Source organism: Aquarana catesbeiana, linkage group LG01 (genome assembly GCF_042186555.1).
Source record: "Aquarana catesbeiana isolate 2022-GZ linkage group LG01, ASM4218655v1, whole genome shotgun sequence".
NCBI classification, from domain to species: domain Eukaryota; kingdom Metazoa; phylum Chordata; class Amphibia; order Anura; family Ranidae; genus Aquarana; species Aquarana catesbeiana.
In genome coordinates, this window is record NC_133324.1 from 183594086 (window position 1) to 183882443 (window position 288358).

Genomic DNA, 288358 nt, shown 5'->3' on the forward strand with positions numbered 1-288358 from the left:
GTGCCCGGCTGGCAGACCTCCAAAAAGAGTTTAACCTGCCCAAGAACCGCCTAATCTGTGACATGCCCACCAGGTGGAACTCAACGTTGGCCATGCTGCAGCGGCTGCACATGCAGCAGAGGGCCATCAATGAGTACCAGTGCGACTATGGCACCAGGACAGGGAGCTTGTTTTTTTTTCCCCACGCCAGTGAGCAATGATCAGGGATGCATGCACTGTCCTGTCACCATTTGAGGAGGCCACGAGGATGGTGAGCAGTGACAGTGCATGCATCAGTGACACTGTCCCCCTTGTCCACCTGTTGGAGCACACGCTGCGTAGAATAATGGACAGGGCACTTGAGGCAGAACAGAGGCAGGAAGAGGAGGACTTCCTTAGCTCTCAAGGCTCCCTTTATCCAGACAGTGTTCCTGCGTGCCCGCTGATCACGCAGGAAGAGGAGGAGGAGGAGGATTGTGTCAGTATGGAGGTGGAGCCTGGCACTCAGCATCAGCAGCAGTCTTTAAGGGATCAGTCCTAAGAAACACATGGACTTGTACGTGGCTGGGAGGAGGTGGCTGCGGACCACGTAGTCCTTAGTGACCCAGAGGACTCCGGACCGAATGCCTCAGCAAACCTACGCTGCATGGCCTCCCTGATCCTGCAAAGCCTGCCTAAGGATCCTCGTATTCGTGGTATCAAGGAGAAGGACCAATACTGGCTGGCAACCCTCCTTGATCCACTTTACAAGGGTAAGGTTGCAGACCTTATCTTGCCGTTGCAGAGGGAGCAGAGGATGAAACATCTTCGGGAGGCCTTGCAGAAAGGTCTATGCAATGCGTTCCCAGAGACTGGGAGGTTACAAACTCCTGTTTCTGGACAACGTGTTGCTGAGGCTTCGGTCAGTCAAAGAAGGAGCGGTGGAGAAGGTGGCCGTCTGACCGATGCGTTCAGTCAATTTTTTAGTCCCAGCCCCAAGGTATGATCGGTTCCAGCAACCATCGCCAGCATCTGTTTTACATGGTGCAGGAATACCTAGGGGCAAGATCTGACTTGGTCACCTTTCCCACCAAAAATCCTCTGGGTTACTGGATCTTGAGGATGGATCACTGGCCAGAGCTTGCACAGTATGCAATTGGGCTACTGGCCTGTCCTGCATCCAGCATTCTTTCGGAACGCACATTCAGTGCTGCTGGAGGCTTTGTAACCGATCACAGGGTGCGTCTGTCCACCGACTCTGTCGATTGACTGACCTTCATAAAAATGAATCAGTCTTGGATCACCACCAGCTACCAAGCACCTGATGCTGATGTAACCGAATAATTTTTTTTGAAATCTCAGATCCCTTCAAAGACTGCCTATGCTGATGCTGAGTGACTATCCTGAGTAATTATCCTCTTCCTCCTCAATGATCACGCTGATAGCTTGTAAGAACATTTTTGGTTCTGGGCACCGCCACCAGTGCCTAAGGCCCAATTTTTCAGCCCCTGTTTAACAGGGGTGTGTAATTACAATTTTTGATGCAATACTTTGCAGCAGGGCTCGTTCCTGCATTCCAACTAGAGTATCTGTGAGGGGTTGCAGTGTTGTGGCACCAGCACCAGTGCCTAAGGCCCAATTTTTCAGCCCCTGTCTAACAGGGGCGTGTAATTACAATTTTTGATGCAATACTTTGCAGCAAGGCTCGTTCCTGCGCCCACCAAGAGCGAGTGAGGACTTACAGTGTTGTCGCGCCAGCACCACCACCACCACCAAAGGCCCAATTTTTCTGCCCCTGTTAAACAGGGGCATGTAATTACAATTCTTGATCTAATATTTCACAGCAGGGCCCTGTGAGGGCTTACACTGTTGTGGCCACAACAACACCTAAGGCCCAAATTTCTGCTGAGTATATAGGGCAGGCCCCTACTTTCAAACATCCAACTTACAAACGACTCCTACTTGCAAACGGAAGGAGACAACAGGAAGTGAGATGAAATCTACCCCTAGGAAGGGAAATTCTCTCCTGTAAGAGTTAATATGGGAAAAACATTTCTTCTTTCCACTGATGCTTTATCACCAATCCTTGTTTCAGCCTGTATACTGCTGTTTCCTTTTTTAATTTGGGTGCGGGGTTCCCCTTAACATCTATACAAGACCCGAAGGGCCTGGTAATGGACTGGGGGGTACCCATGCCGTTTTCTCACTGATTTTCATCCATATTGCCAGGACCCGACATTACATTAAAGCCGCAAGCAGTTTTAAATGACTTTTTTTCCTTTAAAAATGACATTTTGTGCAGGGACTGTTCTAAGCACGGGAAACACGTGCCACTTTACAGGCATACTATAGACACTCCCCAGGTACGATATTTAAAGGAATATTTCACTTTTTTTTTTTTTTACTTTAAGCATCATTAAAATCACTGCTCCCTAAAAAACGGCCGTTTCTAAAAGTTTTTTTTGCATTGATACATGTCCCCTGGGGCAGGACCCGGGTCCCCAAACCCTTTTTAGGACAATACCATGCAAATTAGCCTTTAAAATGAGCACTTTTGATTTCAAACGTTCGAGTCCCATAGACGTCAATGGGGTTCTAACATTCGTGCAAATTTTCAGTCCGTTCGCAGGTTCTGGTGCAAACCGAACAGGGGGGTGTTCGGCTCATCCCTAGTCCCAAGTTAAAATGTTACCTTTGTTCTCACGATTGGCACTTCCTCCACTCACAGATCATAGTATGACACACGCATGTTAGCTTTATATAAACTGTGCATGCGTGAAACTCAAAGAAGGAGCGGTGGAGAAGGTGGCCGTCTGACTGATGCGTTCAGTCAATTTTTTAGTCCGCAGCCCCAAGGTATGATCGGTTCCAGCAACCATCGCCAGCATCTGTTTTACATGGTGCAGGAATACCTAGGGGAAAGATCTGACTTGGACACCTTTCCCACCAAAAATCCTCTGGGTTACTGGGTCTTGAGGATGGATCACTGGCCAGAGCTTGCACAGTATGCAATTGAGCTACTGGCCTGTCCTGCATCCAGCGTTCTTTTGGAACGCACATTCAGTGCTGCTGGAGGCTTTGTAACCGATCACAGGGTACGTCTGTCCACCGACTCGGTCGATCGACTGACCTTCATAAAAATGAATCAGTCTTGGATCACCACCAGCTACCAAGCACCTGATGCTGATGTAACCGAATAATTTTTTTTGAAATCTCAGATCCCTTCAAAGACTGCCTATGCTGATGCTGAGTGACTATCCTGAGTAATTATCCTCTTCCTCCTCAATGATCACACTGATAGCTTGTAAGAACATTTTTGGTTCTGGGTGCCGCCACCAGTGCCTAAGGCCCAATTTTTCAGCCCCTGTTTAACAGGGGCGTGTAATTACAATTTTTGATGCAATATTTTGCAGCAGGGCTCGTTCCTGCGTTCCAACTAGAGTATCTGTGAGGGGTTGCATTGTTGTGGCACCAGCACCAGTGCCTAAGGCCCAATTTTTCAGCCCCTGTCTAACAGGGGCGTGTAATTACAATTTTTGATGCAATACTTTGCAGCAGGGCTTGTTCCTGCGTTCCAACTAGATTATCTGTGAGGGGTTGCAGTGTTGTGGCACCAGCACCAGTGCCTAAGGCCCAATTTTTCAGCCCCTGTTCAACAGGGGCATGTAATTACAATTCTTGATCTAATATTTCACAGCAGGGCCCGTTTCTGCACCCACCAAGAGCGAGTGAGGACTTACAGTGTTGTGGCACCAGCACCACCACCACCACCAAAGGCCCAATTTTTCTGCCCCCTGTTAAACAGGGGCATGTAATTACAATTCTTGATCTAATATTTCACAGCAGGGCCCTGTGAGGGCTTACACTGTTGTGGCCACAACAACACCTAAGGCCCAAATTTCTGCTGAGTATATAGGGCAGGCCCCTACTTTCAAACATCCAACTTACAAACGACTCCTACTTGCAAACGGAAGGAGACAACAGGAAGTGAAATGAAATCTACCCCTAGGAAGGGAAATTCTCTCCTGTAAGAGATAATATGACATTTAAAAATGACATTTTGTGCAGGGACTGTTCTAAGCACGGGAAACACGTGCCACTTTACAGGCATACTATAGACACTCCCCAGGTACGATATTTAAAGGAATATTTCATTTTTTTTTTTTTTTACTTTAAGCATCATTAAAATCACTGCTCCCGAAAAAACGACCATTTCTAAAAGTTTTTTTTGCATTGATACATGTCCCCTGGGGCAGGACCCGGGTCCCCAAACCCTTTTTAGGACAATACCATGCAAATTAGCCTTTAAAATGAGCACTTTTGATTTCAAACGTTCGAGTCTCATAGACGTCAATGGGGTTCTAACGTTCGTGCAAATTTTCAGTCCGTTCGCAGATTCTGGTGCGAACCGAAACGGGGGGTGTTCGGCTCATCCCTAGTCCCAAGTTAAAATGTTACCTTTGTTCTCACGATTGGCACTTCCTCCACTCACAGATCATAGTATGACACACGCATGTTAGCTTTATATACACTGTGCATGCGTGAAACTCCACCCGCGTCGCCCGCCACTGACGTTCTTTCTAGAATATTTCCCGCCCCGTCTCTTTCATGGCAGTGGGAGAGGAACATAGCGGAGACACAGCAGGTGTGTAAAAGCAGTAACGAGGAGGAAAGCCCAGAGCCAGAAACGTCACAATCCCGCAGGAGATTTAAGGCCTCAAATATGGTCTTTGGAGAGATGATGGAGATGGTGGACATCTTGAAGAAAGCCGACTATGACGGGAAGTATGGACCTTACCTAAACCCAAATGTGAGAAAGGCCAAGATCGTGTCTAAAGTTGTGAAGAGTCTGCACAGGAATTTTGGGGTACGACGTTCCAAGGAGCAATTGAGGAAACGTTGGTCAGACCTGAAACTGAGGGAGCAGGATCAGTACAGAAAGATCAAGAAAGTGCTTCTAAAAAGTAAGTACTTGTCGTGTGTTCCTATTATTATTACTTGCATGCTGCTCCTGCTTTTGTACAGTTTTAAATGGCTACTTTCATGTGTGTGGGCACAATCGGTTGCAGTAAACATAGTTTGTTTGCCAACTAAATACAATGTTTTTGGCAGATACAGGGTTAACTACATTTGGTCATGCTAATTTGTATTAAAAGAAGTTTAGGACATTAATAAATATGGATTATTCCTGCGCTACCATGTACAGACCGTAATGTTAATAACGGAAAAGCAGCTTGCACCGAATAGGGTCCAGCCTGACCCCAAAAGCAGAAAGATATAGCAGATAAGGGTGGTGCTGCGCTAATCCTAATGTTCCCCACAATTTCTAAGTATGAATAAATAATGGCGGTCAGTGGCTTAGGCAAACAAGCTAATAACAGTGTAATACTGAGCCTACTGATCACAAGATGGCCGTAGTGGCTAAAGTGCTGTATGGATTTAAACGTGAATATGTGAGAATAAGAGTTGGTGATGTGTAAAACAAAGGTGTCTAGTCACTCTAAAACCATGAATCTATAAATAATAACCCAAAATTTAGTGGGGTCAGGAAAAGGTTCTCAAAACGTAATAATAAAAAAAATTGGTGTGTGTTGAAAATACAAAGTTACACTGAATGTCCGTGGAGATCTACAATTGCTGCAATCAAATATCTCATACCTACATAGGGTACTTCAAAGCGCAATGTTCAAATTCATCAGAAAGTGATTTATAAAGCAGCAACAACTGTATTATAATTCCAGAAAGTGACTTGTGCAATACAAACAACTATATTATAATTCCAGAAAGTGACTTGTGCAATATAAACAACTCCAATAGTATTTCAAACGTGCCACAAAATAAAAAAGAATAAATACACCATGATTGTAGAAACACTAAAAATAAATTCAAAATGAACGTGCAATATTACAATGAATGTCCATAGAGATCCATAAAGGATGTGATGTAGTATTCAATGCCAACAGTAAGTGCAAAAACACAAGTTAAAAGTTCCTAAAAGAAAGTGACTTGTGCAACAATAGAGTGTTAAAATATCCAAAGGGTGATCTTTGCAATCTCAAGCAGCTCCAAATGCTTCTAAAACATGCCAAACGGTGAGGAAATATGAGCTGGATTGTTTCATATAACGATTAGCTGAGGTAGAGATGTGAAGTGTATACAGGTGCTTTCCATGCAGATGCTCCTACACTGTAAGGTAATGGCCCCTTACCTCATTAACCTGAGGTTACAGCATGTAATCAGTCAGGCACCGCTGGTGTCTCCTGTGGGGGTGGGTCCTGCGCACAGCGCTGTCTCTCACTTAGCCTCAGATCCTCCACAGATATAGTAGCCAGAGGGAAACAAGGATGCCATAATATAGTGTAGTCATTTTTCCAAAACGCTTTATTAGTAATGTAAAAAAGGTACTCACACAAGAAAAAAAACAGATTGTGCAGTGTATCCGGACGAGCGGCGAGCTCGTACACTGCTGACAGTAGAAGGTTTGTGCCTATCCCTACGCGTGGCGTCACGGGTCACGTGGCTTCATCAGGGGATGCTAATAGGCACTTTAACTTGTCTTTAAATAGACCAGGAACAATCAATTGATGGCGGCCATTTTTTATAAGTTCAATAGGGAATTGCCATAGCGGCCATTTTCCTGGGGATGTGTGGGAGCGGCCATTTTCTTGGTTATAATAGATGGCACACAGGCGTCAGCCGTCATAGCGGCTGGAGTATCCTTAGTCACGGCATTACAGCTTATAATTAGTTTCCAATAGGGGCGGCTGAAGATGGAATTAGCATAAGTCAGAGGGGATAATCAGCCCAGTGACGGTCGGGGTCGCAATAAGCACGCTACACCTATCACAAGCGCAAATGGTCTGGCAGTCAGAGTTAATTAAAGGGTCCCGCTGTATTTTCTCTGAATACCTTCCAGAGTAAACAATATACTACTCATACAATAATTATATAATACATCGGCATCAAATATCTTAAATTCTTAGTATATTAGAGAGTTAAATAACATTAAAAAAACATCAAAAAATCAAAAAAGGAAATATAATAAAAATAATAATAAAAAATAAGTATGGATAAAAACTATGATCACAGCATAAGAGTATCGCATATATAATGTCGTTTGTGTAAAAGTATAAAAATATATATAAAAATATTTTATAAAATGTATATATATAAAACCGCCCTAATACTACAATATCAATCCTATATGATGAGTTTAAACAGGAAAAAAGGCATTATTATTCCGTGGAATTTTTATGTGTACTGTGATATTAAAAACCGTCAGTAAAGTGCAGAAGTTGGAGATTTCATGCACAAGGAGGAGAGATACAGCTATAAGTCCCAATCTCGGAACGTAGATAAATTTGTGTATATTCCTGATTTAAAAATCGCTTAAAAAACAGTTCAAATCAAATTCTATGTTAAGACCCCTAAGCGTGAGTGTATCTAACGTGAATATCCATCTGGATTCGGCCTGGCTGAGGGTCCTCACCTTATGTCCCCCCCGCCAGTGTCTACTATAGGGTTCGATCCCCCAGAATTTCAGATGTGTGGGGTCTTTATTGTGACTGAGTAAAAAGTGCTTAGAAACGCTATGTTTGTCATAGCCCTTCTGGATGTTTTTCACATGTTCTTTAATCCGTGTCTTCAGTGGTCTTTTGGTCCGGCCGACGTACTGGAGCCCACAACTGCATTCCAGAGCATATACGGCTCCTTCAGTATTGCAGCTGATAAATTTATCTATCTTGTATGTGTTCCCAGTGCTGGTTGATGTGAAATCATATTTTTTTTCGTTTGGTCTTCTCGTTTTCGTGCAGGCAAAGCACCTTCTGCACGGAAAAAAAACCTTTCCCGGTGAAGAAAGTGAAAGTTCTTTTAGGTGGGTCAATCACACTTTTTACCACCTTATCCCGAATGGTAGGTGCGCTTTTGTATATAAAGTGCGGATGTATAGGTAGGGATCCCTGTAGCTGCTTGTCTGCTAGGAGGATATGCCAGTGACTTTTGATAATTCTTTCCACCTTTTTATGTTGTGCACTGAAATCTAGGATCAAAGGTACTCCTCCTAGTGGCTGTTTTGGTTTCTCCTTGTCTCTGATCAGAATATTTCGATCCATCATGGAGACTCCCTGTACTCTCTTTTCTATGAATTGGCGATCATATCCTTTATTTGAGAACCTTAATGTGAGTTTCTCTGCTTGTTCGAGGAATGTATTAAGTTGTGTGCAGTTCCGTCTCAATTGTACAAGTTGGCCTTTGGGAATTGGCTCTTCAACGTGCCCAAAGGCCAACTTGTATGATTGAGACGGAACTGCACACAACTTAATACATTCCTCGAACAAGCAGAGAAACTCACATTAAGGTTTTCAAAGAAAGGATATGATCGCCAATTCGCTAACACCCACGCACGCGGCATACGCCTCCCTTAGTGGTATAGTATCTGAACGGATCAATATCTGATAGCGTCCCCAGCAGTTTAGGGTTCCCAAAAACGCAGTGTTAGAGGGATCAGCCCAGATACCTGCTAACACCTGCGTTTTGTCCCTCCGCCCGGCCCAGCCTAGCCCACCCAAGTGCAGTATCGATCGATCACTGTCACTTACAAGGCACTAAACGCATAACTGCAGCGTTCGCAGAGTCAGGCCTGATCTCTGCGATCGCTAACAGTTTTTTTGCTAGCATTTTGGTGAACTAGCAAGCACCAGCCCCAGGCAGCATCAGGTTAGCGCCAGTACCGCTAACACCCACGCACGTACCGTACACCTCCCTTAGTGGTATAGTATCTGAACGGATCAATATCTGGTCCGATCAGATCTATACTAGCGTCCCCAGCAGTTTAGGGTTCCCAAAAACGCAGTGTTAGAGGGATCAGCCCAGATACCTGCTAGCACCTGCGTTTTGCCCCTCTGCCCGGCCCAGCCCAGCCCACCCAAGTGCAGTATTGATCAATCACTGACACTTACAAATCACTAAACGCATAACTGCAGCGTTCGCAGAGTCAGGCCTGATCCCTGCGATCGCTAACAGTTTTTTTGGTAGCATTTTGGTGAACTGGCAAGCACCAGCCCCAGGCAGCGTCAAGTTAGCGCCAGTACCGCTAACACCCACGCACGCGCCGTACACCTCCCTTAGTGGTATAGTATCTGAACGGATCAATATCTGATCCGATCAGATCTATACTAGCGTCCCCAGCAGTTTAGGGTTCCCAAAAACGCAGTGTTAGCGGGATCAGCCCAGATACCTGCTAGCACCTGCGTTTTGCCCCTCCGCCCGGCCCAGCCCACCCAAGTGCAGTATCGATCGATCACTGTCACTTACAAAACACTAAACGCATAACTGCAGCGTTCGCAGAGTCAGGTCTGATCCCTGCGATCGCTAAGTTTTTTTGGAAGCTTTTTATTGAACTGGCAAGCACCACCGGCCTAGTACACCCCGGTCGTAGTCAAACCAGCACTGCAGTAACACTTGGTGACGTGGCGAGTCCCATAAGTGCAGTTCAAGCTGGTGAGGTGGCAAGCACAAGTAGTGTCCCACTGCCACCAAAAAGACAAACACAGGCCCGTCGTGCCCATAATGCCCTTCCTGCTGCATTCGCCAATCCTAATTGGGAACCCCCACTTCTGCAGCGCCCGTACTTCCCCCATTCACATCCCCAACCAAATGCAGTCGGCTGCATGAGAGGCATTTTTATGTTCTCCCGAGTACCAATACCCAACGAACCCCCCCAAAAAAGATGTCATGTCTGCAGCAAGCGCGGATATAGGCGTGACACCCGCTATTATTGTCCCTCCTGTCCTGACAATCCTGGTCTTTGCATTGGTGAATGTTTTGAACGCTACCATGCACTAGTTGAGTATTAGCGTAGGGTACAGCATTGCACAGACTAGGCACACTTTCAGAGGGTCTCCCAAGATGCCATCGCATTTTGAGAGACCCGAACCTGGAACCGGTTACAGTTATAAAAGTTAGTTACAAAAAAAGTGTAAAAAAAAAAAATATATAAAATAAAAAAAAATTGTTGTCCTTTTATTGTTCTCTCTCTCTCTCTCTATTCTCTCTCTCTATTGTTCTGCTCTTTTTTACTGTATTCTATTCTGCAATGTTTTATTGTTATTATGTTTTATCATGTTTGTTTTTCAGGTATGCAATTTTTTATACTTTACCGTTTACTGTGCTTTATTGTTAACCATTTTTTTGTCTTCAGGTACGCCATTCACGACTTTGAGTGGTTATACCAGAATGATGCCTGCAGGTTTAGGTATCATCTTGGTATCATTCTTTTCAGCCAGCGGTCGGCTTTCATGTAAAAGCAATCCTAGCGGCTAATTAGCCTCTAGACTGCCTTTACAAGCCGTGGGAGGGAATGCCCCCCCCACCATCTTCCGTGTTTTTCTCTGGCTCTCCTGTCTCAACAGGGAACCTGAGAATGCAGCCGGTGATTCAGCCAGCTGACCATAGAGCTGATCAGAGACCAGAGTGGCTCCAAACATCTCTATGGCCTAAGAAACCGGAAGCTATGAGCATTTTATGACTTAGATTTCGCCGGATGTAAATAGCGCCATTGGGAAATTGGGGAAGCATTTTATCACACCGATCTTGGTGTGGTCAGATGCTTTGAGGGCAGAGGAGAGATCTAGGGTCTAGATCTTTTTCAAAAAAGAGTACCTGTCACTACCTATTGCTATCATAGGGGATATTTACATTCCCCGAGATAACAATAAAAATGATTAAAATAAAAAAAAAAAAATGAAAGGAACAGTTTAAAAATAAGATAAAAAAGCAAAAAAAAAATAAAGAAAAAAAAAAGCACCCCTGTCGCCCCCTGCTCTTGCGCTAAGGCGAACGCAAGCAGCAGTCTGTCGTCAAACGTAAACAGCAATTGCACCATGCATGTGAGGTATCACCGCGAAGGTCAGATCGAGGGCAGTAATTTTAGCAGTAGACCTCCTCTGTAAATCTAAAGTGGTAACCTGTAAAGGCTTTTAAAGGCTTTTAAAAATGTATTTATTTTGTTGCCACTGCACGTTTGTGCGCAATTGTAAAGCATGTCATGTTTGGTATCCATGTACTCGGCCTAAGATCATCTTTTTTATTTCATCAAACATTTGGGCAATATAGTGTGTTTTAGTGCATTAAAATTTAAAAAAGTGTGTTTTTTCCCCAAAAAATTCGTTTGAAAAATCGCTGCGCAAATACTGTGTGAAAAAAAATAATGAAACACCCACCATTTTAATCTGAAGGGCATTTGCTTTAAAAAAATATATAATGTTTGGGGGTTCAAAGTAATTTTCTTGCAAAAAAAAATAACTTTTTCATGTAATCAAAAAGTGTCAGAAAGGGCTTTGTCTTCAAGTGGTTAGAAGAGTGGGTGATGTGTGACATAAGCTTCTAAATGTTGTGCATAAAATGCCAGGACAGTTCAAAACACCCCCAAATGACCCCATTTTGGAAAGTAGACACCCCAAGCTATTTGCTGAGAGGCATGTCGAGTCCATGGAATATTTGATATTGCGACACAAGTTGCGGGAAAGAGACAAATTTTTTTTTTTTTTTTTTGCACAAAGTTGTCACTAAATGATATATTGCTCAAACATGCCATGGGAATATGTGAAATTACACCCCAAAATACATTCTGTTGCTTCTCCTGAGTATTGGGATACCACATGTGTGGGACTTTTTGGGAGCCTAGTCGCGTACGGGACCCCGAAAACCAAGCACCGCCTTCAGGCTTTCTAAGGGCGTGAATTTTTGATTTCACTCTTCACTGCCTATCACAGTTTCGGAGGCCATGGAATGCCCAGGTGGCACAAAACCCCCCCAAATGACCCCATTTTGGAAAGTAGACATCCCAAGCTATTTGCTGAGAGGTATAGTGAGTATTTTGCAGACCTCACTTTTTGTCACAAAGTTTTGAAAATTGGAAAAAGAAAAAAAAAATCTTTTTTCTTGTCTTTCTTCATTTTCAAAAACAAATGAGAGCTGCAAAATACTCACCATGCCTCTCAGCAAATAGCTTGGGGTGTCTACTTTCCAAAATGGGCTCATTTGGGGGGTTTTGTGCCACCTGGGCATTCCATGGCCTCCGAAACGGTGATAGGCAGTGAAGAGTAAAATCAAAAATTCACGCCCTTAAAAACGCTGAAGGCGGTGATTGGTTTTTGGGGCCCCGTACGCGGCTAGGCTCCCAAAAAGTCCCACACATGTGGTATCCCCATACTCAGGAGAAGCAGCTAAATGTATTTTGGGGTGCAATTCCACATATGCCCATGGCCTGTGTGAGCAATATATCATTTAGTGACAACTTTGTGCAAAAAAAAAAAAAAAAAAAGTGTCACTTTCCCGCAACTTGTGTCAAAATATAAAATATTCCATGGACTCAATATGCCTCTCAGTAAATAGCTTGGGGTGTCTACTTTCCAAAATGGGGTCATTTGGGGGGGTTTGTGCCACCTGGGCATTCCATGGCCTCCGAAACTGTGATAGGTAGTGAAGAGTGAAATCAAAAATTTACACCCTTAGAAATCCTGAAGGCGGTGATTGGTTTTCGGGGTCCCGTACGCGGCTAGGCTCCCAAAAAGTCCCACACATGTGGTATCCCCGTACTCAGGAGAAGCAGCTGAATGTATTTTGGGGTGCAATTCCACATAGGCCCATGGCCTGTGTGAGCAATATATCATTTAGTGACAACTTTTTGTAAATATTTTTTTTTTTTTTTGTCATTATTCAATGGGTTCAACATGCCTCTCAGCAATTTCCTTGGGGTGTCTACTTTCCAAAATGGGGTCATTTGGGGGGGGGGGGGTTGTACTGCCCTGCCATTTTAGCACCTCAAGAAATGACATAGGCAGTCATAAACTAAAAGCTGTGTAAATTCCAGAAAATGTACCCTAGTTTGTAGACGCTATAACTTTTGCGCAAACCAATAAATATACGCTTATTGACATTTTTTTTACCAAAGACATGTGGCCGAATAAATTTGGGCCTAAATGTATGACTAAAATTGAGTTTATTGGATTTTTTTTATAACAAAAAGTAGAAAATATCATTTTTTTTTCAAAATTTTCGGTCTTTTTCCGTTTATAGCGCAAAAAATAAAAACCGCAGAGGTGATCAAATACCATCAAAAGAAAGCTCTATTTGTGGGAAGAAAAGGACGCAAATTTCGTTTGGGTACAGCATTGCATGACCGCGCAATTAGCAGTTAAAGCGACGCAGTGCCAAATTGGAAAAAGACCTCTGGTCCTTAGGCAGCATAATGGTCCGGGGCTCAAGTGGTTAAAGAACATGTGAAAAACATCCAGAAGGGCTATGACAAACATAGCGTTTCTAAGCACTTTTTACTCAGTCACAATAAAGACCCCACACATCTGAAATTCTGGGGGATCGAACCCTATAGTAGACACTGGCGGGGGGGACATAAGGTGAGGACCCTCAGCCAGACCGAATCCAGATGGATATTCACGTTAGATACACTCACGCCTAGGGGTCTTAACATAGAATTTGATTTGAACTGTTTTTTAAGCGATTTTTAAATCAGGAATATACACAAATTTATCTACGTTCCGAGATTGGGACTTATAGCTGTATCTCTCCTCCTTGTGCATGAAATTTTCAACTTCTGCACTTTACTGACTGTTTTTAATATCACAGTACACATAAAAATTCCACGGAATAATAATGCGTTTTTTCCTGTTTAAACTCATCATATAGGATTGATATTGTAGTATTAGGGTGGTTTTATATATAAATTTTTATATATACATTTTATAAAATATTTTTATATATATTTCTATACTTTTACACAAACGACATTATATATGCGATACTCTTATGCTGTGATCATAGTTTTTATCCATACTTATTTTTTATTATTATTTTTATTATATTTCCTTTTTTGATTTTTTGATTTTTTTTTAATGTTATTTAACTCTTTAATATACTAAGAATTTAAGATATTTGATGCCGATGTATTATATAATTATTGTATGAGTAGTATATTGTTTACTCTGGAAGGTATTCAGAGAAAATACAGCGGGACCCTTTAATTAACTCTGACTGCCAGACCATTTGCGCTTGTGATAGGTGTAGCGTGCTTATTGCGACCCCGACCGTCACTGGGCTGATTATCCCCTCTGACTTATGCTAATTCCATCTTCAGCCGCCCCTATTGGAAACTAATTATAAGCTGTAATGCCGTGACTAAGGATACTCCAGCCGCTATGACGGCTGACGCCTGTGTGCCATCTATTATAACCAAGCAAATGACCGCTTCCACACATCCCCAGGAAAATGGCCGCTATGGCAATTCCCTATTGAACTTATAAAAAATGGCCGCCATCAATTGATTGTTCCTGGTCTATTTAAAGACAAGTTAAAGTGCCTATTAGCATCCCCTGATGAAGCCACGTGACCCGTGACGCCACGCGTAGGGATAGGCACAAACCTTCTACTGTCAGCAGTGTACGAGCTCGCCGCTCGTCCGGATACACTGCACAATCTGTTTTTTTTCTTGTGTGAGTACCTTTTTTACATTACTAATAAAGCGTTTTGGAAAAATGACTACACTATATGGCATCCTTGTTTCCCTCTGTCTACTATATCTGTGGAGGATCTGAGGCTAAGTGAGAGACAGCGCTGTGCGCAGGACCCACCCCCACAGGAGACACCAGCGGTGCCTGACTGATTACATGCTGTAACCTCAGGTTAATGAGGTAAGGGGCCATTACCTTACAGTGTAGGAGCATCTGCATGGAAAGCACCTGTATACACTTCACATCTCTACCTCAGCTAATCGTTATATGAAACAATCCAGCTCATATTTCCTCACCGTTTGGCATGTTTTAGAAGCATTTGGAGCTGCTTGAGATTGCAAAGATCACCCTTTGGATATTTTAACACTCTATTGTTGCACAAGTCACTTTCTTTTAGGAACTTTTAACTTGTGTTTTTGCACTTACTGTTGGCATTGAATACTACATCACATCCTTTATGGATCTCTATGGACATTCATTGTAATATTGCACGTTCATTTTGAATTTATTTTTAGTGTTTCTACAATCATGGTGTATTTATTCTTTTTTATTTTATGGCACGTTTGAAATACTATTGGAGTTGTTTATATTGCACAAGTCACTTTCTGGAATTATAATATAGTTGTTTGTATTGCACAAGTCACTTTCTGGAATTATAATACAGTTGTTGCTGCTTTATAAATCACTTTCTGATGAATTTGAACATTGCGCTTTGAAGTACCCTATGTAGGTATGAGATATTTGATTGCAGCAATTGTAGATCTCCACGGACATTCAGTGTAACTTTGTATTTTCAACACACACCAATTTTTTTTATTATTACGTTTTGAGAACCTTTTCCTGACCCCACTAAATTTTGGGTTATTATTTATAGATTCATGGTTTTAGAGTGACTAGACACCTTTGTTTTACACATCACCAACTCTTATTCTCACATATTCACGTTTAAATCCATACAGCGCTTTAGCCACTACAGCCATCTTGTGATCAGTAGGCTCAGTATTACACTGTTATTAGCTTGTTTGCCTAAGCCACTGACCGCCATTATTTATTCATACTTAGAAATTGTGGGGAACATTAGGATTAGCGCAGCACCACCCTTATCTGCTACAAGTTTAGGACATTGTTGTCTAGATGTGTTTGAAACTAGAAAGAATTGCAAACTTGATTCAGTGTAATGTAAGGAGAGGACACTCAGCAGCTGTTTACACATCTGGACTCAGGAACACTAGTGTTGGACACCAGAACAAATTTTTTAGGGTGTCCCACACAGGTACTCCAGTGGATACTTGGAGTGTCTCCATTTGTCCAAAAAAGGTAAGTATTCCAGCTTTGGTAATGGAAAAAATCATGTCTTCAGCTTGGAACTCTGCCAAAACAGACAATTTACCCCACTTCCAAGCAATGTTTCATATTCCTATTTCTGGCCTCAAATATCTGTGTGCTAAGTATACCTTTTGTTTCAATCTCATAGGGGAGAAAAGACTCGGGACGTCTGAGGACACCAGGAACACCCCACCTCCGAAAGAAGTGGAACAGAGGACACCACAACCTCAGGATGTGGAGGAAGGAGAGGTGGAAGAAGTGGTTGAAATTGTCACCAAAACAGGTCAGTGTCTGACACCACAGATTCAGGTAATAGAGTTAAGCCTGCATATTTATAATACATGGTGTGTATTTTTTCTTTTAGGTGATGTGCATGTGGTGGAAGAACAATCTCCTCATTTCACCAGTGACAGTGCACAAAGACTAAACAAGGACATAACGTGGTGTAGTTGGGATTTAGACATCATAAAGCAAAAAACAAATGAGTTTGAACAAAAACTGAAGAATAGGGATGAGCCCAATGTTCGAGTCGAACAAATAGCAAACAATTTGGGGTGTTCGCGGCAAATTTGAAAGCCGCGGAACACCCTTTAAGTCTATGGGAGAAATCAAAAGTGCTAATTTTAAAGGCTTATATGCATGGTATTGCCATAAAAAGTGTTTGGGGACCTGGGTCCTGCCCCAGGGGACATGTATCAATGCAAAAAAAAGTTTTAAAAATGGCTGTTTTTTCGGAAGCAGTGATTTTAATAATGCTTAAAGTGAAACAATAAAAGTGAAATATTCCTTTAAATTTCGTACCTGGGAGGTGTCTATAGTATGCCTTTAAAGTGGTGCATGTTTCCCGTGTTTACAACAGTCCCTGCACAAAATGACATTTCTAAAGGAAAAAAAGTCATTTAAAAGTACTCGCGGCTATAATGAATTGTCAGTCCCGGCAATACACATAAAAGTCATTGAAAAAAACGGCATGGGATTCCTCCACAGTCCATTACCAGGCCCTTTGGGTCTGGTATGAATATTAAGGGGAACTCCGAACCAAAATTAAAAAAAGAAAATGGCGTGGGGGTCCCCCTCAAAATCCATACCAGACCCTTCAGGTCTGGTATGGATTTTAAAGGGAACCCCGCGCCAAAATTAAAAAAAAAATGCTGTGGTGGTCCCCCCAAAAATCCATACCAGACCCTTATCCGAGCACCTTGTCCCCAGGTTGATCGGGACAAATAGCAGAAAGAAAAATGACTACTGCGCACAAGTGGATGACCAGACAGGTACTACAACGACACAGGCCTTGCTGCCCTCCTAGTAGATAACGAGAGAGAAGGGAAGAAGGGGCGCACCAGCCTTGTGCATTATCTTTTGTAAAAATATTTATTGAATAAAATGATAAAAGGAAATAACTCACAAGCAATTGTAGAGGAAGGCACAACGTAAAAATGCACCAACTGACAGCATGCGGTCTAGGATGAGCGATACCTTCCAAGGGTCATGGAGGAACGCACAGGCATCACTACCAGCTGACGCGTTTCAAAGGGAACATCCCTTCTTCATCAGAGCTCAGCCAAGTCCATCAGTGGAGCAAGAGAAGAATAAGAAGACTACGTGGGACAGGTTTTTTTTATTTTTTAATAAAGGACTTGTCCCCAAGCCGTGTCATGTAATTTTTTTTTTTTTTACAAATAACGTTCTTTATTTGAAAGTTATGCATATGTACAGGATAATCGAATTTTCGATGCAAAATATATACAATTACAGAGCAATGCAGATAAAGTATTGAAGATCACATGTATAACCTATACATTAATCTCGGTGCAGCAACATGAACCCATTATCAATAAATGCACGTCTCCTATAGATTTTACTGCATTGCCATGAAGTAAACGCGCCCCTACTATCGATGTTCCAATTTAGGCAGAGCTCCCATCTAGCTCATCACATGTGGAAGCCTCACCCAACGAGGCATCCCAAATCTTTCCATATTTTGCAGGGCAACCTCTATGGGCGTAAAGTACTTTTTTTGTAGGGTAGTACAGCATTTATTGCAGCGACCCATTCCTGAACAGTAGGAGGTATCGCCCTAAGCCATTTCCTAGCAATGAGTAGTATGTGATCAAACTTGTCAGAGTCAGGGTTTGGGAATACTCCTAGTAAACATTGTTTGGGGCATAATGTTAGGGGGGAGCCCATCTTGTCATGGATAAACTTAACTATGCGGGACCAGTAGTCCTGTATCACTGGACAAGACCATAATATGTGAAAAAAAGTTCCACTAGAACCCGCACATCTGGGGCAAAGTGGGCTGTAGTTGTCTCTGAACTTAGCTAAGCGCAAAGGGGTCAGGTAGGACCTATGTAAAATATATAGTTGTATGAGTCGGTCAGAGACCTTATGGGATACTTTTTTGCAGGCATCCAGTACCCTCTCCCACTCGTCCTCCTCAATCACCCCCACGTCCCCGACCCAGCGGCCTTTCAACTGATATGCTTGCGCCACTGCAGTAAGGCGCAGAAGGCAGGAATAAAATGTGGATATCAACTTTTGGGACTCAGGGCCAGTTGCTATACACAGAATATCCAATTGCTCCAAATTCGGGGGGGATTCTCGGAATTGGGTCTTAAGGGCGTGGCGGAGCTGGAGGTATCGGAAATGCATAGAGTTGGCAAGGCCAAAGTCATCTTTAAGCTGTTAGAATGATTTCAAAGTGTCTCCAGTATACATATCTGCTAGGCAAACCACCCCATTAGTGATCCATAGGTTACAATATGGCAAATGCTGTAATTCGGTTAAGCAAGGATTATCCCACAGCGGTGTCAAATTATGCGTTGGGGAGATTTTAAGTTTACATCTCACTGCTGCCCATATCTTAGAGTGGTTATATAACAGTCTCCAATGACCTCCAGGTGTCTCAGGTTCCTCCAGGTCTCTAAGGATAAGCTGGAAGGGGTGTTTATGTGACCGAGTGGAGGGAGGACATACTAAGGCCAAATATCATTCCTTGTCACCTTTATCTAGATAGAAAAGGTGAGATAATTGTGCTGCCAGGTAATACAGGTTAAAATCCGGCAGTTCTGCACCCCCTGAATCAGAGGGGTTTTTCAGCACTTTCCAGGATAGTTTGTGGCGTGTTTTGCCCTACACAAAAGTATTTAAAATGGCTTGCAAAGACTTAAATATTCGTAGTGGTATATATACTGGAGCATGCCATAGGACGTATAAAAATGTGGGCAGCAGAATCATTTTTATCAAGTTCATACGGCCCATGACTCCCAGAGGTAATCTGGCCCATGCCTGAGTTTTAGATTTCACAACTGTGAATAATGGCTCTAGGTTTAATTTGACATAGTCTTCTGGAGAACGAGTAATAATACCTAGGAATTTCATTTCGCTAACGCAAATTAGAGGGGATGAAGCCTGTATTTCCGTTGGGGCCCCTATGTCTAAAGGAAGGATCTGGGATATCTCCCAACTGATCCGTAGCCCAGAATAGTTCCCAAATTGTTTTATAGTTTCAAGGGCCGTTAAAAGAGACTGTCCCGCATCTTTCAAATACAGAAGCATATCATCCCCGTACAGGTTAATTGTTTCAATCAGTTGTCCACAGCATAGGCCCCTGACCCCCAGATGCATACGGAGTGCTGAAGCCAAGGGCTCTACCGCCAAGGCATAAAGTAAAGGGGAAAGGGGGCAGCCTTGACGCGTGCCCCTGGACAACGGAAAGGCATCAGAAACCTTGCCATTGATTAGGATCCTGGCACTCGGAGCTTGGTAAAGAAGCTGAATCCATCTGATAGGCCCGAAACCAAACCTGGCCAGACTGTCCCAGAGATAGTCCCATTCCACAGAATCCAACGCTTTTGCAGCGTCCAGGGACACCACAACTCTGGAACCTATCTGGTCATGTTCAGCCTGCAAGTTCATGTACAACCTGCGTAAGTTAAACGCCGTGTTTTTTGCAGGCATGAATCAGGTTTGGTTGGGATGTATAAGACTCAGGATCACTTTGTTTAATCGGAGTACCAGGACCTTAGCCAGAATTTTTATGTCCAATTGTAGAAGGGAGATGGGGCGGTAAAATTCGGGGAGTGTTGGGTCTTTACCAGGTTTGTGTGTCATGTCATTTTTAACATTTTCACACTTTTTTTGTGAAATGGTAGGGGTACATTTGTACCCTGTTACCATTTCACAAAGGAGGGAGGCCAGGATCTGGGGGTCCCCTTGTTAAAGGGGGCTTACAGATTCTGATAAGCCCCCCTGCCCGCAGACCCCCACAATGACTGGGCAAGGGTTGTGGGGATGAGGCCCTTGTCCCCATCAACATGGGGACCAGGTGCTTTGGGGGGCTACCCCAAAGCACCCTCCCCATGTTGAGGGCATGTGGCCTGGTATGGTTCAGGAGGGGTGTTCTCTTGTCCCCCCCTCTTTTCCTGCCAGGTTGCATGCTCAGATAAGGGTCTGGTATGGATTTTTGGGGGGACCCCCACACCATTTTTTAAAATTTTGGTGTGGGGTTCCCCTTAAAATCCATACCAGACCTTCAGGTCTGGTATGGATTTTGAGGGGGACCCCCACGCCATTTTTTTTTAAATTTTGGCACGGGGTTCCCCTTAATATCCATACCAGGCCTGAAGGGCCTGGTATGGAATTTGGGGGGACCCCCACGCCTTTTTTTAAAAAAAATTTGGTTCGGGGTTAACCTTAATATTCATACCAGACCCAAAGGGCCTGGTAATGGACTGTGGGGGAATCCCATGCCGTTTTTTTCAATGACTTTTGTGTGAATTTCTGGGACCGACAGTTCATTATAGCTGCGAGTACTTTTAAATGACTTTTTTTCCTTTAGAAATGTCATTTTGTGCAGGGACTGTTGTAAACACGAGAAACATGCGCCACTTTACAGGCATACTATAGACACCCCCCAGATACGAAATTTAAAGGAATATTTAATTTTTATTGTTTCACTTTAAGCATTATTAAAATCACTGCTCCCAAAAAAAACGGCCATTTTTAAAACTTTTTTTTTGCATTGATACATGTCCCCTGGGGCAGGACCCAGGTCCCCAAACACTTTTTATGACAATAACTTGCATATAAGCCTTTAAAATTAGCACTTTTGATTTTTCATGTTCGTGTCCCATAGGCATGTTCTGCTGCGAACTGAACTGGGGGGTATTCGGCTCATCCCTACTGAAGAACATGACTGATGTACTAGGAAGAATCTAAATAACCATAAAATTACAGCATTTTATAATTTTTTGGACCAAGTTTTCTAAATTTTTGACGCATTTTAAAAGCCAAATTTTGAAGATGCACACAGTGTGTCAACATGTGCTATCTGCCATCATGAGATATCAATGTACGTGTTTTGTGGGTGCAACCCCTTCCTCGCAACTCAAGTAGGTGAGAGGAAGTGGTTGCACCCCCAAAACACGTCCATTGATCCCCCATGATGGGAGGTAGCACATGTTGACATTAGGCATGGGATCAGGAGGGAAATCCCCAGTTTGACTCTCAATTTGTGTGCATTTTCAAAATTTGGCTTTTACAGGGGTGACATCACCTGACCTGATGAAGGCAGGATCAACACATTTTTGACACTATAATGTCTGATATTGCCTTCAGTTTTTCAATGTTGAACTTTGTAAGTTCCTGAGTTGTGTATGTTATGTTTTGAAACATGCCTGTTATTTACAAGCAGTAAATCAAAATCAAGATTTTATCAGATAAAATAGAAAATATTTACAAATTTGCTGGCATAGCAATGGCCCCCCTACCCATAAAATAATCCACATATTTTTGCCGCACTTCACTGGCGCTTTGGGAGGGGCAAGCCAGGACGGCCAGCTTCCAGGGCCGTCAGTGTAGTTTCATGAAGTTTGGCCTCAGGCTCAACTGAGGCAACATAATTAGGAGCATTTCTCTTTAAAAAGTTGTGAAGTATGCAGCATGCTAGAACTATGTGGTTCAGTTTATACTCCGCCATATTAATTGCCATAAGAAATAGACGGAACCGGCTGGCCATTATCCCAAAGGCATTCTCCATGACTCTTCTGGCTTTGGCCAGCCGGTAATTAAAAACCCTTTTCTCCGGGGTGAGGGTACTCTGGGGGAATGGCCTCATCAGGTGATCACCCAGACCAAATGCTTCATCAGTGATAAAAACAAATGGGAGTCCTTCAACGTTCTCTTCCGCAGGTGGCAATCCCAAGCCACCACTCTGGAGACGTCGGTAGAACTTGGTCTGGGCAAAGACTCCACCATCCACCATCCGGCCATTCTCCCCCATGTCCACATATAAAAATTCATATGTCACCACCGCCATCAACATTATACTATTGAAACCCTTATAATTAAAATAGTATGACCCCGAGTGGGCTGGTGGGATGATGTGGACATGTTTCCCATCGGCTGCCCCTCCGCAGTTAAGAAAGTCCCAACGCTCAGCAAACTGGGAGGCCACAGTCTGCCATTCCTGTGGCGTTGAAGGAAACTGTGGAGTCAAAAAAGAAACAAAGAAAAAAAAATTGTACTTTTGCACATAACAACGCAAGAAGATTAGACACAAAGATTCTTGGCCAACATCAGTATAACATTTATTTTAAGGAGTATTTAAAGACAAAAATATAAGGTCCACTTATCAGATTCCTCACCCCCTCTGATGGCCCATTGGAAAAATTTTAGGGGGGAGGGTTCTAAATGTGTTTGGGAGCCCTAAAAAAAGCCTCTGGCACTCTGCCTGAATTTAAGGACAGCAATAACATTTGGACACATTTCAGGGGGTGTTTAGGGTAAAGCACTACAATGGAGCTGACAAAATATATTGTTAAGTGACTAGGCTAGGTGTATATGGGCCCAGGATAGCATGCTGGGGAGGTTAGTGAAGGCAAATATGCATATAGGCCAAAAAAGGAGCATTAAAAGCTTAAAGCATGCATGAGGATAAAGAGGACATTAACAGCATATTACAATCATGGTAATTAGGGAATGATGAAAGAAATGCAAAATATTAGCATACATTATGTTGTGAATTCATGAAGAAATATATATTACATTTACATGAGAAATGCTTAGGCCTCAAAAAGTAGATGAACTGTGATGTTGCAATAATTGAACTGTTGCCCTTTTGGAGACCTTCAGGACAAATTAGACGCTCTCATGTTTTTCCAAGTTTTTCTACTACTTCAAATATTGAAGACTTTTACAAGCATGTATTGTAAGGAAAACTGCTGGAACAATAACTACTCTCGTCACAAAACAAGGAGATATTTACATGGTATTAGTGAATAAACGAAAGCTACCCTTATAGTCATAGGATACAAGATTATACAGACAATTCTCACATAGAAATAACCTCACCTGGCCTAAACCTATTGTGTTCAAGTGAGGGACTGTTTAAATAGCTAACACCTTGGCTAACAAAACTCATTGTATGAACTTTTAGGATGGTTTAGACAAACAAGTCATTTCTAAGCACCCAGTGGGAATGTTCAAGGTCCATCTCAACATGTTAGAAAGAGTTGAATGTTGTGCCAGTCAAAAATATTTTAAAAGTATCTATAAGGTTATTATAAGTCATTTCAAACTATCTATGACATTGTAGGTCACAGAGACATATTATAATTTTGGCATCTGTGGACCCAACAACTTTGGTATGAAGAAAATCTATATGAAAGCGTGATTTTATAAGTAGAAGTGTTTTAAGAAACTAATTAGTATTAGGAAAAACATATAATTATGATTATAACTATATAAGACTGTAGCCTATGCTTAGAAAAACAAATATTCAGTGAAGATACCAGAAGTTATACAGGTATCCATATAGATAATCATTTTTATGTAATATTGATATATATATATATATCAATAACAACTTGTGTCTTTCATAGGTCGACCAGTTTTTATAAAGATACATTTATAGATATATAACCAGTTATGTAAAAATGATTAATCAAGATTGTACTGAGTGTATTTTACATTAGACCGATTACCAGAATATGTAAAGGTATATACTTATCCTTACCATTATACACATTATGAAAATAGAACGTATTAACTTAAAAGGATGGACTCAAAACACATGTGAGACACCTGGTGGTTGAAGGTGGTATTATTTGAACTCACTAAATTTCCAGAGAAGGTTAATAATTAAGTCTCCTAATCCAATGGAAAGTGAGTCACGTCCTTTTGGCAGAGCCATTATAATTTTTATGGTCTTATTATCTGAAATGGTATTTAGAGGCAAGTAAGATGCGAGAGAAAAAAAAAATAGAGGAGAGCTCAGGGGGAGAGCTCAGGGATCCACCTTGAGGGGGGACACTGGGAGACACACACACTCCCAGACTGACACTCATGCACCATGCATGAATACATATCTTTACATTCATGAAGATTCCTCAACACCTAATACTTAGAACTCGGAGGTCACAAGAAGTAAATCCTCTTTAAGAGTATCCATTTTGAAACTACGGCAGCCATCTTGACTCTGGTAACCAGCCAATAGGAACAGTAGCCATCCTGGAATGGTTAATTATGTCATGTTGATTTTATCTTGTATGTTCTCTCAAATATTGATATGTTCTCTCAAATATTGATGTATTGAATATTATTCAATTGATAATCATTCTCCCGAATCAATAACCGCCTTGTAGATTTTTATCTAAAGATTCAAATTTTTCATTATATTTTTCTTTTTGCATAGTTGCCACATTTATTGACAAAACAAACGTCTAATTTATTTCGCAATTTTAACCACTTACTTACCTGCAGTATAGTAATGGTTGTACGTGTGAAATACAGATGTTCTGTTTAATTGTCAAGTTCACAAGGTTATTGATTCTACTGAGAAGTTATCATGGTGGTATTATGTCAAAGGGACGGTATGCCCATTTTTGCAATTGTTTTTATTGATTTTCAAGACGTTCATGTAACGCAATCGGTATCTTAATTTCATGTGATTATTTGTTTTTGTCAACCAATAAATAACTGTTTCGTATGCCCACACATCTCCGTGAATAAGTTTCACATGCACAGACTGTGTCATATAGATTGATTTTGTATCTTAAAAATATCTTCGTTAAAAATTACTCAATAATGATTATTGTGCGGGAAACCTGTCCTTAAAAAGGCACAATTTATTCTGACTGATTATTCACGACAATTAAATACATAGAATGTGATGTTAAAGGAGAAAACTTACCCTAATATAGTCCTTCTGCAGGACCTGAATGATGGCAGAACAGGTCTCTGGAATAATGATCCCCAGAGCCTGGGGGGAGATGCCTGTACAGAACTTGAGGTCCTGCAGACTTCTCCCTGTTGCCAAGCACCGCAACGTGGCGCCTAGCCTCTGCTCGGGAGTGATGGCTTGCAGCATGCAGGTGTCCTGCTTCATAATATAAGGGGACAGCAAAGCCAACAGACACTGAAAAACGGGGTCCGTCATCTGGAGAAAATTCCTGAAATCATCAGGGTTATTCTCCTGGATCTCCCGCAGCAAAGGCATATGAGAGAATTGGTCACGCTGGAGTAACCAATTCTTGGTCCATGAACTCCTCCCCATCCTGTTCATGGACTGGTCTTGGGTCAAAGCAAGAACCCCAACACCAAGCCCCCGCATAGCACGAACTCTACGATGAGTACGTAACTGCAACATTGCTTCAAAATGGTCGGCTGGTCAGAACGAACTAACAGAACGCACTGCAAAACAGTTACAAACTGACTACATGCACTGAAAACCAGATACAAACCCAAAAGCACAAACTGAAGAGCAGTAACGGACTGAGAAGCACGAGGCGGAAAAGCGCGAATCGTCTCTCACCAAACTTCTACTAACACAAGATAAACACGAGATTAGCAGAAGGAGCCCAAAGGGTGGTGCACTGGGTATTGAACGTCCGTTTTATAGTCCCGTTGTACGTGTTATATGTCACCGCGTTCTTGACGGTCGGAATTTGGTGTGACCGCGTGTATGCAAGACAAGCTTGAGCGGAATTCCGTCATAAAAACCATCCAAGGCTTTTCTGACTAAAATTTTGATCGCGTGTACGTGGCATGAGGCTAGCTGGGAGTGGGGGGGAGGGTATTTAGAGGATGTCTTTGCAGTTTCTCTTTTTTTTTTGCAGTATTCATGTGAAGGTAGCTGCATATAACCCATGGTTAAAGACCAAAGATCCTGTGTCTTGCACTGTACGATGAGAAAAAAAACTGCAACATTTAAAAAATGTTGAATAATGTAAATGCAATACCTCTAGGTCATTTGCATTTACTAACGATCCAGACGAACTGCCATAGCTATCTGTGCCCATCCTGTCCTGAGCATTGCAAATGTTGGACAATCACCCCCATCATCACTGTAGCAAATGTGCGTCCTCGAGTTGTTGGCCTTAAGCCTGTGGCATACTTGGTATCCAGTCCTGGACAAGAGCTAGTCAGCAACAGGATTGTTTAAATGTGCACAAAAAATACATTCCTGCTAGTAAATAGCGTTGCTGACTCATGGGTCAGATAAGCGAGGTGTGGCTCCCACAACAGAAATGCAGCAGAATGTCACCTTTCAGTTACATTACACCTTGCTCATCCAGCCAGTGAGAGAGTAACACTGGAAACCAGTGAGAATATATCTACCGTGTAAGGCCGGGTTCACATACAGTATATGCAAATTGGATGCAGATTTCCCCGCATCCAATTCGCATGACAGGTGAGTGTGACCGGCTCTCAATGGAGCTGGTTCACACATGTCTGGGCAGCCACGGTCCGCATTCGAAAAGGGTCCTGTGCATCTTTGGGTCCGATTTAGGTGCGAATTCAGGCAAAAAATCAGGCTTGATTCGCACATGAACCGGTGAACAGGGACACACCGGACCCCAGGCACGAAACCGCGGCGGCACATATGTGAACCCGGCCTTAAGTGTAACATGCTACTAGACTTCTTGTAGCACACAGATAAAGTGTGTTACTATAACAAGACAAAAACGGGAGCATGGCTTGCGGCATGGAGCTGTAGGATGTACAGTGTTTTAGCTCCCGGATCCTGCGGCTCTACAGGGCATCTCTACACCGCAGAACGCCACCTGAACAGACTCCATGGGGAAAGATAAGTACAAGGCGTTGAAGGGGACAGGGGGAGTCGAAGGGGAGAGGGGAATCTCGCCCAGGGGGTGATTTGGGGCACTTTTTCACCCGATCCTCGGCCGTGGCCCAGCGCCGGCCGGAATCCAAGATGGCACCAGCGCCTCCATTCCCGGCCCACTCTGAGTCTGCCCTGGACTCTTTAGCTGGCTCTCAGGCCTGCCACCCACCTTCTGGGAACCAGGATCGTCCCCTCTAGGCGCTCCGGGAGCTATTCCAACACCTTCCTAGGATCTGAGGATGGATGGGACATAGAATCCCAAATGAGAACCCTGCACAGCTACATCCGCTCTCTCCCCATAAAGGCTGACTTTGGACAATGTGTAAAGCACATTGAAAAAACATACGAACAGGAGATTGCTGAGCTTAAAAAGGACATTGGGGCTCGTTTTGAGGACATAGAAAACACCACCGAGGGCCTCCATACAGCCGTACAGTCCCATGAAGAAATACTCAATACCCACACAGTCATGCTGCAACACCTATCATACCAGCAGGATGACATTGAAAATAGAAACAGACGCAATAACATCCGCATACGCGGAATACCTGAATTCGTGGAACCCAAAGATTTAACTGCAGCAGTGACAGCCATTTTCAATCAGTTATTGCAATTGCCTAAGGATAACCCCCTTGAACTTGACCATGCCCATAGGACCTCCGGTCCCAGGAAACCTGACCCCTCATTTGTGCGTGACACACTCTGCAGGGTGCACTTCTATACCATCAAAGAAGCCATCATGCAAGCTGCCAGCACACGGGACACTACTCTTTTCAACACTACCCCCGTGATGCTTCTACCGGACCTCTCACATCAGACCCTGACCATGCGGAAAGCCCCTCACGCAACTACTACAATCTCGCCAGATGAAATACCAACAGCATTTCCCTTTCCAGCTGCGGGTTCATCACGACGGCAAGACAGCCATCTTCTGCACCCTTGGAGACCTTCCCACATTCCTTAGCATGCTGGAATTACCACATGTCTCTATCCCTGATTGGCCCTTTACTCCCACCACCCCGGCCTGCCATTCCTTCCACAGTAGCACAAACAAGGCCGCAAATGGCGCCCTGGATCCTCCTCACACAAAGACCCCATTGACTGACTCTCCATAGACCAGCTGGTCATTTGTCCTTTTTGGCAGGATCATCTCCTGCGTTTACTCAAGATTCTCTGAGTACATCCTCCTCAGGATCCACCTGTTTTTTTCCTCACTGAACACCTTCCAGTGCATTGCTACAGTTAGCTGTTTATTCCCCATGGAAGGTTTATTGATTTATGCCCACGTTAGGGCTCACTTACAGAGGACAACATGTTCTACCGTCAAGGACCGGAAGGATTGAATCACCCTATCTGGACGATCATTTGTTCCAGTTTAACAGGATTGTTTCCTGCAAATTCTCCAGTACTCTGGTGTACACTCCCCTGTGAATCCTCTCCTTAATGCTTTTTATTTTGCTTTTTGGATCTTAACTTTTGATTTCCAGGGCCATACGCATGTGACCACATTGCTTAAATGCTCACATAGAAAGAGTGTATCATATTCCTAGTTTGCCATCCTCTGTTCCGTTCATACAGTCAGGTCCATAAAATTGGGACATTGACACAATTCTAATCTTTTTGGCTCTATACACCACCACAATGGATTTGAAATGATACAGAGAAGATGTGCTTTGACTGCAGACTTTCAGCTTTAAGTTGAGGGTATCTACATCCAAATCAGGTGAACGGTGTAGGAATTACAACAATTTGTATATGTGCCTCTCACTTTTTAAGGGACCAAAAGTAATGGGGCAATTGGCTGCTCAGCTGTTCCATGGCCAGGTGTGTGTTATTCCCTCATTATCCCATTTACAAGGAGCAGATAAAAGGTCCAGAGTTCATTTCAAGTGTGCTATTTGCATTTGGAATCTGTTGCTGTCAACTCTCAATATAAGCCATCATTAGGCTGAAAAAACAAAACAAACCCATCAGAGAGATAGTAAAAACATTAGGTGTGGCCAAATCAACTGTTTGGAACATCCTTAAAAAGAAAGAATGCACCGGTGAGCTCAGCAACACCAAAAGACCCGGAAGACCACGGAAAACAACTGTGGTGGATGACCGAAGAATTCTTTCCCTGGTGAAGAAAACACCCTTCACAACAGTTGGCCAGATCAAGAACACTCTCAAGGAGGTAGGTGTATGTGTCAAAGTCAACAATCAAGAGAAGACTTCACCAGAGTGAATACAGAGGGTTCACTACAAGATGTAAGCCATTGGCCAGCCTCAAAAACAGGAAGGCCAGATTAGAGTTTGCCAAACAACATCTAAAAAAGCCTTAGTTCTGGAACAACATCCTATGGACAGATGAGACCAAGATAAACTTGTACCAGAGTGATGTGAAGAGAAGAGTATGGAGAAGGAAAGGAACTGCTCATGATCCAAAGCATACCACCTCATCAGTGAAGCATGGTGGTGGTAGTGCCATGACGTGGGCATGTATGGCTGCCAATGGAACTGGTTCTCTTGTATTTGTCGATGATGTGACTGCTGACAAAAGCAGCAGGATGAATTCTGAAGTGTTTCGGGCAATATTATCTGCTCATATTTAGCAAAATGCTTCAGGACTCATTGGACGGCGCTTCACAGTGCAGATGAACAATGACCCGAAGCATACTGCGAAAGCAACCAAAGAGTTTTTTAAGGGAAAGAAGTGGAATGTTATGCAATGGCCAAGTCAATCACCTGACCTGAATCAGATTGAGCATACATTTTACTTGCTGAAGACAAAACTGAAAGGAAAATGCCCCAAGAACAAGCAGGAACAAGCAGGAACTGAAGAGAGTTGCAGTAGAGGCCTGGCAGAGCATCACCAGGGATGAAACCCAGCGTCTGGTGATGTCTATGCGTTCCAGACTTCAGGCTGTAATTTACTGCAAAGGATTTGCAACCAAGTATTAAAAAGTGAAAGTTTGATGGATGATTGTTAATCTGTCCCATTACTTTTGGTCTCCTAAAAAGTGGGAGGCACATATACAAGCTGTTGTAATTCCTACACCGTTCACCTGATTTGGATGTAAATACCCTCAAATTAAAGCTGAAAGTCTTCAAGTAAAGAACATCTTGTTAGTTTCATTTCAAATCCATTGCGGTGGTGTATAGAGCCAAAAAGATTAGAATTGTGTCAATGTCCCAATATTTATGGACCTGACTGTATGTTTTATGTTACTGTTCATAACCATTTTTCCCCATGACAGATCATTTTGTTCTAACCTACATCCTGCCCTGTGGAGCTCCATGCCTCCCACCCCCCCAGGCATATTTGGTGCCTATTTCTGCCACTGTTCTTGGTTCTGATATGTTCCTTATAGTACTTTATTATGTTTATTATTTCTATTTGTATTTGACCATTTGGTGCCACCTAGTGGCCTATTCATGTAATTCTGTTTCCCTGCTGCAATCATGGTCTCTACCTCCAGTGATCGGTTATGCCCCGAACCACTTTATGGTTACTCTATCGACACTGAGTCAAGGTTGCCCCCGTTCTCCGCTCCTATTTGTTATTGTAATTGAGCACCTGCCATGTGCCATTCGCCAAAATGCCTCCATACAAGGAATCCAAACACCCTCCGAACACCATAAACTATCCCTTTACGCGGATGATTTATTGATATATGTTCGGCAAACCCATACGACCCTCCCCTCACTCTTCTATGAATTTAAGCGCTTCGGCTTGTTAAGTAATTTTAAACTCAGTGGGGGTCGTTTACGAAAGCCAAATCCACTTTGCACTACAAGTGCACTGCAAGTGCACTTGGAAGTACAGTTGCTGTAAATCTGAGGGGTAGATCTGAAATGAGGGGAAGCTCTGCTGATTTTATCATCCAATCATGTGCAAGCTAAAATGCTGTTTTTTTATTTTCATTGCATGTCCCCCTTGGATTTACAGCGACTGCACTTCCAAGTGCACTTGAAGTGCACTTGTAGTGCAAAGTGGATTTGCCTTTCGTAAATAACCCCCCAATATCTCTAAAACAGAGGCCCTCGACGTTTCCCTACCCGTATCCACATCTTTACTTCGCTCCAATTATTCTTTTCATTGGCAGACCAAGGGGAAATCTCCTATCTGGGCATAATGATACCCGTCAACCTTTCTAACCTCTTTACACTAAACTACATCCTTCTCCTCTCCCGTCTCCAGAAAGACTTAGCTTCCTGGGGGGGCACGGCCCTACCTTGGTTTGGTTGCATTAACACCCTTAAGATGGACACTCTATCCAAATTATTATATCTCTTCCAAACCGTACCCGTACTAATCCCTAAATCCTTCTTTTCTGCCCTGCGTTCCCACTCCATTCGTTTTATCTGGAATAGGGGACTATCTACAGTAAAGCACAAACTGCTTACACATTCAAAACTACAGGGAGGCACAGTACTACCTGATTATGAGCTTTACTACAAAGCTACTCTCATGGCACGCACCCTAGAGTGGTTCCCACGTCCTTTTCAAAAGGCCTTGGTAATGGTCGAGCAGGACCTGGCTCCAGTCGACTTACGCGCTCTCCTCTGGGGTTACAAAGGTAGCTTTTCTTATCTATTCTGTGTCTCACCTCTAACTACAGCTGTCCTTACACTTTGGTGTATCGGAGAGGGCTATGCAAGGTTCTTTCCTTGGATCCCTCCCCCTCATCCTCCCTATTTGACAATGCGGCCTTTCCCCAGAGCATCGGGGCCCATACACTGGGCTCATTCCACCACTCCTCCTGGCCTCAGGCCCACACTTTCATCCCCCGGGGACTCGGGACCCCAATCATCCCTGAGGGGAAGCATGATTGGCTCACATCCCTGCATCTGGTCTCCTTTGCAAAACACCCGTTCCTCTCATCTCAAATACATCGTCCACTCTTGGAATTTGAACGTTTAAGCTCCCTCCAGACATCTACTCTCCCACATTTATAGCTTATAACATATACCAGGATGTGGTCGGCAGACCTGGAAAAAAAACCTCTCCAGAGTGCATTGGCAGACTGCGTTCCACTTCGCACACAAATCTATCTCTTGCTACTCACAAGAGAAGAACTTCAAGATCCTTTCCAGGTGGTACAGGGACCCCGCTACACTACACAAAATTTTCTACCTCATCCTCCTGCTGGCTATGCAATGCAGCCACGGGGACCTATCTTCATGTCTGGTGGGAGTGTGAACAGATACGACCCTTCTGGAAACAGGTATTTCAGGTATATAATGCTATATATGAGGAATCTTTACAGCTAACCCCTGAGATCGCACTTCTCTCCATGTTGCGGGGATCGATAGCCTCCCAGAAATGATGTCTGCGGCCCGACAACTTATACCACTTTTTTGGAAATCCACCACTACCCCCCCACTATCTCTTTGGGTATCCACACTGAAATACATCATGAAAATGAAGGAGATGTTGGTGCTCGACAATAACACCAATGACAAACATAACGTTTTGTGGTCTGTTTGGCTGCGCTTCTCCTCCTCAGATACCCTAGCTGGCATGCTCCCTGTCCCCTCGAGCTCAGCTCAACCTTTGCCATGATTCTCCCCCAAATGTATTACGATGATCCTCAACAGTCGAGTTATTGTCTTTCCACCCCAGGCTCTCCCAGCAGATCCCTTCTCTCCTCCCCCTTTACCCCTCCTTCTCTCCCAATCTTTTCTTTGTCGTTCTTTCTTTTTCCTTTCTTTCTCCCCCCTGTTCATTTATCGCTTGACATAATATGTATTTGTGGATGTTTATGAAAATTTCAGGCACAAGCTCTACTGTAGGCGATAGCCATTTGGCCCGCTCATTGCTGCTTTATTCTATATGATGCATCAACCATATTTCTGTCATGCTGTTTATACTACCAATAAAAACATTTTCAACCATAACAAGATAAAAACACTTCATAATGATCTGTCCAACTGCTATATGCTAAATAATCACTGCAGTTATAATTTAGCACTAACTAAACAACAGCTGGGAATAGTGGTCAAATACAAGGGTATATTTTCATTTTTGGACCTTACTCTAAAACCAGTATTTACACAAGCTGTTATGCTTTAATCTACCGTAAGCAGAATTAATACTATAAGGTCCAAACATTCCAAAGAACATAAATGATGTTCATTCGTGTTATGACTGCATATAGCTGTGCTGAGTATTTTACCTCTGCTATTCTAGCATATAGATATCTGAGTGCTTCCATAGTGTTGCTCCCTCGTGAGCTGGATGAGCATGGTGTGGCCCCCATGCTGACAAAAATGCTGTAAAATGACATCTCTCCTATTCAGCCAGCAAGACAGCAACTCTGGCCCAATGACAATTTTTTTTTCCTGTAAAGTGATTTTGTCACCGGTGAGCTGTTGAATGCTTTTACACTTCTTTCAATATCCAGATAAAACCTGTGACTAAGAAAAGAACATTTCAGGATGGTCTGTCCAACTGCTATATTTTAAATAATCTATGCGGTTACAATTTAGCAGTAATTACAGAACCGCTGGAAATAGTGGTCACATCTAAGAACATTATAAACACAAGCACATTATTACATTTCTGTATGCTCAGAAATAATACTGTAATGCCGCGTACACACGGTCGGACTTTTCGTCTACAAAAGTCCAACGGACGCCGACGGACTAAAGCTGGCTGGTAATCCGATCGTGTGTGGGCTTCTCCGGACTTTCAGCAGACTTTTTCAGCCTCAAATCCGACGGACTTTAGATTTGAAACATGCTTCAAATCTTTACGTCGTAACTACGACGGACCCCGAAATCCGCTCGTCTGTGTGCTAGTCCGACGGACAAAAACCCATGCTAGGGCAGCTATTGGCTACTGGCTATGAACTTCCTTATTTTAGTCCGGTGTACGTCATCACGTACGAATCCGTCGGACTTTTGTGTGGTCGTGTGTAGGCAAGTCCGTTCGTTAGAAAGTCTGCTGCAAGTCCGCCGAAAGTCCGCCGGAAGTCTGTCGGACAGGCTGTCGGACTTTTGTAGACGAAAAGTCCGACCGTGTGTACGCGGCATAAGGCCCAACCATCCTGAATAAAGCAAGTGATGTTCAGTCACATTTTAACTGCATGAAGCCGTGCCGAGTATCTTCACTGCTACGCCAATGTATAAGAGTTTGAGCGCTTGAAACATCAGGCTTTAATTATAACTTTTCAGAAATATGTGTTGCTTTTACAATGCACTTTTCATATCTCATCAACAAGATTCCATACAGACTAGTGTGCATTCAAAATGATTCACAGTGCATCTGGAAGAAATAAGCAGGAATATGTTACAGAAGCAGATGAAGCACTATATTATTCTCTGCTTCACAACGCTGATAGACTGTTTGTTATTGTGAGCCTTTAAATGTGCTACTTCAGAAAATGTGCTTTATAGCCAGGCTTTCTATTGAACAGGCATGTTAATTATTACAGCAATAAAGGACAGCTGATTATAAAAGTTTGGTATTATAAACGTGTTTCCTCAGAAAAAGATCTTTGTGAAGAGTTCAGATGTTCATTTTCAAGGAGAATGGCATATAATGAATATTTCTGCTATATAGCATTGTAAATCCAAATGTGTGTTATCACAGTAATTCACATAATTAATATCTGGAAATAAAGCATAGGTAAATGCAACAGAGTGAGCTGTAAAGTTGCAGAAACTATACAGACATCAAAATAATAGTGCAGTCCACATTACAGTTTTATTAAACATATTTTGTTTTTATGCACAAAATGGAAGGACGCTAAAAAGTTTGGGCTACAAAAGCATATTGACATTGATTTAGGCAATGCTTAACCAATTGCCACGTACCTCTATGTCCTCCCAAAACTGTTTCTCATACATGATCCTGTGACCGCTGTGTCTACAGCATCATCGATCCAAGTACCAGGCAGCTGTACCATGTGATCGTTGTGACCAATCACAGTGATCACAAGTCCAGTAGTAATGGCTGTAATTCATACAGCTATTGAGAACTATTGTGATCTCTGTACTTGGTCACAGTGATCACATGACACAGGGCCAATCCCAACAGCCCTGCACCATGTGAGAGCTGTGGCCAATCACAGCTATCATAGTAGTTTCCAATGGCTGCAGGAATACAGACGAGAACTGTCAGAAATTATTGCTTACAAAGCCATTATGGCTATATAAGATACCACAGTGGAAACAAAAAAATCTCAATCACTTCCCTAGGGTAGTGCAGTCAAATATGGTAAGGCTGCATTGGTCTGGTGACAGGATGTAAAAAAAAAAAAAAAAAATGTGAAAATTATAAAAAAAAATATTTAATGTAATAATCCACTTTAAAAAAAATGTTGTACATACTGTCACCAGGGCAAGTGTAGCGTCACTATGGCAGTTGTTCCTCAGTGTCAGTCCTGCATGGCTGGATGGCTCATCCAAGATGGCTGCTGATCCAGGACCCAGGTACGGTGGCCTGATGTCAGCATGTAGAGCTCCTTCCCACTTGTTTTGTGCACATGCGGGTAGGTGGTCCCCTGAACGTGCATGCGCACAAAACGTATAGGGAGCAGCTCTACACGCTGTCACGCCACCATTTCTGGGTTCTGGATCGGTAGCCATCTTGGATAAGCCATCCAGCCATGCAGGATTGACAATGAGGAATGCATTGTGGGTATCAGGACAGAGGTTCTATGAGATGGGAAAGTGCTGATACTACTCATTGTTCTGGTGAGTGCATAGTGGTAGTGGAACCTGCATATTGTGGATGCACTTTAAGTTTAATTGCACTAAGAAGCACCCCTTCAGTGGAATATTCTGACATGGAGATCACTGTGGTCAATCTGTGGATGATCTAACCAGCTTTAATAAGGGGCTACTTTCTTAGACACTTGATTATCATATTAACTGCTGCACTTTGCATTGTTTATATGTCAATGTTATTTTATTATATCATTTTTATGCACTGTGGCACTTTATAATTCTATATTAATAGGTTGAGCGCTGCACTATTTTGGATTTTGTGGTTTTGTGAGACTTGTCACCTTTCTGTGCAAGCAGCTCTTGAAGTGATTGTAAAGTCTTGTTTTTTTTTTTCTATAAAAATAACAAACATGTTATACTTACCTCCTCTGTGTAATGGTTTTGCACAGAGCAGCCCAGACTGATCCAATTCTTCTCAGGTCCCTCTTCGGCTCTCCTGGCCCCTTTCTTCTGTCGAGTGCCCCTACAGCAAGCAGCTTGTTATGGGGGAACCCAAGCCGAGTTACAGCTCCCTGTATCCATTCAGACATGGAGCCCTGGTTCGGCCCCGCCTCCTCTCTCTCCTGATTGGCTAACTGACTTTGCAAGCTGTGGGAACCAATGACGCTGGTGCTGTGTCTCAGCCAATCAGGAGGGAGAGTCGCAGACAGCTGAGGTACTCATGGAAATCGCTGAGATGGGGCTCAGGTAAGTATTGGGGGGCTGCTGCACACAGAAGGCTTTTTATCTTAATGCATAGAATGCATTAAGATAAAAAACCTTCTGCCTTTACAATCACTTTAACCTTCTAGGCTCATTTTCCTCTGCACGTAGATATATTCCCTGACCACATCTATATAGGTGACCATTACAGTACATTGGTTTTGATAGTATTGGGTGATTTGTGTGATACACAAAATACAATGTCCTGTATATTATTAGTAAAAAAAGTCACATATGAGGTTTTGCCATACGGGGGAAGTATGCAAATGCTGTTTGTGAGAAATATATTATTCAAATTACAACTTTGTGTAAAAAAAAATAATTTTCATTTTCTTTCTGCATTTTCCAAAAACTTGTGGCAAAACCATGAAGTCTTCAAAAGACGCACTATGCCTCTTAAAAAAAAAAATCTTGGGCGTTTGCTTTCCAAAATGTTGTAATTGTGTGGGTGTTTCTACTGTCTTGGTGCTCCAGGACCTCCAAAAATGTGAAAGGTAGTGAAGAAGTTAGAATTGTAATTATTTCCCCTTAGAATGCCTGAAGGTGCTCCTTAGATTTTGGACCCCTCTATGTGGCTAGGCTGTAAAAAATTTGTGGTATCGCCATACTTGGAAGGAGTAGCAGAATGTGTTTTGATGTGTAATTCTAAGTATGCCTATGATATGTGTTAGAAATATCTTGTTGAGGCTTTTGTGTAAAAAATAAAAATACAATTTAATTTTTTTTCCTGCATTTTCCAAAAACTTGTTGCAAAAAAAAATACATTTTTAAAAAAACTCATTATGCCTTTCAGAAAATACCTTGGAGTGTTTGCCTTCCAAGATGGAGTCATATGAGGCCATTTTGGAGGCATTTCCACTGTCCTGGTTAGGGTTGCGTATCGGTGCAAATACCAAGCATTTGCAGGAGTACTTGCAGGAGTACATGTACATGCAAATGCTCCCGATGCCTAGTCCGATACCTGGACACTCAATGATGATCGGTGCAACGGCGGGGATAGTTATAAGCACTGATCTCCCTGTGTGGCTTTCAATAAAGCAACTGACAGCCGCTTCTCCTCTTTTCCCCTCCACAGCTGTCAGCTGCCTTATTGAAAGCCACACAGGGAGATCGGGGATTATAACTTCCCCCACAGCCGCACCAATCGTTCCTGAGTGTCGCCTGTATTCTCCTTCAGCTCCCCTCTGTGTCCTCTTCTGTGCTCCTCCGGTCCACCCCATCTTCCTCTAGTCCCCCTCCATGTGCTCCTCCGGTTCCCCATGTCCTACTCCACACCCCCCAGATCTTTCAGGATAGAGAGCGGAGGAAGGAGCCGGTAAATATGTCATTTACCGACTCCATTACTTTCCTGAATGGACAGAGTCAGTGATTACAACACTAACTGTCCACTGCCCCCCCCAAAAAAAGAAAGCATTGTAATATATATATATATATATATATATATATATATATATATATATATATATATATATATAGCACTAACTCTCGATGGAGCTGCTGGTTTATTATTACTATTATACAAGATTTATATAGCACCAACAGTTTACGCAGCGCTTTACAATGTATAAGGGGGACAACACAATTACAGTACAAGGTTTAAGCGGGCTTGTTACCTTCACTCTCCTTCCCTCTGTTTTACCGGCACCGGGTCTAGGGTTCCGTTGAGTTTACCTCTGGACGATACACACACCAACACTTGAATACGTTTTCAATGCTTTATTAAATGATTTACTAAGGAAGTAGCAGGAAAGAGGCATAAGGGAAACCGCAGAAGAAACTCAAATATCTTCTTGTAAGATTCTTGACAAATGTCCTGGTAGAATTTGAATATTACAATAGAATGCGCTCCCCTCGCGGGACACACTCTTTGCTTGCCTGGATAGGCCTCTCTCACTTGCCTAGCAGCCAGTACGTAGCAAGAACAAAAGTCTCTGCCACAGACTTGTTTGGGATAAACCTGTACAATTCTCTGCCACAGGATGTATTGGTTTTCTGCAATAAACGTCAGTCACAGTGCTTGAACCTTTAAGCCAACCCGGCAACACTATGCTGTATAGTTACTTTTAGGATACGTCCTCCAACTGAGTCACCAGGCCCCTCTCCAGACCAGCACGCTGCGTGATCCTTCCATGACGGGTCCTCCCCTGGGATCTCCTCGGTTGTCCAGCTTCTTCCCTTCTGGATGGACAGCTCAGGACCATTCCTCAGCTGCTGTGTTAGGCCCCAGACAAGCTTCTGAGCCCACCCCTGCGCTGCAGCGGCGTGGGCCTCCAGAACGGAGGACCACGAGATTGCTCTCTAATGCATACCTGTCGGCCAAGAGGGCCAGCAGGTGGCTGCAAAATGAACCCCACAATATGGCATCTGTCCCATAAATACCCTCGCCCAGAATGCAACTCGGAGGACCACCTCCACCGAGTTGTCTTCGGGACAGAAGAGCATCCATACACTTCGACACATTGCCCTTCCAACACTGGCCAGTAATAACAGCGACACCCACCGGTCAGTATGGAAACACACACAACATCAGCCAAGCTGGAACAGAGGCAAACCTAACCTATTTAACGAACAAGTTACTAAATTTACCTAACATATGGTAGATCGCAAATCTACCAGCGCTACATACTCCCCCCACTACAGTAGATGTTGTCCCCAACGTCTGTCCAAAAACAGTAACTCCCAAGCCTGGGAGTAAGTATTTGAGTTTCTTATAACTTGGATAGACAAAGAGAGAGGAAAAGACAGTGGAAAGATATTATAAGACTTACATCTATAAAACATTATGTTCACATCCGCAAACAAAACCATCCTATAATTGTACACAACCTTACTATCTATCTAGCTGAAAAGCCTCCCAACTTGATAGGAGATCCAATAATTCCTAAAAAAGAAAACTTATTAAACACACACATATATATACTGTACAATATTAGGAGCAAAGCCTCATTTTTAGAGAAAATGAGCCTCTCTTCCTTTTAACCATATCGGAATAAACTTAAGAAGTCTATCCCTGTACTATGATCTCTTCAAATAAAGAAAAAAAATAAATCCGGCTAGCAAAAAGAAGTCCTTGGATTTAAAACACTGAGCATAATAAGTAAATCTTGACCATGCAGATTTCTTTACACTGACACCAACTATCTAACTACTTGCAAAGTTCTTTTGTCCAGAATTACCAATAAAACCAGGGATCTGGCAATGTCAGTGGTTTTCCCGTTTTATCCATGGTGGTAATGAAGTAGACAACATCATCTTTTCCGGGCCTGCAGATAACCACTTTGTCAGCATAGATGTGCCGACCGAAGTTCCAGTGCATGAAACATCCACTAAAACGTTCATCCATCTTAACAGAACATCCAGTCTTTCGGAAAGGCTTAGGCACAGACAAATAGTCCCAAACAGCTTCACTGTACCAAAGTTCCCGATTAGTTTCAATCACCTGCATTATATCCTGGGGCACATAGGGGAACTCCAAACCATACTCGGCAGCTACATGCTTGTTTAACATCCTCTGCAAACGTGCAAGTTTGGGCAAAGTTCTGTCTCTCCCCATACTAGGCAGTACACAGGAATCCAATGACTTGCTCACCATAGACCCAGGTGGTGTCTGCAGTGAACTAGCAACTTTTGGCAAAGTCCCGGTAACAGTACTGTGTGGCTCCTCACAGGGTGACGTCTTCCCAGAACTCAGGGCTGTCCATTCAGGGAGTCATAGGAGAGGCAATATCTTCACCTTGTGACCATAACAGCACTTGTGACATAGTCTCAAATAGGTCATCAACCCCGGAAAGATCCGACATGGATTCTAATTCCGAATCTCCCAACTCTTCTGCTGGTAGATATTTACTCACAGTCCCAGATACATTCCCTATCAGTGGCTTACCCGTTCCTGATGTGGAATCTGGTAGCTCTGGTTCAGGTAACCTCTGGGGTAGGCCTCGACCACAGCTGCAGGAAGCCTTCACATATCCCACCTTCCTTTGAGTAGGTACAACAGGAGTAGGTGTAGTGGACGCAGAAATCAAAGTAATGTCCCCTGACGAGACGACAGCAGCAGTGTCTCTTTCCGGAACATTATCAGCAACAACAGGCAAAGTGGTGGCCTGTCGTTCTCTTTCCGTAGTGGTAGCAGCTTCTACTGTGGCGATACCTTTTGCCCAATCTATCCGATAAGCACGGGGCGACGTGGTAGGTTGCTCCACCACAAACAAGTACTCTCCACATTGCGGACATTGGCCAAACGGACAGAGATGTACGGCCAATCCTTCACATCGGTGACAGATCATACCCAGTCCCTCAATATCTCCTGAGGTATACAGGACAAACCTCCCCTGCGGCTTCCAAGGAACTCCAGTATCTGTAAGCAGAGTTCCAGATAGCACAGCATTCATCACGGTGCTTGTAGGGAACATTCTCGGTCCCATGACACTCTGACCTTCTCAGCACGATCACGAAGCCTTTCCTCTCCTCTGGCGCCAAACACATACACGCGTCCCACGTGGTAACAAGTAGGGTAGGCTCCTCCCACTTGTTCTTCTGGTCACGTAGCTCCCAGGCCTTCACTGGCGCCCACCGTCTACGCATTCAGAAATAAAGTCCTGCAGTTTAATCTTTTCTCTTCCTGAAGAATTTTTTTCAAAGTCCAGCTCTCTCCGTAAACTCCCGGTAAAACACTTCTCTGGGTTGCGAGAGTTGACGGTCAACAAATCCCGGACGAGCCCCCACATGTAGCACTAACTCTCGATGGAGCTGCTGGTTTAGGCGGGCTTGTTACCTTCACTCTCCTTCCCTCTGTTTTACCAGCACCGGGTCTAGGGTTCCGTTGAGTTTACCTCTGGATGATACACGCACCAACACTTGAATACGTTTTCAATGCTTTATTAAACGATTTACTAAGGAAGTAGCAGGAAAGAGGCATAAGGGAAACCGCAGAAGAAACTCAAATATCTTCTTGTAAGATTCTTGACAAATGTCCTGGTAGAATTTGGATATTACAATAGAATGTGCTCCCCTCGCGGAAAACACTCTTTGCTCGCCTGGATAGGCCTCTCTCACTTGCCTAGCAGCCAGTACGTAGCACGAACAAAAGTCTCTGCCACAGACTTGTTTGGGATAAACCTGTACGATCCTCTGCCACAGGATGTATTGGTTTTCTGCAATGAATGTCAGTCACAGTGCTTGAACCTTTAAGCCAACCCGGCAACACTATGCTGTATAGTTACTTTTAGGATACGTCCTCCAACCGAGTCACCAGACCCCTCTCCAGACCAGCATGCTGCGTGATCCTTCCATGACAAGTCCTCCACTGGGATCTCCTCGGTTGTCCAGCTTCTTCCCTTCTGGATAGACAGCTCTGTCCATTCCTCGGCTGCTGTGGTAGGCCCCAGACAAGCTTCTGGGCCCACCCCTGCACCGCAGCGGCGTGGGCCTCCGGAATGGAGGACTTCGAGATTGCTCTCTAACGCATACCTGTCGGCCAGGAAGGCCAGCAGGTGGTTGTAAAACTAACCCTACAATATGGCGTCTGTCCCATAAATACCCTCGCCCAGAATGCAACTCGGAGGACCACCTCCACCGAGTTGTCTCCGGGACAGAAGAGCATCCATACACTTCGACACGTTGCCCTTCCAACACTGGCCAGTGATAACAGCGACACCCACCGGTCGGTATAGAAACACACACAACGTCAGCCAAGCTGGAACAGAGGCAAACCTAACCTATTTAACGAACAAGTTACTAAATTTACCTAACATGTGGTAGATCGCAAATCTACCAGCGCTACATATATATTGTAAAAAAAACAAAAAAATAAATTGTATAAAGTAAAATTGTAAAAAAAAAAAAAAACTACTGACACAGTCCACGCCTCATCAGTGCCACCTATCAGTGCCCATCAGTGAGGCATATTAGTGTCATTGTCACATGACATTAAAAATGTATCGGTAATTGGTATCTGCGAGTACTAGAAAAAAAAGTATCGGTAATTGTACTCGGTCTTAAAAAAGTGGTATCGGTGCAACCCTAGTCCTGGTGCTCCAAGGCCTCCAAAAATATGATAGGTGGTCAGAAAATAAAATGCATATTTTATGCGCCTTGAAAGTCCAAAGGTGCTACTTGGATTTCAGGTCCCTCTATGCACCCAAGCTGTGAAAAAGTCTCATACATGTAGTGTTTCCAAACTCCAGAGACATACAGTTGTGCTCATAAGTTTACATACCCTGGCAGAATTTATGATTTTTTGGCCATTTTTCAGAGAATATAAATGATAACACAAAAACTTTTCTTTCACTCATGGTTAGTGTTTGGCTAAAGCCATTTATTATCAATCAATTGTGCTTACTCTTTTTATTAATAATGGCAGCTGAAACTATTATTAAAAGTTGATCAAAAGTTTACATACCCCAGTTCTTAATACCGTGTATTGCCCCCTTTAACATCAATGACAGCTTGAATACTTGAAGTATTTGTGGATGAGGCTCTTTATCGTCTCAGATGGTAAAGCTGCCCATTCCTCTTAGCAAAAAGCCGCCAGTTCCTGGAAATTCTTGGGCTGTCTTGCATGAACTGGAAGTTTGAGATCTCCCCAGAGTGGCTCAATGATATTGAGGTCAGGAAACTGAAATTGCCACTCCAGAACCTTCACTTTATTCTGCTGTAGCCAATGACAGGTCAACTTGGCCTTGTGTTTTGGATCATTGTCATGTTGGAATGTCCAAGTACATCTCATGTGCAGCTTCCTGGCTGATGAATGCAAATGTTTCTCCAGTATTATTTGATAACATACTGCATTCATTTTGCCATAAATTTTGACCAAATTTCCTGTGCCTTTGTAGCTCATCCCCAAAACATCAGCGATCCACCTCCGTGTTTCACAGTAGGAATGGTGTACCTTTCATCATAGGCCTTGTTGTCTCCTCTCCAAATGTAGCATTTATGGTTGTGGCCAAAAAGCTCAATTTTGGTCTCATCACTCCAAATGACTTTGTGCCAGAAGGTTTGAGGCTTGTCTCTGTGTTGTTCGGCGTATTGTAAGCAGGATACCTTGTGGCATTTGTGTAGTAATGGCTTTCTTCTGGCGACTTGACCATGCAGCCCATCTTTCTTCAAGTGCCTCCTTATTGTGCATCTCAGAGAGTCCTGTAATTCACATGAAGTTATTTGTGGGTTTTTCTTTGCATCCCAAACAATTTTCCTGGCAGTGGCTGAAATTTTAGTTGGTCTACCTGACCGTGGTTTGGTTTCAACAGAACCCCTCATTTTCCACTTCTTGATTAGAGTTTGAACACTGCTGATTGGCATTCTTAATTCTTTGGATATCTTTTTATATCCCTTTCCTGTTTTATACAGTTCATCTGCACACTGTATTAGATACTGTGTGCACCACCTGCACTGTATTAGACACTGTACAATGGCTGCACTGTATTATATACTGTGTACACCACCAGAAGTGTATTATAAACTGTACACCCTGTATTATATACTGTGTACACCACCTGAAGTGTATTAGAAACTATACACCACCGAATGTACTTTATATATAGGCTACACTGAATACAGAGTATATATATCTATATATATATTATTAGAGGTTGACCGATATATCGACTGGCCGATATATATCGGCCAATATTTGGCGTTTTTTAATTAATCGGCATCGGCCGATTGTGCTGATTAAAAAGGCCGATTATAACTTCAGTGTGACTTGCAAATGACTTCTGTAATAGAAGTCAATGCAAGTTGCCTGAAGTCTTCTGTGGAGTGACTTCTTTTATCTCTGGGCAGCCTGCCAAGTCTGATAAAAGAAGCTAAAAAGATACAATGTGTACACTTGTCAATGAACTGAACTCTGTGTGGAGGAGTTCTCAGTTTAACCATTTAAAGACTAAATCTTTTCTGACATTTGTTGCTTACAAGTAAAAATCCTGTATTTTCTCCTAGAAAATCACTTAGAACCCCCAAAAATTATATATTTTTTTTGCAGAGACCCTAGGGAATAAAAGAGCAGTTGCTGCAATATTTTATGTCACACGGTATTTGCGCAGCGGTCTTTCAAACGCAATTTTAAAAAAAATAAATACACTAATGAATTGAAAATAAATAAATAAATAAATAATAAATAAAATTTAAAAAAAAAAACTAAGCAGTAAATTTAGCCCATTTTTTTTCGAAACTTTTTCCAAAAGTTTTGATTACCTGTTTAAATGTAAGAAACTTTCTGTATCACTTATTACTTAAGGCTGCTTTCACACTGGAGCGGGCAGGCATTGACAGTAAAACGCTGCTAGTTTTAGCCGCGCTTTATCGTCATTTTAGCGGCGCTATTTGGCTGCTAGCGGGGCACATATAACCCAGCTAGCGTCCGAGGAAGGGGTTGAATGCGCCCGTGAAGCGCCGCTGCCGAAGCGCTTTGCAGGCACTTCGGCAGCGGTGCGCATTCATTTCAATGGGCAGGAATGATGGAGGAGCGGTATACACTGCTCCAAAGATGCTGCTTGCAGGACTTTAACATCCTGCCAGCGCATCGCCTTAGTGTGAAAGAACTCTGGCTTTTTTTAGCCCAAAAGCGCCTGAAAAACACCACATTGTGAAAGGGGTCTAACTGTTAGATTTTATGAAATGAAAGGAAAAAAAAAAATCGGCTTAACATATTGGCCCAAAAAAAATCAGCATCATATATTGGCCATCGGCCGCTACGATTTCTAAATATCGGCATCGGCCAGAGAAAAACCCATATTGGTCGACCTCTAATATATATATATATATATATATATATATATATATATATATATATAGTATACACTGAATATATAGTCTATGCTAAATGCAGAGTATATATATATATATATATATATATATATATATATATATATATATATATATATATATATATATATATACACAGTGGGGACGGAAAGTATTCAGACCACCTTAAATTTTTCACTCTTTGTTATATTGCAGCCATTTGCTAAAATCATTTAAGTTCATTTTTCCCTCATATTGACAGGAAAACACAAAATTGTTGACATTTTTGCAGATTTATTAAAAAAGAAAAACTGAAATATCACATGGTCCTAAGTATTCAGATCCTTTGCTGTGACACTCATATATTTAACTCCTGTGCTGTCCATTTCTTCTGATCATGCTTTAGATGGTTCTAAATCTTCATTTGAGTCCAGTTGTGTTTGATTATACTGATTGGACTTGATTAGGAAAGCCATACACCTGTCTATATAAGACCTTACAGCTCACAGTGTATGTCAGAGCAAATGAGAATCATGAGGTCAAAGGAACTGCCTGAAGAGCTCAGAGACAGAATTGTGGCAAGGCACAGATCTGGCCAAGGTTACAAAAAATTTCTGCTGCACTTAAGGTTCCTAAGAGCACAGTGTCCTCCATAATCCTTAAATGGAAGACATTTGGGATGACCAGAACCCTTCCTAGAGCTGGCCGTCCACCCAAACTAAGGCTGGCCATACACTATTCAATTTTCCTGTTCAACTTTCCTTTAGATTTACCAAAAACATATAATATAAGATCAAACCTAAACCCTTTCAATGTGTATGCAATCAGGCAGACCCTTGCACTACATAGTTGAAGGTAAATCTAAAGAAAATTGAATAAGAAAATTGTATGGTGTATGGCCAACTTAAGCTATTGGGGGAGAAGAGCCTTGGTGAGAGAGGTAAAGAAGAACCCAAAAATCACTGTGGCTGAGCTCCAGAGATGCAGTCGGGAAATGGGAGAAAGTTGTAGAAAGTCAACCATCACTGCAGCCCTCCACCAGTCGGGACTTTATGGCAGAGTGGCCCAACGGAAGCCTCTCCTCAGTGCAAGACACATGAAAGCCCGCATGGAGTTTGCTAAAAAACACCTGAAGGACTCCAAGATTGTGAGAAATAAGATTCTCTGGTCTGATGAGACCATAATAGAACTTTTTGGCCTTAATTCTAAGCGGTATGTGTGGAGAAAACCAGGCACTGCTTATCACCTGTCCAATACAGTTCCAACAATGAAGCATGGTGGTGGCAGCATCATGCTGTGGGGGTATTTTTCAGCTGCAGGGACAGGAGGACTGGTTGCAATCGAGGGAAAGATGAATGCGGCCAAGTACAGGGATATCCTGGATGAAAACCTTCTCCAGAGTGCTCAGGACCTCAGACTTGGCCGAAGGTTTACCTTCCAACAAGACAATGACCCTAAGCACACAGCTAAAATAATGAAGGAGTGGCTTCACAACAACTCTGTGACTGTTCTTGAATGGCCCAGCCAGAGCCCTGACTTAAACCCAATTGAGCATCTCTGGAGAGACCTAAAAATGGCTGTCCACCAACGTTTACCATCCAACCTGACAGAACTGGAGAGGATCTGCAAGGAGGAATGGCAGAGGATCCCCAAATCCAGGTGTGAAAAACTTGTTGCATCTTTCCCAAAAAGACTCATGGCTGTATTAGATCAAAAGGGTGCTTCTACTAAATACTGAGCAAAGGGTCTGAATACTTAGGACCATGTGATATTTCAGTTTTTCTTTTTTTAATAAATCTGCAAAAATGTCAACAATTCTGTTTTTCTGTCAATATGGGGTGCTGTGTGTACATTAATGAGGAAAAAAAATAAACTTAAATGATTTTAGCAAATGGCTGCAATATAACAAAGAGTGAAAAATTTAAGGGGGTCTGAATACTTTCCGTCCCCACTGTATACATATATATATCAAATACACTGCCGCTAACTAAATACTGCCTGCTTAATCTAACTCAAGCTATCTCTCCGTCCAAAAGCAGCCTTATATAGTGTGGGGCGTGGACTTAGTCCCACTAAACGATGATTGGCTAAAGGAACCCTGCCTTTGGCCAATCATGGCTCTCACAGCAGAGTGCGCTGTGATTGGCCAAAGCATGCAGGTCAGGTGCATGCTTTGGCCAATCATCATACAGCAATGCACTGTGATCTCGCAGTGCATTATGGGGCATTCCGTGGTGCTTAAATTTCGCGCAAACGCCCTATAATGTTCGCTGTTTGTGAACGGGCGAACACCCGATGTTCGAGTCGAACTTATGTTCGACTCGAACATCAAGCTCATCCCTACTTACTGCGCCAATGCCACAAAAAAAACAATAAGGCATGTCAGGGTGTTGTTGGGCATATTGTAACCAGGCTTTTTTGTGGAACTTGTACAGTAAAGGCTTCTTTCTGACAACTTAACCATGCAGCTCTTTTTTGTTTAAGTATCATCATATTGTGCTCCTTAAAAACAACCACACCATCTTTTTCCAGAGCAGCCTGTATTTCTCCCGAGGTTACCTGTGGGTTTTTCTTCGTATCCCGAACAGTTCCTGTGGCAGTTGCGGCTGAAATCTTTCTTGATCCACCTGACCTTGGCTTGGTATCAAGAGATCCCCAAAATTTCCACTTCTTATTAAGTGATTGAAGAGTACTGACTGGCACATTCAAGGCTTTGAATATCTTTTTATATCCTTTTCCATCTTTGTAAAGTTTCATTACCTTGTTACGCAGGTCTTTTGACTGTTCTTTTCTACCTCCTCATGGCTCAGTGTCTAGCCTGCTTAGTGCATCCATGTGAGAGCTAACAAACTCATTGACTATTTATACACAGACACTAATTGTGATTTAAAAAAAATTAACCTTCAATTGCCAGTTTAACCTGTGTGTGTCACCTTCTGTGTCTGTACCAAGGCCAAACATTCCAGGGTATGTAAACTTTTGATCAGAGCCATCTGGTGGTTTCTGTTATCATTATGATTTAAAAAGGACCCAAAAAAACTATGCGATAATAAATGGCTTCATGTGATTGCTATCCTTAAATAAAAGACAGTTTTTCGGCATGATCAGTCATATTTTCAATATTAATGCCTGGGTATGTGTATATATATATATATATATATATATATATATATATATATATATATATATATATATATATCTCTCTATCTATCTATCTATCTATCTATCTATCTATCTATCTATCTATCTATCTATCTATCTATATATATATAGATAGCTATATACACCCTCATATGTTTGTAAATATTTTATTATATTTTTTCATGTGACAACACTGAAGAAATGACGCTTTGCTACAATGTAAAGTAGTGAGTGTACAGCTTGTATAACAGTGTAAAATTGCTTCCCCCTCAAAATAACTCAACACACAGCCATTAATGTCTAAGATATGTCTGTGAGATACTGTATATATATATATATATATATATATATATATACACACACACAGGTAGGTCTATATATATATATATATATATATATATATATATATATTTGGACACAGGCGCTATTTTAGTTTTTTTCAGGTATTTACTAAAACATATTCAAGCTATATCAGGAAGAGTAGTAAGGCCTCAGTTTATGAATCAATGGAACATTAGTGTAAGTACCATCATCCCGAAGTTGTATAGTAAAGAGAGGTATGAGGGTGAAAATGTGACGGCAGTGCTGCTCATGCCTATTCACACATACACCCCCATAATTTGAAGATTGGGACTATTGCGGTACTCGATAATAATATTGCAGTTACAACATTCTAAAAAGATATATATAAATTTTAATGATTGAAGGTATCAAAATACAACACAACAAAATGACATACAATCATAAAAACAAGTACCACACTACATGCAGCGAGGATAACCCGCAGAATTTATACAGAAAATGTGTGTGGGATTATTATCTCGACCGGTTCCCGGCTGGAACCGCTTCTTCAGGAGAACTCTATAAAGTAATTTAGAGTAGTTTAGCTAGGTACATATATAAAAAATGTACATACATAAACAGAGCAGCAAACATAATTGATCACAGTTGTAGTCACAAAACACAGTACATACATAATAAATTAAGGACAGGCTCACCTGCTCAAGCGGAAGCAGTGGGACAGCGGAACCCAACACAGATTCCCCCCGCGGCGGACACGGGGGATCTAAGAACGGACTCTAATTTGGTAGAGAATGGTAATAGAATGGTAGTAAACATGATGATGTTATGGTAGTTGAAACATTAATTGCATGGTGAAAAAACAGGGGGAGGAGAGGTGAGGGATAGGGGAAGAGGGAGGGGGGAAGAAACCGAGAAAGGACAGGGAAGGGAGGGGGGGGAAACAGGAAAGAAGGAAAAAAGAGAGAGGGGGGAGGGGGAAAGGGGGGAGGGGGGAGGGAGAAGGGAAGGGGAGGAAGGGGGGGGGAAGGGTGAGAGGAAAAGAGGGGGGGAAGGGAACACCACCAAAGGGCACCGGATTTAATAAGTGCTGTGCGAAGGTAAATTGCTTATGCAAACAAATATATAGCCCACAGCTGGCACTCACCAATGTTGGGTAAGCCACCTTAATACGCATAAGCTGTGGATGCTCTCAGACAGTATCGATGGGCAGCATGAAAGGATAATATGGAAAGATGTTTGGTAATTGCATTTTGAAGAATTCAAGATTATCATGCTGCTAATCACCATACAGAAAAGCCCATTAAACTATGGATATGTGTCTGTACCAAGGCCAAACATTCCAGGGTATGTAAACTTTTGATCAGAGCCATCTGGTGATTTTTGTTATCATTATGATTTAAAAAGGACCCAAAAAAACTATGCGATAATAAATGGCTTCATGTGATTGCTATCCTTAAATAAAAGACAGTTTTTCGGCATGATCAGTCATATTTTCAATATTAATGCCTGGGTATGTATATAGATAGATAGATAGATAGATAGATAGATAGATAGATAGATAGATAGATAGATAGATAGATAGATAGACCCTCATATGTTTGTAAATATTTTATTATATCTTTTCATGTGACAACACTGAAGAAATGACGCTTTGCTACAATTTAAAGTAGTGAGTGTACAGCTTGTATAACAGTGTAAAATTGCTGCCCCCTCAAAATAACTCAACACACAGCCATTAATGTCTAAGATATGTCTGTGAGATACTGTATGTGTATATATATATATATATATATATATATATATATATACATATACACACACAGTTAGGTCTATATATATGTATATATATATATATATATATATATATATATATATATATATATATATATATATATATATATATATTTAGACACAGGCGCAATTTTAGTTTTTTTCAGGTATTTACTAAAACATATTCAAGCTATAGTTATGTAATGGATATGGGCTAAAAGTGCACACTCTCAGAAACAAATCCATCAGAGAGATAGCAGCAACATTAGGAGTGGCCAAATCAACAATTTGGTACATTCTGAGGAAAGAAGAACGCGTTGGTGAGCTCAGCAACATGAAAAGGACTGGACGTCCATGGAAGACAAAAGTGGTGGATGATCGCAGATTCCTCTCTATTGTAAAGACAAGAACATTCACAACATTCAGACAAGTGAAGGACATCCTCCAGGAGCTGGGCGTATCATTGTCAAAGTCTACAATAAATAGATGACTTCACAAGAGCAAATACAGAAGGTTCGCCACAAGGTTAAAACCATTCATAAGCCTGAAGAATAGAAAAGCCAGATTAGACTTTGCCAAAAAACATCTAAAAAAGCCAGACCAGTTCTAGAGAAGGATTCTTGAAAAGATGAAACGAAGGTTAATCTGTACCAGTAAAGGATACTCTCCAGGAGGTGGGTGTATCATTGTCAAAGTCTACAATCAAAAGAAGACTTCACAAGAGCAAATACAGAGGATTCACCACAAGGTGCAAATCATTCATAAGCCTGAAGAATAGAAAAGTCAGATTAGACTTTGCAAAAAAAATCTAAAAAAGCCAGACCAGTTCTGGAAAAGCATTCTTTGGACAGATGAAACTAAGATTAATCTGTACCAGAATGATGGGAAGAAAAAAGTGTGGAGAAGGCTTGAAACAGCTCATGATCCAAAGCACACAATGTCCTCTGTAAAACATGGTGGAGGCAGTACGATGGTATGGGCATGCATGGCTTCCAGTGGCACCGGGTCATTGGTGTTTATTGATGATGTGACAGAAGACAGAAGCAGCCGGATGAATTCTGCAGTTTAGAGATATACTGTCAGCCCAATTTAGCCAAATGCAACAAAGTTGATTGGATAGGGCTTCACAGTACAGATGGACAATGATGTAAAACACACTGCAAAAGCAACCCAGGAGCTTTTGAAGGAAAAGAAGTGTATTATTCCGCTATGGCTGAGTTAAAAACCTGATCTCAACCCATTTGAGCATGCATTTCACTTGCTGAAGGCAAAACGACCCACAAATAAAGAACAACTGAAGACAGCTGCAGTTAGAGCCTGGCAAAGCATCAGAAAGGAGGAAACCCAGTCTTTGGTAATGTCCATGGGTTCCACACTTAAGGCAGTCATTGCCAGTAAAGGATTCTAAACAAAATTTTAAAAATGAACATTATGATTATATTCATTTGTCCAATTACATTTGAGCCCCTGAAAATGGGGGGACTGTGTATAAAAATGGTTGCAGTTCCTAAAATTTGTACTTGATATTAATGTTCAACCCGTTGAATTAAAGCTGAAAGTCTGCACTTCAAATTCATTTGGATTGTTTCATTCTAATTTTATTCTGGTGGCATAGAGTCAACAGCATTAAAAATGTGTCCAAATATATACTGACCGAACTGCATGTACAGTGGATATAGTTTATAGTTACATAGTTGGTAAGGTTGAAAAAAGTCCATCAATCTAGCCTGTGTGTGTGCGCGCTTTTATAACATTATTACATTGTATATCCCTGTATGTTGTAGTCGTTAAGGTGCCTATCAGTTTTTTAAATGATCTATGCTCCCTGCTGAAACCACTGCTTGTGGAAGAGAATTCCACATTCTTACCACTACCGTAAAGAACCCTCTACGCAGTTTCTGGTTAAATTGCTTTTCCTCTAATTTTAGTGAATGGCCGCGAGTCTTTTTAAATGCCCTTTCACAGAAAAGTTTTATCCCTATTGTGGGGTCACCACTACGGTATTTGCACATTGAAATCATACGCCCTCTCAAGCTTCTCTGCTCCAGAGAGAATAAGTTCAGTGCTTGTAATCTTTCCTCATAACTAAGATCCTCCAGTCCCTTTATTAGCTTTGTTGCCCTTTTCTGTGCTCGCTCCATTTCCAGCACATCCTTCCTGAGGACTAGAGTGGGAGCATTATCATTTTATCTCTGGGGTGAATTTCCTTTTTAATACATGACAATATTCTATTGGCTTTGCTTGCAGCAGCTTTGCATTGCATTATGTTGCTGAGCCTGTCATCTGCTAGGACCCCCAGGTCCTTTTCCATCCTAGATTCCTCCAGAGGTTCTCCCCCTAGTGAGTAGATTGCATTCATGTTTTTGCCACCTAAATGCATTATTTTACATTTTTCTACATTAAACCTCATTTGCCATGTAGTTGTCCACCCCATTATATTGTTCAGATCTTCTTCCACATATTTTTGGTAAAAAAAATCGCAATAAGCGTATATTAATTGGTTTGCGCAAAAGTTATAGCGTCTACAAGCTATGGGAAAGATTTATGGCATTTTTATTATTATCAATTTTTTTACTAGTAATGGTGGTGATCTGTGATTGTAGCAGTACTGCGACATTGCGGCGGACAGATCGGACACTTTTAAAACATTTTTGGGACCATTGACATTTACACTGCTATAAAAATGTACTTACTTTTACTGTGTAAATGTCACTGGCAGGGAAGGGATTAACACTAGGGGGCAATCAAGGGGTTAAATGTGCACTCCCTAGGTGTGTTCTAACTGTGAATGGATAGGACTGACTGGGGGAGAGGACATATCATTGTTCCTACTAGGAACAAATGATATGTCTCCTCTCCCCTGACAGAACAGAGATTTGTGTGTTTACACACACAAATCCCTGTTCCTGCTCTCGTGCATGTGATCGCACCCGCCGGCCACGCGCATTGGGTTCCCTGCTGTGCAGCCGGCGTGCACTTGCTATCGCCCTTAAAGGTACAGACTGTTGTGGAGATTTTATGAAGAGGTATTTTAATATGTATTGTCATAGTGTTTCCTATTGTTAGTTCTCCCACTCGAAAGAGGTGACCGAGGCAGACTGATGCTGGTTGAGATCCGTTTGGCAGTGAAAAACTTTCTGAGGTTGGACAGAGGCGTTTGCAGAGTGGGGATATGTCTGCTGGCAAAAGGGTCCCTGTGCGATGCACAGACGTTCGTCTGGGGGGATGTGTTCGCCCTGCAAAAACATTATCAGTTTAGCGGATGTGCGCTCATGTCACCCCTGTATGCCTGATCAACATATTTGAGGTGCCATGGCATACACCTGCAGATAATCTCCCATCAGCAGGAACGGTAGTCATTGGTTGTTGTATAAACTCATATCCTGTTTGGTCATATCCTGTTTGGTCAGATCCTGTGAGGTCATATTCTGTGAAGGAAGTGATTGGCTGTTGGGACCAGGGCTTCCTGTTTGTGATTGCTTTTGTTGTCTTTGAATAAAAGAGCCAGTGCACTGCTCAGCAGGACAGATGAAGGAACAATGGAGCTAAGATGGTGATTATGTCTGTTTACTGGGGAAATGCGTGCAAAAGAGTATGGTGTTTTATCCACAACAGTTAAGATGGCGGTCCAGGACCTTAGAAGTGAACAGAATGTCCTTCACAATCAGATCAGTAGGCTGTCTGATGTGTTAGGTAGGTTCTGCTTTACAAAATAACAAATTTTTTGTCTTTTGGTATAATGCTGGGATTTTTATTGTATGTTTGTTATGTGTAAGTAACCGTGTGTTTTGTATGATTTGTCAGTATTGATTGGAATTATTTGCCTCTGCTATGGGACCCATTTAATGCAACCTGGAATGTGTGTGTGACTGAGCAGTTTGTTTTGGCTTAGCGGGGGAGGGGCAACCATGCATGGCTGGTCCATCATTTACAATGGGGACTGTTGGCTACTCCCTGTGGACAATAGCATGGGAGGGAGCTCTTTTTGTTTTGAGATGAAAAGATCATGCAAGCATCACTGTGGGTTGGATGGTCTCAGGTTTCTAGGATCACTGTTTGTGGTCTCAATGTCTTGCTAACTTTATTTGGGAACAAGTGTGTATGTTTGAGCCATGTTATTTTGTGTTTTATGTAACATTGTTGTTTGATTGGAGAGCCTGTGTTGTTTGGTCGGCCAAGGTCCCTAGTAGTATATAGCCTGAAATGTTTGTAAGTGCTGATGTTTTAGTGAAGAAATCTTGGTTTTGGCGGGATCAACAACTGCATTTCATGTGTTAATGGCACCATTTTGTAGTGGCCTGGCTTTCGTCTGCCATTTTCTTTTGTTGTTGTCACCATGTGGCCATTGTCGTGGGCCATTTTCGCAGTGTGGCCCGTGGCGTGATCTTCGTTTGTTGCAACTACCATTTTGTGTCTGCTGTGTTTTGGTTTTGGATGGAATTGCTCTGATTTTGGGCCAGGTTTAAAAAGGTGATTTTGGTTTGTAGAGGCGCAGTTTAAGGATTTTGTGCTGTTTGGCCTGTGGGTCATCCCAGAGTGGAAGATGGTCCAATTCTTTGTGTGTGTGTGTGTGTAGCCATGCGCTTTAGCTGAGGTTTGTATTGTATAGCCTGCAGTAGAAAAGAAAGGCTTTGGTTGACCTCCTTGAGCCATCTTTTTGCAGGAGTTTCAGTTTTTGGCTTTTGTTGCACCAAAGATTTTTTTAATGTCTTGATAGACATAATATGAAAGTAGGCTTCCCCTCCCCTCCCTGTTCATTGATATTTAAATAAACCAGTTAGATGGGTTATTAGAGCTGAGAAGACAGGAAGTTCTTTGCAGGTGTGCAACAGGAAGTTGGTGGGAGGAGCTTGGGGTCTTTTGACTCGTGTTTGGAAGTAAATTCCAGTTGTTTTATACTGTAATACAGTTTTGGTTAGAGAGCAAACAGGAGGCATCCATGTTATTGTTGTAATATCTAGGTACAGAGAGAAGCCACATTGTTCTGTAGCGAAAGCGGGCGTAAGTGTGCTGTGCAGTTTAGTCTGGCGACGCAGTGTACGGTCGTACAGCGCAGTGCGCTTGTGTATGCATACACTGTGAGGGGTAGAGACATAATTTGGGGGGTGACCTGTGGTTGTTGACTAATCATTTGGCATAGTTAATAGTTGGTTGTTAAAAGAGTGGTACTCTGTAGTTCTGTGCTAAAAGTTTGGGACAACAAGCCATAGAGTTGAAGCCTCGGTTAGGGTTTCTAGTTGGGGGACTGGACCAGATATAGTGGTTGTAGTCTGTCAATCCACCGTAAAAGAAGGCACCAGGCGGTGCTCTCCTAAATGGGTTCAATGGTTTCCCTGGACGTAGGGGTAAGAGGATAAGCTGATTTGAATCGCCATGGGTAATGAGCAATCCGTGCAAGGCAAGGAATGCGAGGCTTCCCACAGTCAGACGGTTGCACAGTACATGAAGTTTAGTTTTGGGGAAAAGGCCATTAAACTCCTTAAAGATTGGCATATATGGTCAGAGGGTACAGTAAGGTGTATTATTTGGAAGGTAATTTTGATGTCTGGAGGTACGAGACCCCAGAATAAAAAGACCTTGGAAGTAGATCGGTTGTAGCTTCAGAAATCTGTAATGATGAGTGAGTTGATGGATGTGTAGTACACGCTTGTGTGATTAAAATTCTCAGGCCTGTTTTTGAACTTTGTGTGGGTGGTCCATACAAGATTCCGAGATGCTCTCGTGTTTCTCCCATGTATTTTTTTTTCTATCTCTAAAAGAGTGAAGGTACCATTCCATCTAGTTGTTTTTGTTTTTTCATCTTTGTTTTGGGAACTATGAAGTATCTCCCCCAAATTTGTATGTAAATGTTTGTCTCATGTTCTAGTCTTCTCATTGTTTGTATGTAGTAACAAGAATATGTTTGAACCTACCGCGACAGCCCTCTTACATGTTGCGGGTGTTGTATTTTAATAGGAACATGAAAGTAAGGGTTACAGATGGTTTAGTTATTCTCGGTTTTGAGGAATGTCAGTGACAAATTTACCAATGTACACGAATTTTGTATTGTTTACTAGGGATGGGCCGAACGGACCCCTGTTCGGTTCGGACCAGAACTTCTGAACACCGCAAACGTTGGGACCCGAACACCGAACCCCATTAAAGTCAATGGGACCCGAACATTAAATATCAAAAGTGCCCATTTTGAAGACTTAAATGCAAGTAATTAGGCATACAATGGTTATAGGGGTCCAGGTCCTGCCCTGGGGGACATGGATCAATACAAAAAAGTTTGTGAAAAATTTCATTTTTAAATGAGCAGTTATTTTTTGATTTTTAAAGTGAAAATTCCTTCCAATATAGTGCCAGGGGGTGCCCTTAGTCTAATTGTAAAGTGGCAGATCTGTACCATGTCTAGAATCTGCTGAGGAGGGACAGATTTGTGCCCCTTTTGTGTGGCTTCTAGGTGCTCTTGCAAATGAGCTGAGTGGTTGGACATTAAATGCATTGTTAGGCATGTGGTACACAAATGGTTGGTGTTTTTGCCACGTTTGATGTGCCTGTAACACAGTTTGCAGATAGCAACAGTGCAATCTGCTGCAGATGTGCTGAAAAAGGCCCAGACAGCTGAGCTGTAGGAAGTAGGCCGGAAGATAAAAGCTGCAGAATGTGATGGAATAGGGTGGCTGCTCTCTAATCTTTCTTGATGCCGACCTCCTTGGGGTTGTGCCACCTCACCTTCAGTTTCTTCCTCTGCTCTATCTGGCACCCAAGTCAGATCAGTGACCTCATCATCATCATCATCATCTCCATCTCCTCCATCTTCATCATTACCACTGGAGACAACTTGGCAATACGCTGCGGCTTGGGGAACATGAATGCCAATTTGTCTACCAGTGTTCCCACACTCTCTAGACTCATGTTCCTGTCATCCTCAACCTCAGAACCAGCATCTGAATCCAGTAATGGCTTGGCATCATCAAGGAGCAAGTGGCTGACGTGGTCAAATAACTCAGCTGACTCCTCAATGGCTTATGTTAGGGCTATGGCAGGAATAGATGTAGATAAGGAGGCAGGTTTATCCACTCTGGCAACTGCAGGGGATTGCACACTTGTCTGTTTGTGTGACAGAGGATAAGGAGGATGAGGAAGGTTTAGTAAGCCAGTCCACCTCCTCCTCTGCATGCTGTGGCTGGATAGCACGGGCAAACTCACTAAACAGAGGAAATGATGCCCTGCCTGAGGACTGACCACCACGTCCACCTTTGCCTGTGGACACATTTGTTGCTGGCCCCCTTACAGTGCCAAGGGAATGTCTGCCTCTCCTTGTTGTTCTCCCAGACATTATTGGGAGGGAGGGGGCAGTGCTTATAAGCAAATGTAAAGGAGAAGTTGAAATCTGTGCATAGATGCACTTTAATCAATGTAAAGAGGTGTTTGGTGCCCTTTAATTTGAGTACTCACACTACACAGACACACTCCATTGATACAATATAATATACTGCAATATAATGCGCCAAACATACAGTGATGCACAGAGCTATATAGCGTTAAACTGCCAGTAACACACACAGAAGTAAATGGCATTAAACTGGCAGTAATGCACAAAACTATATGGCATTAAACCTGTAGTAACGCACACAGAACTATATGGCGTTAAACTGGCAGTAACGCACGCAAAACGATATGGCCTTAAAAAAGGCAGTAACGCACGCAATCTCTTGTACAGCTCTTCCACTTCAAACACACACTTCTTCCAACACACGGCAAGAATCAACATACAGACAGCTGCTTTAAGAACAAAGGACACAGCAGCCATTTTAAATAATATCTAGTGAACTATATTTTGGAACAAACTATATCTGAAACTTTTTGCAACATTATTAATATGAATAATAATATGAATAATAATAATTATTCATAATTATGAATATGAATGTACTATTTTTGTAAGTATTTTTGTAACTTTTGTGTGAAAATAAAATCACACAGTTTGATTCAAGCTGACTCAGACATAATTCAGAAATTTGTTGCACAATCATCATTTCAAAGCTTTTGCTTTGGCGCATGCCAGCAAGAATCAATTTGGCGGAAGTTTTTTTTTCCACTTCCTTCCTTCGATCAGAGGGGAGAAGGTGATGTACAGAAATTAACTTCGCAAATATTGAACTAACCTAGAGGAAAAATCGATCGATTGATGATTGTGAAGACCTGAGAATTTCAAGCGGAAATCAGAAGTCTTGACATACGGGTTAATCAAGTTCAGCACAGAACAGAAACAGTTTCATATTTGGTGAGTAGAAAAACATGGATTTTGTAGATTGTTTAGCAAATGAAAGTAATTTGGAGTTTGAAGGTCTAACCAATCATGTATCAGATGCTGTTTTGTGGAAATCTATGTTTCAGCAATGCTTACAGGCAAATACTGAAATTGATAAGGCTAGATTATCATTAGCTAAAACAAAAAAGAAACTAGGCAATGTAATAAGGTTAGTTACTGTTTTTAAGTCAATAGTTTATGATGACTCAGAAGATCATATGATTTGTGTAGTGCACAAGTCAGGAGGTCAAAATGCACAAACACATGAGAATTTATATATTGAACAATTACTGACTGAGAAATGTGAATTGGAACAGAAAATGGATGAATTATTGGAACAGTTTAAACAAAGAGAAAGTTGTATTGCCTTTTTGACTCAGAAAGAGGTTGAAAATGAGAATATTATACATTTGCTTAGAAAGGAATTAAAGGAAGTTCAGTCTTCTGCACATGCTCAGTGCTTAGCACAGATGGAGGCTCTCGAACATGAAGTAAAGTCAGATGCGAGTGTAAGTAATATTGCTATGGTGGGAATCAATGTTGGAGATCTGATAAATAAAAGTGTGGTAAATGCGCTTGAAATTGATTCTGGATTTGAAACAGTGGAGACTTCTGATGAGTCTATTGTTAGTATTTCCTCAGATAATGAAAGCGTGAAGTCTGTTGATTTCAATAATAGTAATATTATGCACAAATGTAAGTTTTCATCGCCATATGCTCAGAGAAGGGTTTATGCAAGAAGACCAACTCTTAAATGTTTTGTTTGCAAACGAGAGGGTCACATAGCCAGGTTTTGTTTGATGGCTGATAATGATATGCAAAAAAGGGTGTATTATCAGAAAACTATACCAAGACGTTATGAAGTTTATTCTGCGAGATGGTGTAGTAATTTGAAGTATAGAGGCCATAATAATGAAACATATTTCCCTTTTAGGACCCAAATGCAGAGATTGCAAACTGAAAATAATCAATTAAGACAGCAAAGGCATCACTATGTAGAATATAGAACTGGGGGAAAAACAATGTTAGCAGCTCTTAAATGAACTGCATGGAAGGTAAGAATTTTCTGGTTAATGTTTCTTTGCCATGAATAAGGTTATGATGTGAGTTTCAGAGATTTGGCTTTTATGTTTGGAATTTTATAGAGGACCTTGATATATGTTTAGTATTTTCAAGGATAATCCTCTGAATAATCATTTTTTTAATTTTCCTTGTGATGATTATTATGTTTTTTATATTTGTTTTGTTCAGGTGGATAAATTGAGAGGTTTAGTCCATTTTGGAGGGGGTAATTAGCAGCTTTGTACTCAATTAGCAGCTGAATACATTTTGTTTAAGACAATAGTGAGTTAGCTGTAGGCAATAGAACAGCAGACACATTAGCTTAGGAAGCAGCTTTGTATGGAGAATTAGTGATTCAACCTGAATTGGTTTCAATTAATGTTGTGAAGAAAACAGACACACAGATTCCATCATTTTCAGAGGAACATGAAGGGGTGATTTATTTCATTTTCTTCTCCGGGTGTCATAAGATCTTTCTTTGTTTGTGAAAACGGGATCTTGTGTCATAACTTAGATGGGTTTCTGCGTCCTGTTATACCATAACACTTACAGGTGGAATTCACTAAAGATGATGTTTTGACAACTGCTAGGATGTTGATTAATCATGTTTTTCCAGTCTGGGGTATACCAGCAAACCTCCGTAGTGACAGAGGATCCCGTTTTACAGGTAAAATCATGCAGGCAATGTGTAAAATCTTGGGAATAGAACAGAGATTTCATGTACCATATCATCCACAGTCTGCAGATATTGTGGAAAGAATGAATAGAACTATCAAATCCAGAATTGCAAAAATGTTGTTAGACAGAGGAAATACTTGGGTTGATATTGTTCCATTAATTTTAATGAGTGTAAGAAGCACAATTTCTTCTGCTACAAAGTATTCTCCTTTTAAATTAATGACAGGAAGGAAGAAGCCATTTGTGTTTCCCAATGAACGTCTATTGTCTACGCCACAAAGAGAGGCAATAGAGAAAAATGGTTGCAGATGTTACAGGACAATCTGAACAGTATTTTGCCACATGTAGCTACTTGTATGCAAAAAATGGTCCCTCCACACATTTCTAAGTTTGAGAAAGGAGGTCAACTTATGATAAAAAGTTTTAGGAAAAGTGGACCGGGAAGGTCTATTTGACATCTTGGATGTTCAAGTTGTAATGGTACAGGTCCAAAGACCTCTTAATTCAGTGAAAAATGCACGCAGACAACAAAAAACATGGGTAAACACTGATCAATGCAAATTGTATATGCTGAGATAACGATGCTGCATTTCTTTTTATGGGAATGAATTATAAAAATCTAACCTGGAGAAATCATGGATTCCAAAAATAAGAAAAGATGTCAGCACACCAAAAGAAAAGTTTTAAAGAGAGAAGACTTATCGTCACAGGATTAATCTTTTCTCTAGTGACAATTTTATCTGTAGTAAAATATATCACAAACTGCTCCAGCTATGCAGAGGTTAACAGGATTGAAGATTTACACAACAAAGAAATTACATTATTCAGAAACAAACGAGATGTAGACATTGATATCAATATAGATGACAAAATTGATAAAGACATTGATATTAATACAGATGAAAAAAAATTATAAAAACACTGATATCAATACGGAGGACAAAAATGATAACAGATATTGATATTAATGCAAATGATAAAAATCATGATTTTAGATATGTTGATATTAATACAGCAGAAGATTTGTATGGATATGTATGGGTAGGACAGGGCTATGATTGCTGTATACAATTGTATTTCATTCATAGTTATAATATTAAAATCAAAGTTAAAATAGAATCCAAAACAAATTTTGTTAAAATGCAGGGATCTTATAGACTAAACAACAGAACCGGTACCTTTGAATGTAATATATTGGGAATTCGTTTTTGGTCACTATTTGTAAAAGGTAATGATTCAACAATTTGGTCTGGAGATGTTAATAATATGTCAAGATCTGGGAAAACACTTTATCCCTTAGATCAATTTTATTATCTTTTTCAAAGTTTCGTAAAAATATTAGATCCAGAACATTTAAATAAAATTGGATATGAAAAAGGGGACGTTGTAAGAACATGGGATTTTAAAGTAATAAGAAAAATAGCTCAAATAAGGGTTAACATTAACATTTCTGTGGTAGATATGATTGTTCCAGAAATAAATGTGTCCCCACAATCTTTAAAAATCATTGAAGATAAAGATAGTTTGCATTTGATATGTAATACAGAAATATATTTACCTCAAAATTCATTGTTATCTTGGAAAAGGAATGGAGAATTTTTGGGTAGCTTTCTTCACAGTTCTATTATAATTCATAAAGGAATTTTTGGTAGTGTGAATTGGATCAATAATACATTTGTTTATCAGCAAATGAGTGCGTTTTTGAATGATACGGGTATATATGAATGTTGCATATCAATAGGAAATTATCCGGTGAAATGTGCTAAGGCAATTGTTGTTGTAACGTCTCCAAGGAAAACTCCATGCATTAATAAGAAAAGTGTCCCGGCCAATCCATTTCAGATTAACCGTTTCCAATCCAGAACTCTTGAGGGAAAGTTTGTCATTATATTGTGGAACTTTAATGTTTCAGCATTGAAAATTTCTACAGGGTTTCCACAATGTCAAGGACATTTGGTTAATATGGAATTGGGTATTGAAAGATGGTTTGGAGAAATCATAACAGAAATAAGCGTGGCATTGTTGAAGGTATTTTAGGAGGGATTGGCACAATTGGGAGTATAACAAATAATATGGATATTAACACTTTAAAGTCTGATCTTGAAATAGCTGGTTTAGTGGGGAGTAAAGGTATTAAGATACAAAGAAATTTAAATTAGATATTAGAAGGTATGATTATTAAAACAGTTAATATAATGGCTCCATCTATTTTACATCTTCACAATATCACTCTTAATTTAATGACAAGTGAACAACATTCTCATATAGCCAGAGCATGCTTAGAGATCCAGACTGAATATTCCACTAATTTTAAAATAATTGTGCAAGCATTTCAGAGTGGAATAACTCCTCTTGGCATTTTACATAATTTACCCAGAGAATATGTATATGCTATAAATCATACAGATTTATGGATAAATAAATGGACAGGATGCAATCAGGATGTATGTTATAGTTCTTCTATGATTCCAATAGCAGGGAAAGAACAAATTTTGGTTCCAATCACAGTCTTGGGATTACCTGTCAGTAATACACAATTATACTATAAATTACAGTATACAGATTTTGCATTTAACAATGAAACTTCTAAATTAGAACAATTAGACCTGTCATCATGTTTACAATCCCAGTCTATAGTTATCTGTTTACCTAATCAAGACAAAAGTATATTTCATTCTTGTTATCATAATCATACATTATGTTCAGCAAGAAAAGAAAAAGTTGAAACTATTTTTGAATTAATTACTCTTGTAGATAAAAAGAAGGTTTGTTTTCAGATCATGTCAAACACAGAAAGGGTTAAAACTTTTTTCTCTTCTTGTACAAATACAGAAAACCTAAATCAAGACGTGTATTGTATATAAGGAGACATTGTAGCAATAAGTGTTAATGAGAACAAATTTAACAAATATGCTTATGAAAAATATAAGTGCTCTTCCCACACAATACAATAGATCTCAGATAGATGAATTTCTTTGGGAAAAATGGGCAAATGTTATTCAAAAGGATAAAGGTTTATTGATAGCTTTAGCTAAGGAGTTTCAGAATGCAGAAATATTGTTTAAACTTGAACAAGGTCACTTGCAAATATCTCATCAATGGTCAGAATTTCCAGGAAATAATTGGTGAAAAAAAATCAGTAATAGTGTATCAATTTGGGGAAAAACTTCAATAACTTCAGCAGCAGGAAATAGTTTATCACATCCTATAGCTATTCTTTTTTATTATTATTATGTTATTCATTATATTCCAGTTTGTTTAATGTTTAGAATGAAAAAATTATATTATCGAATTAGAAATTAAATCAAGAGAGGAGATGATTTATTGCAAAATAAGCTTAAAAGAAGAATGGGTTTTGAGGTTGCAAACTCAGTTACAAATAAAATACATCTGGAAATATTAGATCAAAGAGAGTATTTGTGACATGAATGACGTATGGACGATTAGATATGTAATATGGTTAATATACATACTTCAGAGGGGAATGTTATATTCTTAATATTCAAAATTTAATTCGGTTTAAAAAAAAATATATTGCTGTAGGGTTCCCCTTTAATAGTGTGAATATGAGTCTTTTGAGCTAATGGTTTACAGATGGTGACATTTGAACTGAGTTCTCAATTTCAAGAAGTTGTCAGATTATTTTTGATTGATATAACTGATTGTATTTTCATGAAGGAATGCCTATGTAATGGATATCTATGTTTTAGAAATCATGAGCTGTGAAAGGTCGATCACCCTCTCATCCTGTGTCAGAATCTGGAACTAATCAGATGTAATGGTCAAATTTTACATACTCTTGACCCCCACCCTTGGATGGGAGGAGTAGGGAGAGAAAAGGGAGTGTGCATTTTTCAGCGCAAATTTTGACAAAAAAGACCAGACTTCATATACTGTAAGGACAGACCCACCTTGAAGTCTCTCTCTGCCATCTCTTGGACAGCTCTTCCACATAAAACACTTCTTCCAACACACAGCAAGAATCAACATACAGACGGCTGCTTTAAGTAAAGCAGCCATTTTTATATAATATCTAGTGAACTATATTTTGAAACAAACTATATCTGAAACTTTTTGATCATATTTGAACCAACACTAATTATCAATATGGATGTACTATTTTTGTAAATATTTTTGTAATGTTTCAAGCTGACTCAGACATAATTCAGAAATTTGTTGCACAATCATTTCAAAGCTTTTGCAATATTAAGTTATTTTTACACTTTCCTGACTTTTTCTTAGTCACATCCTACAGCAAAAGCCATGGTCCACAGAGAGCTTCCAAAGCATCAGAGGGATCTCATTGTTAAAAGGTATCAGTCAGGAGAAGGGTACAAAATAATTTCCAAGGCATTAGATATACCATGGAAGACAGTGACAACAATCATCATCAAGTGGAGAAAATATGGCACAACAGTGACATTACAAAGAACTGGACATCCCTCCAAAAAGAGGCCTACATCAACATTAAAGGAGCTGCTGAAATATCCAGCAAGTATTGGCTGTGTGGTACATGTGACAACAATCTCCCATATTCTTCATATGTCTGGGCTATGGGGTAGAGTGGCAAAAGTGAAGCCTTTTCTTTTCTTTCCAAATCTGGCTAAATTTTGCAAAAACACATCTGAAGTCTCCCAAAAGCATGTGGGAAAATGTTATGGTCTGATGAAACCAAGGTTGAACTGTTTTGGCTATAATTCCAAAAGATATGTTTGGTGCAAACCTGAGCATCACCAAAAGGACACCATACCCACAGTGAAGCATGGTGGTGGCAGCTTCATGCTTTGAAACGTTTTTTCTTTTCAGCTGGAACAGGGGCCTTAGTCAAGGTAGAGGGAATTATGAACAGTTCCAAATACCAGTCAATATTGGCACAAAACCTTCAGACTTCTGCTAGAAAGCTGAGCATGAAGGGGAACTTCACCTTTCAGCATTAAAACAACCCAAAACATACATCCAAATCAACAAAGGCATAGCTTCACCAGAAGAAGATTAACGTTTTGGAATGGCCCAACCAGAGCCCAGACCTGAATCCAAATAAAAATCAGTTGGGTGATCTGAAGAGGGCTTTACACAGGAGATGCCCTCACAATCTGACAGATTTGGAGTGTTTTTGCAAAAAAGAGTGGGCAAATATTGCCAAGTCATGCTGATAGACTCATACCCAAAAAGACAGTGCTGTAATAAAAATCAAAAGGTGCTTCAACAAAGTATTAGTGTAAGGGTGTGCACACTTATGTAACCATACTATTATTATTTTTTTAATTCCCTCCATCTAAAAGAATTCAGTTTGTTGTTCAACTGAGTTGTACAGTTTATAGGTCACAATAAAAGGTGGAAAAAGTTCTGAAATGATTTATCTTTGCCTCATTTTTTTTTACATCACAGAAACCTGATATTTTAACAGGGGTGTGTAGACTTTCTATGTCCACTGTGTGTATATATATATATATATATATATTAGGGGTCGCCCGATTATCGGTGTGGCCGATATCCACATTTTTAAAAGAATCAGTATTGGTCTCAAACTATACCGATATTTCAGATATTGGTCTTCCCCCTGCCACAGCCATCTTTTTGAGGCCCAGAAACCACTGGGCCTAAATGTTTTGGCATTCCTGGCCTCCCTCGCCACGCCTTGGACAGTGCATGCCACGGAACTGGACCAGAGAGGAGTCGAACGTGGCAGCCACGCAACCCACCCACCCACAGCAAGGTGCCAGGTCAGCCAGCCACTCACAGCAGGGTGCCAGCCACCCACAGTAGGGTACTAGTCAGCCACCCGCCCACACACAGCAGGGTGCCAGCCAGCCAGCCACCCACAGCAGGTGCAAGCCACCCACAGCAGAGTACCAGCCAGCCACCCACCTATAGCAAGGTGCCAGCCAGCAAGCCACCCAGAGCAGGGTACCAGGCAGCCAGCCAGCCACAGCAGGGTGCCAGCCAGCAGGCCACCCACAGCAGGGTACCAGCCAGCCACCCACAGCAGGGTGCCAGCCAGCCACCCATCCACAGCAGGGTGCCAGCCAGCCACCCATCCACAGCAGAGTGCCAGCCAGCAGGCCACCCACAGCAGGGTACCAGCCAGCCACCCATCCACAGTAGGGTGCCAGCCAGCCACCCACCCACAGCAGGGTTCCCAGACAGCAAGCCACCCACAGCAGGGTACCAGCCAGCCATCCACCCACCCACAGCAGGGTACCAGCCAGCCACCCACCCACAGCAGGGTGCCAGCCAGCCACCCACCCACAGCAGGGTGCCAGCCAGTTTTACCCTTATTTGTAAACTCTTTTACATTTCTTGTACAAAGGGTTTTATGGAAAATATACATCAACAGAATAGTACAAAAACAGAAATGGATACATCTTGGTTAACAGATTTAAGACTGCCAATGTCAGGCAGGATGAACTAACGATCAAGAACTTGAGCCAGGTCTCAAAAAATCTAAAGGCGAGGCCAGGTGACATACAAAGGAGTGCCCGCATCTCGCGACTTCTGATAGAGTGGCATTATATTGGTACACAATTGTGTATCAGTGGACACTCATGGTCAGCTAAGAAACATATAGCAAGATGTTATTATAACAGGTAACATTACATAAGAAAAACAAAAATAAAATCAAACTAAACTGAAAACTTAAGAGAGCGTAATATTCATGAATATGTAGTATATACTGCGTCACATCATGTATCCAATCCCAGCAGGGCTAAGCCTGAGGGCCAGAACAAGAAGAAGAAAAAGGAGAGAGAGACTAGAAAGACAGTGTGGTGAAAGAGGAACAGAGAAAAGAATAGTATAAGCATATGATGCAGAGGAGGAGAAAGAAAAGGAAGAAATTAAGGGGGGAAGGTCCCTGGGGTGGGGGGAACGGAGGCTCATTAAAGGGAAAGGAGCACTGAATCAAATCGTGACTGGTGGTTATGAGCCACCTAGGGTTGCCATACCCTGAGGAACTTGTCACAAGTGTCTGATAATATGGCAGTAAATTTTTCATTTACCATGATGTCATTCACGCATTTTTTAACTGCTTCAAAGCTAAGTGCCAGGGTCTTCCAGGCCCTTGCTATGGTCAATTTAGTTGCAGTAGAAATATGTGCTGCCAGTTGGCGTTCAGGGCGAAGAAATTCTGTAATTGGTTTCCACAAAAGGGCCTCAAAAGGGTCCCTCTTTATAGTGGTGTTGAAGAGATTGCGAAGTAGTGCATATATTCGGACCCATAATCTGCATACCCTCGGACAGGTCCACCAGATGTGTGCCATTGTGCCCTCCTGAGAGCACTTACGAAAACGTAGGGGGGTTAGGATGGGATAAAGCTTGCTAATCTAGCCGGAGTATAGTACCATCTATAGAAGATTTTGTAAGCATTCTCCAAAAAGAGGACATTCTTGGAGCATTTGGATAGTGCAATTGTCATGATTTGCCAGTCCTCTGGATCTAATTGTTTCCCGAGCTCGGCCTCCCATTGAAGGTGATAAGGTCTCAGTGGAGGTTTCTTGGAGCTAATTATAGCTGCATATATGAAAGATATCAGACCCGAGGACTGGGGGCACGATCTACAAAGACTTTCGAATGGAGTCATAGTATAGGGGGTGGATTGAGATTTTGTAAGCTGTTGGAGAAAGTGTCTGATTTGCAGGTAACTGTAATGCTCCCTCAGGGGAATGTCGTGAGAGGAACGTAGAGCCGAGAATGGGATAATCTTGGTTGGGGTGAACAGAGAATAGATGTCTATAAAGCTGTTGTCAGACCACCATGCAAACTGCGATGAGTTGTCGCAACCTGGTGGAAATAGTGGGCAGTGAAGGAGGCGGAGTAGTGGAAGATGAGGGGAGATTAGGCCTGCTGAGTATTTGACCGCATCCCACAACCGAAGGGAATGGGCCAGACAGGGACCTATGGTAGAAGGGCGATGTGCCTTGGGGAGCCAAGGGAGGGAAGCAAGTGGCGTCGGATGAGAGTCCACTAAATCCATGGTGGCCCACAGTGGCATTTGTTGTTTCTCGTGGAGATGAGACAGTGGGGCGATGCCCGCTGCTGTATAATAAGCTTGCAGATTAGGGACTGAAAGGCCACCATTGATTCTGCGGGCACTTGCCTCTTGATCCTGGGTCTCTTGGAGCCCCAGACAAAGTGCATTATTTTACGTTGATGTATTCGGAGGATATGTGGGGGCACCTGGACTGGCAAAACTCTGAAGTAATAGAGCAGTTTCGGGAGGTAAGTCATGCGTATCATCGCTATTCTGCCAAACCAGGATATCGGAAGTGTGGACCAAGAGGTAAGCATAGCCTCCAGCTTTCCAAAAAGCGAGGGAAAGTTGGCTTGATATAAACCCGAGTACCTCAGAGTAAGTTTAATACCCAGGTAGGGTAATGAGGTTAACCATTGGAATGAGAATGCCGATTGTAGGGATTCTAATTCCGAGGGCTGAAGGTTGATAGACATCACCTTAGATTTTGCCGGGTTGACCGATAGGCCTGAGACCGAGGCAAAGGCGTTTAAGAGAGAGAGTAGGTTGGGGAGGGAAATTCTGGATTTAGTAACGGTCAACAAAATGTCATCCGCAAACAATGACAATTTGTGTGAGGTGCCCGCCACTTCTGCTCTTGATATGTCCGGGTGAGATCGGATGGCCTCCGCCAAGGGTTCGAGTGCCAAGATGAATAGCAGTGGGGAGAGTGGGCAACCTTGGCGGGTTCCCCTCCTAATAGGAAAGGTGGGCGACTCGTATTCATAATATCGTACTTTGGGGGAATCATAAATAGCTGAAACCCAGCTCAAAAAGGAGGTGCCGAAACCATAGTGGCTAAGCACCTGTGTTAGATAGGGCCAAGATAAAGTGTCAAAGGCCTTATTGACATCTAAAGACAGAAACATTGTCTTCAGGGATCTCTCGTGAACTATATGTTGGATTTGGAGGAGGCGTCTAATGGCATCCCCTGCCTGTCTACGGGGGACAAATCCCACCTGATCCTTTTTTATCAGGCGCGGGAGAAAGGAATTCAGGCGGTTGGCCAAAATCGTTGTCAAAATTTTCATATCAATATTATTTAAAGCCAAAAGTTAGCCCAGGAAGAATGGTCTTTGTCTGGCTTAGGAATCATCACAATGTTGGCAGTTAGCAAATCTGGTGTGAATGGGTGACCCCCTTTTACCGAGTTACACATAGCCGCCAAATGCGGGGCGAGAACATCCGCAAATTTCCGATAGTACAAGGCTGTGAAACCATCTGGGCCTGTTTTTTTGCCTACCTTCAATTCCTTGATGCACTGGAGAATTTCCAAGACTTGTATATCTCAGTCCATAAGGGACATATGAGTATCAGATAGGGAGGGTAAGGATAACTCTTTCAAAAAAGCGTTCAGGACCTGGGTCTAGGGGTGAGTAGGAGGGGAATAAAGCTTGGTGAGACGATGACGGAATTCGTCCAAGACCTGCTGAGGATTACCCGTGAGGATGTTATGGGAGAAAATTTCGGAGTGAAGGTATGCAGTCTGTTGGCCAACAGCACATTGGGTTTATTCGCCATGGCATACCATTTCTGGTGGGCCCAGCGTAAACTGCAGTCCACTTATCGGTTAAACATAAATCCAAGTCCGTACGGGCCTTGTCTAAAGATCCACGGTTGGCGGGGGTGGGGGTTAGTTTGAAGGCTGCCGACCGGTCCTCCAGATTCTGCTCCAACTTGCGACGGGTCTGAATTCGCTCTTTCTTGCGTTGTGACGCTACCTGAATGACGTGGCCCCAGACCACAGCTTTATAAGCTTCCCATAGTATTACCGGAGATGAGACTGATCCCGTATTAAGTCTAAAGTATTCCACAGAGGCTTTGTGGATGCCACTGAGGATTGGTTTGAAGGACAAAAGTGAATCATTCATCACCCAAGGGGCATGTTGCGTTTTGCTGAGCAGGGAATGACAGACAGAACAGGGTCATGATCTGACCAGGGGGCTGCTAGGATCGAAACCGAGTCAATTAAAGGGAGGTGTTTCCGTAACACAAACATATGGTCGATCCTAGAGTGAGTGATGAGGATGAGAATATTGGGTATAATCCCTACCCAGGCGGTGGAGTTCTTGCCAGATATCTACTAAGTCTTGGTTTTGCAGGGCCTGCGAGAATTTTTTAGGGGCAGGGGAGGGGGCTTTATGATCCGCTGGGTACTTATCAAGAGCGGGATTTAGCATCACGTTAGAGTCACCCGCCAATAGGAGGGTGCCTCTCTGGTGGACCTTTAGCAAGGAGCAGACATGAGACAGGAAGGGGCCCGGATTGTCATTTGGGGCGTAGTAAGTCATAATAGTTACTTCATTGTCCTGAACGGAACCCTGCAAAAGAAGGTATCTGCCATCAGGGTCAGCTGTTTACTGCAAATAAACGGGACCGATTTACATATAGCAATGAGAACCCCTTTCTGCTTAGTAGGACCGTTGGCTAAATAGACTTGGGGGTAATTTGCAGCAAAGTATTTGGGACAGGAAGAGGAGGAAAAATGGGTTTCCTGTAAACAGGCTATATCTATATTTAGCTGCTTAAGGTATTTAAAAACCTTGACCCGTTTTTGGGGGGAATTCATGGCCTGAACATTCAGGGACAACCAGTGAAGGGTCATTGGGTCAGATGTATAAAACTGTGACCTACTCCGTCCGCACACCACAGGGGCCGGGGGGAAGGGAAGAGAGGGAGGGAAAAAGAAGTGAGAGAAGGAAAGGGGGGAAAAAGAAGAACATAAGATATGAGAGTGCCGAGGAGAACTCGGATTAGAATGTGTAGTGAGTACATAGATGTATCACGACATGGGCTCTAGGGCCCACAATGAGGTGGGACTGTGACCAAGACGATTGTCTTAGCCAGGTGCCAACACATGGGGGGAGCAGTGGTCCGTCAGTACCACCGGCCTGTTGTGAAAATATTGCCAACAACTTAAATAGTATAAACAGAGTCTAAACAGTAATTAAAGACAGTGTCAAAACGAGCAAATTAAAAAGAATCACAATACGGCAACCTTAGTGTAATACCGGCATATAGAGATGTAGATGCGGGGATCCCCCCCGTCCCCCAGGGACAACAGCCACAAGACCGTCAACCCTAGAAGGCCGGGCGGAACTGTGTAACAAAGCCTACACTGCCAGTCCCTCCACCCCACTAAGCAGGAGTGGAGGACTTCAGCGCGGAAACAGAATATACAACCTACTTAACAATCAATGGAGGCGTACCCCTACACTAAATGTTTTACCCCCCTCCCCACACCTCAGCAGTCAAGGAGATCGGTCTCGTAAGCATAATAAGCCGCCCAGCCCATTGGGGCCATCAGCAATGTAGAGGAGGCTTGGGGGGCAAAGTGACGTTGGGTTCCTACCAGGAAACTTTTGGGGGGTAGTCTTCGACCCTGACCGCCATCTCACAGGTGGGGCAGTCTATAGTGGGATGACCCCCCCCAGCCATACAGCAACCATCAGGGTAGGGTGACAATGTGGCAGGGGGGCATCCTCCAAAACACGCTACCTCAATCCACGTGTAAAGCCAGCAGTTGGAACAACAATAATTAGTGCCACACTGGATCAGGCAGCCAAGAAAATTGAAGTTAACACCAAGGAAAGATAGGGATCTTCAGCCGTTGTTGGATTGTTGGCCTGCTGGTTCCCCAGTGCCTGGGATCCAGATTGGGATCTTTGTGATGCTTGAGAGGGCTGGTGAGAGAGCCTAGAAGGGCCAGGCCTAGAGGATGAAGTCGGAGCATCAGGTTGAGATGGAGGGAGGCCCAGTTGCAGGTCCTGGGGGTGACGTTTTAAGTTAGATGGGGCGTGGAATTGGCGGCCCTGGTGGGAAAAAGAAAGTTTAAATGGGAACCCCATCGAGATTTGATCTGGTGGGATTGCAGAACTTGGAGATAAGGTTTGAGGCCTCGTCGTCTGGCAATGGTGGCCGACGAAAGGTCCACGAATAGTTGGAGGGAGTTACCTTGGAAGGAGATGTCCCGTTGCTCTCGGGCAGACTGTAAGAGCTTCTCCTTGGTTCTGTAATAATGAAATTTGATGATGACATCCCTCGGGGGACCTTCGGAGGGTTTGGGGGCCAGGGACCTGTGGATACGGTCTGGGATCTCGGAAGCCAATTCTTGGAAAAAAGCGGTAGCTGTTCCCTGTAGGTCCGTGATTGTTTTGGGGATACCGTGAATGCAGAGGTTATCCCTGCGGGCCCTGTTTTCCGCATCTTCTAATTTATCTCTGAGGGTTTCCATTTCAGCTGACATTTTGTCTACCTCCTCCTCATGGCCCAGGTCCATGTGGTGCTCTAACTGATTAATGTGATGGCCTGTTTCTTTAAGGCCCCGGACAAAGTCTGAGGAGAGTTTACGGGAGGCTGCTGTAATCTCATCCCTTACAATGTTGCGGAATTTAGCTAACATGGCATCAGAGTCAGCAGGGAGAGGACTCACCCGATCTGTGGGGAACAGATGAAGGCTATCAGCAGGAGATCCCGATCCCGCAGCAGAGAGTTGAGTGTCATCAGGCTCTGGAGGTTCAGGAGCCATCTTGGATCTGACTTTTTTTTGCTGTGCTGCCTGCTTTTATTTTTGCAGAGCGGTATATCACCGATGGCAGCTCTGGGTACTCCAGAGTCTCCGGGGGTAGAGATGCAGCTCCCCGCTTCGTCTATATCGGATTAGGCCAGGTGATAAGTTCCGCCGGCACGGAGCGGAGGAATCAGGCGTCCATTACCTTCACTCGCGCGCATGCGCTCCCAACTCTTTTAAATTTCAATGCAGATGGATGCAGAGAGAAAAGGTAAAAGCGTGGTCTGGGGCTATTTCTCGTCTCAACCATCCCCAGGAAAAGCAGCACTGTGCAACACATGCACAAACAATGTGAGCATCGGATCAACTGCAAAAACCAAAAATACGTTAAATCTTTGGGCCCATCTAATGCCCTGTACACACGATGGGACTTTCCGCCAACAAAACCGGTTTTGTTTAAATTTTTGTTTGAAGGATGTTGGCTCAAACTTGTCTTGCATACACACAGTCACACAAATGTTGGTCAACAATTACGAACGTGGGAACGTGGTGACGTACAAGACATATGACGAGCCAAGTAAAAAAGGAAGTTCAATAGCCAGTACGGCTCCTTCTCCTTGATTCCGAGCATGTGTGAACTTTTGTGTGTCGCACTTGTGTACACATGATCGGAAATTTCGACAAAGTTTTGTTGGCGGAAAATTTGGGAACCTGCTAGCCAACATTTGTTGGCAGAAAGTCCAACAAATGTTCGATGGAGCATACACGCGGTCGGACTTTAAGCCAACAAGCTCACATCCAACATTTGTTGTCGGAAAATCCAATCGTGTGTATGGGGCATAAGAGTTCATCATGTTGAATTATATAATGCAGCACCGAGAAAACAAACTGAATCACAAAGTGAAATACCACTATCCCAGGCAACAATAAAAGATATGTTTCAGAAAAAAGCTAAGTGCCTAAATTTGGATGGAAGATCCCAACTGCTGGACAAAGCAATCACAGAGATGATGGTTACTAATGACCAGCCATTTACAATGGTGTATGACTCTGTATTTAAGCGGTTGATGTCCATAGCTGAGCTAAGGTATGTAGAGTAGAACGTATCACAGAACCACAATACTGGGAAATATTCACCAAAAGGTAGTTGAGAAAGTAAAGACTATGCTGCAACCAAAGAATGCTGGCAACTCACTCTCATTCAGGACCAACAGAGTCACTGAGTCTTACATGCCACTTCATTGACAGCGGATGGACAAAAAAGGCAATTGCTGTTGAATGCAAAAGTGATGCAAGGATCCCACACTGGGGAGTACATTAGAGAAATAAGTCTAAAAATGCTAATGCGCAAAACCACAATAATCAAATACGCTTGAAAGGAGCTGCCTACATAAAAAAAAGTGTACTCACATAACTCAAATAAAAACCAAAGTATGTGGTGCTAACTAACCCTGGGTAAAATGAACAAATAAACAATCAGGTGCAATAATGATTGATATAAAATCCATAAATTCTAAATCCCAATAGAAGTAAAAAAAGCCATAAAAACCATAATAAAGTGCAATCAAGTGCAATAATGATAAACATTAAATCCATAGATTCAAGAGCACAATATAAGGCAATAAAAAACAATCATAAAGCGCAATGGTGAATAATAAAAAGTGCAATAGGAAATGCAGAATGAAGCTAGTAGCTCATTTAGAATGAGTGCAAAAATAATATGGGATAGTGAGATAGCGATGTGCAAAACAAAAAAGAAAAAGTGACACACTAATGTGTATAATGAATGCCCCAAACACACTGTCAAGTGACCATAAAAAAATATTATTAAGTGCAATCCAATAAGCAGTATAGTGCAACTCCCAATATCAGCGGAATCCGATCTTCTGATAATGATGATAAAGGGAAGTGAAAGTGAAAAAGGACAGTCACTGTAATGAAAAGTGTCTTGGATAGATTTTCATCCAATCATAGTCCGGAGTGGGACACCTGTTTCCCCCAGCCTCTCACCTGTAGCAGCGGCCCTCAATGGGCCGAATCGAGCATGAACCAGCAAGTGAAGTGCTCCACAGAGGATCCGGTTGTAGTCACAGCACACAGGGACACTCAATATCCAATTCACAATTGCACTCTTCCACACTGCCTCTTTGCCTTCCTTCAGTAATGACAGCCCTGACTTGTCCCTTGCCACTTTGTCCTACAGTACTTTCACCTTTTCTGTTGATTTTTACAGCTTCCACATCACTCCTCTTCGGCTATTGAACGTTTCTGAAAATTGCTTTGGCTATTGCTGGAAGTTCCTGTGCTGGTCAGGATCTCATCTAGGTGGACATGGCGAGGTCCATCTTGAGCAAAGAGGAGGTGCTCCTCCCTGTTTGGGAACTGAAAAAAACAGTATCGGTAGAGCCCTAATATATTTATACACATACATAAACAAGTGGTAATTACACACCGCCAAAGAAAAGCTCTAGCTGCCTACAAAAAAAAAAAAAAAAAAGACATTTAATTTGGGTAGTGTTGCATGCCTGAGTAATTGGTATTCAAAGTGTGAGGTAACTGAAAGCTGAAAATTGGCCAGGGCAGGAAGGGGGTGAGTGTGTCCAGTTTTGAGGTGGTTATACCAACTAGGTATCCATTTCTAGTTAGGTAATATTGCTCTTACGTTTATTTTTCCACAATCTGTGAATTTTGACCTGCCAGTAAATCTTATATATCTTGGAGTACAGTACAGAACAGGAAGTAATAGACCACAGGTTATATGCTGTTACCTTCAGGTGATTGGACACTGGCAAAAGCTTTTCTGGTAATGCCCCTAGTGCACCTTCATATACCCCCACCCAATCCATGGGACTCCAGTTTTGAAGGAGAAACAGAGGAGAGGGACCTGTGTCCTTTACTCCAAGATATGGAATTTACTGGTCAAAAACTTACTTTTTGTTAATTGAACAGTACAGGGTCAGTGGACCCACAATATTGAAGCGCCTTGCATTTGAAACCGGCATCAATACCTACCTGGTAGAAAGTATGAACAGAAGGCCAGGTGGCAGCCTTGCAAACCAGACGATTGATGCTGAAAGTCCCAAGAAACGCTGACAGATCTGCTGGAACAGGCCCCAATAGGGAAATGAACCCATTCCTTGAGGGAGTTAAGCCTTATACACACTATCGGATTTTCCGCAGACAAAACCTCAGACTTTTGTCCAAAGGGCGTTGGTCAAAAACTTGTCTTGCATACAAACAGCACACAACTGTTGGCCAACAAACACGAACGTAGTGATGTACTACGTGGTTTTTAGCTCTTTAGCGCCACCGTTGGGCTCCTTCTGCTAATTTTGTGTTAGAAGTTTGGCGAGTGTTGATTCCCGCTTTTCATTTTGCGCTTTTCAGTTCGTTTCTGAACGGCCATTCGTCAACCAGCCATGTTGCGGTATTCGGAGGAGATAACGTGTTATTTATTACTGGCCTTGGAGTTTTTGCTTTGACCCAAGTCCAGTCCAGTAACAAGAGGAGAAGAGGAGGATTTCTTGGACCAAAAATTGGTTGCTTTATTAATCGTGACCAATTATGTCATATGCCTTTCCTGCAGGGGTTCCAGGAGAATAATCCAGATGATTTTCGGAATTATCTCCGGACGATGGACCCCTGCTTTCACCAACTCTTGGCATTGTTGACCCCCTATATTAGGAAGCAGGACACATGCATGAGGCTATTATTTTATTTTTTGGTTGAATAACGATTTGATTTGGTATACTTTCTATATTTTTGGATGCCCAGAATGCACTTTTTGGTTAAGTTCTATTGGCAGATAACATGTCTAATTTTATTTGTTTTCTTTTTTTAATGCACAATAAAAAACAATTGTGTAGAATAATACTTGGCTATGTGTTTTACTTCAAACTGACAGTTTGGTAGTAGGCAGTTACATTTAAAAAAATACAATGTAAAATTAACAAGGGACACCAACATAGTTGAATCTTTGATCTTAAAAACTACGGGATAACGTTGCTGTGGTAACTTGCACCAAAAAAAAACCACAAGCATAATAATATTATTCTTGATATCACTAGAAAAAAAAGCCTTTGGAAATTAGTTTGCAATAACTTCATCAATATCACCAGCAAAGCAGCTTCATTATTATCCCATTAAAGAAGAAGAGAATGTGCGCTGCATTTCGAGATTTCATAATTTTCCGCATCATGAATGTTAATTCTCCATTACGAATGCTAGTATACAAGACCGACCGCTTCTGGCTCGTCCTTGCTTCCGTGCATGCGCATTTGTACTTTGGACTTTTGTCTGACAAACTTGTGTTCACACGCTCAGAAAATCCGACAACATACATTTGTCCGCAGAAAATCCAACAATAATTGTCTGTTGGAGCATACAGTCGGATTTTCCACCAACAGCCTGTCATCACACAATTTCTGTCGGAAAAAAAAAAAAAGTGTGTACGAGGCTTAAGTCCAGGAAATTAGCAGCCTGAACCACCTAGAAATAGTGTAAAAGGAAGCAAGATTGCCCCTTCCAGGGACCTTCAGGGAGGGGAAAAAAAAGGGCCTTTTTGTTCCCCAAGATGGTAGAAGGAAGATACTGTGGCTAGGTAGGCCCTAAGCCAAAAGGACAATATTCTCAGGTAGAAGGAAGATACTGTGGCTAGGTAGGCCCTAAGCCAAAAGGACAATATTCTCAGCGAGGTAAAGGAGGAGACTAACTTGGGGGGGCCCTTGTTCCAATGCAAGAAAAGACTTATTACCAGAAAGAGCTACCAACTTGGAGACATACCTGCCATAATGGCCACCTTACCTGTGAGATCCCCCAATGGGATAACCCAAATTAGTTCAAGGACAGCCAGAAGTGGCAGATTCACATCCCAATGAGACACAGGAAGTCAGAGTGGTGGATTAACTTGAACAACTTCTTATATAAAAGGTCTTGACGAGTGCAAAGTCAAAGGTTTCTAGAATAGATTGGATAAGGCAGAAACCTGTCTCTTTAGAAAACTAAGCCATATGCTGGGCCAACCCAGACTAGAAGAAGACCAAGATGTGTGGAATAGAACATACCTAGGGACTCCAGCAAACATAGGACCTACAGGTGTGATGGTAGATCCTATGAGAGGTAGATTTTCTCAACTCAAGCAATTCGGGAATGGCAGATTCAGCAATGCCACTTTCCTTAAGGACCTGGGTTTCAACAGCCATGCAGGAGAACAGAGGGCCTTGTGACAGGAGGTTTGGCTTGTTTGGGAGGGGCCAAGGCTTGTCCACCAGGAGTCTATGCATGGCTATGTACAAAGTTCTCCTGGGCCAATCTGGAGCAATGAAGATCACTAGAATCTGTTGTATCTCTATCTTGAAGTGTTGTAGAGGGAGAATCTTTACTTGAACAATTGCATACACCAGTCTAAATGGAGACCAAGGAATCACCAGGGCATCAACCAAAAATCCCAAGGGATCCCAGGATGTGGTCACAAACCTGCCTGGTATTTTTTTGGAATATGTAGGCCATGGAAGATCACGGGAAGTCCACTTGCCAATTTTCCACTCCCAGTATGAAGATAGCGGAGAGAGTCAGAATGAGGCTGTCTGCCGATGAGAGAAATTGGGTTTGCTCCTTTCAGGGCTGCCAACTTCTGGTTCCCCCTTGGGTTTATGTAGGCGACAGCAGCAGTGATGTTCATATACACCCTGACTGAGCATAGGAGAGAGGTCTAGTGCAGAAGAATCAGCCGTATGGCTCACAGTTCCAGAACATCCAGTGGGGCCAGGTTCCCTGGATAGTCCGGGAACTGTAGACCCCATCAGGCTTGTGCAGTCTTTACCATCCTCCAACAATGGTAAATACACGACAGGGAGATTTTTGCCTGCCTGAATAGCAGTAGTGGGCAATCAAGAGAAAGAATCTGCTTGTCTCATATCATGGGAATGTTGACCTGCAAAAGGTCTTGCATAGAACTGAGCAAAGGGCAACAACTCAAAAGGAGGCCACCATGAGGGCCAGGACATTTATGAAGGAGTGAGTCAAAGAATGCCAGACTCATCTGAGAGTACAACAGTTGAACCTCAGAGAAGCAGTACTTTCCTTGTAGAAGGAAAATTTTGACCTGGGCTGTATCCAAGTTCCGCATCAAATAAATACGCTATATGAAGGAAAAAACTGGGGGCAGACTTTTTGAAGTTGATCAGTCATCTGAACGTTTGAGGGAACTGCATGGTCTTTTGGATGTTGGAAGACAAGCTTATGGCCAAGGAATCTTTCAAACAGAAGGACGTCCAGGTACCCCATGACATAAATGGCCTATGATCATATCAAAGCAAGTACTTGAAGACTCTTGGTGCAGAGGAGAGGCAGAATTGCAGGTGGAAAAATTGTGAGTGTTGGTACACGGGAAAGATAGATAGATGTAAAGATAGGCATATTAGAGGTCTACTGATGCCAGAATTTCCCCTAATCTGAGAGAAACAAGGACAGTAATGACAACTGTTTCAGACTTAAAGCAGTAGTAAACCACTAGAAAAATAACAAAGGCCCACCTGCAGGTTTAGGTCAAAATGTACTGGTATGTACCGCATACTAGTACATTATGACAGACTTATCTGTACATGAAGCCCTGCAGTGCAGTGCTGTCATGGCTCGCGGGTGCTGCCATCTACTGCCGGTCTTCCTTCCGGGTTCGCAGACTCCGAATGTATGTTGATTGAATGTCTTCTAAACAGTGCAAGTTTAGGAGATATTCACTATACCCACAGAGAAGTCTCATCATAGGCTTACCTATAGGTACAAGTTTAAAAGTTAAGTTTAATTCCACTTTAATGCAGAATTTGGGGAAACTCATATCAGTTTAGGGATGTTAGGTCCAAAATGGAACAAATGCCTCTAAATCGGTTTTGGAACTATGGATAGGTTTGAGTAAAATCTTTTAAACCTTTTTAAACCTTTTCTATGCAGGAACTGTACCCCTGAAGTGGCCGCAAGCTTGCCTGTCTGAGGTGAAGCTAGCAGATTGGAGTTTAGGAATAAAGGTGGGGACAGGGATAGAAATTCTATTTTGTAGCCCCAAAAAACGACAGTTTGGACCCAGAAGCCTGCGATCTCTCAGATTCAGACTGGTGGCAAATGCCACCAGATTCCCATGCCCCCCTCCTTGTTGTGGGCTTCTGGGTAGGCTTGGATGGTTTTAGCATGCAAGGCTTGCTACAAAAGGAAGCATCTGCATTTGACTTGGAGAAGGAAGCCTGGGTGGAACAAAAGAGCCCCTTTTAGGCAAGATGGAGTAGTTATTAGGCTTAGGATCTTTTGTGGGCTAAAAATAACTTAACAAATTTATCAAGGTAGAGCATTGCCATTCAAGAGAGAGTGCACTTCACCAGGGCATCAACATAAGATAACAGTGCCGAAGGCATGAGCTGCAATTGTTCCAGTAGAGTCCTGGGTCCTCAGAGACAGAATCATGTTCTCTATTAATTTGTCCAGCCAAATTAGCAACAGTCCGACGAACAGACAGAGCCACAATGACTGTTTATAAGGCAGGACCAAAGAGAATAAAAGGGGGTCTTTGATAGGGTTTCAATCAACAGAATCCTCGACAGGAACAGGAAGATGGTTATTAAGAACAGAAATGGCAGGATACACTACTGGGACAGACCTTTTTTTTTCCCTAAAAAATTTCCAGACCATATAACTCAGCAAAGCATTTTGGAGGAATGAATACCTGTTCAGGATCTGGGCAATCTTATGCAAAACACAGTTAATTTGAGAGTGCTAAGGAAAGGTATTTCTAGACTTCACTGGCCATTTAGTGGGCACAGGAGCTGGTTTAAGCTTATGAGCTAAGCAAGGCTAGTATGCACATCATCAATAAGTACACAGTAGAAAGCACATGGTGTGAGGCCTTAGCTTACTTTATAAAATGCAAGTGGTAAACATTCTGCTGCAGGATCCTCTTCTGTGTCCACCTTTCCTTCCTCAATATATTCTGTGAAGAGTTTAAGGCTCATATTAAATAAAAATTGAATATGAATTTCCATGGAATTTAAACTATTTCTAGCCTACTCCTACTAATCTGAATGATCTTGGCAGAGCACAGTAAACATACCATATCATCACTTTTTGCATGGCTTGTGTGGTTTTTAGAATTAAGTAAACCAAAAAGGAATGAGTAGAGGAGAAGCTGTAAATCATATGGGGAATCCAGGAAGTTGTCGAAAGAGCTGGGCAACAAACCAGCAGCAATCACATAACATTTTTTTCAATTAAGCTTATACTGGATTGTCATATACAGTTGTGCTCATAAGTTCACATACCCTGGCAGATTTTATGATTTCTTGGCCATTTTTCAGAGAATATGAATGATAACACAAAAACTTTTTTCACTCATGGTTAGTGTTTAGCTGAAGCCATTTATTATCAATCAACTGTGTTTACTCTGTTTAAATCATAATGGCAACAGAAACTACCCAAATTACTCTGATCAAAAGTTTACATACCCAGGTGATTTTGGCCTGATAACATACACACAAGTCGACACAAAGGGGTTTGAATGGCTATTAAAGGTAACCATGTGACCCTGTGATCGGCTTGCTTGTAATTAGTGTGTGTGTGTGTGTGTGTATAAAAGGTCAATGCGTTTCTGGACTCCTGAGAGACCCTTGCATCTTTCATCCAGTGCTGCACTGACGCTTCTGGATTCTGAGTCATGGGGAAAGCAAAAGAATTGTCAAAGGATCAGCGGGAAAAGGTAGTTGAACTGTATAAAACAGGAAATGGATATAAAAAGATATCCAAAGAAATGAGAATGCCAATCAGCAGTTTTCAAATTTGAATCAAGAAGTGAAAAATGAGGGGTTCTGTTGAAACCAAACCACGGTCAGGTAGATCAACTAAAATTTCAGCCACAACTGCCAGAAAAAAATTGTTCGGGATGCAAAGAAACTCACAAAACTTCAGGTGAAATACAGGACTCTCTTAAAACATGTGGTTTGGCTGTTTCAAGATGCACAATAGGGAGGCACTTGAAGAAAGATGGTCTGCATGGTCGTGTCGCCAGAAGAAAGCCATTATTACGCAAATCCCACAAAGCGGCACCCGCTTCCAAAACGCCAAACAGCACAGAGACAAGCCTCAAACCTTCTGGCACAAAGTCATTTGGAGTGATGAGACTAAAATTTAGCTTTTTGGCCACAACCATTAACGCTACATTTGAAGAGGAGTCCACAAACCCCTGAAGAAAGGTACGGAGATGGATCGCTGATGTTTTGGGGATGTGTGAGCTACAAAAGGCACAGGAAATTTGGTCAAAATTGTTGGCAAGATGAATGCAGTATGTTATCAAAAAATACTGGAGGAACATTTGCATCCATCAGCCAGGAAGCTGCGCATGGGACGCACTTGGACATGACAACGATCAAAAACACAAGGCCAAATCGACCCGTTATTGGCTACAGCAGAATAAAGTGAAGGTTATAAAGTGGCTATCTCAGTCTCCTGACCTCAATATCATTGAGCCACTCTGGGGAGATCTCACACATGCAGTTAATGCAAGACCCAAGAATTTCCAGGAACTGGAGGCTTTTTGCCTAGAGGAATGGGAAGCTTTACCACCTGAGAAGATAAAGCGCCTCATCCACAAATACCACAAAAGACTTCAAGCTGTCATTGATGTTAAAAGGGGCAATACACGGTATTAACAACTGGGGTATGTAAACTTTTGATCAGTGTCATTTGGGTAGTTTCTGCTGCCATTAGGATTTAAAAAAAATAAATGAGTAAACACAGTTGATTGATAATAAATGGCTTCAGCCAAACACTAACCATGAGTGAAAGAAAAGTTTTTGTGTTATTCATATTCTCTGAAAAATGGCCAAGAAATTATAAAATCTGCCAGCGTATGTAAACTTATGACCACAACTGTATAACTATTATTTGCAGTGGTAATACAATGCAAATGTTACAAAATTAAAGCGCATGCTGTGGCTACAGATCTTCCACATTTTGGGCTACATATACACAGGTCACAGTTTCAGGTAAGTGAAAAAAGGCATTGAGATATTTTTATTTTTTATTATTTCCAAAATGATAAATTTGCAAGAGGGCTGAGGGGGAAGGAGGAAGAGGGGTTTGTTTGTACCTATTAGGTAAGCCTATAAAAAGGCTTACCTATAGGTACTGTAAATATCTTCTAAACTTTCACCATTTAGGAGATATTCACTGTATACTACGCCGATTAAGTCATCGGGGCATGTGCTCTGAAGGAACCACCACCCGTACCGTTTCTTCAGGGCCCTATGCTACTGGCAGCTTCTGCGTGCATTGCGTGGGAGTGACGTCATCACAGCTCTGGTCAATCACATCGCTGGAGCCTGCGAACCCAGAAAAAAAAAAAAAAAACACCGGGGATGAGGTCAGCCGTCTCAGCAGTGTGGGGTTGCTGCTGCAACAGCTTTGTTCTAAGGTAAATATTTCATAATGAACTAGTATGCGATGCACTAGCTCATTATGCCTTTGTCTTGCAGGCTTTTTTGGGGGGGTGTTTACAACCTCTTTAACCAGTTCAGCCCCGGACCATTTGGCTGGCCTAAGACTTTTTACAATTGGGCACTGCGCTGCTTTAACTGGCAATTGTGCAGTCATGCAATGTTGTACCCAAGCAAAATTTGCGTCCTTTTCTTCCCACAAATAGAGCTTTCTTTTCATGGTATTTGATTGCCTCTGCGATTTTTATATTTTGCAATATAAACGGAAAAAGACCGAAAATTTTGAAAAAAAATTATATTTTCTATTTTTTGTTATAAGAAAAATCCAATAAACTCAATTTTAGTCATTCATTTAGGCCAAAATGTATTCAGCCACATGTCTTTGGTAAAAAAAAATGTCAATATGTGTATATTTATTGGTTTGCGCAAAAGTTATAGTGTCTACAAACTAGGGTACATTTTCTGGAATTCACGCAGCTTTTAGTTTATGACTGCCTATCACAATTTCTTGAGGTGCTAAAATGGCAGGGCAGTACAAACCCCCCCAAATGACCCCATTTTGGAAAGTAGACACCCTAAGGAAATTGCTAAGAGGCATGTTGAGCCCAATAATATTTTATTTTTTTGTCCCAAGTGATTGAATAATAACAAAAGAAAAAAACATTTTACAAAAAGTTGTCACTAAATTATATATTGCTCACACATGCCAGAATTATATATATTATATTACATGCAGAATTGCACCCCAAAATACATTTTGCTGCTTCTCCTGAGAACGGGGATACCACATGTGTGGGACTTTTTGGGAGCCTAGCCGCGTACGGGGCCCCGAAAACCAATCACCGCCTTCAGGATTTCTAAGGGCGTAGATTTTCGATTTCACTCCTCACTACCTATCACAGTTTTGAAGGCCATAAAATGCCAAGATGGCACAGAACCCCCCAAATGACCCCATTTTGGAAAGTAGACACCCCAAGCTATTTTAAGAGAGGGATGTTGAGTCCATGGAATATTTTATATTTTGCCACAAGTTGCAGGAAAATGACAAACTTTTTTTTTTTTTTTTGCACAAAGTTGCTCAAACATGCCATGGGCATATGTGGAATTACACCCCAAAATACATTCTGCTGCTTCTCCTGAGTACGGGGATACCACATGTGTGGGACTTTTGGGAGCCTAGCTGCGTATGGGTTCCCGTAAACCAAGCACCACCTTTAGGATTTCTAAGGGCGTAAATTTTTTATTTCACTCCTCACTACCTATCAAAGTTTCGAAGGCCATAAAATGCCAAGATAGCACAATCCCCCCCCCCCCCCCCAATGACCCCATTTTGGAAAGTAGACACCCCAAGCTATTTGTTCAGAGGTATGGTGAGTATTTTGTAGGTTTCGCTTTTTGTCACAAATAGCTTGGGGTGTCTACTTTCCAAAATGGGGTCATTGGGGGGGGGGGGGGGGGGGTTTGTGCCATCTGGGCATTCCATGGCCTCCGAAACTGTGATAGGCAATGAGGAGTGAAATCAAAAATTTACACCCTTAGAAAGCCTGAAGGCGGTGATTGGTTTTCTGGGTCCCGTACGCAGCTAGGCTCCCAAAAAGTCTCACACATGTGGTATCCCTGTACTCAGGAGAAGCAACAGAATGTATTTTGGAGTGTAATTTCACATATGCCCATGGCATGTTTGAGCAATATATCATTTAGTGACAATTTTGTGCAAAAAAAAAAAAAAAGTATTTTTTCCGCAACTTGTGTCAAAATATAAAATATTCCATGGACTTGACATGCCTCTCAGAAAATAGCTTAGGGTGTCTACTTTCCAAAATGGGGTCATTTGGGGGGGGTTAAACTGTCCTGGCATTTTATGCACATTTAGAAGCTTATGTCACACATCACCCACTCTTCTAACCACTTGAAGACAACGCCCTTTCTGATACTTGAAAAAAATATTTTTTTTTGCAAGAAAATGAACCCCCAAACATTATATATTTTTTTAAAGCAAAGGACCTACATATTAAAATGGTGGGTGTTTCTTATTTTTTTTTTTTTCACACAGCATTTGTGGAGCGATTTTTCAAATGCTTTTTTTTGGGAAAAAACACCCTTTTTTAAAATTTAATGCACTAAAACACACTATATATGCCCAAATGTTTGATGTAATAAAAAAGATGATCTTAGGCCGAGTACATGGATACCAAACACGACATAAATTGTGCACAAATGTGCAGCAGTGACAAACTACATACATTTTTAAAAGCCTTTAAACGCCTTTATAGGTTACCACTTTAGATTTACAGAGGAGGTCTACTGCTAAAATTACAGAAGATATAAAACTAGTGCGCAAATGACCACACTCGCTAATACAACAGAGGAAGCCGCCTACATAAGAAAGTGTACTCACATAACTCAAAAGATATTTTAAATAAAAATATATGTGGCGCTACCCCACCTAAAGGGCAGTAACTAGTAATCCTAGACGTGGATGATAGCTAAATACGTCCTTGCTTTTACTGTGGAACGCAGTGATCTTTTATGCAAGTCGCTACTTTATTTTGTAAATAAACTTCTGAATGTACTGCACTATGGAGCCATCTCTGCTTTTTTTTACCATCCATCTGAGGACAGCTTTAGAGGATGGGAGAATTTCTGCTGTGGCTGATGTACCTGTGTCCCCCGGGGGCTGTGACAACCATTGGAAGTTGATCCCCAGGATTTAATTCCATCACTTGCCGGTATATGCCTGATTCGGCCCATATGGGGACCGCAACTTGGTGAGAGGCTGGGGAAACTGTTGCTGCACTCAAGAACAAGATCGGATCTACTTCATTAGACACTGGCCGTCACATTATTTATTGCACCCGCACTTTTGCATCTTTCGTAGAAGATCTCACTGGGCTGCTATCGGGAATCGCACTATATGCATTTTTGTTTGTTTGGACATTTATTTGTTAGTTATTTTATTATCAGTCTACACATTTTTTGCAAACTGCTTTTTTATTGCACTTTATCCATTATTTTGAGAAGATTTGGATGTCGCCACTAGGAGTCGCACCGTATGTGTTTTTGGACTGCATTGTGATAGTCACACATTTTTTCGGATACTTTATCCTATTTGATTATTAGTTCACATATTTTTGCCATATCTCTAGCTATGTTTATTATGGCCCTTATTTTTATGCACATTGCACTTTAAGGATTGAATTCATTCCATTTCCTTTTTTGCACGTCATCAGTTAATAATGGTAATATTTGACCATTGTGCCAGTGTTTTTGTCTACTCTAGTATTTAGCTATCATCCACGTCTAGGATTACTAGGTACTACTAAAATTACTGCCCTCGATCTGACCTTTGCGGTGATACCTCACATGCATGGTGCAATTGCTGTTTACATATGACACCAGACCGAGGCTTGCCTTCGCCTTTGCGCAAGAGCAGGGGGGGGACAGGGGTGTTTTGTTTTTTTTTTTTTATTTATTTTACTTTTTTATTTTATTTTTTAACTGTTCCTTTCATTTATAGTTTTTTATTGTTATCTCAGGGAATGTAAATATCCCCCATGATAGCAATGGGTAGTGACAGGTACTCTTTTTAGAAAAAATTGGGGTCTATTAGACCCTAGATCTCTCCTCTGCCCTCAAAGCATCTGACCACCACAAGATCGGTGTGATAAAATGCTTTTCTAATTTCCCAATGGCGCTGTTTATATCCGGCAAAATATAAGTCATGAAATGCTCGTAGCTTCCGGTTTCTTAGGCCACAGAGATGATTGGAGCCGTTCTGGTCTCTGATCAGCTCTATGGTCAGCTGGCGGAACCACCGCCTGCATTCTCAGTTTCCCTGTTGAGACAGGAGAGCCAGAGAAAACCATGGAAGATGGTGGGGGGGACATTCCCTCCCACTGCTTGTAATAGCAGTCTAGAGGCTAATTAGCCACTAGGATTGCTGTTACATGAAAGCCGACCGCTGGCTGAAAAGAATGATACCAAGATGATACCTAAACATGCAGGCATCATTCTGGTATAACCACTCAAAGTCCAGCAACATACCAGTATGTTGCTCGTCCTTGTTGGGCATATATTGTTATTTTTTTTTCATGCAGCCTGTGGGCTGAACGAAAAAAAGATTGATCGGTGGGTATGCCCACCATTAGAATACCTCCCTTCATCCACCCACTTCTAATGATGGGCATACATGCACCGTTTTGTTTTTAACTGTGGTGTTGAAATCACCTCCTACAGCACTGGAGTCACGGCTTTATGTATAGTGGGAGCAAACGCTGTTGCTGTCAAGATAAATAAATCCGCGCTGCAGCTGAAAGGCATACCTGCTAAGCAAATGATGGTTAACAATAAAACAAAGTAACATTACAGTATAACAGTAATGCCCCGTACACACGGTCGGATTTTCCAACGGAAAATGTGTGATAGGACCTTGTTGTCGGAAATTCCGACCGTGTGTGGGCTCCATCACACATTTTCTGACACACAAAGTTTGAGAGCAGGCTATAAAATTTTCTGACAACAAAATCCATCGTCGGAATTTCCGATCGTGTGTACACAAATCCGACACACAAAGTGCCACGCATGCTCAGAATAAAGAGATGAAAGCTATTGGCTACTGCCCCGTTTATAGCCCCGACGTACGTGTTTTACGTCACCGCGTTCAGAATGATTGGATTTTCCGACAACTTTGTGTGACCGTGTGTATGCAAGGCAAAGTTTGAGCCAACATCCGTCGGAAAAAATCCTAGGATTTTGTTGTCGGAATGTCTGATCAATGTCCGACCGTGTGTACGGGGCATAAGACTTACCAAACCTGCAAAGCAAATACAAAAAAAACATAGTAAAAAATAAATTTTTTTTTAACACAACCTGCGCCTAAAATATATATATGCCGAAGCATGGGGGCATCCACCCGCGAAAGTTATGAGCAAATCGCTCCTCCGCCCCCATGCTTCGGCATATATGCTGAAGTATGTAACTGTGGTGGTGAAATCACCTTCGACAGCGCTGGAGTCAAGGCTTTATGTATCGTGGGAGCAAACGCTGTTGCTGTCAAGATAAATAAATCTGCGCTGCAGCTGAATGGCGTACCTGAAAACAAAAAAAACGGTTAACAAGAAAACACAGTAAAACAGTAAAGTATAAAAAAAAGACATACCTGAAAAGCAAACAGGATAAAACATGATAACAATAAAACATTGCAGAATAGAATACAGTAAAAAAAGAGCAGAACAATAGAGAGAATAGAGAGAGAGAGAACAATAAAACGACTATTTTTGTTATTTTATATTTTATTGTTTTTTTTATTTTTTACTTTTTTTTGTAATTAACTTTTGTAACTGTAACCGGTTCCAGGTTCGGGTCTCTCAAAATGTGATGGCATCTTGGGAGACCCTGTGAAAGTGTGCCTAGTCTGTGTAATGCTGTACCCTACGCTAAAACTCCACTAGTGTATGGTAGCGTTGAAAACATTCACCAATGCAAAGACCAGGATTGTCAGGACAGGAGGGACAAAAATAGCCGGTTTCACGCCTATATCCGCACTTTCTGCAGACACATTTTCTTTGGGGGGCTCGTTGGGTAGGGGTACGTGGGAGGACATAAGGAAAATGCCTCTCATGCAGCCGGCTTACTGCATTTGGTTGGGGATGGTGAGGTGGAACACCGTCTGGAAACAGAAGGGCTCTGACGATCTCTTCCTGGAATTTAAGGAAGGATCCAATCCGTCCTGAAGCTCTGTATAGCACATGAGCTTTCAGAAAAGCCAATTGAAATAAACAGACACTTTTTTATACCAGCGTCTGGGCTTACTGGCAACTGGGTACGGCGCCAACAACTGGTCGTTGAGATCAACCCCTCCCATATTTTGGTTATATTCGTGGACACAGAAGGGTTGCTCCACAACACCAGTCGCCGTAGTAATTTGGACCGTCGTGTCTGCATGAAGGGAGGTAAGAACGAAAACATTCTTATTATCCCTCCACTTCATAGTGAGCAAGTTATTACACTTCAAGCAGGCTCTTTCCCCCAGCCTAAGACGGGAATCTACAAGCCGCTGGGGAAAGCCCCAGTGATTAGATCACACGGTGCCACATGCTTCAATCTGATGATCAAAAAGGTGACTAAAAAGTGGCACGCCCGTGTAATAATTGTCCACATACAAATGGTACCCCTTTCCGAATAAGGGTGACACCAAGACCCACACAATCTTGCCAGCGCTTCCTATGTAGCCAGGGCAGTATGTTGGCTCTACGTGGCTATCTCTTCCCTCGTAAACCATAAAACTACATGTATAGTCTGTGGCCCTGTCACAGAGCTTCTACATCTTGACCCCGTATCTGGCACGCTTGCTGGGAAGATATTGTTTGAATGACAAGCGGCCAGAAAACTTAATCAGGGACTCAACGCAGACAACTTGATAGGGAGTAAACAAGTCTGCAAAACGTTGGTTGAAGTGGTGCCGAATTTTGTAGAGCCGATCGTATCCAGGGTCTCCATGAGGACGACTGAGTTCATTGTTGTTGAAGTGCATGAACTGCGAAATCTGCTCGTATCATGCCCTGGCCATGGAAGCAGAGAACACGGACATATGGTACATTGGGTCAGTGGATCAATATGACCGCAACATACTCATTTTAACTATGCCCACGTTGAGGGATAGGCCCAGAAAGGTCTTAAATTCAGAGACCGTAATTGGTCTCCAATCTCTGGCAAGGGAAGACTGGGGAATAGTGGCGATGTGTTGACCAGCGTACAAATTGCTTTGGTCCACTATAGATCTATAGAGATCTTTGGTAAAAAAACAGCGAACAGAAATCAAGTGACGTAAAATCAACGGTTTCCACCTGAATGCCGGGTTGGCCAGTGAATGGGGGAAGTACGGGTGCTGCAGAAGTGGTGGGCTCCCAATTCGGATTGGCGAATTCTGCAGGAAGGACACTATGGGCACAACGGGCCTGTCTTTGTCTTTTTGGTGGCAGCGGGACACTACTTGTGCTTGCCAGCACACCAGCTTGAACTGCACTTATGGGACTCGCCACGTCACCACGTGTTACTGCAGTGCTGGATGTACGACCAGGGTGTACTAGGCTGCTGGTGCTTGCCAGTTCACCAGAAGGAAAAGCGGCGCTAGTACTTCTCTGCTCCATACGAGAGCCCTGCGGTTCTTGCACCTCAACAGCAGAAGAAGATCGGGGTCTGGTACCTCTGACCTTGGCAGGGACCACAACTCCGTCGTCAGAGCTATTTGTCATGGAGCCGCTGTCCTCTACAGGATCGTATTCTGAGCCGGAAGATGACAGATGAGTGACTTCTTCTTCACTATCTGTCATGCTCAGAAACGTGTAGGCCTCTTCACTAGTGTACCTTCGATTTGCCATTTTGGGCTCTAAATTTAGTGGTACACTAGTGAGACACAGGTAAAAAAGCTACCGACTGTCAGCGAATGTATCAAAACGCTACCAAAAAAACTGTTAGCGTTCGCAGGGATCAGGCCTGACTCTGCGAACGCTGCAGTTATGTGTTTAGTGTTTTGTAAGCGACAGTGATCGATCGATACTGCACTTGGGTGGGCTGGGCGGAGGGGCAAAACGCAGGTGCTAGCAGGTATCTGGGCTGATCCCGCCAACACTGCGTTTTTGGGGACCATAAACTGCTGGGATGCTAGTACAGATCTGATAAAATCAGAGATTGATCAGATACTATACCACTCACTAAGGGAGGTGTATTCTGCGTGCGTGGGTGTTAGCGGTACTGGCACTAACCTGACGCTGCCTGGGGCGACGCAGACACTATCTGACCCTGAAACTTAAATCACCGCCGGGCGATCAGGGGGTTAAACCCTTATTAGGTAATAATTGGCGGTTGCCCTGAAACTATAAAAAACAAACTAACCAGCGTCACCCGTAACAGTTATACGGTGATCACTGGTGAAAGGGTTAACTAGGGGGCAATCAGGGGGTTAAAACCTTTATTAGGTATTATATGGGGGTACCTGACGCTATAAAAAGCTGACGGCGAACCTAAATACTTACCTTCCTAACTAGCGTCACCTGTGACACTAATACAGCGATCAGAAAAACGATCGCTTAGTGACACTGGCGACGGGGGTGATCACAGGGTTAAACCTTTATTGGGGGGTACCCTAGACCTACCACTAACTGCCCTACCACTTATAACTGTCACAAAATGACACCAATGCAATAATCAGTAAAAAAAAAAAAAAAAAACCTGCTATTGGTGTCACTGTGACAGGCGGTGCAGGGGGGTGAAAAGTGTGCCTGCGTGTTCTACTGTAAGTGTAGTGTTGGTGCAAACTTACTTGATGTCTTCTCTCCTCGGAAGCCGGAACGAAAAGGCTTCACGAGGAGAGGTCATCACTTCCTCTGCCGCTGTTTACATTACAGAGGCAGAGGAAGGTTTTCATTCGTCAGGAGCGATCACGAGGGAGTGGCCATGAATAGATGGTCTCCCCCTCAGCACGGATCACTCCTGTAACGAAGCCGACCGCTGCAGGCACTGGGGGGAGGGGGGTCCGATCGGACTCCCTGCCCGCGGGCAGGCAGGGACGTACAGGTAAGTCCTTATGCCTGCCCGTGCCATTCTGCCGACGCACATCGTCGTGCGGTGGTCCGCAAGTGGTCAACCACTTCAGCCCCAGAAGGATCTACCCCCTTAATGACCAGGCCATTTTTTGCGATACGGCACTGCGACACTTTACCGGACAATTGCATGGTCATGCCACCTTGTACACAACATTTATGTCCTTTTTTTCCCCACAAATAGAGCTTTCTTTTGATGGTATTTGATCACCTCTACGTTTTTTATTTTTTGCACTATAAACAAAAAAAGACCGACAACTTTGAAAAAACACCCCACAATTTTTAACTTTTTGCTATAATTTCCCAAAAAATAAAAATAAATACATTAAAAAAAAGTCATCAGTTTAAGCCAATATGTATTCTACATATTTTTGAAAAAAAATGATCTATTTGATTGGACATGAACAAATTTTTTTTTCGTATGATGCCAGATCAGATGTTTGTTGTTTAATCAGTACAGCCGTCTTAGAAAATGCAATACAAATGCATTAAAACACATCACTATCGCAAATTTTTATTCTGTTGAACGAGAATTTGTGACTTTAGTAAACTCATCAGATTCGATCTGAGATTAGCATGCAAAAAAAAAAAAAAAAAAAAAAAAAAAAAAAGGACAATCATTCCAATAATCTCATCGTGTGTACTGGGCATAACTGTGGGGGGAGTGTACCGACTGGGAGTAGAGAGAGAGATCGCTGTTCCTGATAACTAGGATAAGCAGATGTCTATTTCTACTTCTCTACATCAGAACTGGGGTTTGTTTACATTGACAGATCCCCGTTCTGGCTCTGTGTGGAGCAATCGCGGATGGCCGGCGGACATTGTGGCAACGTGCATCGGCCTTGGCATCGCGCGCGCCTGCTATTGCTCGTAAAGCGGCCAAAGTACACCTACGGTGATTCGCACAGCCGTGCCAACCTGCTGCAGTATGATGGCGGCTGAACAGCAAGCGGTTAAGAAAGAATATGTGAATAGAGACTTTAAAACAGTTTAGCATTCCTTTAGGCAGTATCCCCTAAAAAATAAATGAAGGTTTCTTGGTTCCCTCCTAAAAAATTGTAGAGCCTTTCTTCTGCTTAGGCACACCGGTGCCACAAGTCTCAGATCTCACACTTCAGATATTCAGCTATAAAGATATTGCTGTTTTTCACTGCTAGGTTATTTGGAGTGAGAACCGTTGTCATTACTGTGCTCATCACTGTTCTGGCTGGTGGTAACAGTTGTACCCAAGGTCCTGCGTCATTCAAATTGTAGATCTGTGCTTTCTACACCTCTCCTATTGCTGATTATTCCCTTCATCAGATCACAAGTCAGGGAGGCAGCTTTAATATGTGGAAGCAAAGCCCTACCTCTACCAAGATGGCCACTGCCACTCAGTGTGGAAAAAGCCATAATAAATTCTGCAATAGAGAAATATCAGCCATAGCTAGTCATTTGCGCTCTACTTGCCTTTTATGTCATATCCTCTACAGTTGAGGTCCGCTTTAATCAAGAATATCCTTCATTACAACCTTAATAGAGATCAGATCACATTTTACACACCATGAAGAAACTCAGATTTCTAGGACATTACAATCTTTACCTCGCTATATTCACCATTGTTTGATGGTTTCCTACTAGAATGTTTATAAAGACCATTTTTGATTTTTTGCTAGCACATGGTGTTTAAATACTCCTTGCAATAATAACCTAGAAATAAATCTCATTCAAGAGGATAAATTGAACAAAAGAATGTTTTACACACAGGCTGATACTCTTTAATGCAAGGCATCTTGACAGTCTTTGTAATTACGCTCGACATTGTGCACTGCTTTATAGTATTAGGTCAGCAATTATTCTATTTCTAATTGTGTTATAAAGCAAATATCATGAAAGTCCAAAAAAACACAACAAAAAACGGTTTAGTACTGTTTTAGTTATGCACTTTATTTTTAGTGGAATAAACTATTGTTTTGCTTAAAGAACATCTTCACATTTGATGCAAACATGAAAGATCAGTTGATCAGTTACAAAAGTCAGTGGCACAGCAGCAACCTTTCATCATTAGAGGGCACTAGAACAAATTGCTCTGCAAGATGTCTTTGACCCAATGTGAAGAAAATAAACAACTCAAAAATAAAACAAAAACAAGATTGTGTAGCTTCTGTAAAAGCTCCTAACTGCATTGCAGTTGAGAAAGAAAAAACATAAACAAAAAAAACACAACACAAAATATGCTGTGCCACAAAAAAGGCAAGCTGAACACAAGTTAGAGCACATTGCATGACAATATCTTTTGCTGCAATTTTTTTTTCAGATACTATTAGGCATTAGTATAAAATATTCAACTAATGCCATAAACTAAACACGGCTTATAAATATTCTAGTCTCTTATAAACTAATACAGATCAGATTTCTTTTATTACTGTGTACAGATGCATGGTTACACTTTTGTTTTCTTACATATAGGTTACAAGGAAAACAAGCAACTGGAATCGCCATTGAAATTTTATCTGGTCCCTGCTGCATTGTGAATAGATGGAGGGCTGTCATGGTCAGACAGAAAGGAAGTGGCTGCTGCGGCTTCAGGAAACACAGATGTGAGGACATGGCGGCACACAGGACATGTTCCAGACTGGAAAGAAGAAAGAAAAAGTATAATAAAACTTCAGTATAAAAGAGGAACACTTTACTTTTATGCATTATTTTGGTATTTGAATGTATTGCTTTATTTCAACACCATACAGTACACTTCTATTGCAGCTTTCCATGCTTTTTAAAACATGCTGTATTAAAGGCTAAGTTCACCTTTAAAATAAGTAAAATGCACATTTTTGTGCAGGGGATAAAAAAAAAAAAAAAAAAAAAAAGAAAGAAGGATTGTGGGTGCAAGGTTAGGTCCTGTAGACATTGGTTGATTTACTAAAGGCAAATAGACTGTTCCCTTTGCAACTGCACTCCTTTTCCCAGCTTCGTAAATTTTGTGAAGCTTCGCTTTGTAAAGAATTCCCAATGTAAAGTGGAAAAAAAAATAGCAATTTTGCTTGCACATGATTGGATGAACTTCACCACATTCACCAAGCTCTGGGGAAAAGGAGTGTAACTGCACTTGCAAAGAGCACAGTCTAGTTTCATTTAGTAAACCAACCCCATTGCCTCCAGCTTTCTTGCTCTCATTAGCACCCTTGCAGTCCATTGGGAACTGGAAGTCATCTGTCGCGGTGGCAGAAGAGTCTTGTAGTTTCTTAATTCACAGAATCCTGTAAATGAATAACGTGGCTGGGCGCCAAATAGATTTTAAAGTAATATGGGGAAAAACCACCCCCACCTACTGTCACAGGACTGAGGGTGTTAGGAGAAAAGGGGTGGGGGTCTGACTGAAGAGGTTACACCCTAAATATGGATGCAACATTAACAGATTTAAAAGGTGAACCTATCCTTTAAGATTCATTTTTTTCACCAGTGCCACAATAGAGACTCTTGCTTCTGCGGTGGTTCCAGTTTGCATACGAGAGCACATTCCGCTGCACAGTATATTTTTGTGGGTAAACAGTAACACACAACAATGTGAACCACTTAGCGTTTGAATAATTTTAATGCTCTTTAGGAAGGCGTGTCCTGCTTTTTCTTGCATACAGTATTAATGAGCATACGGTATACATATGTTTTTAAGCTACAAACTGGAATTGGAAGACTTAAAAAAAAATAAAAAAACCCCACATGGATTATCTTGATTTGCAAGTACCAAAAAATAGGATTTTTATAACAGCTTAACTGTAAAATCCTTTTCTTTGAAGTACATCACGGGACACAGAGCTATAGTAGTTACTATGTGGGTTATAGGTCACCTTCAGGTGGTGGACACTGGCTTGCCCTAGATTAAAAAGTGCACTCCCTAAATAACCCCTCCCACTGGTGGGAGTACCTCAGTTTTGTAGCAAAGCAATACACGTGTATACCAAGAAGGGAGGGACCTCTGTGTCCCGAGATGTACTTCAAAGAAAAGGATTTTACAGGTAAGCTGTTACAAAAATCCTATATTCTTATCGTACATCACGGGACACAGAGCCATAGTAGTTACTATGTGGGATGTCCCATAGCAATGCATACTGAAGGGAGGGAGATACAACAAAAGTAGGGCACCAAGAGACTAGAGGACTCATACTGCAACGTGCAGTACACTGCGCCCAAAGGCGATGTCCTCATGCCCTTTACATCTACTTGATAGAATCTGTAAATGTATGGACTGAAGACCAAGTTGCGGCCTTGCAGATTTAAGCCATGGAGGCTTGGTGATGCACTGCCCAAGAAGCACTAACAGCCCTGGTGGAGTGCGCTTTAATATAAAAAACCATAAGTTTGAACAATCACTTGACAAATCCATTTACATCTTTGACTAGAGTAACTTAATCAGTTCCCTTATGGAACGGACCCTTTCCTCTTCTGAGCTGTATCAATAATCAGTCCCAAGTACTGCAATCTCCTTGATGGATTTAAGGAGGATTTCTCTAGTCTAAGAATCCAACCTAGGTATTCCAGGTAGCCAACTGCGGTGACCAAAGTTTGGATTAAGCAGGCTACCGAATTGATCTATGAAGAGAAGATCTAAATAGGCTAGTATTGTTATACCTTGAGCCATTATCCTGGCTAAAAGGCGGAGCCAGGACCTTTGTAAACACTTGAGGTGGAGTAGCTAGACTGAAAGACAGAGCTACAAACTGAAAATGAAGATTTTCTACCTTGAAGCATAAATTTCTGGTGAGCGGGGTAAAAAATGGCACATGGAAAAAAACATCCTTGATTGACGCCAGAAGTTCTCCCCCTTGTATGATGGAGACTACTGATCGGATTGACTCCATGCGAAAAGAATGGTTATTCAAACCCGGTCTAGATCTTTGAGATCTAAAATGGGTCTGACATCCCCGTACGGTTTTGGAACCGTAAAAAAAAAAGTTTGAAAAACCCTAATCCTTGCTCTACCAAGGGGACCACCAATATCACTCTTTGAGACAAGAGATGATGATCCAAGCTAGAAAGAGAGACTTCTTTTCACTGGATCTCTGGGAACGTTTTGATCTGAGAAAACATGGAGACTGGAACTCTGACATTGTTCCTGCCAGACCCTTGAAAGCTGTAGACGCCCTCCCCCCCCCCCCTGCAAGCGGGGGGCACCCTTTCATAAGGCTTTAGTATTTTGTTTTGTGGGTTACCTCTTCGGGTCCTCTTTTGACCCTGGGACTGACCCTGAGGTTTACCTCTTGAATCCTGACGGTGGAGGCCGTCGTGACTGCCTGGAGGCAGATGCCCCTGGCACTGGAGAAGAAGCACATTTAAAAGAAAAATACTAAACTTCTTAACCGGAAAAAATGGAACTTTTCCCATTAGAAATCTTTGGATATACTTACCCAGGTTGTCTCCAAATAATCGTTCACCATAAAAAGGGAAACTGGCCAAGAACTTTTTGTATGGCGTTTTGGCTGACCATCTTTCAACCATAGGATTCTATGCAAATGTACCAGCCTTAGCATGAGCCGTGAGGCCTGGAGAATAGAATCTTTCATAGCGTCAACTGTAAAAACAGAACGCTTCTGATATGCCGGCCAAACCCTGAGCCTCCAAGAACAACCTTGGAGTACCTCTATAAACTGGTCCTAGAAGTCTACAGCACATGGAATTCCCAGGCGGTCTCCCATGCAGTTACTAACCAGGCCTGACCTTGCTTAGCCTCCAAGATCAGACGAGATCAGGCTTTCAGGGTGGGTGATGTGACCGTAGGCCTCTGAACGCCAGTGCAGGTTTGAATGACTGAACCTGCGGGCGAAATATAGTTTTTTTTTTTTTAAAAAGGAACTCCAACTTCTTATCTGTTGGACCCTTTAGCATATGAGGATTGTCTACTGGACAAGTCAGGTCTTTGTTTACAGAGGATATAGTAGTGTTAATCGCTGGAACTCCCCATAAAACCCTTCCTCCATAGAAGGAAGTATTGAGAACTTTTTCAGAGGAAAAAAATGATTTATCTGGGTGCTCTTAGAATACATACGCTTTCTTAGCCATAAATCGATAGAAAAAGCATGAACAGATTGGGGGGGGGGGGGCTTTTAGTGGACCCAAAGCAGAAGTGGGCTCATCAACTGACTGCGTTACTGGCAGTAAAAATGTGGAACAGTCCAATTCAGTGAGTGACTGAAAACAACCTTTCCTGCGAGCTTGATACTCCACATAAGGTTCTACGGAAGAGGAGATATCAGCCTTTTCCTGGTCCTAGAGAGAAAATTGGCCATCTCTCGCTTCTTGTTTCTCAATATGAGGGTCCTGAGCAATGGACGGGGACCTGTTACGCTTAGTCCCACTCCGGGATGTGATTAAGCATCAAACTTTATTTTAAGCTTAAAATGGTTGAAGAAAAAACCTTCTGAGCAATATACACAGGGCCTGCAGTGTTTAAGAGCAGCTGCAACACTTGCCCCTCCTGACGGTTCACCGTGACCAGCCATATTACTCTCAGGGGAGGATGCCATCTTACTGGGATGGATCTAGGCTTTCATGTGACTAAATAAGTCTTTCTAGAGCCCTTTATTTAGGTGTTTTTACCCCCTTCTACCATAACCTGATGCACAAGCAGGGGTACTACAAGAAGGAGTGCATATACTGCTTGAGCTATGGTTCAGCACAGTTGCTGCTATTAATGCCCAGCCTGATGCAGCAGTAAAAATGTGTCAAAGGAAATGCCTGTGTCACCAAACCTTTAACGCCACCTCTTTGCTCTTGTGTCCCTCCACAGCCTGCAGTAACACACAATGTGCTTTTAAAAACTTGCCTCCTCACGTTTGGACGTCGGAGAACGCTGACACCGCTAAGCCCCACCCCCCTCGTTGTCTATGGCACCTCTTACTTTTTTTTTTAAAGCAAGCATTTCCCCGCGCGAGCGGCGGACTGCAGGTCCTCTCGGACCGAGAGACAGCATGGCGCGGGGGGTTTGCAAGCCGCCGAGCGGCGCGCTGATCGCACTTGTTCCGTTTTTTTTTTTTCTCTCTAAAAAAGGATCTGAACACTCCTTGCCCACAAAGGGGAGATTATCAGCACAGGGGGGTGATAAGCGGGGAGAAACCCCCCCCCCCCCCCCTCAAGCTTACCGGAGGTCCTGTTGTCTGGCTGGAGGAGGAGGAAGCATTTCAGCTCTCTGACACGGCGCTGTTTCCAGCATGAGGCGGTGACACATAGGCATGACAACATTTTACAGACTCTTAAAGGAGACATTCATAAGAAAATTCAAAAAAATAATTTCTTCCCTCCCTTCACATCTGCCCCACAGCTGTACCCTCCTGCTCTTCTGTTCCACCTCTGAACCCCTCCTGCTTATTTTCCCCATCGCTGTACCCTCCTGCTCATCTCATCCACCGCTGTACCCTCTTCTCTATGATATGCAAAGTGGTGAAAGAAAGCAGAGATGAGACAAATCTACCTGACATGGCACACTCATCCTGCTGATCCACCTCTCGCATCCAGCCCACGTGCCTGTATGTGATGTCACAAACAAGCATCTGGAATGGATGTGCAATGAGCTCAGGTCAGGGGGATTTTCTGAAAGCAGTGGGCATGTGTGCAGGATCATAAATTGGGCCCCCGCAGCTGAGAAAAAGTGGTTGGGTGTGATTTTCATTGCGTTGAATACTGGCTGTGGCTTAAAGGGACACACAGTGCAGGAGGTTCAGTATAATCGATGCAAAGGTTCAGGAATAATTTCAAAGTTCCCAGAAGCTCAAGAGTAATGCCACAAACCGTCACCTGATCGTGGTTTTCTCAATCACAGTGAAATCCCTTCTTTCGGAGATTGGTAGTGGCAACCAAGCGAGTCATCTTCCTCCATATGGTGGACAGAGCTAGCAGGACTGTGCTTGGCTTTAGCAGTAGCCAAGACAGTCCTCCTGGAAAAAGGGACCACCCCTCCCCCCCCAGCAGAACTGCATCCAATCTCTCCCAATCACTAAAGCGGACAATCAAAGCTACAGCAAAGTTAGAGAACCAAACAAACATGGTTTCCCATCTTTTAAAATGTGTGGGGGCACAGTGCCTCCCCCTCAGTGCAAGTGCGTTATGGGGAATTCTGAAATTGGAATTCATTAGTATCTTACTGACACTTCCCTGCGCTGCCCTGCTGAAGGGGGAGGAAGTCGAGTGCCGGCCAAAGAGGATTCGCGTGCCACTTGCGGCACCAGCATCGGGGGTTGCCTGTGCATGTTCTAGAGCCCCTAGAACTGTAGTTAGTAAACTGCAGTAAGGGGCTGGCGTAGAACGAGACTGGAAGGCAGGGTCGGTGTCTGCCTGTGTCCACTCCTTCAAAATAATTTACAATCCCTGAAGCTTTTGATTACTAAAGGATTATAATATGTAAAGTGGCAGAGGACTGCACCATGAAAACAGTTTTGGGTACCAAGCTGTAATACTCCTCTGGTGCATACATGGACATCAAAATGTTTACAGATATGACATAGGAGAAAACACTATATTCATTTAAAAGACACTTACTTTTTGTAGCCAAAGTGTAACACAAGACTTATGGAAGATGTGATGACAAGGAAGTTCTGTTAATATTTCCTCTTTGATATACTCACTACAGCATATGGCACAGCATTGCTCTTGACCTACAACTAAAAAAAAAAAAAAAAGTTAGGGCATGGCATGTTCACGACAGGACTAATACACTTTCCCCTCTTCAAAACAGAGTGGAAAGTTTTTGTAGTATACAGAGATCATTTAGCACAATGGAACTGACAAAATTACAAAATTGCAGCACTGGATGAAGATTGCTGGGAAGATCAACAGGTATTTATTTTTGCACTTATCACACAGATATTACAAAACACTATCAATTGCATATTTAAAGTGAGTGCAAATAATCACACTGTAAAACAACCCATTCAGTTTAAAATGAAAGGCAAAACATTTTTGTATAGTAAAAAAAATAAAATAAAATAAAACTAAACCCCAACACCATCAATACCATTTTTATAAAGTGATCACATTTCCTCTGATCTCAGCTGCTTAATAGCTGGGGAGGGAGGGGGGAGAAGAAGCAGAAGCTTCCCAGTGAATGGCTGTGGGGGGGGGGGGTGTCAGGACAAGTCTGATCATTGGAGGAAAGCATACAGTTCCCAGCATGGCTACAGAACTGACCACAGCGTGTTCTCCTGCTTAGTGTGGTCAGTTTTTAATAGGAAAGAGGGGGGACTGGCAGGAACACCAGGGATTTTACATAAACGAAGCAATACAAAGAACAGGATACTTTTTCATACAAGTACATGGTACAGCAGGCACATATCAGGAATATGAAGTGTTGAGGTAACAAATGCTTTAACAGCTCAAAAAAGGGAGCAAATAAAACATTTAGGCCGGGTTCACACATACGCAGCCGTGGGTTCGTGCCGGTTCACAGGTTTAAATTTTTGCCTGAATTGGACCCAAAGTCGTGCAGGACCCTTTTTGAATGTAGACCAATAGGGTAGGTCTCTAAGAATTCAGCTACATCAAAGGTCAACCAGCATATGGCCTGCCTAACACAAAGAAACAATTTTAAACTCAATAGCTTACTTATGTGGTCATCTGTAAGAATTATCTGAGGAAGACAGTCAATGCTTTCTTTGGTAGCTGGAGGGTGAGCCTGTTCCACATCTACAGCCAATGATTCCAAGTGAGCCAAAGCAGTCTGTTTAAAAGTAAAAGATTCACAAATTAAAATTGATATTTCCTCCCTCAGCTGCCGCTTCCCCCGATTTCTCTGTCAATATCAACGGCTCAACTATTAAACTTTCCCCCCCCACGCCAAGGTCCTAGGTATAATCCTGGACTCTGAACTAACCTTTTGGCCCCACATCGTATCGCTATCCAAAATTTGCCGCCTCAACCTCCGCAACATCTCCAAGATACACCCCTTCCTAACCAAAGTCACCACAAAGCTTCTAATCCACTCCCTGGTCATCTCCCCCCTCGACTACTGCAACTCCCTCCTCATTTGCTCACCTCTAAATAGGCTATCCCCACTTTAGTCCATCATGAACGCTGCTGCCAGGCTCATCCACCTCACAAGCCGCTCAGCGTCTGCTATACCCCTTTGCCAATCCCTCCATTGGCTGCCACTCAGCCACCAAATTAAATTCAAGATACTAACTATAACTTACAAAGCCATTCACAACCTGGCCCCCAGCTACATCACTAACCTAGTCTCAAAATACCAACCTAATCGTTCTTTTCGCTCCTCCCAAGACCTCCTGCTCTCAAACTCCCTTGTCACCTCATCCCATGCTCGCTTTCAGGACTTCTCCAGAGCCTCTCCCATCCTCTGGAATGCTCTACCCCAATCTGTCAGATTTTCTCCTACTTTATTCACTTTCAGACGATCCCTGAAAACTCATCTCTTCAGAGAAGCCTATCTGGGCCCCCACCTAACAACTGTACATTTATCTTCTCAAATCAGCACATCGCTCACAGTTATTACCTCTTGTATCTCTTGACCTTCCCTCTTAGATTGTAAGCTCTAAGGAGCAGGGCCCTCTGATTCCTACTGTATTAAAGTGTATTGTATTTGTACTGTCTACCCTCAAGTTGTAAAGGGCTACGTAAACTGTTGGCACTATATAAATCCTGTATAGTAATAATAATAATAAAAATAAAATCAAATACCACTTGGATTAAAATCACAGTCTACATCCAGTGCATATGATGAATAGTTCCCTAATTAACCCCTTGCCGCTGACTGTACACCAATATGCGGTCTCATTGAAGTTAATCTAATTTTGTGAGGCCACCTATATGTGTACATGTATTTGCGCTGGGATTGCACTGTATTGAGACTGGGATCTCACTGAGAGTACCAAGTCTCAATCTAACCATTGGAAACTGGGAAGTCTGGTTCCCGATCACCTGATAACGCGTGTGTTTGTTTGTTTTTTTTTCCCCTCCTGAATGGAGAGAAGGACCAAGAAACACATTTTTGTTTTCATACCAGAAGATTAGGAATATTAACATATCCAGTTTATATTTTTAAATACACTGAACAAACCCCGAAGTCTTTGGTCAGAAAGCCCTAGATCGGTGGTTCCCAACCTTAGAGAAAAAGCCTGCTAAATTCTTTAAGGCTTTCATACATTAAAATAGAGATACACAATGGCTCCCCTGTACAGCCACAGCCCAGCCTCCATACTGCACTATCTTCCTGTAAAACATAAGCTCCCTCTGCACCTCCTCCACAGATCCTCACACTCTTCAAGCCTCCTCATGATGTTGTATTCCTAAATTAGACAATGACCCTTTGGCAGGACACTCCCTGGCCTGCTGACAATGCACTGCGGGTTCTTATGTGGTACACACAAGTCAGTCTGAGAAATGCTGGGCACAGTGCAAACACACACACACTCCAGTCACAGAGACATCTAACCAATGTAGGAATTGAAAGTCAGTTCACAGAGTGTTCCACAACTCCTGGGAAAGTATCGCAATTTCCAATAGCAGCCTGGATTGTGATAATGAATTCCATCAGGTGACACAGTCTGCTGTAATGCCCATGTTAAAATTTGCTTTGTGCAAACAGGAGTATTTTATGACCTTATAAAATGGGAAAGTCTATGCACGTGCAAACAGCTGCAATCAGATTTTCGCAGTTCAGCATAGCCAAACTAATAAGACCATTTTTTTACTGGCTGCTGTGATTCACTCATAAAATTCCTCTTGAATTACATTAATATAAAAACCCAAGCTACTGAAATATTTATAGAAATCAACAATGCAACCATCAGTCCCTCCCCTCACGCCAGGATACTAGGTGTAATCCTAGACTCTGGATTTGAGGCTGAAAGAACAAGTCAATCATTGTCAAAAGTTTGTAGAATTCACCTACGTAACATCTCTAAAATTCACCCCTTTTTAACAAATGAAACCACTAAGTTCCTCATTCACTCCCTCGTTATCTCTTGCCTTGACTATTGCAACTCCCTTCTCATAGGCCTGCCTCTCCACAGGCTATCCCCTCTTCAGGCTATCATGAATGCTGCTGCCCGACTTATACACCTTACCAACCGCTGTTTCTGCCAACCCTCTCCTCCAATCCCTACACTGGCTCCCAATCGCCCAGCGAATTAAATTCAAAATATGATCCACAACATACAAAGTTATTCACAACTCTGCCCCGAGCTACATCACCAATCTTGTCTCCAAAAATCACCCAAATCGTCCTCTCCGCTCTTAAGACCTTCTACTCTCAAGCTCCCTCGTCTCCTCCTCTCCTGGTCGTCTCCGGAATCTCTCCCATCCTCTGGAACTCGTTACCTCAACCTGTCTGGCTATCCCCTACTCTTGCTATCTTCAGGCGATCCCTGAAAACTCATCTCTTCAGAGAAGCCTATCACGTCTCCAACTAATCTTTTACCACTTCCATCAGCTCATTCTCCACAACCTTTTGTACCACCTGCCCAACCTCATTAGATTGTAAGCTCTTCTGAGCAGGGCCCTTTTAATCCTCTTGTAATTTTATTGCACTATAACTGTATTGTCTCCCTTTTTATATTGTAAAGCACTGCATAAATTGTTGGCACTATATAAATCCTATATAATAATTTTCAGAACCATGCCAGAATATCTATGTATATTCCATTCAATTTGTAAGTACTTGATTACAATAAAAAACAAAAAAACAAAAAAAAAAAACACTACCTCCATTGCCTGAGCAAGACGCTCTTCAAGAGCCATATATGTAAGAAGGTGAGGATCCATGAAGGACATAGCTTGTGCTACACCAATACCTTCACCAAAGTCATCCAGCAATCTGTTTAAGGAAAAAAAAAAAAAAAAAGTTAAGTTTCATATCTTGGAGTAAAGTACAGTACAGGAAGACCCTGGATTATAAACTTGTACCTTCAGGCGATTGGACACAGCCAAGCTTTTGGAGACAGATATAACCCTACCCCCCTCTGAGCTCTGTTTTGCAGCAAGCAATGCAGAGTAACCAAGATGTACAGGCAAGTCAAAAGTCCACTTATCTTAATTGTACAGTACACAGGCCGAGTATTCACAGACCCAGGGACGTCCCAAAGCAATGAATGTGAGGGGTGTACAGCATACGGTCTCAAGAAAAAGGAATAAGGAGGCATTCCCTGGATCAGTACCACAATCTGAGAGATTAGTAGTACTGCAAGCGTTACACTTAGGCTTCATTCACATGGGCATACTAAAGCATACAACCGTTTAACCGGTTCAATACAGGGCATTTTCACCCCCTTCCTTCCCAGGCCAATTTTTAGTTTTCAGCGCTGTCACACTTTAAACGACAATTGCGCAGTCGTGCGATGTTGTACCCAAAAAAAATTGACGTCCTTTTTTCCCCACAAATAGAGCTTTCTTTTGGTGGTATTTGATCACCTCTGCGGTTTTAATTTTTTGCGCTATAAACAAAAGAAGAGCGACAATTTTGAAAAAAAAAAAAAAAAAAAAAAAAAAAAAAAAAAAAAACACAATATTTTTTACTTTTTGCTATAATAATTATCCCACTTTAAAAAAAAAAAAAAAAAAAAATTTTTTTCCTCAGTTTCGGCCAATACGTATTCTACATATTTTTGGTAAAAAAAAAAAAAAAAAATAAATAGCAATAAGCGTATATTGATTGGTTTGCGCAAAAGTTATAGCGTCTACAAAATACAGGATAGATTTATGGCATTTTTTTACTAGTAATAGCGGCGATCGCGATTTTTTTTTTGTGACTGCGACATGGCGGACACATCGGACACTTTTGACATATTTTTGGGACCATTCACATTTATACAGCGATCAATGCTATAAAATTGCATTGATTACTGTGTAAATGTGACAGGCAGGGAAGGGGTTAACCACTAGGGGGACACAAGGGGTTAAATATGTTTCCTAAGGGAGTGTTTCTAACTGTAGGGGGCGGGGACGTACAAGGGGAGGAGACTGATCGGTGTTCCTCTGTACTGGGAACACAGATCGCTCTCCTCAACTGACAGGACGTGGATCTGTGTGTTTACACACACAGATCCACGGTCCGGCCTGGTTAACGGCAATCGCGGTTGCCCGGCGGACATCACGGTCGCCGGGCACACGCACCGGGTCCCGAGCAACGCGGCGGCGCATGCCCCCTAGGCGGCCGGGAAGCCCAGGCCGTCATATGACGTCCACCCAGGATGGGAGATCCCATCTGTGGACGTCATTTGTCTATGGCTGGGTAGCGAAGTGGTTAAGGGCTGTGTTTGCTCGCACAGGATGCGCAGGTGTTTTGTGTATTTGCACGCATGCAGTTCCATTTATGTCAACTGGGCCAGTTTTTCCAATTCAACATGTGTTGGCGCAGGTGCGTACCCCCAAATAAAAACAGTGGGATTGCCTGCACGCGAATGCACAAAAGCCTGTGCATCCCGTGCAGGCAAACATGGCTCTTGTGTACGCATATGTGTAAGGCTTTGTTCACACAGGTGCACTAAAATGCACATTAGCAAGCACCCACTTATCTTGTTGGATCATATTTACATTTTTATATATGTGTACGAGCTGTTCTACCTACCTAAAGGTTTTGTACTCCTGTATATGAAGTCCTGAGATTTACATAAAATTCTGCTACACAGCATAGCCCTGCCTGTCAGTTAAATAACACTTAAAGGTCTTATCCCTCCGCCAGCCTGTGACTGCATAGTACAGAAGAAGCAGCAGCAGACTGATTAATTTATCCCTCCGTCAGTGGACACTATACCATGCCAAATTCAAGTACTAACAATGCTTAGAGGAAAAAAAAAAAAAAAAAAAAAAAAAAAAAAAAAAAAAAACACAACACACACTACATAATTTCATGATGTATTAAACTCTCCCCCTCCAATGTGATTTTTTTAACTATGCCATTAAGTTATTCTAACACATTCTGCATTATTAATTAGCCTCAATCACGTTACTTACTTTGTTCAAGAAGTTTACAAAATGTTTGCCCCCTAGGGTAAGCCAGCACCAACTTAACTATTGTGTTCCGAGTCCTTAGTCCAATATACTTCCACCCTTTCCTGTAGCCCGTTCTACAATCTCGTGTACGTGTGATGTTAATTTGCAAAGCCTGTATGCTGTGGCTGATCGCCGCTACAGTATGCTGTCCTATGCCGATGTTTACACCCCCTGTGACGTTTAACCAGTTGACCACTGGGCACTTAAACCCCCTTCCTAACCAGACCAATTTTCAGCTTTCGGTGCTCTCACACTTTGAATGACAATTACTTAGTCATGCAACACTGTACCCATATGAAATTTTTGTCTTTTTTTCACACAAATAGAGCTGTCTTTTGGTGGTATTTAGTCACCGCTGGGTTTTTTATTTTTTGCGCTATAAATCAAAAAAAAAAAAGACTGAAAATTCGGTAAAAAAAAAACCCCCAAAAAACTTTGTTTCTGTTAAAATTTATTGGCAGAGTATGGGCAGATTATTGCAGAGTATGGGCAGATTATGGCAGAGTATGGGCAGATTATGGCAGAGTATGGGCAGATTATGGCAGAGTATGGGCAGATTATGGCAGAGTATGGGCAGATTATGGCAGAGTATGGGCACATTATGGGCACAGATCAGCGCTGTGGGTACTACAGATCCAGCCCACAGCGCTGCTAAAAACGACCTCTCCCCCTCTCCCTGTACAGATCGGTACAGAGAGGGGAGGGAGGAACCGGCGTCAAGACATGTTTGTTTACAAGTGATCGCTCCGCTACAATGGCCATTTACTGCGATCCGTGATGCGCCAGGTCTTCCGGACACGGCGGTCATGGATGTTTGCGGGAGCGCGCCCAGGGGGCGCACGAGAGCAACATTCTGGGAGGACGTCCACCCAGAATAAGCCGATGGCGATGTAGCCGTCTTTCGGATATGACCCGGTCAGCAAGTGGTTAAGGTCAAACGATGTGTAGAAGGCTAGACTGAATGAAACTGTAATCAGCATTTTACCACAGTGCTGCAGGGAGCGGATATTACATACACGGTACACTTCTCGATGGACTGATGGCACAAAGAACGTGCTGTGAATCGGGGGAGAGACGCACATGTGCTGGTGATGTCAATACAAAGAATGGGACAGGTTACAAGGCAACAGAGCAAGTAAGGTGACATCGAATTACAACAATGAGTAGTGTTTATGCTTATAAGTGCAAAATTTAAAGTGGAAGTCCATGCAAAATCTAAAGTTCCTGCATCTAAAGACACCAGGGATCTAACACTAACCTCTCTATCCCTGTAAAGAAAAAAATTAGCGTTACTTACGGGTAACGTCTTTTCCAGGAGTCTTTCAGGACAGCCACCTATGAGACCTCGGCTCCTCCCTTCTGAGGAAACACCGCCCAGCCTAGATTTAAAAAGGCATGCTTCCCCGCTGGCTCCTCAGTTTTTCAAGAGCAACTCCGGCCAGCTGGGGAGACACAAGAACACTTCATAGGCCACAAATTACTTTTTGATGGTTTCCGAGTCAGGAACCCAAAAGGAAACCAACAAGGGTGCACGGTGCTGTCCTGAAAGTCTCATGGAAAAGACGTTACTAGTAAGTAACTCTAAATTTTCCCATATCTTCTTTCAGGACAGCCACCTATGAGAGGATAAGCAGGCACTTACCCTTAGGGTGGGACTACGGCTTACAGGACTCTGTGTACAAAGAGCCTGATCCCTTTGCTGACAACAAGAACAGCCTCTAGTGTCAGGTAAAAGGTAGGAGAGCTAAATCACGTTGTCGCTGCACAGATCTGGCACAGAGTAGCATCAGCTTCTCCAAGATCTCCCTACATATAGGCTTGTCGATTGTTAGCTAATGCCATCTTACCCAGGTACTGCTAGAGATTTTAACCCTTACTTTAGTCCCTGCAAAACAACAAGGAAGGAAACCCCTTATTGACACATGAACCAGAGTTCAAAGGAAGATCCCACAAGAGCCTACAATAAGTAAAATTTGGTCCTACTTGGGAGACTGCATACCTAAAACTGGTCCAGCTGCTGTAACGTCTCCAAATCTCTGGTAAGTGGAGCAAAAAATATAATCTTGAGGGATCCCTCTTAGCAGCCAGACCACCAGGTTCCCAGAGCCCTCAGGACAGAGAACCGTGGTCTTTTAAGCCAGTGAGATACAATGAGAACGACTGTAGTGTACTATGCCCACCGGTAAGACTGCGGGTGGGCGAGATGGCATAGCACCTGGGGAAACGCCAGCTAAACGATGGCATCTACCCAAGAGCAACAACACTATACTGGTTCAGGCCCACAGAGGAAGTTTTATGGGAGGAAACTCGAGATCCCAGGGTTAACCGTCCTATAGACGGTCCAGATGGAAGTGCCTGCAACTGCAAGAGGAGGTCTCCACTGAGTTTTAGTCATAACTTCCGTCCTCAGATGAGATCGGGTGCATTTAGGGTGCTGTGGCCATAGACCAGCATTCCTACCTGGGTCACCCTTGTATTTGACAAGGGTGACTGCTATGCGATTCAAGAATCACCTCAGGCCCAGGACAGAGGACAGGTCCCCTGTGGGAGGAATATCACACAGTCTTGGACATGCTGTTTGTCACCCACCACTTGGGGGGGATGCCCGTACTCTTACTGACTGTGCATCAATGTGTGTCTGCAATTGTGTCAGACAATATTCTGAGATGCGTGACACCAGTATAAATGCCAGAGTAGTTCATTTTCCTACGATGAAAACATCGTAGGTCCATTTCAGAAGAGAGTTTATTCTCCTGAGCATGGAATCCAACAATACCCCTCCGTCTCCCAAGACTAGGCCGGTAAGTCTGGATCTGTGGGAGAAAAAAAAAAAGAAAAAAAAAAAAAAAAAAAAACTGCGTCTGGTGGGAGCAGAGGGTACTGAACCAAAGCCTTTCCGAGAAGCTGGACCCTAGTCTTCCCTGGCTTCCATCAGACCTAATGGATAGCAACCCCCTTTCCCACAGCTCTCGCCTTGGTCGTGGAGCAAGAATATTTTTCTTGTAATCCTGCAACCACCTCCTCCAGAGAAATTTTGTAATGAGGGGGGCCTACTGGATTCACCATACAGGCCTTCTCCCACTTAACAAGTGTTCTTGAAACCTTTGTATCTTACTTGCCATCCAGGGGGCCACCCCCCTGATATCGGACCCCTGTTTAGTTTCCTATATCAGGTGCATACAGGTGATGTGGCCACGAGGAACCATCTGGCCGGCAACCCTGTAACATCAAAACACTAGCGAAACATGCAGGGTGCTAGCTTGGTTGGGATTTGAACTCAGTGTTTAAGGCACAGTTTAGGTGCAACACCTTCAATGTGAGCTCTTTTTCTTCATCGTTTGTGGGTCGCACCAGAGAACCTGAAGACCCTTGCCTACAGATTTTAGGTGAGTAAGTACTGGAATGTTGGGGGATCTGAACTAACCACCCCAGTGTTGCCAGGCAGAAGCATCAGCCACCCAGGCCTTTGCCCCTGGATAGACACGCCAGTCACCAGGAGACCGCTCAGGGAACTGACTCTCAGCCCCATCGAATCAGTGACCCCAGAGCTGAAGCGTTAACCGCTGTGCCACTGCATAAAAGTGACTTGTCAAAGGTCAGAAGGGGCTGACATGAGGATAAGATCCTGTCTCCAGGCAGACTCCCATGGCTGCACTGGTTGTGAGCCATGACTGCCTCACCATTGTTGCTTTTTACCACAGTGTTATTTCAGTCTCAGCCACACCCACTCCATACACCTCGCGCAGGGGGGAGAAAAAGTTTCTCCTTTACCCAGTCAATACTGGTTACAAGGGGGAAAAAAAACACTCAAAAGGATGTGTATGAAAGTACAAACACTTCAGGCTTACCTGTGAGGTGCTGGCGCCTGCTTCCGCTGCCTGTGCAGGTGTTGCAAAGGAGTCCATCCCACCCCTTCGGTGGTCTGCAGCCGCTTCTGGGTCTACCCCTTTTGAACACCAGACCCGCAGAGATGCCAAGCAGAAGTTCTCATTTCTAAGCCACGGAGCTGCCACATGTCCAGCTGGAGGTGCAGGTGCTGTGCAGTACTTAGGACACGAATGGTTTTCCCTCATTGGGATTTGAACTCAGGTCCCCAGCAGACCAGTCAGAGCCCTTAGCCTCTGAGCTACCATCCACGCTCCCTGTTTGCACCGTATGGAGACTGTAACCAGCGCCTGACGCCCGCTGATGTCATACTCCCGTAAGTGAGCCCGCTGGATGCTTCCTGTGGGCCAGCTTGGAGCACAATAGCTACGCCCCCTCGCACACTGCGGCTTCCTCTTTCCCCTACATATACTAGCTATGCTGTCAGTGGGGGAAAGCATGCCGCCATTGCGACCCGCGCTTATGGGGCCGACATCACCGCGGTCCTGGCTTTCCCCAGGACTGAGGACAGGGGACAGCAGTACTCACCCACTTCACGGGTAAAGGCTCTGAGGCTTTTGTGAAACGAAATATGGAAACCTCTGGCCCCCCCTTTCAGCAGGGGGGGCCTACTATTGCTGGGGAGGCACAGTCTGGGGCTGTGGGATTTACCACCCGCCCAACTGGCAGGCAACCCTGTTTGTGAGGTAGTCTGAGCCCTGGGACCCCCCCCGCACATAGAACCACCAGCCCCCACGTGCCTCCTCCCCTCAGACCACCAAGAGGGAACCCCACCTGTGGAGCTGAAGGTGACAGACAGGTAAGGGATGCAAACAACCCCCCCCCCGAGTCCACCTTACCTTGTGATGGCTGATCTCGGCAATGCCAGAAGCCACCAGGATGGCCCCTGCCACGCTCCCATCGTGAATAGGATGGTCTTGTCTCTGGGACCTCCAGCCGCCTGTGCGACCTTTCCGAGTCCCCATCAGCCAAAGCCTGGCCCGGCTTCAGCATCCGCAGCAGGAACCGGAAGCCCGGATCAAGGAGGGGTGCACACACCCCGCCGGAAGTGACGTCACCTGCCACAGGGCCCTGCTGTGAGCTCCATTGCAGCTTGCAACCAGAATACAAGGGGGGGAGCGACAATGCGTCCTCCTGAGACTCCACTGAGAACCTAAAAGCGGCCCCCGGAGCAGCCCACGACACAACTTTCGGAGAGAAAAAACGTGTGGCTGCCAGGTAACCTCTCTCCGAGGCATAGCACCACTAGTCCTCAGAGACCTCTGTGTCCTTCCCGGACATACAGGCTTCAGACTCCCTGGCTGTCTTTAGCCATGGCTCCTCGCAGTGTCTCCTGCCGGAGGAAACACCAAAACTGAGGAGCCGGCGGGGAAGCGTGCCTTTTAAATCTAGGCTGGGCAGCGTTTCCTCAGAAGGGAGGAGTCGAGGTCTCTCATAGGTGGCTTCTCTGTGTAGGCGGGTGCAGAGGAGACTGAGGACAACAGAAGTCTCATAGTAACGCTATGGGTGACGTCACTTCCCATTCATTTCACAGCCATTGTCGTCCGTGTCCTCTGCAGAGCTTCTGGTGCTGGAGATCGGGTCAGATAGTCTTCCAAAAAAGGTGTGTATAATCATTTTTTCTTTACAGGGATATAGAGGTTAGTGTTAGATCCCTGGTGTCTACAGATGCAGGGATTTTAGATTTTGCATGCACTTCCAGTTTAAGGAGGATAGTTTACTACCACTTTAATGATTACAGAGCTACAGTCATAGGTGTTGTATAGCTGCCTGGAAGTCAGATTTATAAAGAAGCTTGTGTATGAAGAGACTGAAAAAAAATACCAACCAATACATTCATATTTGAAGTCCAGAAGCTCTGGGCATACCATTTTCAGTCCCCACTGACAGATAGTATAAGCTGTACCTCAAATTGTGCATGTTTGTTGGTATAGTATGGTACACATAGCATGCATGTACTAAACAGGAACAATCCTGCTTGAAAAGAATGAATGAAAAGAAGAAGACCTACTAAAACAACAAGCATACAGTATTTTCCTTCTGAATGCCAGCTGTGCAGGTTTTGGCAGTTGCTAAATCAATATCTGACATTATAACAGGTAGTTTGTGGATATACATCACATTAAGGCTCGATTCACACAGGGGCAACACGACTTCAACGCGACTTTGCAACGCGACTTTAACCCGACTTCAACACGACTTGTGGATCCGACTTTCAATGAACGGGGATCCGACTTGGATCCCCGCCACTGTGTTTGGTATGAATCTTTAGGGGGAACTCCGCGCCAAATTTTAAATAAAAATCCGGCATGGGTTCCCCCCCCCAGGGGCATACCAGGCCCTTGGGTCCGGTATGGATCTTGAGGGGAACCCCCCTACGCCGAAAGGACGGCGTGGGGGGTCCCCCCAATCCATACCAGACCCTTATCCGAGCATGCAGCCCGGCCGGACAGGAATGGGGGTGGGGTCGAGCGAGCGCCCCCCCCCCTCCTGAGCCGTACCAGGCCGCATGCCCTCAACATGGGGGGGGTTGGTGCCTTGGGGGAGGGGGGCGCGCTGCGGCCCCCCCACCCCAAAGCACCTTGTCCCCATGTTGATGAGGACAAGGGCCTCTTCCCGACAACCCTGGCCGTTGGTTGTCGGGGTCTGCGGGCGGGGGGCTTATCGGAATCTGGAAGCCCCCTTTAATAAGGGGGCCCCCAGATCCCGGCCCCCCACCCTATGTGAATGAGTATGGGGTACATGGTACCCCTACCCATTCACCTAGGGGAAAAAAGCGTCAATAAAACAAACAGTACACAGGTTTTTTAAAATAATTTATTAGGCAGCTCCGGGATCTTCTTCCGACTTCGGGGGTCCTCTTCCGACTTCGGGGGTCTCTCCGCCGTCTCCTCCCGGTGTCCGCATCTTCTGCCGGCTCCTCCGCTATCTTCTGCAGCTCAATTGCTAGCGGTGGTCCGGACTTCTGCCTTCTTCTTTTCTTCCAAAGATGTTGACACGACGCTCTCTCCAGCTGGAATGGTCTCTGAACGCTCCGCAACGGACTTATATAGGCGGTGACCCCGCCCCCTTATGAGGTCACTGTCCCAGGGCATGCTGGGGCTGTGCCGTCATAAGGGGGCGTGGTCATCACCCGGTGACCACGCCTCCTAAAACGTCACAGACCCAGCATGCCCAGGGACTGTGACGGCATAAGGGGGCGGGGTCACGGCCTATATAAGTCCCTTGCAGAGCGCACAGAAACCATTCTAGCTGGGGAGAGCGTCGTGTCAACATCTCTGGAAGAGAAGAGGGAAGAAGATGATCCAGAGGTCCGGACCACCGCTGGCAAAAGAGCGCCAGAAGATAGCGGTGGAGCCGGCAGAAGATGCGGACACCGGGAGAAGACGCCGGAGAGACCCCCGGAGTCGGAAGAAGATCCCGGAGCTGCCTAATAAATTATTTTAAATACCTGTGTACTGTGTTTTTTATTGACGCTTTTTTCCCTAGGTGAATGGGTAGGGGTACCATGTACCCCATACCTATTCACATAGGGTGGGGGGCCGGGATCTGGGGGCCCCCTTATTAAAGGGGGCTCCCAGATTCCGATAAGCCCCCCGCCCGCAGACCCCGACAACCAACGGCCAGGGTTGTCGGGAAGAGGCCCTTGTCCTCATCAACATGGGGACAAGGTGCTTTGGGGTGGGGGGGGCCGCAGCGCGCCCCCCTTCCCCAAGGCACCAAACCCCCCATGTTGAGGGCATGCGGCCTGGTACGGTTCAGGAGGGGGGGGGGCGCTCGCTCGTCCCCACCCCCATTCCTGTCCGGCCGGGCTGCGTGCTCGGATAAGGGTCTGGTATGGATTGGGGGGGACCCCCCACGCCGTTTTTTTGGCGTAGGGGGTTCTCCTCAAGGTCCATACCAGACCCAAGGGCCTGGTATGCCCCTGGAGGGGGAACCCATGCCGGATTTTTATTTAAAATTTGGCGCGGAGTTCCCCTCAAGATCATTTGAGCACAAGTCGCATGCCGAAGTCGGATCATGCGAGACGGCGATCCGACTTCAATGATAGTCAATAGGCTGAAGTCGGATCAAAGTCGGATCCAAGTAGTACAGGGAGTACGCTCTGAAGTCGGAGCGACTTCAGTAGTGTCTATTAAGACGCTCCCATGCACTGTAATGTGAATCTCTTTCTGGGGCGACTTGGGGCGACTTGAGGGCTTACAAGTCGGATCCCAAGTCGCGGTAGTGTGAACCGAGCCTAAGCAGGCTGTGGAATGGATACAGTATAATTTTGGGATTTCAGTGCTGATCCAATTTTTATAGCTTGAGTCATTGCTGCTGTTGTGGATTAGTCCACTGCAATGGCAATTATACATTTATTGATTAGGTTTTCTTTTTATTTATGACTGTGGAAAACAGAAAGGGGTTGAATATAGACAGATGGACAAATTTAAGATGTAAGAGATAGAGACAAACAACAGAAGGAACTTAGATTAACCCATATCTGAACGCATATCTGCTGACACTGAGGAATATGGTATAGCCTGGCAGCTTTGCATCCATTAACGTGATCAACACTGTTACATGCTTTTAAATGTGCAATATTTATACCAAGTGAATTGGAATACATTGGATACCTGTTTCGGCATCGATTACACAAAAAGCTTGGTTATTCTGAGCAGTGTCTAAAGATGTAATATTTAAAAATGTACATACTTTCTCTAAGGGTACAGTATTAGGTCAGCACAGTATAAAGCTACAGCAAAAAGGCACCTCTTAGTTAGACTGTAGTATTTAATAGCAAAAAAGGGCATTAAAAACACTCACATTTCATGACATATTAGTCCGGTGCAAGGGATAGCAGTAACAGCCATGGATGATCTCTGCCGTTGCAGTCGAGCTTGATAAAGGAGCGCGCCTCACATCGCATGCTCGGAAACGCGTTGCTTAACGGCACTACAGCGCATACCACTGACTCTGCGTTCCAGCCTTCCCTACGATTACTCGGCTGAGGTACAAGCCTCGTTCTAGATCACGGTCGGATCCCGGAAGTACATGCTTTACTAACGGCAGACAACACAGAAGAACAAGGCTCCCTTCCACCTACAACTGCAGAGATCATCCATGGCTGTTACTGCTATCCCTTGCACCGGACTAATATGTCATGAAATGTGAGTGTTTTTAATGTGTGAGTGTTTTTAATGCCCTTTTTTGCTATTAAATACTACAATCTAAGAGGCGCCTTTTTGCTGTTTTTTCTTTTCACATATTGGAGTGGCTTCACCTCCCTTTGCAAGGCTGTCCTACAAATAGACTGTACATCTCTCACCAGGAGCTGCAATATTGCTCAAAGGACTAATCTGATGATTTGCATTGTGTTTTCCAGTTGTATTGAAACCTGCGCTGCTATTTGTCTATTTATTTGTCAGTATAAAGCTACAGCTGACTTCTAGTACATGGAAGCGATGATACCTATAATATGGACATTCTTTTGAGCACGGGTGGTATAATTTACACACACACACTCGATAGTGACTCATTATTCACCAAAATTCTATGCAACTTAATATATGATCAGAAGATGCTTGAGGTATATGGACAATTTTGATCTAGCAAATATATTCATTACATTATGGCCAATACTGGGACATTTTCTTAGTTTTTATCCTAGGTTCACATCTCTGCATGCTGTGTGGGCTGTGTTTGCACGGTAGCCCATTCAAATGAATAAGCTGCCATACCCGCGTTTCTGCAAAAATAAAAGGTTGCACTGCGATTTTACTTGTGTGGGGGTGCCATTCAGAATGGAGCAGTGCGTTTTTCCACTGCGGGTATCGCTGTGGTTCCCACACCCGCAGAGGTATGAACATCGTCATTGTTGATTGGGGATACCTATTACAGTTTTCAGGGATTGCACTTCAAATTACACTTTGTGTGGCCTGAAAAACCAAAACCGTTCTTTTTTAAAATCTTAGCAGGACAACAGCTGAATTAATCAAATATTTCTGCCCTTATATTTTACAGAGCAGATGCAGGAACTGTGGGGGAGGCTTAGCAAAGTACGCAACAGCTAATTTGGTATGCCTATAGATATACCAAACTTCTTGTCCCTGCTATCTATAACTTATACATCAGTCGGATATAAAACTACATGATGGTTAGGTTAGACAGACCCAGAAGCCTATAATGAATATAATAATAATTATTAAGGAAATAGTAAAGCTTTACCTCCATTCAACTTCTAAATCTTCACTCATACTTGAATCATCTTCTAAATTATTATTGCCGTCTAAAATAAAAAATCCTGGTGGTAAATAATTGTTTCCAATTTCATTTTCTTCATCTGTGCTGCTCTCTATGTCCTCATGATAGTGTAACCAAGGAATTTCACCATCTTCTAAAGAGGTTTGTTCCCTATGGCAGGAAAAAAAAAAAAAAAAAAATTATATATATAGCACAATGACAAACATTGTAACATTACTGGATGTAGCCATATACTGTATTTATAAAACGCAAAGTAAGCAGAACACAAATATATAGACAGACACCCCAGTCTTAGGCCTCATTTACACTTGTGATTAAGGCGCTCAATTTCTGCAGCTGGAACCACAGATGGCTGTGAACATCTGTGACTGGAAAGCCTGTACACAGCTATGACTGGCAACTGTCTGCTATGTACCAACACATCCAGCTGAACAGTCCTAAATATCTGTGTCCAGGACCGATCGCCTGTCCATAGCTGTAGGTGACAGCTGAATTACAGATACACGTGAACAGCTGCAGCTCCTGTCAGCCTATGATTGCTTGGTAACAGCAACCTGGCCGAAACTACTCACAACCAGTGATTCCAACGACAGGAATTTTCTGCCATCCCAAAATGTAAATCTTGTTTTTTTAAAATAATACTAGAATTACGTATGGTAACAGACCATAACTATTAACATGATTATAAGCATACAAATACTGCATATTGCAAAAAGTGGTTCAACCTTTTAGGACCCAGATCTTCAGTTAAAGTAGAACTATTGGCAAAACTTTTTTCTTTCATTATGGATAGAGTAAGGGAGAGTTATAACCTTCGTCAGATTTTTTTTTCTGTTATTTGTGTCCAATTGCTGAGATTTCACTTGCTGTCCCAGAACCAAAACAGGAAGTGAGAGGAAATCACTGCAAATGAAGGGAATTCTTAGGGGCCCCCAGGGCACCAGTACTATTGTGACCATTGGAAGATTTCCCCTCTATTACTTTTCTGGGGACAAGCCAAAATTTTCTTTTACCTTCACTTTCACGGATAATGGTAAACAGGACAAATAGAGAGGGTGAATCTCCTGAACAGGAACACAGCATTAAAAACTGATGAGCATTCTAATCCTTCACTATCCAAAACAAAAAAAATAATAAAAAGTTTTGCCTTTAGTTATACTTTAAGAGTATTTTTTTGTGGAGCACTGGATGCAATAGCGGGCTGGTTTTGTATTCTCTAGGGGCAATACTGCTCCAGCACTAACTAAAAGGATCATTTCTTCACCTTTGTTAAGAGGCAGTTATAAGTATATATTTTCCATATAAAATTTGATGCCCTTTTAAGCCAAGTATATATTTTTTTTAGTAATTTCTCATTACTGTAAAGATTTTACAAGTAAAAAATATATTATATTATAATACAGGTTTTCATACCCATTTCAAATCTAAAAAGAACATTTCACTTGTTTTTTCATAATCTTAGAAGGAATTCGTGGCTCGTTCACACTATGGTCCCGCTCCTGATTTTCTCAGCGTGATTCTCACGTGGAAACATGTGCTGCGCCATAGGGCAGCCTATTCACTTGAATGGGCTGCCCTTTGCAATATTGTCGCCACGAGGAAGCACAAGGACCAAGATTTGGACCGGAGCTATTTTGCATATGGTTTTTACTGCAACTATTGCAGGTTTCATCGCTTGACAATTGTGTCAAAATAGCCCTGCAATTGGAGTGCCATTCAAGATGAATTAGTGTGGCCCTCAGAAGAAAAATTGTATCAATTTTATTTCGAAATACATCTAAAAACTTAAAGTAAAGATCGGTTATCTCATAGGAACATCTAGAAATGTTAAGTGCCCAAGAAAAAAAGAAAAGGCATATAGTGGTGTGTCACTACTGTGCCAATTACTGTTCTACTTTCTGGAGAAATATGCAGTGCATGCATCTCCCTGGTTCTGCTTCATCCATTCTGTGTTTATTACATTTGATAGTGACCAAATACAGATCTGTAACATAAAATATGTATAAAATATAACAAGATTATTCCTTATATATTTTTTTACTGGGTTGAATTTGTGAATATTGACACTACCTGGACATTTTAAGGAGCTCTCTCTTTTATCCACACAGACTTGTACTACCCTCTTTGTTGATTCCAACTGTAGGTATACCACATTAAAGCGGAGTTCCAGCCTTAAAAAAAAAAAAAAAAAAAAAAGAAGAAAGGGAAGTAAAAGTCAGCAGGTACAAATAATGTAATGCTGCTGACTTTTAATATAAGGACACTTAAAGCAGAGTTCCACCGACATTAAAAAAAAAAAAATTCTACAGGCATCTGTTAAGATGATCTTAATGCAATGTTGCATTCACGATTCTTACTAATTGCACCACTATATTTGTTATTATTTTTTTTAAACTAACCTCATATTTCCCCGTCTTGCGCGGTTCCATCTTGCTTGTGGGCATACGAAGCCCACTAGCATAAACTTCCGGGTTTTGGTGCTGTTGAATAACCAGCATACACTGCACGTTCTCGCACATGCGCAGTAAGCTCATTTATCAGCGTAGGAAACTTCTTAGGTTGCCATCACAACGGGCGGCGGAAGTGCCTGCCCCGTTGTGATGGCAACCATGATAAGCCTATCAAATACTGGGATTCTAGCCCTCGGCGCTGCCCAGTGACTCCTGGGAAATGATGACACACATCTCCCAGGAGCACTAGCGAACACAGGCGCCAAGGGAAGCGACGTCAGGCGCGTGGAGAGGAAAGGGGCAGATTACAAGAGACCCCATAGCAACAGCCCTGTGTGTGTGTGTGTGTGTGTGTGTGTGTGTGTGTATGTATGTATGTATATATATATATATATATATATATATATGTTAATTTTGTGGGTGGAACTCCGCTTTAAGGATACCGCAAAGTCAGCCCCCCTGAAGCCGATCCATTGGCTCAGGTGCAGGTGCCGGCATTGCAACTAACTTCACAGCAGGTTTCCTACTGCACATGAGTGAGTCACGCTGCGCTCTCTGAATGAAACCTAGGCATTGCCCAGTGGTATGCCCGCAAACTCCTCTCTATTCTTCCCAAGTTAAACAAATTTTATATTGCACATTATATACTACAGTTTAGCCTGACTCTCAAGTCTTCCATTTCCTCACTTAGGTCTGACACCGTGATACGTTCTGACAGTGTGCTCCTCTGACTTAACCATTTGTTTTTCTGCTCCTCTGTGTGTACAAACTGAGGCAAAATGTTGAGTGTTAGTAGATATAAACCAGTAGCCTGTAAACGGTCAGTAGTTGTCATGAATGAAAAAATGTAAACTGTGAACAGATATATAAATGCAATTGTGGGTATATGTACATGTCTCTGTTTACCACTAGACTCATGGTTTATTGCCTAGAGCAGCAGAAGCTTTTTTTAATAAAATTTTACAACCCATATAAAATAGGATACCCCCCTTTTATCAAATCGTCTCAGAGCTGATTCACACCACAAAAATGCACTCCAGATCCGTTCTTTATGCATTACTGCATGCACGTTAACGCGCGCCAGTGTTGATGCATTTCCAGATGCTTTTTTAACTGTACTGGGGTCTGGTGCATTGGAGGAGCTTTTTGAAGCGTTCCAGTGCATTTTACCGCATTCCAGTCCAGTCCAGTGCAGGAAAAATGCAGCAAATTCTTTTTTTTTTTTTTTTTTTTTAACTGAAACGCCCTGGAACTGACTGCACTATTGTGTACTTTGCCACTGGAAACCATACAACCTACTTTCCATGAGTTTTTGATGCAGAAAAAAAATGCATCAGGCTGCACGTTGTGTGAACTGGCCCTCAAGGTGAAACAAATTTAGCACAATTAATCTCTTCATACAGCTGAAGTCTTCCAGGCCCCTATTAAAGTCCAGCTACAGACAAAGCTAGTTTTAATTTTTATGTTCACAAATAAAAACCCTTTTTTTAACCACTTACTTTGCTGAGCATTTCTGATATTTACAATAGGAAGCTGCGCTTCTGGCTTCCTGCTGCGTCGGATTGGCGTCTATGATTGGCATCAATTTTGATGTTGTTCCTCCAGCCCCTCCCTCTGCTGTGCCATTTATAAAGCACAGTGATGACATTGTGGCTATGCTTTGTGAAAGGCACAACAGAGGAAAGAAGTGGAGGCACAAGGCTGGAAGTAGAAATCGCCATGCCTTAGCTTTTTAAAGGTGAAATCCTGCATTACATGGACTATGAAGGACTAGCTCACATATAAAGATGTTTGCAAAAAAAATTCTATAGATCTTCCTCAATATATTAACAGGAAGTCCTCCATTATGTAAAATTGTGCTTACTTTTCAAGCTGCTTTTTCCATCAAGCTCCCCTCTGTCCTGCTTAGATGGCAGAATGTGCTGACTGTAGGATGTGCGGCCCTAGCACCTTATGAACGAATACTCGACTTTGTTCCCTTACCCACACATGAGCAGTCCAGTCTCTAGCACAAGCTTAAAATGTTTTGTGAAGTGAAAGATCTCTATGTAACAAATTCGTACAACTTTTTTATTATTATTATACAGGCTTTATATAGCGCCAACAGTTTGCGCAGCGCTTCACAACATGAGGGCAGACAGTACAGCTCCAATACAGGAGGAAACAGAGGGCCCTGCTCGTTAGAGCTTACATAATTTTATGTCCCCATCTATATTGCATCTTGGTGGTGTGTATCACGTTTTCTCTTTATTTTCACTTGTGAAATGTCAATAGACAGTTAATGAAGAAAATATATTGCGATGTCTGGAATGTAGCTGCCCTTCTCTGTACTCTGGTTTCATTCTGTTTTTTGTTTTGTGTGAACTGGTGCCCAAAACTGAATTGCATAATCAAGATGAAATTATATCAAGGCTTTGTATAAAGGGCAAAATTACATCCCTTGAGTATTTGTTTACAGCAGTAGGCACAAGGAGGCTCTCTTTTTTTTTTTTTTTTTTTTTAATTTGGTGTAAAAATTTGTCTGAAAGCAAGCTTGATTCTTAACTCATCTGTGGAGCAGAGTGATGAAACAATGAATCGCATGTGCACTACTGTTCTTGAGGAAATACCTGCCTATGATTATTGCCCATTAAGAAAAGTCTACTGTGCCACAGTATGTTTTAAAGTGGAAAGTGAAGATTTAGGAGATTTATTATTTTAAAACTAAGAAATAATCTGTAAATTAGCCCTGAAATGTTCACAGAGCTTTGCTGATTGCAATTGTGAGATACTGCAGTGCAGAATCACATCAATGCAATAAGAGTGCATCTACTACAGGAACTTTCAGGAATAAAAAAAACACTCTCAAAAGATTATTTACGTGTTCGAAAACAAATATCCTTTCAGTAGAGCTACTAAGCAGTCAAACCCACCTAGATAATAGTCAAGTTATTAACTTTCTTTACAACAATAATAAAAGGAAAACATAATCAGTCACATTACTCATACAGGAAATCTCAATGCACCTTAGCAAATCTCAAAAAGCACATTTCCAAATGCTTCACTCTTAAAACGCAGTCATTTTAAGATTATACTTCCATTTGCTTTTCATTTTTAATTTAAATGTTTCCTAGTTTGGGAGAGGGAAATATTACCCCACTCAGATATAAAAGAGGCATTCTGTTTAAAAGGTCTGGCCATCTCACCAACCCTCCAAATAAATTTTACATACACCCAGCTGCTAGATATACCCAGAAATGTACGAGGTCACATGCACATTGACTTTTCTGTAAGTCACTGCATAAAATGAACATTTGACCCTGCAGAGTTTAGCAACAGAAAATTATGCACTTCCCCTTTTCTTCCAGAAATCTTAGTGTTCCTTCTCATCAGGACAAAATATCCCCTAGTTAGACGCTGGGATGCTAGGAGGTGTACTCATCTTCACTTCATTTCTTCTCTCTCTCTCTCTCTCTGCCTCAATCCTTTTTCTCCTCTCAAGCAGGCTCACAATGGTAAATTCAACTGCACATCTCTATCTTTGTGATGAGAAAACTACCCACAAAGAACAAGTGCCTGGGGTGGAACATTCAGCCAAGAATAATGTACTGTGGGGGGGGTCTGAAAACACTGGTGCACCAGGACACACGTAATCACATTTACAAGAAACAATTAACTACAGGAACTATTTCAACATTTAAAGTGCAGGTGACTGCCATTTAGCTGCTGTCAGATAAAAACATCCATGTGAATGTAGCCTAAGAAGCAGGCTTGTATAGGTATGTAATCATGCTGGTGAAGGCATAAGTCTACATTCACATCTCTTGGGGTGCATTTGCAAGGGAACAGCAGCGCCTTCATTTGAATAGGCTGTACCTGTTAACACAGCCGCAGAGAACCTAAACTTATGCCATGTTTTCCAATGCGTGGGGGTGCCATTAACCACTTCAGCCCCGGAAAAATGTACCCCCTTCCTGACCAGAGCACTTTTTGCGATACAGCACTGCATCGCTTTAACTGAAAATTGCGCAATCGTGCCACGTGGCTCCCAAACAAAATTGACGTCCTTTTTTTCCCAACAAATAGAGCTTTATTTTGGTGGTATTGGATCACCTCTGCGGTTTTTATTTTTTGCGCTATAAACAAAAAATAGCGACAATTTAAAAAAAAAAAAAAAAAAAAAAAAAAAACGCATTTTTTTTTTACTTTTTGCTATAATAAATATCCCCAATATTTAAAAAAACATTTTTTTTCCTCAGTTTAGGCTGATACGTATTCAATATATTTTTGGTAAAAATAAAATAAAAATCGCAATAAGCGTTTGGTTTGCGCAAAAGTTATAGCGTCTACAAAATAGGGGATAGTTTTATAGCATTTTTATTGATATTTTTTTTTTTTTACTATTAATGCCGGCAATCATCGATTTTTTTTGTGACTGCGACATGGCAGGCACATCGGACAATTCTGACACATTCTTGGGACCATTGGCATTAATACAGCGATCAATGCTAAAAAATTGCATTGATTACTATAAAAAATGTCACTGGCAGTGCATGGGGTTAACCATTAGGTGGCGCTGTAGGGGTTAAGTGTGTCCTAGGGAGTGATTCTAACTGTGGGGAGGGAGGGGCTGTATGTGACACGTGACACGTCACTGATCACCGTTCCAGATTACAGGGAGAGCTGATCAGTGACAGTGTCACTAGGCAGAACGGAGAGATGCTTGTTTACATTAGCAGCTCCCCGTTCTTCCTCACCGTGCGACGATCGCGGGTGTCCCCGCGGACACGAAGCTCCCGGCGGGGGCGCGTGCGCCCGCGAGCCGCCTTTTAAAGGGCAATGTACAGGTACGTTAATCTGCCTGTACGTTCCCTTCTGCCGCAGTATATATGCGTGAGCCGGTTGGGAAGCGGTTAAGAATTATTGGCACCCTGCATGTCTACAAAAAAGTGCTGCGTTTTTAGTTTAATTACAAAAGCAAAAATAGTGAATTATCACAAACATGTAAAAAAACAAAAACCACACATAAAACTAAGTCCACGGGAGAAGATAAGCCTGTAGTGAGGGGAGTCCTAAAAAGGTTGCAGCTGGATGGATAGATAGATTGATGAGAGATGCTGCAGGTACAGGGTTCGGATCTCTGTGCTGCCAACTGGTATATAGGAGAATGCTCTGACAGTCCAGCTAGCATTTAGTCACGCAGGGGTCTCAAACTGGCGGCCCTCCAGCTGTTGCTAAACTACAAGTCCCATCATGCCTTTGTCTGTGGGAGTCATGCTTGTAACTGTCAGCCTTGCACTGCCTCATTTCGCAACAGCTGGAGGGCCGCCAGTTTGAGACCCCTAATTTAGTGCCTTGTCTTTCTCGTTCCTGGTGCCAATGTCCACCTAAAGTCCAGGGTCACATGATACGTTTCGAGGGACCTTCCTCTTCCACAGCTGACCCCAATGGGCTACCCACTTTGTTTAAATAGCCCTCCAAAGAAACAACCCAGCAATACGCCCAGCCGAGGCACTAAATGCTAGCCTGGCTGTCAGAGAATTCTCATATTGAACAGTCCGCCTATTTTGCAGCAGCTCACATCCATCTGCAACCTTTTTAGGGCTGTGTCCTCCCCTATAGGCCAGTGATGGCGAACCTATGGTACGCAGAGTCCTCTGCTATGCTGGAAAGCCGCTGCCACTGTCTAATCCTCCCTCCCCCTGCACGGCGGAGCTGCAGGAGTGAGAAGTGCAGCAGCGCTGTGACTAGAGGAGAAGCGAGCGCAGGTTGTCGGTGTATTTCCCCCGATCACTCACCTCCTTCTGTCAAGCAGTGCTGGACAGGGACAGAGCGGCGCTTGCAGAGATCGTCGCCCCATTGGATGCAGCCAGGGACCATGTAGTCCCAGAAAACTATGGGTCCATCTTAATGTCCGGGAGAGAAATAATTAATATAGAATTATAATTAATTTTATATTAATATATATATATATATATATATATATATATATATATATATATATATATATATATATATATATATATATATATTAGGGCTGCGCATCTTCACTGGTCTCACGATTCGATTACGATTATCTGGTCAACGATTCGATTCCGCGATGCATCACGATGCATCACGATTACCGACGAGCTCCCACTTCCGCTTGGGCCGCCTAGGTGGCCCTTCCACCCTGCAATCTTCTGGGACACATCACAGTTCCCAAAAGATTGCCCGGCTATGCAGGACAGCGCAGTGAGACATGCGCACCCGGCTGTGAAGCTGCAAGCTGTCACAGCCGGATGCCCACAGTAGTATTGCCAGCGCTGTGGACAGGCGGGGGAGAGAAGGGAGGGTTTGGGTGGCCACGTCGCTGGATTGTGGGACAGGTGAGTGTCTTTTTATTAAAAGTCAGAACATGCACTTTTTTTGTAGCTGCTGACTTCTAATAAACAAAAAATTGACTGGAACTCCGCTTTGAATTAAAAATAACCTCACTCCCTAAAAAGTGCAGTAATCCGGTGCACTACGGGGTACAGAGATTCACACACACTGCTGCTGGGAGGTCAAAAGGGAAAGAATCCACAGATGACAAACAGCCCTGTGAAGTTCCCTGTACTGTCTCTGTGCTGAACAGTGGCGGCTGGTGCTCAAAATTTTTTTGGGGGGTGCAAACAAACTGAAAAATACTGAACCTCCCCCGTCAAACGCAGCCACTTGTGCCCGCCCAAACTCAGCCACTTGTGCCCGCCCAAACTCAGCCACCTGTGCCCGCCCAAACTCAGCCACCTGTGCCCGCCCAAACTCAGCCACCTGTGCCCGCCCAAACGCAGCCACCTGTGCCCAAACGCAGCCACCTGTGCCCAAACGCAGCCACCTGTGCCCAAACGCAGCCACCTGTGCCCAAACGCAGCCACCTGTGCCCAAATGCAGCCACCTGTGCCCGCCAAACGCAGCCATCACTGACCCCCCCCCCCCAATTACTTTCTTTTAATAAATATATTACAAAGGATGGTGTGCCCCCGCTGTATGTGCTTTTAAAAAACGATGTCACTTCATACCAAATTTCGCCGGTATACGATCATGTGACTCCCGGCCGTCCCGCCCTCTCCGCTCTCCTCTTCCCTCTCCGCTCACGTGTCTCCTGAGTCCTGACGTCAGCGGGGAATTCTCAGTCCCGCCCGCTGACTATAGTTATCGTATCAGAAGAGAGGCGGGCGGGACTGAGAAATCCCCGCTGACGTCAGGACTCAGGAGACGGAAGCGGAGAGCGAAGAAAAGAGCGGAGAGGGGCGGGGCGGGGCGGGCCGGGAGTCACATGATCGTATACCGGCGAAGTTCGGTATGAAGTGACATTGTTTTTTAAAAAAGCACATACAGCGGGGGCACACCATCCTTTGTAATATATTTATTAAAATAAAGACGGTTTAAAAATTTTCTCGAGCGCTTTCCCGGGAGGGGCGGGGCTACTAATGACGTCACCAAACATCGATTTTCGGGGTTTTATGCATCGATGCCGCATCGGGGACACCCGAATCGCGATGCATCGATGCAACGATTAATTTCAGCACCCCTAATATATATATATATTAGTGGGGGCGGAAAGTATTCAGACCCCCTTAAAATTTTCATTCTTTGTTATATTGCAGCCATTTGCTAAAATCATTTAAAGCGGAGTTCCACCCTAAAGTGCAACTTCCGCTCATCGGATTCCTCCCCCCCTCCGGTGCCTCAATTGGCACCTTTCAGGGGGGAGGGGGGTGCAGATACCTGTATAATACAGGTATCTGCACCCACTTCCAGGAATAGCAAGCCGCAAATGCCCGCGCCCCCCCCGTTGTGTTCTGGGAAACATACAGTTCCCACAACACAATGGGGACCAGTGTAGACGCGCAGCGCGACTCGCACATGCGCAGTAGGGAACCGGGCAGTGAAGCCGCAACGCTTCACTTCCTGATTCCCTGACTGAGGATGGCGGTGGGGGCAGCCGAGAGACAATCGATCGGCTGCCGACATCGCTGGACCCTGGGACAGGCGAGTGTCCATTTATTAAAAGTCAGCAGCTGCAGTATTTGTAGCTGCTGGCTTTTAATATTTTTGTTTAAGGTGGAGCTCCGCTTTAAGTTCATTTTTTTCCTCAATGTACACATAGCACCCCATATTGGCAGAAAAACACAGAATTGTTGACATTTTTGCAGATTAAAAAAGAAAAACCGAAATATCACGTGGTCCTAAGTATTCAGACCCTTTGCCGTGACACTCATATATTTAACTCAGGTGCTGTCCATTTCTTCTGATCATCCAGGAAACACACCTGTCTATATAAGATCTTACAGCTCACAGTGCATGTCAGAGCAAATGAGAATCATGAGGTCAAAGGAACTGCCTGAAGAGCTCAGAGACAGAACTGTGGCAAGGCACAGATCTGGCCAAGGTTACAAAAAAAATTTCTGCTGCACTTAAGGTTCCTAAGAGCACAGTGACCTCCATAATCCTTAAATGCAATATGGGGTGCTGTGTGTACATTAATGAGGAAAGAAAATGAACTGAAAGTGGAGGTCCACCCTAAAAATAAAAAATAGCATGAAAAATCCAAAAAAAAAAAAAAAAAAAAAAAAAAAAAACAACCTTACCTGAACCCTTGTTGCTAGGCAGTCTTCCTAATCTGCCTCTTCCTATTCTGCGGCATGTCCTGCTCCTCGGTGAGTGGCCTCATTGCCTTCTGGGAACTGTGTGTGTTCCCAGAAAACCAAGGGGCCACTCGTGCATGCACAGTAGGAAACTGGCAGTGAAGCCGCAAGGCTCCACTGCCTGTTTCCCTTAGTTAGGATGGCGGTGCCGGGACCTGAGAGCCGAGGGACGGGTCGGCCTTGGGCGGCCGACATCGCGGGCACCCAGGACAGGTAAGTGTACTTATTTAAATTTAGCAGCTACAGTGTTTGTAGCTGCTGACTTTTAAAAAAAAAATTCCTGTCTGGAATCCCGCTTTAAATGATTTTAGCAAATGGCTGCAATATAACAAAGAGTGAAAAATGTAAGGGGGTCTGAATACTTTCCGTACCCACTGTATATAACACACAGTATCTTAGAAAAGTGAGTACACCCCTCACATTTTTGTAAATATTTTATTATATCTTTTCATGCGACAACACTGAAGAAATTACACTTTGCTACAATGCAATGTAGTGGGTGTACAGCTTGTATAACAGTGTAAATTTTCTGTCCCCTCAAAATAACTCAACACACAACCATTAATGTCTAAACCGATGGCAACAAAAGTGAGTACACCCCTAAGCGAAAATGTGCAAATTGGGCCCAATTAGCTATTTTCCCTCCCCGATGTCATGTCACTCGTTAGTGTTACAAGGTCTCAGGAGTGAATGGGGAACAGGTGTGTTAAATTTGGTGTTATCGCTCTCACTCTTTCATGGTCACTGGAAGTTCAACATGGCACCTCATGGCAAAGAACTCTGAGGATCTGAAAAAAAAAAAAAAAAATTGTTGCTCTATATAAAAAGATGGCCTAGACCAATGATGGCGAACCTTGGCACCCCAGATGTTTTGGAACTACATTTCCCATGATCCTCATGCATTCTGCAGTGAAGTGGAGCATCATCATTATTATTATACAGTATTTATATAGCGCCAACAGTTTACGTAGCGCTTTACAACTTGAGGGTAGACAGTACAAATACAATACACTTTGATACAGTAGGAATCAGAGGGCCCTGCTCCTTAGAGCTTACAATCTAAGAGGGAAGGTCAAGAGATACAAGAGGTAATAACTATGGGTGATGTGCTGATTGAGAAGATAAATGTACAGTTGTTAGGTGGGGGCCAGATAGGCTTCTCTGAAGAGATGAGTTTTCAGGGAAAGTGGATAAAGTAGGAGAATATCGGACGGATTGGGGTAGAGCATTCCAGAGGATGGCGGAGGCTCTGGAGAAGTCCTGAAGGCGAGCATGGGATGAGGTGACAAGGGAGTTTGAAAGCAGGAGGTCTTGGGAGGAGCGAAGAGAACGATTAGGTTGGTATTTTGTGACTAGGTTAGAGATGTAGCTGGGGACCAGGTTGTGGATGGCTTTGTAAGTTATAGTTAGTATCTTGAATTTAATTTGGTGACTAAGTGGCAGCCAATGGAGGGATTGGCAGAGGGGTGTGGCAGACGCAGAGCGGTTTGTGTGGTGGATGAGCCTGGCAGCAGCGTTCATGACGGACTGAAGTGGGGATAGCATATTTAGAGGTAAACCAATGAGGAGGGAGTTGCAGTAGTCGAGGTGGGAGATGACCACGGAGTGGATTAGAAGCTTTGTGGTGACATTGGTTAGGAAGGGGCGTATCTTGGAGATGTTGCGAAGATTGAGGCGGCAAGCTTTGGATAGTGATAGAATGTGGGGTCGAAAGGTTAGTTCAGAGTCCAGGATTATACCTAGGACCTTGGCGTGGGGAGATGGGTTGATAGTTGAGCCGTTGATATTGACAGGGAAATCAGGGGAAGTGGCACCTGAGGGAGGAAATATCATGAGCTCGGTTTTGGATAGGTTGAGTTTGAGGAAGTGATGTGACATCCAGGCTGATATGTCTGCTAGTAAGTTGGTAATGCGTGAGGAGACAGATGGAGAGAGCTGGGGGGTGGACAGATAGATTTGGGTGTCATCAGCGTAGAGATGATATTTAAAGCCGTGGGAGGCAATCAACTGACCCAAGGAGGTGGTGTAGATTGAGAAAAGGAGAGGTCCAAGAACAGAACCTTGGGAGACCCCCAACAAAGGAAGAGGAGAGGAGGAAGTAGAGTTGTAAGTGACACTGAAAGAGCGGTGGGATAGGTAGGATGAGAACCAGCGAAGAGTACAGTCACGGAGACCAAAGGAGTGGAGTTTTTTTTTGAGGAGGGGGTGATCCACTGTGTCAAAGGCAGCAGAGAGATCCAGGAGAAGTAGTACAGAATAGTGTCCATTGGCTTTAGCCATTAGTAGGTCATTTGAGAGTTTAAGGAGAGCAGTTTCCGTGGAGTGTTGAGGGCGAAAACCGGACTGAAGGGGATCAAGAAGTTTATTCATGGTCAGATGGTCGCTTAGTTGGTTGCAGACCAGTCTTTCAAGAAGTTTGGAGGAGAAGGAGAGTAAGGAGATGGGACGTAAGTTGTTGAGATTGGTGGGATCCAGTGAGGGCTTTTTAGTATGGGGGTGACTAGCGCATGTTTTAGAGAGTTTGGGAAGATGCCACAAGAGAGGGAGAGGTTGAAAATGTGAGTTAGAGAGCGTAGAATCGAGTCAGAGGGTGAGCGTAGCATTTGCGAGGGAACAGGATCCAGGGGGCAAGTGGTTAGATGAGTGCTAGATAAAAGTTTAGCAACCTCAGTAATAGTAGCAGGGTTGAATGAGGGAAGTAATGATTGTGTCTGTGGACATGGGGTGTTGCATGGGGGAGGTTTTTGCGCATTGGTGATCTCCTCATGAATTGTATCAATCTTAGTTTTGAAGTGATTGGCAATCTCCTGGGCAGTGAGTGAGTTGGTGGGTGGAGGCAGTGGAGGACAGAGTAGAGTGTTGAAGGTAGAGAAGAGTTGACGTGGACTGGATGAGAAGGTGTTAATGAGTGTGATAAAGTAGGTCTGTTTGGCAGTGTGAAGGCAGGAGTAGTATTTTAGGAGCATCATTGAAAATGTAGTTTCAAAACATCTGGGGTGCCAAGGTTCGCCATCACTGGCCTAGACTATAAGAAGATTGTCAAGACCCTGAAACTGAGCTGCAGCATGGAGGCCAAGACCATACAGTGGTTTAACAGGACAGGTTCCACTCAGGACAGACAAAATAATAAGCTGCGCTGTATATAATGATTCTCTACATGAATCTTTCTGAGTCATGCCAATATACACTTATATATAAAAAGTGTTCATTATCACCCGTGATATGTGCACAGAAAACAACATAGTGAAAAGATATATATCAAAACATTTCATAAATAAAATAAAAATTGTTTAAATATAGAAGTCCGCTACAACAGACCAAAAAATATTCAAAAATAAAAAAGTCCACTGATGTAGACACTCTTCCAGGGGGTGGCTTAAAGATCTTTCATAAATGGTGATATGCAGTTCCAACACTGGACGTGATGAGTGTGAGGGTATGTTGCAAAAAGTGCCTCCACCACAGGTAATACTGCCGCTTACCAGCTCCCTAGGTCTCCTTTCACAGAGACCCAACGTGCCTTAGGCTTTTACCCATCCTCGGGTGTTGCGGTAGCTGACAGCGCTAGAGAAATTTCCCTCAATTTCAATAGGAGATGTCATCTCGTGTGGTATATATTCGTTCATGAGCCGGGAAAAGATATGAAGCATCCATAGTGTAATAAGTTTTAAAAATTTTTATTAATTTATATTTAAATTCATAATTTTTTTTGTTTTTGGGATAGCGCAGTAAGGACACTTTTGGAAGTTTACATTAATTAGATACAAACTTACAGCAGCAATCCCCACATGCTCACTGTGTGAATACACATCCCTATAATAATTTTTTCTGACAAGTCAATCATTAAGTTTGGGCACTAAATCATTATAGAAGATTTTCCAGTTTAATTAACATATCGCGTATCAATTTTTAACACCATTATGGACATATTTGACTATAGAGCATCTAAGACAGTCAACACGGAAGGAGTGTTTGAAACGTACAATGAGAGTGATAATGACCTGAGCGGATTCTTTGTTAGACTTAAAAATCTAACTATATCAGAAATTCACACTCAGTGGGACATAGCTTTCCTGGATACTTACATCAAACTTAAGATGGTCCCCAGGAGTCTGACATGGGAGGTGTGCCCACAAAAAGGAGAAGTAGAATTGGAGGAATGGTTCCAGTATTTCAATGATGCCAGGGTTAATTTCTTACAATTCTTAGTGTCTAGAAAACATGGCAAATTAGCCAGGCTGGATGTGGAGATTAAGTCACTCAAGGACAATATGTCCTCATATAAAGAGAGTGAGGAATATAAAGAGAGAACCACCGATTTAATTAAAGTCCTAGAGAAAGAAGAAAGGGAACAGAAAATCAAAAAGAGGAAAAAATATAACAGGGATTTTGGCGATTACCAAGCTAGTATGGTCTTTGAATGGCAAAAAAAGTTGGCTGCGGAGCAATTAACTCATACTGACCCTAGAATGGTAGCTATCACACAAGGTGATGACACTTCACGAGCAATCCCTTCAGAAGTACAACATCTGCCCATTGCTAATCAATCCCAAAGAACACCCAAAAAACCCTACCATAAGAATAAAACTGGGAAAAAGGGTGGGACAACATATCAGTCACCACAGAGAGCACCAATGTCGGGAAGAGGCGGTCACTATAGAAGACCCTCAGGGAGAAACCAGAGGCCACCACCGCGACACACAGGAAATTATGATAGGAATTATGGGTATCCATATAAATTATGGACCACAATATAACCATGAAAGGGATCTGTCCTACACTAGGGGAGGTTACAATCAAGAATCATACTATAATCAGGGCCCCGACATACGATATGATCAAGGCGCCTATCGGGGGAATCGGTCTAATTCAGTAAGAGATGATGATCAGGATTATGAATATGGGGTTGATACACATAACCGTTTCTTCCCCCTAAGAGACAGAGAAGGCCGGGGGGGTATAGTCCCCAAGCTTCTAGTAATCTTCGTGAGGACCATGATAAGAGGAGAATGAGACCTCTCGGAGATTATTCTAATAGACCCATTGAACCGAATCATGTACAACAGAATTGGGGTTTTCCCAGGGCAAATCAAGGAGTAAAAAGACCAGTGGAAAACAAAGAGGAACCAGAGGGGGGAAGAGAGCACAGTCAAAAAAAGTTAAAGAAATAAAGGGCGATGGTATCTTTAATTTGAGCTCCCAAACCCTCACCGAGTCTGAAATCGCTCTGCTGAGTAAGGGTTTGAAGTTTGCACCACCTAGGAAACTTAATAAATTCCAAACATACATGGATGTCCACAAATTTGTTCGCAGGATCAATATCAAGTGGCATTTTGCAACCATCCCTGCTATGCAACATAAGGATACCCGACAAAATTATCAACACTCGGGTCTTTCAAATGCTTCAACCTTCAACCCCCTCCGGTGTTCTGGCTCCTACATTAAAAGTTTTTAGGGACGTCCTCTTGAGGGATTCGGAACGTATAAAAAACTTCAATCCTAAGATGGACAGGAACTTAGAGGAAGGATTAGATTCAATTTGTAATAATAAAAATTTGGTTATCCGCCCTGCGGATAAAGGCGGGGGGGATTGTAGTGTTGGATCGAGATAAGTACTTAGGAGAAATGTACACTATAGTGGGAGACAAGAACACCTATGTCCTTTTGCCAAGCAATCCCGTTGTCAAATACAAAAAAGCGTTATTACCCTTAATTGAGAGGGGTTTTCAAAAAGGCATTCTTAATGAAAAAGAGAAAATCTTTCTTGTTCCGAAAGCACCTAGGGTACCAATATTATATTGTTTACCCAAAATTCACAAGAGCCTTACTTGCCCCCTGGGTCGTCCCATCGTGAGTGGGATAGATTCCATCACGTCCCAGGTGGGAAAGTACATAGATCATTTTCTCCAGCCATTGGTACAGCAATTACCGTCATATTTGAAGGATACCAGACATGTATTAAATTTACTGTCTGATATTAGACCTGAAAACCACACTCTGCTAGTGACGGCGGACGTTACGTCTTTGTACACTATTATACCCCATGGTCTAGGGATAGCCGCGGTCAAGTACTACTTAAATAAGCTGTCTACTTTACCTAAACAACAACAGAGTTTTATTATAGATCTACTTGAATATGCGGCGGGACACAATTATTTTTGGTTCAAGCACCAATATTACCTACAACAACGTGATGTAGCTATGGGGGCTAAATATGCCCCCAGTCTGGCAAACCTTTTTATGGGCAAGTGGGAGGAGGACGTCATCTATAAGGACCGAAACCCATATTTGCGTTTCTGGGCCAGATATATAGAGGACGTCCTCCTCCTATGGGATGGTACGGGCCCCCAACTAGAGGACTTCTTTTCTTCTATCAAAAATGATAGGGGTATAAAGTTCGTCCATGAAATGAGCTATGATAGAATAAATTTTCTTGATCTCACCATAATAAAGAATGGGGACACATTTAGAACAATGTTGTTCTTTAAAAAAAACAGACCGTAATGCCTTTATCCCCCTGGGGAGCTGCCATCATGACTCTTGGCTTAAGTCCATCCCGAAAAGCCAGTTTATAAGAATGAGGCGGAATTGTACAGATATCAATGACTATAGAACACAGGCGGGCATTATCAAAAAGAGATTAGATGAGAAGGGTTATGATGGCGATTCCCTAGGAAGAACTATGGAACAGGTGGAACAAATCGATAGAGCCACCTTGCTCCAAGAAAGTTCTGGGAGAACTAAAGATGGACCAATTATCACCTCTTATTCTACCCAACACTATTGTATCAAGAACATTCTCCGTAAACACTGGCACTTGTTGGGAAATGACAGAGTCATCAAGACATTCATACCCGATAAACCACATATAGTGTTTAGAGGAGTCCCCTCTCTTTGCGATAAAATTGCTCCCAATGTTGTGGACCCACCCATCAAGAGGGTATCGTTCTTTCAGAACCTTTCTGGATACCACCAATGCCGTAGGTGCCAGATCTGTACACTAAATAAAAGCAGACAGAGAAAAACAGAATAATTTATCTCAAGCAGTACATCTAAGGAACACCGTATTGAACCATTTATCGCATGTAGCTCAATGGGTGTTGTATACTTATTGCAATGCCCGTGTGGGCTTCAGTACATAGGCAGGACTAAACGACCTATGCAAGTTCGTTTGGGGGAGCATATTACAAATATTAAGAATGGTTTTAAATTCCATTCGGTTTCCAAACACTATGCTACCCATCACAACCGTAACCCTGCTAACACAATCTTTCTTGGGATAGATAGGTTCAGCGCTCATTGGAGGGGTAGCTCCTTAGTGAGGGAATTGTCCAGGCTTGAAACGGCCTGGATACATAGGGTACGTTGCTACACCCCATACGGCCTGAATGTTGATATAGATGTAAATTCTTTTATTGACAATAGCTAGAATGTCATTGTTTTTACCCCATTCTGAACTCCTAGTGACCTTAAGATTTTTGTTTTCGTTTTTGCTAACTTTGGGGATCAGATAAGGAAGGCCGTTTTATCTATAACACATTTTTTTCTAACTCGATGAGTAATTATGGAGGTAAGGAGCATGTGGACATATCCACAATATGTAAACTAAGGGACATATATTCTAGGGATGTCTCAAGGTATTCCAACCTACCCCAACATTGATAGTAATCATAATCTTTTTGCTAGGGGGTTCTAATTTTTTCTCCCTCGACAAAGGTACATTTAGTAGAGAAATTTTTGCAGTTCCCATTTTATAAGCACCTCATCATTAGTGGTCTGACTACAATCAGGATAGGTTAGGCTTATTAAGTGATGATTATCAATGAGATATTTGTCTATCTGCCTATATATAGAACTGATAATTAGGAAGTGATAAGAACAACTAATTTTTTCGTATTCAGGCTAGACATCATAAACACGGTTTTTATTCCGTGATAAGCATCCTACTACAGTGGGTGCATGGGTCCGTAACTATAACAGTTATTTCAGTTTTAGTCTAACCATTAATTATTCCATATAGTGGGAATTTGAGGAATATGTGGTTTTAAGACACGTTTGACATTTTTGTCCATTTATTTTTAAATAATTTTATAAATAATTATTTTTATAAATAATTTTTTAGTAGCGCATTTTTTACCTTAAAATGGGTGCAGTAGTTTCGAACTGCACCACTAATTCTGAGTGGATCCTTTAAACTGATTGGCTAATGTCTATCAAACGTGATGACACTACCATTTTAGTCAATGTAAGACAAGTCCGTGCAAATGCCAATCTGTATAGAATTTTTAATTAAACGTTTTTCTGTTATTATTCATATTTTTCATTGATCAATTGGCTAATTATTATGCCCGGTAATTCTGGTTACAATCAGGCAATTGAATACCAGCTTTTTTAGGATTCAGGGCACATGCCCTTTTCCAAAATGGCAGATTGAGGGACACCAGGAGTTCAGAACTGGGCGTTCCGCTTGTTGTGTAGTGTACATATGGCGGTGAGTCAGCACGCTGCCCGTACCCCTGGAAGACGTCATCTGTGATGAAACGGCGTAGGGAGGAGCGGCGTGCTGACGTCACCACATACTGCGCTGAACCCAGAAGTTACGGGCAGCATACGAGAGCCGGCCGCTGAACGAATATCTACCTAATTGTAAGTGCAATATTTTTTTATGTAATAAAAATTTTTAAAACGTATTACACTATGGATGCTTCATATCTTTTCCCGGCTCATGAACGAATATATACCATACGAGATGACATCTCCTATTGAAATTGAGGGAAATTTCTCTAGCGCTGTCAGCTACCGCAACACCCGAGGCTGGGTAAAAGCCTAAGGCACGTTGGGTCTCTGTGAAAGGAGACCTAGGGAGCTGGTAAGCGGCGGTATTACCTGTGGTGGAGGCACTTTTTGCAACATACCCTCACACTCATCACGTCCAGTGTTGGAACTGCATGTCACCATTTATGAAAGATCTTTAAGCCACCCCCTGGAAGAGTGTCTACATCAGTGGACTTTTTTATTTTTGAATATTTTTTGGTCTGTTATAGCGGACTTATATATTTAAGCAATTTTTATTTTATTTATGAAATGTTTTGATGTATATCTTTTCACGATCTTGTTTTCTGTGCACATATCACGGGTGATAGTGAACACTTTTTATATATATAAGTGTATATTGGCATGACTCAGAAAGATTCATGTAGAGAATCATTATATACAGCGCAGCTTATTATTTTGTATGTCATTTTGAATGCGTGTCTTGCATTTATTAGTTGCAGCTAATTCACAGATATCAAGTTTAATTTATATTTAAATTCATAATTTTTTTTGTTTTTGGGATAGCGCAGTAAGGACACTTTTGGAAGTCCACTCAGGACAGGCCTTGCCATGGTTGGCCAAAGAAGTTGAGTGCGCATGCTCAGCGTCATATCCAAAGGTTGTCTTTGGGAAATAGACGTATGAGTGCTGCCAGCGTCTCAGAAGGAAGCCTCTTCTAAAGATGATGCACAAGAAAGCCCACAAACAGTTTGCTGAAGACAAGCAGACTAAGGGCATGGATTACTGGAACCATGTCCTGTGGTCTGATGAGACAAAGATAACTTATTTGGTTCAGATGGGTGTCAAGCGTGTGTAGTGGCAACCAGGTGAGGAGTACAAAGACAAGTGTGGCTTGTCTACACTCAAGCATGGTGGTGGCAGTGTCATGGTCTGGGGCTGCATGAGTGCTGCCAGAACTGGGGAGCTACAGTTCATTGAGGGAACCATGAATGCCAACATGCACTGTCACCTACTGAAGCAGAGCATGATCCCCTCCCTTTGGAGACTGGGCCAACATGATAACGACCCCAAACACACCTCCAAGATGACCACTGCCTTGCTAAAGAAGCTGAGGGTAAAAAGGTGATGGACTGGCCAAGCATGTCTCTAGCCCTAAACCCTATTGAGTATCTGTGGGGCATCCTCGAACGGAAGGTAGAGGAGCGCAAGATCTCGAGCATCCACCAGCTCCGTGATGTCGTCATGGAGGAGTAGAAGAGGAATCCAGTCGCAACCTGTGAAGCTCTGGTGAACTCCATGCCCAAGAGGGTTAAGGCAGTGCTGGAAAATAATTGTGGCCACACAAAATATTGAGACTTTGGGCCCAATTTGGACATTTTCACTTAAGGGTGTACTCACTTTTGTTGCCAGCAGTTTAGACATTAATGGCTGTGTGTTGAGGTATTCTGAGGGGGACAGCAAATTTACACTGTTATACAAGCTGTACACTCACTATTTTTCATTGTAGCAAAGTGTCATTTCTTCAGTGTTGTCACATGAAAATATATTTACAAAAATGTGAGGGGTGTATTCACTTTTGTGAGACTATCTATATATATATATATATATATATATATATATATATATATATATATATATACACATATATATATATACACACACATAATATATATTATATATATATATATATATATACACACACACACATATACATACATACACACACACACACACATATATTACATATACACACACACACACACACACACACTGCAAGAGAGAGGCTGGAGTAGCACGCTGTGAGCCAGGGGACACAGCAGCTGCAAAGATACTGCCCCTGCAGTGCCAGTTGTGGGTGTCACCAGAGGCAACCAAGAGTGAGAGCACAGCTTTTCAGAGGAAGCGTTGTTGCTGTGTCGCTGGGGACTGGTGAGTGGCCCTTGCGGTCATTATCTGTGGCTGTCACCAATTATTTGGTTTTGTGTTGCAGTTTGGGCGCTAGGCCTCAAAAAAGGTTCGCCGTCGCTGCTATAGGCTTATCTTCTCCTGAGAACTCAATTTTGTTTCCTTTTTTCAGGTTGGTGAGTATTCACTTTTTATCTTTTTGTAATTAAGCTTATTTGAAACCTCTTACTACACCAAAGTTTGCTTTGATGAAGGCTCTATAGCTGAAACGTGTCAGGATTTACCCTCTACCTATGTAGCAAATAAAGTACTTTTAAGAGCATGTTGAGTCGCCAGACTGATTATTGCTACTACTTCACCAGAGTGGTTGCGCTGTCTCCTCCCCTCCAAGCCAGTGAATAGCTGAATTACACAGCAATTGTTGGGGTATTCCAGTGGATGAACAGGGCAGCAAAGAATGAATGAAAAGTAAAAGTTCCATACCATTTTTGCTTCATATCCTGTTTGTATGCACTGATCGGGCAAAGAGCAGGTTTAATAAAAAAAAAAAAAAAAAAAAATAAAAAAAAAAAAAAAAACACCACACACAAAAACCACACCACACCACACCCACCAACTTAATATTATACAAAAAACTTGAAAGTTACAATCAGATTATTAAATATCTGCATAAATAGCAGTAAAAATGTAAAAAACACTTACTCAACCTGGAAGCAAAATTCAGAATTCTCCTCTTCTAAGCTGCTGCTATTACTCTGTACATCATGCTCTTCTTTTCCAGGCAAAGTTTCCCAGCTTTCATCACTGGAGGAATGATCTTTATCAGCAGAGAAATATGAGGGTAAACAGGTAGACCATTCCCCATCACTGCACTCAGAGCTGCAAAAGGCATTACAAAAAAATAAAAATAAATAAATAAAAAAGTAAATACAAAAAAAAAAAAATTACAAACCTGAAAGATGCACTCTGGAAACCTTATCACAGCATGTTTTGCGAAAGATCGGGATCGGCAAAAAAATCCCCCATTAGTACACCCCCCTAGCCGCTACACAAAACACTAAAAACAGTAATTACATTTGTGGCATTCCTTACCACTGAAAAGAAAAGTCTAATTGAATTTGCAGAAAGTCCTCACTGTAATTCAAAAAAAGGCAGCATCTATTCTGCCAAGGAGGAGCTGTGAAACAGTGATTACATCATATCCTCTCTCTCTACACTATAATCAAACTACACTTCCCATCATGCTTTCGGAATTGCAGTGAATGTGGAAGGGTACACTCCAGCATATGCTGGAGTGAACAGTCACAGGTTCAATAGGTAGGAATCTGGCTTTTTCCTTTTTCTGTCTGCATTTTGATGGGAGGTAATCTGGCTCCTTATCCCTTTTGTTCATACCCTTACTACATTGTTCATTCACTTTTCTGACTAGCCGTTTGACCAAGCAGTCCATGTGCTTTTTGCACATAGACTCTCTGCATCTTCAATCACATATGTTTTTTCTTTCATGTCATGTCAAACTTTGTCATTTGATGGCGAGTCAATACTAAATATTAAATATATTGAATATATATTTTGTCATTTTAGAATAATCACAAAAGTTCAACACATATATAATAAATTGATTTAGTATTGCGTGTGCATGGCTCTGGGGCCTTTTGGAACAGACCCCCCCCCCCCAATTTCCTCTCTGATTGGAATGGGAGGGACAGATACTCATATGGCCGCTCTCTCTGGCATCCATGTCAGTTCTGCTGGATGTTGGAGTGAACAGTCACAAGTTCAATAGGCAGGAATCTGGCCTTTTTTTTTTTTTTTTTTTTTCTGTCTGCATTTTTGATGGAAGAAACCGGGCTCTTTATCCCTTTTTTGTTCATATCCTTATCACATTTTTTATTCACTTTTTTGACTAGCTGTTTGATTATGCAGCCCATGTGCTTTTTTGCACATGGACTCTCTGCCTCTTCAATCACATATGTTTTTTTGTTCATGTTAAACTTTGTCATCTGATGGCTAGTTTATATTGGATATATTGAATGCATATTTTGTCATTTTAGTACAATCACAAAAGTTTAACACACATAATGAATTAATTTAATATTGTCACTGCAGTCAGTGCCCATAATACATGATATATATACTTTTTTTTTTTCATATAAATAACCTTATACACCACCAATCAGAATATATTTTATTTCTTTTTCTACAATTGTGGTGACTGTGCCCTCTACAACAAATAACGTTCTTTGCACACTCAAGTGGTTCTTACTCACCATTGGCAGGTATCTTTTTGGAATATATTACCATTTATTTCAGACTTTTTTCAAACGTCTGTACATGAATTAAATAAAAAGTTTTCTACTTTTTTATTCGGTTAGATAATAAAAATAAAAATCAATTAAAACTAGAATTAAATTTATGTAACCATTTACTCCATTTCATGATTTCAGAGTCTTTTTCCTCTTTTTGGCCCCAGTGGGTCCCCTGGCCTCCCCTCCTGGTTTGGTTTATGTGTGGGGGAACTGGGTCAGCTTTTCAGGCTAGGCACCCCTCTTTTTGAGGCACGCCACTTGTGTTGGACCTCCAGCTCAAGCAAACTGGGAACATCTTTTTGCATTCATATGTTTTTAATCTTCATGGTCTGAAAGGGTTGTCATCTCAATATATATGTAAGTGATTTTTTTTCCCATTTTCGCCACCATTTCTGCCCTTTGTTTCTGTATATTGATGCATATTTGTATACTTATTTCTCTCAAATATTTCATTTTAGAACACTTAGTATTCTCGCTTAATTCTACCCTTGAGGAAGGAGATACACATATGTGCTCCGAAACGTGTCGGATGCAAGAATTACTGGTTTCCTACCTGTACTATGTTGTGATGACAGCACTTTAAATGTGTTCTATTGTATCTTATGTGTTTTTTTATATCTTGTACTTAATATATTGAATAAACACTTTTCAAACTAGATTAATTTTTCTCAAACAATTTCTGTGCCTTAAAAGTCCACCACAAGGGGATTTTGTTTCTTTTCTCAACGCAGTTTAAGGTTAAATCTCATTTCTTCTAATTTTAGTGAGTGGCCACGTGTCTTATTAACCCCCTTCCTGCCCAGGCCAATTTTCAGCTTTCAGCGTTGTAACATTTTGAATGACAATTGCACGGTCATGCAACACTGTACCCATATGAAATTTTGATAATTTTTTTCCCCACAAATAGAGCTTTCTTTTGGTGGCATTTGATCACCTCTGCGTTTTTTTTTTTTTTTTGCGCTATAAACAAATTAAAAAGCAACAATTTTGAAAACAATATTTTTTACTTTTTGCTGTAATAAATATCCCAAAAAAAAAAAATTTCTTCCTCAGTTTAGGCCGATATGTATTCTTCTACATATTTTTGGTAAAAAATATATTGATTGGTTTGTGCAAAAGTTATAGCACCTACAAAATAGGGGATAGAATTATGGCATTTTTATTATTTTTTTTTTTTTTAATTGGAATGACGTCAATCTGCGATTTTTGTCAGGACTGTAATATTGCGGCAGACAGATCGGACCCTTTTGACACTATTTTGGGACCATTAACAATTATACAGCGATCAGTGCTATAAATATGCATCGATTACCATATGTCACTGGCAGGGAAGGGGTTAACATTAGGGGGCGATCAAGGGGTTAAATGCGTTACCTAGGGAGCGATTAGAACTGTGGGGGGAGGGGACTGACTGGCAGAGGTGAGCAATCAGTGTTCCTATACAAGGAACACACGATCTGTCTCCTCTCCCCTGACAGGACGTGGATCGGTGTGTGTTTACACACACCGATCCACGCCCCTGCTCTGTGACAAGCAATCGCGGGTGCCCGGCGAACATTGCGGCCTCCAGGCACACACATCAGCTCCCGAGTGATGAGGTGCATGCCCCCTAGACGGGAAGCCGAGGACATCATATGACGGCCGCCTGGGATGGAAGGGCCACCTTGCGGTTTGCTTTTAAGGGCATAAGCCAGTGCATCCTATTGGGAAATAAGTTTAAAAGGGCGAACAAAAATCCTGGATGGCCTAACTCCAATGTAAAAATTGCATACAAAAGCAAAATGAGAAGGCCTTCAAAAAATACAAGGCTAAGGAATCATCATCATTCAGACTTTACAAGGAATGCAACAAGAAATGTAAGGGTGCAATTAGGGTGGCTAAGATAGAACACGAAAGACACCTAGTGGAGGAAAGCAACAAATAATGCCAAGAAATTCTTTAAGCATGTAAACAGTAAAAAAGGGAGGACATACTATATTGGCCCCATAAAGAATGAGTCTTTAGGGAACTTAGGGAACTCAGTCAAGTAATTTCCAGACAATTGTTCCTAATTTTTACTGACAGTCTACTAACGGGAATGAAACCAGCTGATTGGAGAAAAGCCAATGTAGCACCAATATTTAAAAAAAGGCCAACACACATCCCTGGGAATTAGACCAGTTAGCCTAACATCAATAGTATGCAAGCTCCTGGAGGGGATGATAAGGAACTATATACAAGATTTTAGTAAAGAAAACTGTATCATTAGCAGTAATCAGCATGGATTCATGAAGAATCGTTCTTGCCAAACCAATCTATTAACCTATGAGGAGGTGAGCTGCCATCTAGATAAAAGGAAGGCCCGTAGATGTGGTATATCTGGATTTTGCAAAAACATTTGACACAGTTCCCCATAAACGTTTACTGTAGAAAATAAGGTCAGTTGGCATGGACGATAGGGTGAGTACATGGATTGAAAACTGGCTATATGGACAAATTCAGAGGGTATTGATAAATGGGGAGTACTCAGAATGGTCGGGGTGGAAAGTGGGGTCCTCCCCCAGGGTTCTGTGCTGGGACCAATCCTATTTAATTTGTTCATAAACGACCTGGAGGATGGGATAAACAGTTCAATCTCTGTATTTGCAGACGATACTAAGCTAAGCAGGGCAATAACTTCACCGCAGGATGTGGAAACCTTGCAAGAAGATCTGAACAAATTAATGGGGTGGGCAACTGCATGGCAAATGAGGTTTAATGTGGAAAAATGTAAAATTATGCATTTGGGTGGCAAAAATATGAATGCAATCTACTCACTAGGGGGAGAACCATTGGGGGAATCCAGGATGGAAAAGGACCCGGGGGTCCTAGTAGATGACAGGCTCAGCAATGTCATGCAATGCCAAGCTACTGCTAACAAAGCAAACAGAATATTGGCATGCATTAAAAAGGGGATTAACTCCAGAGATAAAACAATAATTCTCCCACTCTACAAGACTCTGGTCCGGCCGTACCTAAAGTATGCTGTCCAGTTCTGGGCACCAGTCCTCAGGAAGGATGTACTGAAAATAGAGCGAGTACAGAGAAGGGCAACAAAGCTAATAAAGGGTCTGGAGGATATTGGTTGTGAAGAGAGGTTGAGAGCACTGAACTTATTCTCTCTGGAGAAGAGATGCTTGAGAGGAGATATGATTTCAATTTACAAATGCCACACTGGTGACCCCACAATAGGGATAAAACTTTTCCGTGGAAGAGAGTTTAGTCACTTGTTGCTAATCCAAATTTTGATAGGAGGTCCGTCTCCCACTCAGGGCCTATAGCATACTCCCAGTATTATTTTCCTCTTTCATCCCTTTGGAGCTCTACCCATAAGGATTCCACCTCCTCCCTACCTCTTTTAGTGATGTAATCTCTCACATTCACTTGTACATTATTCTTGATATACAGGCATACCCCTCCCTGTTTTTTACCCTCTCTATCACTGCAATAAAGGGAATACCCTTGAATGGTTACCAGCCAATCATGAGAGCTGTTGAACCAAGTCTCTGAAATTCCCACAAAATCAAAATCCTCCTAGTACAACAGTAACTCTAGTTCTCACATCTTGTCCGCCAGGCTCCTGGCATTGGTGAACATGGCACGTAGTTTAGACCAGTTGCATACTATCCTCTTATTGGGTGTTCGAGATTGCAAATAGGACTTGTTACTGTACTTACCTTGGGTTTGTGTGCTTTAGTCAACTTACCCTCTGGAATATGTTCCGCGCTGACTATCTCTACCTCTGGACCCTCCCCCCATCGCTTATTTTTTAAGCCCCTCTAACTTTTCGGCCATATTCACTCCCAGCATATCTGCACCCTCCTCATTTAGGTGCAGTCCGTCCTTCCATAAATCTGGTAACTGAATGAGAAGTCGTTCCAGTTCTCCAGGAACCCAAACCCCTCCTTGCTATACCAGCTCCTCAGCCACTTGTTTACTTCCCTAATCTCCCTCTCCCTTTCCCTTTCTGGTGTGGCTCGAGGTATTTCTGAGAATACTACCTTGAAGGTCCTTTTCCTCAATTTAGCTCCTAAGTCTCTAAAATCATTTTTTAGGACACTCCAGCTTCCTCTGACTTTGTCATTGGTGCCAACATGCACCATGACAGCTGGGTCTTCCCCAGCCCCTCCCAGTAATCTATCCACCAGATCCGTGATGTGCCAAACCCGAGCGCCGGGTGGACAGCATACAGTTCGGTGCTTCAGGTCTTTGTGACAGATTGCCCCCTCTGACCTAAGAATTGGAGTGCCCTACCACCATAATCTCTTTCCTTTACCTACGTTCGCACCCCCCCCACACACACACACTCACTGGAGGAGTTCTTCCCCTGGCTGCTAGGGGAGTCCCTCAGCTCCAGCAGTGCTGGTCCCTGACTGGTTTCACCGATGTCACTCAATGCTCTATCCTTTCAGTCATCCATCTACTCTTTCCTAGTGCCTGCACCTCTTTGTCTCTGCCTCTATGCTGACCCAGTCTCCTCTCCCAGTCAAAGCCTCTTATGGAGAAACGCAGCGAAGGGCGGAGCTACAGAACCTGACGTCACCACACAGCAGCTGGCTGGCTTTACTGCAGCAGAGCTGTTAACTTTGTGTACTGATTTTCTGCTAATACCTTTCATGTCGGCCACCTTCGTTTTTTATTAAAGAGTCTTTTTAACCTACTACCCTATGGAGGACTTTGTTTTTGAAATCTCTCCTTACATACTGCGAGCGATTCTACAGAGGCTAGTCCACCATATAGATATAACAGCGCTTATGAGGAGTCCAAGGCGGATCTGAGTCTGTGTTCAAATCTAATCAGCTGTTCCTGTCTACGTGAGCTCATCATTACTATCCCAGCGCTAGTGAAGGTTTCAAGGCGGATGGATGTCTGGAGTATGAAAACCTAGATCAGCTGTTCCTGCCTACGGGATGTGACATATCTGAGCCCTTAAGACCCCTGTAACAGGGGTCCCACACATCTGGTAAGCAGCCCCCCTTTTTCTTTTTCCACAAAGTTTGGCTTCAAAAGGAAAGGATCGTTCACATAGGAAAGCACACATTAAGTTGCAGGACTTTTCTTATTTATTCCACAAGTGAACTGCACAACATTGAAATAAGTCATTCACTGCTTTTTTATGTATTGCACATTATTGGAATTATTATTGTTCTACTCCTATCTAAAATTTGAATAATATACATACCTATGTTGAAGGGGTTTTTTCAACCAAGGTCTTTTGACATTAGTAGTGCACCTGAGTGTATTTTTCAAACTGAATATTTCGGGTTTTCTTGGGTTGCAGCACTATTAGTCATTTTTCTTATCTTTTTTTCACCTATTTTCACACTCAGTTTTCACCTTTAATTCATATATTTACCGTTAATATGGTAGTTAGCCGAGGTTAGCGCAGATTACTTGTGTTACATTACCAAAGATATGTAGCAGTATAAATTTTGGCCCAAATTTATGAAGAAAAATGACTTATTTGCAAAATTTTAGAATAGAAACTAAAAAAAAAAAAAAAGTTTTGTTTATATAGGTTTGTACCGATGAGGGGTGAGGTGCTTTGTGCAGATGCTCTACGTTTTCTTAGCACCTAGTGGTGCCCTCCTGAATAAATGGCCAGCTCCATTTATTCTATGGTTGACAGGACTGCAGGTAAGCACTGGATAGATGCTGGCAACCAAAGAAGTAATGTTCTATTCATTTTTTGGCCACCAATGTCCTTAATTGCATCAACTTAGGCTGTATATGATTGTTAGATTCAGACATCTTTATTTACCATCAATAAAGTTGCATGTTTTGCCACTATGATGGAAACCCCCGTTTAGTAAATAACTATCAAACAATATTGCACTCTGTTAACATAGTTAAAGTGATTGTAAAGGTTTTCTATGCATTAAGATAAAAAAAAAAAAAAAAAAAAAAAAAACCCTGTGTGCAGCAGCCCCCCTCATACTTACCTGAGCCCATCTCTAGCCAGCGATGTTGCAGGGGAGACTCGGCTGCCCGAGACTCTTTTCATTGGCTGAGACAAAAAATAACACAAGACTTTAATATCACTTTACCTCATTCAGGATTCTGGACGTGCTACACACGGCCAAAAAAAAAAAATCATAATACAAAGGTTGACATTTTTGCAGATTTATTAAAAAAGAAAAACTGAAATATCACATGGTCCTAAGTATTCAGACCCTTTACTGTGACACTCATATTTAACTCAGGTGCTGTCCATTTCTTCTGATCATCCTCGCGATGGTTCTACACCTTCATTTGAGTCCAGCTGTGTTTGATTATACTGACTGGACTTGATTAGGAAAGCCACACACCTGTCTATATAAGACCTTACGGGTCGGTTCACACTAGGACGACTTGTCAGGTGACCTAGCCGCCTGACAAGTAGCGTCCCGTTCTGTACAATGGAACCGTTCTAATCGCTCCAACTTAGAAAAAGGTTCCTGTACTACTTTGGGGGCGACTTGCATAGACTTCTATATAGAAGTCGTTTTGCAAGTCGCTGCCCCTGTCGTGTCCAGGTCGCCTGAGGCAGTCGCGCTGCAAGTCGCGCTGCCTCAGTGTGAACCGGGGCTAAAGCTCACAGTGCATGTCAGAGCAAACGAGAATCATGAAGTCAAAAGGAACTACCTGAAGAGCTCAGAGACAGAATTGTGGCAAGGCACAGATCTGGCCAAGGTTACAAAAAAATTCTGTTGCACTTAAGGTTCCTAAGAGCACAGTGGCCTCCATAATCCTTAAATGGAAGACGTTTGGGACGACCAGAACTCTTCCTAGAGCTGGCCATCCGGCCAAACTGAGCTATCGGGGGAAGAAGAGCCTTGGTGAGAGCGGTAAAGAACAACCCAAAATATCACTGTGGCTGAGCTCCAGAGATGCAGTCGGGAGATGGGAGAAAGTTGTAGAAAGTCAACCATCACTGCAGCCCTCCACCAGTTGGGGCTTTATGGCAGAGTGGCCCGACGGAAGCCTCTCCTCAGTGCAATACACATGAAAGCCCGCATGGAGTTTGCTAAAAAAAAAAAAAAAAAAACACCTGAAGGACTCCAAGGTGGTGAGAAATAAGATTCTCTGGTCTGATGAGACCAAGATAGAACTTTTTGGCCTTAATTCTAAGCGGTATGTGTGGAGAAAACCAGGCACTGCTCATCACCTGTCCAATACAGTCCCAGCAGTAAAGCATGGTGGTGGCAGCATCATGCTGTGGAGGTGTTTTTCAGCTGCAGGGACAGGACGACTGGTTGCAATTGAGGGAAAGATGAATACGGCCAAGTACAGGGATATCCTGGATGAAAGCCTTCTCCAGAGTGCTCAGGACCTCAGACTGGGCTGAAGGTTTACCTTCCAACAAGACAATGACCCTAAGCACACAGCTAAAATAACAAAGGAGTGGCTTCACAACAACTCTGTGACTGTTCTTGAATGGCCCAGCCAGAGCCCTGACTTAAACCCAATTGAGCATCTCTGGAGAGACCTAAAAATGGCTGTCCACCAAGGTTTACCATCCAACCTGACAGAACTGGAGAGGATCTGCAAGGAGGAATGGCAGAGGATCCCCAAATCCAGGTGTGAAAAACTTGTTGCATCTTTCCCAAAAAGACTCATGGCTGTATTAGATCAAAAGGGTGCTTCTAGTAAATACTGAGCAAAGCTTCTGAATACTTAGGACCATGTGATATTTCCATTTTTCTTTTTTAATAAATCTGCAAAAATGTCAACAATTTTGTGTTTTTCTGTCAATATGGGGTGCTGTGTGTACATTAATGAGGAAAAAAAATGAACTGCAGTTTAACCGCAGCCTGGGCAAGGCTGCAAATGGACACCGACAAAGCTGCAGATGGGCACTGACAAGGCTGCAGATGGGCACCGACAAGGCTGCAGATGGGCACCGACAAGGCTGCAGATGGACGCTGTGCAAGGCTGCATTGATGGGCATTTAAATGTAAGTTTTTTTCCTTAAAACATTTTTTCCCTTAAAATTCCCTCCTAAACATACATACTAAGGCTGCAACTATCGATTATTTTCATAATCGATTAGTTGGCCTATTATTGTTTAGATTAATCGATTAATCAGTTAATAACATCAAAAAAGAAAGCGTGGTATATAATTTAGTTACTATGTAAAGTTTTTTTAAAAAAAGGCAATTTATTCTTAACCAGTTGCCGACCGCCGCACGAACATATACGTCCTCAGAGCGGCACGGGCAGGCAAAAGGACTTACAGGTACGTCCTTGCCTGCCCGCGGGTGGGGGGTCCTATCGGACCCCCCCGATGCCTGCGGCGGTCGGCAAATCTCCCCCGGCGATCGGTGGTGAGGGGGAGGCCATCCATTCGTGGCCCCCCCCTCGCGATCGCTCCCAGCCAATGGGATAATTTCCCTGCCTCTGTATTGTACACAGAGGCAGAGGAAATGATGTCATCTCTCCTCGGCTCAGTATTTTCCTTTCCGGCGCCGAGGAGAGAAGACTGTAATGTGAGTGCACTACACACACACACACACACACACACACACACACACTAGAACATGCCAGGCACACAAACAACCCTGATCCCCCCCCCGATCGCCCCCCCCCCCGTCACAAACTGACACCAAGCAGGTTTTTTTTTTTTTTTTTTCTGATTACTGTATTGGTGTCAGTTTGTGACAGTTACAGTGTTAGGTCAGTTACTGTTAGCCCCCTTTAGGTCTAGGGTACCCCCCTAATAAAGTTTTAACCCCTTGATCACCCGTCACCAGTGTCGCTAAGCGATAATTTTTCTGATCACTGTATTAGTGTCGCTGGTGACGATAGTTAGGGAAGTAAATATTTAGGTTCGCCGTCAGCGTTTTATAGCGTCAGGGACCCCCATATACTACCTAATAAATGTTTTAACCCCTTGATTGCCCCCTAGTTAACCCTTTCACCACTGATCACCGTATAACCGTTGCGGGTGACGCTGGTTAGTTCGTTTATTTTTTATAGTGTCAGGGCACCCGTCGTTTATTACCGAATAAAGGTTTAGCCCCCTGATCGCCCGGCGGTGATATGCGTCGCCCCAGGCAGCGTCAGATTAGCGCCAGTACCGCTAACACCCACGCACGCAGCATACGCCTCTCTTAGTGGTATAGTATCTGAACAGATCCATATCTGATCCGATCAGATCTATACTAGCGTCCCCAGCAGTTTAGGGTTCCCAAAAACGCAGTGTTAGCGGGATCAGCCCAGATACCTGCTAGCACCTGCGTTTTGCCCCTCCGCCCGGCCCAGCCCAGCCCACCCAAGTGCAGTATCGACCGATCACTGTCACTTACAAAACACTAAACACATAACTGCAGCGTTCGCAGAGTCAGGCCTGATCCCTGCGATCGCTAACAGTTTTTTTGGTAGCGTTTTGGTGAACTGGCAAGCACCAGTGGCCTAGTACACTCCGGTCGTAGTCAAACCAGCACTGCAGTAACACTTGGTGACGTGGCGAGTCCCATAAGTGCAGTTCAAGCTGGTGAGGTGGCAAGCACAAGTAGTGTTCCGCTGCCACCAAAAAGACAAACACAGGCCCGTCGTGCCCATTGTGCCCTTCCTGCTGCATTCGCCAATCCTAATTGGGAACCCACCACTTCTGCAGCGCCCGTAATTCCCCCATTCACATCCCCAACCAAATGCAGTCGGCTGCATGAGAGGCATTTTCTTTATGTCCTCCCGAGTACCCCTACCCAACAAACCCCCCCAAAAAAGATGTGTCTGCAGCAAGCGCGGATATAGGCGTGACACCCGCTATTATTGTCCCTCCTGTCCTGACAATCACGGTTTTTGCATTGGTGAATGTTTTGAACGCTACCATTCACTAGTTGAGTATTAGCGTAGGGTACAGCATTGCACAGACTAGGCACACTTTCACAGGGTCTCCCAAGATGCCATTGCATTTTGAGAGACCCGAACCTGGAACTGGTTACAGTTATAAAAGTTACAGTTACAAAAAAAGTGTAAAAAACAAAAAAAAAAACAAAAATATAAAATAAAAATATAAAATAAAAAATAATAATTGTCGTTTTATTGTTCTCTCTCTCTCTATTCTCTCTATTGTTCTGCTCTTTTTTACTGTATTCTATTCTGCAATGTTTTATTGTTATTATGTTTTATCATGTTTGCTTTTCAGGTATGCAATTTTTTATACTTTACCGTTTACTGTGCTTTATTGTTAACCATTTTTTTGTCTTCAGGTACGCCATTCACGACTTTGAGTGGTTATACCAGAATGATGCTTGCAGGTTTAGGTATCATCTTGGTATCATTCTTTTCAGCCAGCGGTCGGCTTTCATGTAAAAGCAATCCTAGCGGCTAATTATCCTCTAGACTGCTTTTACAAGCAGTGGGAGAGAATGCCCCCCCCCCCCTCACCGTCTTCCGTGTTCTTCTCTGGCTCTCCTGTCTCAACAGGGAACCTGAGAATGCAGCCGGTGATTCAGCCAGCTGACCATAGAGCTGATCAGAGACCAGAGTGGCTCCAAACATCTCTATGGCCTAAGAAACCGGAAGCTACGAGCATTTTATGACTTAGATTTCGCCGGATGTAAACAGCGCCATTGGGAAATTGGGAAAGCATTTTATCACACCGATCTTGGTGTGGTCAGATGCTTTGAGGGCAGAGGAGAAATCTAGGGTCTAATAGACCCCAATTTTTTCAAAAAAGAGTACCTGTCACTACCTATTGCTATCATAGGGGATATTTACATTCCCTGAGATAACAATAAAAATGATTAAAAAAAAAAAAAAAAAATGAAAGGAACAGTTTAAAAATAAGATAAAAAAGCAACAAAATTATAAAGAAAAAAAAAAAAAAAAAAAAAAGCACCCCTGTCCCCCCTGCTCTCGCGCTAAGGTGAACGCAAGCGTCGGTCTGGCGTCAAATGTAAACAGCAATTGCACCATGCATGTGAGGTATCACCGCGACGGTCAGATCGAGGGCAGTAATTTTAGCAGTAGACCTCCTCTGTAAATCTAAAGTGGTAACCTGTAAAGGCTTTTAAAGGCTTTTAAAAATGTATTTATTTTGTTGCCACTGCACGTTTGTGCGCAATTTTAAAGCATGTCATGTTTGGTATCCATGTACTCGGCCTAAGATCATCTTTTTTATTTCATCAAACATTTGGGCAATATAGTGTGTTTTAGTGCATTAAAATTTAAAAAAGTGTGTTTTTTCCCCAAAAAATGTGTTTGAAAAATCGCTGCGCAAATACTGTGTGAAAAAAAAAAAAAAAATGAAACACCCACCATTTTAATCTGTGGGGCATTTGCTTTAAAAAAAATATATAATGTTTGGGGGTTCAAAGTAATTTTCTTGCAAAAAAAAATAATTTTTTCATGTAATCAAAAAGTGTCAGAAAGGGCTTTGTCTTCAAGTGGTTAGAAGAGTGGGTGATATGTGACATAAGCTTCTAAATGTTGTGCATAAAATGCCAGGACAGTTCAAAACCCCCCCAAATGACCCCGTTTTGGAAAGTAGACACCCCAAGCTATTTGCTGAGAGGCATGTCGAGTCCATGGAATATTTTATATTGTGACACAAGTTGCGGGAAAGAGACAAATTTTTTTTTTTTTTTTTGCACAAAGTTGTCACTAAATGATATATTGCTCAAACATGCCATGGGGATATGTGAAATTACACCCCAAAATACATTCTGTTGCTTCTCCTGAGTATGGGGATACCACATGTGTGGGACTTTTTGGGAGCCTTGCCGCGCACGGGACCCCGAAAACCAAGCACCGCCTTCAGGCTTTCTAAGGGCGTAAATTTTTGATTTCACTCTTCACTGCCTATCACAGTTTCGGAGGCCATGGAATGCCCAGGTGGCACAAACCCCCCCAAATGACCCCATTTTGGAAAGTAGACACCCCAAGCTATTTGCTGAGCGGTATAGTGAGTATTTTGCAGACCTCACTTTTTGTCACAAAGTTTTGAAAATTAAAAAAAGAAAAAAAACATTTTTTTTTTCTTGTTTTTCTTCATTTTCAAAAACAAATGAGAGCTGCAAAATACTCACCATGCCTCTCAGCAAATAGCTTGGGGTGTCTACTTTCCAAAATGGGGTCATTTGGGGGAGGGGTTTGTGCCACCTGGGCATTCCATGGCCTCCGAAACTGTGACAGGCAGTGAAGAGTGAAATCAAAAATTTACACCCTTAGAAATCCTGAAGGCGGTGATTGGTTTTCGGGGCCCCGTACACGGCTAGGCTCCCAAAAAGTCCCACACATGTGGTATCCCCATACTCAGAAGCAGCTAAATGTATTTTGGGGTGCAATTCCACATATGCCCATGGCCTGTGTGAGCAATATATCATTTAGTGACAACTTTTTGTAATTTTTTTTTTTTTTTTTGTCATTATTTAATCACTTGGGACAAAAAAAAATGAATATTCAATGGGCTCAACATACCTCTCAGCAATTTCCTTGGGGTGTCTACTTTCCAAAATGGGGTCATTCGTGGGGGTTTTGTACTGCCCTGCCATTTTAGCACCTCAAGAAACGACATAGGCAGGCATAAATTAAAGGCTGTGTAAATTCCAGAAAATGTACCCTAGTTTGTAAGCGCTATAACTTTTGCGCAAACCAATAAATATATACTTATTGACATTTTTTTTACCAAAGACATGTGGCCGAATACATTTTGGCCTAAATGTATGACTAAAATTGAGTTTATTGGATTTTTTTTAGAACAAAAAGTAGAAAATATCATTTTTTTTCAAAATTTTCGGTCTTTTTCCATGTATAGCGCAAAAAATAAAAACGGCAGAGGTGATCAAATACCATCAAAAGAAAGCTCTATTTGTGGGAAGAAAAGGACGCAAATTTTGTTTGGGTACAGCATTGCATGACCGCGCAATTAGCAGTTAAAGCGACGCAGTGCCAAATTGTAAAAAGTGCTCTGGTCAGGAAGGGGGTAAATCCTTCCGGGGCTGAAGTGGTTAAATATCTCTATGCAGTGGTAAATATAAATAACCAACTATATGGTTAGGGAGCAAAATCTCTAATCCACTCTGAGAATAACAGACAGAAGAGATATATTGTATATACTATTAAAGAGTAAATCTGGTAAATATCACACTCAGAGATCAAATTTTTGTATTAAAAAAAAAGAACAATGTCTTCCTTCCAAAAAAAATGTAATTTTAAGAACGTTCGTTTTCGATTTTCTAATTGTTAGTGAGGTCAAATTGACGTTTATTTTCAACCACAGTGATGGGAAAATTTGGAAATAATAGAAAACTTCTTGGTCAAAGGAATTTTCAGACACTATATGTGGTTTTCGTTCAGAGATTACATTCATTTTAAACAGAAATGTTAAAAGCAAGTGAAAATTTCAAACAACATTCTTTCATTCAGCGAATGTATAAAGATTTTTCGTATGAATATTCTCGTCTGAAAATTGATCCGTGTGGCCAGCATAAGGCTCGGTACACACCTATGCAGGTTGCTTGTGATCTGTTTCTGCAGTGCTTTTTGATTTTTGCACACGTGATTTTGCTGCAATTTGCATTTTTGCATTGTTTTGGCCAATTTGTTGTTGGGCAGATTAAAAAACACAGATTGCTGCAAAAACGCATTACATGCTTTTCTGCAGCTTCTCCATTGAAGTCTATTGAACCAAAAAAGTACAGTTTTGCATTAAAAAAAAAGTCCCTGACCCTTTCCAAACATGCAGTGGCTGAAAAAACCATAGATGTGAACATGTCCCATAGGAAACCATGTAAATGAACTGTAGTCCGTTTCTGCAAAAAGCACCAAAAAACACACATAGATGTGACCCAGGTCTAAGACGTTTAGTAAAATAATGGGGTTAAAAAAAAAATAAAAAAAAGCAGATAATCACTACTGTAAGGGGTTCGTTTTTTACTGTAGAACTGTGAAAGTAATATTTACAGTAGCGATTATTTGCTCTTTTTGTACTATAAAGGGCTCATTTTAGTTTTTTTAACCCCATTATGTTACTGGACGATTAATCGATTATGAAAATAGTAATCGATTATTTTCATAATCGATTAGTTGCCGATCGATTAGTTGTTTCAGCCCTAATACATACACATATATATAATTTGTAAAAGTATCTCTTTATACTGGAATAGTGTACCACAACTCCAGTGTCTACCAGATCTTTCTGGAGGGATCGTGTAGCCAAACGTGGGTTTTGAATTGCTTTTCTCACAATCCTGCGAGCTGTTCTGTCTGATATTTTTCTTGGTCTTCCAGATCTTGCTTTAACTTCCACTGTTCCTGATGACTGCCATTTCTTAATTACATTCAGAACAGAGGATACTGACATCTGAAAACGCTTTGCTATCTTCTTATAGCCTTCTCCAGCTTTGTGAGCGTCAACTATTTTCAGTTTCAGATTTCTAGACAACTGCTTAGAAGAACCCATAGTGCTGATTGTTGGTGCAAGGTCAGATGAGTCTGGCCATTTAAAACCTTTGAGATTGACATCACCTGGTCTTCCCAGACGACGATTGAGAACGATCCATGACACTGGTAGGTCTCAGCTTTTCAAAGGGGGCAGTGCATGTTATAAATTCTGCAGGGTGCCCAAACTTTTGCAGACAACATTTTTTTGTTTTCTGTAATTTTGAAAGTGTAAATGACGGAAATAAAATCTAACTTTTTTTTACATATTATAAGAATGCCTAATCTGTAATTTGATGCCATTTGGAGATTTTTCCATCTTTCCTTGGCTTCGTTATGCACATTTTTACCTGGGGTGACCAAACTTTCGATCCCCACTGTGTGTGTCATATATATATTTGCTATTCTGGCACACACAGAAGACAGAAGAGGAGGAACCTAGAGTGCTGACGGGGAATGACAGAAAAGGAGGTTCGGGCCACTCTGTGCAAACCCACGGCACAGAACGGGTAAGTATAAGATGTTTATTATTTTAATAGAACAAAAAATGAGCTTTACAAACGCTTTGTGTAAAGACTTTAAAAATAGGCCCTTAGCAAAAATGTAAAAATTGCTCTAGGCCATAGGGGGTGTACAGGTGTGAGAGGTGGTGAAGTAATTAACTTATAAGATCATAATCAACACACCTCTATAAATTTTTCTCTCTACAGTTATATGCAGAAGTGCAATGCTACTGGTTGGAACTTCCATTGTAGGAGTGCCAGCAGTAGTTACATATTTTATTATTATTATGTGAAGTCCTATTTCAAACACAGGACTAATAAAGTGGTTCTAAAGCCTAAGCATTCCTTGCATTAACGTAAAAAACATTTAGGCATTGGTATTGGCCCCCATGGCAAGTGGTGTCCTGTGGGGGCACTGGAGCGTCGGCGGAGGACCAGAGACGTGGTGCAGCCACTCTGTGCAATTTACAGTAATTGCACATAGCAGGTAAGCAAGTATAGACAGTTTTTTTTTTTTATTTGTACCTTTACAATGGCAGTGCTACTAACAACTGCTCTACAATTTCACTCTTTGATTTGGATTTTCTTTATGAACACTGCTAATTTTCTTACTGTAAAATACAACAGGGCATCAAGCTTTATCAATATTAACTCCTTATATAAAGAATAACGAAGCCCAAATCTACTTTCCAACCCCATTCTAAACCTATTCTATCTACCCTGTAAAAACAATTGGGGGTGGGGGGAATACCTATACTTATCTATTCTGAAATCGCTTAAATCTTGTCACATGATCAGGTCCTAGAGCTAGCTTCAGTGTACGGAAGGGACAGCAGACAACTGATGCTCCTTAGTAAGCCTATGGGCAACTTCATCACCCAGGCTCTGCAGCCGTTACCACTGATCTCTCCTCTATACTGAAGCGGACGCCAGAGATATCATGTGACTGAACCAGAGTGACTTCAGAATTGGTATAGTAGAAGTATAGGCATCTTTCCCTATTACAGAGTAAATAGAACAGGCTTAGAATGGGGGTGGGAGCAGATTTAGGTCTAGGTAGGTTTGGACTTGCCTTTCACTTTTTCATCCCAGATTCAAAGCTATCTGAACAAAAATATTATACATTCCAGTCAGTGCCGGTTCACATAGGGGCAACCTGTCAGGCGACTTGTCAGCCTGACAAGTCGTGCTCCATTCAGTACAATGGAACCGTTCTAATAGGAGCGACTCAAGTCGCTCCGACAAAAAAAAAAAAAAAAAAAAAAAGTTCCTGTACTACTTGGGGGAGACTTCGGAGCAGCTTACATTGACTTCTATACTTCTTCAGAAGTCGTTTTGCAAGTCGCGCTCTACGGGGTGACTTCGGAGTCGGGGAGAAGGGTGACTTTAAAGCCCCAGTGTGAACTGCCACTAATACACTCAAAGGATGGCAAGCAAAGAATTTGAAAGCACTTATTTAGTAACAAAATATGTTAATATTTAGCATAATCAAACAAAAAATAAACTCCTGTGTAAAAGTTTAAGAAAACCATGCATAAGACCTACAGGCAATAATGGAGAGTTTCAGGTTTCCAAAAACAAAAGTTTTCCTCATTCTGGAAGTTTCATATTCCAGTTGGAAGGGATTATACTTATGCAATACTACAGCAAACATGCTATTTCAATAAAAAAAAAAAAAAAAAAAAGGGGGGGGGGGGAGCAAGGAGCGCTGATTTGCACTTTTCCCAGAACAGTCATCCAACTTTAAATTCCACTAACCATGTTCAATAACATTTTAGAAAAACTCATTCCAACTTCACACGATAGTTGGTGAATTGCTATGCTGTACAAACAGCTACTCACGGCAATAGCGGATAAAACAAGTATTGTGACATTCAAGCTTTTGTTAGCGTGAAAAATGATATGCAAAAACAAAAAAAAACAAAAAACCCACATTTAAACCACACACACACAGAGCTTGTTTCCACTCGTGGTGCTCTCTGAAAAGTGATCCAATTAGAGTCGCTCTTCAGTGAACATTTGAGAGGCAGCATTGTATCGCCTTCTCATGGCCTGTTTTAGCCCCATAAACGTTGGGCTACCAAACTGCAATCACATGCATTGTGCACAGTTGCGGGAAGGTTACAGTGCGACCCCGATCACTTAAATAGGTCACACTTGGCATGCAGCAGTACCCACTGAGCACAACAGGGTATAACTCCTGCTGCGGCATGTGTACACCCCCCCGCTGCTGCTTTCCCAGCTAAAGAAGGGGCAGTTGAAGGGTGGTTAAAACTAAGCTCAACCACTGGGTTTTACTGCCCTCAAATGTAATCGAGCCCTTCCTACAATATTGTTAAATTATTTTTAAATATTCTGTAAAACTTGACATTGGTTTCTGAATGATTCCACACTTAAAAGTTCTCTTCATCCTCAGGCCTATGCATGCACTATTCAGCATATCAGACAAGTAACACCTTTGTCCCTTCAACATACAATGCAGATAGTTCGCCAACAGGCATTACACAAAACATTTTCAGTCAGTCAGCTCTTTTGTAAAAAGTGAAGGCATACTTGGAGTTTATTCCAACGAGGTACAAGACACTTCTTGGACTAATCCCTATTTACAGCTGACAGATTACTAAAACTCCCTAAAGACAGATATCACTGTAGTTCTGGGACCCCGATGCTGAACCTTCTGGTCTCTGCATCTTCAACAGTAGAGCTGCTGCAGTGGCTATGCCCACCCCTCCCCTCCTATTGCCCAATCAATCACAGAAGCCCTTGTAATATATGTGAGAGCATTCACAAAAATATAAAGGCTTCTGTGAATGTGCCACATAGGGGAGGGGCAGGCATAGCTGCTGTGTGTGTGCTTCTCTTCTCTCAAAGCCCAGCGTGCAACCTCAGCAGTTGTAAACAATAAAGAGAAGTCCACAATGTGTCATGCATCTCATTGGATTTCATTTACAGTGTGCCTGCACTTTTTTCAAAGTGTCCGATTTCCTAGAATTCAGCTTAAAAGGGGTTGTAAAGTCTTAACATTTACCTTAACGCATTCCTTGCATTAAGGTAAAACTGTTTTGGTGTCAGCATCGCCCGCTCAGCCCCCCTTTACTTACCCGAGACCTCATTCGATCCCACGTTGTGCACGTCTGCACATCTTTTCTCCCCTGACTTCCAGGTCTCACTGTTTTTTCAGGGGCACCGGGAGCCATTGGCTCCCAGTGCCGTCAATCAAAGCCAGTGACGAGGAAGCGGGGGACAGGGCCAAGTCCCGCTGTCTGTCAATGGACATAGCAGAGGGACTCGGGTGCGAGCACACACGAGTACCCCCATGGGAAGTGGCTTCCCATGGGAGCACTAGCCAGAGAGGAGGGGCCAGGAGCATCGGCAGGGGACATGATAAGAGGAGGTTCCCGCCTGCTCTGTGCAATTCTATTGCACAGAGTAGGTAAGTATAGACATGGTTTTTTAGAGAGAAAAAAAAAAAAAAAAAAAAGTACCTTTACAACCCCTTTAAGATTTACTGCGAGGGGGCGGAACTAATAATAACAGACTGTGCTGATGAAAGACAGATTAGGGAGGGAGAAAAGAAAAGCATGAGAGGTGACAGGGCATACTCTGTTACCAGTAAGACACAAAATAGTTAAACATACAAAGGATAGTACCTTATCTTATCTCCCTGATATTCCCTCTTTTCTCCCTCTGCATTGGTAGCCTGTGAAATTCAGCACTGTCAGCTACTGCAGCCTCTCTAGCTGAGTGAAGACATACAATCAAGGCTGGAAATTGACACAATTTAAATTGTAGAAAGTGACAGTTTTTAAGACTAAGGCGTTGTTATGGGTAAAGTTCCACTTCCATCTTTTGCAGCAGAGCGTTCAGTTATACTTATTTTTGAAAGGCCCCCCCCTCACCGATCCAGGGAGACCTCAGTTGTGTGGCTTCTTTGGCTTCACACTGCTGCTTGTCAGAATACATTTTCCACTGGGCCTGTGTATGTACTCTGCAATCTCCTTTTAAGCCTATGGGGACTTTGTATTGAGTGAAATACAATTTCTCCATAGGTTTTAAATGTAGATTTGAGTTTTACAGGCACACAGAGTTTGGATGCACAACCCAAAACAAGGGATGTTAATCATAAACCCCCACCCACCACCCTAGTGGGAACAAAAATGTATTCACCACTGGCTTTCTTTGGAAGCAAAAATACATCACATTTCTTTGGTGTCTAGTGGTTATTTATATGCGCCTATACCCCAATGACATGGGGCCAAAAACTATACTATCTGTCAAGGAAAAAAAATTACACTGCCCAGCAATGCTGGCGTAGTTAAAGGAGAGGCTGTTGGAGCATTGAGTGTATTCCAGCACCCCACTGCATTATGTCCTGGATCATGTGGAACAGTCTACAGTCCACAGACATTATTGCAAGTTGGGCCTTAGCTAGAACTATGTGGGTGGCAAAAGAAGATCCTATGGGCCACATGCAACCCACAGCCCAAAAAGATGCACAGCCTTGAAGCAGACCAATTTGAAGCGAAACACTTGGCTTTGCTCCTGTGGGAATACAGAGCAGTGAGAGAGCAGAGGTAGGGCAAATATTTGAAACTGGGGACAGGTATTAAGAGTAGAACTTTTTTTTTTTTTTTTTGGATAGAGGGAGGGGAAGGGAGGGTTATAACCCCTGTAAACTTTATTTTTTCCCCATCGTTGTCCTGTTAGGGTTATTTACCTTCACTTCCTGTTATGTAGCCAAACAAGAAGAGGAAATCACTGCAAATTGAGAGAATGTCTTGGGGATCCCCAGATTTAGTGTTCCCATTCAAATGCATTTCCCCTCCATTACTTTTTCTGGGAACATCCCAAAATATGGGATTTTCCTTTACTTTCAGGGATTATGTTAACATGACAAAGAGGAGGGTAAATCTCCCGAACAGGGCACAGACAACAATAAAAACTGACAGGTATAAAAATTATTATATATATATATCTCCTTTAGTTATACTGAATCTGCAGCTTTTAATGAGAAAAACACAGGTGCACTTTAATGAAAAATTCTTTTTTTTTTTTTGAGAAATAAATGCAAAGAACAGGAATCCTACCCGTCTTCCTCTTTCGCAGAGTCCATCATCTTCAAACCATAGACTTCAAAATCATCCCAAAATGTGTCATCCACCAATGGTTTACAGTCTGGTGGAGTTAAAGTATCCTTGCTAGCTCCCTTGATTTTCTTTTGTACTCCCTCAGCACACACAGAGCCAGGCTCCGCTGCGGTGTTAACCTTTTCAGCCTTGCTAGATTTTTGTACATTGGCATGCAATTCCCGTTTTTCTCTTCTAGAGCTCCAGGCTTCCTTTCCATTCTCATCAGTTATTAGTGGGTCCTTTCCAGAAACTGTAGGATGTGTTTTTCTAATTTTAGGTCGGACAACTGGCTCGTTTGTTGGGTCAGTTTTAGCACCTCCTGTATTGTTTTCATTACAAATTCCTAGGCTATATTTCCCAAGTAAGTCAGTTTTACTTTTGTTTTGCCGGGGTTCATAAAGGTCTACACTTCCAACACCTGTAGCTTCATCCTCTGATACAGAGCTAGCAGAAATACTCCATGGTGCAGTGTATAGGTCCAGGGTCGAATGTTGGGATAATGAGGTGAAACGCCCCTGAGATAAACTGTCCTGTGCACACGTGTGATTGATGGTGGAGAAGTCTGAAAGCATTTCATTGGGAGAATCTTTTTGGAGTTCACATATTGTATTGCTAAGGAGATGTGGGTTTCCATCTGCCTCAGTTTTTAAAGAAACATCTTCATAAAGACTAACATTTTCTTCTCCATCACTGCTGTCTGGCTCAAATGAGTCTATAGTAACAAAACAGACATCATTTTGATGAGCGTGGTGTGGGTGCTCCACTGGAGCATGCATAAAAGTTTTAGAGCTTTCCTCGCAGTCACCGTTATTTAATTTCTGCCAGCCCCCAGCATGTTCAGACATTGACAAGGGGGGCAAAGCATGTTCCTCAGAGTCAGTAAACAAAGACAAACCAGCATTAGTATTCAGTGTTTTGCTCTCTTCATGCAAATCAGCCGACAAAGCGCTACACATGCTGGAAAGTGACGAATCATGGCTTTCACTGGAAGCTAAAAGAAAAAAAAATATTTTTACATTGTAAAACCTGCTAAACACAGTTAACAGTAATAAATGTTGTTATAAATAGGGATACAAAAAGGATCCAAATATTAGAAATATTTAATTGTTCCAAAGTAATATATAAAACAGAAAACTATCATAATATTTAGATATTCTTTGGGCAAATCTGTGCTAAATCTCTAAATCTAAACTTACCAAACAAAGCAGAAATTGAAGCAGATCTTGCCCCATAATGGAAGGCCTGTGTATTTACTTTGTTCCTACAGTTAAAGTGTTACTAAACCCAGGACCCTGCATTCCCTATATCTGGTCTCTCACAGTACACGTGGAAATGCAATAGTTTTAGTAAATATAAATCTGCTAAATACCTTTTTACATCAGCAGTTAGAGCATTCTTGTGACTTGTATCAGTGTCTGTTTAAAGCTTGTGGGAGGAGGCGTTTTCATTTTCCCTGACCTTCTGTCTGGACAGTGTCAATTGGCTCTGTGCTGATCCCATGCACTCTCTAGCAATACACACCAAACTGAGCATGTGCAGCCTGACTCATAATGTTCTGTTCTACCAGTAGATGGGTTGGAGTCAGTTAAAGAAGAGGAGGATCAGAGAGACAGGATCACACAGCCTTTATGCAGAATGCAGATGATTAGCCCCTTAGGTTCCACAATGAGTATAACAAGCATGCTTTACTTCATATGCAGATTTTGTTTCAGTTATAAAAATTTGCAAATAATTCACGGACTAAATCATAATTCATAGATTTAGGCCAAAACGTATTTTGCTACTCTGGAGAAGTGATCAGGATTTTTTTTCAACACATTCTGATTGCTTATAGCAGGCATTTTACTGAACAAAACTGGTTAATTCAGTTTGTTTTGTGGTGATTAGCTAGAGCTAACCACATGGTACAGATGGGCTATGATTGACCAATCACAGCTAGCAACACAATTGTACACAATGGATGGCATGAAAGGAAGCCATCCATTGTTTACAACTGTCATGAGAGCTGCTGTGATTGGTTATAGAGGTCACATGGTACCAGCAATGAGCCGGTACATCAGGGGTTTCCAAACTATGGCCCTCCAGTTCAGGAACTACAATTCCCATCATGCCTAGTCATGTCTGTGAATGTCAGAGTTTTACAATGCCTGGGACGTGTAGCTCCACAACAACCAGGGGCCATAGTTTGGAGATCTATACTCTCTCAATATCACACACACACCCTATTCATATACCTACCATATCTTTCTTTCACATGTACGCAAGTATTGACAGCTTTTGTTCAATACTTTGGCACCTTTTACTGCCTCAAGACATTTTTAGTATGATGCTACACGCTTGGCACACCTATTTTTTTAGGCAGTTTCTCTCCTTCTTTGCAGGACCTCTCAGGCTCCATCAGGTGGGACGGGGAGCGTGAACGGCCATTTTCGGATCTCTCCAGAGATGTTCAATCGGGTTCAAGTCTTGGCTCTGGCTGGGCTACTCAAGGACATTCACAGAGTTGTCCTATAGCCACTCCCTTGTTATCTTGGCTGTGTGCTTAGGGTCATTGTCCTGTTGGAAGATAAACTTTCGCCCCAGAGCTCTCTGGAGCAGGTTTTCATCAAGGAGGTCTCTGTACAATGCTGCATTCATCTTTCCCTTGATCCTGACTAGTCTCCCAGTTCCTGCCGCTGGAAAACAGCAGGATGCTGCCACCACCATGCTTCACTGCAGGAATGGTATTGGCCAGGTGATGAGCAGTGCCTGGTTTCCTCCAGACATGACGCTTGCCATTCAGGCCAAAGAGTTCAATCTTTGTGTCATCAGATCGGAGAATTTGGTTTCTCATTATCTGAGAATCCTTCAGGTGCCTTTTGGCACACCCCAGGCAGGCTGTCATATGCCTTTTATGAAGGAGCATCTTCTGTCTGTCCACTCTACCATACAGGTCTGATTGGTGGATAGCCGGAGAGATGGTTGCTCTTCTGGAAGGTTCTCTCTCCAGAGAAACGCTGGAGCTCTGTCAGAGTGAGCATCTAGATCTTGGTCACCTCCCTGACCAAGGCCCTTCTTCCCTGATTGCTCAGTTTGGTCAGACGGTATGCTCTTGGAAGAGTCCTGGTGGTTCCAAACTTCTTTCATTTACGAATGATGGAGGTCACTGGGCTCATTGGGCACAGAAATGTTTTTGTACCCTTCCCCAGATCTGTGTCTCAATAAAATCCCATCTTGGAGGTCTACAGACAATTCCTTGGACTTCATGGCTTGGTTTGTGCCGACATGCACTGTTAACTGTGGGACCTTATATAGACAGGTATGTGCCTTTCCAAATCATGTCCAATTAACTGAATTTACCACAGGTGGACTCCAATCAAGTTGTAGAAACATCTCAAGGATGCTCAGTGGAAAAAGGATGCACCTGAGCTCAATTCTGAGCATCATGGCAAAGGCTGTGAATACTTATGTACATGTGATCTTTTAGTTTTCATATTTTTAAAAAAATTTGCAAAGATTTCAAAACAAACTTCTTTCATGTTGTCATTATGGGGTATTGTTGGTGAACGTTGAAGTAAATAACGAATAAGGCTAACATAACAAAACATGGATTTTTAAAATTCTTTGCTGCAGTTTGGTATGAGTAAGCAGGACCGGCTCTGTGTATCTTGGCAGCGCCATTTTCAAACTGCAGTGACACTGACAAGTCACTGCAGTTTAACTGCAGCCTGGGCAAGGCTGCAAATGGACACTGACAAAGCTGCAGATGGGCACTGACAAGGCTGCAAGGCTGCAAATGACACAAAGGCTGCAAATGACACTGGACAAGCATGCAGATGGACGCTGTGCAAGGCTACAGATGGACACTGATAAGGCTGCATTGATGGGCATTTAAATGCAAGTTTTTTATCCTTAAAACATTTTTCCCTTAAAATTCCCTCCTAAACTTGGGGTGCGTGTTATACGCTGATAAATAAGGTATACAATTTGGACACAAGTCATATTGTAACTGAATGTTTTTAAAAAAAACACCTTTCCTATCTGCAGCTCTGTAATTTTCTGCAATGCAAAATTGCTACCTGGAGGTGTTCGGTATACAGAACCCCCCCCCCCCCCCCCAGAAATATAGTTTTCTGCTTGTGTAATTGGCTTACTGATTTTCCCAAAAGTCTGCACTAAGATACAAGTAAGCTTTTAGGCATCCCTTGCAACATAAATGTCATTTTTGGTGAGATACTTCCAAGGGTAATCCCTTCTAAAAAAAAAAATGAATACAAATCCAGCAATTTTCCTCATTTGAACCTTGCAGGTGCAGCAGCTGACTGATAATTTTAAGACTGATTCCATTCACTTTGCACATGGACACAGACCAACAAACAGCTCTATCTTAAGAACAAAAAGGTAAGAATCTACAACAAAGTGTTAAAATCTCTGCAATGTACATTGATCACCTAGAGAATAAATGTGTCTCCCCCCCCCCTCCATAAAAGCAGAGAAAATGCACCATTTTAAGAAAAAAATAAGGTAATTTTGAAATCATTAGCAGCAACATGCCTCAAAGTTTTTTGAAATTGGGGTTGTATTAGCTCAGCTAGGTCTTCTAAACAAATATTCAGTCATCCACAGATCATGATTAAACACTTAAAAAAGAAGATGCATTTGAAGAATTACCTTACAATCTAATCAAATGATAATTAGATCCCTGTACAGATTTTTTGGAAGCAGCATACAAGAAATGAATTAGATTAATGCTTATAACCTTTCTCCCTGAAGAGCACTAACACAGTTTGCTTGATCTCAAGGAGCAGGAATGTGCTCTTGCTTATCTAAAATCTCAACCAGAGATACTTGTCCCCCACAGATTTCTACTCAAGGGTTTATGGGGTACTTCAGCTTGTTAAAGTACAATTTATCAAACTTTCTCCACGTCCATGGGAGGCCCTTGCCCCACTGAAAATCACCACAACGGTTTACAATTTAAGCAATAAATCATAGCAAAAAGTAAATGTTTTACTTTAATCCATACAATATGTGTTTTTTTTGTTTTTTTTTTTTTTACACACGGGATAATGCCAATAATGCACAAATGCCAAGGGGTTAAAAGCCATATGAAGTCATACTTTGTAAATATTGGCTTTTTCTAAAAAAGGGGTACATATAGTGACCAAAAAAAACAAAAAGAAAATTACACATATTACATACAGGTGGGGAAATTAATTATTAGATCCCCTACAGATTTTGTTAGTTTGCCCACTTACAAAGAAATGGGAGGGTGTATAATTTTTATCATAGTTGTATTGTAAAATGATAAACAGAATATCAACCAAAAATCCAGAAAAAAAAAAAAAAAGACAGACAAACATGTTATACTTATCTCCTTCTATGCAAAGGTTTTGCACAGAGCAGCCCTGATCCTTCTCTTCTGGGGTCCCCCGGGGGCGCTCCCGACTACTCCTCCTCCACATCGAGTGTCCCCATGGTGAGCCGCATTGCATGGGGGCACTCATGCGGGCACTCTCCCAAATCCTGCTGCTGCTTCCACTGACACAGACAGCAGGACTCTGCCCCACCCCCCATGTACCTGGATTTGATTGACAGCAGTGGGAACCAATAGCTCCTGCTGCTATCTATCTACTGAGGCCCTGAGACAGCGGCTGGAGTTGCTGGGCTCGGTCTCATCGCTGGAAAGATTGGGTTCAGGTAAGTAAGAGGTAGGCTCTAGGGGGGCAGCTGCACCACAGAATGCATTAAGGTGAAAAATCAAGACTTTTCAACTCCTTTAAGGTCTAGAAACTGGCTAGGCCACACCATGGCCTTAATATGTTTCTTCCTAAGCCACTCCTTTGTTGCCTCGGCGGTATGTTTTGGGTCATTGTCATGCTGGAAGACCCATCCACGACCCATCTTCAGTGTTCTGGCTGAAGGAAGAAGTTTCTCATGCAAGATTTTACAATACATGGCCCCATCCATGGCCCCTCAATGCGGCAAAGTCAGCCTGTACCTTTAGCAGAAAAACAGCCCAAAGCATAATGTTTCCACTTCCATCACTTCCATGCTTGACTGTAGGGATAGTGTTCTTAGGGTCATAGTCAGCATTTTTCTTCCTCAAAACACGGTGAGTCTAGGTAATGCCGGAGAGCTCAATTATGGTCTCATCTGACCACAGCATTTTCTCCCATTCATTTAGATGTTCATTGGCAAACTTTTCAGACGAGCCTGTACATGTGCCTTCTTGAGGGGGACCTTGCGGGCACTGGAGGATTGTGTTACTAATGGTTTGTTTGGTGACTGCAGTCCCAAATGCCTTGAGATCATTCACAAGCTCCTTCCGTGTAGTTCTGGGCTGATCCCTCACTTTTCCGATGATCATCCTTTCCCGTATTTTATACACATAACGAGATGTCGTTAGGAGCACCTTCTTAAATTGTCAGGACTAATCTGTGTACCACATGAGCACATACTGTAGCCAGTCTGTGGGAGCCAGAATTATTGTTGGTTGGCAGGGGATCAAATACTTATTTTGCTCACTGAACTGCAACTCAAAATTTATAACATTTGTATCATGTTTTTTTCGGTTGATATTCTGGCTCCATCATCTAAAATACACCTGTGATAGAAATGTTTTGCCCACTTAAAAAGAAATGGGGGGGGGGGGGGGGGGTCTATAATTTTTATCTAGTCCACCCAGTTCAAAAAAAAAAAAAAAAAAAAAGGAAGAAGGACACAAACACACACACACACACAAAACCTCCATATGCACTCTACTATGCCCACAGTTGATACAGAGGAAGGCAAAAACCCCAATAAAGCATGATCCAATTACGGATATACCCTGGATAAACGTTACCCATAAATATTAGTATTCAGTTATATTGTGTACATTTAGGAAAAAATCCAGGCTTTTTTAAAACAATCTACTGAGCTGGACAGAACCAGCTCTTGAGAGAGTCTATTCCACATTTTCACATCTCTCACTGTGAAGAAATCTTTCCATATCTGGAGATTAAATCTCTTTTCCTAATGATATAGAGTGCCCCCTTGTCTTCTGATGACCTTAAGGTGAATAACACCACCAAGCTCACTATATGGACCACCTATGTACAGATACTCCTTGTTTAACAACCGCTCTGACTTACGACCGGCTATCCCTGACCCTCGGGGACATAGCATATAGTGACAACACACAGGATACTGTAGCTAAATAAGTGGAAGATGTATGGGTAATGAGTGTTGCTTAATGATTACAAAAGATATCTGCAGAAGAGATCTTTTATCTGCCAGAAGCTGTGGGTAAATACCCACATATTTGCATCACAACAGCCAATTCCCCTGCCAGAGACAGAAACATGGCATTCCATATTCCTCGCCAGGTCACAGCGTCACGTCCAGCTACATAATGACGCTGCCTTTCACACTGTCAGGATGACGCGGTACTAGACGATGCCCAGGTCGTGCTCAGCACTGAAGTTTCTCAACACTGACATTGTCGCTGGAACGGAACGCGGTCCGTAAGTGAGGAGTACCTGTATTTATATACGTTGATCATATCCCCCCCTTAATCTCCTCTTCTTTTACCGCTACAATATTTCCCCAGTCTTAAATAAAAATGCCTTCAAAAGAAGTCAAGTGACACCACCAAAAATACGTATTTTTCTCTTTTGATATGTAGACATAAGAAATTATTATGTAGGACATGAACATGTAAAGTGATGCTCATTTTCACTAGTTTTCATACCTGAAAAATAAGCCCAGTAAAACACTTAAGGAAAATTATTTTTCCACTTTCAAAAAGAAGAACTCTTCTACCATGAGAATAATGTTTAGTAGCTTGGGCTCTCCTTTCTGACTAATTGCCTTTAAAAACAGAGAATGAACTCATCCATGCAGTCACTTCCTGGGGTTCCTGGGGTAACAGATGTACTGCATACTAAAGGAGCTGACAAGGACACGCTCATTGCACACCTTGCCATTACTTCCACATAGAGGTACTTTTCCCTTTTCCACATGTATTGAAAATTGAAAATATTTTTTTTAATTGGCAAAGGCAGCTCTTATGCTTCCCCATATTCACTGTTGCAATAAATATGTTACATTCATAAGAAGAATAACATATCACACACTTAAATCGTTTTCCTTCTGTACGCTGCCCAATTCCAGGCCTTCACCTTCACTCTTCTGCCGAGCTGAAGATCTGTTAGGACTCTCTAGAGAGGGTCGGAAACTAATATATGCGTGTCTTCTTCCATATCTCCGCCCCGTGAGCGTCTGATATCCCCCAGAAGGTTTAGGCCAGGCAGTCTTACCAGCTTCCTGACCCATTCCTGCAAAAAAACAATCATAATTAAATTGCAATTCCAAACAAGTAAAAGCAACAAAGAAGTCATTCAGCTAGCCAATAATGATATCCAGTAAAAACAGATGTGTTTATAGCCTTCTTTACTCAATTTACCTTAATCTGAGTTCTGAGCAAGATGCAAGCACCTCAATCCATAGTGAGTCAGTAGGAAAGTGCTTCCTGGAGCCTGTGCCATGTACCTTACTTTTTCCCTCTGCTTCCAGCATCACCAATTACATTTACATTTTCAAGGCAGGTGTGAATCTAAGCGATAAACTTCTTGATTTTTTTTTTTTAATTACTATATCAGGCTAAGAACTCGGTAGATGTCTTAAGGTATAGCTAAAGCCAAAACGTTTTTGTTTACATTTAGATGAAATAGAAAATGGCTAAAATCTTTCGGTGGAAATTGGGGCGGTTTCCCCTCATTTTGCAGAGAGGAAATTTCTTCGGATAGTACCCTTCCTAAAGCTTTGTCAACGGAACAAGTGTCTCAATTGAAAGTATGGCCCTTTATCCTTGCTCTGATCACAGCTCATTTTGAATATCCTCCTCACTTTCAGTGTTAGTGACAGATTTCACTTAAACAAATGAGAGTAAATCTTCAAGATGGATGCAGACAGTGATCAAAGTGGTTGTAAACTGTTACACCACTTGTACCTACAGGTAAGCCTATAATAAGGCTTAACTGTAGGTACTGTGAATATCTCCTACACTTGCAGTGTAGGAGATATTCAGATCGCATGCAGCCAATGACATCGGCGCATGCACTCTGAAGGTCCGGATTACAGTGCCGGACCTTCAGAGCCTGTGCCAGAAATGGCGGCTCCCGTGCGCATGAGCAACGTCACCGCGGCTCCAGCCACTCACAGGCCGGAGCCTGCAAACCCAGAAGAAACACCGGGGGGGGGGGATATCAGACATCTTAGTGGTGGGCGGGCGCCGCTGGAAGGGCTTCGTTCTAAGGTATTTCATAATCTGCTAGTATGCGATGCATACTAGCAGATTATACCGTTGTCTTAGAGGGGTTTTTTTTTTATTCAGCGGTTTCCTATACAACCGCTTTAAAAAAACAAAAAAAAAAACAAACTAGAGTTAGACTTACCGGTAACTCTGTGTCTAGGAGTCGTGCAGGACAGCAGGGATTCTCTCCCTATTATGCTGTTATAACTTTGGACGAGCGTTTTTGTTGTTTCAAAAGCCATTCCGGGGAAGTTCTCAGTTAAATACTGAAGCAGAGGGAGGAAGCCGCCCTTTAAAGATCTGCTGATGTGTTTCCTGTCTCCGGAGGTGGAGCCTATCTCTCTAGTGCTGTCCTGGACGACTCCTAGAAACAGAGTTACCGGTAAGTCTAACTATAGTTTTGTTTTTTTTAAAGCGGTTGTATAGAGTTAGACTTACCGGTAACTCTGTCTCTAGGAGTCATCCAGAACAGCACTAGAGAGATAGGCTCCACCTCCAGAGGCGGGAAACACTGCAGCAGATCTTTAAAGGGCGACTTCCGTCCCTCTGCTTCAGTATTTAACCGAGAACTTCCCCGAAACGTCTTCTGAAACAAAAACACTCGTACAAAAGTTATAACATATAGGGAGGGAATCCCTGCTGTCCTGGACGACTCCTAGAAAGAGAGTTACCGGTAAGTCTAACTCTAGTTTTCTCTAGTTGTCTGTCCAGGACAGCACTAGAGAGGATTAATGAGAACTTACCAGATTAGGGGGGACTACCGCTTGGAGGACTTTTCTCCCAAACGCTTGGTCTTGTGCTGAGGTAAGGTCCAATCTATAGTGCTTCATGAAAGTCGAGACGTTTGACCATGTTGCTGCTTGACAGATTTGTTCTGGTGTCGCACCAGCTCGCTTCACCCAAGAAGCAGATGGGGGAAAGGTGTAGCAAGTGGGAAAGGCCCACCTCTGGGCTAAGGCGTCTAACCCTTTGGCCCCTGCTTCTCTTTGTAGCGAGAAGTACATTGGAACCTGGGCATTTGCTCTGTTGGCGAACAAGTCCACCTCTGGGAGACCCCATTTCTGTACTATTAGCTGGAAGATCTCGCTGTTTAGTGACCATTCTGACTCGCACACTTGGTGTCGGCTCAGAAAGTCCGCCAGGTGGTTGTCCACTCCTCTCAGATGGACTGCAGATACCAACTTCAGGTTTCTCTCAGCCCAATACAAGAGGATACTTGTTAGTCTGATTAAGGACGGACATCTTGTTCCCCCTTGCTCGTTTAAATAAGAGACTGCTACCACACTGTCCAAGAGGACCTATACGTGGTGACCCTTCAGATATCTGGCAAATGTTTTTAGCGCTTCTCAGACTGCCTGTAATTGCCACCAGTTGGCTGACCTTTGGGACTTTACTTTCTCCCAGCACCCTTGGGCTATTTTTGACCCCCAATGGGTACCAAAGTCCCAAGCACTGGCATCCGTGGTAATACAGACAGACACTGGAAGAGACCACAATAGACCCTGCACCAGGTTCTCTTTTCTCCACCACCACCGAGACCTTCTGGTCTTTGAAGATAAGCAGATGGTTGTGTCTAGCGATTCCTGCGCTCCGTCCCAGCTGTTCAGAATGCTGACCTGGAGCCACCTGAAATGGGCCCTTGCCCATGGTACCACAAGAATTGTTGCTACCAGAAAACCCAGACCTGACATAGCTGAGCTGAGGTAAACTGCCCGATTGTTTTGCAAAAAGGTTGTAGTCGTCTTCACCTTTTCTACCTTCTCCTCTGAGATAAATCTTTTGCGTCACGGAGTTCACCAAGAAACCCAGGTACTGTAAGACTTGTGTCAGGATTAAGTTTGACTTTTTTGTTTATTAACCACCCCAGTTTTTTTAAAAAGGAAATGGCTGCCCGCAGATCTCCCTGTAATTGGGGCTCGGAGGGGGCAAAGAATAAAAGGTCGTCCAAATATGGTATGACCGAGATCCCTTTCAATCTCAGGGGAGTCAGTGCTTCCGCCATGATTTTCGTAAAAATACTGGGTGATGATGATAGGCCGATGGTAGGGTCCTGAACTGAAAATGTCGGACCTGCCTTCCCCACTGGATTGCTATCCTCAAATATTTTTGAGAGTCCTCGTGGATGGGGACGTGTAGATAGGCATCCCTCAGGATCGAGGGAGGCCATGAAACAATCTGGGGGAAGTATTGACTTTAACGAGAAGATTGTTTCCATCCGGAATTTTTTGTATGTTACCCAGTTGTTTAGTAACTTCAAATTCAATATTAGACGGAATTTGCCCGACGGTTTCTTCACTACAAAAATGTGAGGAGTAGAAACCGTGGTTTACTTCTTGCTGTGGCAGTGGAACAAGGTCCCGCTGCTGTCTCCTCAGAAGGAGACAGCAAGGCCGTCTCCTTCTGAGGATCCCTGGGAGGCATAGTCACACACGTCATTGTGGGCTGAGTGCCTCTGAACTGTATTTGATAGCCCTCCCTGATTATCCTCAGTATAAAAGCATTTGGGGTAGTCTTTTCCAAACTGTGGGAGGAACTGCCCCAGTCTCCCTCCCACGGGAACCAAGTCACTGGAATTTAGTGTTTTTTTTTTTTTTTTTTTTTTTTTTTTTAGGAGAGGAAAACAGAACACCCGTTTTCCCCTTCCCCACTGTTTTTTAGGAGCTGACCCCTTAGAGGTCTATCCTTGTCTTTCGGGATGAAAAAAACATTTCCCTGGGGCTTTCTTAGCCTTGGTAGGGATGGCCTTTTCCTTGTCTACAGTACGGTCTAGAACTTTTTCTAGATCCTGCCCAAACAAGAGGTTCTCCTTCTAATGGGATGCCACACAGCCTAACTTTTGAGGCCGGGTCCCCCGACCAGGATTTCATCCTACGAGAGGAGTTTATAAGGGCAGCGGTCTTTGCTGATAGCTTGACCGACTCAGCAGAGGCGTCTGCCAAATAGCCCGCTGCCTTATGCAGCATAGGAAGGGAATACAAAAATTTCCTTCCTGGAGCTCCCACTTTCCAAATGACCTTGTAATTGGTCCAGCCATACCTCCAAATTACGAGCTACTATTGCGGGTTTTAGGTTCGCCATGGCTACTTCCCATGACCTTTTCAACAGTACCTCCCTCCTTTTGTCCATGGGTTCCCTAAGGACACCCATGTCCTCAAAGGCAAGGTCTGTTGATTTGGCGCACTGGGAAAAGGCTGCGCCTACTTTGGGCACCTTGTTCCAAATACAAGTGGAATCCTCACTGAAAGGGAATCTCCTCTTCAAAACTTTTGGGAAAAAAACTTTTCTCCGGTTCCACCCACTCTTTTTTTAATAGAGTCTGCCAGTGTGCTGTGTACCGGAAAAACCCTGGTTTGGTCATCCTTTAGGGTCTGATACATCTGGTCATGCAAAGACAAGGAGACTTGCTGTTCTTTAATCTCGAGCGTCTCATAGATCACCCCCAATAAGGCATCAACCTCCTCAAGTGAGAGCATGTATGTGGGTGAACTTGTCCCTTGGCTCGGAATATCTTTGGATGATACCGCCTCACTTGGTTCCAAAGAATCTGATTCCTCTCCTCCCGATTCGTCACCCACCTCTTGGGCGGAAGCAGGGGGAACTACGGCTGGTTGTTTTGAGGTTTCAAGGTTTGCCAGCATTGTCTTAATGGCCTTCATTTCTTTCTGGACCCCAGAACTCAATTCCTTGCAGGCCCCCGTTGCCTCCTTGTAAACCAATTTGTCAATACAAGGTTTACAAAGGGGCTTGTTCCACCCTCCCTTAATTATGTTCGCACGTGACGGACATTTCCTCTTCCCCCCTGACCTCTCCGCTTCTTTGGGCTGAGCCCGAGATTAAGGAGAGAAGGAAGAGAACCAGTCGCTGACAGGATTCACAGGACTCTTTAGTCCAGATCCCGTCTAAACAGGGGGGGCCAAACCGGGCTCTAGGAGTCCATCACACCCCGCCCCCTCAGCCCCGTCGGTCTAAGGCGCCCCTGTGTCCGCCTACCTGAGCTGGGTCGGATCCACTGGCACCTGGATCGGCTGCATCCATGCTGTCTGCTCCTTGCATTGTAAGGTAGACTGTCCGCTTGGAGGCTTTTCTTCCAAACTGTGGTGCAGCATCGTTACTGTGGCTGTCGCTTTTCAAATAAAGTGCCTGGCTCAGTTGTCCACGCTCGCCACGTGACCCGGAACACGGAAGTGGTCCGCCGGAAGTCCCCGCCCTCCTCCTGCGTTCCATAGGCCGGAACGCGAGAAACTCTACACCCGCCCCCCACCTGACCCACGCCAGATACGATCCTCCAGCAGCCAAGTGGGGAACGCCAGCCCTCCCTGGGCTATCAGGGGGGAGGGCGCCGGCACCAGCTACGTTTAACTTGGCCGGGGGACCCAGATGCCTGCCACCTAAGATCTACTGTCAGGTATGCAGACCTCCTTCCCCTTCTCCCATGGGTAGCTCCCAGGGTCAGGGGAAGGAGAGATCCTTTAGCCAGCCTCCTCCGGTGGAGGAAACACTGGAGAAAATACTGAAGCAGAGGGACAGAAGCCGCCCTTTAAAGATCTGCTGCCTCCAGAGGTGGAGCCTCTCTCTCTAATGCTGTCCTGGACAGACGACTAGAGAAAAAGAAAAAAAAAAAAACACACACACACACACACACACACACACACACACACACACACACACACACACACACAAAAAGGGTATTATTTTTACATTACAAGTACAATAATACCTGGATAAATAAAATTAGGTAGACCATGTGCTCGGTATTCAGGGCAAGGTTTAGTTTTCAATTTTGACTGAAATATACTTCTAACAAGTGCAAACTGTATAAAGTTGTCACAGGAACAAGGGTCCTTATTGGAGGGTTTTCCCTAATCCTTTGCTTTGATGACAACTCAAAACTTTTGATTTCCACTTACTTTCTTGGTGACAATGGTCGCCAGGACAAAATAGGAAGATGAATCTCCGCAGCAGGGAAACCAACAGCAATAAAAATGTGAAAAAAAAATTATAGATTCCCTAGATAAAAAAATAAAACACACACACACACACACACACACACACACCAAAACACCCCAGGTCATTGTTCACATGTAACAATCAGTATTTTTTGCTAGAAAATTACTTAGAGAGCACACACACAAACACACACTTTGTTTTTTTGTTTTTTTAAAAGCAGAGACCCTGCAAAATTGGGTTTTGTATTTTTTTATGTCATGGTAGGCAGGAGGGCACAGTACAGGGAGAGTAGGAGAGCACAGTATGGTAGGCAAGAGGGCACAGTACAGGATGGGTAGGAGGGTACAGTACATGGGCAGAGCTCTGTCTCCCATCCATGCACTGTACACAGCCTTAAAACACAGTCACTAAGATCTCCTGCTCCCCACACAGCACACTGACACTGGAGCTGAAAACAGATTCCCATACACATACAGTAGCCAAGATCTGCACAGTGTATAGCTGTCTACTGAGTTTAGTTCTGACCTGTGGAATTCCATGACAGCTCAGTTGCAGCAGCCAGCTCTACACTGTGCATGTGCAAGCTGTGTATAATGGATAGGGAGGAGGAGCCCTCAGTGCCTGTGCCGTGCAGGGATGGAAGACTGCAGGCACGGCATTAGGAATGGTGGAGGGCTCTTGGGGGATGCAGCTGAACTTGCTGTCCTCCTCTCCTGTTCATCCCATATGTTAGGAGAAATACACACCCCACCCACACAAGCAGCAAATGCTCCGCCTTTAACTCCACTTTCATTGGAAAAAAATAGCAAAAAAAAAAAAAAAAAATAACATAGCATATACAATTGCGAGACAAGTCATATTGTAATTTAAGGTTATTGAAAATTACCTTTCCTTTTCAATCTGCAGATATATATAAATATATATATTTTAATGAAAAAACACAAACACAAAAAACAAAAACACAAAAAACAGTAAAGTTAGCCCAATTTTTTTGTATAATGTGAAAGATGTTAAGAGACTCGTAATCTTTATTCCAAGCAAAAAAAAAAAAAAAAATTGTGATTCTCATATTATCCAGAATCGTGCAGCTCTAGAACAGACTTTGGTATTCTAAATGACAGTCTAATTCCCCCTGAGGAAGATACGTCATATTCTCGGTATCAGCACGCGTTGGGGAGGGGACAGGATGCTGTGGGAGACAGCAAAAAGGTCTCAGCACGGAAAGGACACATCAGCTCAGTGATTAATAACGGCTTTCGGCAGCTGTATAGAGTGGTGCACTGTAGCACCCACTAAATATGAGTACCCTAATAAAGGGACGTTTTTTACCTTTGAATAAACAATATTTTTTAAACGATATCACACTATTAAGTTTCCTACTTTTATGTGGAAAAACTTACAAGCACTCAGCCCAGGACCCAAAACAGTGAGCCCAGAGTTGGTTCATAAGCGTGTTTTGAACAAGCTTAGGTGCAAGGTCACACGCTCTAAAGGTAAGCGGACACACTGAAAGGGGGGCTAGTACAGGAGTGGACACAAGCACACGTGTGATTATTATCAATAGAATCTGTGGATTTGCTCTAGTTGGAATGGACTTTGTTTTCATCAGTGCATGTTATTGCATGAAGGATTTTGCACGTTAGCACTTTTAATGCACTGGAACACTTTTTGTTTTATAATTGAAGCACTTTAGAAGGACTGATATATATAAGTGGATACACTATATTATATGGTGCATATGATCACTTTGCTATCACGAGGTTATTTTAACCATTACAGTATGTATATAATATATTTCTGATTTTGTATTAACTAATTGTTGTATCTAGTGTGGTTTTACACACTGTCAGATTTAGAGCGGCACTTTCTTTTGTATTTTAGCTGACTTTGGTATACTGGAGCCCTAGGAATGGAAAAAAAGAAGAAAAAAAAAAAAAAAAACAAAAAGCCACCCAACTACCCCCATAAAAATACATCCTTTCTAGATTGCAATTATGGAGCTCCTTGGTGTAAGTGGTTACTTACCTGAGAGGCTCCATTGGTCTCATGCCATAGTTACTGCCAAGTGACCTTGAAGCAGGCACCATAAGGTGGGAAAGCAATATGTAGTACCCTCAGGGATCCATGTTTGAAAACCGTCGCTCTACTCCATGACTGAAGACAGAGATCAAATTCCAAGCTAGAGTAAAAATTGAAACCATTTTTCTTCAACTGACACACTGAATTTGGCTGCTAGAGGCTATATATCATTTCACTTTTGAATTTGGTTTCATAAAAGCAGCCCCATAGTACTTTAAATGTGCTGTGATGAGAACTCTGGGAAGAAACATCTAAATACCATAAACGTATGCAATGAGTGAACTAGCAGTCAGAAAGCAATGTTCACTAAATAATAATTTAGTCTAGAAAAAGCTGCTTGTGTGCACACTCCAGTGATGAAGCAAACAAGACAAGCCTCTATAATATGCCTGGGTATTTTGTAGAAGATCTGTGAACAAAACATTCTTGCTAGAAGGCCAAATCATGAAGGATAGTCAAAATGCGTCAGCTAAAGAATGAAGGCAAATATTGTGTTGAAGTTTATTCAACCAAATATAAAAGGTTATAAGATACTGTATATAAAAGAAAAAAAAAAAAAAAAAACAAAAAAAAAAAACAAACACCCCACACACATTTGAAGTAAAAAAAAAAAAAAAAAAAAAAAAAAAAAGCTGCAAATATAATAAATCGATATCACCCTAAATACAAAAATGTAAAAGCTGCAGCGGCCTCACAGAGCACCCTCTTTTTTTCTTACCGGAACCCGATTGTTCCAGCAACAAGCACAGCAGCTCCAGCTGCTGTCTCGGGTCTTCATTGGATAGATTGATAGCAGCAGGAGCCATTGGCTTCCACTGCTGTCAAAACTGGGAGGGGGTGGGGAGGTGGGGCAGAGTCCTGCTATGTCAATGGATGCAGCAGCAGGACTCAGGAGCGCACCCGCACGGATGCCCCCATGGAGGCACTCGCCAAAGAGGAGGAGCCAGGAGTGCCAGCGGGGGACCCCAGAAAAGGAGGATCTGGGCAGTTCTGTGCAAAACCCTTGCACAGAGCAGGCAAGTATGACATGTTTATTATTTTAATACAAAAATTTAATTAAAAGCAATACAAAACTAAATACCATGTAAGCGTACCACTTTACCTACTGCAAAATTTCTTAAAACCCAGTCAGTGGCTCTGCCAGAACAGTGATACCCCACTGACAGTTGAGCTGGGCGATTTTCCCCCCAAAAAAAAACACACCTCGATTCACGATTTTTTTTGGATGGACACCTCGGCGTCCAGCCTCGCGGACTAGGCCGAAGCCTCACCTAAAAACTCCTGCCCGCAACTCCTCAGGACCAGCGTGGTGTCATCAATTTGCTGAAAATTTTAATCGATTTGACCTCTCAACTCGATTCAAATCGATTTTTTCCCCAGCCCTAACTGACAGAGATCACATGTTGAATGTGGCGCCAAATACTTATTACCAATTCAAGTAAGTTTTTAGCATCTCGCTGGCTGTTGTGCTGACCTACCAGCTTCAATAATTTTTATCTCTCGGACATAAAAAAAAGAAAATCTGAAAAGTCAGCCACATGTGCTTATCTGCATGCATATTGTGGGCCAGGGATTCAATGGGTTGAAGGAAAGCAAAATCGCTCGATTGCTCCATCAACGAGTCAAGTAAGGCCCCTTTCACACAAGCGGACCGTTCATTTCATCAGTTCAGTCATGTCAAAATGGATGAAGTTTTCATCCGTTTTTCATCACTTTTTTTTTACATTCACTACCAATGCAAAAACGGAGGAAAAAAATTGACCATTTGTCAGTTTACATCCGTTTTTTGTCTGATCCATTTTTTTTTTTTTAAAAAACAGAAGAAAAATAGAGCTTTGATCAGTTTCAAAAAACGGTTGATGAGCGATACGGATGTAAATGGGTGATCATCCATCCACATCCGTTTATCCATAAAGATGCATTGATGTCCGTTTTTCATTCGTCCCCAGATGGATGAAAAACAGACAAACTGACAGCATGTTGTGAAAGGGGCCTAACAGTCAAGCTACTGGTAACGGCAGCCATAGTACTAAAACAAAAAAACACCCAACCCTGAGAGGGTGGTTGTACTGAATTTGTTAAAAAGACCGACTTCAGAACAACCAGCCTGGCCATAGACTGAACAAAATTCGGAAGGGTTCCTGCTGAACTGGATGAATCTTGATCAGTCTATAGCTGACTTTAGGGGCACAAATCTGTTGGCCCAAATGAGAAATTTAAAAATGTAAATTTTAAATATAAATCTTATTGTGATATTGCTGTAAAGTATAACATAGAAAAATAAGTACCGTTACCATGCATGGGGTGTTCTTTATATTACAGTCTTTTATCCCAATTACTTGGTCAAAAGGATAGAAGTCTGAAGGGTACACAGAGCCATGGAATGTTTAGCATACGGACGTGTTAGTGTATGTATGTATGTATGTATGTATGTATGTATATATACACACACAGTACTTTGCAAACATTTTAGGCAGGTGTGAATAAATGCTACAAACTAAGTAGGGCTGAAACAACTAATAGATTCATCGACAACTAATCGATTATGAAATTAATCGATTACTAATTTCATAATCAATCGATTAATCAGCCAGTAACATAATGGGGTAAAAAAAAAAAAAAAAAACACTAAAATGAGCCCTTTATAGTACAAAAAGAGCAAGTAATCGCTACTGTAAATTTTTTGTACTATAAAAGGGCTAATATTAGGTTTTTTTAACCCCATTATGTTACTAAACGTCTTAGACCTGGTTCACATCTGTGTATTTTGGTACTTTTTGCAGAAACGCACTACAGTTCATTTACATGGTTTCCCATTGGACACGTTCACATCTATGCTTTTTTCAGCCGCTGCATATTTGGAAAGGGTCAGGAACTTTAACGCAAAGCTGTGCTTTTTTGGGTTTAATATACTTCAATGGAGAAGCTGCAGAAAAGCATGTAATGCGTTTTTGCAGCAATTTGTGTTTTTTTTAAACTGCCCAACAACAAATTAGCCAAAAAAAAAAAAAAAAAAAAAACGCAAATCGCAGCAAAATCAACTGCGCAAAAATCAAAACGCACAGCAAAAAGCACTGCAGAAACGGATCAAAAGCAAACTGCATAGGAGTGTACCAAACCTTATGCTGGCCACACGGATTAATTTTCAGACAAAAAAAATCTTTGTACATTCGCTGAAAGAATGTTTGAAATTTTCACTTGTTTTTAACATTCTGTTTTTAAAATAATTGTAATTTCTGAACGAAAATCACATACACTGTCTGTAAATTCCTTTGACCAAGAAGTTTTCTATTATTTCCAAATTTTCCTGTCACTGTGGTTGAAAATGAACGTCGATTTGACCCCACTAATGATTAGAAAATCGAACGAACGCTCTTAAAATGACATTTTTTTTGAAGGAAGACATTGTTTTTTTTTTAAATAAAAAAAAATTGATTCTGAGTCTGATGATATTTACCATATTCACCCTTTAATAGTATATACAGTATATCTCCTCTAATAGTATATACAGTATATATCTCTTCTGTCTGTTATTCTCAGAGTGGATTAGAGATTTTGCTCCCTAACCATATAGTTGGTTATTTATATTTACCATTGCATAGAGAGATTTAAGAATAAAAATTGCCTTTTTTTAAAACTTCACATATTAACTAAATTATACAATACACTTTTTTTTAAGGTTATTAACCGATTAATCGAAAAAATAAATCGGCCAACTAATCGATTATGAAAATAATCGTTAGTTGCAGCCCTAAAAGAATTATTTTAAAAATATTTTTTAAAATTGTTTATTTTTAACAATTTACAAAATGCAAAGTGAGCGAACAGAAGAAAAATCAAAGTCAACCCATTGGCTTCAAACCAGCATCAATTCGTATACTTGCAGAAAGTTGGGGATTTTGTAGGATCAGATTAACCACTTCAGCCCCGGACCATTTGGCTGGCAAAAGACCAGAGCACTTTTTGATATTCAGCACTGCGAAGCTTTAACTGACAATTGTGCGGTCGTGCGACGTGGCTCCCAAACAAAATTGACGTCCTTTTTTCCCCCACAAATAGAGCTTTCTTTTGGTGGTATTTGATCACCTCTGCGGTTTTTTATTTTATAAACAAAAAAAAGCATTATTTTTTACTTTTTGCTATATCACCATCAAAAAATATATTAAAAAAAACTATTTTTTTCCCCCCTTAGTTTAGGCCGATACGTATTCTTCTACATTTTTTTCCCCAAAAATATCGCAATAAGCGTTTGATTGGTTTGCGCAAAAGTTATAGCGTCTACAAAGTAGGGGATAGTTTTATGTCATTTTAATTTTTTTTTTTTTACTAGTAATGGCGGCGATCAGCAATTTTTATCGTGACTGCGACATTATGGCGGACAGATCGGACACTTTTGGCACTATTTTGGGACCACTGTCATTTATACAGTGATCAGTGCTATTAAAAATGCATTGATTACTGTGTAAATGTGACTGGCAGTGAAGGGGTTAACCACTAGAGGGCGCTGTAGGGGTTAAGTGTGCCCTAGGGAGTGATTCTAACTGTGGGGGGATGGGCTATGTGTGACACGACACTGATCACCGCTCCCGACTACAGGGAGCGGTGATCAGTGACAGTGTCACTAGGCAGAACGGGGAAATGCTTGTTTACATCAGTATTTCCCCTTTCTTCCTCTCCGTGAGACGATCGCGGGTATCCCCGTGGACATAGAGTCCGCAGGACCCGAGATCACACTCACGGAGCTCACAAGCCGCTTTTTTAAAGGGCAACGTACAGGTACGTTAATATGCCTGTACGTGCCCTTCTGCCGACGTATATCAGCGCAAGCCGGTCGGCAAGCGGTTAAGCAATGATATCAAGCAGGTGCTAATGATCAGCAATTTTTATGTAGGTTAAACACCAAAACAGGTGTGTAGGAGGCTTAAGACTGGGTGAGGAACAGCCAAACTCTGCTACTAAAGGTGAGGTTATGGGGGGGGGGCGTGGCCTGAAAGAGACAGCAGACAAGATAGCTAAACTTGATAAATATCGGCTAAAGGAGAAGGGGACTCCGTGTGAAAATGGCGCCGATGCACCTTCCTCCTCTGAGCCAGTGGCGGACGACACGGCTCGTGTACTGGAGGCAATCTCAGACTGTAAAAGCTCCTTAACGTGCAAGATCGAGGAGGTGAAGATGGACGTGTCCTTGATTAGACAGGACCTCCAGAAACTCCGGGAGCGTCTCACTGAAACAGAGACTCGTATTAGCCGAGTGGAGGATGAAGTGCCGCCATTGCAGCATGCCACTGAAAGCATTCAGCACCAACTCCATACAATTTTCTCCAAGCAAGACAACATAGAGAACCGTCTAAGACGCTGTAATCTCCGTTTCGTAGGACTGCCTGAGGGAGCGGAGGGCTGCGATCCACCGGCTTTCCTGGAAAATCTGCTCATCTCCACCTTTGGGAGGCCCGAATTCTCTACGTCGTTTGTGGTTGAACGAGCGCACTGACTCGCGTCTAGACCCTCTCCGCAAGGTGCACCTCCCCGGACATTCATTGCGAAATTCTTGAATTTCAGAGATCGGGATGCCATCCTCCGTCTCACAAGATTAAAGGGTAACATCCCTTTCAAGAATTCCGAAATCAAAGTGTTCCCGGACTTCTCAGCGGAGGTCCAGAAGAAGAGAGCGCACTTCACGGAGGCGAAGCGTCAGCTCCGGATTCTACACTACACGTATGCCATGTTGTTTCCTGCAAGGCTTCACGTGGTGGGAAATGACCATACCCATTTCTTTGACACTTCGAAGGCGGTTTTCGCGTGGTTGGACGACCAAGCTGCTCCCAACCGCCCACCACCAGGAGAGTGATACCGATGTTTGTCCCCTTAGCACGGCCGCGCTGAGGTTGTCAATCTTCTTCATGCACGTTAATACAAAAGGTTCCAGACTGAGGTACTGTGATATTGCCCCCTGTTCTACAAATGTATTGGAAATATTGGTACTTCTGCCTACCTATAATTTGAACACAGTTTTCATCCCCCCTGGCTCTTGATACATTTGGCAGAGAAATGCTGCAGCAGTCAAACCCCTTAGACTGCCTCGAGTTTCTCCACGTTTGGATGCCTAGTTTTTGGGCGCACATCTTTATTCCCTGCTTTTTTCTTTTACAATACCATCCTGTGCGCCTGATACTGGGGATACCCCGCCCCCCCCGCACTGTTGCTGGCTCTTCAGCGGATGTTCGTCCCCCTAGTCGCGGGAGTCCCATTAGACCCCGTTGTTTCAATTCAGGAATGTATTGATGCTAATGTAATTCAAGTTATGTTTCCCTGGCCTATCTGGGCACATATTTTACTTGTGAAAACTAACCGGAATTGTGTCATACCCAGCCAGGCCAGCGTACATGTTCTAGGTTGTTTAAAGTTTAATCAAAAGCTAATCGTTCTTATATTCCTTATTCTGATGCATAACATTGTACATCTGTATACAGGTAATGATAATGGTCGCAGATACATGGGGGCAGATCTTGCCCACGTGGGTAAAGGTTACACAGCTAATGTCTCCCAGTTGTGTTGTGCACGCATGGTTCGGTCTCGGGACCAGTGGACGCAGGCTGGGAGACATGCCCATATACTGTTTAAATTAACATGTCAACTTTAAAATGTTTAACATGGAATGTCCATGGCCTTAGAGCTAAACCCAAGCGAAATACAGCCATGGCATATCTCAAAGCACAACACGCAGATGTTATGGTATTAGTAGAAACTCACTTAACTGGTCAATTATTGCTATCTCTAAAAAAAAAAACATGGTTGGGTTGGGTGTACCAGGCCCCGTATTCTACTCACTCTACAGGCATTGCGATCTTAGTGGCCAAAAGAGCACAATTTTCTGTGCCGTCACTGAGGTCTGATCCTCAAGGCAAATTCCTGTGTATACATAGTAGGCTGAATGGACTGGAAATGCTGCTGCTAGCGGTATACATAGTTACATAGTAGGTGAGGTTGAAAAAAGACACAAGTCCATCAAGTCCAACCTATGTGTGTGATTATGTGTCAGTATTACATTACATATCCCTGTATATTGCGGTCATTCAGGTGATTATCTAATAGTTTCTTGAAGCTATCAATGCTCCCCGCTGAGACCACCGCCTGTGGAAGGGAATTCCACATCCTTGCCGCTCTTACAGTAAAGAACCCTCTACGTAGTTTAAGGTTAAACCTCTTTTCTTCTAATTGTAATGAGTGGCCACGAGTCTTATTAAACTCTCTTCTGCGAAAAAGTTTTATCCCTATTGTGGGGTCACCAGTACAGTATTTGTAAATTGAAATCATATCCCCTCTCAAGCGTCTCTTCTCCAGAGAGAATAAGTTCAGTGCTCGCAACCTTTCCTCATAACTAAGATCCTCCAGACCCTTTATTAGCTTTGTTGCCCTTCTTTGTACTCGCTCCATTTCCAGTACGTCCCTCCTGAGGACTGGTGCCCAGAACTGGACAGCATACTCCAGGTGCGGCCGGACCAGAGTCTTGTAGAGCGGGAGAATTATCGTTTTATCTCTGCAGTTGATCCCCCTTTTAATGCATGCCAATATTCTGTTTGCTTTATTAGCAGCAGCTTGGCATTGCATGCCATTGCTGAGCCTATCATCCACTAGGACCCCCAAGTCCTTTTCCATCCTAGATTCCCCCAGAGGTTCTCCCCCCAGTGTATAGATTGCATTCATATTTTTGCCACCCAAATGCATTATTTTACATTTTTCTACATTGAACCTTATTTGCCATGTAGTCGCCCACCCCATTAATTTGTTCAGGTCTTTTTGCAAGATTTCCACATCCTGCGGAGAAGTTATTGCCCTGCTTAGCTTAGTATCGTCTGCAAATACAGAGATGGAACTGTTTATCCCATCCTCCAGGTCGTTTATGAACAAATTAAATAGGATTGGTCCCAGCACAGAACCCTGGGGGACCCCACTACCCACCCCTGACCATTCTGAGTACTCCCCATTTATCACCACCCTCTGAACACGCCCTTGTAGCCAGTTTTCAATCCATGTACTCACCCTATGGTCCATGCCAACGCACCTTATTTTGTACAGTAAACGTTTATGGGGAACTGTGTCAAACGCTTTTGCAAAATCCAGATACACCACGTCTACGGGCCTTCCTTTATCTAGATGGCAACTCACCTCCTCAAAGAAGGTTAATAGATTGGTTTGGCAAGAACGATTCTTCATGAATCCATGCTGATTACTGCTAATGATATCATTCTTATTACTAAAATCTTGTACATAGTCCCTTATCATCCCCTCCAAGAGTTTACATACTATTGATGTTAGGCTAACTGGTCTGTAATTCCCAGGGATGTTTTTTGGGCCCTTTTTAAATATTGGTGCTACATTGGCTTTTCTCCAATCAGCTGGTACCATTCCAGTCAATAGACTGTCTGTAAAAATTAGGAACAACGGTCTGGCAATCACCTGACTGAGTTCCCCAAGTACCCTCGGATGCAAGCCATCTGGTCCCGGTGATTTATTCATGTTAAGTTTCTCAAGTCTAATTTTAATTCCGTCCTCTGTTAACCATGTAGGTGCTTCCTGTGTTGTGTCATGAGGATAAACACTGTAGTTTTGGTTACTGAAGCCCCCCGATTCACTCGTGAAGACTGAGGAGAAGAATAAATTCAATACCTCTGCCATCTCCCCATCCTTTGTAACCAGATGTCCTTCCTCATTCTTTATGGGGCCAATATGGTCTGTCCTCCCTTTTTTACTGTTTACATACTTAAAGAATTTCTTGGGATATTTTTTGCTCTCCTCCGCTATGTGTCTTTCATGTTCTATCTTAGCCAACCTAATTGCACCCTTACATTTCTTATTGCATTCTTTATAAATTCTGAATGCTGTGGATGATCCCTCAACCTTGTATTTTTTGAAGGCCTTCTCCTTTGCTTTTATATGCATTTTTACATTGGAGTTAAGCCATCCAGGATGTTTGTTTGCTCTTTTAAATTTATTACCCAATGGGATACATTGGCTAATGCCCTTATTTAATATGCTCTTAAAGCAAACCCATCTCTCCTCCGTATTCTTTGTTCCTAATATTTTATCCCAATTTATGCCTTTTAGCAAGGTTTGTAGTTTAGGGAAGTTGGCTCTTTTGAAATTCAGTGTCTTTGTGGTCCCTTCATGTCTCCTATTTGTGTGATTTATACTGAAACTAATTGACCTGTGATCGTTGTTACCTAAATTGCCCCGTATTTCCACATCTGTTATCAGGTCTGTATTGTTGGTAATCAGTAGATCTAGTAATGTTTTATTTCTAGTTGGTGCGTCTACCATCTGACCCATAAAATTGTCCTGCAAGACACTAAGGAACTGGCGAGCCTTAAATGAATGCGCGGTTCCCTCCGCCCAGTCTATGTCTGGATAATTAAAATCCCCCATTATGATAACACTTCCCATCCTTGCTGCTAATCCAATTTGTGATAGGAGATCCGTCTCCACTTCCTCCCTCAGGTTAGGGGGCCTATAGCATACTCCCAGTATTATTTTCCCCTTAGCTTCATCCCTTTGGAGCTCTACCCATAAAGATTCCACCTCCTCCCTAGCCCCCTCAGTGATGTCATCTCTCACATTCACTTGTACATTATTCTTGATATATAGGCATACCCCTCCCCCTTTTTTACCCTCTCTGTCCTTGCGGTATAGGGTATACCCTTGAATGTTTGCCAGCCAATCATGAGAGCTGTTGAACCAGGTCTCTGAAATTCCCACAAAATCCAAATCCTCCTTGTACAACAGTATCTCTAGTTCACCCATCTTGTCCGCCAGGCTCCTGGCATTGGTGAACATGCCACATAGTTTAGACCGGTCGCATATTGTCCTCGTATTGGGTGTTTCAAGATTGCAACTTGGACTTGCTACTATACTCGCCTTGTGTTTTTGTGCTTTGGTTAACCTACCACTAATGCCCCCAATACTACCCTCTGGAATATCTTCCGCGCTGGCTATCACTGTCTCTGGACCCTCCCCCTCCATCGCCTAGTGCGTGCGTCTACCATCTGACCCATAAAATTGTCCTGCAAGACATTAAGGAACTGGCGAGCCTTAAATGAATGCGCGGTTCCCTCCGCCCAGTCTATGTCTGGATAATTAAAATCCCCCATTATGATAACACTTCCCATCCTTGCTGCTAATCCAATTTGTGATAGGAGATCCGTCTCCACTTCCTCCCTCAGGTTAGGGGGCCTATAGCATACTCCCAGTATTATTTTCCCCTTAGCTTCATCCCTTTGGAGCTCTACCCTACATACCTCCTCCATTTCAGTTCAGTGTTATCAATGAGGGGCTGGCGTTCATGTCACAATTTCCAACGGTTCCGGCATTGTGGATGGGAGATTTTAATGCAGTACTGGACAATAACCTAGACAGAATCTCCCAGACATCCCCAACTGACTGTACACCCTCCCCCACGAGATTTGGGAAACTCATGAGTGAGATAGGGCTGGTGGATACTTGGAGACATTGCTACCCCACAGTTAGAGCTTTTACATGCTTTTCTGCGACACATAATACAATGTCCCGCATTGATCTAATCCTGTTATCTCAATCCCTACTGCCGAGTTTAAAAGGAGCAGGTTTCTCCCCACATATCCTCTCGGATCATGCCCCATGCTGGATAGAGATTAAACTGAGCTCCCCCTCCTCCTCCTCCTATGCCTGGAGACTTAACCCCTTCTGGTTCTCGGTTGTCCCGGATTTGGAAAACATGGGGGAGGAGTGGGACTTCTTTTTTTGAACTAATACGGACTCAGCCCCGTTTGATACTGTATGGGATACGTTTAAAGCCCATGCCCGTATGTTATTATCACAGTGTATAGCTAGATATAAAAGAACCTCTAACCATGTTATTCAACAGGCTGAACAAACAATGGCAGAGGTAGAAAAATCTTTTTTAGATAGCCCCTCTTCTGAGACAGAGAACCGGGTAAAATTACAGGCCCGCATAGTGAATGGTCTTCACTTTGAAAGGGCAGAAAGAAAAATATTCTACACTAAACAAAAAGGTGTACAAGTGTGGAGAACATGCAGGGCGTCTGCTGGCCTACTTGGTACACATGGAACACAAACCACCCACTGTGGTCGCCCTACAAGATACTACGGGTGCCATGATACGAGATCCAGTCAAAGTGGCAGATATGTTCCGCTCCTTCTATGCCTTCTTATACTCGTCCACCACTAACAATTCTAGGCAGGGGATAGCGGATTTTCTATCTACTGTGACTTTCCCTCAATTGACCCCTACTCAAATAGAGATGTTGGAGACCCCTATCACCAAGGATGACATCGCAGAAGCAATGTCTCGCCTTGCCCCCTCAAAAGCCCCTAGAATTTTATACCACCTATAGCGAGACATTAATTCCCAAGCTCCATGTGTTATTTATGCATATATTTAAATCATGTTCCCTCCCTAAATCGATGAGTGAGGCATTTATTGTACTCATACCTAAACCAGGCAAAGATCCGGCACTCCCTGAATCCTATCGCCCCATTTCTTTATTACAATTGGATATAAAAATTCTGGCCAAGGTCCTGGCACTCCGGTTAAATAAAGTGATCCCGAATCTTATACATCCCGACCAAACTGGGTTCATGCCTGCAAAAAACACGGCGTTTAACCTATGTAGGCTGTATATGAACTTGCAGGCTGGCCATGACCGGACAGGTTCCAGAGTGGTGGTGTCCCTGGACGCCGCTAAAGCGTTCGATTCTGTCGAATGGGACTACCTCTGGGAATGTCTGGCCAGGTTTGGATTCGGGCCTAACTACATTTGATGGATCCAGCTTCTCTACCAGACTCCGAGTGCCAGGATCTTGGTCAATGGTAAGACTTCAGGTGATTTCCCGTTGGCTAGGGGCACACGCCAGGGCTGTCCCCTCTCCCCTTTACTTTATGCCTTGGCGGTAGAACCCCTGGCAGTATCACTCCGAGCGCACCCAGGGGTTAGGGGCTTAAGTCGTGGACATCTGGTCGAAAAAATCAGTTTATATGCGGACGATATGCTCCTGTACCTGGAAGATGCAGGACACTCTCTGCTAACGGCCCTTGAAATTATAAAACAGTTTGGGCAGTACTCAGGATTACGGATCAATTGGGAGAAATCCCAGATCCTTCCTTTAGATGTTGGGGCCCCATCGGAGCTGCAGGATTCTTCCCCTCTAATCCATGTTAGTGAAATGAAATACTTAGGTATTACGATTACTCACTCTTCAGAGGATTATATTAGGCTAAATTCTGAGCCATTGTTCGCGGTATTAAAAAATAAAACACAGATGTGGTCCAGATTACCCCTGGGAGTCATGGGCCGAGTAAAAATGATTCTGCTACCCAAATTTTTGTACGTCCTATGGCAAGCCCCAGTCTATATACCCCTGAAGATATTTAAATCCCTGGAAGCCATTTTAAATACATTTGTGTGGGGCAAGACACGTCATAAATTGTCCTGGCAAATGCTGAAGAACCACACTGATTTAGGGGGCACAGCACTGTGGGAGTTTAATTTATATTACTTGGCAGCACAATTGTCCCATTTTTTCCACCTAGACAAAGGAAATAAAGAATGGTATATGGCCTTAATAAGCTTTCCAGTTACACACACACACCTTTCAGCTCATTTTTAGAGACCCCGGAAGTTTCGGCGACCGCAAGGGTCTGTTATATAATCATAAGATATGGGCTGTAGTAAGACGTAAACGTAAACTCCCTTCAACACACAGACACCACTATGGGATAATCCATGCCTACCTGAGCTACTATACCTACCGGATTGTGATTTATGGATCACTAGTGGGGTGGTTTACCTAGCAGATGTGTATAATGGTGACGTTTTTAAGTAATTCCAACAACTAAAAGGATGACTTCGGCCTTGCCAACTTTATGCACTTTCGATACCTCCAGCTCCGCCACGCTCTCCAAACCAAATTTCGTGAATCCCCTCCAAACTTGGAGCAATTGGATATCCTGGCCATGATAAATGGCTCTGAACATCAAAAGTTGATCTCCATATTCTACTCCTGCCTTATACGCCCCACTGCGGTGGCATTAGCATATCAGTTGAAGGATCGTTGTGTTGGAGACGTGGGTGAGATTGAGGAAGAGGAGTGGGAAGAAGTCTTAGACGCTTGCAAAAAAGTTTCCCATAAGACTTCAGACTGTCTTACACAGGTCCTACCTGCCCCCCTCGCGTTTAGTCAAATTCAGAGGAAATTACAACCCACTTTGCCCTAGGTGCGCAGGATCTCATGGAACGTTTTTTCATCTCCTATGGTCTTGCCCTGTGATACAGGACTATTGGTCCCAGATAGTTAAAATTTATCCATGACAAAATGGGTTCCCCCCTAACATTATGCCCTAAACAATGTTTATTGGGGGTGTTCCCGAACCATGACTCTGATAAAATTTCATCATGTGTTTCTACAAGAAACGTTTATTGCCAGACTGCTCATTGCAAGGAAATGGCTCAGGGCAACGCCACCTACTATTCGGGAATGGGTTGCAACAATAAACTCTGTGCTACCTTATAAAAAAGAAATTTATGCTCACAGAGGATGCCCAGCAAAATACGGAAAGATTTGGGATACCTGGTTGAATTAGGCTTCCACCTGTGATGAACTAGATGACATTCCACCTGATTAAAATAGGGATAGAGAGCTAAATCACATTTAAAGAGGTGAACCGGTAATGCTTACGTGTATATATATTTGCACCATAATCAAGCTGTTATTTATGTATAGAAGGTCTTTTCTATTTGCCATCTGTACTTACCTAATATTTGCATCACGAATCTGGTTATCCTGTATTTATGTCTCTGCAGAGAAACCAAATGGGCTTCTAGATTTTAGCCTTCGTTCACACTGAACGCGGGTTTGAAATCGTGTGAGTTCTGCTGAACTCGCACAATTTCAAACCACATTTCAGGGCGAGTTGAGAGACATCTGTGCGAGTTCATGCACAGATGTCTATTGAAAATGCCCCAAAGTCGACAAAAGTAGTGCAGGAACTACTTTTGGAAATCGGTACAGTGCCGCAAAGTCAGCATCACACTGATTGGGACAGTGCTGTTGCGGGGAATAGGCTGCAATTTTACATGTCAAATCACGCTGATGTGAACGATGGCTTATTGTCAAAGCTTAAATTAACCACTTCAGGCCCGGAAGAATTTACCCCCTTCCTGACCAGGTCACTTTTTGCGATTCGGCACTGCGTCGCTTAAACTGACAATTACGCGGTCGTGCAACGTGGCTCCCAAACAAGATTGACGTCCTTTTTTTCCCACAAATAGATCTTTCTTTTGGTGGTATTTGATCACCTCTGCGGTTTTTATTTTTTGCGCTATAAACCAAAAAAAAAAAAAAAATAGCGCTGATTTTGAAAAACACTAATTTACTTTTTGCTAAAATAAATATCCCCAAAAAATCTTTTTAAAAAACATTTTTTTTCCTCAGTTTAGGCCGATACGTATTCTTCTACATATTTTTGGTAAAAAAAAAAAAAAAAAAAAAAACGCAATAAGCGTTTGATTGGTTTGTGCAAAAGTTATAGCGTCTACAAAATAGGGGATAGGTTTATGGCATTTTTATTGATAATTTTTTTTTTTTTTTTTTTTTACTAGTAATGGCGGCGATCAGCGATTTTTTTCGTGACTTCTACATTATTGGCGGACACATCGGACATTTCTGACACATTTTTGGGACTACTGTCATTTATACAGCAATCAGTGCTATACAAATGCACTGATTCCTGTGTAAATGACACTGGCAGTGAAGGGGTTACCCACTAGGGGGCAGTGTAGAGGTTAAGTATGTCCTGGGGAGTGTTTCTACATCACCGATCTCTGCTACCGATCACAGGGAGCAGAGATCAGTGACCGTCACTAGGCAGAACGGGGAGATGCTTGTTTACATTAGCATCTCCCCGTTCTTCCTCTCCGTGAGGCGATCGCGGGTATCCCCGCGGCGATAGAGTCTGTGGGACCCACAACCCAACTCACAGAGCTCCCGGCTGGCGTGCGCCGCCGCACACTCAATGGCACGGCGGCAAATTTAAAGGGACGTACGGGTACGCCCATTTGCCCAGCCGTGCCATTCTGCCGACGTACATCGGCGTGAGCTGGTCAGGAACTGGTTAAACTAGCTTGAGCTAAAAGCGGATTAGCTACCATGCACAGCTGCACCAGATTTTGCACTCTCCAGTTTTAGTAAATTACCCCAAGGCAGTTATACTGCATCAGCAAGGTTTCTCCCAGGCAAAGATTTCAATGCAGACTAGGGTTTCAAGATATGCCGTTCAGGCTTTTTTGAAAAAGCACACAAAAATTTTTTTTCACAACTGCCTAAAACTTTTGCACAGTGATGTACATAATAGAACAATATAAAAAGGAGGTCACAGCACACATTTATGAAGAAAAATATGAACACAACCCACTATATATTCAATGCATGTTAAATATTGATTAAATGGCACTGCATATCAATACCAGGAGCCATAAAATGATAACACCCACACAGTAAGCATCTTCCACAGGAGTGTAATATCAGCCATAGAGGGTTCGCATCTCAGCCTATTCAGCAGGAACAGGCCAAGATTTGAACTGTGTATGGGTAGGCTGTATGTACCAAGTTGATTGATCAACTTGGGTACAACCAGGCTGCCGGATTCTCTTATGATTATTATGATAATCACTAGCTTCTCCCGGCGGGGACAGCTTCCCCTGCCCCCCGCCAGTGGAAGACAAGGGGGACTTCCCGCATGGCTGTGTTGATGGGGGGGGGATTTGAGCAAATTTCTTTCCTGCAACCCGTGGTTGCAGGAAAGAAATTGGCACCATGTATGGCCTGCCTAAGGCTGGATACACATGTGGCAAATATCAGCCGGTTTAACAGGAACAGGCCAACAATTGGTCAGTATGAACAACTGTCTTTTCAAGAGAAGCCAGTCTAACAATCAGCTTTTCTCAAAAGGGATATGCTGGAAAACCAGCATCCGAAGAGCGCTCGCACTTAAGTGCACTGACAATGTTCTTTTTTGTGGGGGGGGCCGCAGCTAGAGTGGTACCTGATTAGATATAAGCCAGGAGACATACAGTTAAAATTCCTATAAAGTAAATGCCCTTAGCAGACTTCAAAACATGTTCCAAAAACCAGAACGCAGAGCAAGTTTGTCTAAGAGCCCTTTCACATTGGGGTGTTGGCGGTAAAGCGATGCTATTTTTAGCGGCGCTTTACCGTCATTTTAGCGGTTCTTTCCACCCCAGCTAGTGCCAAAAATAAAAAGGTTAAAAGCGCCGGCAAAGCACGACTGCGTATTGATTTCAATAGGCAGGGGCGCTTTAGAAGCAGTGTATATATCACTCCTAAAGTGCCTCAAAGATGCTGCTTGCAGGACTTTTGACGTCCTGCCAGCGCACCGCTCCAGTGTGAAAGCACTCGAGAGGAGAGGTGCTTTACAGCCACTATTTTTAGTGCTATAGCACCTCAGGTGTGAAAGGGGTCTTACTAAATTCATTACATATGACCTCAAAAAAAAAAAAAAAAAAAAAAACTGCAAGCAAGTTTTTAGAACCTAAAAAGACCTAGCTAATGTCTATCTGACATAACCTCCAACACACAAAGGCCACATCATTCTCATGTTTGGAAGACAGCTTAAAACGAAATTCTGGGGTAGCGATACTTTTTTGTTTCTATACTTCCCTGTTTGGTCACATCACCACACACTCCTCTCTGAAGGAGAGATCATGTCAGCACTACTCTGCTCCTGTACACTTTGAATAAAGGGCACCACGGTTGTTAAAGCAGGTATATAGTGCCTGTATATACCTGCAACAGTCTTAAGACCCTGGTATCATGGCCAGATCTCTCCCCTTGGCGGCCCCTCTCTCTCTCTGCAATCTTCTGGGACATGTGGAGCTGGATTAAGTGGGAGTTAAAAACAAGTGTTAGAGTATACAAGTCTTGCTGTCTGTTGGTGTGTGTTTGCTGTCTGTTGGTGTGTGTTTGCTGTCTGTTGGTGTGTGTTTGCTGTCTGTTGGTGTGTGTTTGCTGTCTGTTGGTGTGTGTTTGCTGTCTGTTGGTGTGTGTTTGCTGGGTTGCATTTTGGGGACTTTTCCTTTTAGTTTTTAATTTGCCTTTTGCTGTCACTTTTTAAATAGCTTTTTTTTTTTTTTTTTTTTTCTTGTTTCATCAGTCTATCAATTAAGGGGTTTGGTTAATTGCTCACAGGTGCCTATTTAACTTGTTGTAGGACTCAGTCTGAGCGTGCTCAGTTTGAAGCTGTGGAGCTTGGTGTAAGTGGAGCTGGATTAAGTGGGAGTTAAAAACAAGAGTTCAAAACAGGAGGTTATAACAGGGGTCATAGTACCTGTGTAGTGTGAGTATCTGAGTGTTGTCTGAGTAGTGTGTGTGGATCGTTAGTACTTGTGTATTGTGTACCTGTGTATTGTCTTGAGTATTAGTGCCAGGAAGCTAGTTGTTAGGTAATTTGGACAGGGTAAAATCCCCAAATCCTCACCAAATTTAATAGGTACGATTCCTGGCGGGTGTGGAGAAGCGACTCTTTGTACATCTTGCCGCATGTATGCGTTCCTTGATCAGCCGATCGAGGGCGAATACTGCTGTGCAAAATGTAAGCACATTGTTTCCCTGGAAGCCCAGGTTCTGAATCTGGGGAAGCAACTGTCAGCACTGAGAAGTCCCTCCATACTAAAGGTGAGCCAGGAACGTACACGGCAGGTGCCGGCAGGGGCCAGCACAGAGGCGGGTGGAGACAAAGAGGTGCAGGCACTAGCAAAGAGTAGATGGGTGACAGTCAGGAGGGGTAGAGGGGGAAGTGCCAGGGAGGCCGATCCAGGACTGGAGCATCCCAATAAGTACGCTCCATTGAGTGACATTGGTGTAACCAGTCAGGGACCAGCACTGCTGGAGATGAGGGACTCTCCTAGCTGCCAGGGGAAGAACTCCTCCAGTGAGAGTGGGGGGGGCAGCAAAGGGAAAGGAAAGACAGATTCTGGTGGTAGGGGACTCAATTCTTAGAAGGACAGAGAGGGCAATCTGTAACCAAGACCTGAAGCGCCGAACAGTATGTTGTCTACCGGGCGCTCGGGTTCGGCACATCACGGATCTTGTGGACAGATTACTGGGAGGTAATATATGTGATTAGTCCGCGCTTAGGAATGGCAGGGTTTGCAGCCTCCCCTAGTGAGTCCCTGGTGGGACTATTCGGGTATTGGATATAATAGATGGGGAAATGGCGCTACCCTATATGTGTCTTATAATGATTACCTATGTCATAAAATGAATGAGGATATTACTATCCCAATGTTTCTACCACACTGTGCTTAATTCCATAAAAGTGCATTAGGTTTGTAAAAATAATAATACTGAGTGATAATGGTATCCAGTGTCTAAACTGTGACAATATGTCCCTTTGGCAGACGCCCTTAATGTGTGGTAATGTGTAACATCCAGAGACAAAATCCCTTTAAAAAGAATATCACTAGCGGTGCAAACTCAAACAGGTCTTAATGTGTACATACATTATATACAGTACAAGAATTAATGTTTCAAGGTGGAATGTTTGTGGAGTGCCACCACTTACTACACCTATATATTCGAAACCTGTACCATGCATGAGCTAATTGTGATTAGAGCATAGAAAAGATTATATGTATCTCAAACCGTATGTGCTGTGACCTGTTTAAAATAGAATATACATATATCAAAACTGCATTTGCAACTATATAAAATTGTGACAAGAGAGCTATAAAAAAACTATGAACAGAGTCCAATGGATCAAAAATAAAAAATAATAAGTAAATTATAAAGCGTCCCGACTATGTGCAGTCCAAACTTTTTTTAAAAAAGTGGGTGAATATGTCAACGGTGATTTCTGTGCTCTTCAGAGACAAGAAAAATTGGTGACTCCAGGTGCTCCCCCCCAATGTGATCCCCACTCACCAGAAGTAGTCACCCCTGCAGGGGTAGCAGGCATAGAGTGGGTTTCTAGAGTGAAGATTCCTGTGTATTTCCTGGTTACCTCCGGTTGTCCGTGGGTGTATCCCAATGCCTCGGTGTGGGGTCTCCAGCAGGCTTTGTTCAGGGATGGGCTCCTCCGTATTTCCTCAGTAGATCAATGTGTTTTCCTCTGCTGTCCGACCACTACCAACCACCGGCTTGTTGACCCTCCGCTGTGTATACCGGCTTCCAGTCTGCTACCTACTGCTTGTTCCTGGTTCCAGTCCCACTGGACTGGAACCAGGAACAAGCAGTAGGTAGCAGACTGGAAGCCGGTATACACAGCGGAGGGTCAACAAGCCGGTGGTCGGTAGTGGTCGGACAGCAGAGGAAAACACATTGATCTACTGAGGAAATACGGAGGAGCCCATCCCTGAACAAAGCCTGCTGGAGACCCCACACCGAGGCATTGGGATACACCCACGGACAACCGGAGGTAACCAGGAAATACACAGGAATCTTCACTCTAGAAACCCACTCTATGCCTGCTACCCCTGCAGGGGTGACTACTTCTGGTGAGTGGGGATCACATTGGGGGGGAGCACCTGGAGTCACCAATTTTTCTTGTCTCTGAAGAGCACAGAAATCACCGTTGACATAGTCACCCACTTTTTAAAAAAAAGTTTGGACTGCACATAGTCGGGACGCTTTATAATTTACTTATTATTTTTTATTTATTTTTGATCCATTGGACTCTGTTCATAGTTTTTTTATAGCTCTCTTGTCACAATTATATAGTTGCAAATGCAGTTTTGATATATGTATATTCTATTTTAAACAGGTCACAGCACATACGGTTTGAGATACATATAATCTTTTCTATGCTCTAATCACAATTAGCTCATGCATGGTACAGGTTTCAAATATATAGGTGTAGTAAGTGGTGGCACTCCACAAACATTCCACCTTGAAACATTAATTCTTGTACTGTATATAATGTATGTACACATTGAGACCTGTTTGAGTTTGCACCGCTAGTGATATTCTTTTTAAAGGGATTTTGTCTCTGGATGTTACACATTACCACACATTAAGGGCGTCTGCCAAAGGGACATATTGTCACAGTTTAGACGCTGGATACCATTATCACTCAGTATTATTATTTTTACAAACCTAATGCACTTTTATGGAATTAAGCACAGTGTGGTAGAAACATTGGGATAGTAATATCCTCGTTCATTTTATGACATAGGTAATCATTATAAGACACATATAGGGTAGCGCCATTTCCCCATCTATTATATGCAATACCAGATTACTGGGAGGGGCTGGGGAAGACCCGGCTGTCATGGTGCACGTTGGCACCAATGACAAAGTCAGAGGCAGATGGAGTGTCCTAAAGAACGATTTTAGGGACTTAGGAGCTAAATTGAGGAAAAGGACCTCCAAGGTAGTGTTCTCAGGAATACTACCGGTACATCGAGCCACACCAGAGAGGCAGAGGGAGATTAGGGAAGTAAACAAGTGGCTGAAGAGCTGGTGTAGTAAGGAGGGGTTTGGGTTCCTGGAGGACTGGGCCGACTTCTCAGTCGGTAACCGGTACTATAGAAGGGACGGACTGCACCTAAATGAGGAGGGTGCAGATCTGCTGGGAATGAAGATGGCCAAAAAGTTAGAGGGGTTTTTAAACTAGGCGATGGAGGGGGAGGGTCCAGAGACAGTGATAGCCAGCGCGGAAGATATTCCAGAGGGTAGTATTGGGGGCATTAGTGGTAGGTTAACCAAAGCACAAAAACACAAGGCGAGTATAGTAGCAAGTCCAAGTTGCAATCTTGAAACACCCAATACGAGGACAATATGCGACCGGTCTAAACTATGTGGCATGTTCACCAATGCCAGGAGCCTGGCGGACAAGATGGGTGAACTAGAGATACTGTTGTACAAGGAGGATTTGGATTTTGTGGGAATTTCAGAGACCTGGTTCAACAGCTCTCATGATTGGCTGGCAAACATTCAAGGGTATACACTATACCGCAAGGACAGAGAGGGTAAAAAAGGGGGAGGGGTATGCCTATATATCAAGAATAATGTACAAGTGAATGTGAGAGATGACATCACTGAGGGGGCTAGGGAGGAGGTGGAATCTTTATGGGTAGAGCTCCAAAGGGATGAAGCTAAGGGGAAAATAATACTGGGAGTATGCTATAGGCCCCCTAACCTGAGGGAGGAAGTGGAGACGGATCTCCTATCACAAATTGGATTAGCAGCAAGGATGGGAAGTGTTATCATAATGGGGGATTTTAATTATCCAGACATAGACTGGGCGGAGGGAACCGCGCATTCATTTAAGGCTCGCCAGTTCCTTAGTGTCTTGCAGGACAATTTTATGGGTCAGATGGTAGACGCACCAACTAGAAATAAAACATTACTAGATCTACTGATTACCAACAATACAGACCTGATAACAGATGTGGAAATACGGGGTAATTTAGGTAACAGCGATCACAGGTCAATTAGTTTCAGTATAAATCACACAAATAGGAGACATGAAGGGACCACAAAGACACTGAATTTCAAAAGAGCCAACTTCCCTAAACTACAAACCTTGCTAAAAGGCATAAATTGGGATAAAATATTAGGAACAAAGAATACGGAGGAGAGATGGGTTTGCTTTAAGAGCATATTAAATAAGGGCATTAGCCAATGTATCCCATTGGGTAATAAATTTAAAAGAGCAAACAAACATCCTGGATGGCTTAACTCCAATGTAAAAATGCATATAAAAGCAAAGGAGAAGGCCTTCAAAAAATACAAGGTTGAGGGATCATCCACAGCATTCAGAATTTATAAAGAATGCAATAAGAAATGTAAGGGTGCAATTAGGTTGGCTAAGATAGAACATGAAAGACACATAGCGGAGGAGAGCAAAAAATATCCCAAGAAATTCTTTAAGTATGTAAACAGTAAAAAAGGGAGGACAGACCATATTGGCCCCATAAAGAATGAGGAAGGACATCTGGTTACAAAGGATGGGGAGATGGCAGAGGTATTGAATTTATTCTTCTCCTCAGTCTTCACGAGTGAATCGGGGGGCTTCAGTAACCAAAACTACAGTGTTTATCCTCATGACACAACACAGGAAGCACCTACATGGTTAACAGAGGACGGAATTAAAATTAGACTTGAGAAACTTAACATTAATAAATCACCGGGACCAGATGGCTTGCATCCGAGGGTACTTAGGGAACTCAGTCAGGTGATTGCCAGACCGTTGTTCCTAATTTTTACAGACAGTCTATTGACTGGAATGGTACCAGCTGATTGGAGAAAAGCCAATGTAGCACCAATATTTAAAAAGGGCCCAAAAAACATCCCTGGGAATTACAGACCAGTTAGCCTAACATCAATAGTATGTAAACTCTTGGAGGGGATGATAAGGGACTATATACAAGATTTTAGTAATAAGAATGATATCATTAGCAGTAATCAGCATGGATTCATGAAGAATCGTTCTTGCCAAACCAATCTATTAAACTTCTATGAGGAGGTGAGTTGCCATCTAGATAAAGGAAGGCCCGTAGACGTGGTGTATCTGGATTTTGCAAAAGCATTTGACACAGTTCCCCATAAACGTTTACTGTACAAAATAAGGTGCGTTGGCATGGACCATAGGGTGAGTACATGGATTGAAAACTGGCTACAAGGGCGTGTTCAGAGGGTGGTGATAAATGGGGAGTACTCAGAATGGTCAGGGGTGGGTAGTGGGGTTCCCCAGGGTTCTGTGCTGGGACCAATCCTATTTAATTTGTTCATAAACGACCTGGAGGATGGGATAAAAACAGTTCAATCTCTGTATTTGCAGACGATACTAAGCTAAGCAGGGCAATAACTTCTCCGCAGGATGTGGAAATCTTGCAAAAAGACCTGAACAAATTAATGGGGTAGGCGACTACATGGCAAATGAGGTTCAATGTAGAAAAATGTAAAATAATGCATTTGGGTGGCAAAAATATGAATGCAATCTATACACTGGGGGGAGAACCTCTGGGGGAATCTAGGATGGAAAAGGACCTGGGGGTCCTAGTGGATGATAGACTCAGCAATGGCATGCAATGCCAAGCTGCTGCTAATAAAGCAAACAGAATATTGGCATGCATTAAAAGGGGGATCAACTGCAGAGATAAAACGATAATTCTCCCGCTCTACAAGACTCTGGTCCGCCCGCACCTGGAGTATGCTGTCCAGTTCTGGGCACCAGTCCTCAGGAGGGACATACTGGAAATGGAGCGAGTACAAAGAAGGGCAACAAAGCTAATAAAGGGTCTGGAGGATCTTAGTTATGAGGAAAGGTTGCGAGCACTGAACTTATTCTCTCTGGAGAAGAGACGCTTGAGAGGGGATATGATTTCAATTTACAAATACTGTACTGGTGACCCCACAATAGGGATAAAAACTTTTTCGCAGAAGAGAGTTTAATAAGACTCGTGGCCACTCATTACAATTAGAAGAAAAGAGGTTTAACCTTAAACTACGTAGAGGGTTCTTTACTGTAAGAGCGGCAAGGATGTGGAATTCCCTTCCACAGGCGGTGGTCTCAGCGGGGAGCATTGATAGCTTCAAGAAACTATTAGATAATCACCTGAATGACCGCAATATACAGGAATATGTAATGTAATACTGACACATAATCACACACATAGGTTGGACTTGATGGACTTGTCTTTTTTCAACCTCACCTACTATGTAACTATGTCACAGGTCCCAGAAGATTGCCTGGCCACTAGGAGAGAGTGCATGCGCAGTGCGTGCCACAATTGCAATGACGGCGCCGCAGAGAGAAGGGGGGGTGGACAGGCGCGAGGCTTTGGGCAGGCGAGTGTCTGTTTATTAAAAAAGTCAGCAGCTACACTTTTTGTAGCTGCTGACTTTTAAAAAACTGGAAAAAAAGACTGGCACTCCGCTTTAAACTCAGATTTAAGAAAGCCCAAACACCACTTTTCAGGCAGTAAAATGGCCTTTGCCAGATTCGAAAAAATCCCTGCCACTGGTTTTGGTAGATTTGCCAATACATGTGGCTGATTTACAAAGTTCTTTCACAAAGTGGTGCTATTACTGCACCAGATTTAAAAATAATTACCTCCAGTTTGTAGATGACAAAACTGGAGGTAATTAAGGCCAACTGTACGTTGGCATACAGAGACAGGCAAATCTCCCGTTTCTGTATGCTTCCACCCCTACCTGTCACAGCTATCTATTGGCTATGGATCCGCCCACTGCTTGCTATAATTCACGATGGAAGTGGGAATGCATTGAAATCTAGTGTCTCAGCTTACTCATCAGGCTCTGTCTGCCCAGCCACAAAAGTGCTCTGTGCTGTCTGTGTGACAACTGCAGCAGCGGGAGAAGAAACAGCTGCACTGAGGATGTGGTGTCTATATGGTCTCCACACGCCTTTGCACACCGCAAATGCCGCAAGTTCACTTCATTTACAACAGGTATGTGAAATCTGTTGTCTACACCAGTATTAAAAGGGTTTGTAAAGGTTGTTTTTTTTTTTTAAACAAACGTATCAAACCTCCTCTGTGCAAGGGTTTTGCACAAAGTGGCCCAATCCTCCTCTTCTGGGGTCCCTCAACGGCGCTCCTGGCTCTTCCTCTTCTCAATGAACTGGAGAGCCGCATTCCATGGAGACACTCGTGAGGGCGCGCTCCCGAGTCCAGCTGCTGTGTCCATTGACACAGACAGCAGGACTCAGCCCTGCCCCCCGTGTCACTGGATTTGATTGACAGCCAGTGTCTGGAACTGCTGTGCTCATCCCTATCAATGATACGATCAGGCTCAGGTAAGAAAAGGGGGGGCTGCAGCACTACAGAAGGTTTTTCACCTTAATGAATTAAGGTGAAAAACCTCAAGGGTTTACAACCCCTTTAAGTTTGACATCAAATTTCAAGTCAGTCATAGTCTTTAGACTAAAATGCCATTTTAGTTTTAGTTGTATTTTAACATCTGAATTGTTTTAGTTGTGCTTTAGTCGACTAAAATTTAATGGGTTTAGTCAACCACTTGCTTACTGGGCACTTAAACCCCCTTCCTGCCCAGGCCAATTTTCAGCGCTGTCACTCTTTGAATGACAATTGCGCAGTCTTGCTACACTGTATCCATATGAAAATGTTATCTTTTTTTTTTCACACAAATAGAGCTTTCTTTTGGTGGTATTTAAATCACTACTGGGTTTTTATTTTTTGCTAAACAAAGACTGATAATTTTGAAGGAAAAAAAAAAAAGGGGGTTACCAAAGTTTGTTACAGAGCTGCACGATTCTGGCCATAATGAGAATCAAGATTTTTTTGCTTACAATAAAAAGATTACGATTCTCACGACGTAAACAAAATGGCCTAACTTTACTGGTTATTTTTATTTATTTATGGCGCCATCAATTTAGACAGGATCCAATTAACCTACCAGCATGTTTTTGGAGTGTGGGAGGAAACCGGAGTACCCGGAGGAAACCCACGCAGGCACAAGGAGAACATGCAAACTCCAGGCACGTAGTGTCGTGGTTGGGATTTGAACCAGCGGCCCTTCTTACTGCTAGGTGAAAGTGCTACCCACTACACCATTGTGCCGCCCCCACTGTAGTTAGTTTTTTTTTTTTTTTCTCCTCCTCTCCAATGCCCCTTTCTGTGGGGGTCCCCCAAGGCTCTGTTCTTGGACCCCTTCTCTTCTCTATCTACACCTCCTCCCTTGGTCACTTGATAACTGCCCACGGCTTCCAGTACCACTTATACGCCGATGACACCCAAATCTATCTGTCTACTCCTCACCTCACTCCTTCAGTCTCCTCTCGCATTACTAACTTACTAACTGACATATCAGCATGGATGTCGCACCACTTCCTTAAACTAAATCTCTCTAAAACTGAGCTATTAATATTCCCCCCCGCCCGTGCCCCCCTCCACGACTTTTCCATCAAAATCAACAATGCAACCATCAGTCCCTCCCCTCACGCCAGGGTACTAGGTGTAATCCTAGACTCTGACTTGTCATTTCAGCCTCAAATCCAATCGTTGTCAAAAGTTTGTAGAATTCACCTCCGTAACATCTCTAAAATTCGCCCCTTTTTAACAAATGAAACCACCAAGCTCCTCATTCACTCCCTTGTTATCTCTCGCCTTGACTATTGCAACTCCCTTCTCATTGGCCTGCCTCTCCATAGGCTATCCCCTCTCCAGTCTATCATGAATGCTGCTGCCAGACTTATCCACCTTACCAACCGCTCAGTGTCTGCCAACCCTCTCCTCCAATCCCTACACTGGATCCCAATCACCCAGTGAATTCAATTCAAAATACTAACCACAACATACAAAGCCATTCACAACTCTGCTCCGAGCTACATCACCAATCTTATCTCCAAATATCACCCAAATCGTCCGCTCCGCTCTTCTCAAAACCTCCTACTCTCAAGCTCTCTCATCTCCTCCTCTCATGCTCGTCTCCAGAGCCTCTCCCATCCTCTGGAACTCGCTACCTCCACCTGTCCGGCTATCCCTGAGAACTCATCTCTTCAGGAAAGCCTATAACGTCTCTAACTAATCTTTTACCACTTCCATCAGCTCATTCCCCACAGTTACAACCTTTTGTACCACCTGCCCCACCCTATTAGATTGTAAGCTCTTCCGAGCAGGCCCCTCTTAATCCTCTTGTATTATAACTGTATTGTCTCCTTTTTATATTGTAAAGCGCTGCGTAAACTGCTGGCGCTATATAAATCATGTATAATAATACTCTGCGATACCCAGCCATGCTCTGCTATACTCGGCCTCTGTATGTGGCCAGGCTGTGTAAGTCTCACACATGTGGTATCGCCGTACTCAGGAGGAGTAGGAGAAATTATTTTGGGGTGTTATTTGTGGTATGTACATGCTATGTGTTAGAAATATTGTATAAATGGACAACTTTGAGTAAAAAAAAAAAAAAAAAAAACAGTTTTAACCACTTCCCGCCCGCCGGCCGTCATACGACGTCCTTGACTTTGTGTGGGGATATCTGAATGATGGGTGCAGCTACAGGCATCATTCAGATATCAGCTTTTTCAGCCGGCGATTCCCTACACCATGAGAACGATCATAGCGGCTGTTCCACTGCTTGATCGTTCTTACGGGAGGCGAGAGGGGACGTCCCCCCCTCCCGCCGCCCTCAGGTGCTTCTACCGACTCTCCGCTACAATCGAAGCCAGGACAGTTTTTTTTTTTTTTTTTTTAAATTTCAGGCTTCCCAGCCTAGAGTTGAGATGTGGGGTCTTATTGACCCCATATCTCACTGTAAAGAGGACCTGTCATTAGAGGTCGACCGATATTTGGTGTTTACTTAATCGGTATCGGCCGATTGTGCTGATAAAAAAGGCCGATATCAGCGGACTTGCAAATGACTTCTGTAATAGAAGTCAATACAAGTTGCCTGAAAACGTCTGTGAAGCTACTTCTCTCCTCCTCTGGGCAGCCTGCCAAATCTGATAAAAAGAACCTGAAGGATACAATGTTTACACTTATGAATGAACTGAGCTCCGAGAAGTTCTCAGTTTAACCATTTAAAGACTAAATCTTTTCTGACACTTGTTGCTTACAAGTAAAAATCCTGTATTTTCTGCTAGAAAATCACTTAGAACCCCCAAACATTCATATATATATATATATATATATATATATATATATATATATATATATATATATATATATATATATATATATATATATATATATATATATATATATATATATATATATATATATATATATATATATATATATATATTTTTTTTTTTTTTTTAGCAGAGACCCTAGGGAATAAAATAGCGGTTGTTGCAATATTTTATGTCACACGGTATTTGCGTGGCGGTCTTTCAAACGCAATATTTTTTGAAAAAACACTAATAAATAAAAAAAAAAAAAATACACTAAGCAGTAAAGTTAGCCCATTTTTTTTTCATCCAAAAGTTTTGATGACCTGTTTTTGTGTATTTAATATTTAAGATATAGTTTTTGTTTTTTTTAATCTAAATTCTACATACAAGTGAACTGATTGGAGGTTTGTTTTGTTTATTAAATGTTTAAATGTTCTGTATCACTTAAGGTTGCTTTCACACTGGAGCGGGCATGCGTTGACGGTAAAACGCTGCTAGTTTTAGCGTTGCTTTACCGTCATTTTAGCGACGCTATTCGGCTGCTAGCAGGGCGCTTATAACCCAGCTAGCAGCCGAGGAAGGGGTTAAATGCGCCCCTGAAGCGCCGCTGCCGAAACGCTTTGCAGGCGCTTCGGCAGCGGTGCACATTCATTTCAATGGGCAGGAGCGGTATACACCTCTCCAAAGATGCCGCTTGCGGGACTTTTTTTTAACATCCTGCCAGCGCATTGCCTCAGTGTGAAAGCACTTGGGATATCACACTGAGACTGCAGGGGAGCTGTTTTACAGGCACTTTACAGGCGTCATTTTTAGCCCAAAAGCGCCTGAAAAACGCCCCAGTGTGAAAGGGGTCTAACTATTAGATTTTATGAGATGAAGGGGGAGGAAAAAAAAAAAAAAAATCGGCCTGATATATCGGCCCAAAAAAAAAAAAAAAAAAAAAAAAAAAAAAAAAAAAAAAAATCGGCATCACATATCGGCCATCGGCCACCGTGATTTCTAAATATCGGCATCAGCCAGAGAAAAACCCATATCGGTCGACCTCTACCTATATGCCATATTCCTATTACAAAGGATGTTTACATTTATTGTAATAGGAATAAAAGTGATCAAAAAATGTATTTTTTGGAAAAAAGCATCAAACTAAAATAAAGTAAAATGAATTAAAAAAAATATATATATATTTTTTTCCCCGTGTGCTCGCATGCAGAGGCGAACGCATACGTAAGTCCCGCCCACATATGAAAATGGTGTTCAAACCACACATGTGAGGTATCGCTTCGATCGGTAAAGCAAGAGCAATAATTTTGGCCCTAGACCTCCTCTGTAACTCACAACATGTAACCAGTAAAAAATTTTAAAGCGTCTCCTATGGGGATTTTTAAGTAGCGAAGTTTGGCGCCATTCCACGAGGGTGTGCAATTTTGAAGGGTGACATGTTAGGTATCTATTTACTCGGCATAACTTCAGCTTTCACATTATGCAAACATATTGGTCTAATTTTACTGTTTTGTTTTTTTTTTTAAAGCACAAAACAGTTTTTTTAAAACAAAAAACGCGTTTGAAAAATTGCTGCACAAATATCGTGCGAGATAAAAAGTTGCAACAACCGCCATTGTATTCTCTAGGGTCTTTGCTAAAAAAACATATATAATGTTTTGGGGTTCTATGTAATTTTCTAGCAAATAAATTATGATTTTTACATGTAGGAGAGAAATGTCAGAATTGGCCTGGGTGCTCCAGAACGCCTGAAGGTGCTCCGTGCATGTTGGGCCTCTGTATGTGGCCACGCTGTGTAAAAGTCTCACACATGTAGTATTACTGTACTCGAAAGTAATAGCAGAATGTGTTTTGGGATGTAATTTGTGGTATGCGTATGCTGTATGTAAGAAATAACCTGCTAATATGACAATTTTGTGGAGAAAAAATAAATAAATAAATCTTGATTTTGCAAAGAATTGTGGGAAAAAATGACAACTTCAAAAAACTCATCATGCATCTTTCTAAATACCTTGGAATGTCTTCTTTCCAAAAAGGGGTCATTTGTGGGGTATTTGTACTTTTCTGCCATGTTAGGGTCTCAAGAAATGAGATAGGCCGTCAGTACTTCAGGTGTGATCAATTTTCAGAGATTGGCACCATAACTTGTGGACTTTCACAAAGACCAAATAATATACACCGATTTGGGTTATTTTTACCAAAGATATGTAGCGGTATAAATTTTGGCCAAAATATATGAAGAAAAAATTACTAATTTGCAAAATTTTATAACAGAAACGAAGAAAATTTTTTTTTTTTTTTTTACAGAATTTTCAGTCTTTTTTCCTTTTATAGCGCAAAAAATAAAGAACCCAGCCCCAGCGGTGATTAAATACCACCAAAAGAAAGCTCTATTTGTGTGAAAAAAAAGGACAAAAATTTCATTTGGGTACAGTGTTGCATGACTGAGTAATTGTCATTCAAAGTGTGTGCACCGAAAGCTGAAAATTGGTCTGGTTATTAAGGGGGTTTAAGTGCCCAGTGGTCAAGTGGTTAAAGGCTTCTGTTTACATCACGTGATCTGCTGTCATTGGCTGACAGCTAATAGCAAGGTAAGGGGCTGGGATTGACCCCTTACTCTGATCTGTGATCAGCCGAGTCTCATGGACTTGCTGATTACAGGGTGCGCAGGCAGCACATGCCAATTTAGGCCCACGTTGTAGCCGTCTTTTGGCTATAGCGCGGGTGGGAAGAGGTTAAATTGTAATGCAATATTTAAGCATTGCGCTAGAATTTGCAAACTCTTTATATACTGCTGGAGTCAAAACCTAATAACATGTAATGGGGATGTGGAAGTAGGTGGAGTGAGGGAGTGCAAAGGGCAGAGAACTGATCTGGGAAGGCTGTTATTTTACACAGTGCTAAGCACTGCAGGACATGATTCCAGAACTCCCAGGCAGCACCGGTGTCACTTACAAACTTCGCCTGTTATCAAATGCAGCATGTCACTTGCTATCGTAACCTGCCACCTTCACCTACCACCAAATGCAGAGTGTCACTTACCAACGTCACTTGGCACTTTTGCCTGGCACCAGATGCAGTGTGTCACTTGCTACAGTTTTTTCTGTGCAGTGTATGAGCAGAGGAAAGCAGTACCCCCATCCCCAACCTGTGTATCCCTGGGAATCGGCACTGTCCCTCCAAAGAAATCCTGTATCCCAGTGGGTGATCCCGGGGATCGGCACTGTTAGCGGTTGCCAGCTTTCAGGGAAAACTTTGGCTCAAGCTCTGCTTGTTTTCCCCGAATGCTTCACTGAATCGGCACATGCACAGTAGCTGAAGGGATACTGGTGGCAGCTCGGCTCGGAATCTGACAGGCCACGGAGCGGTACTGATCCGCGGCCCAGAGGTTGGGGACCCCTGCTTTGACAGACGAAGGTCCAAGAAAAGTGGAAGTTCAGGTGGGTAAAAGTCCCTCCCTCACATTTTCATTCTGTTTTCATTCATTGACAAAAATTGGAATGGATTTTGATCAGAGTTTTCTTTAATTGACTTAATTGGAATTTAATTTTTGTTTAAATTTCCTCACTAAAAACTTTCAAGCTGACGAAAATATTTTCATCAACGAAATTAACACTGGTCTGCACCAACATTTGTCATGTGGAAGCAATGGGAAAATCTAAAAAGGCACCTTAATCATAGACGCTCTTTTTGTCTTCAATTACATAGACAGGAGACAAAGCAGCTGGATCTCGTATTACGGTGAAATTATATATATTTATTTTATCTGCTTCGAATATATAGATATTAGTAAAGTCGGCACATTTTTTTTCCCCAAAAAAAGTGCCCTCACCCTTCTTTGCAAGATTACACACACTACTGTTTTCACAAAGTAAATAAAATGCAGTCACAGTAGGGAAGTACTAGAAGCCCGGTCAGGTTTTACTGCCATCTGGTGCTCCATTAGAGAGATTTCTCCTCACTTACTGCCCAGGTGACAACAGTTTACCAGACACAAGGGCAGGGTGGATATAAAATAAATAGGATTTTTTTGATTTAAATCAGATTTTAGATTTAAAATTGGATTTTTTGGGATTTTTATAAAATTTTAATAAAATGCTTTTGGAGTAAAAATCTATCCAAAGATAGTTTTCTACTTAAGATGCATTAATAATTTTGTTTATTCAGCATGAAATGGAGCTTAGTTATGTAGCATGAGGCTGTATATTCTGCAATATTTACATTTCTGGTAGACTCATTCAATGAATCCAAGCTCTGCAAACTGAGATAACATGCGCTGTATTGATGCATTCACACAGTTTCACAGTAACCATGAGATAAAACAAAGTTAAGGAATATCCCCTTATCCCATTGATTTGCGCATCTATGTACACTATAAAACTGTATGATTGCTTGAAGAGAAATGCATCTGTACCAGGCTCTAAGTGTGAGGAGGTAGGGCAAGCAGTAAAAATGAAAGTGAAACCTTCTAAGCATCTTATAAACCTTGTGTGTGTTACTGCACATAGCTTGAAGTGCTTTATTCCTCCCTCAAAGAGCAAAATGGCAGCAGACTGTAAAAGAGACCCAGATGGGAATATTTTGAAGTTCCTCTATTATGGGTAAAGCAGGTAATATAAGGTTATTGTTTTCATTAAATAAATTTATTTTAGTAGTTCTCCAACTATGTGCGATTAACCTAAAATCGGTTCTGATATCGCTGTTTTACCAACCTGTCAGCTTATTATTCTAAACAGCAAACCTTCATTTTGTGTGCAAATAGTAAAGATTCTAACTACCAGCAAGACTTAAAAGAGCATTACATTTAAAGAGCACCTGTCATTTCAGATCCATCATTGCAGCGCCTGTCAGCAGGCATCCACACACCTACTGCCGCCACGTCCCTCACCTTGTTGTGTCACTGCCACATCACCATCCGTCCCATTAAAGTGAATGGGACTGTTGCTGAGTCAACAGCGGGTCAGAGGAGGAGCCGCTGCAGGACAGAAATGACAGTTTCTCTTTAAAAATTAGGATTTGAGTTGATTTAAATCAAGCCTTTACTAGTGATTTAAAATGACTTGATTTAAATCAAATCCACCCTGCACAAGGGGGCGATTTACTAAAGCTGGATAGTGAATCATGTGGCGTAGCTCTGCATAGAAAGCAAATAGCTTCCAGGTTTTTTGTTTTGTCAAAGCTTATTGCAGCATTTCTCAACTCCAGTCCTCAAGGCGCCCCAACAGATCATGTTTTCAGGCTCCCCGTTATTTTGCACAGGCGATTTGATCAGTTTCACTGCCTTGGTGAGGGAAATCCTGAAAACAGGACCTTTTGGGGCGCCTTGAGGACTGGAGTTGAGAAACACTGGCTTAGGCCCCATGTACACAGGACGCTGAGGCAAAGTCCTCTGACCACATTTTTTTGACACCTTGAAACCGGCGTTTAAAATGCCGTTTAGCCGCGTTTAACTGCATTTGCGTCTAGACGCGCTTATTAAGATTACCTCATTCAAGACCCTCCCCAAGCTCAAAAAACATTGTAAGTTAACCATTTCAGCCATATTGACCAGAGTGGGTAGCAGCAGCAGAGAGAGCAGTTTTCTACTTGTATTTGCCTCTATTTCTGTGCTTTTTTTTGCAATGGATCCCATAATGAGCATATGTGAGGAAATGCTCCTGACACTGCTCTTGATGAGGCTAGAATGACGTAGAAAATTGCGTGAGAGGTCCACAGTCAGAGTTTGTCGCTAATGGACCCATCCTTTGATTGCACAGTGAATGTCGGCAGGATATTTTGTAAACATGTACGTACAGCTCCGTACCTACCCCGACAATTTTTTTTAATTTCACAGGCATATCCATTGCCACATTTGACCTTCTACTTGAAAAAGTACAACTCAGTCTGACACGCATGGACACCAATATGAGGAATGGGTCAAATTCCAATTAAAATTTGGATACAGCAATGCCAGTGGTGTATTGCATTGCATCAAGGGCTATATATGGTCTATGAATCATCGCAAGTAATTAAAACATTTTTAACTATATTTTTTATGTTTTTTCATTGTTTTCCCATCATATTTTTATGACGGAGGAGGCGCCAGATACTGCAGCTATCTAGGTCTGGAAGTGGTAGCAAATACCAGATACTGCAGCTATCTATGCCTGGAAGTGGTAGCAAATACCTGGATTATACACACCGGAGGGGGGAGGGTTCCGAAAAGTGGAAGTTTCTATTTTTTGGGTGGAACTCCGCTTTAATGCTATTCATTATGGAATGTGTATAAAATGTAGGTATTCTAAATCCATGCTCCTTTTTAAATATACTCACTTTGTAGCCCCCATCGAGCATGCTTCGATCTTTAGTGTGGGCATCTGAAGCCCACTTGTTCCTCTTCCTGAGATACAGCACTGCTGGCTACCCAGCATGGACCTTCGGATCTTGTGTAAGCGTATATAGTACAAAGTGTGCTGCACTCATTGTGAGGCTACAAGCAGCAGATGCCCATTGACTCCTGGGATTGATGGTCCTCATATCCCAGGAGCCAATGGGCGTGCGGACACGATGTACCTCGTTGTGGTGAGTTACAGCGGAAGCAGAGGATTAATCATACAAAGAAGAAATAAGAGGATATCTTTTCAATGTGTAGGAATTACCCCTTTAGGTTTTCCTACACATCTAGGTGATCCAGACCTCTGAGGGAGACTTCCCTTCACTTCCTCTCATGGAGGCAATGTTTTTACTAGACAAGAAGTGTGAGGAAAATCTGCATAAACAGACAGAACAGGAGTCCAGCCTTCCCCCAGCTTACTAAATAAACCCCTTCATCTTCTGTCTGTGATGCTGTTGCAGATTTTCCCTCAGTTTGGGGTTGATTTACTAAAACTAATGCAGCTGTCCATGGTAGCAAATCGGCTTCTAACCTTAGCTTGTTCAAATAAGGCCCCATGTATACGGGACACTGTTAAACATACGTTCAGAGGCAGTTGGACGCTTTTTTCAACTGCCCCTGAACTCATTCAATGTTCTCCTATGTGACCATGTACACAGTCTCGTTTATTGCTGTTTTTATGCAGTTGCGCTTAATGGCGTTTCTTTGCAAGGAAAAAAAAAAAATGGGTTCGGACGCGGACGATTTCCACGTTTCAGGCGCCAAACGCGGTTTAGTTTATAAGCGTTTTTAAAGGTATCCAGCTATCGGGCCATGTAAACTGACGTCTCTGCAAGTGAAATCTGGGTGGTTTTCCCATCAGTTTTCATGCACGTATGGTGCAAAAGAACCCAAAGCTTGTAGGTGGAGTTTTCATTCTCCTCTGATTGTTCTTTAAAGCTGAAGGACCCCTGACCCTCCGTCTGGACAGTGCTAATCACATGCACCCTCCCAAGAAAGAAAAACAGTTTTTGCAATACACAAACTGAGCATGTGCAGAGTGCCCTCAAGGCTGTCTTATCAAGAGATGGTTTGGGGACAGTGAAAGAAGGAGGAGATCAGAGAAGACAAGATCAAACATCCTTTTGCACAAGGCAGAGGATTAACCCCTTAGGTTACACAGGGAGTATTACAAGCATGCTTTACTGCATATACAGACTGATTTTACTGTTGTGAGTTTAGTAACACTGTACACACTGATTGCATCTAGCACAGCTACAATAACACTATGGTCATGGCACCAAGAAGGCACAACTGGCTGTACATCCCTTACCTCACTACCATCCCCCATATTATAATAATCCCTGGGCAGTATGATGACTAAGAGCAGCCACAGCCTGAGCATGGCTCCCCCTGACACCGTACTGCTGGCAGGCTGTGGAGAGGACCCTGTCTGTGGAGAGGACCCTGTCTGAGGAGAGGACCCTGTCTGAGGAGAGGACCCTGTCTGAGGAGAGGACCCTGTCTGAGGAGAGGACCCTGTCTGAGGAGAGGACCCTGTCTGAGGAGAGGACCCTGTCTGAGGAGAGGACCCTGTCTGAGGAGAGGACCCTGTCTGAGGAGAGGACCCTGTCTGAGGAGAGGACCCTGTCTGAGGAGAGGACCCTGTCTGAGGAGAGGACCCTGTCTGAGGAGAGGACCCTGTCTGAGGAGAGGACCCTGTCTGAGGAGAGGACCCTGTCTGTGGAGAGGACCCTGTCTGTGGAGAGGACCCTGTCTGTGGAGAGGACCCTGTCTGTGGAGAGGACCCTGTCTGTGGAGAGGACCCTGTCTGTGGAGAGGACCCTGTCTGAGGAGAGGACCCTGTCTGAGGAGAGGACCCTGTCTGTGGAGAGGACCCTGTCTGTGGAGAGGACCCTGTCTGTGGAGAGGACCCTGTCTGAGGAGAGGACCCTGTCTGAGGAGAGGACCCTGTCTGTGGAGAGGACCCTGTCTGTGGAGAGGACCCTGTCTGTGGAGAGGACCCTGTCTGTGGAGAGGACCCTGTCTGTGGAGAGGACCCTGTCTGTGGAGAGGACCCTGTCTGTGGAGAGGACCCTGTCTGTGGAGAGGACCCTGTCTGTGGAGAGGACCCTGTCTGTGGAGAGGACCCTGTCTGTGGAGAGGACCCTGTCTGTGGAGAGGACCCTGTCTGTGGAGAGGACCCTGTCTGTGGAGAGGACCCTGTCTGAGGAGAGGACGCTGTCTGTGGAGTAAGGATGAGCTCTGGTGTGTTTGCACACTTCACGTGCAGAGCCCGCCAGGAAGTCAGCACATTGCTGCGCTAATCACAGGCAGGGAGACATTTTCCTGATGTGCGGCTGCAGAGATCAGGAAATGTCTCACTGCCTGTGATTAGCGCAGCGCAATGCCAACTTCCTGGTGGGCTCTACACGTGAAGTGTGCAAACACACCAGAGCTCATCCTTACTGAAGAGATGGAGAGGACACCGGTCTGAGGGAGAAGACACCGGTCTGAGGGAGAAGACACCGGTCTGAGGGAGAAGACACCGGTCTGAGGGAGAAGACACCGGTCTGAGGGAGAAGACACCGGTCTGAGGGAGAAGACACCGGTCTGAGGGAGAAGACACCGGTCTGAGGGAGAAGACACCGGTCTGAGGGAGAAGACACCGGTCTGAGGAGAGGCCTCCAGCTGCGGCATGCATGGCCCTCTGCCTGCTTGTTTGTTTATGTTGTGTCAGCAGAATGATGCTGCCTCTGGAGCCCCGCCCCCTCTCCCCGCAGGCCTCAACACTGTCCTCCAGCCCCCTCGTCCACACACATTCAGCGAAGGCATCAGTCCGCCTCCCCCTCCCTTGTACTGTTCTGTCAGACCTCCAGTCCCCGGCTATCCTGTACCTGCCGCTCTGTATTCCGCTACAGCTCGGAGCCTCCACCACCTCCGAGTCCAGCAGCTCCGTCACCCGCAATGCACGTCACCGTACAGTCTGCGTCATCCTCCGTCACCAATGAATTCACCGAGCATGTCCGGAAATAGCCAATAGGTGAGTGGCAGAGGCGAGGGGGACGGGCCTGCGTGCAGGTAAAGGGAGGATGCGGGCCAATGGGAGGCGCTGACCTGTGTGCTGGGAGTCAGGTGCTGGTCTCCAGGCAAACACTAGAGGACAGTTCATGTTGTAGTCAGGACACAGAGCCATAGACACAGAGGGGCGGCCCTTCACCTATTCCACAAGCCAGGAAATGCTTCTACTCCCATCAATAAAGACGTTTCTGGGTCTTAGTAACCACTTACCTACTGGATGCTTTTAACCCTTCCTGCCCAGGTCAGCTTTCAGCACTGCCACTCTTTTGAATGAAAATTGTCATGCTACGCTGTACCCAAATTAAGTTTTCACCATATTTTTTACACACATAGAGCTTTACTTTGGTGGTAGTTAATCACAGCTGGGGTTTTTATTTTTTGCTGAACAAACGAAAAAAACCTAACAAGTTTGAAAAAAAACTTTTTCATGGTTTGTTATAAAATTTTGCAAAGAGGTAATTTTTCTCCTTCCATTGATGTGCGCTGATGAGGCTGCACTGATGGGCACTGATAGGCAGAACTGATGAAGTGGCACTGGTGGGCACTGATAGGACGGCACTGGCAGGGGGCACTGATGGGCGCTGGTAGGCGGCACCGATGAGGAGGTACTGATAGGTGGCAATGATGGGCACTGGTAGGCAGCACACATAGGTGACACTGATGAAGAGGCACTGATAGGTGGCAATGATGGGCACTAGTAGGCAGCACTGATAGGTGGCAATAAAGGGTACTGATAGGTGGCAATGATGGGCACTGGTAGGCAGCACTGATAGGTGGCAATGGTGGGCACTGGTAGGCAGCACTGATAGGTGGCAATGGTGGGCACTGGTAGGCAGCACTCATAGGTGACACTGATGAGGAGGCACTGATAGGTGGCAACGATGGGCACTAGTAGGCAGCACTGATAGGTGGCAATAAAGGGCACTGATAGGTGGCAATGATGGGCACTGGTAGGCAGCACTGATAGGTGGCAATGGTGGGCACTGGTAGGCAGCACTGATAGGTGACACTGATGAGGAGGCACTGATAGGTGGCAATGGTGGGCACTGGTAGGCAGCACTCATAGGTGACACTGATGAGGAGGCACTGATAGGTGGCAACGATGGGCACTAGTAGGCAGCACTGATAGGTGGCAATAAAGGGTACTGATAGGTGGCAATGATGGGCACTGGTAGGCAGCACTGATAGGTGGCAATGGTGGGCACTGGTAGGCAGCACTGATAGGTGGCAATGATGGGCACTGGTAGGCGGCACTGATAGGTGGCAATGATGGGCACTGATGGGTGGCACTGGTGGGCACTGATAGGTGGCAATGAAAGGTGCCACTGATAAGGCGGCACTGATGGGCACTGGTAGGTGGCACTGATGGGCACTGGAAGGTGGCACCAATAAGGAGGCACTGATAGGTGGCAATGATGGGCACTAGTAGGCAGCACTGATAGGTGACGTTGATGAGGAGGCACTGAGAGGTGGCAATGATGGGCACTGGTAGGCAACACTGATAGGTGACACTGATGGGCACTGATAGGTGGCAGTGATGGGCACTGATGGGTGGCACTGGTGGGCACTGATAGGTGGCAATGAAAGGTGCCACTGATAAGGCGGCACTGATGGGCACTGGTAGGTGGCACTGATGGGCACTGGTAGGTGGCACCAATAAGGAGGCACTGATAGGTGGCAATGATGGGCACTAGTAGGCAGCACTGATAGGTGACGCTGATGAGGAGGCACTGATAGGTGGTAATGATGGGCACTGGTAGGCAACACTGATAGGTGGCACTAATGTGCACTGATAGGTGGCAATGATGGGCACTGGTAGGCAGCACTTATAGGTGACACTGATGAGGAGACACTGATAGGCAGAAATGATGGGCACTGGTAGGCAGCACTGATAGGTGGCAATGATGGGCACTGGTAGGCGGCACTGATAGGTGACATTGATGAGGAGGCACTGATAGGTGGCAATGATGGTCACTGATAGGCGGCACTGATGGGTGGCAATGGTGGGCACTGATAGGTGGCGATTATAGGTGCCACTGATAAGGCGGCACTGGTAGGTGGCACTGATGGGCACTGGTAGGCGGCACCGATGAGGAGGCACTGATAGGTGGCAATGATGGGCACTGGTAGGCGGCACTGATAGGTGACATTGATGAGGAGGCACTGATAGGTGGCAATGATGGTCACTGATAGGCGGCACTGATGGGTGGCAATGGTGGGCACTGATAGGTGGCGATTATAGGTGCCACTGATAAGGCGGCACTGGTAGGTGGCACTGATGGGCACTGGTAGGCGGCACCGATGAGGAGGCACTGATAGGTGGCAATGATGGGCACTGGTAGGTAGCACTGATAGGTGACACTGATGAGGAGGCGCTAATAGGTGGCAATGATGGGCACTGGTAGGCAGCAGTGATAGGTGGCACTGATAGGTGGCAATGATGGACACTGGTAGGTGGCACTGATGGGCAATGATAGGTAGCCTTGATGGGCAATGATAGGCGGCACTGATGGGTGGCAATGATGAGCACTGATGGGTGGCACTGATGGGCACTGGTAGGCGACACTGATGAGGCACTGATTGGCAGCACAGATGGGCAGCACTGGTGTGCAAAGTTTGGCAGCACTGGTGGAACTGCACCGATAATGAGGACACTAATAATCAGTGTCCTGATTATGAGTGTAGATGTCTCTTTTAGAGAAGCCATTTATCATCTCTCTTCTCCTGATGTCAGCAGGAGGAAAGGAGTGCCAATAACCGGAATCTGTTTAACTTCGTGATCAGCTGTGATTGGACACAGCTGATCATGTGGTAAATAACCGCTGATTGTCTCTTTACCTCAATGTGTGATCAGCAGTGTGCGATCACAGAGCACTCCAGTTTATCGAGATCTCCAATCACGTCACTTTCAGTTACTGTAAACCGTCAGTAATTGGAGATTTAGATAAATTGCTGTTTTTACACAACACAGGCAAGCGTGTACACTCCGGTACATGCTATTATGAGCGGACATTGTTAGTCTGCTCTGATACAAACCAACAAAATGGCCACCTCCGAGGTGGAGACAAGTTTTCTCTCCTCACCCCCTGTTCTGTCAAAAATGGTGAATCTTCGTGTACTGGAGTGTAAACGGTTGCCGGTATTGTGTAAAAATAGCAATTCATCTAAATCTCCAATCACTGGTGGTTTACAGTAACCGGAAGTGATGTGATTGGAGATCTCGATTAATTGGCTTTTTTGATAGAACACAGACGCAGAGGGAGCAGGGCCTGTTGCCAAGGTAATCCAGCGCCAAGTCTCGGGTTACCTAGACAACGAGACGTGCCCCACTCCGATAAATGCCAAAGCAGGGCTCGGGCCTGCTTTGGCTATTGCTGCAGCCAGACCCCTTCAGCCCCAGTCTGCTTCTGCTACTAGTCCCTAGCTCTTTCTGCCCCAGGCTCTCCACTGCTGGCTGGCGAGTTCCTTAACCCTCACGCTGCCAGAGTTCTGCCATCCCTGCTGTGTGCTCTGTCCTGTGCTGGACATAACCCTGGCCTACCTAGATCTCTGCCCTGTGAGCTAGACTTAACACTGGCCTTCCTGAAATTCTGCCCTGTGGGCTAGACTTAACACTGGCCTTCCTGAAATTCTGCCCTGTGGGCTAGACTTAACACTGGCCTTCCTGAAATTCTGCCCTGTGGGCTAGACTTAACACTGGCCTTCCTGAAATTCTGCCCTGTGGGCTAGACTTAACACTGGCCTTCCTGAAATTCTGCCCTGTGAGCTGGACTTAACACTGGCCTTCCTGAAATTCTGCCCTGTGAGCTGGACTTAACACTGGCCTTCCTGAAATTCTGCCCTGTGAGCTGGACTTAACCCTGGCCTTCTTGAAACTCTGCCTCTGTGATCTGGACTTAACCCTGGCCTTCCTGAAATTCTGCCCTGTGAGCTGGACTTAACCCTGGCCTTCCTGAAATTCTGCCCTGTGTGCTGGATTTAACCCTGGCCTACCTGGATCTCTGTGCTGGACTTGCCCATGTCGCGCCATACCCTACCCTATCCGGATCCCTGCCCTGTGTGCTGGATATAACCCTTGTTTGCTCAGATTGCTGCCCTATTAGTAGGACTGAACCCCGTCTGCCCGGATTTTTGCCCGTGTGCCGAATTTAACCCTTGTGTGCCTGGATCGCTGGTCTGTGAGCTGAACTTAAAGCAGAAGTAAACCCATTGATTTAACAGTTTCAAAAGACAGTTACATTCCTGGCATGCCGGGAATGCTAACTGCACATTGGCTGTGCTCTCAACCAAACTGTCAAACCATCCAATGGCTGGTGTCATAACGGATTACATGCGCAGCACCATGCCAGTTGAAGATTAAACAGAGGCAAAGATGGCAGTTTCCTTGGCTGAAAACGATAGGAGGGTTTACTTACACTTTAACCCTTGTCTGCCCAGATCTTTGTCCTGTGTGCTGGACTTACCCCTGCTACACTATACTCTGGTCGGCATCCTACATAAACTATCTGTGTGGTGTTATATTGCTACCCGGTGGACTACTTAACCAGTTGCCGACCGCCGCACGACGATGTACATCGGCAGAATGGCACGGGCAGGCAAAAGGACTTACAGGTATGTCCTTTCCTGCCCGTGGGTGGGGGGGTCCGATCGGACCCCCCCGGTGCCTGCGGCGGTCGGATTCAGGTCAGGTGCGATCAAAGGTGAGGGGGAAGCCACTCATTTGTGGCTCCCCCCTCGCGATCGCTCCTGGCCAATGGCAGCTTCCTCGGCTTCTGTAATGTAAACAGAAGCGGAGGTAGTGATGTCACTCTCCTCAAGCCGGTCTTTTCGTTCCGGCGCCGAGGAGAGAAGACATCCAAGTAAGTTTGCACCAACACTACACTAACAGTAGAACACGCAGGCAAACTTGTCACCCCCCCATCACCCCCCAGTCACCCCCTGATCACCCCCCTGTCACACTGACACCAAAAGCATTTTTTTTTTTTTTCTGATTATTGCATTGGTGTCAGTTTGTGACAGTTATAAGTGTTAGGGCAGTTAGGGTTAGCCCCCTTTAGGTATGGGGTACCCCCCTTTAGGTCTATGGTACCCCCCTAACCCCCCCTAATAAAGTTTTAACCCCGTGATCACCCCCCGTCGCCAGTGTCACTAAGCGATCGTTTTTCTGATCGCTGTATTAGTGACACAGGTGACGCTAAGTAGGGAGGTAAGTATATAGGTTCGCCGTCAGTGTTTTATAGCGACAGGGACCCCTATATACTACCTACTAAAGGTTTTAATCCCCTGATTGCCCCCTAGTTAACCCTTTCACCAGTGATCACCGTATAAGTGTTACGGGTGACGCTGGTTAGTTAGTTTGTTTATTATAGTTTATTATAGTTTATTATAGTTTTAGGGCACCTGCCGTTTACTACCTTATAAAGGTTTAACCCCCTGATCGCCCGGCGGTGATATAAGTTACGTTTTTAGGGTCAGATAAGGTCTGCGTCGCCCCAGGCAGCATCAGGTTAGCGCCAGTACCGCTAAAACCCACGCACGCAGCATACACCTCCCTTAGTGCTATAGTATCTGAACGGATCGATATCTGATCCGATCAGATCTATACTCCCCAGCAATTTAGGGTCCCCGAAAAAAAACGCAGTGTTAGCGGGATCAGCCCAGATACCTGCAAGCACCTGCGTTTTGCCCCTCGGCCCAGCCCTGCCCAGCCCACCCAAGTGCAGTATCGATCGATAACTGTCACTTACAAAACACTAAGCACACATAAATGCAGCATTCGCAGAGTCAGGCCTGATCCCTGCGATCGCTAACAGTTTTTTGGTAGCGTTTTGATACAGTCGCTGACAGTCAGGAGCTTTTTTGCCTGTGAGTCTCACTAGTGTACCCCTAAATTTAGAGCCCAAAATGGCAAATCGAAGGTACACTAATGAAGAGGCCTACACGTTTCTGAGCATGACAGATAATGAAGAGGAAGTCACTCATCTGTCAGATTCAGGCTCAGAATACGATCCTGTAGAGGACAGTGGTTCCATGACAGATAGCTCTGAGGACGGAGTTGTGGTCCCTGCTAAGGTCAGGCGTACCAGACCCCAATCTTCTTCTTCTGTCCTTGAAGTGCAAGAACCGCAGGTCCCTCGTATGGAGCAGAGAAGTACTAGCGCCGCTATTCCTTCTGGTGAACTGGCAAGCACCAGCGGCCTAGTACACCTTGGTCGTACATCCAGCACTGCAGTATCACGTGGTGACGTGGCGAGTCCCATAAGTGCAGTTCAAGCTGGTGAGGTGGCAAGCACTAGTAGTGTCCCGCTGCCACCAAGAAGACGAACACAGGCCCGTCGTGCCCATAGTGCCCTTCCTGCTGCATTCGCCAATCCGAATTGGGTACCCACCATTTCTGCAGCACCCATTACTGCCCCCATTCACTGGCCAACCCGGAATTCAGGTGGAAACAGTTGATTTTACGCCACTGGATTTTTATTCACTGTTTTTCACCGAAGATCTCTATAGATCTATTGTGGACCAAAGCAATTTATACGATGGTCAACACATCGCCGCTAATCCCCAGTCCTCTCTTGCCAGAGATTGGAAACCAATTACGGTCTCTGAATTTAAGCTCTTTCTGGGCCTTTCCCTCAACATGGGCATAAATAAAAAGAGTGAGTTGCGGTCATATTGGTCCACTGACCCAATTTACCATATGCCCGTGTTCTCTGCTTCCATGGCCAGGGCACGATACGAGCAGATTTTGCGGTTCATGCACTTCAACGACAATAAACTCTGTCGTCCTCGTGGAGACCCTGAATACGATTGGCTCTACAAAATTCGGCCCCTCGTAAACCACTTCAACCAGCGTTTTGCAGACTTGTTTACTCCCCATCCAGTTGTCTGCATTGATGAGTCCCTGATTAAATTTTCTGGCCGCTTGTCATTCAAACAGTATCTTCCCAGCAAGCGTGCCAGATACAGGGTCAAGATGTATAAGCTCTGTGACAGGGCCACAGGCTATATATGTAGTTTTATGGTTTACGAGGGCAAAGATAGTCACGTAGAGCCGACAAACTGCCCTGACTACATAGGAAGCGCTGGCAAGATAGTGTGGGACTTGGTGTCACCCTTATTCGGAAAGGGGTACCATTTATATGTGGACAATTATTACACGAGAGTGCCACTTTTTAGTCACTTTTTTGATCATCAAATTGGAGCATGTGGCACCGTGTGACCTAATCGCCGGGGCTTTCCCCAGTGGTTTGTAGATTCCGTCTTAGGCTGGGGGAGAGAGCCTGCTTGCAGTGTAATTGCTCGCTATGAAGTGGAGGGACAATAAGAATGTTTTCGTTCTTACCTCCCTTCATGCAGACACGACGGTCCAAATTACTACGGCGACTGGTGTTGTGGAGAAACCCCTCTGTGTCCACGAATATAACCAAAATATGGGAGGGGTGGACTTCAACGACCAGTTGTTGGCGCCCTACCTAATTGCCCGTAAGGCCAGACGCTGGTACAAAAAAGTGTCTGTATACTTATTTCAGTTGGCTTTGCTGAACGCTCATGTGCTATACAGAGCTTCAGGACGGACTAGATCCTTCCTTAAATTCCAGGAAGAGATCGTCAGAGCCCTTCTGTATCCAGACGGTGCTCCACCTCACCTTCCCCAACCAAATGCAGTAAGCCGGCTGCATGAGAGGCATTTTCCTTATGTCCTGCCTTTTGTGGGAGGATGCCCCCATGCTTCGGCATATATATATTTTAGGTAGGCACAGGTTGCGTTAAATGTTTTATTTTTTACTATATTTTTTTTTTTTGTATTTGCTTTGCAGGTATGGTAAGTATTACTGTTATACTGTAATGTTACTTTGTTTTTTGTTAACCATCATTTGCTTAGCAGGTACGCCATTCAGTTGCAGCACGGATTTATTTATCTTGACAGCAACAGCGTTTGCTCCCACGATACATAAAGCCATGACTCCAGCGCTGTCGGAGGTGATTTCACCACCACAGTTACATACTTCAGCATATATGTCGAAGCGTGGGGGCAGCAGTGGGTGGAGGAGTGATTTGCTCCTGCCTTTTGTGGGAGGATGCCCCCATGCTTCGACATATATAAACGGTGCATGTATGCCCATCATTAGAAGTGGGTGGATGAAGGGAGGTATTCTAATGGTGGGCATACCCACGATCAATATCTTTTTTTCGTTCAGCCCACAGGCTGCATGAAAAAAAAGTTTACAATATATGCCCAACAAGGACCAGCAACGTACTGGTATGTTGCTGGACTTTGAGTGGTTATACCAGAATGATGCCTGCAGGTTTAGGTATCATCTTGGTATCATTCTTTTCAGCCAGCGGCTTTCATGTAAAAGCAATCCTAGCGGCTAATTAGCCTCTAGACTGCTTTTACAAGCAGTGGGAGGGAATTCCCCCCAACCCACCGTCTTCCATGTTTTTCTCTGGCTCTCCTGTCCCAACAGGGAACCTGAGAATGCAGCCGGTGATTCAGCCAGCTGACCATAGAGCTGATCAGAGACCAGAATGGCTCCAAACATCTCTATGGCCTAAGAAACTGGAAAAGTGGTAACCTATAAAGGCTTTTAAAAATGTATTTAGTTTGTCGCCACTGCACGTTTGTGCGCAATTTTAAAGCATGTCATGTTTGGTATCTATGTACTCGGCCTAAGATCATCTTTTTTATTTAATCAAACATTTGGGCAATATAGTATGTTTTAGTGCATTAAAATTTAAAAAAGTGCGCAAATACTGTGTGAAAAAAAAATGAAACACCCACCATTTTATTCTGTAGGGCATTTGCTTTAAAAAATATATAATGTTTGGGGGTTCAAAGTAATTTTCTTGCAAAAAAAAAATAATTTTTTCATGTAAACAAAAAGTGTCAGAAAGGGCTTTGTCTTCAAGTGGTTAGAAGAGTAGGTGATGTGTGACATAAGCTTCTAAATGTTGTGCATAAAATGCCAGGACAGTTCAAAACCCCCCCAAATGACCCCATTTTGGAAAGTAGACACCCCAAGCTATTTGCTGAGAGGCATGTCGAGTCCGTGGAATATTTTATATTGTGACACAAGTTGCGGGAAAAAGACAATTTTTTTTTTTTTTTTTGCACAAAATTGTCAAATGATATATTGCTCAAACATGCCATGAGAATATGTGAAAGTATACCCCAAAATACATTCTGTTGCTTCTCCTGAGTACGGGGATACCACTTTTTGGGAGCCTAGCCGTGTACGGGACCCTGAAATCCAAGCACCGCCTTCAGGCTTTCTAAGGGCGTAAATTTTTGATTTCACTCTTCACTGCCTATCACAGTTTCAGAGGCCATGGAATGCCCAGATGGCACAAACCCCCCCCAAATGACCCCATTTTGGAAAATAGACACCCCAAGCTATTTGCTGAGAGGTATAGTGAGTATTTTGCAGACCTCACTTTGTGTCACAAACTTTTGAAAATTGAAAAAAGAAAAAAAAATACATTTTTCTTGTCTTTCTTCATTTTCAAAAACAAATGAGACCTGCAAAATACTCACCATGCCTCTCAGCAAATAGCTTGGGGTGTCTACTTTCCAAAATGGGGTCATTTTGGGGGGTTTTGTGCCATCTTGGCATTTTATGGCCTTCGAAACTGTGATAGGTAGTGAGGAGTGAAATAAAAAATTTACGCCCTTAGAAATCCTGAAGGCGGTGATTGGATTTCGGGGCCCCGTATGAAGCTAGGCTCCCAAAAAGTCCCACACATGTGGTATCCCCGTACTCAGGAGAAGCAGCAGAATGTATTTTGGGGTGTAATTCCACATATGCCCATGGCATGTTTGAGCAATATATCATTTAGTGACAACTTTGTGCAAAAAAAAAAAAATTTGTCACTTTCCCGCAACTTGTGTCAAAATATAAAATATTCCATGGACTCAACATGCCTCTCAGCAAATAGCTTGGGGTGTCTACTTTCCAAAATGGGGTCATTTGGGGGGGTTTGTGCCATCTGGACATTTTATGGCCTTCAAAACTTTGATAGGTAGTGAGGAGTGAAATCAAAACTTTACACCCTTAGAAATCCTGAAGGCGGTGCTTGGGTTTCGGGGTCCCGTACGCGGCTAGGCTCCCAAAAAGTCGCACACATGTGGTATCCCTGTACTCAGGAGAATCAGCAGAATGTATTTTGGGGTGCAATTCCACATATGCCCATGGCCTGTGTGAGCAATATATCATTTAGTGACAACTTTGTGCAAAAAAATAAAAGTTTGTCATTTTCCTGCAACTTGTGGCAAAATATAAAATATTCCATGGACTCAACATGCCTCTCAGCAAATAGCTTGGGGTGTCTACTTTCCAAAATGGGGTCATTTGGGGGGGGGGGGGTTTGTGCCATCTGGGCATTTTATGGCCTTCAAAACTGTGATAGGTAGTGAAGAGTGAAATCAAAAATTTACGCCCTTAGAAATCCTGAAGGCAGTGATTGGTTTTCGGGGCCCCATACGCGGCTAGGCTCCCAAAAAGTCCCACACATGTGGTATCCCCATACTCAGGAGAAGCAGCTGAATGTATTTTGGGGTGCAATTCCACATATGCCCATGGCCTGTGTGAGCAATATATCATTTAGTGACAACTTTTTGTAATTTTTTTTTTTTTGTCATTATTCAATCACTTGGGCCAAAAAAATAAATATTCAATGGGCTCAACATGCCTCTCAGCAATTTCCTTGGGGTGTCTACTTTCCAAAATGGGGTCATTTGGGGTGGTTTTGTACTGCCCTGCCATTTTAGCACCTCAAGAAATGACATAGGCAGTCATAAACTAAAAGCTGTGTAAATTCCAGAAAATGTACCCTAGTTTGTAGACGCTATAACTTTTGCGCAAACCAATAAATATATGCTTATTGACATTTTTTTTACCAAAGACATGTGACCGAATACATTTTGGCCTAAATGTATGACTAAAATTGAGTTTATTGGATTTTTTTTATAACAAAAAGTAGAAAATATCATTTTTTTAAAAAATTTTCGGTCTTTTTCCATTTATAGTGAAAAAAATAAAAACGGCAGAGGTGATCAAATACCGTCAAAAGAAAGCTCTATTTGTGGGAAGAAAAGGACGCAAATTTCGTTTGGGTACAGCACTGCATGACCGCGCAATTGGCAGTTAAAGCGACGCAGTGCCAAATTGTAAAAAGTGCTCTGGTCAGGAAGGGGGTAAATCCTTCTGGGGCTGAAGTGGTTAATTGTACTGAGTCGTGTTATCCCCTACTGTATCCTCCCGTTCCCCAATAAACACCCTCACGTCAGGTTTCGTGTGATCTGTCTCCGTGTGCTCTCTCTCGGCGCTCTTAGCTCTCTACACTCATAAACCCATTTTTAATTCACAATAGAAAATAGAAAACATATCAAATGTTTACACTGAGAAAAACTGACAAACTACAACGCCAAATCCCAAAAAGTTGGACAGGGCCATGTTTACCATGATGTAGCATCCCCTCTTTTTTACTAACACTCTGTAAACATCTGGGAACTAAGGATTTCAGTTGCTGGAGTATTGGGAATCCTGGGTCGTCATTGTCAGAGCTTATTACTAATGTTCAGATTAAGGAACACCTGGGTAGCAGTGATCATAACATGATTTCATTTGATGTTAGCTGTAAACAAGAAATACATACGGGAAAGATAAAAACACTTAACTTCAAGAGAGCAAATTTTCCAAGGATGAGGGCTGCTCTCCAGGATTTAGACTGGGAGGGAATATTTGCATTGATAGACACAGAACAGAAATGGGAATTCTTCAAAAAGACTGTTTGGGACCTCACTGCAAAGTATATTCCCATGGGTAATAAGTTTAAAAGGCTAAAAACAAAACCAATGTGGCTCACGGCCAAAGTTAAAGAAGCTATAAACAATAAGAAAAGAGCTTTTAAAAAATATAAAAATGAAGGAACACTAGTGTCGTTTAAATGTTACAAAGAATTTTACAGAACATGTAAAAAGGAAATCAAGGATGCAAAAATTCAAAACAAATGACAGATTGCAAAAGATAGTAGGACAAACCCCAAAAATTTCTTCAAATATATTAATAGTAAAAAGACCAGGTCTGAGCATGTAGGCCCTTTACAAAATAATCTAGAGTGGGTGACTGGGGACAAAGAGAAGGCAAATTTATTAAATACTTTTTTCAGCTCTGTGCATACAAAGGAGCATGGGGGAGCTCATGTCCATAATGGGGGTGGTAGTGACACAGCCCCGAATGATCCACAATGGCTCAAAAGTGATATGGTCCAGAATTATTTAGACAGAATAAAGGTGGATAAAGCACCTGGACCTGATGGCATCCACCCACTGATCCTAAAAGAATTGAGCTCTGTAGTTTCAAAGCCATTGTATCTAATTTTTAGGGACTCATTAATGACGGGAACAGTGCCACTGAATTGGCGCAGGGCGAACTTGGTGCCTATATTTAAAAAGGGATCAAAGTCGTTACTAAGTAACTATCGACTTGTTAGTTTAACTTCTGTAGTCGGGAGGATACTGAAGCGTTTAATAAAAGACCATATAGACGAGTTCTTGCTGGAAAAAAAACATTTTAAGCAACAGACAGCATGGATTCATGAAAGACAGAAGTTGTCAGACAAACCTGATTTCTTTTTATGAAGAGGTAAGTAAAACCTTGGACAGAGGGGTGGCGGTGGACGTGGTATACTTGGATTTTGAAAAAGCGGTTGACACAGTTCCCCACACACGGCTCGGCTCATGTGTAAGGTAAAGTCTACAGGCTTGGAAATATCAGTTTGTAAATGGATAGAAAACTGGCTAAAAGACAGATTTCAGAGAGTAGTGGTTAATGATTCTTACTCTGAATGGTCTAAGGTTATCAGTGGTGTAACCCAAGGTTCAGTGCTGGGACCCTTACTTTTTAATATCTTTATAAATGATATAGGGACTGGGATCAAAAGTAACATTTCTGTCTTTGCAGATGACACCAAGCTATGCAGTGGAATAACGTCCTTACAGGATGTCTACAATTTACAAGCCGACCTCAATGCACTGTCTTTTTGGGTGACTATGTGGCAGATGAGGTTTAATGTTGATAAATGTAAAGTTATGCACTTGGGGGCTAAGAATATGCATGCATCATACATGCTAGGGGGAGTACAACTGGGGGAATCCGTGGTGGAGAAGGATCTGGGGGTTTTGGTAGATCATAAGCTCAATAATAGCATGCAATGCCAAGCTGCGGTTTCCAAAGCGAGCAAAGTCCTTTCTTGTGTTAAGAGAGGTATGGACTCTAGAGAGAGAGATATAATTTTGCCCCTCTACAAATCATTAGTAAGACCTCATCTGGAATATGCAGTTCAGTTTTGGGCACCAGTTCTCAAAAAGGATATCGGGGAACTGGAGAAAGTGCAGAGAAGGGCAACCAAACTGATAAGAGGCATGGAGGAGCTCAGCTATGAGGAAAGATTAGAGGAACTGAATTTATTCACTCTTGAGAAGAGAATAAGGGGGGGGATATGATCAACATGTTCAAATATATAAGGGGTCCATATAGCGATCTTGGTGTTGAGTTATTCTCTTTACGGTCAACCCAGAGGACACGGGGGCACTCTTTATGTCTAGAGGAAAAGAGATTTAATCTCCAAATACGCCAAGGTTTCTTCACAGTAAGAGCTGTGAAAATGTGGAATAGACTCCCGACAGAGGTGGTTCTGGCCAGCTCAGTAGATTGCTTTAAGAAAGGCCTGGATACTTTCCTAAATGTACATAATATAACTGGGTACTAACATTTATAGGTAAAGTTGATCCAGGGAAAATCCGATTGCCTCTTGGGGATAAGGAAGGAATTTTTTCCCCTGCTGTAGCAAATTGGAGCACGCTCTGCTGGGGTTTTTTGCCTTCCTCTGGATCAACTGAGGGTATACAATTGGGTATATTGGATTGTACGATATTTTTTATTTTATTTATTTATTGTTTTTAAGGTTGAACTGGATGGACTTGTGTCTTTTTTCAACCTGACTAACTATGTAACTATGTCATATTTTTTCTTTCAAGATGTGCCAAATATTTTCAGTTGGTGAAAGGCAAAAGACTGCAGGCAGGCAAGTTAAGTACCCGGACTCTTCTACTACGAAGCCATGCTGTTGTCATAGATGCAGTATGTGGTTTAGCTGTGGATGGGGTCTACTGCACCCATACACATGGAGGTAAACTTTGTGCGGAGCACGCTCATCATTGCCAAGGAGGACCAGGCGGGGACTGCGGTTGTGAAAAGTCAAATATTAAGGCAGTTCCCCAATGTAGGCCTAGTTCACATTGCCATTGAAAGCAGGGTTTTGAAGGGCGTTTTTAATGTCCCTCAAATGGCTATGCAAATGATACTATGAACAGCACCAATGTTGTTCACATTATCAAAACATGAAGCGTTAGCATCACTTCGCTTTAACACTGAAGCCTCATGCCCTGTTTGAAAGGAGTTGAAGCACTTCAGCACTTCAGCTCCTTCTTTTAAAGTCTATGGTAATGGCATGTGTTTGCGGCACAGTTGTACATTACAGTTAATAATAGGCCTTTGTGGTGTAGTTTTAACGCACCAACAACGCATGTCAAGCACGCCACAAATGCACATAGGGGCTTTGGGGGAAAATTTTTAGTGTTCATTGAACGCTTATCAACCGCACCTATTAACCAGTTCCCGACCGGCGCACGCCGATGTACGTTGGCAGGATAGCACGGCTAGGCAAATGGACGTACCCATACGTCCCTGTGAATTTGCCGCCGTGCCATTGCTCATGCGCCGCCGGTGGCGCGCGCCGGCCGGGAGCTCCGTGAGTCGGGTCGCGGGTCCCGCGGACTCGATCGCCGCGGGGATACCCGCGATCGCCTCACGGAGAGGACAAACGGGGAGATGCTTATGTAAACAAGCATCTCCCCGTTCTGCCTAGTGACAGTGTCACTGATCTCTGCTCCCTGTGATCGGGAGCAGAGATCAGTGATCTGTCACACGTAGCCACGCCCCCCCACAGTTAGTAACACTCCCCAGGACATACTTAACCCCTCCCTAGCCCCCTAATGGTTAACCCCTTCACTGCCAGTGTCATTTATACAGGAATCAGTGCATTTGTATAGCACTGATTGCTGTATAAATGACAATGGTCCCAAAAATGTGTCAAAAATGTCCGATGTGTCCGCCATAATGTCGCAGTCACGATAAAAATCGCTGATCGCCGCCATTACTAGTAAAAAAAAAAAAATTAATAATAAAAATGCCATAAAACTATCCCCTATTTTGTAAACGCTATAACTTTTGCGCAAAAACCAATCAATAAACGCTTATAGAAGAATTCGTATCGGCCTAAACTGAGGAAAAAAAATTTTATTTAAATATTTTTTGGGGATATTTATTATAGCAAAAAGTAAATAATAATGCTTTTTTTTCAAAATTGACGCTATTTTTTTGTTTATAGTGCAAAAAAAAAAGGACGTCAGTTTCGTTCGGGAGCCACGTCGCACGACCGTGCAATTGTCAGTTAAAGCGACACAATGCGAATTGCAAAAAACGCACTGGTCAGGAAGGGGGTAAATTCTTCCGCGGCTGAAGTGGTTAATGCGCATTAAGGTTATAGGCACGTTTGATAAGCGTCAGTATTTTGAGCAAGTGTGAAAAAGCCCTTAGAGATGAGCCTCACTGTATGTAGTAATGAATAGGGATGGGAGAACGGTTCGGCCGAGCATAAGTTCAGGCAGGGCCATCATAATAGCATCATGGGCCCCTGGGCAGTAATGCTCTAGGGCCCCTACAATGGAGACAGTGCAGGTAAACAGACATCATTCTGTAAAGCAAAGAAACAGTGGGAAAATACTACATACATAAAGTAACAAAACTGTCCTGTGCATATAATATATCTGCTAGATTGATGCCTCCCTAGCACTCTGATCCCTCTACATCCCTGATATCCCCGAAGCACTCTGTCCCCTCTACACCCCAGATATCCCACCGGCATTCTGACCCCTATACACCCCATATATCCCCCCAGCACTCTGACCCCTCTACACCCCAGATATCCCCCCAGCACTCTGACCCCTCTACACCCCAGATATCCCCCCAGCACTCTGACCCCTCTACACCCCAGATATCCGCCCAGCATTCTGACCCCTCTACACCCCAGATATCCCCCCAGCACTCTGACCCCTCTACACACCAGATATCCCCCAGCACTCTGAACCCTCTACTCCCTAGATATTCCCCAAGCACTCTGACCCTTCTACACCCCAGATATCCCCCTAGCACTCTGACCCCTCTACATCCCAAATATTCCCCCAGCACTCTGACCCCTCTACACCCCAGATATCTCCACGACACTCTGACCCCTCTACACCCCAGATACCCCCCAGCACTTTGACCCCTCTACACCCTAGGTATTCCCCCAGCACTCTGACCCCTCTACACCCTAGGTATTCCCCCTGCACTCTGACCCCTCTACACCCTAGGTATCCCCCCCAGCACTCTGACCCCTCTACACCCTAGGTATCCCCCCCAGCACTCTGACCCCTCTACAGCCTAGATATCCCCCAGGACCCTGACCCCTCTACACCCCAGATATCTCCATAGCACTCTGATACCTCTAAATCCCAGATATCCCCCCAGCACTCTGACCCCTCTACACGCTAGATACCCCCCCCCCCAGCACTCTGACCCCTCTACACCCCAGATACCCCCCCAGCACTCTGACCCCTCTACATCCCAGATATCCCCCCAGTACTCTGACCCCTCTACACTTTAGATATCCCCCCAGCACTTTGACCCCTCTACACCCTAGATATCCACCCAGCACTCTGACCCATCTACACCCCAGATATCCCCCCAGCACTTTGACTCCTCTACACCCTAGATATCCCCCCAGCACTCTGACCCCTCTACAACCCAGATACCCCCAGCACTCTGACCCCTCTACACCTCAGATATCCCCCTAGCACTCAAATCCCTCTACACACCAGATATTCCCCCAGCACTCTGACCCCTCCACACCCCAGATATCCCCCCCAGAACTCTGACCCATCTACACCCCAGATATCCCCCCAGCACTCTGACCCCACTACACCCCAGATATCCCCCCAGCACTCTGACCCATCGACACCCCAGATATCCCCCCAACACTCTGACCCCTCTACACCCTAGATATTCCCCCAGTACTTTGATCCATCTACACCCCCTGATATTCCCCCCAGCACTCTGACCCCTCTACACCCTTGATATCCCCCAGCAGTCAGATCCCTCTACACCTTAGATATCCCCCAGCACTCTGACCCCTCTACACCCCAGATATCCCCCCCAGCACTCTAAACCCATCTACACCCCAGATATCCCCCCAGCACTTTGACCCCTCTACACCCTAGATATCCCCCCAGCACTCTGACCCATCTACACCCCAGATATCCCCCGAACACTTTGACCCCTCTACACCCTAGATATCCCCCCAGCACTCTGACCCCTCTACACCCCCAGATATTCCTCCAGCACTCTGACCCCTCTACACCCTTGATATCCCCCAGCATTCTGACCCCTCTACACTTTAGATATCCCCCAGCACTCTGACCCCTCTACACCCCAGATATTCCCCCAGCACTCTGACCCCTCTACACCCTTGATATCCCCCAGCACTCTGACCATTCTACACCTTAGATATCCCCCAGCACTCTGACCCCTCTACACCCCAGATATCCCCCCCAGCACTCTGACCCATCTACACCCCAGATATCCTCCAGCACTCTGACCCCTCTACACCCCAAATATCGCCCCAAGCACCCTGACCCCTCTACATCCCAGATATCCCCCCCAGCACTCTGACCCCTCTACACCCCAGATACCCCCCAGCACTCTGACCCCTCTACACCCCAGATAACCCCCCAGCACTATGACCCCTCTACACCCCAAATGTCCTCCCAGCACTCTGACCCCTCTACACCCCAGATATCCCCCCAACACTCTGACCCCTATACACCCCAGATTTCTCCCCCAGCACTCTGACCCCTCTACACCCTAGATATCCCCCCCAGCACTCTGATCCATCTACACCCCCTGATATTCCCCCCAGCACTCTGACCTCTCTACACCCTTGATATCCCCCAGCACTCTGATCCATCTACACCTTAGATATCCCCCAGCACTCTGACCCCTCTACACCCCAGATATCCCCCCCAGCACTCTGACCCATCTACACCCCAGATATCCCCCAGCACTCTGACCCCTCCACATCCCAGATATCCCCCCAGCACTCTGACCTCTCTACATCCCAGATATCCCCCTAGCGCTCGGATCCCTCTACACGCCAGATATCCCCGCAGCACTCTGACCCCTCTACACCCCAGATATCCCCCCAGCACTCTGACCCCTCTACACCCCAGATATCCCCCAGCACTCTGACCCCTCTACACCCTAGATAGCTCCACAGCACTCTGTTCCCTCTACATCCCAGATACCCCCCCAGCACTCTGACACCTCTACACCCCAGATATCCCCCCAGCACTCTGACCCCTCTACACCCCAGATACCCCCCCAGCACTCTGACCCCTATACACCCCAGATAACCCCCCAGCACTATGACCCCTCTACACCCCAGATGTCCCCCCAGCACTCTGACCCCTCTACACCCCAGATATCCCCCCAGCACTCTGACCCCTATACACCCCAGATTTCTCCCCCAGCACTCTGACCCCTCTACACCCCAGATATCTCCCCAGCACTCTGACCCCTCTACACCCCAGATACCCCCCAGCACTTTGACCCCTCTACACCCTAGGTATTCCCCCAGCACTCTGACCCCTCTACACCCTAGGTATTCCCCCTGCACTCTGACCCCTCTACACCCTAGGTATCCCCCCCAGAACTCTGACCCCTCTACACCTTAGATATCCCCCAGCACTCTGACCCCTCTACACCCCAGATATCCCCCAGCACTCTGACCCCTCTACACCCCAGATATCCCCCCAGCACTCTGACCCCTCTACATCCCAGATATCCCCCCGCACTCTGACCCCTCTACATCCCAGATATCCCCCTAGCACTCGGATCCCTCTACACCCCAGATATCCCCGCAGCACTCTGACCCCTCTACACTCCAGATATCCCCTCAGCACTCTGACCCCTCTACACCCTTGATATCCCCCAGCACTCTGATCCCTCTACACCTTAGATATCCCCCAGCACTCTGACCCATCTACACCCCAGATATCCACCAGCACTCTGACCCCTCTACATCCCAGATATCCCCCCAGCACTCTGACCCCTCTACATCCCAGATATCCCCCTAGCACTCGGATCCCTCTACACCCTCAGATATTCCTCCAGCACTCTGACCCCTCTTCACCCTTGATATCCCCCAGCACTCTGACCCCTCTACACCTTAGATATCCCCCAGCACTCTGACCCCTCTACACCCTTGATATCAGCCAGCACTCTGACCCCTCTACACCTTAGATACCCCCCAGCACTCTGACCCCTCTACACCCCAGATATCCCCCCCAGCACTCTGACCCATCTACACCCCAGATATCCCCCAGCACTCTGACCCCTCTACACCCCAGATATCCCCCCAGCACTCTGACCCCTCTACATCCCAGATATCCCCCTAGCACTCAAATCCCTCTACACACCAGATATCCCCGCAGCACTCTGACCCCTCTACACCCCAGATATTCCCCCAGCACTCTGACCCCTCCACACCCCCGATATCCCCCCCAGAACTCTGACCCATAACACCCCAGATATCCCCCCCAGCACTCTGACCCCTCTACACCCTAGATATCCCCCCAGCACTCTGATCCATCTACACCCATAGATATTCCCCCCAGCACTCTGACCCCTCTACACCCTTGATATCCCCCAGCACTCTGATCCCTCTACACCTTAGATATCCCCCAGCACTCTGACCCATCTACACCCCAGATATCCACCAGCACTCTGACCCCTCTACAACCCAGATATCCCCCCAGCACTCTGACCCCTCTACATCCCAGATATCCCCCTAGCACTCGGATCCCTCTACACCCCAGATATCTCCGCAGCACTCTGACCCCTCTACACTCCAGATATCCCCTCAGCACTCTGACCCCTCTACACCCTTGATATCCCCCAGCACTCTGATCCCTCTACACCTTAGATATCCCCCAGCACTCTGACCCATCTACACCCCAGATATCCACCAGCACTCTGACCCCTCTACATCCCAGATATCCCCCCAGCACTCTGACCCCTCTACATCCCAGATATCCCCCTAGCACTCGGATCCCTCTACACCCTCAGATATTCCTCCAGCACTCTGACCCCTCTTCACCCTTGATATCCCCCAGCACTCTGACCCCTCTACACCTTAGATATCCCCCAGCACTCTGACCCCTCTACACCCTTGATATCAGCCAGCACTCTGACCCCTCTACACCTTAGATACCCCCCAGCACTCTGACCCCTCTACACCCCCAGATATTCCTCCAGCACTCTGACCCCTCTACACCCTTGATATCCCCCAGCACTCTGACCCCTCTACTCCTTAGATATCCCCCAGCACTCTGACCCCTCTACACCCCAGATATTCCCCCAGCACTCTGACCCCTCTACACCCTTGATATCAGCCAGCACTCTGACCCCTCTACACCTTAGATACCCCCCAGCACTCTGACCCCTCTACACCCCAGATATCCCCCCAGCACTCTGACCCCTCTACTCCCCAGATATCCCCCCAGCACTCTGACCCTTCTAGACCCCAGATATCCCCCCAGCACTCTGACCCCGCTACATCCCAGATTTCCCCCCAGCACTGTGATCCCTTTACATCCCAGATATTCCCCCAGCACTCTGACCCCTCTACATCCCAGATATCCCCCTAGCACTCGGATCCCTCTACACCCCAGATATCCCCGCAGCACTCTGACCCCTCTACACCCCAGATATCCCCCCCAGCACTCTGACCCATCTACACCCCAGATATCCCCCCAGCACTCTGACCCCTCTACACCCTAGATATCCCCCCAGCACTCTGACCCCTCTACACCCCTAGATATTCCTCCAGCACTCTCACCCCTCTACACCCTTGATATCCCCCAGCACTCTGACCCCTCTACACCTTAGATATCCCCCAGCACTCTGACCTCTCCACACCCCAGATATCCCTCCAGCACTCTGACCCATCTACACCCCAGATATCCCCCAGCACTCTCACCCCTCTACACCCCAGATATCCCCCCAGCACTCTGACCCTTCCAGACCCCAGATATCCCCCCAGCACTCTGACCCCGCTACATTCCAGATTTCCCCCCAGCACTCTGACCCCTCTACACCCTTGATATCCCCCAGCACTCTGACCTCTCTACACCCCAGATATCCCCCCCAGCACTTTGACCCCTCTACACCCTAGATATCCCCCAGCACTCTGACCCATCTACACCCCAGATATCCCCCCAGCACTTTGACCCCTCTACACCCTAGATATCCCCCCAGCACTCTGACCCCTCTACATCCCAGATATCCCCCTAGCACTCAAATCCCTCTACACACCAGATATCCCCGCAGCACTCTGACCCCTCTACACCCCAGATATTCCCCCAGCACTCTGACCCCTCCACACCCCCGATATCCCCCCCAGAACTCTGACCCATAACACCCCAGATATCCCCCCCAGCACTCTGACCCCTCTACACCCTAGATATCCCCCCAGCACTCTGATCCATCTACACCCATAGATATTCCCCCCAGCACTCTGACCCCTCTACACCCTTGATATCCCCCAGCACTCTGATCCCTCTACACCTTAGATATCCCCCAGCACTCTGACCCATCTACACCCCAGATATCCACCAGCACTCTGACCCCTCTACATCCCAGATATCCCCCCAGCACTCTGACCCCTCTACATCCCAGATATCCCCCTAGCACTCGGATCCCTCTACACCCCAGATATCTCCGCAGCACTCTGACCCCTCTACACTCCAGATATCCCCTCAGCACTCTGACCCCTCTACACCCTTGATATCCCCCAGCACTCTGATCCCTCTACACCTTAGATATCCCCCAGCACTCTGACCCATCTACACCCCAGATATCCACCAGCACTCTGACCCCTCTACATCCCAGATATCCCCCTAGCACTCTGACCCCTCTACATCCCAGATATCCCCCTAGCACTCGGATCCCTCTACACCCTCAGATATTCCTCCAGCACTCTGACCCCTCTTCACCCTTGATATCCCCCAGCACTCTGACCCCTCTACACCTTAGATATCCCCCAGCACTCTGACCCCTCTACACCCTTGATATCAGCCAGCACTCTGACCCCTCTACTCCTTAGATACCCCCCAGCACTCTGACCCCTCTACACCCCCAGATATTCCTCCAGCACTCTGACCCCTCTACACCCTTGATATCCCCCAGCACTCTGACCCCTCTACTCCTTAGATATCCCCCAGCACTCTGACCCCTCTACACCCCAGATATTCCCCCAGCACTCTGACCCCTCTACACCCTTGATATCAGCCAGCACTCTGACCCCTCTACACCTTAGATACCCCCCAGCACTCTGACCCCTCTACACCCCAGATATCCCCCCAGCACTCTGACCCCTCTACTCCCCAGATATCCCCCCAGCACTCTGACCCTTCTAGACCCCAGATATCCCCCCAGCACTCTGACCCCGCTACATCCCAGATTTTCCCCCAGCACTGTGATCCCTTTACATCCCAGATATTCCCCCAGCACTCTGACCCCTCTACATCCCAGATATCCCCCTAGCACTCGGATCCCTCTACACCCCAGATATCCCCGCAGCACTCTGACCCCTCTACACCCCAGATATCCCCCCCAGCACTCTGACCCATCTACACCCCAGATATCCCCCCAGCACTCTGACCCCTCTACACCCTAGATATCCCCCCAGCACTCTGACCCCTCTACACCCCTAGATATTCCTCCAGCACTCTCACCCCTCTACACCCTTGATATCCCCCAGCACTCTGACCCCTCTACACCTTAGATATCCCCCAGCACTCTGACCTCTCCACACCCCAGATATCCCTCCAGCACTCTGACCCATCTACACCCCAGATATCCCCCAGCACTCTCACCCCTCTACACCCCAGATATCCCCCCAGCACTCTGACCCTTCCAGACCCCAGATATCCCCCCAGCACTCTGACCCCGCTACATTCCAGATTTCCCCCCAGCACTCTGACCCCTCTACACCCTTGATATCCCCCAGCACTCTGACCTCTCTACACCCCAGATATCCCCCCCAGCACTTTGACCCCTCTACACCCTAGATATCCCCCCAGCACTCTGACCCATCTACACCCCAGATATCCCCCCAGCACTTTGACCCCTCTACACCCTAGATATCCAACCAGCACTCTGACCCCTCTACACCTTAGATACCCCCCAGCACTCTGACCCCTCTACACCCCAGATAACCCCCCAGCACTCTGACCCATCTACACCTCAGATATCCCCCAGCACTCTGACCCCTCTACACCCCAGATATTCCCCCAGCACTCTGACCCCTCTACATCCCAGATATCCCCGTAGCACTCAAATCCCTCTACACACCAGATATCCCCGCAGCACTCTGACCCCTCTACACCCCAGATATTCCCCCAGCACTATGACCCCTCCACACCCCAGATATCCCCCCAGAACTCTGACCCATCTACACCCCAGATATCCCCCCAGCACTCTGACCCCTCTACACCCTAGATATCCCCCCAGCACTCTGATCCATCTACACCCCCAGATATTCCTCCAGCACTCTGACCCCTCTACACCCTTGATATCCCCCAGCACATCTGACCCCTCTACACCTTAGATATCCCCCAGCACTCTGACCTCTCTACACCCCAGATATCCCCCCCAGCACTTTGACCCCTCTACACCCTAGATATCCCCCCAGCACTCTGACCCATCTCACCCCAGATATTCCCCCAGCACTTTGACCCCTCTACACCCTAGATATCCAACCAGCACTCTGACCCCTCTACACCCCCAGATATTCCTCCAGCACTCTGACCCCTCTACACCCTTGATATCCCCCTGCACTTTGACCCCTCTACACCTTAGATATCCCCCAGCACTCTGACCCCTCTACACCCCAGATATTCCCCCAGCACTCTGACCCCTCTACACCCTTGATATCAGCCAGCACTCTGACCCCTCTACACCTTAGATACCCCCCAGCACTCTGACCCCTCTACACCCCAGATATCCCCCCCAGCACTCTGACCCATCTACACCCCAGATATCCCCCAGCACTCTGACTCCTCTACACCCTAGATATCCCCCCAGCACTCTGATCCATCTACACCCCCTGATATTCCCCCCTGCACTCTGACCCCTTTACACCCTTGATATCCCCCAACACTCTGATCCCTCTACACCTTAGATATCCCCCAGCACTCTGACCCCTCTACACCCCAGATATCCCTCCCAGCACTCTGACCCATCTACACCCCAGATATCCCCCCAGCACTCTGACCCCTCTACATCCCAGATATCCCCCTAGCACTCGAATCCCTCTACACCCCAGATATCCCTGCAGCACTCGGACCCCTCTACACCCCAGATATTCCCCCAGCTCTCTGACCCCTCCACACACCAGATATCCCCCCAGAACTCTGACCCATCTACACCCCAGATATCCCCCCAGCACTCTGACTCCTCTACACCCTAGATATCCCCCCAGCACTCTGATCCATCTACACCCCCTGATATTCCCCCCAGCACTCAGACCCCTTTACACCCTTGATATCCCCCAGCACTCTGATCCCTCTACACCTTAGATATCCCCCAGCACTTTGACCCCTCTACACCCCAGATATCCCCCCAGCACTCTGACCCATCTACACCCCAGATATCCCCCAGCACTCTGACCCCTCTACATCCCAGATATCCCCCCAGCACTCTGACCCCTCTACATCCCAGATATCCCCCTAGCACTCGGATCCCTCTACACCCCAGATATCCCCCCAGCACTCTGAACCCTCTACACCCCAGATATCCCCCCCAGCACTCTGACCCATCTACACACCAGATATCCCCCCAGCAATCTGACCCCTCTACATCCCAGATATCCCCCTAGCACTCGGATCCCTCTACACCCCAGATATCCCCGCAGCACTCTGACCCCTCTACACCCCAGATATCCCCCCCAGCACTCTGACCCATCTACACCCCAGATATTCCTCCAGCACTCTGACCCCTCTACACCCTTTATATCCCCCAGCACTCTGACCCCTCTACACCTTAGATATCCCCCAGCACTCTGACCTCTCTACACCCCAGATATCCCCCCCAGCACTCTGACCCATCTACACCCCAGATATCCCCCCAGCACTCTGACCCTTCTAGACCCCAGATATCCCCCCAGCACTCTGACCCCGCTACATCCCAGATTTCCCCCCAGCACTGTGATCCCTTTACATCCCAAATATCCCCCTAGCACTCGGATCCCTCTACACCCCAGATGTCCCCCAAGTACTCTGACCCCTTTACACCCCAGATATCCCCCCAGCACTCTGACCCCTCTACACCCTCGGTATCCCCCAGCACTCTGATCCCTCTACACCTTAGATTTCCCCCAGCACTCTGACCCCTCTACACCCCAGATATCCCCCCCCAGCACTCTGACCCATCTTCACCCCAGATATCCCCCAGCACTCTGACCCCTCTACATCCCAGATATTCCCCCAGCACTCTGACCCCTCTACATCCCAGATATCTCCCTAGCACTCGGATCCCTCTACACCCCAGATATCCCCGCAGCACTCTGACCCCTCTACACCCCAGATATCCCCCCAGCACTCTAACCCCTCTACACCCCAGATATCCCCCCCAGCACTCTGACCCATCTACACCCCACATATCCCCCCAGCCCTCTGACCCCTCTACACCCTAGATATCCCCCCAGCACTCTGACCCCTCTACACCCCCAGATATTCCCCCCAGCACTCTCACCCCTCTACACCCTTGATATCCCCCAGCACTCTGACCCCTCTACACCTTAGATATCCCCCAGCACTCTGACCTCTCTACACCCCAGATATCCCCCCAGCACTCTGACCCATCTACACCCCAGATATCCCCCAGCACTCTGACCCCTCTACACCCCAGATATCCCCCAGCACTCTGACCCTTCCAGACCCCAGATATCCCCCCAGCACTCTGACCCCGCTACATTCCAGATTTCCCCCCAGCACTGTGATCCCTCTACATCCCAAATATCCCCCTAGCACTCGGATCCCTCTACACCCTAGATGTCCCCCAAGCACTCTGACCCCTTTACACCCCAGTTATCCCCCCAGCACTCTGACCCCTCTACACCCTCGGTATCCCCCCAGCACTGTGACCCCTCTACACCCTAGATATCCCCCCAGCACTCTGACCCATCTCACCCCAGATATCCCCCCAGCACTTTGACCCCTCTACACCCTAGATATCCAACCAGCACTCTGACCCCTCTACACCCCCAGATATTCCTCCAGCACTCTGACCCCTCTACACCCTTAATATCCCCCAGCACTCTGACCCCTCTACACCTTAGATATCCCCCAGCACTCTGACCCCTCTACACCCCAGATATTCCCCCAGCACTCTGACCCCTCTACACCCTTGATATCAGCCAGCACTCTGACCCCTCTACACCTTAGATAACCCCCAGCACTCTGACCCCTCTGCACCCCAGATATCCCCCCAGCACTCTGACCCCTCTACACCCCAGATATCCCCCCAGCACTCTGCCCCTTCTAGACCCCAGATATCCCCCCAGCACTCTGACCCCGCTACATCCCAGATTTCCCCCCAGCACTGTGATCCCTTTACATCCCAAATATCCCCCTAGCACTCGGATCCCTCTACACCCCAGATGTCCCCCAAGCACTCTGACCCCTTTACACCCCAGATATCCCCCCAGCACTCTGACCCCTCTACACCCCAGATATCCCCCCCAGCACTCTGACCCATCTACACCCCAGATATCCCCCAGCACTCTGACCCCTCTACATCCCAGATATCCCCCTAGCACTCGGATCCCTCTACACCCTAGATATCCCCCCAGCACTCTGATCCATCTACACCCCCTGATATTCCCCCCAGCACTCTGACCCCTTTACACCCTTGATATCCCCCAGCACTCTGACCCCTCTACACCTTAGATATCCCCCAGCACTCTGACCTCTCTACACCCTTGATATCCCCCAGCACTCTGACCCCTCTACACCTTAGATATCCCCCAGCACTCTGACCTCTCTACACCCCAGATATCCCCCCCAGCACTCTGACCCATCTACACCCCAGATATCCCCCCAGCACTCTGACCCTTCTAGACCCCAGATATCCCCCCAGCACTCTGACCCCGCTACATCCCAGATTTCCCCCCAGCACTGTGATCCCTTTACATCCCAAATATCCCCCTAGCACTCGGATCCCTCTACACCCCAGATGTCCCCCAAGTACTCTGACCCCTTTACACCCCAGATATCCCCCCAGCACTCTGACCCCTCTACACCCTCGGTATCCCCCAGCACTCTGATCCCTCTACACCTTAGATTTCCCCCAGCACTCTGACCCCTCTACACCCCAGATATCCCCCCCCAGCACTCTAAACCATCTTCACCCCAGATATCCCCCAGCACTCTGACCCCTCTACATCCCAGATATTCCCCCAGCACTCTGACCCCTCTACATCCCAGATATCTCCCTAGCACTCGGATCCCTCTACACCCCAGATATCCCCGCAGCACTCTGACCCCTCTACACCCCAGATATCCCCCCAGCACTCTAACCCCTCTACACCCCAGATATCCCCCCCAGCACTCTGACCCATCTACACCCCACATATCCCCCCAGCCCTCTGACCCCTCTACACCCTAGATATCCCCCCAGCACTCTGACCCCTCTACACCCCCAGATATTCCCCCCAGCACTCTCACCCCTCTACACCCTTGATATCCCCCAGCACTCTGACCCCTCTACACCTTAGATATCCCCCAGCACTCTGACCTCTCTACACCCCAGATATCCCCCCAGCACTCTGACCCATCTACACCCCAGATATCCCCCAGCACTCTGACCCCTCTACACCCCAGATATCCCCCCAGCACTCTGACCCTTCCAGACCCCAGATATCCCCCCAGCACTCTGACCCCGCTACATTCCAGATTTCCCCCCAGCACTGTGATCCCTCTACATCCCAAATATCCCCCTAGCACTCGGATCCCTCTACACCCTAGATGTCCCCCAAGCACTCTGACCCCTTTACGCCCCAGTTATCCCCCCAGCACTCTGACCCCTCTACACCCTCGGTATCCCCCCAGCACTGTGACCCCTCTACACCCTAGATATCCCCCCAGCACTCTGACCCATCTCACCCCAGATATCCCCCCAGCACTTTCACCCCTCTACACCCTAGATATCCAACCAGCACTCTGACTCCTCTACACCCCCAGATATTCCTCCAGCACTCTGACCCCTCTACACCCTTGATATCCCCCAGCACTCTGACCCCTCTACACCTTAGATATCCCCCAGCACTCTGACCCCTCTACACCCCAGATATTCCCCCAGCACTCTGACCCCTCTACACCCTTGATATCAGCCAGCACTCTGACCCCTCTACACCTTAGATACCCCCCAGCACTCTGACCCCTCTGCACCCCAGATATCCCCCCAGCACTCTGACCCCTCTACACCCCAGATATCCCCCCAGCACTCTGCCCCTTCTAGACCCCAGATATCCCCCCAGCACTCTGACCCCGCTACATCCCAGATTTCCCCCCAGCACTGTGATCCCTTTACATTCCAAATATCCCCCTAGCACTCGGATCCCTCTACACCCCAGATGTCCCCCAAGCACTCTGACCCCTTTACACCCCAGATATCCCCCCAGCACTCTGACCCCTCTACACCCCAGATATCCCCCCCAGCACTCTGACCCATCTACACCCCAGATATCCCCCAGCACTCTGACCCCTCCACATCCCAGATATTCCCCCAGCACTCTGACCCCTCTACATCCCAGATATCCCCCTAGCACTCGGATCCCTCTACACCCCAGATATCCCCGCAGCACTCTGACCCCTCTACACCCCAGATATCCCCCCAGCACTCTGACTCCTCTACACCCCAGATATCCCCCCCAGCACTCTGACCCATCTACACCCCAGATATCCCCCCAGCACTCTGACCCCTCTACACCCTAGATATCCCCCCAGCACTCTGACCCCCCTACACCCCCAGATATTCCTCCAGCACTCTCACCCCTCTACACCCCAGATATCCCCGCAGCACTCTGACCCATCTACACCCCAAATATCCCCCCAGCCCTCTGACCCCTCTACACCCTAGATATCCCCCCAGCACTCTGACTCCTCTACACCCCCAGATATTCCCCCCAGCACTCTCACCCCTCTACACCCTTGATATCCCCCAGCACTCTGACCCCTCTACACCTTAGATATCCCCCAGCACTCTGACCTCTCTACACCCCAGATATCCCCCCAGCACTCTGACCCATCTACACCCCAGATATCCCCCAGCACTCTGACCCCTCTACACCCCAGATATCCCCCCAGCACTCTGACCCTTCCAGACCCCAGATATCCCCCTAGCACTCTGACCCCGCTACATTCCAGATTTCCCCCCCGCACCTTGATCCCTCTACATCCCAAATATCCCCCTAGCACTCGGATCCCTCTACACCCTAGATGTCCCCCAAGCACTCTGACCCCTTTACACCCCAGTTATCCCCCCAGCACTCTGACCCCTCTACACCCTCAGTATCCCCCCAGCACTGTGACCCCTCTACACCCTAGATATCCCCCCAGCACTCTGACCCATCTCACCCCAGATATCCCCCCAGCACTTTGACCCCTCTACACCCTAGATATCCAACCAGCACTCTGACCCCTCTACACCCCCAGATATTCCTCCAGCACTCTGACCCCTCTACACCCTTGATATCCCCCAGCACTCTGACCCCTCTACACCTTAGATATCCCCCAGCACTCTGACCCCTCTACACCCCAGATATTCCCCCAGCACTCTGACCCCTCTACACCCTTGATATCAGCCAGCACTCTGACCCCTCTACACCTTAGATACCCCCCAGCACTCTGAACCCTCTGCACCCCAGATATCCCCCCAGCACTCTGACCCCTCTACACCCCAGATATCCCCCCAGCACTCTGCACTTTCTAGACCCCAGATATCCCCCCAGCACTCTGACCCCGCTACATCCCAGATTTCCCCCCAGCACTGTGATCCCTTTACATCCCAAATATCCCCCTAGCACTCGGATACCTCTACACCCCAGATGTCCCCCAAGCACTCTGACCCCTTTACACCCCAGATATCCCCCCAGCACTCTGACCCCTCTACACCCCAGATATCCCCCCCAGCACTCTGACCCATCTACACCCCAGATATCCCCCAGCACTCTGACCCCTCTACATCCCAGATATTCCCCCAGCACTCTGACCCCTCTACATCCCAGATATCCCCCTAGCACTCGGATCCCTCTACACCCCAGATATCCCCGCAGCACTCTGACCCCTCTACACCCCAGATATCCCCCCAGCACTCTGACTCCTCTACACCCCAGATATCCCCCCCAGCACTCTGACCCATCTACACCCCAGATATCCCCCCAGCACTCTGACCCCTCTACACCCTAGATATCCCCCCAGCACTCTGACCCCTCTACACCCCCAGATATTCCTCCAGCACTCTCACCCCTCTACACCCCAGATATCCCCGCAGCACTCTGACCCATCTACACCCCACATATCCCCCCAGCCCTCTGACCCCTCTACACCCTAGATATCCCCCCAGCACTCTGACCCCTCTACACCCCCAGATATTCCCCCCAGCACTCTCACCCCTCTACACCCTTGATATCCCCCAGCACTCTGACCCCTCTACACCTTAGATATCCCCCAGCACTCTGACCTCTCTACACCCCAGATATCCCCCCAGCACTCTGACCCATCTACACCCCAGATATCCCCCAGCACTCTGACCCCTCTACACCCCAGATATCCCCCCAGCACTCTGACCCTTCCAGACCCCAGATATCCCCCTAGCACTCTGACCCCGCTACATTCCAGATTTCCCCCCAGCACCTTGATCCCTCTACATCCCAAATATCCCCCTAGCACTCGGATCCCTCTACACCCTAGATGTCCCCCAAGCACTCTGACCCCTTTACACCCCAGTTATCCCCCCAGCACTCTGACCCCTCTACACCCTCAGTATCCCCCCAGCACTGTGACCCCTCTACACCCTAGATATCCCCCCAGCACTCTGACCCATCTCACCCCAGATATCCCCCCAGCACTTTGACCCCTCTACACCCTAGATATCCAACCAGCACTCTGACCCCTCTACACCCCCAGATATTCCTCCAGCACTCTGACCCCTCTACACCCTTGATATCCCCCAGCACTCTGACCCCTCTACACCTTAGATATCCCCCAGCACTCTGACCCCTCTACACCCCAGATATTCCCCCAGCACTCTGACCCCTCTACACCCTTGATATCAGCCAGCACTCTGACCCCTCTACACCTTAGATACCCCCCAGCACTCTGACCCCTCTGCACCCCAGATATCCCCCCAGCACTCTGACCCCTCTACACCCCAGATATCCCCCCAGCACTCTGCCCCTTCTAGACCCCAGATATCCCCCCAGCACTCTGACCTCGCTACATCCCAGATTTCCCCCCAGCACTGTGATCCCTTTACATCCCAAATATCCCCCTAGCACTCGGATCCCTCTACACCCCAGATGTCCCCCAAGCACTCTGACCCCTTTACACCCCAGATATCCCCCCAGCACTCTGACCCCTCTACACCCCAGATATCCCCCCCAGCACTCTGACCCATCTACACCCCAGATATCCCCCAGCACTCTGACCCCTCTACATCCCAGATATTCCCCCAGCACTCTGACCCCTCTACATCCCAGATATCCCCCTAGCACTCGGATCCCTCTACACCCCAGATATCCCCGCAGCACTCTGACCCCTCTACACCCCAGATATCCCCCCAGCACTCTGACTCCTCTACACCCCAGATATCCCCCCCAGCACTCTGACCCATCTACACCCCAGATATCCCCCCAGCACTCTGACCCCTCTACACCCTAGATATCCCCCCAGCACTCTGACCCCTCTACACCCCCAGATATTCCTCCAGCACTCTCACCCCTCTACACGCTTGATATCCCCCAGCACTCTGACCCCTCTACACCTTAGATATCCCCCAGCACTCTGACCTCTCTACACCCCAGATATCCCTCCAGCACTCTGACCCATCTACACCCCAGATATCCCCCAGCACTCTGACCCCTCTACACCCCAGATATCCCCCCAGCACTCTGACCCTTCCAGACCCCAGATATCCCCCCAGCACTCTGACCCCGCTACATTCCAGATTTCCCCCCAGCACTCTGACCCCTCTACACACTTGATATCCCCCAGCACTCTGACCCCTCTACACCTTAGATATCTTCCAGCACTCTGACCTCTCTACACCCCAGATATCCCCCCCAGCACTTTGACCCCACTACACCCTAGATATCCCCCCAGCACTCTGACCCATCTACACCCCAGATATCCCCCCAGCACTCTGACCCCTCTACACCCTAGATATCCAACCAGCACTCTGACCCCTCTACACCCCCAGATATTCCTCCAGCACTCTGACCTCTTCTACACCTTAGATACCCCCCAGCACTCTGACCCCTCTACACCCCAGATATCCCCCCCAGCACTCTGACCCATCTACACCCCAGATATCTCCCAGCACTCTGACCCCTCTACACCCCAGATATCCCCCCAGCACTCTGACCCCTCTACATCCCAGATATCCCCCTAGCACTCGAATCCCTCTACACCCCAGATATCCCCCCCAGAACTCTGACCCATCTACACCCCAGATATCCCCCCAGCACTCTGACCCCTCTACACCCTAGATATCCCCCCAGCACTCTGATCCATCTACACCCCCAGATATTCCTCCAGCACTCTGACCCCTCTACACCCTTGATATCCCCCAGCACATCTGACCCCTCTACACCTTAGATATTCCCCAGCACTCTGACCTCTCTACACCCCAGATATCCCCCCCAGCACTTTGACCCCTCTACACCCTAGATATCCCCCCAGCACTCTGACCCATCTCACCCCAGATATCCCCCCAGCACTTTGACCCCTCTACACCCTAGATATCCAACCAGCACTCTGACCCCTCTACACCCCCAGGTATTCCTCCAGCACTCTGACCCCTCTACACCCTTGATATCCCCCAGCACTCTGACCCCTCTACACCTTAGATATCCCCCAGCACTCTGACCCCTCTACACCCCATATATCCCCCCAGCACTCTGACCCCTCTACACCCTAGATATCCCCCCAGCACTCTGATCTATCTACACCCCCTGATATTCCCCCCAGCACTCTGACCCCTTTACACCCTTGATATCCCCCAGCACTCTGATCCCTCTACACCTTAGATATCCCCCAGCACTCTGACCCCTCTACACCCCAGATATCCCCCCCAGCACTCTGACCCATCTACACCCCAGATATCCCCCCAGCACTCTGACCCCTCTACATCCCAGATATCCCCCTAGCACTCGAATCCCTCTACACCCCAGATATCCCCGCAGCACTCTGACCCCTCTACACCCCAGATATTCCCCCAGCTCTCTGACCCCTCCACACCCCAGATATCCCCCCCCAAGAACTCTGACCCATCTACACCCCAGATATCCCCCCAGCACTCTGACCCCTCTACACCCTAGATATCCCCCCAGCACTCTGATCCATCTACACCCCCTGATATTCCCCCCAGCACTCTGACCCCTTTACACCCTTGATATCCCCCAGCACTCTGATCCCTCTACACCTTAGATATCCCCCAGCACTCTGACCCTTCTACACCCCAGATATCCCCCCCAGCACTCTGACCCATCTACACCCCAGATATCCCCCAGCACTCTGACCCCTCTACATCCCAGATATCCCCCCAGCACTCTGACCCCTCTACATCCCAGATATCCCCCTAGCACTCGGATCCCTCTACACCCCAGATATCCCCGCAGCACTCTGACCCCTCTACACCCCAGATATCCCCCCAGCACTCTGACCCCTCTACACCCCAGATATCCCCCCCAGCACTCTGACCCCTCTACACCCTTGATATCCCCCAGCACTCTGACCCCTCTACACCTTAGATATCCCCCAGCACTCTGACCCCTCTACACCCCAGATATTCCCCCAGCACTCTGACCCCTCTACACCCTTGATATCAGCCAGCACTCTGACCCATATAAACCCCATATATCCCCCCAGCACTCTGACCCCTCTACACCCTAGATATCCCCCCAGCACTCTGATCTATCTACACCCCCTGATATTCCCCCCAGCACTCTGACCCCTTTACACCCTTGATATCCCCCAGCACTCTGATCCCTCTACACCTTAGATATCCCCCAGCACTCTGACCCCTCTACACCCCAGATATCCCCCCCAGCACTCTGACCCATCTACACCCCAGATATCCCCCCAGCACTCTGACCCCTCTACATCCCAGATATCCCCCTAGCACTCGAATCCCTCTACACCCCAGATATCCCCGCAGCACTCTGACCCCTCTACACCCCAGATATTCCCCCAGCTCTCTGACCCCTCCACACCCCAGATATCCCCCCCCAAGAACTCTGACCCATCTACACCCCAGATATCCCCCCAGCACTCTGACCCCTCTACACCCTAGATATCCCCCCAGCACTCTGATCCATCTACACCCCCTGATATTCCCCCCAGCACTCTGACCCCTTTACACCCTTGATATCCCCCAGCACTCTGATCCCTCTACACCTTAGATATCCCCCAGCACTCTGACCCTTCTACACCCCAGATATCCCCCCCAGCACTCTGACCCATCTACACCCCAGATATCCCCCAGCACTCTGACCCCTCTACATCCCAGATATCCCCCCAGCACTCTGACCCCTCTACATCCCAGATATCCCCCTAGCACTCGGATCCCTCTACACCCCAGATATCCCCGCAGCACTCTGACCCCTCTACACCCCAGATATCCCCCCAGCACTCTGACCCCTCTACACCCCAGATATCCCCCCCAGCACTCTGACCCATCTACACCCCAGATATCCCCCCAGCAATCTGACCCCTCTACACCCCCAGATATTCCTCCAGCACTCTGACCCCTCTACACCCTTGATATCCCCCAGCACTCTGACCCCTCTACACCTTAGATATCCCCCAACACTCTGACCTCTCTACACCCCAGATATCCCCCCCAGCACTCTGACCCATCTACACCCCAGATATCCCCCCAGCACTCTGACCCCTCTACACCCCAGATATCCCCCCAGCACTCTGACCCTTCTAGACCCCAGATATCCCCCCAGCACTCTGACCCCGCTACATCCCAGATTTCCCCCCAGCACTGTGATCCCTTTACATCCCAAATATCCCCCTAGCACTCGGATCCCTCTACACCCCAGATATCCCCCCAGCACTCTGACCCCTCTACACCCCAGATATCCCCCCCAGCACTCTGACCCATCTACACCCCAGATATCCCCCCAGCAATCTGACCCCTCTACACCCCCAGATATTCCTCCAGCACTCTGACCCCTCTACACCCTTGATATCCCCCAGCACTCTGACCCCTCTACACCTTAGATATCCCCCAACACTCTGACCTCTCTACACCCCAGATATCCCCCCCAGCACTCTGACCCATCTACACCCCAGATATCCCCCCAGCACTCTGACCCCTCTACACCCCAGATATCCCCCCAGCACTCTGACCCTTCTAGAGCCCAGATATCCCCCCAGCACTCTTACCCCGCTACATCCCAGATTTCCCCCCAGCACTGTGATCCCTTTACATCCCAAATATCCCCCTAGCACTCGGATCCCTCTACACCCCAGATGTCCCCCAAGTACTCTGACCCCTTTACACCCCAGATATCTCCCCAGCACTCTGACCCCTCTACACCCTCTGTATCCCCCAGTACTCTGATCCCTCTACACCTTAGATATCCCCCAGCACTCTGACCCCTCTACACCCCAGATATCCCCCCCCCCCAGCACTCTGACCCATCTTCACCCCAGATATCCCACAGCACTCTGACCCCTCTACATCCCAGATATTCCCCCAGCACTCTGACCCCTCTACATCCCAGATATCTCCCTAGCACTCGGATCCCTCTACACCCCAGATATCCCCGCAGCACTCTGACCCCTCTACACCCCAGATATCCCCCCAGCACTCTAACCCCTCTACACTCCAGATATCCCCCCCCAGCACTCTGACCCATCTACATCCCAGATATCCCCCCAGCACTCTGACCCCTCTACACCCTAGATATCCCCCCAGCACTCTGACCCTTCTACACCCCCAGATATTCCTCCAGCACTCTCACCCCTCTACACCCTTGATATCCCCCAGCACTCTGACCCCTCTACACCCCAGATATTCCCCCAGCACTCTGACCCCTCCACACCCCAGATATCCACCCAGAACTCTGACCCATCTACACCCCAGATATCCCCCCAGCACTCTGACCCCTCTACACCCTAGATATCCCCCCAGCACTCTGATCCATCTACACCCCCAGATATTCCTCCAGCACTCTGACCCCTCTACACCCTTGATATCCCCCAGCACATCTGACCCCTCTACACCTTAGATATCCCCCAGCACTCTGACCTCTCTACACCCCAGATATCCCCCCCAGCACTTTGACCCCTCTACACCCTAGATATCCCCCCAGCACTCTGACGCATCTCACCCTAGATATCCAACCAGCACTCTGACCCCTCTACACCCCCAGATATTCCTCCAGCACTCTGACCCCTCTACACCCTTGATATCCCCCAGCACTCTGACCCCTCTACACCTTAGATATCCCCCAGCACTCTGACCCCTCTACACCCCAGATATTCCCCCAGCACTCTGACCCCTCTACACCCTTGATATCAGCCAGCACTCTGACCCCTCTACACCTTAGATACCCCCCAGCACTCTGACCCCTCTACACCCAAGATATCCCCCCCAGCACTCTGACCCATCTACACCCCAGATATCCCCCCAGCACTCTCACCCCTCTACACCCTAGATATCCCCCCAGCACTCTGATCCATCTACACCCCCTGATATTCCCCCCAGCACTCTGACCCCTTTACACCCTTGATATCCCCCAGCACTCTGATCCCTCTACACCTTAGATATCCCCCAGCACTCTGACCCCTCTACACCCCAGATATCCCCCCCAGCACTCTGACCCTATCTACACCCCAGATATCCCCCCAGCACTCTGACCCCTCTACATCCCAGATATCCCCCTAGCACTCGAATCCCTCTACACCCCAGATATCCCCGCAGCACTCTGACCCCTCTACACCCCAGCTATTCCCCCAGCTCTCTGACCTCTCCACACCCCAGATATCCCCCCCAGAACTCTGACCCATCTACACCCCAGATATCCCCCCAGCACTCTGACCCTTCTACACCCTAGATATCCCCCCAGCACTCTGATCCATCTACACCCCCTGATATTCCCCCCAGCACTCTGACCCCTTTGCACCCTTGATATCCCCCAGCACTCTGATCCCTCTACACCTTAGATATCCCCCAGCACTCTGACCCTTCTACACCCCAGATATCCCCCCCAGCACTCTGACCCATCTACACCCCAGATATCCCCCAGCACTCTGACCCCTCTACATCCCAGATATCCCCCTAGCACTCGGATCCCTCTACACCCCAGATATCCCCGCAGCACTCTGACCCCTCTACACCCCAGATATCCCCCCAGCACTCTGACCCCTCTACACCCCAGATATCCCCCCAGCAATCTGACCCCTCTTCACCCCCAGATATTCCTCTGACCCCTCTACACCTTAGATATCCCCCAACACTCTGACCTCTCTACACCCCAGATATCCCCCCCAGCACTCTGACCCATCTACACCCCAGATATCCCCCCAGCACTCTGACCCCTCTACACCCCAGATATCCCCCCAGCACTCTGACCCTTCTAGACCCCAGATATCCCCCCAGCACTCTGACCCCGCTACATCCCAGATTTCCCCCCAGCACTGTGATCCCTTTACATCCCAAATATCCCCCTAGCACTCTGATCCCTCTACACCCCAGATGTCCCCCAAGTACTCTGACCCCTTTACACCCCAGATATCCCCCCAGCACTCTGACCCCTCTACACCCTCTGTATCCCCCAGTACTCTGATCCATCTACACCTTAGATATCCCCCAGCACTCTGACCCCTCTACACCCCAGATATCCCCCCCCCAGCACTCTGACCCATCTTCACCCCAGATATCCCCCAGCACTCTGACCCCTCTACATCCCAGATATTCCCCCAGCACTCTGACCCCTCTACATCCCAGATATCTCCCTAGCACTCGGATCCTTCTACACCCCAGATATCCCCTCAGCACTCTGACCCCTCTACACCCCAGATATCCCCCCAGCACTCTAACCCCTCTACACTCCAGATATCCCCCCCAGCACTCTGACCCATCTACATCCCAGATATCCCCCCAGCACTCTGACCCCTCTACACCCTAGATATCCCCCTAGCACTCTGACCCCTCTACACCCCCAGATATTCCTCCAGCACTCTCACCCCTCTACACCCTTGATATCCCCCAGCACTCTGACCCCTCTACACCTTAGATATCCCCCAGCACTCTGACCTCTCTACACCCCAGATATCCCCCCAGCACTCTGACCCATCTACACCCTCGGTATCCCCCCAGCACTGTGACCCCTCTACACCCTCGGTATCCCCCCAGCACTGTGACCCCTCTACAACCTTGATATCCCCCCAGCACTCTGACCCCTCTACACCCTTAGATATCCCCCCAGTACTCGGACCCCTCTACACCCCAGATGTCCCCCAGCATTCTGACCCCTCTACACCCCAGATATTCGCACAGCACTCATGTAGTACCCCCTTTTCCCGTGGAGATACAGTGCATGTAAACTTTGCCCACCTCCAGCACTGGACTCACCTATACCAATCAAGAAGGCAGAGAGAGGGGCGCAGGAGGGAGCATCCCTCTGTGCATTCTAAGCCCTTTAGTGCAAACAGTGCTGGACAGCTGGGCTAACCATGACACCATCCACAATGCTACTTCCATAGGTGGGCTCTCAGTGCTACCGACTCAGCAGCTCCCACTCCAGCTCCTACCCCGTGGCCTACGAGTCCCGAGCATTCAAGCTGCATGGGGCATTGTCAGAGCATCACTGGTGCTCTGGCCCTGACCCTCCCTGCTGGCTGTGAAATAATAGGTATCGTTCTGCACAGCATGGTGCACCGCTGCCAGCCTGCATCCCCTGTGTATCCATCACTTTCAGTGCCATCATGGGGCCCCCAATTTTGGGGCATTGTGGGCTCAAGAACTAGCTGCTTTGGGGAAAGTGCAAGGGGCCCCCCATTCCTGTTAGGGCACCTAACAAGGGCCCAGGTGTGGCCATTCATTAAGACAGCCCTGAGGTCAGGCCGAACATCTGAACAAACGGGTCGTTCGACCATTTGTTAGCCCCCCCGGACAGACCACAATGCATTGTGACGCTGAACAGCGCATTGCAAGCCCTGATTGGCTGAAGCAGTGCACAGCAGGGCACAGAGCACTGTCAGAGTGTCAGGAAACCATGAATCAGACTGAGACAGAAGTACAGTTAAATCACACTTGTTTAATAATAATAAAAAAAGGTAAACAGAGTAAACATAGTCAAAACATAGCAAGAGTTGAGGAACTCGAACGGATAGTCAGACAAGCCAAAAATGTCAGGGAGCCAGAGATGAGCGTAGTAGAACAGCAAGCAGGATTTGGAGCCAGATGGAATGTCAGCCAAGCAAGTCTTTAACAGGAACATAAGAGAGTGTCTCTAAAGTTGTGACCAAGGCGAAGGCAGAGATCATCTGGAATGGACAGCTTAAGTAGGCAGCACTGACAGGCAGGATATCATCAACAGGTGAGTCACTGTGGAGAGATAGGAGCTGGCAATTAGCCGACAGCTGAGCGGCCAGCTTTGAGGAGGAAGGGCTGAGCCCAGCCCTGACATTACCCCCTCCTCAATGACCCCTCCCCTTCAGAGGACCACCGGGCTTGAGGAGAAAACGTCTATGGAAATCACGGAGGAGCACAGAGGCATGTACGTCCAAGGATGAGACCCAAGTGCATTCCCCTGGACTGTACCCTTTCCAATGCACCAGGTACTGTATGCGCCCACGGGACCTATGGGAGTCAACAATGGACTGTACTTCATGCTCATGGTTCTCAGCCTTTTGTCAGAAACCATGAAATCAGACCGAGACAGAGGTACAGTTAAATTACACTTGTTTAATAATAAAAGTAAAAAGAACAAACGTAGTCAAAACATAGCCAAAGTTCAGTAACCGGAACGGATAGTCAGCCAAGCCAGAAGTCAGGGATGTACTGGAACAGCAAGCAGGATCTGGAGCCAGAAGGGATGTCAGCAAAGCAAGTCTTTAAACAGGAACACAGGAGAATGTCTCTGTGATGTTGACCAAGGCAAAGGCAGAGATTCTTTGGGCTCTGAGAAGGAAGGGCTGAGCCCAGCCTTGACACCTGTACGGGCTGAGGACGAGGCACCGATGTGGTAAAGCGGTTGCAGACCAAAGGTTCCAATAAGGAGACATGAAATACATTAGAAATACGCACATTAGAAGGAAGGTCTAATATATAATTAACTGGGTTAATCCTGTGAAGAATACGGAAAGGCCCAATAAACCGAACTTGAGAGAGGGAACACGAAGTCGGAGGTTGCAAGATGACAGCCAGATCCTGTCTCCAACCTGGTAGGAAGGCGCAGGCAGGCATCTGCGGTCAGCATGGAGTCTGTATCTATCATTAGCATGTCGCAAATCCTACTAGACTTGTGCCCAAGTGGAACCACGGAGACCACGGAGATGCTCCTCTAACGCAGGAATACTCTGCGTAACAAGTGAGTCAGGCAACATGGAAGGTTGGAAACCATAGTTCACCATAAACGGGGACAATCGGGAAGCAGAATTCAAGGCACTATTGTGAGCAAACTCCGCCCACGGTAATAGATCTGACCAGTTGTTATGATGGTCAGAAATATAACAACATAGAAATTGCTCCATGGACTGATTGGCTCGTTCTGCGGCCCCATTAGACTGCGGGTGATATGCAGAGGAGAAAGCAAGCTGAATTCCCAACTCTGCACAAAAGGCTTGCCAGAACCGCGACACAGACTGACTACCCCTGTCCGAGACAATCACCTTGGGTAGCCCATGTAAGCAAAAGATCTCCCGAGCAAAAATAGAAGCCAGTTCCTTAGAAGTGGGCAACTTCTTAAGTGGAATACAATGAGACATTTTTGAGAACCGGTCAACCACCATAAGGATAACTGTGCTGCCCTGGGAGTTGGGTAACTCCACAATGAAATCAAGACAGGTGGGTCCAGGGCCTCTCTCCATTGGGTATGGGTTGTAGGAGGCCCACTGGAAGGTGTCATGGAGTCTAATGCCCCGTACACACGGTCGGATTTTCCGATGGACAATGTCCAATCGGAGCGTGTTGTCGGAAATTCCGACCGTGTGTGGGCGCCATCGGACATTTTCCATCGGATTTTCCGACACACAAAGTTGGACAGCAGGAGATAAAATTTTCCGACAACAAAATCCGATCGCGTCAATTCCGACCGTGTGTGGCCTGTTCCGACGCACAAAGTGCCACGCATGCTTAGAAGAAATTCCGACACGGGACAGCTCGTTCTGGTAAACTTAGCGTTCGCAATGGATACAGCACTTTCGTCACGCTGCAATGTTCAAAATGGTTTAATACAGCGCACTCTCTTCTTCTTTATAATGTGACAAGAATTAAGTAGTTTTGCTGCTCATATTCACACACACTTCTCACAAACTTATTTCGTTACTATTTATCGGGATTCCCTCAATATATTTTGATTTCTCACATCTGACAACATATTTTTGTATCTTTTTTTTTTTTTTTTTTTTTTGCCTTTAATGTAGAATCTTTTTTTGTGTTTCTCTTTTTTTTTTTTTTTTTTTGGTGATTTTGATTTGTACTCCCGAAAATGTTTGTGTGTTTTTTGTGACAAGTTCCCACAACACCATTGATATGTTGTTCTATTTAATCTGTAGGAGATTGTTTGGTGTTGTTATCTCTTGTTAATTTCACATTTTATGTTAGAAATGTACCTGAATCGTCACCAACAAACTGTCCTTTTTGGATGAAAACACACACAGGAGAGTAGAATTTACCTAAAAAATTTTTATTAAGGGGTCACAACTATAAAAAAACAAAGAGGGAGGCAACGCTGGAGAAAGCCCCCAGGGCAGACATCAATTATTTAAAAGCAAAATTGGAGGCCTGAAGAGTCCATATCTAAGGGAGGGCAGGCTGGTCCAGAAGTCCCAGAGATCCGGAAAGCAGCAGATGACATCTGTGTCCCCAGGCTGTGGTCATACGCGAGACTGCATCTTCTGTCAGACCAGACTGAGCACAGGGTCATCACTCTTCCTTCCACGCTTCCTTCCAGGCTTTGGCTGTGGTGGTGGAGTTGTGGTAGCAGGAGGAGGAGGAGGATCGTCGATCTCAATGACATCCGTCTTGGGTGGCAGTTCCCCACTCTCCCCCTTATGTAGGACTTTATAAATCAGGTCCTCAGAGATCCTGCGTTGGCCCTCCTACATGCCCTGCAATTTGGTGGCAGCCATGCAGGCAAAGGCCTCTGCAGGACTGGGGAAGGCTCTGAGGGACGCCAAAGCCTCCTGGATCAGCCTGTATGCTGAATCCTGCACAGGACTGGGAGTGGCCTTCCTGGCTCGTTTATGTGGCAGGCGTAGGAGAGGGACCTGAGACTCAGTCAGGCTGCGACTTGTCCCAGGCTTCTCTTGGCTGACACTTAGCCCCGCCTCCTCCTGGCTGACACTAATCCCCGCCTCCTCCTGGCTGCCACTAATCCCCGCCTCCTCCTGACTGCCACATTCCACAACCTCCTCCTGGCTGAGGTCTTCCTGTGTATGAGAAAGGGACATAGTTTTAGTATTGTTTTCATCAATCACACACAATTTTCACCTCCTGACTGCTGCAAATTGAATGTTAACAAATATAACAGACTATCCTTCTGAGCCCAGCATTTTGCATTCTTGTCCCAATTTTGGGTGCCCACTACTGTCTATTGATATGTAAAACACTTTTTTTAATCAGCAATTAGTGATCAATAATAACATCTAGTAAACATCATTTATTTATTGCCCAGAAATCTGTAGAAGAATGCTATACCTGACTCCAGCTGGGCTCCTCCATTTCTTCCTGGCTGGAAGGCCCAGGTTGGACATCGGAAGCCTCAGCTGGTATGGAAGGAAGAGTGGAAGGAAGAGTAGAGAGGGATTCCCTGACTTCAGTGTGGTCTGACAGAAATCGCAGTCTCTCATAGTACCACAGCCTGGGGACATAAACGCCATCTGCTGCAGCTCCGGACCTCTGGGAATCTGTGACCTTCTTGCGCTCCCTAAGATAAGTGCTCCTCAGGCCACCAATTTTAGCTTTTAAATAAGGGATGGTTGCTGTGGGGACCACCGGCTTCACCAACTCCAGTAGTTTCTCCAGCGCTGCCTGCCTCTTCTGTTTGTGATTATAGTGGGGGTGTCTCACTTGCCACAGACAGGGCAGCTCCCTGTACTTGTCAATAAACAGGGGCAGGAAATTGTGGTCGTTGAACCCATCCATTTTCTCTGCAAGACACAACACAAGACAAACCCTAATGTCAGGCCAAACTCCCCTAATCTTGTTACAATATAGGCTTCCATTTCGAAGCAGTATAGGCCCAAGTTTAGATCCTACCTTCGTTAGCACGATCGGCGTCTCCGATGCTCCTTCCTCCGCTCACAGATCGTACGTAAGACGCGCGCATTACGATTTATACACACTGCGCATGCGTATAACTCCGCCCGCCCCTGACGTTCTTTCTAGTCTATTCCCCGCCCCTTTTCGTTCGGCGCATTGGGGGAAGAGCACATGGCGGATAGACAGCAGGATCGTGCTAATTGTAGCAACGAGGAGGAGGGGGAGGGGAGGCCGGAGCCTGAAACGTCCCGATCCAGAAGGAGATTAAAGGACTCAAATATGTCCTTTGGGGAGATGTTGGAAATGGTGGACATCCTGAAGAAGGCCGACTATGATGGAAAGTATGGGCCTTACCCCAACCCCAATGTCCGAAAGGCCAAGATCATGGCGAAAGTGGTCAGAAGTCTGCACCGGAAATTCGGGGTACGACAATCGAAAGATCAGCTCAGGAAGCGGTGGTCGGACCTGAAATTACGAGAACATGAGCAGTACAGAAAGATCCGGAGAGTGCTGCAAAAAAGTAAGTATTTGTGCTGGGTTCCTATTCTTTTTGTGTTTATTACGTTCGTGCTGCTCCATGTGCTTTTAGGAACTGTTGTACAGTTTAAAATGGCAACTTTCATGTTCATGGGCACATTATTCGTTCGGATCACACATTTTTATTTCGGATGATAAAATACCATTGTTTAGGCCATATGCATTTGGCCACCATGTTGACGCCCTATACTTGGCTTCAAAGAATTGGGTTGTGTAGATGGGTTTGTTACTAGAATGAAATGCAAACTAGATTGTGTGTAAGGAGAGGACACTCAGCAGCTGTTTTCACATCTGGACACTGGAGCACTAGTGTGGGACCCCAGAACACCATTTTTATTAGGGGGGGCACACAGGTGCTCCAGTGTATACTATAGGGGGGTCTACATCTGTGAAGCTTGTACCAAACAGGTAAAGTATTGCAGCTTGACAAAGGACACTAAAAAAGCTACATCTTGGAACTCTGCTAAAATAGATCATTGTACCCCACTTCCAAGCAATGTTTCATCTTTATAGTTCTGACATTAAATATCTGTGTGCTAATTATACCATTTTGGTTTTACATAGGGGAGAAAAGACTCGGAGGACACCCCTCATCCCAGGAGACCAGAGCCCCCCCCCCCCCCTGGAAGAAGGGGAAATCCCAACAACACAAGATGAGCAGGAGGAAGAAGACGTGGTGGAACTAGTCACCACAACAGGTGAGTGTCTGCAACCACAGGCTCAGATAAGAGATGGATGGCGGCATTTTTTTGCAAACCTAATTTATTTTGGGGTTCCTCTCTTTTTAGGTGATCGTGAGGTTGTGGATGAAGATCCTTTCACATCCGAAAGTGCCCAGATCCTGATCGGGGAGATCATGGGGTGTAATTTACAATTGGAAAACATCAAGCAAAACATCAATGATGTTATTCCAAAATATAAAAACATCATTGATGTTTTGGGGCGAGTTTAAAGCCCCTCCAAATCACTTTCTTCTTTTGTGTGCTACAATGTGCTAAATGTTTTTGTGATTTTTCCCAAAGCCAAATTTGGAGGATGCACACAGTGTGCCAACATGTGCTATCTGCCATCACAGGAGATCAATGGACGCGTTTTGGGGGTGCAACCCCTTCCTCAATAATAAAGTAGCGGTGAGGAAGGGCTTTCTCCCCCAAAACACATCCCTTGATCCCCGTGATGGCGGCTAGCACATGTTGACATTGTGAAATTTGTGTGCATCTTCCAAATTTGGCTTTTCCTGGGGTGATTTCCCCCCATCTGAACGCAATATCAAACACAGTTCCTAAATACTCATGTCTGATATTGCCTTCCAGTTCTACCAAATGTGAACTTTGTAAGATCAAGATTTGTGTCTTTTCTGGTGGGTTTTACACAGGCCTGTTTTCTATAAAATGCACATTTTGATGTTGGATAATGACACCACAAAAATTGTTATACAACAAACATGTTGGTTTGTCAGAAAAACCTTTGGTAAATGCACATGTGATTGTGCAGGTATTAAAAAGATTGTTCATCAAGAATGTGTGGATTATTGTCTCAACGCTACAACACTTTTGGGGTGATGTAATTGTTGTTTTATGAGAAAATGGGGATAATTTCCTAAGGGCAAATCCTCTTTGCACTACAAGTGCTGTTTCAGTGCAGTTGCAAGTGCACTTGTAGTGAAAAGTGTCTTTGCATTTAGTAAATAACAGCCAACAGTGCTTTGTATAAGGTTACACAATCACGACATTTTCTGGACTCCACACATTTCTGTCAGGGTCAGCTCAAACAAACACAAGCAGTAAATGTCCACAAAGAAGAGCCGGGGGGAGATGCCTGTCGAGAACTTCAAGTCCTGCAGACTTCTCCCTGTGGCCAAATACCGCAAGGTAGCGATCAACCTCTGCTCCGCAGTGATGGCTTGCCTCATGCAGGTATCCTGCCTGCTGATATAGGGGGTCAGCGAAGCCAACAAACTGTGAAACACGGGGTCCGTCATCCTGAGAAAGTTCCTGAAATCATCAGGATTATTCTCACGGATCTCACGGAGCAAAGGCATATGAGAGAACTGGTCACGCTGAAGCAACCAATTCTTGGTCCATGAACTCCTCCCCACCCTGTTCATGGACTGGACTTGTGTCAAGGTAAGGACCCCAACACCAAGCCCCCGCACAGCACGAACTCTACAAGGAGTACGCATACGAAACATGGCTAGAAAACGGTCAGCTGCTCAGAACGAAGTAACAGAACGCACTGAAGAACAGCAAGGCCTGTGAAGAGCGACCTGAAAACCAGTAACGAACGAACAAGAATACAATGACTACCTAAAGTCACGCGGAACTTGCTGCACGCACTGAAGAGCAGATACAAACCCACAAGCACAAACTAAACGGCAGAAAACGATCTGAAAGCCACGAGTCTGAAAAAGCACGAATCGTCTCTCACCAAACTTTTACTAACACGAGATTAGCAAAAGGAGCCCAAAGGGTGCCGCGCTTGGTTCTGAACCGGCCTTTTCTAGTCTCGTCGTACGTGGTGTACGTGACCGCGTGGTTGTCGATCGGAAATTCCGACAACTTTGTGCGACCGTGTGTAGGCAAAACAAGTTTGAGCCAACATCCGGCCGAAAAAATCTGAGGATTTTGTTGTCGGAATGTCCGAACAAAGTCCGACCGTGTGTACGGCCTATAACTCTGAGCATACACGGAACAGGCATCTACGAAGGCGGTTACATCAGCACGTAGACTAGGTCACCAGAATTGTTGGGGAGTGGCCCAAAAGAGTTGATTCTTTCCAGGGTGGCCAGCAGCCTTGGGAGAATGGTAAGTCTGGAACACGGCAGTACAGAGACTCTCTGGGACAAAGCAGCGGTCACAAGGTTTCTCAGGAGGAGCATGGACCTGAGCAGCAAGAATTCTGTCACTCAAAGGAGAAGTAAGACTGGTGCGAACCGTAGCCAGAATACGATCAGGCGGAATCACAGGAACTGGAACCGACTCCATCTTGGAAGTGGAGGAAAATTGTTGTGACAAAGCTTCAGCCCTTACATTCTTAGAACCAGTTAAGAATGAGACAATGTAATTGAAACTAAACTAGAAAAGAGCCCATCGCGCCCTTCTGGGATAGAGGCGTTTAGTCTCAGACAAGAATGTGAGATTCTTATGGTCAGTAAAAATGAGAACCAGCACAGTGGTACCTTCGAGGAGATGTCTCCATTCTTGCAGGGCTAAAATGATCACTAACAGCTCTCTGTCACCAATCTCGTAATTGCACTCCACAGGTGACAATTTCTTGGAAAAGTAGCCACAAGGATGCATAGTGCTCTCAGAGGAAGGACGTTAAGACAGAAGGGTGCCAACTCTAATCTCAGAAGCATCAATCTCAAGTATAAAAGGTAATGTAGGATCAGAATGTGCCAACACAGGAGCAAAAACAAAGGCAGCCTTGAGACTCTCAAAGGCCTTAATGGACTCCGGAGACCAACTTTGTGGGTTACTGTCCTTTCTGGTCATATCAGTCAGGGGCTTGACCAGAGACAAGAACTTACAAATAAACTTCCGATAATAGTTGGCAAAGCCAAGAAAACACTGCAGAGGTTGTAAACCCACGGATCGGGGCCACTGTAGGACTGCTGAAAGTTTCTCTGGGTCCGCAATTAAAGGTTTTTATACACATGATTACATAGGTATCACATTAATTTTACAATTGTACTTTTATGGTAACAAGGGGCGTAACATAGGCAGGCTAATTCTAATCAGGACTCGAAAGAATGCAAACATGTACTGAAAACATTATTAGTGCTGTGTTCACAGTGAGGGCAGTGTGCAATACATATAAAACAGAATACAATTATATACAGAACTTACAAATTTCCTTTACAGTCTCCTCTCTTTTGATCAATATTTTGATCACTAACCATCACCTTTAACCTGGAACCTCCACACGCTTAGGTGGAGGTAGTCCTGGCCAAAGTGGCAAAAACTCCATTGTGGAGACTATAATAGCTGAGCAGCTTTTTCATTACAAAATGACTTTTCATTGTGAAAAACAAATGATTGATGAGACATATTTACAGAGCACTGGCTGTACACTCCTGTGGCCAGAATGGCCTTCTAGCTTAATTGTTGGCATGCTGACTTATCAGCATAAGTAAACACAGACAATTCTACATACAATGGAAGTACAAAAGACAAATATGACTTCAACATGGCTAAACTACTTTTCAAATCACATTATTTATACTGTTGTGCTTATAAGTTTACATACCCTGGCAGAATTTATGATTTCTTGGCCATTTTTCAGTGAATATGAATGACAACACAAAAACATTTATTTCACTTATGGTCAGTGTTTGGCTGAAGCCATTTATTATCAATCAACTGTGTTTACTCTTTTTAAATCATAATGGCAACAGAAACTACCCAAATGACCCTGATCAAAAGTTTACACACCCTGGTGATTTTGGCCTGATAACATGCACACAAGTCGATAACATCGATTCCACCTTTAAAATGGCTTGGGAAAATGTTTTAAAATCATGCTCTAGTCAGATGATGAATCTCCTCATTGAGGAGTACAACAAGCGACTAATAGACATTGACAGGAACATCGACAGATTGTACTCCCAAATCAGTACATTTAATACCCACCCTTCTTTCCCAGAGCTTAATGATAAATTAAAGGCACATGTTGAGGCTTTTAATAGAGATATTCTTGCCAAAAAAGAAAATAAATTCTTACGTGACAAACAGGCCTTCCAAGAAGGCCGGGCCTATAAATGGCACCAACAGACCAACAACAAAAATCACCAACGTCGCCATACACAACACGGCTACCAATCGGACGCCTCTGACACCTCATCTGTAGCCTCCAGTGTATCACAATCACTCTCAAAAACAAATAGAAATACAAGGAAACAAAAAAGACAGAGAGACGGTGATAGCTCTGAGAGCAGACCCAAACGCAATCAAGGGAATCGTACACGTAAAACTCCTATTAAAACACCTACTTTTTCTGATAATATTTCCGGTCCATCTTCTGTGGGATCGAATATAAAAGAAATAACTTCCTCTACTACTGTTAAAATTCCGAGTCTGTTCCAGTCAAAAAACTTGAGTTCCCCCTCCATCGTTCCGACATAGAACATACTTCATCTCAACCATACAATATAATTAACCTTTCATCACACCCTCTGACATTGGATGAAACCTCGGTATTATCCAAAGGACTTACATTTTGTCCCAACCGAAAAACTGACAAATTTGAAATAATAAAAGACGTACACCTGTTCACGCGCAAACTTCAGCTACAAAGCATGTTTGACAAAACTGATGCTGACTCAACTACTTTCCAAACAATCAGAGAACGCCAAGCACTAGCAGATTTAAATACACTCCTAGAAGAGAGTGATACTCGAGACCTTATCGATACCATCGATCTGGAGTCTTATCTAAATGAATCTACTAATCCTACAACAATAGAACAACCAGTTTCCAAGCTAAAGAAAAAATCCGACCTGTATCCCTCACCGAGTTCCAATCATGGCATAGCTACCTTCTTAAAATTAATCACCCAAGAGATTAAAAGTATGAGCACAAATTCTAAAATAGCTGACAACTTAACAATCAGTGAACAAACAGCCCTCAATGAGTTAGCTAAAAATCCAAATTTAGTTATTAAACCCTCAGATAAGGGCGGAAACATCGTTTTGATGGATAATGAGAAGTACATATCTATGTGCATGAAAATACTTAAGAACACAGATTGGTACAGACCCATTGAATTTCAAACAATCACATGGTTCAACGAAGAATTTTACATTCTCGTCGATCGAGCATTGAATACCAATATCATTTCCAATCAAATGTGGAAATTTATCCGCACCACATTCCCAGTCATTCCCACATTTTATTCCCTCCCCAAGATTCACAAGAATTCAAAAGACCCCCCAGGTAGACCCATTGTGTCGGGCAACGGATCCATCACTGAAAACCTGTCAAAAGTAGTAGATGAACACTTTAGACCATTAGTGTCATCTTTACCATGGTATATAAGAGACACGATTCACTTACTTCAAATTATCAATGGAATTCAAGTATCTGACCATACTATCCTGGTCTCTATCGATGTCGAAACATTGTATAGTTCTATACCGCACAGTAAGGGACTAGCGTGCATCCAAAAAATTCAGAAACTACCCCCTCTTCAAAACCATATAATGAATTTATACTACAGGCATTGGACTATATACTTCAACATAATATCTTTGACTTTCATGGACAATACTTCCTCCAGGTACAGGGCGTGGCCATGGGCACTTGCTGTGCCCCTGGCTACGCCAATCTGTACCTGGGGGAATGGGAGAGGTCTCTATTCGGTGATGGGGGTCTCTCGATGTACCTGCGCCATATCACTATGTGGCGCAGGTACATCGATGACATCCTCATCCTGTGGGAGGGAACTGTTGACTTACTTCATGACTTTTTAATTGCACTAAATTGTAATGAATTCAATCTAAACTTCACAATGACTTATAACTACAAATCTGTAACTTTTCTAGATGTTGAGATATTTAAAGATACGGATAATTCTTTAGCTTGTAAACTTCACCGTAAACCCACCTCGGGGAATACTATCCTACACGTGGATAGTTTCCATCCGAGACCACTAATCAACTCCATACCATTCAGCCAATTCCTCAGGATAAAACGTAACTGCTCCAATAATGACGATTTCTTGCGAGAAGCTAAAGCCCTAAAAATCGTCTCCTAGATAGAGGCTATAGCCATAGATGCTTAAAACGAGCCTTCAACAAGGCTAACAAACGAGACAGACAGAATTTGCTACAATCACAGCATAGACCCACTCGCAATGCTAACCCTTATACCAGAATAATTACCACATTTTCAAACGAACATACAGAGATAAGGCATATTCTTTCTAAATATTGGCATGTCTTGACCAATGACCCACTAGTGGGCCCCTTCGTTTCCCCCAACCCCCTTTAGACGCAATACTTCTGTTGGGGATCGTTTAGTCAAGAGCGAATTCAAAGGACTGACCCGTGGTGACCCCTGTAACACCCTTGGCACCTTTCCTTGTGGCTCATGCGGCTACTGCAAGTATATTAACATGAACAAAAATCCACGCCTTCCAAATGGGTGGATTTTTTCCCCAAAACATTACGCCAACTGTCAGACCACACTCGTGGTGTATCTAATACAGTGCGAGTGTGGCTGTTTTTATGTTGGTAAAACCATCCAGAAACTTTGTAAGCGTCTTTACCGACACTTAGTGGCCATGAAAACAAAAGATCCAGATTTTCCATGGGGTCGCCACATAGCGTTAGTCCATAATGAACGCTTCCCAAAGATTACAGTCCTAGTATTGGACCGGCTCCACCAAACTCCTAGAGGTGGAGATGCAAATAATCTACTTCTCCAACGAGAAATGAGGTGGATTTCAAATTTGAATGCCACCTCACCCCCAGGCCTAAATTAAATACTAAGCTTTAAACCGTTTCTACAAGGCTTTACGTCAGGGGGTTACGAAAGGGACCTATAATCACCTAGTTAGTTTCCATCGTCATTGTATAGTAACCAATTGCCTTATAGATACAATTATAGACATATTTTGCCATATGAAACTCATAATATATGATGTTATAATTTAATGTTTTTTCAAAAAGCTCTATTGTACAAATTGACATCACTGTACTTAAGTATTATTGTGAGCATCACATGTGATATACACTGTATATAAAGGTGCTAATGTTACTACTGCAACCTTTATGAATATGTCACATTGTATTATGGTATGGTATATGTATTATTTGCATGTATTGTTATGTACTTTAATTATGTATGTCTTATGTATTTTGGCATGACATATCCATGGGCGGACTTTGCTTGACATGTGGTTGCCCCCTCCCCCCCCCCCTCTTCTTAGCCCGCAGCATCAGTTTGCCTTTATGTATAATCAATTATTCTACTGTGACATGTCGTTCCACTCAGGATCTATTGCCCCAGGGTAAGTCCATTCATGTTCTCTCACTGGCATATGTCCCCCGGCACGGGTAGGCCCCACATCTCTGTATAGTGGGGCCTTACATAGGGCTCTTGGCGATCCATTTGATCCGCCGCTCGCGAATGCGTGATGCGGCTGCTCTTTGGACCGGCCTCTACTGAGCCCCTCTTTCCCGTGTCAGCGGCGCCGCGATGTCTGACGTCATCGCGTCCTATGACGCGTTGGCTTTGGACGCCGCCGTGCCGAGGGAGCAGCCTTCGGCGCACATTACCTCCTCTGCTGACACTGATCAGCTGGAGGGCTAGTGACGCCGAATGCCGTCAACCCCCCACTGCATCATCATTCCCTCCGCTGACACTGTTCAGCTGAGGTAGCTGATGATGCTGAACTGTGTCCGTCCCCCTAGTGCACTATACAATAGATTAGCAGTACACATCCCCCGCCCAGCATAGGTGGGGTTTTCTCTACTCAGCTGTTTTTAAACCTCCAGTTGCAGACACACTTTTGAGCTGCACACCTAGACTGCACATCTAGGAGGAGGTTGATGTTCTTTCTAACAGTCTGACAACTTTAAGTAAGTACTAGACTTTACCATATTAATATGGCGATTTCCTCAGATATCATTGACATCCTTACTATCTGTCATGCGAATAGAGAGTTATATATATATGTGTGTGTATATATATATATATATATATATATATATATATATATATATATATATGTAAGTGTGTATATATATATATATATATATATATATACATACATACTGGGGTAAAAGCCATTAATCCACTGTGCAAACACACTTGTTTAAATGGATTGTACATATCATAGAGCAAACCCCATACAGATTAACTCACTGCTATCTCCCCATACCTTACTTACTATACCATTTAATATATATCTGTTGGTTATATTTCTTCTCCATGATTTAATTCTGGCATGATAGGTGGGCCCAGGTAGACGCTCATATACTCATAGACGCATGTAGACGCATATATACTCATTCGCACATTGACTATTGTATGTGTTGATGACTCTGTCCATCAATTTACCTTCTGATACTTATATCATATTATATTTATTTAGGGCTGTACATTCCTCCCTTCCTCTCCTTGCTGTTCCTTGTGGACGCTGGTGAATTCCCGTGTTTGACGCATCCGGGAGGCTCTAAGATCCCCCAGTATTATCACTACAGAAATTTCATCCAACCTTTGGCCCTTGGCTTTCACTATATAAGCCTATATGTGGCTATATATATCTAAACACAATGCGTAACTGATGCTGTGGTGACTAGGATTTGGAACACCATCTGTTAAGCTACCAAGTTACAGTTCGGCCTGGGATATGCACACATTTCTGTGAACGAGTAAGTCCTTTCTCTTCCTTATGATATATATAAATATACATATATTTCTCGTTTTCCCAAGTTCTTATCATGATTGTTTGCCCTTATAAGCTCCTATGACCTACCATTTATAGTTATATGTATAATGTATACTGTATATGCGTACTAATGATTGGTATATTCTACCTATGTACCCCCCCAGATCATACAATATCCTTACAGGAAACCCCTGAAGAAGGAATTGCATTTTTTTATCCGAAACATGTTGGGTTCTCAAGTACCACGTATATGCATGTTTTCCTTGATTAAAACACTCATGTATATGGTCTAGATATTTTGTAGGAACTGTTCACTGTTTTAAATATTTCTTTTGCATATTTCTAAAAGTATATTTTTTTTATTACTCCTGGGTACCTGTATTACCAATCATATTATCCCTTGCAAACCCCCCCCTCTCTTCCCTCCTTACCCCTTAGGTAATTTACTTCCACTCTCCCCCTCACCCGTACAATCCCAAGGTCTCTTTTATTTATCTCTCCAAGTTGACACAAAGGGGTTTGAATGGCTATTAAAGGTAACCATCCTCACCTGTAATCTGTTTGCTTGTAATTAGTGCGAGTGTATAAAAGGTCAATGCGTTTCTGGACTCCTGAGAGACCCTTGTATCTTTCATTCGGTGCTGCACTGATGTTTCTGGATTCTGAGTCATGGGGAAAGCAAAAGAATTGTCAAAGAATCTGCGGGAAAAGGTAGTTGAACTGTATAAAACAGGAAAGGGATATAAAAAGATACCCAAGGAATTGAGAATGCCAATCAGCAGTGTTCAAACTCTAATCAAGAAGTGGAAAATTAAGGGTTCAGTTGAAAACAAACCACGGTCAGGTAGACCAACTAAAATTTCAACCACAACTGCCAGGAAAATTGTTCGGGATGCAAAGAAAAACCCAAAAATAACTTCAGGTGAAATACAGGACTCTCTGAAAACATGTGGTGTGGCTGTTTCAAAATGCACAATAAGAAGGCACTTGAAAAAAGATGGGCTGCATGGTCGAGTCGCCAGAAGAAAGCCATTACTACGCAAATGCCACAAACTATTCCACTTATAATACGCCAAACAACACAGAGACAAGCCTCAAACCTTCTGGCAAAAAGTCATTTGAAGTGATAAGATCAAAATTGAGCTTTTTGGCCACAACCATAAATGCTTTAATTGGAGAGGAGACAACAAGGCCTATGATGAAAGGTACACCATTATTACTGTGAAACATGGAGGTGGATCGCTGATGTTTTGGGGATGTGTGAGCTACAAAGGCACAGGAAATTTGGTCAAAATTGATGGCAAGATAAATGCAGTATGTTATCAAAAAATACTGGAGGAACATTTGCATTCATCAGCCAGGAAGCTGCGCATGGGACGTACTTGTACATTCCAACATGACAATAATCTAAAACACAAGGTCAAGTCGACCTGTCATTGGCTACAGCAGAATAAAGTGAAGGTTCTGGAGTGGCCATCTCAGTCTCCGGACCTCAATATCATTGAGCCACTCTGGGGAGATCTCAAGCGTGCAGTTCATGCAAGACAGCCTAAGAATTTACAGGAACTGGGGGCTTTTTGCCAAAAGGAATGGGCAGCTGTACCATTTGAGAACATAATAAGCCTCATCCACAAACACCACAAAAGACTTCAAGCTATCATTGATGTTAAAGGGAGCAATACACTATATGAAGAACTGGGGTATGTAAACTTTTGATCAGGGTCATTTGGGTAGTTTCTGTTGCCATTATGATTTAAAAAAAGAGTAAACACAGTTGATTGATAATAAATGGCTTCAGCTAAACACTAACCATGAGTGAAAGAAAAGTTTTTGTGTTATCATTCATATTCTCTGAAAAATGGCCAAGAAATCATAAATTCTGCCAGGGTATGTAAACTTATGAGCACAACTGTATATATATCCCTTATAATAGATTCTTCTAAACTTTTAGGATCTGGAATTGGGGAGAAAACACATAAATGAGTCAAAAACCTTAAAAGATCAGCAACATTCTCTGTGAGATCCAAATGGAGGACTTCAGCTGCTGAGACAAAATATAAGCAAGTGAGTAACATACTCCCAAACAAAATCCCATAGGGTGAGAGTCCAACATAAAACAAGTAAAAATTTGCGCTGAACTGAAAAAAGCAAGCAGCCAGCAAAGTTCGTAGATAACAAACAAAAAGTCACATGCATAAAAATTATTGCGGCGCTGAAAAGTTCAAAAATGAAATTGAAGAGTGGGAGGAATCCAATCACCAAATATATTGTGCAGATGTAGAAAGAGTCACTCGTCACCACGTGGTAATGTAGTCTGCTTACCAGAAGGTGTTAAGGATTAGGCATAGATGATAAATTCTCAATAGCAGCCAGCAAATCCAGCCCACTGGAACCCCTCATCAGACCACTGAAGACATCTGTTACGATGAAACATGTCAGGCAGGCTGACATCCGTACGCTGATTGCTGCAGCCGTTTGTTCCTATCATTGATGCATGCTGTTTTAAGCTTCAACTGTAAGTTACTACAATAAAAGTTTTTTTATCTATCATTACGGGCTTCACTATGGGTCCTTCATTTTCTTTTCTCGGATATATGATGACTACATGCCTGAATGCCTAATTCTGAAGTGACCATTGGGAGATGTTTATATGTGAAGGAAATCCCACGGATGTTGTGGTCTGATGAGGGGTTCCAGTGGGCTGGATTTGCTGGATGCTATTGAGAATTTATCATCTATGCCTAATCCTTAACACCTTCTGGTAAGCAGACTACATTACCACGTGGTGACGAGTGACTCTTTCTACATCTGCACAATATATTTGGTGATTGGATTCCTCCCACTCTTCAATTTCATTTTTGAACTTTTCAGCGCCGCAATAATTTTTATGCATGAGAGTCCAACATCCCCCAATGCCGCGTACACACAAGCGGACTCTCCTGCAGACTTGGTCCGGCGGACCGGACTCCGTCGGATAATTCGATTATGTGTGGGCTCCAGTGGACTTTTTTTCCCAAAAGTCAGACGGACCTAGAAATAAAACATGTTTCAAATCTGTCTGATGGACTCGGCTTTCTAGCGTGCAAACCGTTCATCTGTGTGCTAGTGTGACGGACCAAAAATGACGCATGCTCTGAAGCAAGTACAAGACTGAAGCACTCGGTCTGGTAAAACTAGCCTTCGTATTGAAGCTAGCACATTCCTCACACTGCTAATTCTGTGATCTTTTAATACAGCACATTCTTTTTTTCTTTATAACACTAGAAGAATGAAGTTGTTTTGCTGCTTATATTCACACAAAGTTCTCACAAACTTCTTTCTTCATTATTTATCCTCATGTCATGACTAGGGATGAGCCGAACACCCCCCCTGTTCGGTTCGCACCAGAACTTGCGAACAGGCAAAAAATTTGTTCGAACACGCGAACACCGTTAAAGTCTATGGGACATGAACATGAATAATCAAAAGTGCTAATTTTAAAGGCTTATATGCAAGTTATTGTCATAAAAAGTGTTTGGGGACCTGGGTCCTGCCCCTGGGGACATGGATCAATGCAAAAAAAAAGTTTTAAAAAGGGACGTTTGTTCGGGAGCAGTGATTTTAATAATGCTTAAAGTGAAACAATAAAAGTGTAATATCCCTTTAAATTTCGTACCTGGGGGGTGTCTATAGTATGCCTGTAAAGGGGCGCATGTTTCCCTTGTTTAGAACAGTCTGACACCAAATTGACATTTCAAAGGAAAAAAAGTAATTTTAAACTACTCGCGGCTATTAACCACTTAAGGACCGCCTAACGCCGATTTACGTCGGCAAGGCGGCACGGGCAGGCAAAATCACGTACATGTACGTGATTTGCCTCTCGCGGGTGGGGGGTCCGATCGGACCCCCCCCCGGTGCCCGAAGCGGTCCCGTTCTGTTCCCCGGCGATCCGAGATGAGGGGGAGGCCATCCGTTCGTGGCCCCCCCCTCGCGATCGCCGCCGGCCAATGGGAACACTCCTTTGCTGCTGTATGCTAAACAGCAGCAAAGGAAATGATGTCATCTCCCCTCGGCTCGGTATTCCGTTCCAGCGCCGAGGGGAGAAGACATCAATGTAAGTGCACAACACACTACACACACAGTAGAACATGCCAGGCATACAAAACACCCCGATCCCCCCCCCGATCGCCCCCCGATCCCCCCCCAATCACCCCCCCCCCCTGTCACAAACTGACACCAGCAGGTTTTTTTTTTTTTTTTTCTGATTACTGCATAGTGTCAGTTTGTGACAGTTACAGTGTTGGGACAGTTAGTATTACCCCCCTTTAGGTCTAGGATACCCCCCTAACCCCCCCTAATAAAGTTTTAACCCCTTGATCACCCCCCATCGCCAGTGTCGCTAAGCGATCATTTTTCTGATCGCTGTATTAGTGTCACTGGTGACGCTAGTTAGTGAGGTAAATATTTAGGTTCGCCGTCAGCGTTTTATAGTGACAGGGACCCCCATATACTACCGAATAAATGTTTTAACCCCTTGATTGCCCCCTAGTTAACCCTTTCACCACTGATCACCGTATAACTGTTACGGGTGACGCTGGTTAGTTTGTTTATTTTTTATAGTGTCAGGGCACCCGCCGTTTATTACCGAATAAAGGTTTAGCCCCCTGATCGCCCGGCGGTGATATGCGTCGCCCCAGGCAGCGTCAGATTAGCGCCAGTACCGCTAACACCCACGCACGCAGCATGCGCCTCCCTTAGTGGTATAGTATCTGATCGGATCAATATCTGATCCGATCAGATCTATACTGGCGTCCCCAGCAGTTTAGGGTTCCCAAAAACACAGTGTTAGCGGGATCAGCCCAGATACCTGCTAGCACCTGCGTTTTGCCCCTCCGCCCAGCCCACCCAAGTGCAGTATCGATCGATCACTGTCACTTACAAAACACTAAACGCATAACTGCAGCGTTCGCAGAGTCAGGCCTGATCCCTACGATCGCTAACAGTTTTTTTGGTAGCATTTTGGTGAACTGGCAAGCAAGCACCAGGCAGCGTCAGGTTAGCGCCAGTAGCGCTAACACCCACGCACGCACCGTACACCTCCCTTAGTGGTATAGTATCTGATCAGATCAATATCTGATCCGATCAGATCTATACTAGCATCCCCAGCAGTTTAGGGTTCCCAAAAACGCAGTGTTAGCGGGATCAGCCCAGATACCTGCTAGCACCTGCGTTGTGCCCCTCCGCCCGGCCCAGCCCAGCCCACCCAAGTGCAGTATCGATCGATCACTGTCACTTACAAGGCACTAAACGCATAACTGCAGCGTTCGCAGAGTCAGGCCTGATCCCTGCGATCGCTAACAGTTTTTTTGGTAGCATTTTGGTGAACTAGCAAGCACCGGCCCCAGGCAGCGTCAGGTTAGCGCCAGTACCACTAACACCCACGCACGCAGCATACGCCTCCTTTAGTGGTATAGTATCTGAACGGATCAATATCTGATCCGATCAGATCTATACTAGCGTCCCCAGCAGTTTAGGGTTCCCAAAAACGCAGTGTTAGCGGGATCAGCCCAGATACCTGCTAGCACCTGCGTTTTGCCCCTCCGCCCGGCCCAGTCCAGCCCACCCAAGTGCAGTATCGATCGATCACTGACACTTACAAAACACTAAACGCAAAACTGCAGCGTTCGCAGAGTCAGACCTGATCCCTGCGATCGCTAACAGTTTTTTTGGAAGCTTTTTATTGAACTGGCAAGCACCAGCGGCCTAGTACACCCCGGTCGTAGTCAAACCAGCGCTGCAGTAACACTTGGTGACGTGGCGAGTCCCATAAGTGCAGTTCAAGCTGGTGAGGTGGCAAGCACAAGTAGTGTCCCGCTGCCACCAAAAAGACAAACACAGGCCCGTCGTGCCCATAGTGCCCTTCCTGCTGCATTCGCCAATCCTAATTGGGAACCCACCACTTCTGCAGCGCCCGTACTTCCCTCATTCACATCCCCAACCAAATGCAGTCGGCTGCATGAGAGGCATTTTCTTTATGTCCTCCCGAGTACCCCTACCCAACGAACCCCCCCAAAAAGATGTTGTGTCTGCAGCAAGCGCGAATATAGGCGTGACACCCGCTATTATTGTCCCTCCTGTCCTGACAATCCTGGTCTTTGCATTGGTGAATGTTTTGAACGCTACCATTCACTAGTTGAGTATTAGCGTAGGGTACAGCATTGCACAGACTAGGCACACTTTCACAGGGTCTCCCAAGATGCCATCGCATTTTGAGAGACCCGAACCTGGAACCGGTTACCGTTATAAAAGTTAGTTACAAAAAAAGTGTAAAAAAAAAATATATATATATAAAATAAAAAAAAATAGTTGTCGTTTTATTGTTCTTTCTCTCTATTCTCTCTCTCTATTGTTCTGCTCTTTTTTTACTGTATTCTATTCTGCAGTGTTTTATTGTTATTGTTATTATGTTTTATCATGTTTGTTTTTCAGGTATGTAATTATTTATACTTTACTGTTTACTGTGCTTTATTGTTAACCATTTTTTTGTCTTCAGGTACGCCATTCACAACTTTGAGTGGTTATACCAGAATGATGCCTGCAGGTTTAGGTATCATCTTGGTATCATTCTTTTCAGCCAGCGGTCGGCTTTCATGTAAAAGCAATCCTAGCGGCTAATTAGCCTCTAGACTGCCTTTACAAGCCGTGGGAGGGAATGCCCCCCCCCCCCCCACCGTCTTCCGTGTTTTTCTCTGGCTCTCCTGTCTCAACAGGGAACCTGAGAATGCAGCCGGTGATTCAGCCAGCTGACCATAGAGCTGATCAGAGACAAGAGTGGCTCCAAACATCTCTATGGCCTAAGAAACCGGAAGCTACGAGCATTTTATGACTTAGATTTCGCCGGATGTAAATAGCGCCATTGGGAAATTGGGGAAGCATTTTATCACACCGATCTTGGTGTGGTCAGATGCTTTGAAGGCAGAGGAGAGATCTAGGGTCTAATAGACCCCAATTTTTTCAAAAAAGAGTACCTGTCACTACCTATTGCTATCATAGGGGATATTTACATTCCCCGAGATAACAATAAAAATGATTTAAAAAAAAAAAAAATGAAAGGAACAGTTTAAAAATAAGATAAAAAAGCAAAAAAATAATAAAGAAAAAAAAAAAAAAAAAAAAAAGCACCCCTGTCGCCCCCTGCTCTTGCGCTAAGGCGAACGCAAGCGGCGGTCTGTCGTCAAACGTAAACAGCAATTGCACCATGCATGTGAGGTATCGCCGCGAAGGTCAGATCGAGGGCAGTAATTTTTGCAGTAGACCTCCTCTGCAAATCTAAAGTGGTAACCTGTAAAGGCTTTTAAAGGCTTTTAAAAATGTATTTATTTTGTTGCCACTGCACGTTTGTGCGCAATTGTAAAGCATGTCATGTTTGGTATCCATGTACTCGGTCTAAGATCATCTTTTTTATTTCATCAAACATTTGGGCAATATAGTGTGTTTTAGTGCATTAAAATTTAAAAAAGTGTGTTTTTTCCCCAAAAAATGCGTTTGAAAAATCGCTGCGCAAATACTGTGTGAAAAAAAAAAATGAAACACCCACCATTTTAATCTGTAGGGCATTTGCTTTAAAAAAATATATAATGTTTGGGGGTTCAAAGTAATTTTCTTGCAAAAAAAAAAAACTTTTTCATGTAAAAAATAAGTGTCAGAAAGGGCTTTGTCTTCAAGTGGTTAGAAGAGTGGGTGATGTGTGACATAAGCTTCTAAATGTTGTGCATAAAATGCCAGGACAGTTCAAAACCCCCCCCAAATGACCCCATTTTGGAAAGTAGACACCCCAAGCTATTTGCTGAGAGGCATGTCGAGTCCATGGAATATTTTATATTGCGACACAAGTTGCGGGAAAGAGACAAATTTTTTTTTTTTTTTTTTTTTTTTTGCACAAAGTTGTCACTAAATGATATATTGCTCAAACATGCCATGGGAATATGTGAAATTACACCCCAAAATACATTCTGCTGCTTCTCCTGAGTACGGGGATACCACATGTGTGAGACTTTTTGGGAGCCTAGCCGCGTACGGGACCCCGAAAACCAAGCACCGCCTTCAGGCTTTCTAAGGGCGTGAATTTTTGATTTCACTCTTCACTGCCTATCACAGTTTCAGAGGCCATGGAATGCCCAGGTGGCACAAAACCCCCCCAAATGACCCCATTTTGGAAAGTAGACACCCCAAGCTATTTGCTGAGAGGTATAGTGAGTATTTTGCAGACCTCACTTTTTGTCACAAAGTTTTGAAATTTGAAAAAAGAAAAAAAAAAAAAGTTTTTTCTTGTCTTTCTTCATTTTCAAAAACAAATGAGAGCTGCAAAATACTCACCATGCCTCTCAGCAAATAGCTTGGGGTGTCTACTTTCCAAAATGGGGTCATTTGGGGGGGTTTTGTGCCACCTGGGCATTCCATGGCCTCCGAAACTGTGATAGGCAGTGAAGAGTGAAATCAAAAATTCACGCCCTTAAAAACGCTGAAGGCGGTGATTGGTTTTCGGGGTCCCGTACGCGGCTAGGCTCCCAAAAAGTCTCACACATGTGGTATCCCCGTACTCAGGAGAAGCAGCTAAATGTATTTTGGGGTGCAATTCCACATAGGCCCATGGCCTGTGTGAGCAATATATCATTTAGTGACAACTTTGTGCAAAAAAAAAAAAAAAAAAAAAGTGTCACTTTCCCGCAACTTGTGTCAAAATATAAAATATTCCATGGACTCAATATGCCTCTCAGCAAATAGCTTGGGGTGTCTACTTTCCAAAATGGGGTCATTTGGGGGGGGGGTTGTGCCACCTGGGCATTCCATGGCCTCCGAAACTGTGATAGGCAGTGAAGAGTGAAATCAAAAAGTTACACCCTTAGAAATCCTGAAGGCGGTGATTGGTTTTCGGGGTCCCATACGCGGCTAGGCTCCCAAAAAGTCCCACACATGTGGTATCCCCGTACTCAGGAGAAGTAGCTGAATATATTTTGGGGTGCAATTCCACATAGGCCCATGGCCTGTGTGAGCAATATATCATTTAGTGACAACTTTTTGTAAATATTTTTTTTTTTTTTTTTTTTTGTCATTATTCAATCACTTGGGACAAAAAAAATAAATATTCAATGGGTTCAACATGCCTATCAGCAATTTCCTTGGGGTGTCTACTTTCCAAAATGGGGTCATTTGGGGGGGTTTTGTACTGCCCTGCCATTTTAGCACCTCAAGAAATGACATAGGCAGTCATAAACTAAAAGCTGTGTAAATTCCAGAAAATGTACCCTAGTTTGTAGACGCTATAACTTTTGCGCAAACCAATAAATATACGCTTATTGACATTTTTTTTACCAAAGACATGTGGCCGAATACATTTTGGCCTAAATGTATGACTAAAATTGAGTTTATTGGATTTTTTTTATAACAAAAAGTAGAAAATATCATTTTTTTTCAAAATTTTCGGTCTTTTTCCGTTTATAGCGCAAAAAATAAAAACTGCAGAGGTGATCAAATACCATCAAAAGAAAGCTCTATTTGTGGGAAGAAAAGGACGCAAATTTCGTTTGGGTACAGCATTGCATGACCGCGCAATTAGCAGTTAAAGCGACGCAGTGCCAAATTGGAAAAAGACCTCTGGTCCTTAGGCAGCATAATGGTCCGGGGCTCAAGTGGTTAATGAATTGCCGGTCCGACAATACACATAAAAGTTCATTGATAAAATCGACATGGGAATTCACAGGGGAACCCCGAACCAAAATTAAAAAAAAAAAAATGACGTGGGGGGTCCACCTAAATTCCATACCAGGCCCTTCAGGTCTGGTATGGATATTAAGGGGAACCCCAGCCAAAATTTAAAAAAAAAATGGCGTGGGGCCCCCCTCAAAATCTATACCAGACCCTTCAGGTCTGGTATGGATTTCAAGGGTAACCCCGCGCCAAATTTTTTTTAAAAAATGGCGTGGGGTCCCCCTAAAAATTCATACCAGACCCTTATCCGAGCACGCAACCTGGCAGGCTGCAGGAAAAGAGGGGGGGACGAGAGAGTGCCCCCCCTCCTGAACCGTACCAGGCCACATGCCCTCAACATTGGGAGAGTGCTTTGGGGTATCCCTCCAAAACACCTTGTCCCCATGTTGATGAGGACAAGGGCCTCATCCCCACAACCCTGGCCGGTGGTTGTGGGGGTCTGCGGGCGAGGGGCTTATCGGAATCTGGAAGCCCCCTTTAACAAGGAGACCCCCAGATCCGGCCCTCCCCCCTGTGTGAAATGGTAAGGGGGTACTTGTACCCCTACCATTTCACTATAAAAGTGTCATAAATGTTAAAAATGACAAGAGACAGTTTTTGACAATTCCTTTACCAGGGCCTGGTATGGAATTTAGGGGGACCCCCCCACGTCATTTTTTTTTTAAATTTTGGTTCGGGGTTCCCCTGTGGGGAATTCCTATGCCATTTTTATCAATGAACTTTTATGTGTATTGTCGGACCGGCAATTCATTAATAGCCGCGAGTAGTTTAAATGACTTTTTTCCTTTGAAATGTAATTTTGCTGTCCAGACTGTTCTAAACACGGGAAACATGCGCCCCTTTACAGGCATACTATAGTCACCCCCCAGGTACAAAATTTAAAGGGATATTACACTTTTGTTGTTTCACTTTAAGCATTATTAAAATCACTGCTCCCGAAAAAACGTCAGTTTTTAAAACTTTTTTTTTGCATTGATCCATGTCCCCTGGGGCAAGACCCAGGTAACCAAACACTTTTTATGACAATACCATGAATATAAGCCTTTAAAATTAGCACTTTTGATTCCCATAGACTTTTAAAGGGTGTTCCGCGGCATTCGAATTTGCAGCAAACGCCCCAAATTGTTTGATGTTCGGTGAACTTGCGAACAGCCGATGTTCGAGTCGAACACGAGTTTGACTCGAACTCGAAGCTCATCCCTAGTCATGACTAATATTCTAGTTTTTAAAAGCCAGATCTCCATAAATAATGTTTACAATTCTTTTTTAGACTCATCTTTTAGAATTTTATATTTCAACGATATATATTTTCCAATTTGTTAAAAATTTAAAAAAATTCTCCTGATTTCCATTTTTAATTTTTTTTGTATTTTCAAGTTACCACAATAATATTATTATCTTGTATTTTTTATGAACCTTAATGAGGTTGGTGTCCCTTGTTCAAAAGGCAAATTCATTTAGCACTACAAGTGTAAAAGTGCACTTGAAATTGCACTGAAAGAGCACTTGGGAGTGCAGTCGCTGTGGATCCGAGGGGCACATGCAAGGAAACGAAAAAAACAGCATTTTAGCTTGCACATGATTGGATGGTAAAATCAGTAGAGCTTCCCCTCATTTCAGATCTTCCCCTCAGATTTACAGTGACTGCACTTCCAACAAGTGCACTTGCAATGCAATTTCAAGTGTAGTTTGCACTTGTATTGTGAAATGAATTTGCCTTTTGTAAATAACCCTCATAGTCTTTTAGATATGTACCTGGCTACTCACAAACAAACTGTCCTTTTTGAATAAAAACACATATAAAATGTTTTTGTGTAAAGAAAATAGCCATTTATTCTGGTTAACAAAATAAAGAGGAAGGCAACACTGGAGACACTTTTGGAATTTGTGAAGCCTTTTGTCCACCAGGGCACACATCAAGTCATTGGAAAACAAAATTGGGATCTTGCGGAGTCCATATAATAGGGAACACAATCTGCGTCTTCTCGGAATTCTAATTTGTAGTCCTGTGAGCCTCCAGGTAATTGACCAAATCTGGTCTCCAAAATAGTGTATCTTTGCAAATGATCAGCTGCACGTTACGCACGTCTCATAACCATGCAAAATAGTTAAACCAAATAGTACACACGCTGTGCTTCTCAAAATAAAATGTAAGAAATTTCTAAAGTGATATTGTGCTAAACATACAAAATATACAAAATCTATTAATACTATACATTCATGTGCAATAAACTTCAATGAATGAATAAATAGGTAAAAGTGCTCCAATCAGCCTGTGTATTGCAAATATTCCACAAAGCTTGAGCAATTTTCAAACATTAATAAATAATTCAAAACAAATATCCATGCGATTTAGTGTTGCATCCATGCATTTCAGTGCTGCATCTATGCAATATGGTGTTAGTGCAATGTTCAAACAATAAAAAGTTAAAAAATACAAAAAAACGCATCCATGCGATTTAGTGCTACATCCATGTGATTCTATGCAATTCAGTGCTGTGTTGCTGTGCAATGATCAAATTAACAGTCCACAGATCTTCCACAATCCATTCATGTGTTATTGTGAACACAAACTAAAGTGCTGTGTGCTCATACAAGTGCTCCCCCCCAGGTGATAGCCCCTCACCTTAGGGCATGTGACCTTGCAGTCAAGCTTGGTCAGAATGCGCCTTAGAACCTCTATGGGTTCGATGTAATATGCAGGGTCCTGGATCGATTTGCACTGGTGCCTCTGTTACTCACTGCAGTCCCGTTTGCACCTCAATATATCAACACAAAAAGGACTTCATGGTGCAGTATGTACTAAATTTATTAAATTCATAAACAAATCCCGAAATGGGTACTCACAGTAACAAGGAGCTTAAGGGCGCCACACTAAAACAGCATAAACGAACGGGCAACAGCGGCCGGTATGGGGTGGCGTGCTAATTTTTCCCAACAGGTTGTATGTATAACGTTCCATCCTGTCCCCTTCCCCTACGCGTGTTCGATACAAGGGGTATATCGTATCTTCATCAGCTTGAAGGATGAAGATACGAAATACCCCTTGTCAACACAGCACTGAATTGCATAGAATCACATGAATGTAGCAACTTTTTTTATTGTTTGAACATTGCACTAACACCATATTGCATAGATGAAGCACTGAAATGCATGGATGCAACATTAAATCACATGCATATTTGTTGTAAATTATTTATTAATGGTTGAAAATTGCTCAAGCTTTGTGGAATATTTGCAATACACAGGCTGATTGGAGCACTTTTACCTATTTATTCATTCATTGAAGTTTATTGCACATTAATGTATAGTATTAATAGATTTTGTATGTTTAGCACAATATCACTTTAGAAATTTCTTACATTTTATTTTGATAAGCGCAGCGTGTGTACTATTTGGTTTAATCTGCATCTTCTGTCAGACCAGACTGAAGCCAGGCAATCACTTTTGACTCTTCTGTAGAGTCTTCCCTCCACGCTGCCCTGCAGCCTTCCCTCCATGCTTCTCTGCAGCCTTCCTTGGAGGCTGTGCCTCTGGTGGTATACTTGTGGCAGGAGGAGGAGTAGGGGCTTCATTATAAATATGGCTGGTTTTAGTAAGCTGGCCCCACAACCCCTTCTGAAGAGCCTCAGAAAAAAGCCCCTCACAGAGGAGGCGTTGGTCCTTCTCCAGTTCCACCAACCTGGTGGCCAAATATGTACCATAGGCCTCTTCAGCATTGGGGAGGGGGGGGGGGGTAACTGATGATTTTGGTTGCTTCCTGAATGAGGGCAAGTGATTGCTCCTCTGTTCTGGTAATTTTCCTAGGCCTATTGTTGGGAAGGCGGAGGGGAGGCACCTGGCTTTCTGTGAGGCTCCTATTAGGCCCAGCCACCTCCTGCCTGCCACTGGGCACAGCCTCCTCCTCTCTACCACTGGGCACGGCCTCCTCCTGGCTGAGCTCATCCTGTGTATAAAAAAAGGGACATAGTTGTATTTTTGGCTTCATCAATCACATACAATTTTCAGTTCATGACTTGCAAATTTAATTTTAAACAAATAGAAAAGACTATCATTTTGACCCCACCATTTTTCTAGCTGTTCACCAATATTTGAACAACATTTTTCGCCACTACTGTCTAGTGATATGTATACATAATAATTTGTGTTAGGAAATCATTGATTTGTAAGCATTAATATTCAGACAATCAATAATTACAAAACAAAAAGTATACCTGGCTCCCGCTGGGTGCATTCTTCAAGGATGAAAGGGCACCGTTCTTCCTGGGACGCCTCAGCTGGGGTGGAGGGAAGGGTGGAGGAAAGGGTCAAAAGCGATTGCCTGGCTTCTGTCTGGTCATCCAGAAAACGCAGTTTTGGGTAGTATCACAGCTTGGGGACATAAACCTTGTCTGCTGCTGCTCCTGATTTGAGGGACTCCTGTATCTTCTTGTGCTCCCGCCTGTACATATTCCGCAAGATCACAATTTTGTTGTCCACTAACCTAATGTCTGCCTGGGGGACTCGAGTCTTTACAAACTCCAGAAGTATCCCCAGTGTTGCCTGCCTTGCTTGCTTATTGAAATACAAGGGGTGCTTGACCTCCCACAGGTTTCGGTTAGCTTGATATAGGTCAATAAAATGACTCAAAAAATCTTCCTCCTTAAAGGGATTAATTTTTTCTGAAAGACAATACACGAGAGGAAAACAGTAATGTCAGTCCAAACTCCCAGTATTATCTTTATCCCAATATAGGGCGCACACACACACACACAGAACACACACACACAGAACACACACGTTTAAATCTTACTTTCGTTTATGACGCTCGCTACTTCCGTTCGGACATACGTAGGCCAGCACACCAGCTTTATATACACTGCGCATGTGTCATGTTCTGCCTGCGTCGCCCGCGTCGCCAGCCCCTGACTTTCTTTATGACGAAGTTACCCCGCTCATTCTCTATTCGTTGCGCAGTGGGAGTATATAGTTAAGGATGGCAGAGACATTCTCAGGAACTAGCGCGGAGGAAAGCCCGAAGCCCCAAACATCCAGATCAAGGAGGAGATATAAGGCCACCAACATGGCCTTTGAAGAAATGGTGGAGATGGTGGCCATATTGAGGAGGGAGGACTATGAAGGCAAAAATGGTCCATACACCAGATCCAATTTGCGGAAGGACCAAATAATGTCCTAAGTTGTCGCCACTCTGGAGCAGCAATTTGGGATACGACGGGCTAAAGACCAATTGAGAAAGCGCTGCTCTGACCTAAAAACGAGGGAGTCAGAACAATATCGCAGAATCAAGAAGGTGCTTAAAAAAGGTAAGTACTTGTCGTGTGTTCTTATTGAGATACTTAATGTGCATGCTGATCCATATATGCATTTCGTTTATACTGTTGAACAATGCGATCGTTCGTAAATATCGTTCTTTAGAAAATACATATGATTCTAACTAAATGTTGTTCGTTTGCCAAGAAATACGATGGTACAGGGCTCTACCTCTACCATTTTGGTCTTGATAATTTGTCTTATTAAAAGAAGTTTAGGATATTGTTGTGTAGATGTGTTTGAAACTGGAATGCTTTGAAAAAATGATTCAGTGTAATGTAAGGACAGGACACAGCAGCTGTTTCCACATCTGGACTCAGGAGCACTAGTGTACTGTGGGACACCAGAGAAAATTTTTTAGGGTAATCCACACAGGGGCTCCAGGGGATACTTGAGGTGTCTCCATCTGTGAAAAAAAGGTAAGTATTGCAGTTTGGTTAAAAGGGAATTTGAATGATGTCTTAAAATTGGATCTTTTCACAAACAGACAATTGTATACCACTTCAAAGCGAGGTTTCATATTCTTATTTCTGGACTCAAATATCAGTGTGCTAAGTATACCTTTTGTTTCATTCTCATAGGGGAGGAAAGACTCAGACAACAGTCAGAGGATCCCAGGACCCCCCAAACTCACCAGCCTGATTTGGTAATTAGTCCAAGCCGAAGCCCAAGCCCACCCGAGGATCTGGAGGAAGGAGAGGTGGAGGAAGTGGGCGAGATTTGCACCCCACCAGGTGAGTGTCTGACACCTCAGCTTAAGGTAATCTATTTATGCCTGTATATTTCTAAATACATATTTTTCCTCAAATTTTAGGTGATGTTCTGGTTGTGGAAGACCAAGCGGTGGACCCATTTAGCACAGACAGATAATGGTCTGGAATGACCACATTGATGCAATGCACAATCAACTAGACAGCATGAAAAAACGGCTGGACAGCATGCAACATGAAATGAAGAACATGATTGATGTTTTGGGGAGAATATAATCACTTTTTCCCTAAAACATCAATCATGTTCTTCATTTCAGTTTTAAATGTGAACATTGTTATGTTTTTCTAGTTGTAAAATAGTAAAAGCCAAATTTTGCAGATGCACACGGTGTGTCAACATGTGCTATCTGCCATTAGGGGATCTCAATGTACACGTTTTGTGTTTGCAACCCCTTCCTCATAATGCTAGTTTGTGAGAGGAAGGGATTGCACCCATAAAACACGTCCATTGATCCCCCTTGATGGGAGATAGCACATGTTGACATTACCCATTTGGACTCCCAATTTGTATGCATCTGCAAAATTTGTTTTTTACATGGGTGACATCACCAGCACATTTTATTACATGTTGAACTTTGTAAGTTCCAGAGTTGTGTCTTTTTTTGTGTGTGAAAAAACCCGTTTTAAAAACAAAAATGTTATAAAAAATATATTCACAAATTATGCAGAAAATACCCCCCAAAAAATTATAATATAGTTACCCAAAAAAAAAAAAAAAAAAAATTATATTGAGTAAAAAAGTAAAAAACAAGAAAAAAAAATTGGAATGACGTTTTAAAAAAATACACATGTTTGAATGTGGGCACAGTAAAAATTTTAAACGACAACAATGTGTGTGGCTTCTTCTTTCAATACTCAATACCAGTTTAGGAATACATTTTGTGTTTACAGTGACAAAGGGCCTTATTTACTAAAGGGAAATGCACTTGGCACTACAAGTGCATTAGGAGAACCAAGAATAAAAACAAGAGATTTTATTGTAAAAAATGTTTTTATTTTTTTAAAGTTTAAATATGTTCTGGCATTGCAATGGCCCCCCTACCATTAAAAAAATTGTCTCGCACTTGACGGGCGGTTTGGGGGGCCAAGCCAGTACGGCCAGTGTCCAGGCCTGTGAGTACAGATTTTGCACTAAGTCCAGCCTCAGGCCCAACAGAAGTTTGTGAATGTCTTCTTAAAAAATTATGTAGTACGCAACAAGACATGATGATATGATTTATTTTATAGTCCGCCATATTGATGGCTGAGAGAAACCACTTACAATTGAAGTAGTAAGACCACGAATGGGTTGGTGGCACAATGTGAACATGCTTCCCAACGATCGCCCTTACGCAGTTGGGAAAGTCCCAACGGTCAGCGAACTGGGAGGCCACAGTCTGCCATTCCTGTGGCGTGGAAGTAAACTGTGGAGTCAAGCAAGAAAAAAAAAAGATAAGTACTTTTAAACATAACTTTGCAAGCAGATTACACAAAAACATTCTTGCACATCAGCAGTATAACATTTTTTAGAAGTAATATTTAAAAAAATGTAAAATATAAGGCCCACTTATAAGATTCCTCACTCCCTCTGATGGCCCATTGATCAAATTGTATGGTGGGGGGTGGGGGAGGGTTCTAATTTAGTTGAAGACCACACATTACATTTGGAGACATTTGAGGGGGTGGGGGAGGGTTCTAATTTAGTTGAAGACCACACATTACATTTGGAGACATTTGAGGGGGTGGGGGAGGGTTCTAATTTAGTTGAAGACCACACATTACATTTGGAGACATTTTAAGGGGGTGGGGGAGGGTTCTAATTTAGTTGAAGACCACACATTACATTTGGAGACATTTGAGGGGGTGGGGAGGGTAAAGCAGTACAATGGATTTGACAATATACATTGTTAAAGGGACTAGGCTATAGGTGTATATGGGCCAAGGATTGCATGCCGGAGAGGTTAGTGAAGGCAAATATGCATGTAGGCCAAAAAAGGATTTTAAAAAATAAAAGCATGCATGCATGAAGATAAAGGGGACATTCACAGCATATTCCAATCATGGTAATTAGGTAATGATTGTCATAACCTTGCAGTAGTACATTCATGACCTGTCTGTCTCTTACCTGGTCTGTGTATCAGCCTTGAGGCTTGTACTGTCACACCTGCATGCTTAAGTAATCTTCCCTCTGTGTGGCTCCACCCTAGCCTCAACAGGAACCACTATTTAACACCGTATTCTCCAAGCCTGCCTTGCCATGCAATATTGTGTGTTTGGCTTCCTGTTTGCCGTATGCTCTAAGTTTGTCTCTGTCTCTGTTACCAATCTTGGCATGTTCCCGACTATCCCTGTCTGCTTGTGACCCTGACCTTTGGCGCGTTCTCGACTATCCCTGTTTGCCTGTGACCCTGACTTTTGGCGTGTTCTCTGTTATCCTTGTCTGCTAGTCGCTCCGACATTTGGCTACCTCCTTACTATCCTTTGCTGTCCTGGGCTGCTGTTTCCTCTCCATCCTCCTGTAGCCTACCGTGAGTGTGAGCTGGGAAACCCTGGGGGCCGCGACCTGGAGCCAGTTGCAGCCCAGTCCATCCTCACCACTAGAGGCTCTGGTGAACACCTGCTGGCTCTTAGACTCCGCGCCTTGGGGAATCTATGCTCTAACTCATTGTGGGATCCGTGTTGGTGCTCCAGGGGACCTGCCTTCCTGAACCACCCCGAGTTCCATCCACAGCAGTCAGCCTTAGGGTCCACTATCATAGCGGTGCACTCCTGACCCCAACAGGGTGCATCTGTCACCTGGATACAGGTGACCTGACAGTTTGCACGGCCATGGAACCGTCTGATGTGCCGCTACCTGCCGATGATCAGCTGCAGGGCATAGTTCACAGACTCGAGACCCAGGAATCTAATCAGACCCAGGTGATGCGATTCCTTCAGGATTTGGCTTCCCGCTTTGAACAACTTCAAGCCTCCTTAGGCTCCCCGGTTCCACAACCGCAATTGGCTGCCGTATAAGCTCCGCTTACAGTCGCAGCCGCCAACCCTTTGCACTTACCAGCTCCGTCCTGTTACTTTGGGGATTCCAAGGCCTGCAGAGGGTTCCTTAGCCAGTGTACCATTCATTTCGAACTCCAACCCCAAAACTTACAGTCTGATCTGGCAAAGGTAGCCTATATTATTTCTCTACTGTCCGGCGAGGCTTTAGCTTGGGCTGTGGGCTATGTGAGAGGAAAGACCCAGTGGTTTCCAGCCTCTCTAATTTTATGAAACTCTTCCAGAATATCTTTGAGGAACCAGGTCGTGTCTCTTCAGCGGCCAGCACCCTTTTACGTCTCCGCCAAGAGTCTGCTTCTATGGGACAGTATGCTCTTCCTTTCCGCATACTGACGGCTGAGCTGAGCTGGAACAATGAGGCCTTAGTCGCAACCTTTCTGCATGGCCTTTCTGATAGAGTGAAGGACGAATTAGCAGGAAGAACCATTCCCACTGATCTGGATGAAGTTATCTCCCTGTGTAACCAGATTGATATTCGTTTTCAGGAATTGACCCTAGAAAAGCGACGCCAGAACTCCTTGGTCCTTAGTCAGCCCGAGCTCTCCTCGTTTCATCTTGTGGAGCATCTCCTGCCAACTAAGGAACCCATGCAGCTGGGCCAGACCAGGCCATCTCCCGAGGAACGTTCTAGGCGCAGAACTCTGGGCCTGTGTCTCTGCTGTGGGGGCAAAGGTCATTTTCGTGACACATGCTCATTTCGTCCAGGAAAAGCTCGGGTAATACATCTGGAAGGTGGAGTATTGGACCCAGAAAAGTCATCAGTCTTTTTCTTCATGTTGGCGTTTCCTCCCACTCCATCTTGGCTTATCTGGATTCGGGAGCCGCTGGCAACTTTATGGATTGGGGAACTGCATCTTCCATGAACCTTACCCTTTTACCCCTCACTACTCAATTGGTGGTCTCGGCGATTGATGGCACTGTTCTTCCAGGGGGCCTTATCCGCTTCCAGACCGCTCCTGTTAAGATGTCGGTAGGGATACTCCACCAGGAGTGGATATCCTTTCTCATCCTTCCTAAGGTCTCAACCCCTATCGTATTGGGGCTTCCTTGGTTGCAGCTCCACTCTCCACAC

At 44.2% G+C, this 288358-nt stretch overlaps 1 protein-coding gene across 3 annotated transcripts; it reads right to left on the reverse strand.

The window, feature by feature from the left end:
• Positions 1–93842: 93842 nt before the first annotated feature.
• On the reverse strand, positions 93843–214518 carry PJA2 (praja ring finger ubiquitin ligase 2). 3 transcript variants are annotated; one of them, XM_073624600.1, is made up of 10 exons: positions 214367–214506; positions 177397–177550; positions 169247–169447; positions 161106–162138; positions 139524–139700; positions 117008–117193; positions 104627–104738; positions 101513–101627; positions 100451–100572; positions 93843–94556 (listed from the first exon to the last, which is right to left on the reverse strand). In XM_073624600.1, the coding sequence occupies exons 3-10, from the start codon at positions 169443–169445 to the stop codon at positions 94431–94433; spliced, it is 2070 nt and encodes a 689-aa protein (XP_073480701.1). In that variant the 5' UTR covers positions 169446–169447; positions 177397–177550; positions 214367–214506; the 3' UTR covers positions 93843–94430. The 3 variants fall into 3 exon arrangements, with proteins under 3 accessions (XP_073480701.1, XP_073480700.1, XP_073480702.1); XM_073624599.1 differs by lacking the exon at positions 177397–177550 and having other exon boundaries at positions 214367–214518; XM_073624601.1 differs by lacking the exons at positions 169247–169447; positions 177397–177550 and having other exon boundaries at positions 214367–214504.
• Between the last annotated feature and the right edge of the window lie 73840 nt (positions 214519–288358).

Excerpts from the sequence above, each read along its gene's own strand:
- PJA2 (XM_073624599.1), bottom strand. The coding sequence starts at position 169,445 with ATGGGTCAGGAAGCTGGTAAGACTGCCTGGCCTAAACCTTCTGGGGGA. Across the intron at positions 117,194-139,523 it reads GAATTTTGCTTCCAGGTTGA|GGAACAAACCTCTTTAGAAG; the intron begins GTAAGTGTTTTT and ends TTCCTGCCATAG. Across the intron at positions 104,739-117,007 it reads GATTTAGAAGTTGAATGGAG|ATTGCTGGATGACTTTGGTG; the intron begins GTAAAGCTTTAC and ends TTCCTTAAACAG.